The following is a 288,358-nucleotide window of genomic DNA, read 5'->3' on the forward strand; positions in this document are numbered from 1 at the left end:
GGTTTTTGTATGTGGTGTGTATGTATGGGGATTGTAGCTAGTAGGGTGTTCTAGCTAAGTCTATGGCTGTCTGAAGTGGTTCTCAGAGGCAGGTGTTTATCGTTGTCTCTGATTGGGAACCATATTTAGGCAGCCATATTCTTTGAGTTTGTCGTGGGTGATTGTCCTTAGTGTTAGTTTGCACCAGTTTAGGCTGTTTCGGTTTTCATTACGTTTATTATTTTGTAGTGTTTGTATTTTGATTCGTGTTTTACGTTTGTTTAATAAACATGGATCGCAATCTACACGCCGCATTTTGGTCCGACTCTCCTTCTCATACAGAATACCGTTACAACACTTTTGTAAAAAAAAAATCGCTAATCAAATAAACTTGGTCCATATTTGTGTGCTAAACCTCCACTATTCCATGGGCTCTATACCAGAGAAACACCTGGCCACAGATCACATTCTGTACTGGGATTGTCTGTTTGCTGTAGTGCCATCTGGCCATGTGTAAATTAAGACGTCATACTGAGGAGTTAAACTTGGTTGCCTTCCAAACATTCCAACATTTCTGCAACTACCTCCCCCTAACAAGCAAGGTTTGAAGTCTGATCTACCCTCTTGTTGCTATGAGTCAGTGACTCTTATCATGGTGTGAAATGTACCATGTACAATTGTACATGCTTTTCCCTTGTACAATTTTCCTGAATATAAGAACGTCTGTCCAACACTCAACCACTTCCAGCTATAGTAGACACAGTACACAGAACACACTGCAACACTACTCCCATAATGTACCCCCTTTCACAGAGGCCAGAGGCTAATGCATAGGGATAGCTCTCATGATCTCTACAGTATACAAACAAATACTATAGGCTTATCCAACCGTTGCTGTTTGTCATTCTACTGTACTAGTCTGGTACTGTGTGACATCAGGGCTAAGTCTGCTACTATGTGACGTCAGGGCTAAATCTGCTACTATGTGACATCAGGGCTAAGGGCTAAGTCTGCCACTGTGTGTCATCAGGGCTAAGTCTGCCACTGTGTGTCATCAGGGCTAAGTCTGCTACTGTGTGACATCAGGGCTAAGTCTGCCACTGTGTGACATCAGGGCTAAGTCTGCTACTGTGTGACATCAGGTACATCAAGTACTACTAGTTTTTATTTTGGTATTATTGTAACGATCTGGGTGTCTTGGGTGTGAAGTCAGGCGCTGGAAACAGAGTTCAAGGTAGTGCTCTTTAATGCTCACACGGCGAACATAGGCCACCCCACGAAACACTGGATGCTAAAAAACAAATGCCCCAAACATGGGGACTAAAACAGTCCAGCAAAAACCCACGAACAGGAACAAACACGTTCGACTCAACATACACAAATGTTACACAAACAATCCCGCACAAAGAAACCGGCTGACTAATAAAGCCCAACTAATCACCACAATGCATAACAGGTGTAACCAATAAACAGACAAGGAGGGGGAGGAAAGAATCAGTGGCAGCTAGTAGACCGGCGACGACGACCGCCGAGTGCCACCCGAATGGGAAGGGGAGCCACCTTCGGTAGGAGTCGTGACAATTATTTTACATGTACCATGGTATCAGTTGTCTTCACTTGTCACCTCTAGAGAAATAGTGCATTGATTGTGGCCCCTGGAAAATAAACCGATTAAATAAGCACATTTGATATGTAGTACATTTACCACAGTGTAGCCAAACTCCACATTTCCTGTTATTTTTAGTGTTAGCACAAAATAACATCATACCCCAATAATAGCTAAGAGGATTCAGTCTTATTTATCTTGGTAATGCGGTGAGGGGGGGGGGCACAACACAACACATCCAACCCATCAAAACACATGGGAGATCTGAGCATTTGCATAGATATATTTCTTCACATACATCCTGTGAAATAAAATGGCTGATTCATAATATTATTATGTCGTTGTCAAAGGATAACTTTGTACTTAAACGCACAGAGGAACAGAATATCAGACAGTAATTTGTTTACTTACGTCAATTGAAGCTAGAATTCTTAATTTAAACAACAACAGATAGCTTAGGGACTGAGATCACCTGATGCAGTGCAAACCTGATGCATGCATAGTAAACTAAAAACACTTTTACCTGCCGCTTGAACACTATTGGTTTCCAGTGCACTCTATCTTTAAAACCTTACAGTAGAGAGTGAGCTCACCAGAGCCGTGATGCAGGAAGGAGGACAGCCTATGGCGTTCTAGTCTACCGGGTGGACACTGGAGAGAGCAGATCTTTAAACATTTATGTGACACACACACACATGCTCGCTGTAAATCACCTTAAAACAAGGCTGAAGGATAAACGAGCTGTCAGACCAAGCCATCACACTCAATAAATCATACCACAATTTACTATTTATCCCACTTCAAAACAGAAAGCTATCAAGATTTTCTGCAGAAAAGACACCATACCTCTAGCGAAAACTTGGTGGCCTCTACAGGTTTTACAGTAGATCTCTATATCCCAATATTCTTGAAATATATAAATATTACACTGTAATAGGCACATCAGGAGAACTTACAAAACAAGGTGTAATGCAAAATGTATAGCGCCTTCCTCTCAGGGTGACTTCCTCTCAGGGTGACTTCACAAAACTCCTGGTGTGATCACATCTATAATTTTTCAGGCCCTGGGTAAAAAACGAATTCATTTTATTTGAATGAAGCGAGCGTAGCTGTCTCAGCCATACTGATTAGTTTCCAAATAAATTATTTATTTTTGGGGGACACTAATCCAGACTCTTACAAGAAATCCAGCAGCGACCTTCTACGAGCCATCAAACAGGCAAAGCGTCAATACAGGACAAAGATCGACTCCTACTGTGCTTGCTCTGACGCTCGTCGGATGTGGCAGGGCTTGCAAACTATCATAGACTACAAAATTATTATTCAATTATTATCACCCCATGGCACTCACATCTGTAGCCATGAAATGTTTTGCAAGGCTGGTCATGGCACACAGCAACACCATCATCCCAGACACCCTGGACCCACTCCAATTCGTATACTGTCCCAACAGATCAACAGATTACACTTTACACTGCCCTCTCCCACCTGGACAAGAGGAACACCTATGTGAGAATTATGTTCATTGACTACAGCTCAGTGTTCCAGGGACTGAACATCTCCTTCTGCAACTGGATCCTGGACTTCCTGACGGATCTCCCCCAGATGGTGAGGGTCGGCAACAACACATTAACCAACCTGACCCTAAACACGGGGGCCCCACAGGGGTGTGTGCTTAGTCCCTTTCTGTACTCCCTGTTCACCCACGACTATGTGGCCGTGCACGACTCCTATACCATCATTAACTTTGCTGACGACACTGCGGGTGTAGGCCTGATCACCGACAATGATGAGACCGCCTGTAGAGAGGATGTCAGTGACCTGGCAGTGTGGTGTCAGGACAACAACCTCTCCCTCAACGTCAGCAAGACAAAGGATCTGATCGTGGACTATAGGAAACAGAGAGCCGAGCACGCCCCCATCTACATCGACAGGGCTATAGTGGAGCGGGTCTAGAGCTTCAAGTTCCATGGTCCACACACATCAACAAAGTCGTGAAGAGGTCACAACAACGACCCTCTCTTCCCCCGCACCATTGAGAGAATCTTGACTGGATGTACCAACTGCTTGGCATCTGACTGCAAGGCGCTACAGAGGCTAGTACATCACTTGGGCCGAGCTCCCTGCCATCAAGGACCTATACCAGGCGGTGTCAGAGGAAGGCCCAAAAGATTATCAGACTCCTGCCACCCAAGTCATAGACTGTCCTTTCTGCTATTGCATGGAAACTGCTAATGATGCACCAAGTCTAGAACCAACAGGACCCTAAAACAGCTTCTACCCCCAAGCCAGTAGTTAGTAGTTCACCAAATAGCTACATGGACAATCTGCATTGACCATTTTTGCCCTTTTTTGACTCATCACATACGCTACTGCTACTGTTTATTATCTATCCTGTTGCCTAGTCACTTTACTCCTACCTATAGGCACAGAAGTTGTATCTACCTCAATTACCTCGTACCCTTGCACATCTACTCGGTGCTGGTACCCTGTGGGTATAGCCAAGTTATCATTACTCATTGTGTATTTATTCTTCGTGTTAATATTTTTCTATATTTTTCTCTCTGCATTGTAGCAAAGGGCCCATTAAGAAAGCATTTCTCTGTTAGTCTACACTTGTTGCTTACGAAGCACGTGACAAATAGCATTTGATTTGAATCTCTCTGCATCTGCCTCCAGGCTCTGAGCAATCGCCACTTCCAATGCACCATGGTTAGCCGTCATTGCAGACATTACATGATTTGATTACCATAGGAAAAGATCTGCATGATGCGAGGTCTGCTGAACCACCGAAAGTCCAACTGTGACAAAACCTGTCGACATACTGTACCTCCGACAAGACTCCACAATCTCATTAATTTACAATCTCCGTGCGCCATGGCGATTTGAGATATTCAAGTTTTCTTGTCTGACAGCTGACAATGTTTCTCCCTTCACTGAAGAAAGGAATTCCCTGTGCAGGAGAAACAGTTTTTGTTTGCAGAAAAGTGAGAGATGAAATGTGTTACTCATGTTTCAGGGCTGAGAAAACATGCTTGGTGATCTGGTAGTTTTTAAACATCATTACCACATTAATCAACATTATTAATATATCACAACATACAGTGCATTCGGAAAGTATTCAGACCCCTTGACTTTTTCCACATTTTATTACATTACAGCCTTATTCTAAAATGTATTAAATAAAAAAAATAACACAAAAATAAACACAAAACCCCAGAAATGACAAAGCAAAAACAGTTTTTTAGATGCACAGTTGACAGTGCATGTCAGAGCAAAAACCAAGCCATGAGGTCAAGGGAATTGTCAGTAGAGCTCCGAGACAGGATTGTGTCGAAGCACAGTACTGGGGAAGGGTACAAAAAATGGCCTCCATCATTCTTAAATGGAAGAAGTTTGGAACCACCAAGACTCTCTCTAGAGCTGGACGCCTGGCTAAACTTGGCAATCTGGGGAGAAGCGCATTGGTCAGGGAGGTGACCAAGAACCCAATGGTCATTCTGACAGAGCTCCAGAGTTCCTCTGTGGAAATGGGAGAATCTTCCAGAAGGATAATCATCTCTGCAGCACTCCACCAATCAGGCCTTTATGGTAAAAGGCGCATGACAGTCCGCTTGGAGTTTGCCAAAAGGCACCTAAAGAACTATCAGACCATGAGAAACAAGATTCTCTGGTCTGATGAAACCAGTATTGAACTCTTTGGCCTGAATGCCAAGCGTCACGGATGAAGGAAACCTGCCATCATCGCTATGGTGAAGCATGGTGGTGGCTGCATCATGCTGTGGGGATGTTTTTCAGTGGCAGGGACTGGGAGACTAGTCAGGCTTGATGGAAAGATGAATGGAGAAAAGTACAGATAGATCATTGATGAAAACCTGCTCCAGAGTGCTCAGGACCTCAGACTGGGTTAAAGGTTCAACATTCCCAACAGGACAACGACCCTAAGCACACAGCCAAGACAACGCAGGAGTGGCTTCGGGACATTTCTCTGAATGTCCTTGAGTTGCCCAGCCAGAGCCCGGACTTGAACCCAATTGAACTTCTCTAGAGAGACATGAAAATAGCAGTGCAGCGACGCTCCCATTCAATCTGACAGAGCTTGAGAGGATCTGCAGAGAAGAATGGAAGAAACTTCCCAAATACAAGTGTGCCAAGATGTAGCGTCAAGCCCAAAAAGACTGTAATCACTGCCAAAGGTGCTTCAACAAAGTACTGAGTAAAGGGTCTGAATACTTAAATAAATGTTTTTTAAGTTTTTTAAAAACCCGTTTTTGCTTTGTCATTATGGGGTATTGTGTGTAGATTGTTGAGGAAAAGCTGTAACGTAACAAAATGTGGAAAAGGTCAAGGGGTCTGAAAACTTTCCGAATGCACTGTATAACTTCAATTTTTAGCATTTTTAGGTGAATTGATGGTGAGAAACAAGCCCTCAGACTCAGAATGGTTGTGCATGCTAACACCACACTAACAAGCAGAGACACACAAAAGGGTCACCCAATTCCTTGCCACAAAATACGACTGCATAGCTTGAATGACTCTTTACTTATTGAACAATCCATTGAACCATGCTGTTGAATATGTCATCTTCAAGGAACAAAATAATAAACCAAACAAAAAACTATACGTTTTGAATGAATTAATATGGCAAGAAAGGTGCCGTCTAATTCATTGGATAGAATTTCCAGTGCCATGGAATGGTGTTTGGCTGTGTAGTCAGACATGTTGGCCTAGTTACACAAGCTTGACGGTTCATCATATCCCAGAGGAAAGAGTGTGAATAAATGATTTACCAGCTAGGCGACTGGAACGGTGCAAGAAGCCGTGCATTCTATGAATCTAAATCCTTACATCCCACTGGGCACAGAAGTCAGTTCAACGTCTAGTTTTTTTTAAATATATTTGGTTCAGTTGTCAATGAATGTGAATTCAATGTGAAATTAACAAAAAATGTCACAATTTCGTTGGATTTAGATTAAAAATTTGGTAAAAAAAGAGCTGAAATTCACTTATGTTGATGACTTTTTTCAAATTCAATCAGTTTTTCATGTTGATTCAAGGTCATCACATTGAATGTTTTTGTTGAAATGACGTGGAAACAACATTGATTCAAGTAGTTTTTGCCCATTGGGATTTCCCTTCTCTATCCAACCCCCACAATGTTTACTGACCCTATATCACTTTGAATGTCAATATTTCCTTGGCGCAAGACTGATCTGCAAGTAGGGCACCCAAAAAGTGACTGCTGTATAACGCATGTCTTCCCAGCAGAATACCACCCACTCCTCTTTGGCAATGATTACATTTCTGCACTCCAAAAAAAGGGACACTTCAAAAGCCAATAAGCTCTCATCTTATACACTGGTCACACAGGTTGTCAGTAAAGTCGTTGTTGCTCTGCAAGACTTTTAACAAGTATAACCCTTGTTACTTGTGCATTTTATGTAGTTGGCAAAGAAACTTCTACAAGTTTTTGGAAAAAATAAGTTGCTTTGAAATGCTAATGTGAACTGCTTTAATCAACCGACTGTTGGATTTAAAACACACCCTACCAGAGAGCAAAGAGGTCTACTCACAATTAAAAAAGATATGAAGGAATTTATTAAACACATGATAAAAAGCCATGTTACAGTGGCCACTTCCGACCAGCAAGGGACCATGCTGCTTTTGCAGTTGACTACCCATGATGCCTTAAAGGAAATGTAATTATTTATTTGGATCATAACAGGATAATTTAAAGGGGAAATTAATTATGGGTACAACCTTTGGTTCCCTGCATCAATTTGTTTCCCATTATATTATTTAAGCCATCCCCACAGCGCAACGTTCAAACCACTGTCGGGAGGATAAGATTGAGAAACAGTCACATTTACATTTGACCATTTAAAAGTTGAGCTGTGATAAATGATTAGAATAAGCACCTTATTCTAAACCTTTTCTCATAATGTCTTTTTGGTAGGTAATATACTCTCTTTCTCTCTGCCTCTGCCTCTGCCTTTGTCTCTCTCTCTCTGTCTCTGTCTCTCTCTCTCTCTAACGTTCTCTCTCACTGTTCTTTTCATTTGTGAGTCTCCCTTTTCTGTGACTTTGGCTAAGAACATATTTATGATACATACAACTTTATGTTCCTAGAACCCTGGCAGTTCTAACCATGCTGGATCGGTTAAAGTGAGGAATCTAATGAATGACTGTCTAACAGTCCTTCAGACTGCATTGGGAACAGCACTATATGAATTTATTGTACATGATATCCAACCCTAATGCAGGCATTATTAACTGAGCACAGAGCAACAGATGCTGTTAAGTCCCTGGGACTGCAGAGCAGAATGATTGTGCGCTTACTGTAGTTGAAAAGCATGTTGGTCTCCTGCTGTTGTCCAGGTCTGCATGTCTTTGATGGGGAGGATTATCGGTGAGGCGAGCAAGGCAGTGGAACATGAAGGACAGCAGTACATCAATCTTTCCTGTCTTTTATCCCCTGAAACAACGCCTGGGGGAGGCCACACAATGTGAGATGGGTACTAAACAGGTAGTACTCTGAAGTTGAGGGGTAGCCTATGTTTGGCAGTCCTTCATTAACCTCACCTTGACACCAGCCAAACCTTCATACACGTTGAGTGGTCTGACATTCACACATGACATTCACATATGGCTGCCACCCTTTCTGATTGTGTTCTTTGTTGCCCTAGAATGGTTGTCTCTGTAAAGGTAAATAACTAATGCATGAAAGGTCAACTGAGAAGTTAATCATTCCCATTTGTAGATGGGAGAAAGGTTAATAAACATGAACTGCAGGAGGAAACCCAAGTGAAAGAAGCCAAAAGGAACATCCCCTAGCAATAGTAATAGGCAACCGGGCCAATTAGTTAAATGATGTGATCTTCCTAGAGTTCACAGCTTACTTTCATTGATTCATTTACATGAGGCACACACTTTTTAAATTATGCTTTGGAATGTTGGGGGGTGGGGGGGGGGGGGTACAGCTGAGGGAGATGATAAAGATCTTACATTTGTCCACTGGGTTGAATGGTCCTAATCCTTTTTGAATCCATCTAGTTTTATTCCAGAGATCCTATTGATTTACCCCACACATCATGTATTTCATCAATTTAATGCATCACAAGCTTTCATGGTGTGCTAGACTATAAGGCTGGTGACAGTTACTGATGTCCTCCTGTTGGATCAATGAATAAAGCCTGAGTCTCTGCCAAGTCTTCCACTGGCACAGCATAGCAGATTCAACATCCACATCATCTGAGAGATAGTTGTTTAAAGATTTAAGAACCACAACATCTTGTAGGCTGTTGCATGAACATACCAACATTTACAGCTGTCTATTCAATTCATAACAGCTACTGGCCAAATTGTACTTCAAGTGTGCACTTTGTTCTTACATAACCGAAACAAATTCCATGCAACAGCGTGGTACCAGTCCAAACCCAACACAGGGATCACTAAGGGCCAGTCTGCCAGGTGTTTGTTTCACTGCCAACAAGCTGCACCTGACAGAACAAGCCTACATACAGGTTGAATGCTGAGCCAGTGCCCAACAGGAACTTCGTGTTTAAAAAAAAATTCAATCAAACTGTCTGAATTTGACAACGAGTGGAGTTGGTCCATGGATCCACCAAAGAGGTCTGGGACAGGGTACACAAGGCCCTCACTGCTGGTAGGGCCTGTGTGCGCTGGGTGTGTAATTGCGCTTGGCAGGAATGCGGGTTCTGTCAGCCGAAGAGATTCTCATGTAATGTGCTGCCAGCTTCAGGAGACAACAGGAAGAGATGATGGCAAAGTAGGTGGTCTTCTCACACTGAGGTATCTTTATATTGTACTTTGTCTTGATGGCTGACATAGCCTCTGGAATTGCACATCCTGGCAGAAACCTCAACATTTGAGTGATCTGACATTTCTTCTCCTAGAAGAAGGAAAGGAAACAAAACTGATGAGTGCTAATCAGATTAAATGTAAACAGGAAGTAAACCAAAAAGAGAAAATACAAATACAAGAAATACAAGATATAAACTGAAATGCTGGGACTTGATCTAATTACTGTACAGTATGCAACACATTTTCCTATTCTGGGCATGTCGGCTTTGTAGTGATTACTGCAGGGCTGTAATGCTATAACAGGTAGACACTTCTCGCCTCTATCTGACACCTAAACAGGAAAGCTACAGCACTGGCCACGGTCCCTGTCATCATGTAGCCTGCGGACAGGGTGCCTCACCAATAAGATGCCTGGCGGATAACAAGTGAGGATGTGTGGGGGTGGAGGTGGGGGGTGGAGGGAGATGTGGAGAGGAAGGGGACATATTCTAGTCCTGCAGTAGCAGAGGTCTGGACACCTAGTCATTGTCAAGGCAGAGTTTTTGTATTCGTCACAGACACCAGAAATGTAACCAATGCAGTAAGATGGCGCCGAAGAGGATGGCTGACGTTTTACATGCCCGTAACCGTTGTGTTATTTTGTTCATTTTTTTTTTGCGTTTGTTCGTAACTTATTTATTTTACTTATTTTGTACATAATGTTACTGCTACCGTCTCTTATGACCGAAAATAACTTATGGACATCAAAACTGGGATGACTTTTTCCTTTAACGAGTCTGACGAGAAAGATATACCGCTCTCCCGGGAACAGGCCCAGATCCCCGTCATTTGGGCGAAGAAAAGCCGGAGGAAAAGAGGACACAGAATCCATAGGCAAGCGAGTAAACTCCCACTGCCATCAATACTTGCTAACATGCAATCATTGGAAAATAAAATTTATGACATACAATTATGATTATCCCACCAATGGGACATTGAGAACTGTAATATCTTATGTTTCACCAAGTCGTGGCTGAACGACGACACGGATAATACAGAGCTGGAGGGATTTTCAATGCACCGGCAGAACAGAGAAGCTACGTCTGGTAAGACGAGGGGTGGGGGTGTGTGTCTTTATGTCAATAACAGCTGATGTGCGATGTCTAATATTAAAGAAGTCTCGAGGTATTGCTGGCCTGAGGTAGAATACCTTATGATAAGCTGTAGACCACACTAGCTACCAAGAGAGTTCTCATCTATATTATTCGTAGCCATTAATTTACCACCACAGACCGATGCTGGCACTAAGATCGCACCAACTCTATAAGGCCATAAGCAAACAAGAAAATGCTCACCCAGAAGAGGCGCTCCTAGTGGCCAATCAAATCAGTTTTAACAAAAAAAAATACCAGCATGTCGCATGTGCAACCAGAGGAAGAAAAACTCTAGACCAGGCTATTCCATGCGAGAAATTGTCAAGAAACTGAAGATCTCTGACAATGCTGTGTACTACTCCCTTCACAGAACAGCGCAAACTGTCTCTAACCAGAATAGAAAGAGGAGTGGGAGGCCCCGGTGCACAACTGAGCAGGAGGACAAATACATTAGAGTGTCTCGTTTGAGAAACAAGCCTGAAGAGTTCCTCTATCCAGTGTCTGTGTTCTTTTGCCCATCTTAATCTTTTATTTTTTATTGGCCAGTCTGAGATATGGCTTTATCTTTGCAGCTTTGCCTAGAAGGCCAACAGGTAGTGTATGTGAGAATGCTGTTCATTGACTACAGCTTGCGTTCAATACCATAATGCCCACAAAGCTCATCACTAAGCTAAGGACACTGGGACTAAACACCTCCCTCTGCAACTGGATCCTGGACTTCCTGACGGGCCGCCTCCAGGTGGTAAGGGTAGGTAACAACACTTCTGCCACGCTAATCCTCAACACTGGGGCCCCTCAGGGGTGTGTGCTTAGTCCCCTTCTGTACTCCCTGCTCATCCTTGACTGAGTGGCCAAATATGACTCCAACACCATCATTAAGTTGGCTGATGACACAACAGTGGTAGGCCTGATCACAGACAGCCTACAGGGAGGAGGTCAGATAACTGGACAACAACCTCTCCCTCAATGTGAGCAAGACAAAGGAGCTGATCGTAGACTACAGGAAAAGGCGGGCCGAACAGGCCCCTTTAACATCAACGGGGCTGTAGTGGAGCGGGTCGAGAGTTTCAAGTTCCTTGGTGTCCACATCACCATTGATCTATTATAGTCCAAACACACCAATACAGTCATGAAGAGGGCATGACAAAACCTTTTCCCCCTCAGGACACTAAAAAGCTTTGGCATGGGTTCCCAGATCCTCAAAGTTCTACAGCTGCACCTTCGAGAGCATCTTGACCAACTGCATTACCGCCTGGTATGACAACTGCTCGGCATCTGACCGTAAGGCGCTACAGAGGGTAGTGTATACGGCCAAGCTTCCTGCAATCCATGATCTATATAATATGCGGTGTCAGCCCATAAAATTGTCAGAGACTCCAGTCAGCCAAGCCATAGACTGTTTTCTCTGCTACCGCACGGCAAGTGGTACCGGAGCGCCAAGTCTAAGACCAAAAGGCTCCTTAACAGCTTCTACCCCTAAGCCATAAGACTGCTGAACAACTAACCAAATTGACCCCACCCCCCCATTTGTTTTGTACACTGCTGCTACTAGCTGTTTATTATGTATGCAATGTCACTTCACCCCTACCTACATGTACAAATTACCTCTAGCCTGTACCCCCGCACACTGACTCAGTACCGGTACCCCCTGCATATAGCGTCGTTGTTGTTATTTTATTGTGTTACTTTTATAATTTTTTACTTTTGTTTATTTGGTAAATATTTTCTTAACTCTTCTTGAACTGCACTGTTGGTTAAGGGTGTTTAAGTAAGCATTTATTGTGTGAAAAGTATACACATATAGTTAATTTAAATCATTATTTGTCACATACACGTGTTTAGTAGATGTTATTGCAGGTGTAGCGAAATGCTTGTTTCTAGCTCTAACAGTGCAGTAAAATCTAACAGTAATATCTAACAATTTCACAACAACAATTTTTTTAATAGCCTCACCAAAGGGTGAAAAGTAGTCAATTTCTATTTTCTTCTCTCTCCTGGGCCAACTTCTTGGGACCTGTCATTGCAGTGTTCCCAGAAAACTTTTGCTCAGAAGCAGACATCCAAAATGGATTGATTGAAGAACTCTGCTCCTCAATTTAAATTCAGCTGTCATGCGGTGTGACGGATAACAGCAGCACTTAAAGGCCAAGCTCACCTTCTATTCCTCCTCCTCAGTATCTCTCATCGTCTGCTAGGCATTAGTCTGCCAAACAGTCTTTTTTCTAGCACCACACTGATTCTACATTGACAACAGCCAGACTGTATCTGTTTTATTGAAGATTATTTGAAATACTAATGCACACATCATTTTAATGTATGTTTCGTCACAAAATTCCTGATGCACATCCAATAGACTAGACTGGTAAATAATGATCTTTATAACACCTCAGTGGTTGTTCTTTTGAGGGTTTCCAGATCTTGAAGAAAATAGTAGATCCAGTAAGTTTGATGAAATCATACTGTGAACGATAAATATGGGTTGTTAGACTGGATACAAGGGGACATGGTGCGGAGTATGACGAAGTAAATGTAATTAGGCATTAACAGCATAGCAAATAATTCAAGCATAGATTGGTTACTTTTTTTCTAATTTGGCAGACAGAGACTACAGGCCATGAGTAACTTGGTCAAAAAGAATGGCACCGATTGGCCTATAGGTGGCACTGTTATAAGCAGTCTCACTTAAACCCTCATATCCGCTAGCCCGTTCGACCTAAAACCATTGTATGTAGGTGTCTTTCCTCATGCTAAAGAAATTTGCCTTAAGGACCCATAAGGTCTGTCAGGCTAGATTTTCCTCCATCTTGGCAATTTGGGAAAACTTTAGAAAAATGTATTCTCATGAACCATAAGTCAAAATAACACCCGTACCTGATGTAGGCCCATGGTAAATTTCTTAACATAGTTTGAGAAAAGCTAAGGGATTGGTTAAGAGATGGCTGAGTTATAGATATATCAGGAAATCTGATTTTACGTGTCCATTTTAATCCTTTGTAAATCCACTCCACAATGTCCTATAAACTTGAACCTTTTAAGGGTCATCACAGAAATTACTATGATGAACAATGTTAAGTTTGGCATTGATATCTGAAAAAAAGGAAACTATTAAGAATTCCCATTTTTTAAAACTATGTAACGCTTAAAATAATCATAAAAAATCTTCTCATGGACTAAAAGTCAGATTCACTCAAAATGTGGTCTTTGTACTCATCATAATAGTCCCTAAAGAGTTTGAGAAAATAACGTTGATGCATTCAAAGATGGCCATACTATACCATAGATGATTATTAGCACGTATCCTAATATGCTAAAATGTGCTAAAAAATACTTATAGTATACTTCTTAGTATACTTCTCATGAACCATAGAACCAAATGACACCATTTGGAATGCAGGTCCATGGTATATGTCCGAACTTAATTTGATAAAATCGAAGGGATCGGTCAAAAGATGGCTGAGTTATTGACAAATCAAAAGTCAGATTTTCTGTGTCCATTGAAACCACTGTAAATCCACTCCACAGTGCCCTATAAACTTGAAACTTGACATTGCTATTATGGTCATAGCGCAGAGTCATAGCACATGGTCATAGCGCTGATAGCTCTATCACGCTTAACTTCACTTGAGTCATCTTTGTGGTATTGAGAAATAAACATGGTAATGCTTTCACTGATTGCACATAAAGGAAGATAGTACCTACATGATAAACTGCTTGCTTTGTTATCCAACTGATCTTGTGTCCTTTCTGTCATCCTGTGAACCCCATTCATTGCTGCTCGTAGCTATATTTTTTATCTTCTGTTTTAGTTTGTATAAGCAATATTTACTGATACACTTTGTGGGTTGTATTATTGAAAAGAGAAAGGATTCTCTTCTTCATCTATCCCTCTCAAAATTGCTTTGTTTTATTGCATTTTGGGGAAATATGGTAATATAGAATTCATATTCATAATATAAAGTTCAACTCCCTGTTGTAATAATCTTTGTTCAAAATAGTAATGTCATCAACATTCGGACCTGACTACATACTGTATTATACCCCTAACTTCCAAAATGAGTTGCAGTTTTGTGTTACCAAAAAACAATGTATTCAAGTACTTCTATCCCTGTACTAAAAACACATGGGGATTTCTGGAGAGTAAGTGCGATATATATTTTAGGATAGAGCAATGCTTTAAATAAATAGGGTTGTTGAAATGACACAATGTATCGATGATTGAACTAGGACTTGCTTTGAATGAATGGCTCGGGACATATAGCACCTCTGGATATTCAACCAGGATGAATAACTAAGGGAGAGTCAAAAGAACAATATACTAAATAGAGGTGATATCATACAGCTTTTTAACCTGTGAATGTTGATACTTTCACTCTGACTTCAGAGAACACAATGTTTATATGCAGTCTTGCCCTTGTATCAGCCCAGATAACAGGGGAAAACATCTGCTCTAACAGAGAGAGAGCGAGAGAATATAACCTGAGAAACTTGGAGAGACTGTACAGGTGTATGAGAACTGAGAGGGAATTCTCTCTGAAGACACCATGCCACCTTTAAAGTCCGGTGATGGTTTGATAGAAGCAGCCAGGGATTCACTGCTGCTCACTGAGCCCAGACATGTCTACTACCCTTTAAGCTAATCTACATGTACCTACCCTTTAAGCTAATGCTAATCATAGCACACTCACCCGTCTGCAAAAAAGAGACAGCAATGATATTGGACTATAATTGCAGAAAGACAGTAGTGTACTAGAGGCTACTGAGCCATCACCCTGGCCTGTTTTTCAGTGCATTAATGCCTCACCATCTCAGGGAAGGGACAAAATAATCCAATCAACTCGGTTTCACGGATTTCATTTAGCACTAATTGCCTATCCAGTGACAAGAGGTCATGCGGTGTGTTAGCAGCTAGCCAAGGGCACTACGCTACACCTTCGTAATGGCTGGATTCCCAGTGGGCTCGGCAGTGTGACCTCACGTCGGAGTGCACGCTGCCGCCATTCCACTTCGCTGAGTGCAGCCTACAGCATGTCAAAGAGTGTTATCGCACAACACACTACCCGTCTAGCACCGCTTGCCATCTGCCATTGAGTGTTTAGACACGCATGGTTGTTTGTTGTGTACCTCCGAGCGTTGCCAAACCTGTTACGTGTCTCTATTTTAAAGGTATTTACTTTGTTTCTCTGGTTACCCCCCAAAGAGATATCACCTCTGATCTACTCTACTCTGATCAAGACTGAAGCCGGATGAAAAAAATGGGGAGTTGGGAGGAATTCTCAACGTACTTCTTGTAACATACTGTGTGACTCACCCCTTTGAGACATCATTTTTTTTATATGCTTCTATTGGGGCCCTCCGGAGCATTTGAAATGATTAAAGTCAGGGGAGGATGAATGAAAGCTCTTGTTTGCAGGAACTAACTGTACAGATTAGCGTTGACACAACCGCTTTGGTTCTTAGTGGCACTTTTATTCATATAATTATTAAGTGCGTTGTGTTCTTCTTCCTCTTTGTCCGTCAGGCATTTTCATCCGAGAAACACAGGCGTGTTGGACATGGAGGAACGTTACAGGTGCTGCTCGGAGGGCAGGGATTGGAGACATTACCCTGTCTTTTTTGAACATTTTAGTCATTTAGCAGACGGTCTTATCCAGAGCCACTTCCAGTTAGTGCATTCATCTTAAGATAGCTAGGTGGGGCAACCACATATCACAGGCATAGAAAGTACATTTTCCCTCAATATCGTAGCTATCAGTAGAGTCAGTAGTCGGAGGGGGGGGGGGGGGGGGGTCAAGGTGAGGAGGAAGATTAATTGAAATACTGTTTGATACTTTTTGATGGCACAATACAATAGTCCAGACTGGGGAAGACAAGTGCCTGGAATAGGACCTGCGCTGCTTCCTGTGTGAGGTAGGGTCGTAATCTAAGGATGTTGTAGAGCATGAACTTGCAGGAACGGGTCACTGCTTTGATGTTTGCAGAGAATGACAGGGTGTTGTCCAGGGTCACATACGAAGAGCGGTGAGCCATTGTCAGGAAATGAGCTTATCAAAGTGTCAAGCTCTTTGAGGAACTCACCAAGGGCACCTGGTGGGCAATAGATGACAATAATGTTAAGCCTGAGTGGAAAAGTGACAGTGACAGCATGGAATTCAAATGAGGAGATGGACAGGTGAGAGAGGGAGAAAATAGAAAATCTCCACTTAGGAGAAGTGTGTAGACCAGTGCCACCACCGCGACAACCAGATGCTCTCGGACTATGAGAGAAAACATAGTCAGATGAAGAAAGAGTAGCTGGAGTAGCAGTGTTCTCTGGGGTGATCGGTGTCTCCGTCAGGGCCAAACAGTCAAAGGACTGAAGGGCAGCATAGGCTGAGATGAACTTGGTGTTCTTCGACGCAGATCGGCAGTTCCAAAAACAGCAGGGTACACAAAACCGCCACTGACACGATCACCGCTTACAGCTGCTACTGAGAAACCAGGGGAGACTGAAGAACTAACTCTAATTAATGATGGCCTAGCAGAGGTGGAGAGCACACCTGCCTGTGCTAATTGCTGTTGCCTAAGAGAGGAGAAACCACTCCCCCTCGAATACATCCACTGATTACCAAAACAAGTCACAAATTTACCTGCCCCTTGATCCTGGGTGATGTATCAACAACTATCTGCAAATTATGAACAGTCAGCAGTTTACACACTAAGTAGGCCACAGGGAAGAGGTAGCACTTAAAGTAGATGGTCGTAGTTAGCAAAAAGACAGTACTAAACCGATAAAGACAAAAAAATTATACTTCCCTGTATACAGCCTTGTTATTGTTATGTTACTGTGTTACTTTTTATTCTACATATTTTTTTAAAAACTTCAGTTTATTTGGTAAATATTTTTCTTAACTCTTCTTGAACTGCACTGTTGGCTAAAGTAGATGGCCGTAGCCAGCAAAAAGTACTAGACCGAAACAGATAAAGACATAAAAATGATACTTATCACTCCTGGAGATACCAGGAGTCCTCTAGCTATAGAATGAAGCATGTTAAATGGGTGTCCTGACTCTCTGTGGTCACTAAAGATCCCATGGCACTTATCATAAGAGTAGGTGTGTTAACCCCGGTGTCCTGGCTAAATTTCCAATCTGGCCCTCATACCGTCATGGTCACCTAATCATCCCCAGCTTCCAATTGGCTCCTACATCCTCCCTCCTCTCCCCTGTAACTATTCCCCAGGGCGTTGCTTTAATTTAAAATGTATTCTCCGTCAGTTTACCTGGTAAAATAAGGGTTAAATGAAACTGAATATGGTGTTTAAGGCATATGCTTATTTCACAGTCTACAGAAAAGAGAACAAGTGAAGGGGGATGCTGTCTGCAATGCGCATGTACACAGATAAACTAGATTCTTCTAAATACATTTAATTGTGAACGAAATCCTGAATGAATAGCAAGCCTCCCCCAATCAGAGTAACAATACTGTATTGTGCAGCTTCCAAGGAGCTAGCAAGGTGATATTATAGTAGCTCACAGGCAGGAATAATGCATGTGATGAATTATTAAAAGACATGAGCAAGAAATAAACTGGATTATTGCCATAACAGTTACAGTATGTGATCATATACAGTGGGTAACATAAGTATTCACCCCCCGTGGATTTCTTCACATTTTATTGTTACAAAGATGGATTAAAATGGATTGAATTGTCTTTTTTTTTGTCATTGAGCTACACAAAATACTCCGGAAAAATTATATTTGATTAGATAAGTAATCACCACCCTGGTTCAAGACATTAGAAACACCGTTAGCAGTGATTACAGTGATTCTTTTGTAAGTCTCTGAGAGCTTAGCACATGGATTGTGCAATATTTGCCCATTCGTCTTTTCAAAATTCTTCAATCGCTGTCAAGTTGTTGGTGATCATCAGACAGCAATTGTCAAGTCTTGCCAAAAAAAATTCAAGCAGGTTTAAAACTATAACTTGGACACTCAGGAACATTCACTATCTCCTTGGTAACCAACTCCAGTGTAGATTTGGCCTTGCGTTTCAGGTTATTTCCTGCTGAAAGGTACATTCCTCTCCCAGATTTTCCTCTAGGATTTTGCCTGTGCTTAGCTTCATCCCTTTTCTTTTGATCCTGAAAAACTTCAAAGTCTTTGCCGATGTCAAGCATGTGCAGCCACCACCCTGCTTGAAAATAAGGAGGCAGTTACTCAGTCATGTGCTGTGTTGGATTTTCACCAAACAGAAGGCTTTGCATTTAGGCCAAAAAGTGAATTCCTTTGCCGTGTTCTTTTTTTCTTTCAGTATTACTTTAGTGCCTTGTTGCATGCAGGATGCATGTTTTGAAATATTTGTATTCAAAATGTTTATTCTTTGGTTCACTTTGTCATTTAGGTCATTACAATGTTGCTGATCCATCCTCAGTTTTCTCCCATCACAGCTATTGAACTCTTGGTCTCATGGGGACATCCCTGAGCAGTTCCCTTCCTGTTCTGCAGCTCAGTTCAGAAGGGTGACTGTATCTTTGATGTGTCTGGGTGGTTTAATACATAATCCACAGCATAATTATTAACTTGGCCATGCTTAATAAAGAGATATTCAATGTCTGATCTGTTATTGTTAACCATCTAACAATCACTGCCATTCTTTACGAGCCTTTCGAAAACCTCCCTGGCCTTTGTAGTTGAATCTCTGCTTGAAATTCAATACATGAATAGAGGACCTTACAGATGTATGTATGAGGGACAGAGGAAGGAGTAGTCATAAAAAATAATGTCAACCCCTATTATTTCACACAGAGTGAGTCCATGTAAATTATCATGTGATTTGTTAAGCCACATTTTACTCCTGAACTAATTTAGGCTTGCCTAAACAAAGGGTGGGAATACTTACAGTTGAAGTCGGAAGTTTACATACACCTTAGCCAAATACATTTAAACCTAGTAATAATTCCCTGTCTTAGGTCAGTTAGTATCATCACTTTATTTTAAGAATGTGAAATGTCAGAATATGTCATCACATTCCCAGTGGGTCAGAAGTCTACATACACTGTAACGATCGTTGTTGGAAGGATAGTCGGACCAAGATGCAGGTTATTCATTTTTATTTATGATAACCGGCACAAAACAAGAAAGCGTAACAAACAAAACGTACAGCTTTGTAGGGCTAAAAAGCTACAATACAAAATCAAGATCCCACACACAAAAGGCTGCCTAAATATGATCACAACAATAGACAGCTGTCTCCGATTGGGAACCATACCAGGCCAACATAGAAATAGAAAAACTAGAGTACCCACCCTAGTCACACCACAACCTAACCAAATAGAGAATAAAAGGCTCTCTAAGGTCAGGGTGTGACATACACTCAGTTAGTATTTGGTAGCATTGCCTTTAAATTGTTTAACTTGGGTCAAATGTTTCGGGTAGCCTTCCACAAGCTTCCCACAATAAGTTGGGTGAATTTTGTCCCATTCCTCCTGACAGAGCTGGTGTAACTGAGTCAGGTTTGTAGGTTTCCTTGCTCGCACAAACCTTTTCAGTTCTGCCCACACATTTTCTATAGGATTGAGGTCAGGGCTTTGTGATGACCACTCCAGTACCTTGACTTTGTTGTCCTTAAGCCATTTTGCCACAACTTTGGAAGTATGCTTGGGGTTATTGTCCATTTGGAAGACCCATTTGCATCCAAGCTTTAACTTCCTGACTGATGTCTTGAGATGTTGCTTCAATATATCCACATAATTTTAGTTCCTCGTGATACCATCTATTTTGTGAAATGCACCAGTCCCTCCTACAGCAAAGCACCCCCACAACATGATGCTGCCACCCCTGTGCTTCGCGGTTGGGATGGTGTTCTTCGGCTTGCAAGCATCCCCCTTTTTCCTCCAAACTTAACGATGGTCATTATGGCCAAACAGTTCTATTTTTGTTTCATCAGACCAGAGGACATTGCTCTAAAAATAACGATTTTTGTCCCCATGTTCAGTTGCAAACCGTAGTCTGACTTTTTATGTCGGTTTTGGAGCAGTGGCTTCTTCTTGCTGAGTGGCCTTTCAGGTTATGTTGATATAGGACTCGTTTTACTGTGGATATAGATACTTTTGTACCTGTTTCCTCCAGCATCTTCACAAGGTCCTTTGCTGTTGTTCTGGGATTGATTTGTACTTTTTGCACCAAAATACGTTCATCTCTAGGAGACAGAACGCGTCTCCTTCCTGAGCGGTATGGCGGCTGCATGGTCCCATGGTGTTTATTCTTGCGTACTCTTGTTTGTATAGATGAACATGGCACCTTCAGGCATTTGGAAATTGCTCCCAAGGATGAAGCAGACTTGTCTGAGGTCTACAATTTTTTTCTGAGGTCTTGGCTGATTTCTTTAGATTTTCACATGATGTCAAGCAAAGAGACACTGAGTTTGAAGGTAGGCCTTGAAAAACATCCACAGGTACATCTCCAATTGAGTCAAGTGATGTCAATTAGCCTATCAGAAGCTTCTAAAGCCATGACATCATTTTCTGGAATTTTCCAAGCTGTTTAAAGGCACAGTCAACTTAGTGCACGTAAACTTCTGAACCACTGGAATTGTGATACAGTGAATTATAAGTTAAATACTCTAGTCTGTAAACCATTTTTGGAAAATGACTTGTCATGCACAAAGTAGATGTCCTAACTGACAGTTATGAATTCACTGAGGAGTCAACAACAATGGCACGAGGGGGAAAAATGCAGGATGTAGACTGAGAAGAAGGGAAATGGGACAAATGGGAATTGATTAGACGAAACGGGGGGGGGGGGGGGGGGGGGGGGGGGGAATTGTGATGGATGGCGAGGTTTCCTTGCTGTAGGTCATTGCTGTAGGTCATTGATGTAGCTTACCGAAAAAGTCATCTTGATTGTCAAAAAGCTCTAAGATGAAGGATTCACACCGAGGGTATACATTACTACTAGGACAATAGAACACTTAAGCGAGTATACATGAGTCAACAGTTGAGTCTTTTTCATGAAATCACAACCTGATGAGCTTGTATCGGTGAATTCAACTTCAATTGTGCTGCGTTTGTGTGTCCGTTTACAGGTTGCAGTTTGGCTTCGGTTTTTAAAGCTTGACAATTAATAACCAAAAAACAAAAACTGCAACAAAACAGCATGCAAAGGAGAAACATGTAGGCCTATTACAACAAGATTTTGATCAACTACAAGATATTTTGAGTGCACCATACATCAATGCTGCATTCAACCTCACCATTGTTCCATACAGTGCAAACAAATATAGTCAATTTTTGTTATTTGGAGTTTTTAAATACTCTTTTATTTTGATATACTAAAATGCTATATACAGCATCCTATGTACATAAGTGGACATTATAAAGGGCCATATCTTTCCAAATAAAACAATGGCCAGTCTGGCCTGCGAATTTGTTATGTTTCTTCAATATGCGCTGAGTTTGACACCCCTGCTCTATAGTCGACCACGCTTACCCCTTCAAAGTAGGAGGATACGTATGCAAATAAAGCAAGACTGGTCATTGTTCAGAATAATCCGATCAAAGTGTGATGTCGTGATCTGGGCCAAAAAATTCATCCCACCTTAATTAACAGGCTCTTGCACAAAAAGGTAATCATCATAATTTTCAAAATATCATGTCATATAAAAAAATGGCATATAAAAAATGGAAAAATTACATTTTTGACTGCACTGCCCCTTTATGAGTCCTGATTCAAGATAAACTACCACAATTAAGAGCTCAAACCTGATAATGATCTGGAATTATGTGTTTATTTAAATCAATATTTCCTTCTTTTTTTTTTTAAGTGGACTGTATGAAGTGTGGGCACAGACTTTTTGAATTTGATTGAGCTTGGGTTTTTGACTATCCCCTTGACAGGGGACTAGACTTGAGAGTATTCATGTGCCATAGCTGTCAACTTTCACACCGTGGCTTTTCGCTTTCACTCTGAGATGCTAGGCAAACCAATCAAAGCTACTGTCTGTCTGCGAGTTTGCAAAATCACCATCAAGGTCAGGGAACATAACATAAGAGGCATCCAAGAGAACTGGGTGATATTGTAGTGACACATTAAAATCACAGACTCCCAGATCAACTCTTAGGCTTGAATCTCTGAGTTCCGAATCTCTTAATGGGTTGAAGAGCTTTGGGAATGATGCAACACAGTGTTATAAAACCACATAATGCTTGTACATAGGACCGTAACTACAAGGACACCAAGGTTCGGACCTTGGTAATGTTTTCTAATTTGATAATAATAACAATAATTATAATAAAATATACATTGAGTATACCAAACATTTGGAACACCTTCCTAATATTGAGTTAATCCTTCCCTTTTGCTCTCAGAACAGCATCAATTCGTCGGGGCATGGACTCTGCAAGGTGTCGAGAGCGTTCCACAGGGATGCTGGCCCATGTTGACTCCAATGCTTCCCACGGTTTTGTTAAGTTGGTTGAATCTCCTTTGGGTGGTGGACCATTCTTGATACACACGGGAAACTGTTGAGTGTGAAAAACCCAGCAGCGTTGTAGTTCTTGGCACAAACCGGTGTGCCTGGCACCTACTACCACACCCCGATCAAAGGCACTTAAATATTTTGTCTTGTCCATTTACCCTCTGAATGGCACACATACACAATATATGTCTCAAGGCTTAAAAATCATGTTTTAACCTGTCTCCTCCCTTTCATCTACACTGATTAAAGTGGATTTAAGAAGTGACATCAACAAGGGATCACAGCTTTCGCCAAGATCCACCTGGTCAGTCTATGTCATGGAAAGAGCAGGTGTTCTTAATGTTTTGTGTACTCAGTGTATGTTCTACCTCTGTGCTTATAGACCTACAGTGCCTTGCGAAAGTATTCGGCCCCCTTGAACTTTGCGACCTTTTGCCACATTTCAGGCTTCAAACATAAAGATATAAAACTGTATTTTTTTGTGAAGAATCAACAACAAGTGGGACACAATCATGAAGTGGAACGACATTTATTGGATATTTCAAAAAATTTTAACAAATCAAAAACTGAAAAATTGGGCGTGCAAAATTATTCAGCCCCCTTAAGTTAATACTTTGTAGCGCCACCTTTTGCTGCGATTACAGCTGTAAGTCGCTTGGGGTATGTCTCTATCAGTTTTGCACATCGAGAGACTGACATTTTTTCCCATTCCTCCTTGCAAAACAGCTCGAGCTCAGTGAGGTTGGATGGCGAGCATTTGTGAACAGCAGTTTTCAATTCTTTCCACAGATTCTCGATTGGATTCAGGTCTGGACTTTGACTTGGCCATTCTAACACCTGGATATGTTTATTTTTGAACCATTCCATTGTAGATTTTGCTTTATGTTTTGGATCATTGTCTTGTTGGAAGACAAATCTCCGTCCCAGTCTCAGGTCTTTTGCAGACTCCATCAGGTTTTCTTCCAGAATGGTCCTGTATTTGGCTCCATCCATCTTCCCATCAATTTTAACCATCTTCCCTGTCCCTGCTGAAGAAAAGCAGGCCCAAACCATGATGCTGCCACCACCATGTTTGACAGTGGGGATGGTGTGTTCAGGGTGATGAGCTGTGTTGCTTTTACGCCAAACATAACGTTTTGCATTGTTGGTTTCATCTGACCAGAGCACCTTCTTCCACATGTTTGGTGTGTCTCCCAGGTGGCTTGTGGCCAACTTTAAACGACACTTTTTATGGATATCTTTAAGAAATGGCTTTCTTCTTGCCGCTCTTCCATAAAGGCCAGATTTGTGCAATATACGACGGATTGTTGTCCTATGGACAGAGTCTCCCACCTCAGCTGTAGATCTCTGCAGTTCATCCAGAGTGATCATGGGCCTCTTGGCTGCATCTCTGATCAGTCTTCTCCTTGTATGAGCTGAAAGTTTAGAGGGACGGCCAGGTCTTGGTAGATTTGCAGTGGTCTGATACTCCTTCCATTTCAATATTATCGCTTGCACAGTGCTCCTTGGGATGTTTAAAGCTTGGGAAATCTTTTTGTATCCAAATCCGGCTTTAAACTTCTTCACAACAGTATCTCGGACCTGCCTGGTGTGTTCCTTGTTCTTCATGATGCTCTCTGCGCTTTTAACGGACCTCTGAGACTATCACAGTGCAGGTGCATTTATACGGAGACTTGATTACACAGGTGGATTGTATTTATCATCATTAGTCATTTAGGTCAACATTGGATCATTCAGAGATCCTCACTGAACTTCTGGAGAGAGTTTGCTGCACTGAAAGTAAAGGGGCTGAATAATTTTGCACGCCCAATTTTTCAGTTTTTGATTTGTTAAAAAAGTTTGAAATATCCAATAAATGTTGTTCCACTTCATGATTGTGTCCCACTTGTTGTTGATTCTTCACAAAAAAATACAGTTTTATATCTTTATGTTTGAAGCCTGAAATGTGGCAAAAGGTCGCAAAGTTCAAGGGGGCCGAATACTTTCGCAAGGCACTGTAAATGCAGTATTGTTAACTATTAGGCAAACAAAAGAGCTTGGTGATAAAATGCTAGCTTGGGTGATTTCCCGGTTGCTTGGAACCTACTGTACCAGTCAAAAGTTTAACAGGTGTCTTCTAAAAAGTTAATTTGTGGAATTTCTTTCCTTCTTAATGCGTTTGAGCCAATCAGTTGTGTTGTGACAAGGTACACAGAAAACAGCCCTAAATGGTAAAATACCAAGCCCTGGCAAGAACAGCTCAAAAAGGAAAGAGAAATGACAGTCCATCATTACTTTAAGACATGAAGATCAGTCAAGTACTCAGCATATGTGGGAACTCCTTCAAGACTGTTTGAAAAGCATTCCAGGTGAAGCTGGTTGAGAGAATGCCAAGAGTGTGCAAAGCTGTCATTAAGGTAAAGGGTGGCTACTTTGAAGAATGGAAAATATAAAATATATTATGATTTGTTTAACACTTTTTTGGTTACTACGTGATTCCATATGTGTTATTTCATAGTGTTGATGTCTACACTATTATTCTACAATGTAGAAAATAGTTAAAATAAAGGAAAACCCTTGAATGAGTAGGAGTGTCCAAACTTTTGACTGGTACTGTATAAGTAGAGTCACTATTTCAACTTGATCTATGTCTCTATTATGTTGTCCTTCCTCATTGCACGGCCCATATTTCTTCAAATTGTCTCATTGAGACCCTTTGAGTAATGTGACATCTTGAGACACACACACACACAACTCTTCCGAACATTAGCTATCGATAATTCACTAAATGATCTATGAGGGGCAGCTGGATCCTGACGGCTACATCACTTAGCATACAGTCTAGTGACCCATGTCACGCACCAATGACATGTCTCCCTGGTTGAGTCCTGCACGTGTTTCCGCAAAAGACGCACACGTCTGCATTGTACAGAGGCTGTATTTAGATGACACACAGAACATTGAAGCTTCTCGTTCCTGTTCTAGAGGCTAACACAAAAGGGATTAAAGCTCTTATCGATATCTTAACCGCTCTTACCCTTCCTCCAAGGTGACATCAGAGAGAAGGCCAGGAAATGATCTGTTGTGAAAATGGAAGTGTACCCCTCAAGCTTAGCAAATAACGTTATGAAACAAATAGGGAATACTGTATGTTTGTTAATATTCAGCAGTATTCTATCGAGAACTTTTTACACAAAGGTGGCCTCTCATGACTTAGCGCAATCCTCTTCAGAGTCCACTGTTCTGTTCTGTCGTCTCAGAAAAGCATGACAACCACAGCTGAATGGCTTACTGGAAATATGTGCTTGGGTCATATGCTCACATTCAACCTGCAAAGAATAGTGATAAGAAGTTGAATGGCTTGCACAAGTTTGTTATTCATCAGTGGGATTCAGAAGAGCACTCAGACCCATTGAAATTTGTTGCATCTGAAAACTGCGAAACATTTGCTTATCCCTGATAGAAGTGCTGAACAATGCCAGTCCTCAGTCAAGACCAGACTGGTTGCAAAGCACTTCGCTAAGCTGGGATTCTTATTATTGTGCCTGCAATAGTAACAAAAGCCAACAACACTGTAGATATTTTCATACTGTACATAGATGCTGTTTCAATTTGACTCACATGAAATAAGTGAAATAAATGGTATTCTCATCACATGTTTTTTTAATGGTCCAATGCATCTTTTTTTATCACAATATAAAACATTTCTGGGTAGCAATTAAGTACTTACTGTGATGGTTTCAATTGAAATATTAAACAAAAAATAAACAAAATTTTTTTGCATTTTGCTTGGACTATCTGGGAGTAGTCTGAGTGGGGAGGGGAAACTGAAAAGTAGCTGTTATTGGCAGAGAGGTTTGGAATTCTCTTTCTTATTGGTCTATTACCTAATTTACCGCATGGTGATGTCACCATGGAAAGCCAAGGTAGTCTTTTCAAACAGTTCTTACACTAAAACGGCATTATCATAATTTTCACAATTTCACAGTATTATTCCAACATCATGGTGTGGAAATGTATATAAAATATTTATGGTAAAGCCCTAACTTCAGAAACAAGGCAAGAAGTTTGCATTTGCTTTGTGAGTCACAGACATCTGCAACACTTTTATGGAAATATAGCCTTTGTTCTCCTGCAGGACACAAGCCATGACAAAACACAATGAGTGGCATTTCTGCTTTGTCCATGATATTTACAAAGAGCCAGATAAACACTGTGGCATAACCTATCAGACCCCGTTTCAAATAAAAAACAGTTTCAATTGAATTACCACAGAGGGAATAGTGCCATGCTAAAACTCATTTAATTGTGCTCTTTATTTGTTTTTGCTTGCTCACTCTCTTGTCACATTTTCAATGGCTTTGGCAGTTTCACATGGACCGGCTCATGAGAACGACAGGCATGAAATAATGGAAACACCGCAGAACGTTCAAACAGCTGCCGAGCTGCACCTGGGTGTCTCTTGTTATTGGCAATCTTAATTTGAGGTAGAAACCCATGGGTGGAAATACGTCTGGAATACCCTGATCTGGAATATGTCTCCTGTCTCTTTTGCTAGCACAGTTTGTTTTACCCATACATTATGACGAATCACTGCCTGCAGTAAGCCTTAGCAGTTGTTTGTTTCAGGCAAAGACAGATCATTAAGGTCTTGGTGTCACACCCTGACCTTAGAGAGCCTTTTAATGTCTCTATTTGGTTTGGTCAGGGTGTGATTTGGGGTGGGCATTCTAGGTTTCGTTTTCTATGATTTTGTGTTTCTATGTTTTGGCCATGTTTGGTTCAGGGACAGCTGTCTCTGATTGGGAACCATACTTAGGTAGCCCTTTTCCCTCCTTTCTGTGTGGGAAGTTGACTTTGTTTATGGCACATAGCCTTTAGCTTCACTGTTTGTTTTTGTAGTGTTTATTGTTTTGTTCGGCGTCTTTTCAAATAAAAAGAAAATGTACGCTCACCACGCTGCGCCTTGGTCGAGTTCTTTCAATGGCCGTGACACTTGGTAATAACGGCTTTGTAACTCTTAGTTGGTATGTCTGGAAGTCAGAACAACCATGGATATAAATGTACTGAATCATCGAATGAGAAAGCGTCCATTTTGACTGTTGATATTCAAAGGCAGAATGATAGGCTAATGGTTAACAGCCCAACTATTTCTCCTCATCAATTTCCTATCCCATGCTACCCGTGGAGATTATAACACATTATATTGATTTGTTTCTCAGGGCTCTGAAATTGGTTTGAATAACAATGAGGAGAAGACCGTTCAGCAGCACCTGAATTTGACCTTTGCTGATAGATTCATCTTGTCAATAATACTAAGAGCAGTTTTAAACTCTTCAGGATGGTTGGCCTCAAATTTTCCAAAATGTTTGAAGACTGAGGGAAGTTAAGATTCACAGCATACTGCTCTTATTCACTTTTGGTCAAAGTTAACTCTGTGTGACAAAAATATGTTTATTGGGATGTTCTGGTCTGTAGGAGACTGGAACATGAAAGAGAGCAGGTAATTTGAGGCGACAGCTACATCTGGACTGGAAAGAAACAGTTTCCTCAGGGAAATGTGATAAGTAAATCATTAGGACTGGTGCTGATGAACTTCAATAATTCATACTTGTTATGGGGACTGAAACTCTTCACCAGTGGGATCTACATTTCAGAAATTTACCCAACAAAATAGTCTTAAATCATTGGTAAACAGAGATATTTATGTAAGATGGATAGTTAAACAAGAAACTAAGATTGTGGTTCAGTATTTTCAGAGATTCTAGGCAACTTGTCGGTTCAGGGTCAAGGGCCTGAGTATTGTGACCCCTTTAGTGCAAGTCACTTAGAATATGTTACTGAACGAATACAAGCTAGCAACTTACAATTGTGTTATGAAGTGTAATTGGGTTATTTGTATTTATATTTATTATGGCTCCCAAGGAAGCCGCTACTCTTCCTGGGTCCAGCAAAATTAAGGCAGTTATACAATTTAAAAAACATTACAATACATTAATTACAGATTTCACAACACACCAAGTGTGTGCCCTCAGGCCCCTACTCCAATCCCAGATATCTAAAACACAAAATCCCTGTGTATATATGTGTGTATAGTGCGTATGTTATCATGTGTGTGTATGCATGTGTCTGTGCCCATGTTTTTGTTGCTTCACAGTCCCTTTATTTTTGTATTTTTTTATTTCACCTTTATTTAACCAGGTAGGCTAGTTGAGAACAAGTTCTCATTTGCAACTGCGACCTGGCCAAGATAAGGCATAGCAATTCGACACATACAACAACACAGAGTTACACATGGAGTAAAACAAACATAGTCAATAATACAGTAGAACAAAAGAAAACAAAAAGTCTATATACAGTGAGTGCAAATGAGGTAAGATAAAGGAGTTAAGGCAATAAATAGGCCATGGTGGCGAAGTAATTACAATATAGCAATTAAACACTGGAATGGTAGATGTGCAGAAGATGCATGTGCAAGTAGAGATAATGGGGTGCAAAGGAGCAAGATAAATAAATAAATACTGTATGGGGATGAGGTAGGTAGATAGATGGGCTGTTTACAGATGGGCTATGTACAGGTGCAGTGATCTGTGAGCTGCTCTGACAGCTGGCGCTTAAAGCTAGTGAGGGAGATATGAGTCTCCAGCTTCAGAGATTTTTACAATTCGTTCCAGTCATTGGCAGCAGAGAACTGGAAGGAAAGACAACCAAAGGAGGAATTGGCTTTGTGGGTGACCAGTGAGGCATACCTGCTGGAGCGCGTGCTATGAGTGGGTGCTGCTATGGTGACCAGTGAGCTGAGATACCTAGCAGAGACTTGTAGATAACCTGTAGTGGGTTTGGCGACGAGTATGAAGCGAGGGCCAACCAACGAGAGCGTACAGGTCACAATGGTTAAGTAGTGTATGGGGCTTTGGTGACAAAACGGGTGGCACTGTGATAACAAACTGGATGCAGTCTGAGTAGAGTGTTGGAGACTATTTTATAGATGACACCACCAAAGTCGAGGATCGGTAGGATGGTCAGTTTTACGAGGGTATGTTTGGCAGCATGAGTGAAGGATGCTTTGTTGTGATATAGGAAGCCGAGTCTAGATTTAATTTTGGATTGGAGATGCTTAATGTGAGTCTAGAGGGAGAGTTTACAGTCTCACCAGACACCTAGGTATTTGTAGTTGTCCACATATTCTAAGTCAGAGCCGTCCAGAGTACTGATGCTGGACAGGCGAGCAGGTGCGGGCAGTGATTGGTTTAATAGCATGCATTTAGTTTTATTTGCGTTTAAGAGCAGTTGGAGGCCACAGAAGGAGAGTTGAATGGCATTGAAGCTCGTCTGGAGGTTAGCTAACACAGTGTCCAAGAGGGGCCAGAAGTATACCGAATGGTGTCGTCTGCGTAGAGGTGTACCAGAGAATCACCAGCAGCAAGAGCAACATCATTGATGTATACAGAGAAGAGAGTCGGCCCCGAGGTTTGAACCCTGTGAGACTGCCAGAGGTCTGGACAACAGGCCCTCCGATTTGACACACTGAACTCTGTCTGAGAAGTAGTTGGTAAACCAGGCGAGGCAATCATTTGAGAAACCAAGGCTGTCGAGTCTGCCAATAAGAATGTGGTGATTGACAGAGTCGAAAGCCTTGGCCAGGTCGATGAGTACAGCTGCACAGTAATGTCTCTTATCGATAGCGGTTATGTTTAGAACCTAGAGTGTGGCTGAGGTGCACCCATGACCAGCTCTGAAACCAGATTGCATAGCGGAGAAGGTACAGTGGGATTCGAAATGGTCGGTAATCTGTTTGTTAACTTGGCTTTCGAAGACCTTAGAAAGACATGGTAGGATAGATATAGGTCTGTAGCAGTTTGGGTCTAGAGTATCACCCCCTTTTGAAGAGGGGGATGACCGCGGCAGCTTTCCAATCTTTGGGAATATCAGACGATACGAAAGAGAGGTTGAACAGGCTAGTAATAGGGGTTGCAACAATTTCAGCGGATAATTTTACAAAGAGAGGGTCCAGATTGTCTAGCCCGGCTGATTTGTAGGAGTCCAGATTTTGTAGCTCTTTCAGAACATCAGCTATCTGGATTTGGATAAAGGAGAAAGGGTGGGGGCTTTGGCAAGTTGCTGTGGAGAGTGCCGGGCAGTTGACCGGGGTAGAGGTAGCCAGGTGGAAAGCATGGCCAGCCGTAGAGAAATGCTTATTGAAATTCTCAATTATAGTGGATTTATTGATTGGTGGTGACAGTGTTTCCTAGCTTCAGAGCAGTGGGGAGCTGGGAGGAGATGCTCTTATTCTCCATGGACTTTACAATGTCCCAGAACTTTTTGGAGTTAGTACTACAGGATGCAAATTTCTGTTTGAAAAAGCTAGCCTTAGCTTTCCTAACTGCCTGTGTATATTTGTTCCTAACATCGATGCTAATGCAGAACGCCACAGGATGTTTTTGTGCTGGTCAAGGGCAGACAGGTCTGGAGTGAACCAAGGACTATATCTATTCCTAGTTCTACATTTTTTTAATGGGCCATGCTTATTTAAGATGGTGAGGAAGGCACTTTTAAAGAATAGCCAGGCATCATCTGACGGGATGAGGTCAATGTCATTCCAGGATACCCCGGCCAGGTCAATTAGAAAGGCCTGCTCACAGAAGTGTTTTAGGGAGTGTTTGACAGTGATGTGGGGTGGTCGTTTGGTCGCAGACCCATTACGGATGCAGGCAATGAGGCAGTGATCGCTGAGATCTTGATTGAAAACAGCAGAGGTGTATTTGGAGGGTGAGTTAGTTAGGATGACATCGATGAGGGTGTCCGTGTTTACGGATTTGGAGTTGTACCTGGTAGGTTCATTGATAATTTGTGTGAGATTGTGGGCATCAAGCTTGGATTGTAGGATGGCCGGGGTGTTAAGCATGTCCCAGTTTAGGTCACCTAGTAGCACGAGCTCAGAAGATAGATGGGGGGCAATCAATTCACATATGGTATCGAGGGCACAGCTGGGGGCAGAGTGAGGTCTATAGCAAGCGGCAACAGTGAGAGACTAGTTTCTGGAAAGGTGCATTTTTAGAAGTAGAATCTCGAATTGTTTGGGTACAGACATGGATAGTAATACAGAACTCTGCAGGCTATCTTTGCAGTAGATTGCAACACCGCCCCCTTTGGCAGTTCTATCTTGGCAGAAAATGTTATAGTTAGCGATGGAGATTAAGGTTTTTGATGGTTTTCCTAAGCCAAGATTCAGACACGACTAAGACAACCGGGTTGGCAGAGTGTGCTAAAGCAGTGAGTAAAACAAACTTAGGGAGTAGACTTCTAACGTTAACATGCATGAAACCAAGGCTTTTACGGTTACAGAAGTCAACAAATGAGAGCACCTGGGGAGTGGGAGTGAAGCTAGGCACTGCAGGACCTGGATTAACCTCTACATCACCAGAGGAACAGAGGAGAAGTAGGATAAGGGTACGGCTAAATGCTATACGAACTGGCCGTCTAGCACGTTCGGAACAGAGAGTAAAAGGAGCAGGTTTCTGGGTACGACAGCATAGATTCAATGCATAGTGTACAGACAAAGGTAAGGTAGGATGTGAGTACATTGGAGGTAAACCTAGGCATTGAGTAATGAAGAGAGAGATTTTGTCTCTAGAGAGGTTTAAACCAGGTGATGTCATCCAAACGAGCTTCAATGCCATACAAAACTCCTTCCGTGGCCTCCAACTGCTCTTAAACGCTGGTAAAACCAAATGCATGCTTTTCAACCGTTCGCTGCCTGCACCCGCACGCCTGACTAGCATCACCACCCTGGATGGTTCCGACCTAGAATATGTGGACATCTATAAGTATCTAGGTGTCTGGCTAGACTGTAAACTCTCCTTCCAGACTCACATCAAACATCTCCAATCTAAAATCAAATCTAGAGTAGGCTTTCTATTCCGCAAAACAAAGCCTCCTTCACTCACGCCGCCAAACTTACCCTAGTAAAACTGACTATCCTACCGATCCTCGACTTCGGCGATGTCATCTACAAAATAGCTTCCAATACTCTACGATGGCAACACCCACCCATAGCACGCGCTCCAGCAGGTGTATCTCACTGATCATCCCTAAAGCCAACACCTAATTTGGCCGCCTTTCCTTCCAGTTCTCTGCTGCCTATGACTGGAACGAATTGCAAAAATCGCTGAAGTTGGAGACTTTTATCTCCCTCACCAACTTTAAACATCTGCTATCTGAGCAGCTAACCGATCGCTGCAGCTGTACATAGTCCATCGGTAAATAGCCCACCCAATTTACTTACCTCATACCCATACTGTTTTTATTTATTTACTTTTCTGCTCTTTTGCACACCAGTATGTCTACCTGCACATGACCATCGGATCATTTATCACTCCAGTGTTAATCTGCAAAATTGTAATTATTCGCCTTACAATTTTACTCCATGTGTAACTCTGTGTTGTTGTCTGTTCACACTGCTATGCTTTATCTTGGTCAGATCGCAGTTGTAAATGAGAACTTGTTCTCAACTAGCCTACCTGGTTAAATAAAGGTGAAATAAAATAAAATAAAAAATAAAATTGCATATGTAGGAGGTGGAACATCATGGTTGGTTAAGACATATTGAGCAGGGCTAGAGGCTCTATAGTGAAATAAGACAGTAATCACTAACCAGGACAGTAATGGACGAGGCATATTGATATTAGAGAGAGGCATGCATAGCCAAGTGAACATATGGGTCCAGTGAGTGGTTGGGCTGACTGGGAATACGGCGATTCAGACAGTTAGCAGGCCGATGCTAACACGCTAACAGTTAGTAGGCCAGGGCTAAACAAGCTAGCAGTTAGCAGACCAGGGCTGGCAAGCTAGCTGTTAGCAGACCGGGTTAGCAAGCAAGCAGTTAGCAGGGGCTAGCAGTTAGCAGACTGGGGCAGGCAAGCTAGCAGTTAGTAGAGCAACGCTAGCAATTTAGCCTTTGGGGGACGTCGCGATAGGGGTAAGTCTGTTTTTGCCTCTTCGTGCGGTGACGTCGATAGACCAGTTGTGGAGTTAGTAGGGTTCCAAGTAGCTCTAGGTAGCTAGCAGGCCTTGCAGGTTAGCAGAATGGGCCTTCAGCGGGCGTAGTGCCTGAGGGGCCTGTTGGAATCCTCGGGCAGATTATGTCGGTATTTCAGTCGTAGAGGATCGGCGGGGTTCAGTAGAAGGGGTCCGGATATTGCAGCCCAGGAGTGGGCTTCGGTGGTAGCACAGGAGCCCTGGAGAGAAATAGGTCCGTTATGCTCTGGTTTGAGTCATGTTGTTCGAACTGGCGAGAGCTTTCCGAGCTAAAGGTTAGCTGATGACCGCTAGCAATGGTTTGCTAACTGATAGCTGGTAGGTAGTTAGCTGGCTAGCTTCAGTTGAGGGATTCCAGATCCGAAGTAAATAGAAATCCACGCCACATTGGGTGAGGCAGGTTGCAGGAGAGTATTTAGAAGTTGAGGTTTAGGAAAATATTTTTTAAAAGATATGCGAAGAAAAAGATGTAAAAGATATATACAAGGGACACGACAGGACACAAGACAAAGACGTCTGACTGCTACTCCATCTTGGAAAAGATCCCTGCTGTTCCATTACGTGTATTTTATCAGATTTTTTACTGCTTGCATCAGTTACCTGATGTGGAATAGAATTCCATGTAGTCATGGGCTCTATATACCGTAGACCTGTGTGCCTCCCATAGTCTGTTCTGGACTTGCGGACTGTGAAGAGACCTCTGGTGGCATATCTTGTGGGGTGTGCATGGGTGTTTGAGCTGTGTGCTAGTCCTTTAAACGGACAGCTCGGTGCTTTCAACATGTCAATACCTCTCACAAATACAAGTAGTGATAAAGTCAATCTCCCTTCCACTTTGAGCCAGGAGAGATTGACATGCATTTTATTAATGTTTGCTCTCTGTGTACATCCAAAGGCCAGCCATGCTGGTCTGTTCTGAGCCACAAAGTCCCTCTTTGTGGCACCTGATCACACGACTGAACAGTAGTCCAGGTGCGACAAAACTAGAGCCTGTAGGACCTGCCTTATTGATAGGGCTGTTGAGAAGGTAGAGCAGAGCATTATTATGGACAGACTTCTCCCCATCTTAGCTACTGTTGTATCAATATGTTTTGACCATAACAGTTTACAATCCAGGGTTACTCCGAGCAGTTTAGTCACCTCAAATTACTCAATTTACACATTATTTTTTAAGAAGTTTTGGTTTAGTGAATGATTTGTCCCAAATACAATGCTTTTAGTTTTGAAATATTAAGGACTAACTTACTCCTTTCCACCCATTCTGAAACTAACTGCATATTTTTGTTAAATATTGCAGTCATTTCAGTCGCTTTAGGAGCTGACGTGTATAGTGTTGAGTCATCTGCATACATAGACACACCGGATTTACTGAAAGCCAGTGGCATGTAATTAGTAAAGATTGATAAAAGTAAGAGCCCTAGACAGCTGCCCTGGGGAATTCCTGATTCTAGCTGTATTATGTTGGAGATGCTTCCATTAAAGAACAGCCTCTGTGTTCTATTAGACCGGTAAATCTTTATCCACAATATAGCAGTGGATGTAATCCCATAACACATACCTTTTTCCAGCAGCAGACTATAATCGATAATGTCAAAAGCCGCACTGAAGTCTAACAAAACAGCCTCCGCAATATTTTGATCATCAATTTTCTCTCAGCCAATCGTCAGTCATTTGTGTTACTGCTGTGCTTGTTGAATGTCCTTCCCTATAAGCGTTCTGAAAGTCTGTTGTCAATTTGTTTACCAAAAAATAGCATTGTATCTGGTCAAACACTATTTAAAAAAAAACTTTACTAAGGGTTGGTAACAGGCTGATTGGTCGGCTATTTGAGCCAGTAAAGGGGGCTTTATTATTCTTCGGTACTGGAATGACTTTTGCTTCCCTCCAGGCCTGAGGGTACACACTTAGTAGTAGGCTTAAATAGAAGATATGGCAAATAGGAGTGGCAATATCATCCTCCATTATGCCTAGTAATTTTCCATCCACATTGTCAGAACCCAGTGGCTTGTATTTGTTGATAGACAACAATAGTTGTTTCACCTCTTCCACATTCACTTTACGGAAATCTTTTCTTTCACAATTTGTTAAGATACACTTGGATGTGTAGTGTCAGCATTTGGTTCTGGCATGTCATACCTAAGTGGCATGTCATACCTAAATACCTAAAAACATTAAAGTAGTTTGCAATATCAGTCAGTTTTGTGATGAATGAGCCATCTGATTCAATGAATGATGGAGCTGAGTTTGCCGTTTTCCCAAAAATGTAATTGAAGGTGCTCCAAAGCTTTTTACTATGATTATGTAATTTCTCTTTGTTTCATAGTATAGTTTCTTCTTCTTTTTATTCAGTTTAGTTACATGATTTCTCAATTTGCAGTAGGTGCATAGTAGACTTATTTGCCATTCTGTTTTTCCTTATCCCTCTCAACCATACCATTTTTCAATTCCTCATCAATCCACGGGGATTCAATAACATTTTCTGTTATTGTATTCGTCGGTGCCTGCTTATTAGTAACTGGGATAAGCAATTTCATAAATGAGTCAAGTGCAACATCTGTCTGCTCCTTATTACACACCATGGACTAACAAAAAATGATTTACATCAACAACATAGGAATCACTACAAAACGTATTGTATGACCTCTTATACACTAACTTTCTCCATTTATAGACAATTTGTCTTACCGTGGACTGATGAACATCAAGGCTTTTAGAGATACTTTTGTAACCCTTTCCAGCTTTATGCAAGTCAACAATTCTGAGATCTCTTCTGTTCGAGGAATGGTTCACATCAGGCAATGCTTCTTGTGAATAGCAAACTCAAATTTTGTGAGTGTTTTTTATAGGGCAGGGCAGCTCTAACCAACATCTCTAATCTTGTCTCATTGATTGGACTCCAGGTTAGCTGACTCCTGACTCCAATTAGCTTTTGGAAAAGTCATTAACCTAGGGGTTCACATACTTTTTCCAACCTACACTGTGAATGTTTCACTGAGGTATTCAATACAGACAAGAAAAATACAATAATTTGTGTGTTATTAGTTTAAGCACACTGTGTGTGTCTATTGTTGTGACTAAGATGAAGATCAGATTAAATGTTATGACTAATTTATGCAGAACTCCAGGTAATTCCAAAGGGTTCACATACTTTGTCTTTCCACTGTATCTGATACTGTCTGGACAGACATAATCAGATACATGGGCTACATATAGGAAGACAGAGGGGCTCGCTTTGCTCGCTAGTTTCAGCAGAGAGGAAGAGGTGAAGGAGAGGGTTCATTCTCATCCAAATCTGTCCTGATTTCTGAATAAACCCAATGCGTTTCTATGGGAATAATAGGTAGACCTAAGCTTGTCGCCTGCCTTCCTGCCTTTAGGACAACGACTGGCATTGTTAGGGCAGAGACATGAGCATCTCGTCATTGCCAATGTTTACTTACACCAGCCATATTCAACGGTTGTTGAGCGTTCGTAAATTTGTCAGTTATTCTGCGCTCTGGCACACTCAGACGAGAGTGCTCTGAAATCGGAGCAGATAGCCAGAGCGAATGTCTATCAACAGTATCATGAACATTCTATTGAAATTATTACTTGCATAGTGGAGTATTTTGTTTAGACATGTAGCTAGCTAAACAATTATCCATAATCCCAACTCTTAACATTACTACCCTGGATGAATCTGCAGGTAACTAACCAACCAGGTTCAAAGTTAGCTAGCTAACATTAGGCTATAACTAACAATGCAAATTACTCTGAGATATGAATAATATTACTACACAGATCATACACGTAATGTTAGCTAGCTAGCCAGCCTGCTAAAATTGGCTAGCTAGCTAACAGTACACTTTAACTTGAAATTAAAATTACTTTCTGACAAAATTAGAAACGTCTAATATCTGAAAATGTAGCTAGATAGACTATCTTACCCATATACATGGATGGACGCTTCTCCCTATCTGTCACGGTGTCACGCCCTGACCTTAGTAATCTTTGTTTTCTTTATTATTTTGGTTAGGTCAGGGTGTGACGAGGGTGGTGTGTTTGTTTTTGTCTTGTCTAGTTTTTTTTGTATATCTATGGGGTTTTGGTATTGTCTAGGTAAATTTAGGTCTATGGTGGCCTGAATTGGTTCCCAATCAGAGACAGATGTTTATCGTTGTCTCTGATTTGGGATCCTATTTAGGTTGCCATTTTCCATTTTGGTTTGTGGGTTATTGTCTATGTGTAGTTGTATGTCAGCACTCGTGTTTATAGCTTCACGGTCGTTAGGTATTTTGTTTAAGTGTTCTTCGTGTAAATAAAGAAGAATGTATTCTTATCACGCTGCGCCTTGGTCTCATCGTTATGTCGAACGTGTCACACGGATGCCATGGTTGCCCTTAGTTTGAAGACGTAATCCGGAGACAGGTGTTTTATACAACAGCCTTCTGTGTGTTTTCTTTTCGACTCCTTTTGGATATTTGCAAACAAATGCCAGAATTTTCACCATCTCCTTAGCTATCATATTCTAATTCCACCGGGCATTCCACTGATTTCAAAACTCAGTCCTCCAGAAGGTGGAGAGCAATACTTTTGCAATTCTACTATGTGATATCTTTTTTTGAAGCCGTGTTAGAAAGCATTACCTACACATACTGAACAGCTCATGTTATAGACAGAAGAGTGCTACATGGCAGACCAATCCGAACTCATCTTTCGTTATGTCCAGCCCACCCATTATCTCAGCCAACATTGGCTGGCGGTAATTTAACAATTGTAACACACATTAACACCCATTAACAGCCATTAACAAAATTCATGCACAAGGGGTTCTGTGAAAAAAATGGCCTGCCTGTAGAAATCAAATGCCCGTCCAACTGATTCGTTCTGACGCCCTGCTACAGGTGAGTCAACGTCTTTCAATGTTTCTATATAAAGCAGCCAGTGAGTGAGCTCTTTAAGAAACCCATCTAGCCAGGAGGTGGTTAGAAAGTCTGCTGAGACCCTTGGTGCACATGTTTGCCATGTGTGTGTGCTTGCATGTGTGTGTGTGTGTGTGTGCATTCTCTGGATACCCGGGGCACTTCATTTCGGCAGGCTGCATGCCATTTCAATCAGACATGTTAAACCCCACTTTCATCTCCCCACTCTGTGTTGCTACACTTCAATCCGAATAGGCCTCTTTTGTTCTAACTTCAATGTTATACATGCTCTCTGTGAATGCTGGCTCACTTGTGTGCCCTGAGAAAGAATCTCCTGTTCAATATTTTATGAGGGACTCCTCTGACAGCACGGAGGCATCATACAAATCATCTTTGGGAAAATGGTGGCAATGAATTCAGACTGTTTCAAAGTTTTCCATGTAAGTTCAAAGGTATTTTCTTTCCAATCAAATATCCCAACATCATAAAGAATGCACATGCTTGTTATTGTGACACCGATGTGCAAGCTATTTGGAGCACAGGTCTGACGACGTTCCCTATATATTTGACAACGTGGTGGATTGGAAGTGAAAGGGCATTTGTTTAGCTTGCAAGATCCTGTCACTGCATGCATAAAGAACATCTCTAATGTGCATGGTTAACTTGACCTTTCCCTGGCTTGACTGATGTGAACAGTGGGTCTGAAATGTGCAGTCCAGCACTACAAACGAGAGCCCGACCAGGACAAAGCGATTCCGTTCTGTCTGTTGCTCAGTCGTCTGGAAAAAGAGACGCTAACACAACCGGGAGAGAAAGAGAGGAGCGTCTGAGCATGACAAAGGATTCACAATATTCAGCTCAGCAAGATCTGTTCAATGATATCATCCATTCCAGGGATATAGTGAGAAGGTAATGCTCAGCCAAGCAGACAATGGGACATTGTGCATCATTGTATTGTTCAGTCACAGTATGGTATTGAGTCAATGCAAATCAATACTGCAGTGTCATTGTGTTCTTTTTATGAGGGATTTTGGATTTACAGACCCATCTTGCTATTTCTATTGCACATCTTGATATTGTTATTCCAATCACCTTTTTAGGTATATATTCATTTTTTTTGTTTTTTTTACAGTAAACTCATACATAATAATGTATCGACAAACATACACCTTTTAATGCACCTTTTAAATGCATCCGCTCATTGACAGTCCCTTTGTCATCTTTGGCTTTGTTGTTGTGGTGTTACAGAGGCCATAACGGAGGCGTGACTGAGCACTAAGCGAGGGTCCAATTAACAGACTAGAACAAATCATCTGACCACAGTCCAATGGATCATTACGCCTCTTAGGCCGTACCCTACAAAGCTGTTGATAGCAAGAGAGCAGGCATAAATCCCGCTGCACCGACGGTATTCCATGGAAGGGGTTAGCATGTCAGCATTAGAACACCTATTTTGGCACACTCACCTAATACCACCAGGCCTTTATCCACCTGCATCAAGCTGAAGTTGTGTTGCCTGTGGACGGAGCTGGATCCTCTATAGAAATATGGCCGGAGGAGCTTTGAGGCACTACTGTAGATCACCTCCAGGAACACCTCCAGGAATAACCATCTCTGCAGGATTTCATCTCTTCCAGGAGAAGAGGTATTATCAGTCTCACTGTCACCTTCCAGTTCCAGGATAATGTTTGGCCGCACGTTACATTCGTCCCATTACAATCCCATGATACAACCGTTAAGGTTTAGTGTGGTGAATGGTGAACGGCAATATCACGTTGACATACTATTTTCTGCTTCCATTATCGAGCTTCACTTCTATACGGGATGATTCATGTACTAGCATATCAACTAACGCTACAGCCTGACAGGATGCTGTGCCATGTTTTGATGCACAGTCCCGGGGTTCACAGTGTGCCGTCTAGATCGGCAGCACAAAGCCAGGGACATCTATCACCGATGCTGTAGTCTTGACCCCTGCACCTTGTCCTCTCTGCCAAAAACTTCACTGACAGCCTGTTATTAGCACAGTTATACCCTCCTTGTGGTGGGCATGTTAATGAATGACCCTAATTGACATTCACAATGTAATACAAATGGACTTTATAGGGTCTGTTTACAAAGAATACCAGTGGTGTATCCTTAATACCAGCCAGAAATATATCCTATTCTTGTGTTATTAATGTGCTATTAAACAGTTATTACATTGTTATTACATTAAGTAAACAAAAATACCTTTATGGACAACTGTGTGCACTAATACTCTCTGTTTGCACTAATTGTTCACCTGTTTATTTTTTTTAATGAATGAATACATTCTGAATGGTTCTTGCATCAAAATAAGAGTTAAATTGGCTGAACTGAGTGATTCGTGAAATTGCACCATGTTGCAGGAGCTTAGTACTCAAGGACGGCTCATTTTCTTCCCTTGTTCCCTCTATTGTGCTGTTGAGAGTTTCTACACTCTTCATTGCATCCTGTCTTTGCGAGCAAGGATGCAGTGAAGAACCTTGTCTGATCGCTGGGTCTCCTTCCAACTTGTTTAGTGGGTGCGGGTATCAATTTGCCATAATAACAGTGACTTGTTGAGTGTTGGATTATTTTTTGATTTAATCATCAAACAATGTTTGTCATAATAGTGACAAGGAGTCGTTTTTGTATTTTTAAATAGGATTTAGATGCGATTCAATTGGTTTAAATCTACACATAGTTTTATCCGGTTTACTCATGTACTGTAATACAAGGTTCTCTTACATTCTAATGGTTCTCTTACATTCTAATGGTTCTCTATCATTCTAATGGTTCTCTATCATTCTAATGGTTCTCTATCATTCTAATGAATCACATAATTTGGGCTGATGTCAGAATGAAAACTACTGCACTGTAGTTTACTTTATCATCTAGGGATTTGAATTGGGGGTAGACCTTGTGGCGTATCCAGCCTTCATGATATTATCCAACTTTCATGACATTTTCACGTGTAGAAAATTCCCGGAAATTCTTTGTATTACTCTCTCCCTACCCTTTCAGAATGGACCAGGCTCAGTCTATGAATTACATAATCCTTCTCTCAAACAACATCTCTTCTCTGCTAATGCCTGTAGTGAGAATAATCTTGACTGCAAGCGTATTCCTGTTGATGTGGACAGCATTTTATCTGACATGTTATCTGGCATGGGAAGTGATTCATTTCCCTTTCATCTGGGTAGCTTCCATCACATAACCTATCTGCTACATGTTACTATAAACACAACAGGACATTTCCACTTGTTTTTTTCTCCCTCTGTTACTGTATCAGTGCCTCTTAGCCATGTCCTCTGTGATTGATCAGCCACTGAGTTGGTATCGATATGAGAAGATATACACTATATATACAAAAGTATGTGGACACCCCTTCAAATTAGGGAATTCAGCTATTTCAGTCACACCCGTTGCTGACAGGTGTATAAAATCGAGCACACAGCCATGCAATCTCAGTAGACAAACACTGGCAGTAGAATGGCCTTACTGATGAGCTCCGTGATGTGGCACCGTCATAAGATGCCACCTTTCAAACAAGTCAGTTCGTCAAATTTCTGTCCTGTTAGAGATGCCCTGGTCAATTGTAAGTGCTGTTATTGTGAAGTGGAAAAGTCTAGGAGCAACAGCAGCTCAGTCACGAAGTGGTAGGCCAACACTCACTACTGAGTTCCAAACTGCCTCTGGAAGCAACATCAGCACAAGAACTGTTCATCGGGAGCTTCATGAAATGGGTTTCCATGGCCGAGCATCCGTACACAAGCCTAAGATCACCATGCACAATACCAAACGTTGGTTGGAGGGTGCAAAGCCCACCGCCATTGGACTCTGGAGCAGTGGAAATGTGTCCTCTGGATTGATGAATCACGCTTCACCATCTGGCAGTCTGATGGACTAATCTGGGTTTGGCAGATACCAGGAGAATGCTACCTGCACCAATGCATAGTGCCAACTGTAAAGTTTGATGTATGAGGAATAATGGTCTGGGGCTGTTTTTCATGGTTCGGGCTAGACCCCTTAGTTCCAGTGAAGGAAAATCTTAACGCTGCAGCATACAATGACATTCTAGACGGTTCTTTGCACTAATTGTTTATATGTTAAATTTTTTGAATTAATGAATCAATTCTGAATGGTTCTTGCTTCAAAATAAGAATTAAATTGGCTGAACTTTTGCACCATGTTGCAGGAGCTTAGTACTCAAGGACGGCTGATTTTCTTCCCTTGTTGCCTCCATTGTGCTGTTGAGAGTTTCTACACTCTTCAATGCATTCTGTCTTTGCTGTCAAGACAGCTGCACGTTCACTACTTGGCAGGACTGCAGAGAAGATATTACTGCCTTGGAATTTGTGAACATTGTTCAAAAATACACCAGTTGTTTTTTTTAGGCGATGACGGACACTTAAAAGACCTTGCCAGCCAACTTGATTGATATATGATTTGTCACGCCCTGATCTGTTTCACCTGTCCTTGTGATTGTCTCCACCCCCTCCAAGTGTCGCTGATTTTTCCTACTGTATTTATCCCTGTGTTTCCTGTCTCTCTGTGCTAGTTCGTCTTGTATGTTTCAAGTCAACCAGTGGTTTTCCCATTCTCCTGCTTTTTGCATTTCTTCTTGTTCTAGTTCTCCCGGTTTTGACCCTTGCCTGTTTCTGGACTTTGTACCCACCTGCCTGACCATTCTGCCTGTCTGCCACTCTGTACCTGCTGGACTCTGATCTGGTTTTGACCTTTTGCCTGTCCACGACCATTCTCTTGTCTTCCCCTTTGGATTAATAAACATTATAATTCTCCAACCGTCTACCTCCTGTGTCGGCATCTGGGTCTCGCCTTGTGTCATGATATGATGTCTTTGCTGCATGTGTAAATACCTTTTATACATACATATTACATACAGTTACATTTATATTATACACATTTACAATATACAGTATGACATCAAGTTTTATAAATACATCAATTGCACATGTACTGATGTAACGTGCTAGAACTGGGTCAACAAATAGTATAATTTAGTACATTTTGCATGATTGCAACAAGTAACAAACTGCAATAATTCCTGGTGAAGAAAACAACACAATGGAAGCATGTGCCCATTATTTTACCGTGTTAAGAAGACTGACAATTAAACAGCGATGATGGTAAGTGACCTTTCACATCCCATGTGGAGACCACGTAAACATAATGATCTCTGGGATGCCCTGTGGTGGACCAATTAACGAAACATGGAGGCGGAGCTCTCTCAAAATGAAGGTAAACATGTCAGAAATGGGTTGGGGGCTCTGTGGGACGTTGAATGTTGGCTTCTGATTGCTTTCTCTTTCCGCACTCAAATCAAAATGTCAGCCAGCATGAAAACAGGGGTCCTGCTATGTTATGTGATAATTACAGTAGTTTCCATTCCGATGTGGCTACAAAGGAAAACAAAGCCAAAACCTGTTTTAAAAAAGTTTGACCGAGAGCTTTAAAAGAACAGGTCATATGATTGTGCTTTAAGGCTTTGGAAGTTACTGAATGTTGCCAAGCTTTTATTTTTAATGGTCCATTAAAAGGAGACTATCTTCTTGACCCTGTGTACCCTAGTCTTATCATTTCTAGTCAAGCCGAACATTGTCATCGCTTGTTCCCGCTTGCAGAAAATGGTTCATTCAAAGAAAAAAGTCGGCCGGCTGTCTCACAGCTGCATGTCAGTTCCAAATGTATTTGATTTTTTAAACTTTTATATTCCAAGAAGAATATATCCCACCATGCTCTGTGTACATTTGCCCTCGCGGCAGCCAAACTCACAACCCAGTCAAACGCGTTTTTTAACAGTCACAGGGTAGTGATCTCAAAACACCTGCAGTTCTCTATGCTATCCATAACGACACTGCATGGAGGAGCCTGTGTAAAGACCAATGCACTCTGCATGGGCAGAGTCAAGGGATAGGACCCACAACCAAAATGGTAGTTAACTCAACAGGAGGCAAAAGTAGGTCAGAGGCATAATTTTCTAGCACAGCATGGATGGAGAGATGAAGAACAGCCATGAATTCTAAAGCAGCCAAAGTTTTCCTCCACCTCATGAACCCTTGAATATGTTTTACCTTTCTACCAGACTGATGAAGATGGATCTGTTGTATTAAAGGTGCACTATGCAGAAATCACTCCCCTCATTTCCTTGTTGCTAAAATTGGAATAGTTCGCCAAATTTCAGTTCATGTGGCAAAACGAGCAAGTATAGTGTAGAGAATCATTGTATCATCTAAACCGCTGTTAGATATATTTTCCTTAACCAAAAATATTGTATTTTCAGCTGTTTCAAGCCAGTGTAAAAGGCCGAAAGTAAAAGACTAAAAAATTAAACTTAAGACCGGGAAGCGTAGAAATAGCGCACATAGAACAGATCTACTAAAGCATAGACTTGCTTTCAATGAAAATGACAGATCCATAACTAAAAAAAAAAAAGCTCCATATTGCAGCATTAACTAGGTTAGGGAAAATACTTTCCTTCCTGGTTTAATCTTTGTGGTATACTTAGTAAAAGACACACACATGCATTATTGTGGTTACACTGTAACATTACTGGAGGCTGATGCTCAACAAGTTGTACAACAAGTCCCACCTGAGTAAAGCGTTAGATTTGGGGGGTTTACCACCGGAGACCAGTATGAAAATTAATGCACTCACTACTGTAAGTCGCTCTGGATAAGAGCATCTGCTAAATGAGTAACATGTCAAATGTACATGGTCTCATGGGAACCATGGTGCTTTCTAAGCACTGCTGGTTTGTCTACTCTTTCTTTTTTGTAATGAGCTTCCATTACTCGTCCTTGCAGTTGCAGAGGGAAACTTGTTTTTCGACGTACCAATTCCCTTTCAGTGGTGGTGAGTCAAATGGCTCTGATGATTATCACAGATCACAAGGCCTCATTTATCAAACATGTGGTCAGAAAGTTTGGGTGTTATCTGAATGAAAGCACTGAGGTAATTCAGAGCACACAATTGCGCTCATCTAATTTCCCCAGCCTAAAATAAGCATTATTAACCGATTCTGATTGGCTGAAATCTGTGGTATATGAGACAATATACCATGGGTATGATGCAAAACTACTTGTTTACTGTTCTAATTATGTTGTAAACCAGTTTACAATCGCAATAAGGCACCTCGGGGGTTAGTGGTATATGGCCAATGTACCATAGCTTTATCCAGGCTGTACTCTGCTTTGCGTCGTGTCTAAGAACAGCCCATAGCCGTGGTATATTTGCCATATATCACACCCCATTCGGGCCTTGATGAAAGATTGGACAATTTTGGAGAAATAATTATATGTGTGCTTTTGGCAGTTACTGAACATCACATGCACTTGGCCACACTCATGTGGCAACATAATGATTTATCATTGGTCAACAGTGTCCACTTTAAGGTTTGAGGCAAAAAAACATGAAAACATTCTTAAACATGCCACCAGTAGAACCAAATTCATCCTAACGAGAAGCTCCTCTCACTGTCAACTGCGTTTATTTTCAGCAAACTTAACATGTGTAAATATTTGAATGAACATTATAAGATTCAACAACTGAGACATAAACTGAACAAGTTCCACAGACATGTGACTAACAGAAATAGAATAATGTGTCCCTGACCAAAGGAGGGGTCAAAATCAAAGTAACAGTCAGTATCTGGTGTGGCCACCAGCTGCATTAAGTACTGCAGTGCATCTCCTCCTCATGGACTGCACCAGATTTGCCAGTTCTTGCTGTGAGATGTTACCCCACTCTTCCACCAAGGCACCTGCAAGTTCCCGGACATTTCTGGGGGGGATGGCCCTAGCCCTCACCCTTTGATCCAACAAGTCCAGATGTGTACAATGGAATTGACATCCGGGCTCTTCACTGGCCATGGCAGAACACTGACATTCGAGCAGTATGGCTGGTGGCATTGTCATGCTGGAGGGTGATGTCAGGATGAGCCTGCAGGAAGAGTACCACATGAGGGAGGAGGATGTCTTCCCTGTAACACACAGCATTGAGATTGCCTGCAATGATAACAAGCTCAGTCCGATGATGCTGTGACACACCGCCCCAGACCATGACGGACCCTCTACCTCCAAATCGATCCCGCTCCAGTGTACAGGCCTCGGTGTAACGCTCATTCCTTCGATGATAAATGCGAATCTGATCATCACCCCTGGTGAGACAAAACTGCGACTTGTCAGTGAAGAGCACTTTTTGCCAGTCCTGTCTGGTCCAGCGACGGTGGGTTTGTGCCCATAGGTGATGTTGTTGCCGGTGATGTCTGGTGAGAACCTGCCTTACAACAGTCCTACAAGCCCTCAGTCCAGCCTCTCTCAGCCTATTGCGGACAGTCTGAGCACTGATGGAGGGATTGTGCATTCCTGGTGTAACTCGGGCAGTTGTTGTTGCCATCCTGTACCTGTCCCGCAGGTGTGATGTACAGATGTACCGATCCTGTGCAGGTGTTGTTGCACGTGGTTTGCCACTGCAAGGACGATCAGCTGTCCGTCCTGTCTCCCTGTAGCACTGTCTTAGGCGTCTCACAGTACGGACATTGCAATTTATTGCCCTGGCCACATCTGCAGTCCTCATGCCTCCTTGCAGCATGCCTAAGGGACGTTCACGCAGATGAGCAGGGACCCTGGGCATCTTTCTTTTGGTGTTTTTCAGAGTCAGTAGAAAGGCCTCTTTAGTGTCCTAAGTTTTCATAACTGTGACCTTAATTGCCTACTGTCTTTAAGTTGTTAGTGTCTTAACGACCATTCCACAGGTGCATGTTCATTAATTGTTTATGGTTCATTGAACAAGCATGGGAAACAGTGTTGAAACCCTTTACAATGAAGATACCTGAAATTATTTGGATTATTACGAATTATCTTTCGCCTTCTTGTCTCTAATTATGTTCTGCCCGGCGACACTACTGGGAAATGCTTCCCCTCTTTTTTTCAACACACTCTTCTTTCACAGCCTTTTAATTATTCTGAAAATGTGGTCCGATATGAGACGGAGCGTGTCCATATCATTAGATATGATAGATATAGATATAAACCTCAACAAGATGGATGAGGTGGAATATATAGGAACTATATATGATGATGGTTGTGGTAATTACATACCTGCCCATCTCCCTCTGTTTAATGTTTGACCTGTGGGTTGTTGAGAAGAATCATAAGATTTAGCATAGTTGGTTGAGAAAGTGTACCTTTTCACCCGTGGTAGCATTATCACCCCAAGTTAGAACTACTGTCAACAGATGATTGATTACATTGCAACAAAATATGCAAACCGACTTCTGGACAGATTATTAGATGTCTGAAAACATAGCCACACTACTGGTCAAAGGTTTTAGAACACCTACTCATTCAAGAGTTTTTCTTTATTTTTACTATTTTCTACATTGTAGAATAATAGTTAAGGCATCAAAACTATGAAATAACACATGGAACCATGTAGTAACCAAAAAAGTGTTAAACAAATCAAAATATGTTTTATATTTGAGATTCTTCAAAGTAGCCACCCTTTGGCTGGATGACAGCTTTGCACACTCTTGGAATTTCCTCAACCAGCTTCATGCGGTAGTCACCTGGAATGCATTTCAATTAACAGGTATGCCCTGTTAAAAGTTAGTTTATGGAATTTCTTTCCTTCTTAATGAATTTGAGCCTTTCAGTTGTGTTGTAGGGGGGTATACAGAAGATAGCCCTATTTGGTAAAAGACCAAGTCCATATTATGGAAAGAACAGCTCAAAAAGCAAAAAGAAACGACAGTCCATCATTACTTTAAGACATGAAGGTCAGTCAATATGGAACATTTCAAGAACTTTAAAAGTTTCTTCAAATGCATTTGAAAAAACCATCAAGCGCTATGGTGAAACTGGCTCTCATGTAGACCGCCACAGGAAAGGAAGACCAAGAGTTACCTCTGCTGCAGAAGATAAGTTCATTAGAGTTACCAGCCTCAGAAATTGCAGCCCAAATAAATGCTTCACAGAGTTCAAGTAACAGACACATCTCAACATTAACTGTTCAGAGGAGACTGTATGAATCAGGCCTTCTTGGTCAAATTGCTGCGAAGAAACCACTACTAAAGGACACCAATAATAAGAAGAGACTTGTTTGGGATAAGAAACACAAGCAATGGACGTTAGACCGGTGGAAATTTGTCCTTTGGTCTGGAGTCCAATTTGGAGATTTTTGGTTCCAACCGCCGTGTCTTTGTGAGACGCGGTGTGTGTGAACGGATGATCTCCACATGTGTATTTTCCACTGTAAAGCATGGAGGAGAAGGTGTTGTGGTGTGGGGGTGCTTTGGTGGTGACATTGTCTGTGATTAATTGACAATTCAAGGCACACTTAACCAGCAAGGCTACCACAGCATTCAGCGATATGCCATCCCATCTGGTTTTGGCTTAGTGGGACTATCATTTGTTTTTCAACAGGACAATGACCCAACACACCTCCAGGCTGTGTAAGGGATATTTTACTAAGAAGAAGAGTGATGGAGTGCAGCATCAGATGACCTGGCCTCCACAAACACCGACCTCAAACAAATTGAGATGGTTTGGGATGAGTCGGACCGCAGAGATAAGGAAAAGTGCTCAGCATCTATGGGAATTCCTTCAAAACTGTTGGAAAAGCATTCCAGGTGAAGCTGGTTGAGAGAATGCCAAGCGTGTTAGCAAAGCTGTAACCAAGGCAAAGGGTGGCTATTTTAAGAATCTCAAATATAAAACTATTTTTTGGTTACTGCATGATTCCATATGTGTTATTTCATAGTTTTGATGTCTTCACTATTATTCTACAATGTAGAAAATAGTAAAAAATGAAGAAAAACCCTTAAAAACCCTTAGCACGCTATCCAAATTAAAGGTGAGTGTCGTCAAGAAGCCAGTGCGCTGCAGGCCAGAGCTGCAGTGAGTCATTTAATTGTGTTAGGTAAAGCTGATCACAGGCACAGCCACTGTTCGCCTGACCTCTGCTGACTTACTCCTCATGGGGCAACCCTTTGTGTCACGTAGAGGATGACTTGGCTAAAGCAGACCTGCAGAAAATAGAAAGCAGCAGTACCCAATGGATATTTAATTTAAATGGCCATGGATGTCAGATGCCACAAACCCAAGAGGAATGGGTTATTTTGTGTGTCTCTAAGAGAGCTCTGAAACTGTCCCTCAGTGTATCATATCACATCCTCACCAGAGAAACAGAAACACCCCTCAACACTAGCGGGCATGCCATCTGGTCCTCTGGACAGTTTCTGCTCTATTTTGAAGGCAACTGTACTGTATCCTGTATATTCTGGTTCCATCCTCTCCCCCCCAAACAACTTGGACTTGAAACCAATTTTTCTCTGCAGTATTTTGATGAAGTTTGAGTCTATTTAGCAAGTATTTATTGGTTTTCCGGTGTAAACTCACAGCTTATATGAGAACTGGAACTCTGGGAGCCAAGTCCCGCCGACGCATTGCTCCAAATAGCGTGTTGGATTACCATCGCTCAACCTACCATCTGTAACCCAACACCCACCAACAGCAGTAGCACGCTCACTGGTGGGGGTGGGGGTTAATTAATGAAGCCCCTCACATGGAAATAATGAGCATATGCATTAATCATCTCTTCTTCATTTAATAGTAGCAACACTTCCCCAAAGCCTGGGCGTTTATGCAACTCGACAACTCTTTTTTTCCTCTTCCTCTTCATCATACTCGTCTCAAGAGAAGTAAACACTTTTGCGTTTGTATTGCTTGTCCTAATCAAGCAATACATATGCATACACACGCACACACACAGTTCTGGTTCACCGAGTGCAATATGAAGAAGTACAGTACATTAACATTGCCTAGAGAAAACGCAAACATAATATTGATATTGTTAGTACATTATATGTTACCGTGATCTATACAAGTTGGAACCATACACTACTTAATCTTACACTGTATAACCTTGGCAAACATACTGTAAATCAATTACAATGTGTGGCACACAGTGGAGGCTGCTGTGGGGAGGACGGCTCATAGTAATGCCTGGAATGGAGTCATTGGAATGGTATCAACCACATGGAAACCACGTTTGATAGCATTCCATTGACTCCATTCCAGCCATTATTATGAGCCGTCCTCCCCTTAGCAGCGTCCACTGGTGGCACAGTCATGCAGTACTTGTCAATTGGGCTATATGCTTTAAGTCTAAAACAACTTTCACAATAGTGACAGAATTGCAAAGAGAGAAAAAAAATGACCCCACCCACCTTCCCAGGAGGGACCTTGCAACTAGGACAAGATGATCTTGATCATATAGATTTATTCCATGACAGAATGCCTCCAAAGCAACTACATGATGGGACACAGGGTTTAGATGATGAAACAGAAGATAGAAAGAGTCAAACTCTGTATGAAGTGGTACTACAGAGGTCTTTGACATCTGATAGACCAGAAGCCTGGAAGGCCTCCTCCTGCCTCCTCCTGTAAAGTAGAGGGGGATAAAATAACAAAAACAGGATCTTACATGTATATGTTATGTAATATTTTCTTATGTCCAAACCTGGTTAAAATACTATTTGAAATCATTCCAAATACTTAATATGTGCTTGAATGAGCCTGCATGGTATAATGGACCAATACAATTGTCCCAAAACTGCAAACACTGCCCATCCAGCACTTCAGACAGGTTAGATAAAACACTCAAAGTATTTGGAAGATTTCAGATAGTATGTTTGAGCCCAGGTCTGCTAATGACAGTCAGCACAGAGGATAGGAAAGCTTCAATAAAACACACACTACAGCATATAAGGCTTTACTGTCTACATAGTTATGGAAAGTTACTAGACAGGATAGCAGAAAAGTTAACAATTATGCTAATTGAATCTGACAAACAATTGCTGTACTTTTCCCTCTCAGGCTGAGTCTGAAATGGCACTGTAATATCCATGTAGAAAAATATACCCTGGTCAATATCATGGTAATCAATATTATCAACTCTCCCGTTGCTGTTCATGATCTTCTCACACTACGGAGGACGGCTCCTCTGTTCCAGATGATGGGGGTTCCAAGCCATGAGGTCAAAGGAATTGTTCGCAGAGCTCCGAGACAGGATTGTGTCGAGGCACAGATCTGGAGAAGGGAACCAAAACATTTCTGCAGCATTGAAGGTCCCCAAGAACACAATGGCCATCATTCTTAAAATGGAATACGTTTGGAACCACCAAGACTCTTCCTAGAGCTGGCCGCCCGGTCAAACTGAGCAATTGGGGGAGAAGGGCCTTGGTCAGGGAGGTGACCAAGAACCTGATGGTCACTCTAACAGAGCTACAGAGTTCCTCTGTGGAGATGGGAGGACCTTCCAGAAGAACAACCATCTCTGCAGCACTCCACCAATCAGGCATTTATGGTGGAGTGGCCAGACGGAAGCCACTGCTCAGTTAAAGGCATGACAGCCCACTTGGTCTTTGCCACATGGCACCTAAAGACTCTCTGATCTGATGAAAACAAGATTGAGCTCTTTGGCCTGAATGCCAAGAGTCACGTCAGGAGGAAACATGGCACCATCCCTACGGTGAAGCATGGTGATGGCATCATCATGCTGTCAGGATGTTTTTCAGCAGCAGGGAATGGGAGATCAGGGAAAGGTGAATGGACCAAAGTACAGAGAGATCCTTGATGAAAACCTGCTTCAGAGTCCTCAGGATCTCAGACTGGGGCAAAGGTTAACCTTCCAACAGGACAACAGCCCTAAGAAGACAGCCAAGACAACGCAGGAGTGGATCTGGGACAAGTATCTAAATGTCCTCAAGTGGCCCATCCAGAGCCTGGACTTGAACCCGATCGAACATCTCTGGCGAGACCTGAAAATAGCTGTGCAGCAACACTCCCCATCCAACCTGACAGAGCTTGAGAGGATCTGCAGAGAAGAATGGGAGAAACTTCCCAAATACAGGTGTGCCAAGCTTGTAGTGTCATACCCAAGAAGATCAGAGGCTGTAATCACTGCCAAAGATGCTTCAACAAAGTACAGAGTAAAGGGTCTGAATGCTTAAGTAAATGTGATATTTCAGTTTTTTTATATATATACATTTGAAAAAAAAAACATATAAAAAAACGTTTTTGCTTTGTCATTATGGGGGTATTGTGTGTAGTTCGATGAGCGAAAAAACAACAACATTTTATCCATTTTAGAACAAGGCAGTAACTTATTAAAATGTGAAAAAAGTAATGGGCTCTGAACACTTTCTGAATGCACTGTAAATGTAGGCATATTTTTAAAATGTAGGTTAATTTTGAAGGATGGCAATGAGGAGATTCTAGATCTATCCCTCACAGGGGGATGCGTGGGAGGTGTTTCCATGGCATTTTCACTGTTTTGGTTGAATTCCATTGACCTGTTTACAGCATGTATCCTGCACTGGGTTAAGGAGGAGAATGGAATCGTTCAAATTGAAACCCTTAGAATGAAACTTTCAGAATAGAAAAAGTCTTTACAAAAGGAATATTTAGAACGGTAAAATGGTCAACAGACACTACAAAACACATCTCTACATATCTCTACACTCCAAATCTAAACAGGGATAGAAATGGTGAGGGGTGCAGAACAACTAACAGTAGGGGTGAATTAGTAGTGTGAAGGTGTCTCTCTCACATGCAAAGGCAATGCTGAGTAGGATAAGGACAGTCAACATTGTCGACATGGGGACAGTCTCTTGAAAAGTAGATTGTAAAAGATTTAAAAAACACAACTTATCATACAGTGTACAAAGTAAATATCCAAGACTGACACTTAGGATGGTGTAGATGACTTGACTAAATCACAGGTAGATTCTGTAGGTAGTGTTCAGTTGTGTTGTCTGAACAGCCTTCCAGGACCAAACCAAACCACAAAGAAACAACATTAGTCTCTTACCTTCAAGAACAAGATGCTGGAGCCTGACTGTGTGATCAGGAGTCAAGTTAATGTCTTCTCCCCAACAACTCAATTTTTTTTATACTATAATTAACACAAGTCATTATGCTTGCGCAACCAAAGGGCATGTCTCTTGAGTGACTTCTTGTAATTCTGGTGAAATGTTGATGAAACTGGTGATCGCTTTCACTAGTTCCAATGCGAGGGGTTGCAGAGTGTCATATGGCAAAATATGGTGTTATCACAAGGAAACGATTTGAACAATTTTAAAAACATTTCTCATGCTGTCCCTTCCCTGGTATGGTTTCAACATGACGATGAGGATGATCATGGTGATTATGATGGTGGTGGTGGTGGTGATGATGGTTTATAAACATTCAATGTTGTTTAGACAAAACTTATGCACTACAGCCAATCTCTTTCCCCATGTCCACAGTGTCAGTTTTGTGAGCATGATTGACTAAATCCCTTTAATCGAGGGAGCAGCCTTTTTCAAATGTCCAACTTACTGAGTCTTCCTCATTTTCTCTCTCAAACAACTTCCACAACAGCTTCAAGAAAATACTCCAGTAAACAACTGAACAGCCTTTTATTTCAGTCTCCTCTCTCTCTCTGTTGATATCAAATTAATTGCACATTTTTAAGAGGCGTATATCCTCGTAGACAAGTTTGCAATATAAATAGGGTGGACAGGCCTTTCTGTTTTCATCCCATTGCTAGACATTAGCATTGAAGAACGACTCTTTTGCTAAGTGATCGTTGTAGGAAAGAGTAAAAACCATATCAACTCAGCTATTAAACTTCGGAATAAATGATGTGCCAATGCCCATAACAATGCACATTCTTTATCACGCTAACCAGCAGAAATGTGATGCAAACGTGTTTTCTGCAGATCAAAAATAAGATAGTAATTTATTCTCCATTTGTCTGAAATACCAACAGTGTATCAGAAACGCACTTAATGCAACATTTGTTTGCTTGCGTCTCTGGAGCAGTAGAGCCTCAGGGAACACTCATTAAACGGAGGATTTTGCTGAACATGTATACAATGAGTTGAACTATCCTTTGTGCTGCACTTCCAATGATATTGGCTCGATTTGTTTTTGCTATTTCAACACCACTGGAATGCAATGAGAATGGAAAAGCTTGATTGCAACCACCATCAGCAAGCAGCTTTTATTAGGAAGTTTGACAATCTGCAAAGGACATTATGATTGGCTGTGAACTGAGTAAGATTATCATACTGTTATGACCTCTCACTCAGTAAGCACAGTCTGCATCTCAATTCAACAATGTTGAAAAGCAAGCCAATGAGATTTGGTAGAGAGAGGTGTTATCACCAACCCACATCATTAATAAATATAAATCAACACCCGAGGGACTCTTACTTCTTCCAGCAACATGTAATGGTGTGGCTGGGTGCATTTTTTACATGAGAAAGCTATAAACTATGTACTGTATACTTCCAGTAGACTTGTTATGTTCCCTGTCAAAAGGAGAAAACATTAAGACAATTACATTATATTGAGTGACCAGTCTGTTATCTTATCACACCCGAGAAAAAATATCACATTTTGTTGTAATTGCCTCACAAGCCAATGTCTCGTCTTTTCTTCCCCATGAAGTACTCTTTTAAAATATGCTAACCCCATAGCATATGAAAACAATAATTTAGCAGGCTAGGTTCCTTAGCGTTTCTCAGGACAGAGGGGAGCTGTCTGCTGACAAATGGGACCTACCTTTTGCCAGTTAGCATTACCTTCAACTTCTACATTCTGTGTTGGTACACACGCCAGGTTGTTTGGACTCTACTTGAGATTCAGTATATTCAGTATATAGATTCAGTTGTTGATGCAGTAGCTAGCTTTTGGAAATATTATTGAAGTTACGCAAAGGTAGGTTACCTTTTATTGAGGATAAAATTATACATTTTATATTGAATAACATGAACTCATGTCGGGAGCCATCAAGTGCTGGTCATGGCTCACATCAACACCATCATGCTGGATACCCTAGGCCCACTCCAAATTGCATACTGCCCCAACATATCCACAGATGACGCAATCTGACTAGCACTCCACACTGCCCTTTCCCACCTGGACAAAAATAACACCTATGTGAGAATGCTGTTCATTGACTTCAGCTCAGCGTTCAACACCATAGTACCCACAAAGCTCATCACTAAGCTAAGATCCCTGGGGCTAAACACCTCCCTCTGCAACTGGATTCTGGACTTTCTGATGGGCCTCCCCACAGGTGGTAAGGGTGGGCAACAACACATCTTCCACACTGATCCTCAACACTGGGTTCCCTCAGGGGTGTGTGCTTAGTCCCCTCCCGTACTCCATGTTAACCCACAACTGCGTGGCCAAACACAACTCCAACACCATTATTAAGTTTATTGACGACCCAACAACGATGAGATAGCCTATAGGGACGAGGTCAGAGGACAGAAACCTCTATCTCAATATGAGCAAGACAACGAACTCTCATGGTCCAAACACACCAAGACAGTCGTGAAGAGGGCACGACAACACCTTTTCCCCCTCAGGACACTGAAAAGATTTGGCATGGGTCCCCAGAGCCTCAAAGTTCTACAGCTGCACCATCGAGAGCATCCTGACCGGTTGCCTCACCACCTGGTATGGCAACTGCTCTGCCTCTGAGCATAAGGCACTACAGAGGGTAGTGCGTACAGCCCAGTACATCACTGGGACCAAGCTTCCTGACATCCAGGACCTATATACTAGGCTGTGTCAGATGGAGGCCCCCCAAAAATTGTCAATAAGACTCCAGTCACCCGAGTCATAGACTGTTCTCTCTGCTACCGCAAGGTAAGCGGTACCAGAGCGCCAAGTCTGGAACTAAAAGGCTCCTTAATGGCTTCTAACCTCAAGCAATAAGGCTGCTGAACAATTAATAAAATGGCCTCCTGGATAATTTACATTGACTTCCCCCTTTGTTTTTACACTGCTGCTACTCGCTGTTTATTGTCTATGCATAGTCACTTTACCCCTACCCAACCTGTACCCCCGCTCAGTGACTCGGTACTTGTACACCCTGTATATAGACTCATTAATTGTTACTTTTTTTTTCTTGGACTGCATTGTTGGTTAAGGGCTTGTAAGTGAGCATTTCACAGTAAGGTCTACACTTGTTGCGTTCGGCACACGTGACAAATAAAATTGGATTTGTTACTCCACACACATACCTTGCTACCTTACCATATGAGCTAGCTTGCTGGTACAGATGCTAACCAATACTCCATTTTCCACTAGATAGCACAGCCACACAGTCAAAATTGGCAATGTAGTAAAAATTCCTGAAAACAAAAATGTGGGTTCGGCATAAGGTTAGCAGTGTGGTTAAGGTTAGCGTAAAGGTTAGAGCGGTTGCAGTGACCCCATTACCACCACACAGGCAGTCATGAGTCAATATGGACTGTGACCGTTGAGTGCACTCTGAATATGTGTTAGTTGTACCCAACTCGCTAATGATTGTCAAGTCGCTAATGGCCTGGTACTCAGGGCTAATGGCCTGGTACTCATAGTCCCCCTAACCACTTTGACATCAATGTAAATGCAATCAGGGAAAAAAATCACATCAAACACTTAAAAACAGTATGTACTTTTAAAACTCACCTCACAGTAATTGATCCATTTCAAGAATGTTCAACAGGTTGAAACTGAGTGTAAAACATGGTCATTGTGCATGTTGTTTCGCAACCTAACAACAAAATGAACAGCATTTTCTAAGGTGTTGATTAAATTCAAACTACCCATAGGCATACAGTATTAGAGCTGAAACATACGTATAAGCTTATATATGAGCCAAAGCCCCCCACCCCCAAGGAAACTGAATCAAAATAATGACTGCGCTGTTATACAGTACATAGCCTACAGCTTACTACACACGGCAGAATATATATATTTTTTATTTAAGATATATTTGGTACATAATTGGTCTAGCCTAAATTAAAACAAATTTGGAGTTAGCCTACAATTATAATGAATTTCTATTTGATTGTCATAATTAATAGGCCGACACATTACCTTTATTTACACAATATCTCACCACTGTGCATTCCATCTCCTCCCCTCTCTTCTTCATTCCTTTCTCCAGTGCGCAGAGACAGGGTCTGTCAACAGATTAATGAAATGTTTCCTTGTGAAAACATGTTACTATCCATGTTCCCAAACAAATATCACTTGGTTTCCCAAATTAAGCACTGCGTAGCTGCAGCAACAGGGTTGGTGAGTCCATGGCATACAGAGTTTGGGCGGAATATCACCTGTACCGCAGCAAAATACCCAGAGTAGCCTACTGTTGTGGTAATTTCCTGTATTACCAAATGAGGAGAGTTACAAACCACACACCAATCAGAGTTATACTTAAACTTCATCTTTAATAATATGAGCTTTACAATAGCCAATTGACTTTCAACAACTCACTATCTATAATGAATTGTTGAGAGTCCCAACATAATGGCAACTAAGATCTTTTATAGCAAAGATACCCCCCTCTCAACTTACATTATGAACCACAGATCTTAGGAACTCTTCACAAAGGGCCTTTGACTTGAGAAAGGAGTATCCCTTAGCCAGATTGCATTCGCTATAAATTATCACTCAGTTTGGTCTCTAAAACGAGGTTCTAATCTCGTTCCTGGTACTTCATAGTATCAAAACGTTAACTCATCCAAGGCATCACTCAACTGTCAACTCTATATACTCCCATCTCAAGTAAACCCCCTCTTCTCCCCACTCCTGGACAAGCTCACTGAGGGGAGTGACTTGCGCACAGACATTGTGGAGTCAATGAATTGGTTCCCCCCTTAATCACGCCATCCCTTCACATGCTTTAACAGATACATTTACATATGAAGACAATGTTCCATCCTGTCCTCTTCCCTTTCTGATATTCTGCATAGCACCAAAGACATGGAAAAGACAAGCCTGACCTCTTCCCTCTCTGGGCCCCAAATGACTGAGCCCCAGCTTAGAAAAAGTGCAACTGCCAACACTATAGTCCAAAAGGATACATTCTAATGACAAGTATCTCACATAAGCATATTAGATAAATAAAACATCTTATTTATCTATGCTACCCAACTAATTCTGATTCCTCCGCCACACCTACCCAACATGAGTGAAATGAACCAGGGGGAAAGTGGCCTCCATTTGCTATTCCAGTGCATACGGATGTCTTTTTTTCTCTGGCCCCTGTTCCTGCCCATTTGATAATGTGCCATTCTAAATCTAAAACAAATTAGACATATTAGCAAAGACAAGATTAAATTAATATTGTGATGTGTGAAAATATGATCACTTGATGAGAGAACAGCGTGCGCAACTTTCTCAAATCTCCATTAACCTATAGATATCCTTTCGATTTTATTTAACTGTGCTCCAGAGCGCTCAGGACCTCAGACTGGGGTGAAGGTTCACCATCCAACAGGACAACGACCCTAAGCACACAGCCAAGACAGGAGTGGCTTGAGGACAAGTATCTGAATGTCCTTGCCAAGCTTGGAGCATCATACCCAAGAAGAATCAAGGCTGTAATCACTGCCAAAGGTGCTTTAACAAAGTACTGAGTAAAGGGTATGAATACATTATTTTTGCTGTAGCATAATGGGCTATTGTGTGTAGATTGATAAGGGGGGTGGGGACTATTTAGTCCATTTTAGAATACAGCTGTAACGTAACAAAATGTGGAAAAAGTCAAGGGGTCTGAATACTTTCCGAAGGTCCTGTATATTCTTCTTACTATAAAATCATATCATTTAAAATAATGGCATGGAACTTAAGTGCATCTTGTCTGCTAAATGAACAAGCCTACGGCAGGGCGCATAGCCAGGTAACATACAGCAGGCCAACTCATATTCTGCTCTTCTGAAATACATTTTCTTCATATCATAATGTTTCTTTAGACCTGCCCAAAATAAATGAGTAAGTGATGGTGGATATTTAATTATTAGACTTTTGCGGCTTGTATGCATGAAGGCCTTGAAATGCTAAACCTGTTTATGTTAATTGACGGTCAATTACAGTGGGACCGTCAGTCTTTTTGCATGACAATAACCGTCTGACAAAATGTTATGACCCTAGTTAAGGTTAGATTTACAATCACATTGTAAGAAGTTAAAATGTAGTACGAGGCAGGGTTTATGACTGTGTGGCTATGGTAACTAGTGACAACCCAATGTGCCTTGTAGGCATCTCTGTTTAGGTAGCTAGCTAAATAGGGTGTGATGCGGAACTTGAGGTTGCTGAAGAGCCTACGTTGTTCGGAGCTGCAGGGCTCGGGCACGGGGACACGGGTAAAGTGCTCCTCGTTTCAGAATACTCCGTCACCGAGGTGGACTCACGGGCTGGCCAGGTACTTTACACATAGCAGTGTTCTTCAATCATGGTCCTGGAGACCGACTGGGTAAAGGTTTTTGTACCAGCCCATCACTAACACACTGTATTCAACTTTTCCTCTCTCCATCATGTTCAGGTGATGAATGAGGTGTCGTTGACAGCTACCTTCCAGAGAATGGCGGTGGGTCAGTTGTTGGTATCCAGGACTTACCAGACCAGGAGTCTGTGTGTGTTGCTACAGCCACTGGTGATGTCATCCTCAACACTAACCAGGTATCAACATTGTAGAAGTGGTCAGGAGGGAATGGGTCGAGCAGGCAGATTATCGGGCGGCTGAACCTCGCTAGTTGCAGGATTTCATCTGGAGAGAGAGAGGGGATAAAGAGGTAAAGGTGTAGAATAGTTCCGTGTGAGCGGGACCAGTGGACTCAATAGGCTGAACCTGTCATCAATTTCTTTTTCAAAGTGGTTGACAATGTCGCCCGCAGAGAGAGAGGAGGGAGGGTGAAGGGCTGGAGGATTAAGGACAGAGGAGAAGGTGGAAAATAGTTTCCTAGGGTTAGAGGCAAAAGCTTGACATTTAAAGTGAAAGAAAGTCTCTTTAGCAGTGGATACAGAAGATAAGGTAGAGAGGAGGGAGTGGAAGGATGATAACTTCCCGAGGAGCTTTCCTTTATTTTCTGCCCTGTTCTGTAATCTAACAATGAGTCACTTCAGCCACGGAGCAGGGGGGGAGGGCCAAGCCAGCCGGGAGGAAAGGGGACAGTGCTTGTCATAGGATGTGGACAGGGAGGAGACTAGGGTCAAAGAGGCAGAATCAGGATACAGGTGGGAGAAGGATTTAGGGAGAGATGATAGGATAGAAGAAGAGAGATTAGTGGGAGAAAGAGAGAGGGAAGATTGTGTCAAGGTGTCATACTCTTTGAGGAACTCTCAAAGGACACCTGGTGGGCAATAAATTAGAAAATGTTTACGTTTGAGTGGACAAGTGACAGGGACAGCATGGAATTCAAATGAGGAAATAGGTGAGAGAAAATAGAAGAAATGTGTAGACCAGTGCCACCACCACGACGACCAGATCCTCTCTTACTATGAGAGAACACATAGATGAAGAGGGAGCAGCTGGAGTAGCAGTGTTGTCTGGGGTGAATCCATGTCTCCTTCAGGGCCAAAAAGTCCAGAGACTGAAGGCCAGCATAGGCTGAGATGAATGCAACGTTCTTGACCGCAGATTGGATGTTCCAAACGCTGCCAGAGATCAGGAATTCCATATGGGTTGTCTAGGCAAAGTACACTAAAATAGAAGGGTTGCAGCCAAGGGGTGGGGAGCGTCTGTAAAGCCTACAGGGAGAGGAGCCAACAGGTATAGAAAACACACACATACAGTGAGCTCCAAATGTATTGGGATAGTGACATCTCTTATTTTTACTCTGTACTCCAGCACTTTGGATTATACCCCCCAAGACATGCTAGCCTCTCACCATCACAATTCATTCAGGATTATCCGTATTCAGCTCACCCAACGGTTCACCTGAAAATACCCTCAAATTAAAGCTGACAGTCTGCACTTTAACCTCAGTCATTGTATCATTTGAAATACAAAGTGCTGGAGTACATTCCCAAAACAACAACAAATGTGTCACTGTTCCTGAGCTCGCTGCAGTTGCCAAAGTTACAATAGAGCTAAATGAGATCTGAAAATAACTAGGTAAGATGAGAGAGAGAGAGAGAGAGAGAGAGAGAGAGAGAGAGAGAGAGAGAGAGAGAGAGAGAGAGAGAGAGAGAGAGAGAGAGAGAGAGAGAGAGAGAGAGAGAGAGAGAGAGAGAGAGAGAGAGAGAGAGAGAGAGAGAGAGAGAGAGGACTCTTTCTCGCTTTCCTTCCTCAAATAACTCCTCAGAACAACTCGGCAGAACCTTCTTTTTTTCGGCAACGAGAGTGCTGCTGACAAAACAGGGGAGACTGAAGTACTAACACTAATTGCTAATTGCCTAGGAGAGGAGATACCACTCCCCCTCCAATATAGCCACCGATTACGAGAACAACATTAGTCACAAATTGCCCTGCCCCTTAATCCGGGTTGATGTGTCAACAATTATCTGCAAGTTATGAGCAGTCAGCAGTTCAGACGCTAAGTAGGCCACAGGGAAGACAGGTAGCACTTAAAGTAGCTGGCTCGAGCTAGCAAAAAGACAGTAATAGAGAACAACAGATTAAAACTAAAATGATACTTGGAGATAGCAGGAGTTCTCTCAGGTTTTACGTGTGGGAGATTCTGCACTCCACTAAGATGAGCAAACACGTCCAGAAGATTCAGAAACAGCATAAAAAGGTAGGCAGCAGGTGGGTGTCCTAGCAACCACTGCTGTAAGCAGAGCCTTTTATAGGCTCTTTAAAGCCAATAATTAACCAACAATATGGCTCTGAATAGTGTACTGATTGTGCCAGTAATTTTTTCTAAGGTTTGCACAAAGCAAAATGTTCCCTTCTTGATTAGGTACAGTATAATAACGGGAAAGAATGTAAGGATTCAGACATACAATAAATGACATACTGTACTAGAACATCATGTAATCTTAAAGAGCAAAGGTCCTCACATTAAAAGATACATGATATACTCTATCTCAGTTCGAAACTACAGACAAACTGAACAAAGAGTTAGCACTTTAATTAAACAAACTCTTTCACACCAGCCAAGAGGAGAGTGGGAGGAGGAAATAGGAAAAGGTATAAGAACGAGTGGGTTTCCTCCATCCTGTATCACCCAAGACATAAACAGGATAAACTGTGTGACTGTTTGACACCAGTCTGTAGATCGTATCCTTGACAACCAACCGGTTAGACATGGACAGGACATTTGCCCAATACCAAAATGAACCAAAAACAACTGAATATATTTTTTTGTTAAGACTGCTGTGTAGTAAATGATATGGAAACTGCTACCATGGGTCCAATCGTCTCCCGCTGATTATAATGTCAGGGAGTGAGGCGGGGATATAATGTGCCAAATTGTTGCCCAGAATGTCTTCTTCGCTGCACAAACCTTTAGGTAATTTGTAACTTTAGGAACTGGGCCCAAAGGGAGAAAGTAAAGTCTCTTATACCCATGTGATCTGGTGATAGTATACCTAAAGAAACGAGACATTAATGACTCTCACAGTGAAGTTGTATCTAGCTGATTTATTGCCCCGCTTTGAGAACACAAAGCCGTGTCAATGCAGACACAAAACGTGAATAAATGTGCTCATTGTAATAAACTTAAAACATATCATGCTTCGGGTTCTTGTATTGCCGTTGCTGGTCATCTGATTAGGTCGAGAGATTATACCTCAGTCTTTCAGATTGTCAATATCCATTGTTCAAGATCTGAAGGGAAAGCTACAAACTGCTACGGTAAAGCCCAACCTTTAAGCTACTTTCAAGGTTGATATCTATGGGTATCCAAACACGTCAAAGTGCATCAACATGCTGCTGCTTGTGTCTGTCTACTGTACATTTACAGAACCCGTTTGTTTTCCATTCAGCATCCCATCGTGGGAACACCTCGTCTTGTGCCCGTGCTAATGTGAAACCAATGGAGTGTGTCTGCACATTGTTTCGAGCCACAGAGGTCAGACTCATTAGCTTGTGTGAGAAGAGATAATGAGAGGTATGGACCCGGCGGTTTACCACCATGTATAACATTCTCCCTGTGTATATACCGGTACCCAGGAATGGTATATATCTTATCCAGCTGCTCTCTAACCAAAGCAACCAGTCTCTAAAGGTCACATCGAGGCCAGAGCTCGATTGAAATCCTGGGTTTTTTCAGACTACCGTGTGACTCTAATACCCATAATCCCCTTTACCTGTGGGGCCTAATTAGTGGCTGGCGACGATAAGGGAAAGACCGACAAAGACCGACCCTGGATGTCTTTATTACACACCACCCGAGAGCCAGACCGATAAGATCATCATCCAGAGTCTGTGCTAATTACAGCGCGGGGACTCCAGGAAATGGGGCTGCAACAGATACTGTACCCCTGGGACAAACAGAGTTCACTTGTATTTATTCATATCATGGTGTCATTAACCCTCCTGATACTTGCTCCTCAGGTCTGGACACAGAGCAGGGGCCACCCAGCTACCAGCTACTGTGTAATATGGGTGGACATGTCTTCTTTAACTCAGACACTTTTGTCTTTTACATTCACTTCTGTGCTGAAGTAATGTTATGTAGACTATGAAAAATACTTAAGTTGATGTGTCTAAATGAAATTATACATGTATAGTATCGGGTGATATATTATGTTTTATGCATAGTGTTTGTTATTTTTCTTTGTCCACAAAGAAAGGAACTGTACATGATTATCCATATGGGCTGTTGTGAAGCCTTTCAAACATATGTAGCATTGATTTGGTATTCTCTAGAAGTAGACTCATTCATCTTTACCTTTGTTTTTAGATGTTCTTGATTCGATCTAAATAACAACAGATACAAAGCATGCACACAATGTTCTGAAAGACTCAGTAATTACCAATCTGCAAATTCTGAAAAATAACTCCCTTGTTATAGAGCACAAAAATGTATCAAGTATTTTGATGTATTTAGCATGCCATTCTAAATTAGCATATATATATATACAGTGCCTTGCGAAAGTATTCGGCCCCCTTGAACTTTGCGACCTTTTGCCACATTTCAGGCTTCAAACATAAAGATATAAAACTGTATTTTTTTGTGAATAATCAACAACAAGTGGGACACAATCATGAAGTGGAACGACATTTATTGGATATTTCAAACTTTTTTAACAAATCAAAAACTGAAAAATTGGGCGTGCAAAATTATTCAGCCCCTTTACTTTCAGTGCAGCAAACTCTCTCCAGAAGTTCAGTGAGGATCTCTGAATGATCCAATGTTGACCTAAATGACTAATGATGATAAATACAATCCACCTGTGTGTAATCAAGTCTCCGTATAAATGCACCTGCACTGTGATAGTCTCAGAGGTCCGTTAAAAGCGCAGAGAGCATAATGAAGAACAAGGAACACACCAGGCAGGTCCGAGATACTGTTGTGAAGAAGTTTAAAGCCGGATTTGGATACAAAAAGATTTCCCAAGCTTTAAACATCCCAAGGAGCACTGAGCAAGCGATAATATTGAAATGGAAGGAGTATCAGACCACTGCAAATCTACCAAGACCTGGCCGTCCCTCTAAACTTTCAGCTCATACAAGGAGAAGACTGATCAGAGATGCAGCCAAGAGGCCCATGATCACTCTGGATGAACTGCAGAGATCTACAGCTGAGGTGGGAGACTCTGTCCATAGGACAACAATCAGTTGTATATTGCACAAATCTGGCCTTTATGGAAGAGTGGCAAGAAGAAAGCCATTTCTTAAAGATATCCATAAAAAGTGTCGTTTAAAGTTTGCCACAAGCCACCTGGGAGACACACCAAACATGTGGAAGAAGGTGCTCTGGTCAGATGAAACCAAAATTGAACTTTTTGGCAACAATGCAAAACGTTATGTTTGGCGTAAAAGCAACACAGCTCATCACCCTGAACACACCATCCCCACTGTCAAACATGGTGGTGGCAGCATCATGGTTTGGGCCTGCTTTTCTTCAGCAGGGACAGGGAAGATGGTTCAAATTGATGGGAAGATGGATGGAGCCAAATACAGGACCATTCTGGAAGAAAACCTGATGGAGTCTGCAAAAGACCTGAGACTGGGACGGAGATTTGTCTTCCAACAAGACAATGATCCAAAACATAAAGCAAAATCTACAATGGAATAGTTCAAAAATAAACATATCCAGGTGTTACAATGGCCAAGTCAAAGTCCAGACCTGAATCCAATCGAGAATCTGTGGAAAGAACTGAAAACTGCTGTTCACAAATGCTCTCCATCCAACCTCACTGAGCTCGAGCTGTTTTGCAAGGAGGAATGGGAAAACATTTCAGTCTCTCGATGTGCAAAACTGATAGAGACATACCCCAAGCGACTTACAGCTGTAATCGCAGCAAAAGGTGGCGCTACAAAGTATTAACTTAAGGGGGCTGAATAATTTTGCACGCCCAATTTTTCAGTTTTTGATTTGTTAAAAAAGTTTGAAATATCCAATAAATGTCGTTCCACTTCATGATTGTGTCCCACTTGTTGTTGATTCTTCACAAAAAAATACAGTTTTATATCTTTATGTTTGAAGCCTGAAATGTGGCAAAAGGTCGCAAAGTTCAAGGGGGCCGAATACTTTTGCAAGGCACTGTACATACAGTGGGGAGAACAAGTATTTAATACACTGCCGATTTTGCAGGTTTCCTACATGTAGAGCATGTAGAGGTCTGTAATTTTTATCATAGTTACACTTCAACTGTGAGAGACGGAATCTAAAACAAAAATCCAGAAAATCACATTGTATGATTTTTAAGTAATTAATTAGCATTTTATTGCATGACATAAGTATTTGATACATTAGAAAAGCAGAATTTTATATTTGGTACAGAAACCATTGTTTGCAATTACAGAGATCATACGTTTCCTGTAGTTCTTGACCAGGTTTGCACACACTGCAGCAGGGATTTTGGCCCACTCCTCCGTACAGACCTTCTCCAGATCCTTCAGGTTTCGGGGCTGTCGCTGGGCAATACGGACTTTCAGCTCCCTCCAAAGATTTTCTATTGGGTTCAGGTCTGGAGACTGGCTAGGCCACTCCAGGACCTTGAGATGCTTCTTACGGAGCCACTCCTTAGTTGCCCTGGCTGTGTGTTTCGGGTCGTTGTCATGCTGGAAGACCCAGCCAAGACCCATTTTCAATGCTCATACTGAGGGAAGGAGATTGTTGGCCAAGACCTTGCGATACATGGCCCCATCCATCCTCCCCTCAATACAGTGCAGTCGTCCTGTCCCCATTGCAGAAAAGCATCCCCAAAGAATGATGTTTCCACCTCCATGCTTCATGGTTGGGATGGTGTTCTTGGGGTTGTACTCATCCTTCTTCTTCCTTCAAACACGGCGAGTGGAGTTTAGACCAAAAAGCTCTATTTTTGTCTCATCAGACCACATGACCTTCTCCCATTCCTCCTCTGGATCATCCAGATGGTCATTGGCAAACCTCAGACGGGCCTGGACATGCGCTGGCTTGAGCAGGGGGACCTTGGGTGCGCTGTAGGATTTGAATCCATGATGGCGTAGTGTGTTACTAATGGTTTTCTTTGAGACTGTGGTCCCAGCTCTCTTCAGGTCATTGACCAGGTCCTGCCGTGTAGTTCTAGGCTGATCCCTCACCTTCCTCATGATCATTGATGCCCCACGAGGTGAGATCTTGCATGGAGCCCCAGACCGAGGGTGATTGACCGTCATCTTGAACTTCTTCCATTTTCTAATAATTGTGCCAACAGTTGTTGCCTTCTCACCAAGCTGCTTGCCTATTGTCCTGTATTTGGAGAGTTTCTCCCATTCTTCTCTGCAGATCCTCTCAGGCTCTGTCAGGTTGGATGGGGAGTGTCGCTGCACAGCTATTTTCAGATCTCTCCAGACATGTTCGATCAGGTTCAAGTCCAGGCTCTGGCAGGGTCACTCAAGGACATTCAGAGACTTGTCCCAAAACCAATCCTATGTGGTCTTGTCTGTGTGCTTAGGGTCGTTGTCATGTTGGAAGGCGAAACTTCACCCCAGTCTGAGGTCCTTAGCACTCTGGAGACGGTTTTCATCAAGGATCTCTCTGTACTTCGCTCCGTTCATCTTTGCCTCAATCCTGACTAGTTTCCCAGTCCCTGCCGCTGAAAAACATCCCCATGGCATGATGCTGCCACCACCATGCTTCACCGTAGGGCTGGTATTGGCCAGGTGATGAGCAGTGCCTGGTTTCCTCCACATGTGACGCTTGGCATTCAGGCCAAAGTGTTCAATCTTGGTTTCATCAGACCAGAGAATCTTGTTTCTCATGGTCTGAGAGTCCTTTAGGTTCCTTTTGGCAAACTTCAAGCGAGCTGTCATGTGCCTTTTACTGAGGAGTGGCTTCCGTCTGGCCACACTACCGTAAAGGCCTCATTGGTGGAGTGCTGCAAAGATGGTTGCCCTTGTGGAAGGTTATCCAATCTCCACAGAGGAACTCTGAAGCTCTGTCAGAATGACCATCGGGTTCTTGGTCACCTCCCTGACCAAGGCCCTTCTTCCCTGATTACTCAGTTTGGCCAGGCGGCCAGCTCTAGGAAGAGTCTTGGTGGTTCCATTTAAGAATGATGGAGGCCACTGTGTTCTTGGGGACCTTCAATGCTGCGCACATTTTTTGGCACCCTTCCCCAGATCTGTGCCTCAACACAATCCTGTCTCAGAGCTCTACTGACAATTCCTTCGACCTCATGGCTTGGTTTTTGCTCTGACATGCACTGTCAACTGTGGGACCTTATATAGACAGATGTGTGCCTTTCCAAATCATGTCCAATCAATTGAATTTAACACAGGTAGACTCCAATCCAAGTTGTAGAAACATCTCAAGGATGATCAATGGAAACAGGATGCACCTGAGCAAACTTTGAAGGAAGTTGCTAGTCAGCAACTTCCTTCAAACTGCATGCAGATGCATACAAATTGTATCCACGAGTTCATCCCAGTCATGGGAAGTAGATAAAGGGCTTAATTGCCAAAATCCTGAAGTATCTCTTTAATGACTAATCACATTCCTTACAAATTATCATTTACATATATTAACGAAAACTTTGTAATTTTTGTAAAGAATTGATAGACTGTGTACAGTTGGTGTAGCTTGCAAACTGCAGTGCCTTCGTAGTAACTGAAGTGTCTTCATCTGGACTGGAACATATACCAATTACAATCAGTGGGGTTTAATACAGCACTTGACATTTTCATGAGCAGATGAATGAGGAGCCATTGACAGAATAGTGGCTGTCATAAGTGATGCTATTCATCCGTGCCACCCAGGGGGCTGACATCAGGGAAGAGTTCTGCTTTCTAACTCAAATGAACTTTCATCCCCTCTTCCCAAATATCTCTTCTCAGTAGAAAGCCTTTTCAATACTGCGCTTAATTCAAATTCTAAGTTAATTTAATTATTCTGCTTTCTGATGCTCAATAACACTTGGGTATATACTTTATAAACTACATATAAGCACTTCGTCATATCCACATAAGGAGCGGTTATTAAAAATATACATACTTAATGTTAACAACCACAGAAACAGTATATTACAAGGGATCAGTATCATAGCACTTCAGTCGGGATGGATATTAATCATGCAAAAAGGTCAATTGAAAACCTCAAGGGAAGGTTCTTTGCCTCCAAATCAGGCATACTGTACGTGGGTTTTTAATTGGCCACAACAACATAAACTACAGAACAAGCAGAGATCAAGGAAAAGTACATTGGGGCATGCCGAGATCCCTTCTCATCCGATGCCATCTTGAACCATAGTTCCAGTCCAAGGTGTTCCATTCAGTTTTAAGAAGAGAGTCCAATAACAGAGAAGCTCAGGTCTTTTGAAGCCATGGGTGGACATTGCACCATGCATCGTCACGTCGATGCTCCCTTTGATCCAGCTGTCACAGGTTGATAGGAATCCAAGGAGGTATTAGACGACAAAGGGAGCTGATTCCTGGGCTTGATTGGGTTGGTGGGTGTAACGGCCGTTGGTGGAAGAAGGTGAGGACCAAGGTTCAACATTCTGGAGGCGCACTGGTGGTCTCGAACCGCATAGCTGGTCCCACCCATTCTGGCTGGATGCCAGCTTCCACTCGGCAAATGCAACACTGGCACCGAGCACACCGGCCTGTGAATGCTCGGCCGAAACACAGTGCGCATCATCCCATAGCATGGGGCCTGATCAGTCACATGCTCTCCCCGGTAAGCACGGGGAGTGGGCTCAGGTCTCCAACCTGACTCTGCCACACTCCCCGTGTGTCACGGGGGGGGGGGGGAGCCTGACAGTGGGCTACTGGTGGGCTTACCTGTTGTTGATTATGAAACCAAGATCTTGGACATTAAAAGCTGGGGGTACAGGACCTTGGACATGAAAAGCTGTGGGTACAGGTGCTGCCTTGTAGAAAGAATAGTTAGCATGACATGTTTGTTTTTAAATTAAAGCCACACTCTGTAAGATGTGCATGTGATCAAACCGACCAACAACATTATAAACAATTGAGTAAATGTAAACAATTAAATGTTTTCATGCAAATATATACATATAAATATATAAATAGCACTTGATGTATATGATTACAGCACCTGATATAGGCATATTTTAAAACGACATCTATAGCCTGACTAACTTCAAAGTTAGAGGTTGTTTGCACAGTAATTTCAACTTGCCAAAGGCACTGAGGCGTTTTGCACCAATATTAGTAATAATATGCAACAATATGACAGTAATAATTTTGTCTCGGTCTCTGGTGGTGTATGTGGACTAAGCAGAGAGGGAGCCTGTTGATGTGGTGGAAAGCTTTCTGACAGCCGAGTGAGTGAGGCTTCCACACGTGGGAGTCTGCTGGAGGCGGAATAATCCAAACACCCCACATGAAAAGAAAGTGCAATTATAAAGCCTTATTCCAGATCAATTGGAGGCTACCGCCATTACCGTGTCTCAGAGTGTGTTGTCACGCGTGGGCGGGGGACGGTGTCTGTGTGAAAGGGTAAAGGTGATGAGCTATACTGTAGCTGTGGAATACAAACTAGGTTGTATTCCTCATCTAAATAAAAGGACAGAATGCAATGAGCTCTACCGAAAATCACTGGACAATAGTAATTTTTTCACCGCTCATTTATCTCTAGCAGTAACCTTTCTCTAAATATATTTTTCCATTTGGACTTCTGTCTACCAGGTGATGAAAGCATGCATTCTGCCACTCAAACAATATAACATTGCAAGACAGGTTAGTCATTCCACTTGTCATTATTGGACTTATCCTCAGCCCAGTGAACGAAGAGGATTAGGTACGTAAAGTAGGTCATCCTAGTGCTGTTCACATGCTGAATGAGAAAGTCCATTTTGAAGATAGGACTCATAACATCTTGTGCATTTTATAGAAATACGTAAGAAGCCAGTCAGGGCGCATTATAGGAGAAGAATTGTACATATTCTCACATAAATCCATATTTCACTCTCACACCTGCACTGTAAAAACACCAAAGAAATAATCCACCCACACTCCACTTAGTTAGCTCATGACAAATCATCTTGAGGTACCGTAATTTTCACCGTCTAACTCCGAGATAGGCTGTGTTATACTGGTTAACAGAAGTGAACCTATAGTTTGCCATAAGACGTTAGCTTTTCCTCTCTCCAATTTTAAATCAGTGATATCCACACGTATGCACAGATTATATCTTGGAAGTATGCCTTGGCTGCAGGAGGAGAACCCGCAGATCAAAGCATCAGCATGATGCAGACCGCCTTATATCTCACAGCAAGAACGTATACAGAGGAAATCTGAGAATACATCCAAGTATGGATGCATATGAAGCATCTCTATGGACAGCATTGAAAGCCTCAGCCCTTCCAGTAAAGGTAATGTGTTTCAAGGTAATGGAACCTCCAGAATCACTGAAGGAGGGGTGTGGTTAGTTTGGAATACGAGGCACTGTGATGATCAAACCTGAAGTAGCAAAAGCGGAGTGTTTTTCTTGACACTGTTTGGCTATGGAAAGAGGTGATGCAACATCAATAACTTATTGAAGATACCAGATGCACTAGACTTCAGTAGCCTAACTCTCTTACTCACTCGACATTGTGAGATAATTAATTATGTTGTTTTTGTACCATGATGGCAAGTATGTGACTCAAACAGGGTGGGATTGGAGTCTTTTCATTTGGAGACTTGGAGCTCTACTCAAATCATTATTTCACTGCTTTGATTTTACTACCCTAATACTGAATGTTCTTATGAAAATGTTCATGCATTTTGCCATTGTAACTCTGGTTTTTGTTTTTGTCCAAATGTGTCTTTCAACAAAAGGTAAAACACCTAATGTAAAGCAACTATAATGAGCTATTCAACAATTGGCGGAGAAGAAGAAAGAGAGAACGGCAAATTCCAATAGTGCTCCGTGCTGATGGCTTTTTCTGCTGAGAAATGATTCAGAGGATGATTTATTAAATAATGACCTTTCGTTCGCCTTGCTCTGTGTTAGTTCTTAATGTAAAAGGGTAGTCATGAAGAAAAGCATTAGAAATACCTTAATTCCGCGTTATGTTAGCATATTTTTCTATTTAGGGACTGTACGTTATTTATAATGAGGGATGCCTGGAGAAAATCCTACCTCTCTTAAATGAAAATGGAAAATATATTTTTACAGCCTTTTACAGCCTATATTTTTTACAGCCTAAATGCGAAATGTTTTGGCATGTTGTTGAAGTGCTGACGTTGATGTGTTGTTGAAGTGCTGACGTTGATGTGTTGTTGAAGTGCTGACGTTGATGTGTTGTTGAAGTGCTGACGTTGGTTGATGTGTTGTTGAAGTGCTGACGTTGATGTGTTGTTGAAGTGCTGACGTTGATGTGTTGTTGAAGTGCTGACGTATTAGCCTACTTCTCAAGCAAAGTACATCTTTCTCTCCTCAGCTATAGAAGGTTGTAGCTCAGCCTCAATGTCATAGATGCAAACCAAAGATATCCCATATGCATCGAAGTCACGTCTTTCCCTGGCATTTTACAGCTTGTTTCTAACATAAAGAATCAAAATCTTAAGCTAACAAAGGGTAGCCCTATATTTTTAGCCATGTTCTTTAACAAAAGCCACAATGCCCGCACATACATCTCAATTCAAGCCCTGGTTTTAACTTAACACACCAAGCCCTTCACTGACACTGCGATATTTAAGGAGTGCATGGTGACTGAAGGAAATGTCTGACAAAACCTATGGATTGTAGACTATCATTTTGTCTGTCAAACATGTAGGCCTGCCTATCTCATATTTCTTAAATAGGAAGAAATAGGCTCCAACACAAAGCCCTCGTGTTGTTAATAGCCTAAAGTTCAAATGAATGAAGACTGTTCAAATGAATCAGGCCTTCTCGAATTAGTCTACTTTCAGCACCCGTGCGCTGTCCATCATTTTTGGCTGCTGCTTCATAGTAATGCAAGTTCTGTAAATTACTCCAATATGGCTTATTGTGAGGTCACTAACACTAGCGCCATTTTGGGCAACAAAACATATTGTTTTTATGTTAATCAATTATAGCAGTAGCAAGCTTACTTCCGGTCCTCCTTCTCATCTTCGTGCTCTCCCTCTCAAACTGAACCATACATACGCAGGTCTAGTCCGCGCGCACAGATAATGCTCTTTTTTTTTTACCAATAAAATACATTTTGTTAGAAGCCTTTGACTCGCCTCCTGAAGTGCCACTGTACACAGCACACAACCATTGGTTAGGGAGCAACACAGAAGGTTGGAAGGAAGTACATTTTCTTAGAAATATAACTTTTCCCTGTGCTTCTCAAAGCATGCGCTTTGTATAGCCTAGGCCTATAGTATAGGCTATGGATCATTTGATTGGGACTACACTAGGCACACTTGATATTGTGCGCCCAGCAGAGAATCAGGGAGTAAAGGCAGCTTTGGGCACACATCGAGACACTACAATAGGCAACTAATTCAAAAACATTTAATCAATTACAAATTGCATGACCCTCCCCAGGACCAAATAAAAACAATACTAAACCCTCCCCATGACTGAAATTGAACGAGCATGACCGTCCATGTACAAGTCAGAGGTCAGTAAAGTCCTTTTGCCAATTTAGCCGAAATGCATTCTATAAACAAACATACATAATTTTCAGAGGGTGTCGCTGGTGGTTTTATTTAAATGTAAATGAGCTAAATATTGAAATACTTATGAGGTTTGCGAGCACTCCCCTTTCTTTAGGCTGTTGAGAAATCAAAGACTTTCATTTTCCTTCTTTGAAGGGTGCATATACTAAGTGCATATTTTGAATCATTATTATTAAATTCTTCATTTAAATTAACGGATGGGTAAAAAGATGAAGAGACAGTGGCAACATGCTCACCCCCCCAAGTCTGCCTTATAAATGTATTGATAAATGCACATTTTATGGATACCTCTTTCTCTTAATCTCAGTTATTGGAGCACTGATTGTCAACGGATTTACTGGGACCAGCTTAATGGCTGTTTATCAAACATATTAAGATAATACATTATGCATAATTTTAATTATATTTAAATAAACACTTTCATTCAAACGAATCCAGTCAATATTTAATTGGACTGTTAATTCATACCATTTCTCGAAAATACATTAAAAGCATAAACTCCCTTCCTCACTGTGGAATATTTTCATTGTATGACAATGTTTGTATATTACCGTGTGATGCATCCCTTGAATACAGGGCAAGGATACATAGCAGTGATGTGTTCCCAGATGAGAAGATAACATAATTACAGTAATATGTTACAGTTACACCTAGTCAGTAAAGCGGACAGCAAGGTGGAACGTGTTCCTATCTGTTCACCAAGTCTATTCTGTCAACTTTGAAACATGGGGAGCCTGTCTGGCTGCCACCGTACACATAGCAGACAAACACAGGCATCAACATTATTTTTGATGTTGAAGAACGCTGCAACTTTGATGTTGTTCTGGAGACCCTGTGAGCTGTGCATGTGTGCTGAGCTGGATTTGCACACCAGACAAGCAGCACTTCCAAAGGTGTGTGGATCACACGTAGCCTAACGCTTGTCAGGTTGCTCCACTCTTTTTCTGAGACGGTAAACTCAATAGTTTCATGTCGACTTGTCTTCAATGTCATGTTGGAAATGGTCTAAATTACGATTCCTCCCACACCCAATGCAACTGGTCATTAGAATCTACAGAATCTGCATGCTTGGGTTAGAATACGTCCAAACTAGGTACAACCTGCTACATTTCTGTACATTGGATGGCACACAGAGCAGTTTTGTTATACTTAGCCATGGAATTGGGAGAGTTGGCATTAGTTAGTGTTAGCCTTGTGATACCAAGAGGGTATACAGGTCAACACATTTCCCATGGTTGCTATGCAACTACACTGGCAAGCTAAAAGTACTCTATTCAAACAGATCTTACAGTTCATTTGTCATATGGCTATGCTCTGAAAGCATGTGAATGAAAACACACATAGATTAGAAAAATCCAAACAGAGTATTTAGGGTATGGTATGCAAGTGCATCACAAAGTTGATCTGCTTATTGATTCCGTTTAAACTCTCCACCTCAGCAACATGGGACAGCAATGGGCACTCCAATAGGGACAGACTCTGGTTCACTGGGAGAAGGAACTAAACGGACTGAGGTGAATGAGCCTTCAGCAGGAAAGGTTATAATGGCTGGGGTCATTTTTGCTTGTGTTTGCTGTTTGCAGGGTCTGCTTACGGCCCCGCTAAACACCCAAATCAGAAGGTATCGGTTCCCATAGCTATCTGTGAGATTTCAACCATCAAAATAAACACTGAATGGCAGCCAATTGCATCTGCCATGGCTGCTGTATGAAACGTCTGCTAATTACCATTTCTCTAGTGTTGTGAATGCTGCTCTCTTCCCCTTTGCTGAGTTTATCTAGAGACTGCTTATGAAGGAACAGCTGCATACCTTCAAAATAATACATTCACAAGAGACCTAGTACAACGAGGCAAAGATGGGTCTCGCTGTGGAAAAGTACCTGAGTGCTCGGTGGTGATCATTGCTTTTGAAAATTCCTTTCGCTTGTGACTTTTTCCAACAGTGGTTTATGAGCGTATGTCATTTATTGGGCTAAAGCATGCAGAGGGCTTCCGCAATTAGGTCTCACATTTCAGCCAAACTGAAAAATGCCAGTCACCTTTGCTCGACTGTGTTTTAACCTGCAGAAGTATTTTCTAATAGAGATATTAAACGGTGAGTTTGTTCCTCTGATGATATAAAGATAGCCGCCATGTTGATTAGTGATACCATGACTGTTCCATTTCCAGTGAAAGGTATTCTAGACGTGTCTCCATTGACACAGCAGGTACATGCAGTAATCTGAGGCGTTGAGCCTCATCCTTTTGGGAATTCCCATGGATGGCTGCCTCATTGTTGTGCACCTGGTTGGATAAATTCTATTACAATCGAGCCTTTGGTGATTTTAATGTGGTGTTGATGCTGACTTTTTTGAAAGCAAATAAATGCTTCTCATTATAGTCTCTTGTTTATCTAAGAAAGCAAGGCATTCAGTATGAGATCACAGCAAGACAAAGATAACCCCCATAGAGGTAGGTACATTTTTTGGGTTTTCCACACTCCATCTTGGGTTGGTACTACTGCTTACAACAGAGGAGAAAATAGCCTAGATTGCTTTCCAAGAAAACCTTTTGATCAAAATCTTAAATCAATATGCCACCAGCCACAAAGCTCTAAACAGAAAAGAAAAATGGGTCAGCTGAAAGTACCACCTGAGATCATTCTCAAGGATCTTTTCTGCATGATCATTTTCTCTATCAAAACAGATAGACAATTGAAGGACTATGTCCGGCCCTTTTTCTCTGTCTGCATTAGAGATCGGCGAGTACCAAAGTCTCATTGGAGTGCAGCCAAAAAGTTGGAAATGAAATGAAGGGATGGCTGAAGATGTAAAGAGGGGACTGACATGTAGCACATTGAAGATAAATACAGATGGTGTTGCAGTTCTGGATCATAGAGATTACCTCCACCTTAAATAGATATGTAGTCCAACAATAAAACTGGCTAGAGCCCTAAATTATGGTAGGGTTTGATATTCAGTCACAGGGACAATCAGACACATGTCAGCTTGGGTCAAATTTACATTGACGGATGTGATTGGAGATGCAGAAGAATGACTGTCATCTGTGATATCTGTCAACATTACCATATAATCTATCTCCATACCGGGAGGCACCTCTGACAGGTCATCAACATTACATCAAACATTACATCATCATCAACACCAAAATACATAGTTCTGCAACATTTACACTCCTATTTCTATTCTATTCCATTCTTTAGAGACAAAGAGATGTTGGCAACTCTCTGATCAAAACTCTACAGTCGGAGGATTTGATGTTGTCTGATGTCATCTAAATAGCCTCCATCATGGTTGATGCTCTTTGACATCACTATATAAAGTACACTAAATCCTTATCGCAGTAGACAAAATTGAGCATTTTATTGTCTGGGTTGGCAGCTTTGGCTTCTCGTGCAATTCGGTCCTGGGCTGTCAAATAAATTGCTTTGGAGCCATCGTCTCTACTGTTGCAGGCAGCAGAAGTAGCCACAGTCTTTTAGAATGGTGCAACAGTGTTAAATTGCTTTAAAACCAAAGTGTGGAAGTACAGGTCAGAAGATAGGGTGGATCAGGTGGATCGATAAAGAGTTGTTAAGGTCACAGAATCAATAGAAGAAACAAAAAGCTGATTCATTGCATTGATGTCTTGACACCTAAAAAGGGCTAGCTCTGAGGAAATGATGGAGTTCAAAGGAAATGGCCGAAGTCGTTGGTGTGAGATGGAATGGTTCTCCTCCCTTGGGGAAATGAAGCTCATGGATTCAGGCATGCCTAGTGGTTGCTCATTTATCATATACAGCCCATCGTAACTTCAAAACACTAGAACTAAATAATTATAATGCAGGTGTTCGTCCACATTAAAGTATGATGCTATTTAGTGCCTGTGTGGAAGTTATCTGAATAGTTACATGACTATCTATAATGGCATACAAACATGCATCCTATACTCATCTGCTAGAGCTGCTCTGGTCAACTGTAAGTCCTGTTATTGTGAAGTGGAAATGTCTAGGATCTACAACGGCTCAGCTGCGAAGTGGTAGGCCACACAATCTCACAGAAAGTGACCGATGAGTGCTGAAGAGCGTAAAAATGGTCTGTCCTCGTTTGCAAAACACACTACAAAGTTCCAAACTGCCTCTGGAAGCAACGTCAGCACAATAACTATTCGTTGGGAGCATCATGAAATGGGTTTCCACGGCTTAGCAGCCACACACGAACCTAAGATCACCATGCGCAATGACCAGCATCGGCTGGAGTGGTGTAAAGCTCGCCGCCATTGGACTTTGCAGCAGTGGAAACGCATTCTCTGGAGTGATGAATCACACTTTACCATCTGGCAATCTGACGGACAAATCTGGTTCGGGCTAGGCCCCTTAGTTCTAGTAAATGGAAATCTTAACGCTACAGCATACAATTATATTCTAGACACTTCTGTGTTTCCAACTTTGTGGCAACAGTTTGGGGAAGGACCTTTCCTGTTTCAGCATGACAATGCCCCTTGCACAAAGCGAGGTCAATACATAAATGTTTTTTGAGATCGGTGCGGAAGAACTTGACTGGCCTGCACAGAGCCCTGACCTTAACTCCATCAAACACCTTTGGGATGAATTAGAATGCCGATGCAAGCCAGGCCGAATTTCCCAACATCATTGCCTGACTTCATTAATGCTCTTGTGGCTGAATGGAAGCAAGTCCCCGCAGCAATATTCCAACATCTAGTGGAAAGCCTTCCTAGAAGAGTGGAGGCTGTTATAGCAGCAAAGTGGGGACCAACTCCATATTAATGCCCATGATCTTTGAATGAGATGATCGATGAGTTCGTGTCCACATATTTTTGTTCAGAATATAAGCTATAGTTACAGTACATTCGGAAAATATTCAGACCTCTGAACTTTTTCCACATTTTGTTATTATATATTTAAAAACAATCCTCATCAATCTACACACAATACCCCATATAGACAAAGCAACAAACTGGTTTTTAGAAATGTTAGGACATTTATAAAGTAAAAATAACTGAAATATTTCATTTACATGAGTATTCTCACTCTGTACTTTGTTGAAGCACCTTTGGCAGAGATCACAGTCACGAGTCCTCTTGGGTATGCCGCTACAAGCTTGGCACACCTGTATTTGGGGAGTTTTTCGCATTCTTCTCTGCAGATCCTCTGAAGCTGTCAGGTTGGTTGGGGAGCATTGCTGCACAGCTATTTTCAGGTCTCTCCAGAGATGTTCGATCAGGTTCAAGTCCAGGCTCTGGCTGGGCCACTCAAAGGCATTCAGAGACTTGTCACGAAGCCACTCCTGTGTTGTCTTGGCTGTGTGCTTAGGGTTGTTGTCCTATTGGAGGTGAACCTTAGCCCCAGTCCGAGGCCCTGAGCGCTCTGGAGCAGGTTTTCATCATGAATCTTGCTGTACTTTGCTCCGTTCATATTTCCCTCGACCCTGACTAGTTTCCCAGTTCCTGCCTCTGAAAAATATCCCTACAGCATGATGCTGCCACCACCATGCTTCACCATAGGGATGGTGCCAGGTTTCCTCTAGACGTGACGCTAGGCATTCAGGCAAAATAGTTAAATCTTGGATTCATCAGACCAGAGAATCTTTGCTTATGTTCTGAGAGTCTTTAGGTTCCTTTTGGCAAACTTCAATCGAGCTCTACCATAAAGGCCTGATTGGTGGAGTGCTGCAGAGATGGTTGTTCTTCTGGAAGTTTCTCCCATCTCCACAGAAGAACTCTGGAGCTCTGTCAGAGTGACCATCGGGTTCTTGGTCACCTCCCTGACCAAGGCCATTCTCTCCCGATTGCTCAGTTTGGCTGGGCAGCCAGCTCTAGAAAGAGTATTGGTGGTTCCAAACTTCTTCCATTTAAGAATGATGGAGGCCACTGTGTTCTTGGGGACCTTCAATGCTGCAGAAATGTTTTGGGAACCTTCTCCAAATCTGTGCCTCAACACAACCCTGTCCCGGAGCTCTACTGACAATTCCTTCGACCTCATGGCTTGGTTTTTGCTCTGAAATGCAAGTGTCAGCTTCGGGACCTTATATAGACAGTTTTGTGCCTTGCCAAATCATGTCCAATCATCAATTGAATTTACCACAGGTGGACTCTAATCCAAGCTGTAGAAACATCTCAAGGATGATCAATGGAAACAGAATGCACCCGAGCTCAATTTCGAGCCTCATAGCAAAGGGTCTAAATACTTATGTAAATACGTATTTTTATAATTTTTTATATATATAAATTCGCACAAATTTCTAAAAACCTGTTTTCACTTTGCCATTATGGGTATTGTGTTTAGATTGATGAGGAAAACATGTATTTAATACATTTTATAATAAGGCTGTAATATAACAATGTGGAGAAATTCAAGGCGTCTGAATACTTTCCAAATGCACTGCTTGAACAGTAATTACAGTAGAGAATTGTGCAGTAGGGGATCACTGACGTTTTACGGGCTTCTAACCAATTGTGCTATTTTGTGTGTTTTTTCACATTGTTTGTAACTTATTTTGTACATAACGTTGATGCTACCGTCTCTTATGAACGAACAGTGATTACTCACCTCGAACTGGACAAAGATTTTGTCTTTACTGAGTCTGACGAGAAGGATACAAGTTAGTTCCCGGACAAGGCCCAAATCCCGTCATTCGCAGGAAGAAAATAAGGAAATACAGGGGGCGCAGATGAGGGTGCCGTGAGAGAATTGGTCGGCAAGTGGGTAACACACTTCTACCGTTCGTTCTATTGGCCTTTAAACAGGTCAACATTCACAAAGTCACAGGGCCAGTTGGATTACCAGGATGTGTACTCAGAGCATGCATGGACATTTTCAACCTCTCCCTGACCGAGTCTGTAATACCTACATGTTTCAATCAGACCACCATAGTCCCTGTGCCCAAGAGAGCGAAGGTAACCTGCTTAAATGACTACTGTCCTGTAGCACTCACGTCGGTAACCATGAAGTGCTTTGAAAGGCTGGTCATGGCTCACATCAACACCATCATCCCGGAAACCCTAGACCCCCTCCAATTCGCATACCGCCTCAGCATATTCACAGATGACGGAAGCTCAATCGCACTCCAAACTGCCCTTTCCCACCTGGACAAAAGGAACACCTATGTGAGAATTGACTACAGCTCAGCGTTCAACACCATAGTGGCCACAAAGCTCAACACTAAGCTAAGGACACTGGGACTAAACACCTCCCTCTGCAACTGGATCCTATACTTCCTGACGGGCCACCCCCAGGTGGTAAGGGTAGGCAACAACACTTCTGCCACTCTGATCCTTAACATGGGATCCCCTCAGGGGTGCGTGCTTAGTCCCCTCCTGCACTCCCTGTTCACCCACGACTGCGTGGCCAAGCTCAACTCCAACACCATCATTAAGTTTACTGACAACACAACGGTGGTAGATCTGATCACTGTCAATGATGAGACAGCATATAGGGAGGAGGTCAGAGACCTGGCAGTGTGGTGCAAAAAAGGTGATCGCGGACTACAGGAAAAGGAGGGTCGAACACCCCCATTCTCATCGACGGGGCTGTAGTAGAGCGGATTGAAAGTTTCAAGTTCCTTGGTGTTCATATCACCAACAAACTATCATCATCCAAACACACCAAGAAAGTTGTGAAGAGGGCACGGCAATGCCTTTTCCCCCTCAGGAGACTGAAAAGTTTTGGCATCGGTCCCCAGATCCTCAAAATGTTCCAGAGCTGCACCATCGAAAGCATCCTGACTGGTTGCATCAGCGCTTGGTTCACCAGCTGCTCAGCATCCGACCGTAAGGAACTAGATGGTAGTGCATACGGCCCAGTACATTATTGCGGAGTACATTACTGTGGCCAAGTTTTTATATTCTTATTTTATTTAACCTTTATTTAACTAGGCAAGTCAGTTAAGGACAAATTGTTATATACAATGATGGCCTACCAAAAGGCAAAAGGCCTCGTGCGAGGAAGGGGGCCTGGGATTAAAAATGCAAAATTAATACAATATAAAAATAGGACAAAATACACATCACAACAAGAGAGACAATACAAATCTACGTAAAGACAGACCGAAGACAACAACATATTAAGGCAGCAACACATGACACAGCATGGTAGCAACACAACATGGTAGCAGCACAAAACATGGTACAAACATTATTGGGCACAGGCAACAGCACAAAGGGTAAGAAGGTAGAGACAGTAATACATCACACAAAGCAGCCACAACTGTCAGTAAGAGTGCCCATGATTGAGTCTTTGAATGAAAATATTGAGATAAAACTGTCCAGTTTGAGTGTTTGTTGCAGCTCGTTCCAATCGCTAGCTGCAGCGAACTGAAAAGAGGAGTGACTCAGGGATGTGTGTGCTTTGGGGACCTTTAACAGAATGTGACTGGCAGAACGGATGTTGTATGTGGAGGATGAGGGCTGCAGTAGATATCTCAGATAGGGTGGAGTGAGGCCTAAGAGGGTTTTATAAATAAGCATCAACCAGTGGGTCTTGTGATGGGTATACAGAGATTACCAGTTTGCAGAGGATTATAGAGTGCAGTGATGTGTCCTATAAGGAGCATTGGTGGCAAATTGGATGGCTGAAGGGTAATAAAGATCTAGCCGCTCAAGACCACCCTTACTTGCCGATCTATAAAATATGTCTCCGTAATCTAGCATGGGTAGGATGGTCATCTGAATCAGGGTTAGTTTGGCAACTGGGGTGAAAGAGGAGCGATTACGATAGAGGAAACCAAGTCTAGATTGAACTTTAGCCTGCAGCTTTGATATGTGCTGAGAGAAGGACAGTGCACCGTCTTCCTGCCATCCAGGATACTAGGCGGTGACAGAGGAAGGCCCAAAAAGACTTCAGTTACCCAAGTCAGACTGTTATCTCTGCTACCGCATGGCTATGTCCAAAATGCTCCTTAACAGCTTCTACCCCCAAGCAATAAGTCTGCTGAACAATTCATAAATTGACCACCCTAACTATTTGCAACTAAATTGACCCCCCCCCCCCCCTCCTCTTTGTTCTTCCACTGCTGCTACTCGCTGTTTATTATCTTTGCATAGTCACTTCACCCCTACCTACATGTACAACTAACCTGACTAACCTGTACCCCCGCACTTTGAGTCAGTACCGGTACCCTCTGTAAATAGCCTCATTATTGTTTGTTTTTTAATTACTTTTTTAAAGTTTAGTTTACTTTGTGAATATTTTCTTAACTCTATTTTCTTAAAACGACATAGTTGGTTAAGGGCTTATAAGTAAGCATTTCACGGTAAGGTCTACACCCGTCGTTGTATTCAGCGCATGTGACAAATAACATTTGATTTGGATACAGTAATTGTAGAGAACAGCAAGTTAAACATGTAACCCAAGTTACCCTCTGTATGTCAAAAGAAACACCTACTGACAGCTTGGAATTCAATTGTATTGGAAATCTGTGAGTGTGGAGACCAGCACCCATCACCGTAGCCTCAGGGAAGAAACACAGAAATACAGTGATAACCTGCAGCACGGGATGGTCTCGGAGGGAATAGTAGATATATTTACTGAGATTTATGAGAGGTGTATGAGACTCTGATAAACTGTGTTTCTTCCCGCCAGTCCAGAGGTGTATGAAGTGTTGCTGCCGGTTGGTGTGAGTGTTGACAGCCATTCCCGCAGGGAGACGTACGCCCGGGGCACTGAAGATGATCCACAACTCCCCTTGGTATTTTTACCCAGAGTTCACCAGGACTGACACTGAACACAGATTTACATCCAGCACATCGTTTTGCACATCTCTTCTGTCACCACCACATAGAACTTAAAGCTTCCTTCACCGATGTGCTATTTTTTATATTGGGTTTGGACACATTACATAATATATACTCAATGTATCTATTATACATTGAGTCATACACAATACATTCCATAAGTTGTGAAGAAGGGGATGAGGATAGGCTGATTGCGGAAGTTGCTTATGGCAACCAGTTACTGTTGGTGGTGAACAATTGCATGACCATATGACAGGGCCAACAGAGATGTGAGAATACTAACTGCACACAGACGCTGTATTCACGTTAGCATTCTAACGCGATTGCGCATGAGGCAAGACAGCATCTCCTTCACATAATAACGGTGAAATGGATATTGTGCAAGAGACTCGTACACATTTGTTCTGTTCCGTTTAATTATTTTAGTCAGTAGTCATTAGCAGTCAAGTAAGGAAACACTCCCCAAAGCATCCCTTACCAATGGGGAAACACATAAGCCATATGCCCATCCTTAGAACACTAACACTTCCACTTGCAAAGAAGTGCTTTGTTTTTTCTTCAGCGGTTCATTAGATCCCAGCGGTTACAGTATGTCTAGATAAAATGGGCAGATGTGAAATGAGACGGGGCATAACAATGTTATTGGATCATTAACCAAGTCCACACTGGAAAGACTTGTCTGCAGACTCTGGATTCCCAAGTCTTGGGTGTGAGTGTGATTGGTGTCAGCATTTAGTACAGACCTCTAAAACCGTAGTATTTATTTGGATGGATGGACATCCCTGTGAGCAATCTCTTAGAGATCAGACAGAGCAAAGACACTCACGGCGTTACAGACACTTTTAAAGGCATTTATTGATGAAATACACACTAGTTTTCAACAAAAAAAAGCGTCCTTAGTATAGTGTGTAGGAAATTCCAGCCCAGTTCTCTACCCAAAACTCCTTTAATGTAGCAATGGAAACCAGTTTATTACATGTGCAATAAAGAATCATAATTCAAAAAAAGAGGACAAGCACAAAAGACACCTGAATAAGTGCCTGTGTTTAACCCAGAAACACAACTGTGGAAATGTCTGTCACAGAGACAATGGCAAAACAAGAGAAACAAGACCAAAACTAAATCCAGCCGTTTCATATCCGGGTGCATTAGTGTAGTCTGAGATTCCTGGTCACCCCCAAGACCAGGAAGGCATTTTTGTGACCTGAGGAATTGACTGGAAAGCAAAAACAAAACAAAGTTAAATTGAGTTTTTACGCTGAAGCCTGGAACCATCTGAGAAACCTATATTGCGTATATAACCACATTGCCAGATTTACATTTGTTTTTCTTTTACCCAAAAAGGAGCACAGCTTGTATTGGTCGTTTACAGAGAGCATTGCGCAGAGGTGATCACTTAGAATAATACAAAAGAGGGAGGACAGTTACAAATTCATCATTTAAGCCGTACAATATTATGCATGAGTCTTGTGTGTTTTAAACAAACAAAAAGGTCAATCATGAACACGGGGAAGGATATCAAATCTCTTGACATTTTTCAAAAACAAATTAGCTACTGTAAGAGTCATAACTTTACAGTACAAATAAATAATAATTATAATACAAAATTCGGACAGATTTATATCGATGACGACCACATTTATGGCTCATGAGGGCCTGCCACTGTGAGGGTTGGTAACTGTGGGCTTACTTCCCTACGCGCTGAGGGAAAATATGACTGTAACTCGTTAGTCTATATCGAACCAACATTTATCTGGCTAATTAACTCGCGTTGACATCCAGACCACATCCCGTTCCTCTTTCTCAGTCTAGGGTCCTAGCTGCAGGGGATAATTTGACGCCTTTGAAATGGACAATTGAAATGGAAATCTCATGTTGAAGTGAAAGCCCATTCCAGACAGTTGCCCCTCAATTGGCACCACCTGTGAGACTGTGATTCACTCCACTTAGGCATAGCACCGTCAAGAGCCAAGCTGCCTTTCTGAGTTAGTGCAGTGGTGCGGTGCCACCCTGGCCCGACAATCTGTATTTTTTGAGTGTTTCATCCAGACTAGCCGTCTGAGTGACCCCAGTCACACAGTACCTGGTCGCCTGGGTGATTACAGAGCTTTACAGGAGAGCTCAGGGGGCCAGAGTAAAAAAGAGCCATCACACTCAGAGTGAAGACTGTTATTACAGGAACAAGCACGGACATTTTGAGACCACCTGGAATACTTTGATGTCTATCCAGGGTATCCGGTCTAAAATGACTGCCACTGTTAAGACTTATCGCTCTTAAAAATAAATTATGTGTTAAAAGCCTCCTCAAGTAGCATGTCTAGTTCTGGTCTTCATAAGTGGCATTATGACAACTCAATTCGCTGGTAGTCAATAAGGCAATTAGACTATTTATCAGTTGCTTATAGCTCGCCCCAACCGCAGGGTGGATAATTCGGAGATAACAAGAGGTCAAATTAGAAAACAGGAGTTTATGAGTTGAGGCCGTGGTTTCCACACTGGCAACGGTTCAGTCTGGATGCAAACCCCGGTCTGCAGTGAACACTGTGGGGAAGCCTGTAAGCCTCTTAGCCTGGCTGTCAAGTGAAGCAGCACTGATGTCTCAATGTTGGGCTGATAAAAGCGTGAAGATCGATCCAATCCACCGCTTCGGAGGTGAAACCTGCCCCCACGTTACTCCACACACCTCTCAGGCATACTATTATGGTCTCCTGGGTATGAGTTAACTTTGGAAACATTCAAACAACAATACCTCTGCCGACTTTCCTGGCACTGAATGCACCCGACCAATGCCTAAAAACTGCTAGAAGTCATAAAAGTGTAGTGAGTGATAAAGAAAACCAACTGTGGAATGAGCTTTCTGTACCAATTACATAGAGAAGAATGAACAACTACAGCTAGGACTGGAATCCCCACGCTTTTAACTGAGGTTACTGTGGCTCGCATGAAAATACCCCAAAATAAATACACTCTCTCTCTCTCTGAAGCTGAATCATTTGGGTTTATAGCTACCCCAGCTTTTCTGTATTTTCAATAACACTCCTTCACGGTCCACAACTTTATTGACCATTCTCTCTGTTCCATTTCCAGAGCAAGCCTGGACCGTGGGGAAAAGCAAACAAACAAATCAACAAGAAAAAGCCAGCACATTTTTCCTCTGCACAGAGAGAGCGAGAGAGACAGTTGTGACAAGAAAAGACAGGGATCCGGCACGTAGGCACTAGGCAGGTCGTCACGAAGCCCGACTAGTGAGTGACTGAACTACTACTATCAGCACTCGGAATCCACTGCACTCATTTTAACCCTCTGAAGCTGATCTGCACAAGATTGAGTTAGAGAAAAGAGGTTAGCACCATACTCAGCTCCAAGAAGAGAGAAAAGAAACGCAAGCACCAGCCTTCATGGTGGCAAAGCCCCCAAAACAAGACCCCCTCGCCGCCCCCATTCTGTCCCAGAGATCACATCACAGGGTTCCTGAACAGTACTCACGTGCATACAAAACATGTTGAGAAAAGAAGATCTGAGTCTCATAACAACACCATGTAACATGCCTTTGTTCCAATTATACCCGTTCTTAAAGGAAAACTCAACCCAAAAACTCTGCAAAATGCATCACACGGGGGATGATTTATGTCATTTTTAAGTTACATATCTTGAAAACTTGAGTGCCGACAAGCAAAGCATTTTTGGGACTATATCAACAATGGACTAATGAAACAAACACCAAACGACGATATTGGGGTGGAATTTTCCTTTAAGAAGCCATAGATACTGCTGCGAAATAGTGACTACATCATTTTCCTCTGGTAGCTTTTTTTGCAATACGTAATGATTCCATGGCTATTTTGAGGGCGTACTGGCTTATATGCTCTTCAAACAAAGCTAATGTACATGTATGGGGCCTGTAACACAAAATGCATATGTCATTCACACTAGAGACAAGGGGTCAATAATGACAAATAATACATGATTAATACATGATTCGGATCTTGGATGGGGTAAGCTAAGGTCAAAGGCTGAAGGTAGTGATAAAAACAAGAAATGAGTCAGACAGAACTTATGCATATTGTGTTGCCATATGCATACCAAAAATATTCCACACTATAAGACATCACAACAAATACCAAGGTGACCTGTGTATAGTCAAAGTATGGGAAAAAAAAAACTTATATCAATATATTTATGCATTTACTGATGGGGGGGGGGGGACTGTTAACCAAATACAAATACATTTTGGTTAAGCTGGATTTCGTAGAGACCTGTATGAAAGTCTTTTTTTACATAGTATGCACCTGTAGAAATGTATTTGGACTGTGTACAAGACCGACAGCTTTCCTTGCATAAACACAAGGAGGGGAACGAACAATTATTGACAGAAATATTGACAGTGCAGTGAGGTAATGCTATGTGAGGTCTGAAATGTTATTTTAGGGTCCAGTTCAAGGAAAGGATATTTCAGTTGCACTGACGAAAAAGGTGGCCGTGACTATGAATTAAGACTGTTCCAGTCCCTCCGTGCCTTGGTTCCCGTAATACACAGTTAAGCCATTCAGCTCTGAAGTACTTTCTTCCCCAACTCTCATTAGATACACTCAAATAAGCACTCAAATTAGAGCCACCTCCCAAAGGTCAAAAAGTAGATTTTGATAATATCATATAAAAAAATGAATTTATTTCATATGCTCAAAAGAGTAATACTCTTCAATATCTGAGTGTGCTTCTTTAACATAATGAAGAAACTCGAAGTTCTTGTGATATTAATAACATCTCAATTTCATATTTGACTATCTGTTTCAAACAGCTCTCTATCTCAGGTCACATACTGCTGTGAAATAGATGATATCTCAGCGACTTTCATATAGCTCACCACGTGGAAATTACAAGGGGAAGTCAAGGGGTTTTTCAAGCCTTTGGCACTAAAGGTAGCGATGAGATAGGGACAGAAGAAGGGATGCCCTGCTGCGCTGTACATAAAGATCACCCAGTGGAATACATTCTACTAAGGAGTAGGACGCTAATGCTATCAGAAGCTGGCTGCTTTTGTAGACGGTCTCAAATTCATATATTGCTCATACGGCAACGCAACGTAATTTCAGACCCTTTTCTTCTTCTTTTTTTTACACGGCAGAAGATTTGATATATTTCTTTTGTTTCTCTCTCAGACAACTATCGGATGCCCTTCTATATACCGACAAGAAGTCTTCTCTGCATTAAAACTCTAACGTACCCTCCAATGCTACATTCGAGTAGCCCAACAATATAGCACTTCTGGAACTTTTCCTAACAGTCTAAAGTCTCTCTCCTACTCCTTTCAATCTCTCTCATAATGACATTTTTATGTACAATATTGTTATATAGAACATAAATTACTACACACTTGTTTTTGCCTATTCACAATCAACGTTCAGCAAACCCCCGAAGCAAATTAAAAATCAAATAAAAAAAATCAGAGGACAATTCAACAACTCAATAAACAGCTTAGAAACAGTCTTATCATGTAACTTTATATACTTTCTGTGCTCCCAAGACTCACTGACTTTAACCTGAAAAAGAAAACGAATGGTTAAAAATCCTCGTCCTCGTTTTTTATCAGTTAATGAATGTCCGAGGAGTGAAGTCTGTAGAAAACAAAAAAGACGGTAGAACGATCACCCGACATCTTGTTCATGTGTAAACAGAGCACCAGTAGTGTCTTGGTTCCATGTCTCTCACCTGTACAAAAGTATAAATATATGCTTTTTCTCTCTAATTTTTCACATATCTAGGACGTATAGTGGACAAAAAAAAGGTTGTTTTTGATCCAAACCCGCCAGTGGTGCCGTATCTGTGCTGGGGTTCTTTGTTTGCTGGCTTGTGTGTACTTTTGCTCTGGTGTGTTGGTGTTGGGGTTGATCGTCTCTGCATAAATAGTACGTTGCACAGTCCTGGGCCACTGGGCCAAAACAACCGTTCTGTCCGACTACAGCAAATCCATTTTGGGCCTGTAATGCAGCAGGAGGGGGGATTTCTGGAATACAAACAAAACAAATGACAGATAAAGACTGCCTGAAAACCATGCAGCTGGCATAATGTACTTCTAAACAAATGGATAGGCTACTACTTTGTTTCTATCCTTTCTTAGCCTCTAGTATATGTCACCTGGATTTAAAATGACCAGCTTGGATCGTAACATACACTTCACTTTATCTTGGGGTTTTATGTCATCGTAGCAAATCGTGAGAGAAAGGGTCTCAAAATAGTTTCCAGAGAACAAGCTATTTTCTTAACTGAGACCCCTGTGTGTAGTGATGGGAAAAGCGAGGCTTTCTCGGTCTTTGCGAGGCTTTCTCTGTCTTTGGGGCTTTCCCCAAATTGTGCCGGAAAACGGTTAATGACTCGGAGCTATTAACACGATGCACATTAGTGACATCACCTGGTTAGCAATGACAAAGCAGCATGTGACGTTCATATGGAAGTCTTTTCCAGAACATGAATCAAACCTCCGTGGCGCAGCGGTTAGTTGTGGGTGTTAACACCCTACACTTTTAGAGAAAAACTCAAATGGATCTTCTGCTGTCCCCATAGGAGAACCCTTTTGGGGTTCTACTGGAAACCAAGAAGGGTTATCCTATGGGGACAACCGAAGAACCATTTTGCAACCATTTTCCCTAAGAGTGTACAATCAGCTACCATTACAAGTTCGCACCTTCCATCATGCGTCCCTTTTTTGCTGTGAATCCCTTTTTATGCTGTCAAAAATTGTGAATATATGGCATTATTTCGGATGCTATAGACAGAAGCTTATTCTGCACTAAATAAAACAAATTTTTGAACAACAATGTGCAAAAAGCGTGGTGTCGCATAAAACAATGTGTAAATAATATGTCTTCGCTGGGGTTCGACCCCATTCCCTGTCGTCAGTGAGTGTTCTGGTCCCCGAGACCATGACTCTACATGCTGAGCTGTTCAGGTGACTCGACAAGAAGAAAATCCTAACTACATTGTGGGCCTAAGTACGGTGTCCAGTAGAGGTCGGTGTTTTAAAGCAACTTGGAATCAAAGATAGCACTGGAACCACAGCAAAATCTGTGGCATTTTGCAACACACGGTTTGAAAACCCACGTGATCAAACAAAGCTTCGGGTGCCATTGATCATGTGATAATGTTACTTTGAAACGGGCGTCGGTACATTGTGTCAGATCAGTAGTGCTTTGAAAACGGAATCGGAGCACCGGTGCTCCGGCATCAAATGTTCCATCACTACCTGTCTGCACAGCTTTTCAGCATGCATATCTGTGGATGATCTATGCAGAGTACATACATTCAACAGAACCTGAAAAGCAATATTAAAATGTCAGGAAACTTATATTAAGAAAGTATTACCTTAAATCTCCATCTCGTCACGACAACGAATTTCAAAGTGTGGTCCTTCCCCAAGATTTCCTCATTGCATAAAATGTCCAGCTGTGAATGGGAGATATAAGAACGCCACATGTATTACCATTTTACTGGAAGGAAAATCCCCTGCAGTGCATGCAGAGAATAAAGCCCTCTTAAGCTAGGGGTGTTTAATGCTGTGACAACAACCCGCATGACCAGAAACATGCTCTGCTTTGATAACAGTTCATACGTTGTCCTTCTGAATCGGCGTGTGTCTCCCATTGCCGTGGAATTCTAAAATGAACCCTCCAAACACCGCAGCTTTCCTTTTCCTCTCACTTTCACTCAGCGTCAAACCATCTCCGTTTCTTGGAGAGGAAAGAAAGATGGCACCGTATATTTGACGGTGGGCCCGTAGCACCTTGCGCATGGAGGGCTTTTGGAAAAGCACAAAAAGCGTATTTGTAGACAACACGAATCAAATGCCGCCTTGCCAATCCACTCCTCCTCCTTGGATTAAAGTTTGATAGTCTGTGAGGCGGCTGGCCGCATTTGCATTCGGCCAATCAATACTCTCCCTAACACAGACGCTGAGGGGCTAAGGGGAAAGGGAGAGAGGAGAGGAAGCCAGTGTGAAGCAGCACTGCCATAGCAGCACCTACTGGTAGCTGGCTGTTCCTTCTTTTTATGTTTTTTTTCTCCTTTTTGTCCCTAATTCCAAGGTATCCAATTGGTAGTTACAGTCTTGTCTCATCGCTGCAACTCCCATACGGACTCGGGAGAGACAAAGTTCGAGAGCCGTGCGTCCTCCGAAACACAACCCAACCAAGCCGCACTGCTTCTTGACACAATTGGTGCCAGTTTAAAACCGTCTTGCCACATCAAGACATACAGAAATAATAGACAGCGTGTATTCGAGTAGTGATTCAATTATTGATATTATCATAATATGAAAGAATGGACACAATATCCAAAGATGTGTTTGGGGGCTGGGAGACATGACAACAAGTTCGAAAACTTATAAGAAAAAATAAATGAATTATAAGACACATGGTGTGAATGACGCAACGCATTCAGCTCATGTGGGCTGCTGAAATATCAAGATGGATGCCACAATTATCTTACAGCTATACCAATATAACCCATGGGAAAGTGATGCGCTGTGCTTTGACACAGCGGGGGCTGTTGACGCACACTTCCGCTGTGTGTTTGCCGTTGAAAATAGATTTTGTTGGAACAATGACTCTTAATATTCAATAGACAACAATAGAGCAGCCGACAGCTGTATTGCGCTACGGACGCTGGTGATGGAAGCATATGTGGTGAACACCACCCACACACACTCACACACATCTTCATGACAGACAGATACCAAAGAGAAAAGGCTAATGGAACACCCAGGATCTCCCCCATACAGTTATGACAGGCAACTCACAACGACATGACAGAAAGCAAATTATATTACAAGAGCTTATTTCCCCCAGAACATATGGTGGATGGTAAACGCTTTGTGAAAAATAATGACAGCAGAGAGGCTTTGATAGTGTTTGTGATGGTGCATACTGATTCCCTGCCTTCAGAAGAACAAGAATGCCTTGTTAAAAGTGATCACCTTTCAGTTTAAAGTGCATGGGAAGGGCTTAAAGAGACAGCTAGTCAAAACCACATCTTTGGGCCTCCTTAAAAATAGGTCCTTTATCACTGAACAAATGTTACAGAGTCCAGGTCAGTATCAGCAGGTAAACCAGGAAAAATCCCCCCCCCCTCCCCCTTGCCATAAAGTGTGTTCGACGTACCTCATTAAACGATGTCAGGTTAAGCTTTTTGGCGATGAATTTCTTGAGGTGAAGGACCGTGGCTTGAGCCGAGCAGCGGATCCACTTGCGCTTCAGGTCGCGGAGCTTGCTGCTGTTGCACTCCAAACAGATGCTGACCTGCAGGAGGGAAGACAAACTACAAAATGACTGAGGTGGAACTTGAATTTTCCTTTCAGGCGTCTCAGTACAGTCATGAAGGCAGACCAGATGACTTATCTTAACTCTCCTGTGCTGAAAATACAGTGCATCAACCCCTTTCTGTCCTACGTTTAAAATACCATTCCACATGAGACTTGCCATCCAAATGGAATAGGTATCGTTCGTGGTGACTCTGTGCCATGTCATTGTCTCAGTACGCCAGGAGATGGAGAGTGGCACACTTTTGGAGCATGGCAAAACGAAGATGGAGCCGCAGGTGGCTTGGCAAGGCTGTGCCTGAAAGAGTCATGTTGCATTACCAGCAACAGGCCTCTTCCTCAGATTGCCATACAGGCACAGGCAAAGTGCCCTGGTAAAGTGGCTTTCTCGTGCCATTTTCAGGTGATTTCTTGGGATCCGGGGATGGAGTAATAGAAACAGGGTATTAACGCCACCATCTTTCTCCCTCAAACATCAAGAGATCCAGAAACAAATAAGGCTCTCCAGAGTTATGCTTTAACATGAAAATCATCTCAACTTGTAAATAAATACTCAGCAGCCATGTAACGTATCGAAAGAAAAGACTGTTGTAAAGTGTAGACTGTTGTAAAGTGTAAAGACTGCTGTAAAGTGTAAAGACGGCTGTAAAGTGTAAAGATCGCTGTAAAGTGTAAATGACTGGTTTTCAATGGAACAAGCAATGATGGAAACGTTATGATGCAAATGAAGGCTTCGCATTGAGAGAGTGGGAGACAGAGTTAATGGTAGTTCAGCAGCAGTCTTCGGGGCCATTACATTAGTGGAATCATTAGGGAACTGCCAAGCTGGTATGACTCGCAGCAAATTCACAGATATGACTGATGCAATAGCCCAGCATATTGAGTAAAGGAAGGACTTTGGAGCAGCAGAGCACACCTTTTCTCTCTTCTTTTGAGCTGTGTAATGAACAGCAGACGACATCAAACGTTTAAGGAGAAAACGTGAAATGACTTTATAGATTCAATGACTAGAGATTTAAATATTTTACATTTCAGTCAGTAGTTATGTCCATATTCAGCAGCCCAAAATCACCATCTTGGAGTTAGATAGCATGGTGTCAGTCATTATAGTTTTTCTAAAAAAATATTTTTTGATCACATAACAGATCAGAGTCCTTGTATCTTTTTTTATCGGGAGCTCATTTCCCTTGAAAAGAACTGACACCAAATACACTCTCTCCATTGTCTGGAAATCCTGGATGTGCAAATTCAATTGTTTGTGCCTCGGCCAGATGTGAGCCGACATGGCTCTGATGCTCTGGTTCTTCTTCCTTTCAGTTTCAGTATTGTGCTGCTCTCATTAGCCTGCCTTGGCTTCCCTTCACACCCCAAGGTCAACCTTTAGAAGGTCAGCCAGCAGACATGGCGGGAGAAGTCCAAACCCAGCCATGCATGGCCCTCTCCTGTTGTTATTACTACTACCAACTAGGGTTGAGCTGCTGTTGTAAAACCTCACTTAAAAGAAAAGGTAGTTATCGTCCTCTCTGTCCTCTTTTCTTCTGTTCTCTTTTCTGTTATCAACCCTTTCTGTACGACCTCTCTCCTCTCTGTCCTCTTTCCTTCTGTTCTCTTTTCTGTTATCAACCCTTTCTGTACGACCTCTCTCCTCTCTGTCCTCTTTCCTTCTGTTCTCTTTTCTGTTATCAACCCTTTCTGTACGACCTCCCTCCTCTGTGTCCTCTCTTTCACTCTCCATTAACCTAATCTCCTGTCTCTCATTCCTCTCTTCACCTCCTTCCTTCCATCCTCTCTTTTTCACTCACGCCGTCTTTTCCCTCTCCTCCACAATTTCATAGCAGACTCTCTCATCCACAGTGACTTATAGACCTTCTATCTACCCTCCAACTATTTGTTTTCTTTTATCTCTTTTTCACATCCTCCCCTCAACTTTCTCCATTTCACCCTCTCCATCTCTCCTGTGTCTCACCTGACACTTGACAGCAGTTCACCCCTCCCTGTATTCTATCCACAGAGCCTAGCTACAGCTGCCCTATTAGCTATTCTTTCCACACTCCATTCCTCTGCTGAATACCAAAAGAGCGGGACCTTGGACCCCTGGTTCAATCTCCCAGCCAAGCGTAGACGACGTGCCGCTTGGCTGGGTGTGGACGGGCATATTTTCAAAAACTGACATGTTGCTCATTGCTCTGTAGGGACAATGGCTAAATGGTAAACAGCCAATCTCCTAAAGCTATACAGTCGTGACGAGTGTGCGACGGCTCCTTTATTGAAATGACTGTTTGTGGATACGACGGCGACATGCAGCTACAATAAAAGCCCTCTATGCATTATTGATATCATGCACAGGGCTGAGAAGTTACCTGAATACAAATGACATCAAGATGGAATTCATGTAAAACCGTCGCCCATTTTGAATGGGTTATCTGTATGTGTGTCATGCTGGGTTGTCTACTTGTAGATTTACGACTCAAAACAACCATAGGCCTAGCATGTTGTGAACTGATAATTACAAAAGATTACCTATTACCCAGGGAATGTTGATTAGATTACACTTTACATTACGAGGCTCGTAATTTCATGCCATCCAGACATAGGAAATGAAAGATGAGCTTGGAGATGACTCCTTCCTGTCCTGCAGGAAATGAAGGGGGCATGTGGTGGAAGGGCACCTACCTGCTCGTCGCTGCGGTGATAATCGTTATCCTCCTCCGGTTTCTCCTCCGCCGTTTCCTTTTTGTCTGTGTTCTCTGTTTTCACCTCGCCTGTTGTCAACCAATGAGGGAAGTAACAGTTAGTGGTAATAGAGACTATTAAGCCAAAGTTCTTTCGTTTCTATTAAATTCATCATTTGGATGTTTCAACAAATTAACAAATGTAACTTCATCAAGCCATTGCGTTCTACAAAATGACCACAGACAGTTACGAGTGACCGACACTCAGAATCTGTGTTACCTTTAATCTTGTGGACAAGACATAATTGACTTTCATGCCTGCTCTCTTTGTTGGCTAAACACAAGCAACGCTCATTTGATGCCAGAAAACAGGGTATGCTTCATTCTAATTAACTAAACGGCCTGTATTCAACTGTAGTCTCCATTCATGCAGAAGCACATTTATTAGACAATTACGTGGCCCAAAGTGTCAAGCAGTTTACTTGACTTATCCACCGTCGAAGCATATCCCTCCGTTACAGGACACCTATTAATCAAGGCAAACCGATTCATTCATTCACTAATTTGCCATTGTGCCAGGGGAGGGGAGCTAACATCAGACCTTTCTTTGGTTTAAATCGGCCTCAGGGAACCATTTGACCCTCTCCTCAAAAAGATGGAAGGAGATGGAGAGTTGGAGCTGGAGAAAGGTTATTAGAGAGTAAGGGCTGATGGTCACTGGCAAGAGGAGGAGAGAAAAGAGTCTTCTCCACACACCGGGGTCCCTACTATGAGACAAACACACACACACACACCAGGGTAGCTAAACTGGGGAACATAGTCTTAGAGCGGTGAGGCCGGCTCTTGTTCAACAAAACATACTATTGTTGGCTCCAGCGATTTGGGTCACTGTGATGGGAAACACCTTGGTAGAAAGGGCCATGACAATCTCCCAATCGGAGTCAATTGAGTCAGTTCCGTGACGGCAAAATGAGGGACGTTATCTGAGCTCAGTTGATTAGGTAGCCCCTTGTTTGTGGACAGCCATTTTCTCCCTCTCTCTGATTGGCAATGGAACTGGGGCCCATCTTCTATTGTTCTCCCTTTGCTCTTCACAGCCCATCCCAAAGGGGATTGGCGGTAAGGCTTGAGATAATCTCAAGTGTAAACAGAGTGATTGCCGTTCAAGTGAGGGAAAATTGGATACGATTCACCTTCAGCCAATCTGAAAATAACTCAATGACACTAAGTATAAGGTGGACATTGTTTCCATTTTGGGAATAATTCTATAATAATTCTATTCACAGGCGATTGGACAGTGCTCTGATTGTAAACACTGATATTATCGAGTCTTAAAGACAATAAACTAGTGGGCTATATGAATCCTACATGTGACAGAGAAACTGGTGGGCTAATCTGAGTACTACATATCACAGAGAAACTGGTGGGCTAATCTGAGTACTACATGTCACAGAGAAACTGGTGGGCTAATCTGAGTACTACATGTCACAGAGAAACTTTTGGGCTAATCTGAGTACTACATATCACAGAGAAACTGGTGGGCTAATCTGAGTACTACATATCACAGAGAAACTGGTGGGCTAATCTGAGTACTACATATCACAGAGAAACTGGTGGGCTAATCTGAGTACTACATGTCACAGAGAAACTGGTGGGCTAATCTGAGTACTACATGTCACAGAGAAACTGGTGGGCTAATCTGAGTACTACATGTCACAGAGAAACTTTTGGGCTAATCTGAGTACTACATATCACAGAGAAACTGGTGGGCTAATCTGAGTACGACATGTCACAGAGAAACTGGTGGGCTAATCTGAGTACTACATGTCACAGAGAAACTAGTTGGCTAATCTGAGTACGACATGTCACAGAGAAACTAGTGGGCTAATCTGAGTACGACATGTCATAGAGAAATTGGTGGGCTAATCTGAGTACTACATGTCATAGAGAAACTGGTGGGCTAATCTGAGTACTACATGTCACAGTAAAACTAGTGGGCTAATCTGAGTACGACATGTCACAGAAAAACTGGTGGGCTAATCTGAGTACTACATGTCACAGAGAAACTAGTGGGCTAATCTGAGTACGACATGTCACAGAGAAACTGGTGGGCTAATCTGAGTACTACATGTCCCAGAGAAACTGGTGGGCTAATCTGAGTACTACATGTCACAGAGAAACTGGTGGGCTAATCTGAGTACAACATGTCACAGAGAAACTGGTGGGCTAATCTGAGTACTACATGTCCCAGAGAAACTGGTGGGCTAATCTGAGTACTACATGTCACAGAGAAACTGGTGGGCTAATCTAAGTACAACATGTCACAGAGAAACTGGTGGGCTAATCTGAGTACTACATGTCCCAGATAAACTGGTGGGCTAATCTGAGTACTACATATCACAGAGAAACTGGTGGGCTAATCTGAGTACAACATGTCACAGAGGAACTGGTGGGCTAATCTGAGTACTACATGTCCCAGAGAAACTGGTGGGCTAATCTGAGTACTACATGTCACAGAGAAACTGGTGGGCTAATCTGAGTACTACATGTCACAGAGAAACTGGTGGGCTAATCTGAGTACTACATGTCACAGAGAAACTAGTGGGCTAATCTGAGTACAACATGTCACAGAGAAACTGGTGGGCTAATCTGAGTACTACATGTCACAGAGAAACTGGTGGGCTAATCTGAGTACTACATGTCACAGAGAAACTAGTGGGCTAATCTGAGTACGACATGTCACAGAGAATGTATTTTTCTCAGTGAATTAGCTTTTATATAACTTGTTGACCATCTAAAAAACATACAGTGCCTTGCAAAAGTATTCGGCCCCCTTGAACTTTGCGACCTTTTGCCACATTTCAGGCTTCAAACATAAAGATATAAAACTGTATTTTCTTGTGAAGAATCAACAACAAGTGGGACACAATCATGAAGTGGAACGACATTTATTGGATATTTCAAACTTTTTTAACAAATCAAAAACTGAAAAATTGGGCGTGCAAAATTATTCAGCCCCTTTACTTTCAGTGCAGCAAACTCTCTCCAGAAGATCAGTGAGGATCTCTGAATGATCCAATGTTGACCTAAATGACTAATGATGATAAATACAATCCACCTGTGTGTAATCAAGTCTCCGTATAAATGCACCTGCACTGTGATAGTCTCAGAGGTCCGTTAAAAGCGCAGAGAGCATCATGAAGAACAAGGAACACACCAGGCAGGTCCGAGATACTGTTGTGAAGAAGTTTAAAGCCGGATTTGGATACAAAAAGATTTCCCAAGCTTTAAACATCCCAAGGAGCACTGTGCAAGCGATAATATTGAAATGGAAGGAGTATCAGACCACTGCAAATCTACCAAGACCTGGCCGTCCCTCTAAACTTTCAGCTCATACAAGGAGAAGACTGATCAGAGATGCAGCCAAGAGGCCCATGATCACTCTGGATGAACTGCAGAGATCTACAGCTGAGGTGGGAGACTCTGTCCATAGGACAACAATCAGTCGTATATTGCACAAATCTGGCCTTTATGGAGGGGTGGCAAGAAGAAAGCCATTTCTTAAAGATATCCATAAAAAGTGTTGTTTAAAGTTTGCCACAAGCCACCTGGGAGACACACCAAACATGTGGAAGAAGGTGCTCTGGTCAGATGAAACCAAAATTGAACTTTTTGGCAACAATGCAAAACGTTATGTTTGGCGTAAAAGCAACACAGCGCATCACCCTGAACACACCATCCCCACTGTCAAACATGGTGGTGGCAGCATCATGGTTTGGGTCTGCTTTTCTTCAGCAGGGACAGGGAAGATGGTTAAAATTGTTGGGAAGATGGATGGAGCCAAATACAGGACCATTCTGGAAGAAAACCTGATGGAGTCTGCAAAAGACCTGAGACTGGGACGGAGATTTGTCTTCCAACAAGACAATGATCCAAAACATAAAGCAAAATCTACAATGGAATGGTTCAATAATAAACATATCCAGGTGTTAGAATGGCCAAGTCAAAGTCCAGACCTGAATCCAATCAAGAATCTGTGGAAAGAACTGAAAACTGCTGTTCACAAATGCTCTCCATCCAACCTCACTGAGCTCGAGCTGTTTTGCAAGGAGGAATGGGAAAACAATTCCGTCTCTCGATGTGCAAAACTGATAGAGACATACCCCAAGCGACTTACAGCTGTAATCGCAGCAAAAGGTGGCGCTACAAAGTATTAACTTATGGGGGCTGAATAATTTTGCACGCCCAATTTTTCAGTTTTTGATTTGTTAAAAAAGTTTGAAATATCCAATAAATTTCGTTCCACTTCATGATTGTGTCCCACTTGTTGTTGATTCTTCACAAAAAAATACAGTTTTATATCTTTATGTTTGAAGCCTGAAATGTGGCAAAAGGTCGCAAAGTTCAAGGGGGCCGAATACTTTCGCAAGGCACTGTATTTGTCTTCACGGAGGATATTGTCGTAAAGAGTCGGCATGTGAAAGAGAAAGAGCGAGAGAGGAAGAAAGAAAGACGAAACGAGAGATAACAAGTAAGAGAAAGAGAACACAACAGTGAGAGAAATAGACAGACCAAAAATATGACAGTGAAAGCCTTTTTGAGCCCTTGAAGTGAAGGTGCCATTATAGATGCATCCATTAGCACGCTCATGTCATTACCCGCTTCGGGGTTTGGCTCTCAGGAAATCTGGGAGCAGGAGCTGCCGTCTGTCATTAGCCCACGAGCTCCACACTATCTCTGTTTTGCTGGGCAGTGAGTGCAGACAAGGGTTTAATTTCTGCTAGGATTCTGTCAATGTAAGTGTGTTAGCCATGGCTCAGCCCAACCTACAGCGACAGCGGGGGGTAGCACGAGAGCAGTTCCACTTCCATTTGAGCGTTAATTACAAGAAATCAGAAAGGTTATTAAGCAAGCGATTAGGTCTGCTCTGTGACGACCCTCTGGGCACGCGTTTACAAAAACCCTCAGTGTCGGGCTGGGATGGAATGCGGCCGTGCATTACAGCCACCGCCACTTTCTCACACTGATTGGGTTGGGCTGAATCAAGAAACAAGGTGATACTAAGTGGAGGAAAATAGAGGGCGGATATGATGAGATGTGTGTGCCTGGGTTGCGGCAAGGTGAGCTGGGCTGTACCATTGCGTTGAGGATCTAGATGTTTCATGCTGCACAGCTCTCCTTTGATGTCCCCGGGCACTTCCATTCCCAGCTTCTGATAGAAGTCTCTTTGTTTTTTTATCTCCGCTGCAGGAGTGGGGAGGAGGAAATGAGAGAGAGAGACACAAGGGAGAATTAAAGGCCTTGCTTTGGCTGAAGGTGCCTGTCACTATGGATTCTTTAAGTCTGATATGGAGCAGTATTTTTCCTCATTACAGTCCCTCAGATACGTCAGTGAATGCACATGTCAAATCCTTGATAGATATTCCAGGGCTATGTGCTTTGGGATGTTAGTTATTCAGTAACTCCGCCTCAATCTCACGGTACAAACAGATTGTAAGGAAACAGGGTTGAGAGATGTGTATGGGCAGAGAATAATAGTGAAAGTTTAATGTTATTGGTGAAGGGACAAGGAAGAAGATAAGCCAATATGAGATAATTACCCTCTTGTAACCCCGGCACCAACTTGTAGACAATGTCTTGCATTGTCCGGTCATGGCTAGAGGAAAAGAGATGAAATCTAGAAATGAGAAATCTAACAATTTATACTGACAGTTTAAGATATGTTATACCCTGCTTACTCGGTCTTGTTCGGAAGCTTTTATTTTACTGTAACTGACATTGACGAGACAGGTAAGATCATTCGATTTGTAAAAAGATGAAATACATAAATGCTGATCATACACACCTCCTAAATGTCAGCAGCATATGCTTGATGTGTGAACACCATTTACCATTAAACAGCGAGAGTGACAGCTAAACACAGCGCCTCAACCACTGCCCAGCACAGCAGTGACCATACTCTATTTCAACAGCTGAAAAGCATTGTGACTAACAGGACCCAGTGGGGTGTGTTGTGATGGCACGAGGACCCTGGAAATATATGTGGTGTTCCTGCCGTCTGGAGTGAAGGTCATTCCATCTATTTGCTGCTCAGGACCACAATTAGCTGATTCTCTCCCCAAGGCCGGCGAGAGCCGACCCCTTACCACGGCGGTAGCCAAACTTTGACTCGCCTAAACACATCAAGGTGCGACAACTTTTTGACAGAACCCTTGAATGCACAGGGGCGTGGGGGTGGATGGAGCTTCAATTACCTTTCACTTAAATATGCAATGTGCTCGATGATGACACATACCTTTCATTTTTGGGAGAATATGACGTATCAGGAATGTTATATATATATATATATATATACAGTACCAGTCAAAAGTGTGGACACACCAACTCATTCAAGGGTTTTTCCTTGGGTTTCTCCTTATTTGACTATTTTCTACATTGCAGAATAATAGTGAAGACATCTAAACTATGAAATAACACATATGGAATCATGTAGTAACCAAAAAAGTGTTAAAAAAATCTAAATATATTTTATATTTGAGATTCTTCAAAGTAGCCACCCTTCGCCTTGATGACAGCTTTGCACACTCTTGGCATTCTCTCAACCAGCTTCATGAGGTAGTCACCTGGAATGCATTTCAATTAACAGGTGTGCCTTGTTAAAAGTTCATTTGGGGGATTTCTTTCCTTCTTAACTCTTGATACTACCCATCCCGGGTCCGGGAGCGTAATCATCAACTGACACTAATTAGTATAACGCAACAGACATAAATATTACTAGAAAATATTCCTATTCATGAAATCACAAGTGAAATATATTGAAACACAGCTTAGCCTTTTGTTAATCACCCTGTCATCTCAGATTTTGAAAATATGCTTTACAGCCAAAGCTGTAAAAGCTGTGTAAGTTTATCGATCGCCTAGCATAGCATTATGACTAGCTAGCAGCAGGCAACCTGGTCACGAAAATCATAAAAGCAATCAAATTAAATCGTTTACCTTTGATGAGCTTCGGATGTTTTCACTCACGAGACTCCCAGTTAGATAGCAAATGTTCCATTTAGCTCCATAATATCGACAGAAACATGGCAAAAGTTGTTTATAATCAATCCTCAAGGTGTTTTTCAAATATCTATTCGATAATATATCAACCGGGACTGGTGGCTTCTTAGAGAGAGAAACAATGGCCGCATTTGTCCTTTACGCACCAAACACTCTGAGAGACTTCAGCTGACCACTGACGCAATGTTGACGTTTAGGCTCATTTTTCAAAATAAAAGCCTGAAACTATGTATTGTGACACTAGACACATTAGGGAAGCCATAGAATAAGGAATCTGGTTGATATCTCATTCACTGCTCAATAGGGACGCATAGGAACGCAGAGCTTTCTAAATAAGAGTCCCTTCCTGATTGGATTTTTCTCAGGCTTTCGCCTGCAATAACAGTTCTGTTATACGCACAGACAATATTTTTACAGTTTTGGAAACTTTAGAGTGTTTTCTATCCTAAGCTGTCAATTATATGCATATTCTAGCATCTTGTCCTGACAAAATAGCCATTTACTTTGGGGACGTAATTTTTCCAAAAATGAAAATAGTGCCCCCTAGATTCAAGAGGTTAATGCGGTTGAGCCAAGCAGTTGTGTTGAGACAAGGTAGGGGGAATATACAGAAGATAGCCCTATTTGGTAAAATACGAAGTCCATATTTTTGAAAGAACAGCTCAAATATGCAAAGAGAAACAACTGTCAATCATTAATTTAAGACATGAAGGTCAGTGAATGCAGAAAATTTCAAGAACATTGAAAGTTTCTTCAAGTGCAGTCGCAAAAATCATCAGGGGCTATGACGAAACTGGCTCTCATGAGGACCGCCACAGGAAAGAAAGACCCAGAGTTACCTCTGCTGCAGAAGATAAGTTCATTTGAGTTAACTGCAACTCAGAATGCAGCCCAAATAAATGCTTCACAGAGTTCAAGTAACAGACACATCTCAACATCAACTGTTCAGAGGAGACTTCGTGAATCAGGCCTTCATGGTCGAATTGCTGCAAAGAAACCACTACTAAAGGACACAAATAAGAAGAGACTTACTTGGGCCAAGAAACACGAGCAATGGACATTAGACTGGTGGAAATCTGTCCTTTGGTCTGATGAGTCCAACTTTGAGATTTTTGGTTCCAACCGCCATGTCTTTCTAAGACGCAGAGTAGCTGAACGGATGATCTCCGCATGTGTGGTTCCCACCATGAAGCATGGAAGAGGAGTTGTGATGGTGTGGGGGTGCTTTGCTGGTGACACTGTCAGTGATTTATTTAGAATTGAAGGCACACTTAACCAGCATGGCTACCACAGCATTCTGCAGCGATACACCATCCAATCTGGTTTGCACTTATCATTTGTTTTTCAACAGGACAATAACCCAAAACACACCTCCAGGCTGTGTAAGGGCTATTTGACCAAGGAGAGTGATGGAGTGCTACATCAGATGACCTGGCCTCCACAATCACCCAACCTCAACCCAATTGAGATGGTTTGGGATGAGTTGGACCGCAGAGTGTAGGAAAAGCAGCCAACAAGTACTCAGCATATGTGGGAACTCCTTCAAGACTGTTGGTAAAGCATTCCTCATGAAGCTGGTTAAGAGCATGCCAAGAGTGTGCAAAGCTGTCATCAAGGCAAAGGGTGGCTACTTTGAAGAATCTCAAATGTAACATATATTTGGATTTGTTTCACACTTTTTTGGTTACTACATGATTCCATATGTGTTATTTCGTAGTTTTGGTGTCTTCACTATTATTCTACAAGGTCCAAACCTTTGACTGGTATTATATATATATATATATATATATACACACACACATATATATTAGCATAGTACAACTGTATCAGTTCATCATAAGCCCAAAAGTATTTGCATGAAATATGGTTAGATTGCTTGTGTTTTCATCCTCTCAGCACCAGTAGTAGTTGAAGTTGTTTTGATCTCTGCCTCTCACACCTAGTTTGAAGCTGTTCCATGATTTGTGTTTAAAATAAATAATGCACTGATGTATCTTTCACTTGTTTAAATGTTTGGCATTCATGAGCTTTTTATTTGAAACAAACAACTACTCCGAGATGGGCCTTTCCATTAAAATAGGGGCATATGCCTAATGACTAAATACATTGTTAATTGGACAGTGCTGCTGCCCCCTAGTGGTGGGTCTCTGTGCCGCACACTGATGAAGCCCAACACTGAGCGGGTAAGGGGAAAGTGGTTTAATGTCCAGGCTGCTCACTCACCCGATGTACTGCAGTGGATGGCTCTGGTGAATGACAATCCTGCACGTGGGACAGGTGTTGTTCTCCTCAAGGTACTTCACTAGACAGCTTCTGCAGACTGGAAGACACGCAGAGAGACACGCCCCTTCCATGATCAGCATTATGGGTGCCTTGTTCTCCTATCTTTTTAGGTTTTAAAAAAGTGAAGCTTTTTGGAGAGAGAGCTTTTTGGACAATGTGAGTCTCGTTGCTTCATGTCTGAGGGGGGTGTGTGAGAGAAAGTCATTTTCACCAGAGGATTACGATTAAAGCTATCTACTGTACACTCTTCATTGACATTTGGTAAATTAAGACTTTCCACGTGTGGTACAATGGCTCCCTCTAGGGCATGACTGACCTACTACATTACTTGAGTTGTCACTGACATTCACGCAAATACATCTCTATCATTACTACAACTACTTTGTGGGGAGGTTTGCTTGATTGTTGTGATAATTACACTTTATTGTGACAACGAAAATGTATATTCTTGTATGAAACCTTATACATGAAGCCCTCATAAAGATACAAGAGCAGTGTTACTATCTGAAGACTGTGTATGAGTTCCATCGGCAGGTACTCACAAGTGTGTAAGCACTCCGTGACAGTAGTGGCATCTATCAGGTACCCCTCACACAGGCGACAAGTGATGTGGGCGTTGATGTCCCACAACTTGATCTTCCTGGTTAGCGTCTCAGGGTTCTGGGGAGGAGAAGGACAAAAAAACATGCTGAGTCCAAACTCAAGTTGTTCTGTTTTGTTTATTTTGTACATTCTTTTTTTTTTTTTTGAATTTTACCCCTTTTTCTCCCAAATTTCGTAGTATCCAATTGTTGTAGTAGCTACTATCTTGTCTCATCGCTACAACTCCCGTACGGGCTCGGGAGAGACGAAGGTTGAAAGTCATGCGTCCTCCGATACACAACCAACCAAGCCGCTGCTTCTTTAACACAGCGCACATCCAACCCGGAAGCCAGCCGCACCAATGCGCCGGAGGAAACACCGTGCACCTGGCCACCTTGGCTAGCGTACACTGCGCCCAGCCCGCCACAGGAGTCGCTGGTGCGCGATGAGACAAGGACACCCCTACCGACCAAGCCCTCCCTAACCCGGGTGACGCTAGGCCAATTGTGCGTCGCCCCACGGACCTCCCGGTCGCGGCCGGTTACGACAGAGCCTGGGCGCGAACCCAGGACTCTGATGGCACAGCTGGCGCTGCAGTACACCCGGGAGGCCCCTATTTTGTACATTCTAAGGGTAACCTCCCAATTCAGTTTTGAAAAAATACTAAAAGATAAAGACCTGTCAACTGTCCAACTCATTTGTTTCAAGGTCATGCAGAGTACTGCTTTGTACACAGTGCCTTCAGAAAGTATTCATACCCCTTGACTTAATCCCCATTTTGTGGTGTTACAGACTGAATTGTGTGTTCACACCCATCTACACACAATACCCCATAATGACAAAGTGAAAACATGTTTTTAGAAAGCTTTGCAAATGTATTGAAAACTAAATACAGAAATATCTCATTCACATAAGTATTCACACCCCCGAGTCAATAACATCACCTTTGACAACGATTACAGCTGTGAGTCTTTCTGGGTAAGTCTCTAAGAGCTTTCCACACCAGGATTGTGCAACATTTGCACATTATTCTTTTTCCAATTCTTCAAGCTCTGTCGGAATGGTTGTTGATCATTGCCAGACAGGCATTTTCAAGTCTTGCCTTAGACTTTCATGACAATTTAAGTCAAAACTGGAACTAGGTCACTCAGGAACATCAATGTAGTATTCGTAAGCAACTCCAGTGTATATTTGGCCTTGTGTTTAAGGTTATTGTCCTGTTGAAAGGTGAATTTGTCTCCCAGTATCTGTTGGAAAGCAGACTTAACCAGGTTTTCCTCTAGGATTTTGCCTGATTAGCTCTATTCTGTTTTCGTTTAATACAAAAAAACATCCTAGTCCTTGCCGATGATAAGCAAACCCATAACATGATGCAGCCACCACCATGCTTTTGCACATCTGTCTTATTGCAAACAGGATGCATGTATTGTAATATTTCAATTCTATACAGGCTTCCAACTTTTCACTCTCATTTAGCTTAGCATTGTGGAGTAACAACTGAGGTTGGATCAACAACATTGTATTCTCCTATCACAGCCATTAAACTCTGTAACTATGTTAAGGTCAACATTGGCTCATGGTGAAATCCCTGAGCGGTTTCCTTCCTCTCCGGCAACTGAGTTAGAAAGTACGGCTGTATCTTTGTTGTAACTGGGTGTATTGATACACCATCCAAAGTGTAATTAATAACTTCACCATGCTCAAAGGGATATTCAATATATGCTTTTTACATTTTTACCCATCTACCAATAGGGGCCCTTCTTTGTGAGACACTGGAAATCCTCCTTGTCCTTTGTGGTTGAATGTGGGTTTGAAATTCAGTGCTCGACTGAGGGACCTTACAGACAATTGTATGAGTGGGGTACAGAGATGAGGTAGTCATTCAAAAATCATGTTAAACACTATTATTGCACACAGAGTGAGTCCATGTAGTATTAAGTGACTTGTTAAGCACATTTTAACTCCTGAACGTATTTAGACTTGCCATAACAAAGGAGTTGAATACTTATTGACTCAAGACATTTCAGCTTTTCATTTATTATTTATTTGTAAAAAATGTCTAAAAACACAATTGTACTTGGATATTATGGGCTATTGTTTGTAGGCCAGCGACAGAAAATCTCAATCTGTTTTAAATTCAGGCTGTAACAACAAAACGTGGAAAAGTCAAGGGGTGTGAACACTTACTCAAGGCACTGTCGAGAGAGAAAAACAGACAGACAGACAGACAGAGACAGGCAGGGAAACAAGCAGTCAGTCAGTCAGTCAGACAGACAGACAGACAGACAGACAGACAGACAGACAGACAGAGGCAGAATGAGGCCCGAGACATGAAACTCCAATTATGGAGGGTGATTGTCTTGGCTTACCCCTAATGCCGCCATGTGTTGACTGGGGATAATTTGGCAGCCACGTCTCTTCCTGCAGGCACGAGGTGGTGTTAGCTCCGCATCATGGATGCCCTTTCATGTGGCTAGGAGAGAACGCAGAAAGACAACAACACGGTTAGAATTCTTTGTGTTCTACAGCAGTGGTGGTTCCCCCAAAGTCCCTTGTACCATGGGATAAAACAGTCTTTCTAGCCCAGGGTCCTCCAACTCCTATCCTGGAGAACAGTGTTGGAATACCGATATGTTACCACTGGACAGGAACAAAAGCCTGTACTCACCCAGCAGCTCTCCAGGACAGGAGTTAGAGAGGCTCATTCTAGCCTTATCCCAATCAAGAACTAAACTGAGACCAGACAAATATTGGAGCACATAATTTATCTGCCTGATATCAGGCTTATCTTGAACTGCAACCACTTAAGAGTTGGCTGTGACCCGCCATCTTTGGGACACTGCTCTACAGACCTGAAATGAACCTGGGAAAGTGCTCAGACTATTGAAACAACATTTACACAATGAGACCGTTGTATGGAGTGGAGACGTCCCTGAATTCATTTAACAAAATAAGAACCATATTTAAAGTAACTTCAGATCCAGTAAAGCCTAAAAATAAACATTGGACCTAATATTTCCAGGAGAAAAAGTGGTGTCCCCACATGACACGAGGACTGACGTATTGCAGTACTTAGTCACTCTATTCCCCATTCTGAGCCAGAACGCTGAGCCAGAACGCTTTGAGTAGTGAGCTCCAAAAACCTCTTTGACTTGGCATGAGATGGACTCCCACCGCTTTTTCTAGCCTATTGATCTTAAATGTGAATTCTCTTTTACTCGGTCTGGGACAATACAAGTCTGCCTGTGTGCTTTTGTCTGCTCACCAGACCATGGCATTAGTCCACTTACTCCATTGAGGTGAGTGAAAGAAGGCTGCTGAGCATCTATTAGGGGTTCTCTATCACCTGGACTGCGCACCAAACCATGTAACACAGTTGCTGTAACAGTTGCCAGACTGTCAGGGTTGAACAAGTGCATTCAGTTGCAGAGCACTTGCAAGTGCGTTGACAGGACGTGTTTACCTCTTTCCGTATCAAAATGACCCAGGACGTGTTTACCTCCTGCCGTATCAAAATGACCCAGGGCGTGTTTACCTCCTGCCGTATCAAAATGACCCAGGACGTGTTTACCTCCTGCCGTATCAAAATGACCCAAGGCATGTTAACCTCCTGCCGTATCAAAATGACCCAGGGCGTGTTAACCTCCTGCCGTATCAAAATGACCCAGGACATGTTTACCTCCTGCCGTATCAAAATGACCCAGGGCGTGTTTACCTCCTGCCGTATCAAAATGACCCAGGACGTGTTTACCTCCTGCCGTATCAAAATGACCCAGGGCGTGTTTACCTCTTTCCGTATCAAAATGACCCAGGACGTGTTTACCTCTTTCCGTATAAAAATGACCCAGGACGTGTTTACCTCCTGCCGTATCAAAATGACCCAGGGCGTGTTAACCTCCTGCCGTATCAAAATGACCCGGTACATGTTTACCTCCTGCCCTATCAAAATGACCCAGGGCGTGTTTACCTCCTGCCGTATCAAAATGACCCAGGACTTGTTTACCTCCTGCCGTATCAAAATGACCCAGGGCGTGTTTACCTCCTGCCGTATCAAAATGACCCAGGACGTGTTTACCTCCTGCCGTATCAAAATGACCCAGGGCGTGTTTACCTCTTTACGTATCAAAATGACCCAGGACGTGTTTACCTCTTTCCGTATCAAAATGACCCAGGACGTGTTTACCTCCTGCCGTATGAAAATGAGCCAGGACGTGTTTACCTCCTGCCGTATCAAAATGACCCAGGACGTGTTTACCTCTTTCCGTATCAAAATGACCCAGGACGTGTTTACCTCCTGCCGTATCAAAATGACCCAGGGCGTGTTTACCTCCTGCCGTATCAAAATGACCCAGGACTTGTTTACCTCCTGCCGTATCAAAATGACCCAGGACGTGTTTACCTCCTGCTGTATCAAAATGACCCAGGACGTGTTTACCTCCTGCCGTATGAAAATGAGCCAGGACGTGTTTACCTCCTGCCGTATCAAAATGACCCAGGACGTGTTTACCTCTTTCCGTATCAAAATGACCCAGGACGTGTTTACCTCCTGCCGTATCAAAATGACCCAGGGCGTGTTTACCTCCTGCCGTATCAAAATGACCCAGGACTTGTTTACCTCCAGTCGTATCAAAATGACCCAGGACGTGTTTACCTCCTGCCGTATCAAAATGACCCAGCACATGTTTACCTCCTGCCGTATCAAAATGACCCAGGGCGTGTTTACCTCCTGCCGTATCAAAATGACCCAGGACGTGTTTACCTCCTGCCGTATCAAAATGACCCAGTGCTGTAACCCTGTGTTTTGTTTACTACTGGGTTGTATTTACTACTTGCTTTCAATGACATTTTTCTCAAGACCTGTTCGACTCCGGACCAAGCCTCTTACAGAGACAACTGAACGAGAGTGCTTCATCAATGAATGTAGGGCAATTCCAAGTTGATAAGACGATAAGGGCAATTCCACGGTTCCCGGAATTACGCTTTGACTCAGATTTTTCATTTTAAAATGTACGCCAAACAAAAAACATTGATTTCAAAGTTTAACAAACCATACAATTCTATGCACAAGGACTTTCACAAAAACACACATTTACTGGAAGAACTGCAAATGCAAAGTTTGGTAACAGAATTAGTGTAAAATCTCCCTAAGTGTTTTATGTGACCGAGTTTTCCAGAAACTCTGTTAAATATCTTCTCCCAATTAAGATTCAAAAACATCTGCTGAAAGAAAGACACCTTGAGTTTGCAAAAAAAATATTTTGGTTATTGATCTACAGTAGGTGAAGTGGATTTACACCCGGTAACGGTATTACATCATGGGTCCCTGATCTGTACTGTACACAAATGCATAATTCTGGATATGAATGTCATTCTCTTCATGGTGATGTATAGGTAAACGAACGTAGTAATATGGAATATCCTTATTTAGCATATTTAGGTATTATTCTAAACACTGGCATTTATTGTAATGGACTCCGCTCCCAAAAAAGACCACATTTGAAACAATCTGAACCAATCATAGGCGTCTATGTTTCACAAGTTTGGACATCAGTGTAGAGCACAGTAAAGCACTGAACAACACAGCACAGTAGAGTTCAGTACATTATACTGTACTCTGCTCTAGTGTGCTCTACTGTACTGAAGTATACTGTACAGTACTATAATGTACTCTACTTTCCTTTACTGTACTGTTCTCTATTGTGATCTACTGTAAGTGTAGTGTCCTGTACTGTCCAAACTTGTGAAACATCGACGTCTATGATTGGTTCGGCCTGGGCACACTGACCAAATTTCAACTACTTTTCAACATCCACGGATGTCCATTGTCAGTCGGTGCTCAGTGGGTACGGCTGCTGGTTACAGTAAATGGAAAGAGGGTAGGTGGTATGTGTCAGGAAGAGCAGGGAGAGGTGGCATTAACTGGAGAGAGAGAGAGAGAGAGAGAGAGAGAGAGAGAGAGAGAGAGAGAGAGAGAGAGAGAGAGAAGTTGTCCAGACTGTTTTCATAGTCTTGCTTTGACCACCAGATAACAGAAAGACAAAGAAAACAGTTATGAGCTGAACATAACAGTATGGCAGTGGAAGGGAGGCCAGTAGCAGGTGACCCAACTGTGGTTTGTGACTACTATGATTGTAGCAAATTTCTTTGCAGTAATTCGATTCCAGATTTTTCTGTAATTCATTAACAAACTTGATATCTTTAAAAACACAAACTAATTGGTAGGTCTACCTTTACTTGTAACATAATTACAAGGCAACAATTCTTGAAATTACAGAATGTAAACAATTTCTCTTTCTTGTTGATATTATTTGACATAGGGTCTTTATTGTCTTTTGATGTATTTCTGATACATTCCCTTTTTGACGGCATCACTTTTGATTTAAACAAATCTTTTCATACATGTTTGCCCATGGAAGAAGTGGTCAGAAAGGGACTTGTTGGACCTGAATGCCAAAACTTTCAGGAGATAAAGGTGCTCAAGTTGACCCATTTTGCATACCCCACCCTACCATGAGACATCCATGTCTTCATCACTGGGAAAGATCAACGGTTGAGTTTGATATCATTTAGTGTGTGGTCAAACAATTATATTATTTCTTGAATATTTTTTACATTTTTTTATCAAAATTGACAGTTTTACATCTTTAACGACAATTATCTAAAAACACGTCAACTCTGTTTTTTTATTGCTTAGACCCTATTTCACATCATTTGAGGTTTTTGTGTTGTGCCAACCATGAGTTTAGAGACAACATGTTCTTGAATACAGGTGGGTGTCATTTCAATCATAGAAATGTAATGAATAGAATGGACCTTTCCCTTCAGACCACTGACCTTCTAATTACTACCACAAAGATGACCGCCGGTCCACCCACCATCGAATGTCAACATAAATGGTCATGTCTGCAGTGATGTAAAGTACTGAAGTAAAAATACTTGAAAGTACTACTTAAGTAGTTTTTGGGAGTATCTGTACTTGACTATTTATATTTTTGACTACTTTTACTTTACTTAACTACATTCCTAAAGAGAATTAAGTACTTTTTACTCCATACATTTTCCCTGACGCATCACTACATTCTTTAAAAAAATGATGTACTTTTTACTCCATACATTTTCCCTGACACCAATAAGTACTCATTATATTTTGAATGCTTAGCAGGACAATAAAATTGTCTAATTCACACACTTATCAAAAGAACATCCCTGGTCATCCCTACCGTTTTTAGATAATTGATGTTAAAAGGTAAAAAAAGTATGGATTGTTTTTTATTTTATTTTAAATCCCAGAAATAGTTTACAGCGCTGTTTGTCACCTTTCAAATGATACCAGTCTCAACCGTCTCATATCTCAATCTCTTCCAGTGATGAAGACATGGATGTCTCATGGTAGGGTGGGGTTTGCAAAACTTTGAGCACCTCTATCTCGGGAATGTTTTGTTCTTTCGGGTCCAAAAAGTCACTTTCTGACCACTTCTACAATGGGCAAATATGTATGGAAGGTTTCATTAAAATCAAATGGGGTGCAGTCAAAAGGTTTTGGAATTCTAATGGATTTACCCTAGAGAGAGTTCATTTCAGGGTACAAGAGCTTGAAGAGTTCAATCAAAGTGCCCTGACTTGACCCTGAGGAGAGCCGACAGGGTGGATAATGTGTCATATCTAAGTTAATAGGAACCTCATAAAGCCTTGCCTGGTGCAGACCATGCTCATTCGGAATGACACACACACACACACACATACAATACTAGAGATGTATTTCTCAGAAATAAATAAAGGCTAAGCCTGTAGGTCTACACAAACACACGCGCACACACATCCAGTCATTGATGGGTTGTGTGTCAATGCTGCTGATGGCATACACACAGAAACAGACACACACACACTTTGGCATCACAAAGAGCCCCTGTTGGCAGCCTGTGGGCAGTGGAGTGTTTGGGTCCAGTGTAGACTGGGTGCCAGCCTGAGAGTCGGACACTGAGGCCTGTTTCAACAGAGAGAGCCAGGATGCATTGGATTCACTTCAAAAACACACACACCACACACGTGCATTCGCGCGCGTACACACACACACACACACACACACACACACACACACACACACACACACACACACACACACACACACACACACATACACATACACACACACACACACACACACACACACACACACACACACACACATACACACACACACACACACACACACTGTTTATTCTACCCTTCTAAATACTCTGAAGGTCTTGACTGACGAGTGAATGAGAGTTGGTGGCAGTAGGGACAGACAGAAAATACAAGTGATCAAAAGTGAAGCAAGCTGCACTAACGTGATGGGATGCCAGAAGGCCTTCTTTTATGTAGTACATTTAGGCCCTAGCTGATTCCCTGGTCCGTTTATGTACGGGGTAAGGCAATGGACAGTGATTGCTGTAATTTGACAAAATGGAACCCATCTCGGGTAGAGCATAGAACACAGACATAATCAAGGAGATACACAGACATTATCAAGGAGACGAAACCCTATCATCATCCTCATGATGATGGTGCCGACAGAGATGGTCGCCTCACTTCGCGTTCTTAGGAAACTATGCAGTATTTTGTATTTTTATTTAATATTTCTTACACTGTTACCCCAGAAAATCTTAAGGCTTATTACATACAGCCGGGAGGAACTATTGGATATAAGAGCAACGTCAACTTACCAACATTACGACCCGGAATACGAATTTCCCGAAGCGGATCCTCTGTTTGGACCACCACCCAGGACAATGGATCGGATCCCAGTAGGCAACCCAAAACAACGGCGCCGCAGAAGGGGCAGACGGAGCGGTCTTCTGGTCAGGCTCCGTAGACGGGCACACCGCCCACGAGTATACTAGGTAGACAAAATTCGAGCAAGGGTTGCCTTCCAGAGAGACATCAGAGAATGTAATATTCTGTGTTTCACAGAAACATGGCTCACTCTGGATACATTATCAGAGTCGGTACAACCACCCGGTTTCTTCACGCATCGCGCCGACAGAAACAAACATCTCTCTGGTAAGAAGTGCGTGGGTGTATTGTATGCCTTATGATTAACGAGTCGTGGTGTGATCATAACAACATACAGGAACTAAAGTCCTTTTGTTCACCTGACCTAGAATTCCTTACAATCAAACACCGACCGCATTATCCACCAAGAGAATTCTCTTCGATTATAATCACAGCCGTGTATATCCCCCCCCCAAGCAGACACCTTGACGGCCCTAAAATAACTTCATTGGACTCTGGAATTTTAACAAGGTTAATCTGAAAACAAGGCTCCCTAAATTTTATCAGCATATCGAATGCTCGACCCGGGCTGTCAAAATTCTGGATCATTGCTACTCTAACTTCCGTGACACATACAAAGCCCCCCCTCGCCCTCCTTTCGGCAAATCTGACCACGACTCCATTTTGTTGCTCCCAGCCTATAGACAGAAACTAAAACAGGAAACGCCCATGCTCAGGTCTTTTCAACGCTGGTCCGACCAATCTGATTCCACGCTTCAAGATTGAAGCAATCACGTGGAATGGGATATGTTCCAGATAGCCTCAGACAACAAAATTGATGTATACGCTGATTCGGTGAGCGAGTTTATTAGCAAGTGCATCGGTGATGTTGTACCCACAGTGACTATTAAAACCTTCCACACCCAGAAACCGTGGATTGATGGGAGCATTCGTGCAAAACTGAAAGCACAAACCACTGCTTTTAATCATGGCAAGAATACCGGAAACATGACCGAATACAAACAGAGTAGCTATTTCCTCAGCAAGGCAATCAAACAAGCTAAGCATCCGTATGGAGACAAAGTACAGTTGCAATTCAACGACTCAGACACGAGGCGTATGTGGCTGGGTCTACTGTCAATCACGGATTACAAAAAGAAAACCAGACCCGTCGCGGACACAGATGTCTTGCTCCCAGACAAACTAAACAACTTCATAGCTCACTTTGAGGAAAATACAGTGCCATTGACGCGGCCCGCTACCAAAACATGTGCTCTCCTTCACCGCAGCTAACGTGTTAACCCTCGCAAGGCTGCAGGCCCAGGCGGCATCCCCAGCCGCGTCCTCAGAGCATGTGCAGACCAGCTGGCTGGTGTGTTTACGGACATATTCAATCAATCCCTATCCCAGTCTGCTATTCCCACATGCTTCAAGAGGGACACCATTGTTCCTGTTCCCAAGAAAGCTAAGGTAACTGAGCTAAACGATTATCGCCCTGTAGCACTCACTTCCGTCATCATGAAGTGCTTTGAGAGACTAGTCAATCATCTACCTGACACCCTAGAACCACTCCAATTTGCTTACCGCCCCAATAGGTACACAGACGACGCAATCACAATCACACTGCACACTGCCCTAACCCATCTGGATAAAAGGAATAACTATGTAAGAATGCTGTTCATCGATTACAGCTCAGTATTCAACACCATAGTACCCTCCAAACTTGTCATTAAGCTCGAGTCCCTGGGTCTCGACCCCGCCCTGTGCAACTGGGTCCTGGACTTTCTGACGGGCCGCCCCCAGGTGGGGAGGGTAGGAAACAACATCTCCACCCCGATGATCCTCAACAATGGGGCCCACAAGGGTGCGTTCTCAGCCCTCTCCTGTACTCCCTGTTCACCCATGACTGCGTGGCCATGCACGCCTCCAACTTAATCATCAAGTTTTCAGACGACACTACAGTGGTAGGCTTGATTACCAACAACGGCGACGAGACGGCTACAAGGGAGGAGGTGAGGGCCCTCGGAGTGTGGTGTCAGGAAAATAACCTCACACTCAACATCAACAAAACAAAGGAGATGATCGTGGACTTCAGGAAATAGCAGAGGGAGCACCCCCTATCCACATCAACGGGACAGTAGTGGAGAAGATGTAAAGTTAAGTTCCTCGACATATCACGGACAAACTGAAATGGTCCCCCCACACAGACAGCGTGGTGAAGAGCGCCTCTGCAACACCGCCTCTTCAACCTCAGGAGGCTGAAGAAATTCGGATTGTCACCAAAAACACTCACAAACTTTTACAGATGCACAATCGAGAGCATCCAGTTGGGCTGTATCACCGCCTGGTATGGAAACTGCACCGCCCACAACCATAAGGCTCTCCAGAGGGAAGTGAGGTCGGCACAACGCATCACCGGGGGCAAACTACCTGCCCTCCAGGACACCTACACCACCAATGTCACAGGAAGGCTAAAGAGATCATCAAGGACAACAACCACCCGAGCCACTGCCTGTTCACCCCACTATCATCCGAAAGGCGAGATCAGTACAGGTGCATCAAAGCTGGGACCGAGAGACTGAAAAACAGCTTCTATTTCAAGGCCATCAGACTGTTAAACAGCCATCACTAACATTGAGTGGCTGCTGCCAACATACTGACTCAAATCTCTACCCACTTTAATAATTAAAAATTGGATGTAATAAATGTATCACTAGTCACTTTAAACAATGCCACTTTATATCATGTTTACGTACCCTACATTACTCATCTCATATGTATATACTGTACTCTATACCATCTGCTGCATCTTGCCTATGCTGTTCGGCCATAGCTCATTCATATATTTATATGTACATATTCTTATTCCTTATTTTACACTTGTGTGTATAAGGTAGTTGTTGTGAAATTGTTAGATTACTTGTTAGATATTACTGCACGGTCAGAACTAGAAGCACAAGCATTTCGCTACACTCGCACTAACATCTGCTAACCATGTGTATGTGACCAATAACATTTGATTTTGATTTGATCAGACTACTGCAGCAGGAGTGATACAGGGGGAGGGGATAAGGAACAAACAAGCCATGTTGTTTTCTTTCATTAACTCAGTAGCACAGGCCATCAGCTAAAAACTATATTTAAGAGAACTTTGGGGGCCTCCCGAGTGGCGAAGAGGTCTAAGGCATTGCAGTGCTAGAGGCATCACTACAGACCTGGGTTGGATCCCAGGCTGTATCACAACCGGCCTTGATTGGGAATCCTATAGGTGTTTCCTCCGACACATTGGTGCGGCTGGCTTCCGGGTTAAGCGGACGAGTGTTAAGTAGCGCGGTTTGGCGAGTCATGTTTCAGAGGAAGCCTGACTCGACCTTCGCCTCCCGAGACCATAGGGGAGTTGCAGCGATGAGACAAGGTCGAAATTGGGGAGAAAAAGGGGGTAAAATACAACAACAAATAATATATATATATATATACACCTGAAGTATATATATATATATATATATATATATATATATATATATATATATATACATAAATACACAATGCCTTGTCTTGGTTTCATCAGACCAGAGAATCCTGTTACTCATGGTCAAAGAATCTTTAGTTGCCTTTCGGAAAACTCCAAACGGGCTGTCATGTGCCTTTTACTGAGGAGTTGCTTCCGTCTGGCTACTCTACCATATAGGCCTGATTGGGGGAGTTCTGCAGAGATGGTTGTCCTTCTGGAAGGTTCTCCCATCTCCACAGAGGAACTCTAGAGCTCTGTCAGAGTGACCATCGGGTTCTTGGTCACCTCCCTGACCAGGGCCCTTCTCCCCCGATTGCTCAGTTTGGCCGGACAGACAGCTCTAGGAAGAGACTTGGTGGTTTCAAACTTCTTCCATTTAAGAATGATGGAGACCACTGTGTTCTTGGGAACCTTCAATGCTGCAAAAATGTTTTGGTACCCTTCCCCAGATCTGTGCCTCAACACAATCCTGTCTTGGAGCTCTACGAGCAATTCCTTCAACCTCATGGCTTGGTTTTTGCTCTGACATGCACTGTCAGCTGTGGTACCTTATATAGACAGGTGTGTACCTTTCCAAATCAAATCCAAACAATTGCATTTTCCACGGGTGGACTCTGATGAAGTTGTGGAAACATCTCAAGGATGATCAATGGACCTCAATTTCGAGTCTCATAGCAAAGGGTCTGAACTTTGGTAAATAAGTATCTGTTTTTATCTAATCAATTCTAGAATAAGGCTGTAATGTAACAAAATGTGGAAAAACTCTGAATACTTTCTGAAAGCACTGTATATAAATATATAAAAATAAGAGAACTTTGATCTAGTGGTTGGGTCTGCCTTGAATCAAATTGCTAGATAGCCAGGGCCCTCTTCTGGGGTACTAGGGCAGGATTCCCCAACTGACGGGCCACGGGGGTTTTATACGTTTTTTGGGGGTTCTAATTTTCATTTTTGGACATGAAAGACTGTAAAAACACCAGGAATACAGCTGCAAGTATTCCGACGCATAACGGAGAGACACGTGATTGTATATAAATGTAAGCTGGGTTTTAAATTATTATGTTTTAGTTCCATATTATAGCTGTTTGGGCTTCTTGTGGTCAATTTGCCCTCCGCTTAAGAAAAAGAACATCGGCCTACAGCTGAATCTAGTTGATGATCCCTGCACTAGGCAATTTTTGTTTAAATGTGTCTTGTAGAGGATGTCGAAGTTGTCAGTATAGTAGAATTCATGCCTAGGCCTACATTTTCAGTCTATAACACAGCTCTCTGTTTTCACTTTTGCGGTAACGAGAAAACAATGTCAACCTTCGAGTTTTTACCTGAAGTAAAGTTTGTATTTTTAAACTAAAACATATGCTGTGGAATCTGCATGTTGAAAACATGTGTATGAATGCCCTAGATTCCACGACACAGTGCATGGCAAAGGGGACGGGGACGGGGGTATATTGCCACATATGAAGTGTATCCTAAACCAATTGTTACTTCAAAGATTGTCTGGCATGACACAAACTAAACCATGGCTAGTGTTCCAGATAAGGCTCTATGTTCAGATACACTTGACGAGGCCAGCTGGTGTTATTTAAGCTAATAGAAGGCTATGGCCCTTCAACATTAATGTATCCTAAATAAATAATTTTCTTGAAACACATGAATGATGTGTGATTGTTCATCAGTTAATTTCAAGGTGTGTTTGTTGTGTCTTTTGAACTGGTATGGGCTTGGTTGTAGGTGGACAGTGCATCAACAATCTCCAATTTGGAGATGCAGCCAAAAATAATTTGATAAAGACAACTTTCACTCGCTTTAAAAAATAAGTCATTTTTGTGACTTCTAGTATAAAACAGTTGTGTTTCGGGCTGCCATGGCCTTCGTTTTAATTAGTAAAGTACATGCCAGGCATGATCCCGCTGAATTCCATCTGTCAGAGTGTCAGTCGGCCTCCTTAGGTCCAAGTGCCCTCTCTACTGACCCACAGGGGAATGACACCACTGACCCACGAGTAAAATAATAACTTGCTATAGAGTCTGGTACCTGAGAGGTCGCTTTAGGTCACTTCACCCTAAATGGGTGCAGCAGTGCAAGTGTGATGACACAGGGTGCTTGACTGTGGATAAAGAGTTTGAAGCTATGAGAACAATGAGAGAGTAGAAAGCAGCCATTTGAAGGTTCTATATAATCCTTCTCGAGAGAAGGGAACAAAGAAATGCGTTGTATGTAAACACTGTAATGATTTTGTGCAGTCCTCTTGCCATTGTTAAAAAAAACAGAGCTATGTTAAACATCAGACTTCAACACCTCCACAAAAAGGCTGTTGTAAACTAACACATCTTAAAACGGAACCTTCAATACAGACATTACACCATTAGAAATTGGAACCGGCACTATATAAGCAAGTCACAACCTATTCGGTTCATGAACACAGCCGAAACATCCAATTTGAACAATTTAGCCCGTCTGAAAGCTAACACACAGTTGAATCGTCATTGAGTCTGAATTTGGTAGACTAGCCGTTGCCCCACACGTTTGTCACAGATGTTTCTCAAATAAATCGTATTTGTTACTGAAATTAAGGGAGAACTTTACATTGCAACACAGACTAAAGTGGGAATAACATGGCAATAGTGTGGTAACAAGTTAAAGTGACACACTGAACATGTATTCCTCTCAGACGTCCAGAAGACCATAGGACGTAAGGTCTAGTGTTTGATTTGGGATTGGGTTACTTGAATTGCTTCACACAGCCTTCACATTACCAATCTCAAATTGGCTGAATTGACAAGTGTATCTGGATTCAGTCCAGTGCCCATCAGTAAGCTAGAATTCAGAGATGTAGCTAAATGCATGAATGATAGTGTTTCCCCAAGCCTTGGAATATGGCCTAACAGGCTATAGGTCCATCTGTCAAACTTAGTAAGTAACAGCCAGTGGATATAAAATCAGTAGTTGTCCCTTTGCCATGAGGTTGAAGGAATTGTCCATAGAGCTCCAAGACAGGATTGTGTCGAGGCATAGATTTGGGGAAGGGTACCAAAACATTTCTGCAGCATTGAAGGTCCCCAAGAACACAGTGGCCATCATTCTTAAATGGAAGAAGTTTGGAAGCACCTAGACTCTTCCTAGAGCTGGCCGCCAGAACAAACTGAGCAGTCGGGGAGAAGGGCCTTGGTTAGGGAGGTGACCAAGAACCCAATGGTCACTCTGACAGAGCTCCAGAGTTTCTCTGTGGAGGTGGGAGAACCTTCCAGAAGGACAACCATCTCCACACCACTCCACCAATCAGGCCTGTTTGGTAGAGTGGCCAGACGGAAGCCACTCCTCAGTAAAAGGCACATGACAGCCCTCTTGGAGTTTTCCAAAAGGCACCTAAAGACTCTCAGACCATGAGAAACAAGATTCCCTGGTCTGATGAAACCAAGATTGAACTCTTTGGCCTGGCATCTTCCCTACAGTGAAGCATGTTGGTGGCAGCATCATGTAGTGGGGATGTTTTTCAGCAGCAGGGACTGGGAAACTAGTCAGGATTGAGGCAAAGATGAAGAAATCATGAGAAACTGAGAAATCCTTGATGAAAACCTGCTCCAGAGCACTCAGGACTTCAGACTGGGGAGAAGGTTCACCTTCCAACAGAACAACGATCCTAAGCACACAGCCAAGACAATGTAGGAGTGGCTTCGTGACAAGTCTCTGAATGTCCTTGAGTGGCCCAGCCAGAGCCCAGACTTGAACCAGATCTAACATCTCTGAAGAGAACTGAAAATAGCTGTGCAGCAACGCTCCCCATCCAACTTGACAGAGCTTGAGAGGATCTGCAGAGAAGAATTTAAGAAACTCCACAAATACAGGTGTGCCAAGCTTGTAGCATCATATCCAAGAAGAATCAAGTCTGTAATCGCTGTCAAAGGTGCTTCAACAAAGTACTGAGTAAAGGGTCTGAATGCTGATATTTCAATTTTTCCCCCCAATAAATTAGCTAAATATATTTTTTTGCTGTTTTTGCTTTGTCATTATGGGGTATTGTGTGTAGATTGATGAGCAAAAAAACTACTAAACCAGTTTTAGAATAAGGCTGTAATTTAACTAAATGTGGAAAAGGTCAAGGTGTCTGAATACTTTCCAAAGGCACTGTATGTCAAACCACGTGTGTGTGTCAAACCACTGAATTTACTTACATAACCTGTTGTGTGAACCAGTTTTCGATATGTCTCTAAGGCTTTGACAATACTAGTATTGCAATATTTTTTCCATTGCAAAAATGAAAACACAAAGCAGACCTAACTCTTCAGTCCTTTAAAAACCTGCTGGATGTAAAATATTGTGTGCTTTAACTTGGAAAATAAATAAATGTGACTCTGGATGAAAGCACAATGATGTTTGTTTCAAACATTAGGGCTGTTTTCATAAAGAAGTTAAATCTGCTTTGTGTTTTGTTTCCTTGCTACGATACTAACAAGTATCGCAATACTGGTATCGTCCCGGCCCTAATGTTGACATACAACAGCAACAGTCAGGGAAGTAAACTGTTACAGTTAGGACCTACTTCCCTCTACGGGTGTAATCCTAATCCCCTCTACGGGTGTAATCCTAATCCCCTCACGAGTGTAGAAAAAGTGACAGGCCAACACAGGTCTGGTTTTATTCACAAAATGAATAGGCCTTGTCATTCACCAGGTCTATAACAACAATGTGTGTTACCATTTTCTTGTGTCTGTATATGCTGACATAATTTCAAGAAGGGGTGTAGTGAGATATGGTTCAAGGGGGTGATGTCTGGTTTATGGTTCATCTGTTGTTTTGCTCTGCTGGTCAATGATTGGGATTCTCAGTAACAACAGTCAACACACCTTGACAAAGAATTTGGTATGGAATAGAACTTTATGGAACGGACCTTAATCCCAAAATGTTGGTGGATTCCCCAAATTATTTGGAATTTGGCATTTCCGTAAAATGTATTTAGGTGGTAGACCCTTGTATAATTACCAAAACCCCTCAACCTCATTACAATGTAATAACTACAATGTAACAATGAGGTTGATGTCATAGTAGGCTAATTACAGTGTTACCACAGGTATAAGAGCAACTTTACACATGGGCTATTCTATACACTGCTGGACATACTAGCCATAACATCATGGACAGAGAGAACAACACGAAGCTGTAGCCTAATGGCCAGTATTTACACCACCGTGGAGGGGAAATCAACACCTTCATGTGGAATTGTTGTATGGTTACTGTGTTTCTTTGTAAAGTGTGAGTCGATTTGTTAGATAAGCCTGTTCATAACAAAGGCTGTTATGAAGAGAAATACAGCTTTCTTTATTGCTCTAATGATACTGTCTCATTGATTGAGTGGACTAGAGATCCTGATCAACAACACTCAACATAGCCAATGAATGGCTCTCTGCAATTCTTCCCTGACTACGACATTTGCATAACCTATGTCAACCAGGAATGAAGAAGCTGTTCATGTTGAGATATATTTATGATTTACAGGTTAAGTAACATAGAGAATATTGGCTAGTAATAAGTAGTCAATTATACAATGAAAGTTGAGGATGTTTGTGCCTGCCTGCCTTTGTGATTTATTGTTGTAACAGTAAAAAAACATTGAATCCCTACAGGAAAACCCACCTAAATTTAGCTTGTATAGCCACTTGGCTATTCTGGCTTGTCCCTCGGAGCAATTGACATATTGCTGTCCCTTATTACAAGACATCAATCTAGCTACCAAAAGAGATAGACTTGTTGGCTCGGCCCTTCACCAAAATCCCACAATGTCACAGTTCCATACAGTTAGATGGGGGCGAAATAGCCCCTAAAAATCATAAACTCTCTTTTGTCTAGATTTAATCTGGTGGCTACAACTACACCCTCGTGCATTAACACCGAACTTTCGAAGCCCGAAAGGGTTAATGGTGGACCATGGTTTTTCAAGAACATTCCAGGCAATGGGAAAGATTGGTTTGTCGCTCCAAACAACACAAATATTATGGGAGACATGTGAGCGTCTACGAGAGCTCCCGTCGTATAGAACAAAAAGAGAGCTTCACTGCTATCCACACCCTCCCTTCTAATGCACTTTTCCTTGAAAAGGATCCCGGTGTCTAACTGCAGGGCCCGGCGCCGCCATACACTACCACATAGGCACATAAAACAACACGTATAGCATGCCCATACCACCAAGCGGAAAAGGCACAGACAAAAATGAATAAGAACAATACAAATCGCAGCCATAAATCACCAATAGACGCACTAATGCATTAATACGCCTAAAATCCTTCAAGTCAAAAGAACTAACCTGTTTAGGAACAGTACAGTCCGCTGGACATTGGGTTGAATCCGATTTAAATCCACTATCAGTAAAACAAAGAGGCGAAAATGTCCGGCCAATCCCGAAACAGGCCGAAACACCTCTTGGAGCTTGGCTGAGCATGCGCTGATTAGTCGAGGGGGAGGAGGGTTAGTCGAGGGGGAGGAGGGTTGAATGAGAGTAGACGAAGAGACAACATTGTATCGAGCTCCCAATTCATTTCGAAGAAACAATTATTGTGATACATTTTTTATATATTTTAGAATTCCGCGAAACTCTCAGAAAGAAAACTCAGATATAAAGGTTTAGAAAATTGGGGAATCACAATGAAAATCACAATGAAATAAATATTGGTTTTTGGGCAAGACATGAGGAGAATCTTGTCAGAATAAGTTTCTTTGCTGTAGGCCTAATGTTAGATTTCTGTAATGCCATTACAGTCAACCTACATTTGAAGCCTGAGATGTAGCACATTGCTTATAGGCTACAGTAGGATCTCAAAAGTCAAAGTGCTTATGTGCTAAAATGTACAGTAACGTAGAATGATACTGACAAATAGAGCAATATTTTTGACGTTGGGATTTTTTATCATTACTGTGTAATAAGGTGCTTATAAATGGCCTTGAGGTCTTTCTTACAAGATCACACTTTCAATGTTTCAGATGTGTTCAGTGGATTGGGTTGGAGTATTTCTCCTGTCAACTGACATTTACTCCTTAGGTGCTGACCTGTTGCACCCTCAACAACTACTGTGATTATTATTATTTGACCTTGCTGGTCATTTATGAACATTTGAACATCTGGGCCATGTTCTGTTAAAATCTCCACCAGGCACAGTCAGAAGAGCACTGGCCACCCCTCATAGCCTGGTTCCTCTCTAGGTTTCTTCCTAGGTTTTGGCCTTTCTAGGGAGTTTTTCCTAGCCACCGTGCTTCTACACCTGCATTGCTTGCTGTTTGGGGTTTTAGGCTGGGTTTCTGTACAGCACTTTGAGATATCAGCTGATGTAAGAAGGGCTATATAAATACATTTGATTTTGATTTGATTGAATTTCACAAAACATTTGATCACTCTGTTGTTGCTGAGAATTTTTCTGTGCAGCAGGAAATGCAGATGAATGTTGTGATTTACACTACATGACCAAACGTATGTGGACACCTGCTCATCGAATATCTCATTCCAAAATCATGGTCATTAATGTGGAATTGGTTCCCCCTTTGCTGCTATAACAGCCTCCAATCTTCTGGGAATGCTTTCCACTAGATGTTGGAACATTGCTGCGGGGACTTGCTTCCATTCAGCCACAAGAGCATTAGTGAGGTCGGGCACTGATGTTGGGCAATTAGGCCTGACTCGCAGTCGGCGTTCCAATTCATCCCAAATGTGTTCGATGAAGTTAAGGTCCAATCGTTAATTAAACATATTCTGTGCAGGCCAATCAAGTTCTTCCACACCAATTTCAACAAACCATTTCTGTATGGACCTCGCTTTGTGCATGGGGGCATTGTCATGCTGAAACAGGAAATCAACTTCCCCAAACTGTTGCTACAAAGTTGGAAGCACAGAATAGTCTAGAATGTAATTGTATGCTGCAGCATTAAGATTTCCCTTCACTGGAACTAAGGGGTCTAGCCCAAACCATGAAAAACAGCCCCAGACCACTGTTCCTCCTCCACCAAACATTACAGTTGGCACTATGCATAGGGGAGGTAGCATTCTCCTGGCATCCGCCAAACCCAGATTTGTCTGTCGTACTGCCAGATTATGAAGCGAGATTCATCATCTCAGAGAATGCGTTTCCACTGCTCCAGAGTCCAATGGCGGCGAGCTTTAAACCACTCCAACCGACGCTTGGCTTTGAGCATGCTCAGCCATAGTGACCCTTTTCATGAATCTCCCAATGAACAGTTATTGTGCGGGACGTTGCTTCCAGACGCAATTTGGAACTCGTGGGTGAGTGCTAGTGAGTGTGAGTGTTGCATTCGGGGGGCAATTTTTAGATGCTACACGCTTCAACACTCTGCGGTCCCGTTCTGTGAGCTTGTGTGGCCTACCACTTTGTGGCTGAGCTGTTGTTGCTCCTTGATGTTTCCACTTCACAATAACAGCACTTAAAATTGACCGGGGAAGCTCTAGCAGGGCAGAAATTTGAGGAACTGACTGACTTGTTGGAAAGGTGGCATTCTATGACGGTGCCACGTTGAAAGTCTCTGAGCTCTTTAGTAAGGCGATTCTACTGCCAATGTTTGTCTATGGAGGTTGCATGGCAGTGTGCTCGATTTGATACACCTGTCAACAACAGGTGTGGCTGAAATATCCGAATCCACTCATTTGAAACGGTATCCAAATGCTTTTGTATGTATAGAGCACATAAATTCACTCAATAAGACGTAGTAACACACTCTTATAATAACATAATTTCACTTTTCATGTCGACTAATTTTGCCCAGTTAATAGCCTAACCACAGATCAAGCAACATTATGGACTAAACGTTCAAATCATGTCGCTGCAGAAAATACTGGTTGAATTAAGATCCTAAACCTGTAGGTCAAACTCCAGGTCAAACCTAATCAATGGCACAAGATTAGCTTTTTCATTATCTTTGACTGGAGAAACATGTTGCATCACTGAATTTTGGGTGCACAGTTCACAGGTAGACCTCCACACATCCTTCACATGAGTGAGCGAGCACCAACATGAGAAGTCTCAAGTAATCAATTGCATAACCCTGACAAGCCACTTCGAGTGGCCTGCCCTACAAATTGACCACAGGAGGTTGGTGGCACCTTAATTGGGCAGGATGGGCTTGTGGTAATGGCTGGAGGGGAATGGTATCAAACACATGGTTTCTATGTGTTTGATGCCATTGCACTTGCTCTGTTCCAGACATTATAATGAACCGTCCTCGCCTCAGCAGCCTCCACTGACATTGACATAAATAATCCATATGTGATCTCATATCCTTTATCTGATGGTAACTCCTCAAATTTAGCATGAACATAAATTGTGTAGTTTATAATAATTGAACACTTGAATAATACAATTAGGTGTGTTAGAGCTGAGCTAGAACAAAGACGTGCACATCCCTGTAGCGCTCCTAAACCGAATGAGCATTGAACTCGTCTAGCACTAGGACTCCATTTGTGGGGCGAGAAAAAGGGAGCGGATTCTGACTGACTACAGTCTCCTTATTGTCCTCACCGAAATATGGGGCGGATTTGTTGACTGTCAGACCGGCCGGTTGGGTTTCTTTCTCGGAAGGACAAGACAATGTATGTTTATCATAAGCGTTTTAATCCACATGACCCTTTAACAATATGATCGTTTGAGATTTATATATTTTTTTAAATAAAAAGTCTATTGCACCTGGCTGGATACTACTCATGGAAAATGAAGATAATCTCTCGGATAAATTTCGGGTGCATGTTGTCATTCCGAGTAAACCCAATCCAATACTTGAAAAACGTATTGTATTCAAAGTATACAAGAGGAGATGGTTCATTTTGTTCGTGCTGTGCTTGCTAAATTGCTCGAACTCTATGGTAAGTAGCCTACTTGTCATTTGCTGTCTCCCATATGAAGTTGGCTGTTATCTGTCAAGTAATGAATTATGTGATTTAAAAAAAAACGTTTTTGTAGGAATGTAACACCTCTGTAGCTAGGTTTCCGTCCAATTGGCAACATGTTTTCATGCGAATATTCTCAAATCCGCATAAAGAAAATATGCAAATTTCCCCAAATCCGCATAAAGAAAATATGCAAATTTCCCCACCATTGTTGTTGCCACCAAACTGACTTGTTGCTGATAAAAAGCAGTCCGTGAGACCAATGCTTTATATATACACTAGTTGACTGTCAGGGAGCGCTGTTTTGAAGCCACGGTGCCTCCAGCTTGGCACTCCCTCCCAATCGTTAATTAACGTATTTTGGAAGCTATAGAAATGCATTTAATAATGTCTACATTTATTTTGCCACATTTTTTCTATTAGAGACACATTAATACATACTTTTAAATTATATTATGTAGCTATACATAAAAATAAAATAAATTAAAACATCTTCCTTAAAGTATTTATTTTATAAACTACCTTTGTTACTTTCCCCAATTTAAAAAAATACTTAAATACATATTATTTTGGCATTAAAACTTTCAATTGAAATACGTTTGATTGAAATACTTTGCTCCACAGAGTTTCTAAACCAAGAGATGCAACATTGAGAGACTTCTGGGAACGCTTTCGAAACAAGACCAAACAGACCTGGCTGAGGTTTGGGGGTTGGAAAGTTAATGAAAGAAGTCAACAATTCTTCTTTAGTTGTTAATTTTCTCGAAATCTAAAGGCACAACGTAGGTTGTAGACAATGTATTGTGTAGCTGAACATATTATTACTCCAACCTTGTGAAAGTGACATACTGACACGTTTTAATATTTGTGAAAAACAACTGTATATCGAAGGAGTTCCTTTGATTTGACGGCCTGCACATCAAATCAAATATAATTGTATTTGTCACATGCAGCAAATACAGAAGGTATTCGAATACCTTACAGTGAAATGCTTACTTACAAGCCCTTAACCAACAATGTAGTTTTAAGAAAATACCTACAAAAAAGAGAAGAGATAAGAAAAACAAATACTTAAGGAGCAGCAGTAAATAATAATAGCGGGGCTATAAACATGGGGTACCGGTTCAGAATCAATATCAACAGCTGGAGCGAGACAACCGCTACGCCTCGATCACAGCGACAGTGTCATTGCATTTTGGTACACCAGAAGAACATTAATTTCCACTGCATTTGCCTTGCAGCATTGCGTTGCAGTGGCTGTGCGTTCTGTGTGGTGCATACGTTGGATTTATCAAACTGCGTCAAACTATGTGTAGACGGCTTGAGAGAAATGGTAGCAGAAAGTAAATGTTGAACTTTTGTTGCAAACATATCCAGATGATGCTGCATAACATTTTGCCCAATAACTACAAGGCAAATGAATGTACGTCTGGTGTACCGAAATGCAATGACGCTGTGATCGAGGCATTAGACCCAATGATGTGTTTCTACGCATTAGCTTTGCTGGCCAACGTTGCTATGACAAGGAGCATCAAACTCATCATTGTGCACTTTCACCACCACGCTGTGAAGTTCATCGTAACTTATTTTACCTTTAGTCTAATAAGACTGCATGCTTTCCCAAGTCGTAGTGGGAGGACCACACATTACATCGCGTGACTCCAATTTTACTTTAATATGATGGTTATTATATCAATATTTGTGCATACATGCATTTCCACTGCCATTTGTTGCATAATTGATTTTACTGACATGAAAAGATGCCATTTTGTCTAGGGTATTTTGTTTTGTTCCATCAGGCCTGTCGGGACATTATTTTTTATCAGACATGTACTTTACTTGCATAAAAAGGTTGGATGGAAACAAGGCTCGTGCTACAATGTTCCAACAATGTAACAATCTCTATAGCACCTGGAAAAGCACCTGGCATATTGGGTTTCTCAGCTGTTGACAGCTAACATGTCCTGAGAAAAACTTGGCTAGTGCCATGTATTGTAACCCGCAGGTTACTTTCTATCGTTTGTGATCCTGATATAATATGGTATATTATGTAATGCCTTACCGCCACTTTGTATATGTGATGCCTAGTTATCCCTGAAAGAGTAGCCACATTTTTGTGCCAAACATACTGCTGCAGACACACGCATCCAAAATGTGTGTTCGCCTTCACTATGAAATATAATAGCCACAATGAAATACAGTAGCCTGCACTGAAATTACAGGAGCCATCATGCAACATGGGAACTTCAGCATATCACTCATTGAGTCAAAATGCATTTGGTTCAGACTTCTACAGCTTTCTGTCATATTATATGGTGCACCCTAATATGTCAGAGAATGTAGCTAATGGGGCTATTGATTTAGCCCTGGGGCTATTGATTTAATAGTGCCTTAGTGTGCCTTAGGGCAAGTGTGCCTTAGGGCAAATACCCAATAAAACCATACACCCCATACACCCCCCAAATCAATATTCCATCTTATTATCTGTCATGTCAACAGAGTTGTTTCCACACATCATTACAGAAATCTAAAATAATCCTTTAACCATTGTAAGTAATACCCACACTGTAATTACACGATACATGTATGTACTACCATCTATATACAGTATGTGCATTGAGGACACTTCGAATTCTACATCCATTCATGGAGGTTATATTTAACGACAGCGGTGGAAACCTACAGTGGAAGGCTGTGCTCATGTATGCGGCAGACAGTGGCGGCATTGTGTGCTCATGCCAGTTGACCTACTCCTTTATCTCGGCTGCATAAATGAGATTTTCTTGAATGTCAATTAAAGATAGAATTGTACGGCGTCCCTTTGTTGTTGCAGTGTTTCTGCGAACAACTCACTTCCATCCAATTGGTTATGCCTCTTGTCAAGGCACTGTGTATTGTGTACTAAAACACAATCACACAATGGGATGCTTTGGTTTGCCCCAGAAAATCTCAGTTTATTCAAGTTGAAATTTAGGAGAGTTTTATTTTTTCCTCTTTAAAGTAAAAAAAAAAAGTTAATATTTGAAGGAAACTGTATGGTTAACCTGCTGTGGTTGTATAGGCCTATCACTGTTCATTTGGCTGGGATGGTTGGTCTCACTTCTCAGTATAGGAATTCTCTATGTTCATTTTGACCAGTGAATGCCAATATAAATAGGCCTATGTAAACACTTCATAGTAGCCTCTGATTTGATTAGATCAGCATAAAGCTGGGTCATGTGCTAATTTCTTGTGAGTCATAACTTCTGTTTTCACGTGACTTGGCATTCCACAAGGCAAGGTTGTGGTTTACTTCCTGCTCAGTGATGTATCGTTGAATCACATGATCACATACAGTGGGGTCCGAAATCATTGACACCCTTGATAAAGATGGATAAAAATGACTGTATAAATAATTAAATATACTGAGCTATATTGTATGCTCCAAAAATGGGTAAATTATATTATTTTATACTAATAGAATTTCTCAGAGAAAGAGATTTTGTTAAACAAGTAATACTTTTTCTCTCCAAAAGGTAGGGGTCAACATTTTTGACATACCTCAAGGTGAGGTATTGAAAGGTATGTCAATGAAGGGGGGATGCCAGTGTAAATAGGCTGTGTGGCCATTTGATTAATTTGTTCAGCAGTCTTATGGCTTGTGGGTCAAAGGAGCTTTTTGGACCTAGACTTGGTGCTCCGGTACTGCTTTCCATGCGGTAGCAGAGAGAACAGTCTATGACTTGGGTAACTGGAGTCTGACAATTGTCTGGGCCTTTCTCTGACACCGCCTAGTATATAGGTCCTGGATGGCAGGAAACTTGGCCCCAGTGATGTACTATCTGCCCAAAGTTACAATGCGGAGAGCATACTGTCGGGCTGCACCACAACTCCACCGCCGCTGACCGCAAGGCTCTACAGAGGTACGCTCAGCCGAACGCACCAGTGTGCATCGATTGAGCGTACTGTAGTGACTTTACTTTAATTCATTTGATGACTGTTATTTATCTAATCAAATAACTATGTTTAATTGTTACCCAATTTTAAACTAATCATGTTTAAAGCGTTACTATCTCCCGAATTAAACTCTTAAGGTCTTTACCTCTCACATCCATAAAACAGTCAATGTATTCATCCTAACCTCGTACCATATCATCATTCTGAACAGTTGTAACCTCATGCATCTGCAAAAAAACAACAACCCAGTCTTACTTATGATTCAGTACTACACAAATTGGTTTAATTATGTATTTACTAATTAACTAAATGATAACACAGGATAAACATACACACTTAATACAATAGAAAAGGTCAATAGCGGACTGACACAATATGGCGTCTTTTTACAAAAGACATGGAGAGGGCGAGAGAGAGAGGGACAGAGACATAATACTTGGGTACATTTAGAACTACTCTCGCAGTATTCATATACTTTGCATACGAACCACTGCCCGTTTGGAGTTAGAAATAATGTGTAAATGTCTCCGTTCGCCACGTATCTATGTCGGAACCAAGCTTTCTTGGAAAGGGTTTGGTTGTGCCTTTCCGCGGCATGCTCGTGGCTCTGATTTGTCCAAAAGGGTCTGGACCCCTCTCTTCTACTGTTGTTCACTCTCGACAATGCTCTTTTGAAGATAGGCTAGCCTGCCATGTCGATGGCTCTCATTTTTATTTTATTTTTTTATTTCACCTTTATTTAACCAGGTAGGCTAGTTGAGAACAAGTTCTCATTTGCAACTGCGACCTGGCCAAGATAAAGCATAGCAGTGTGAACAGACCACACAGAGTTACACATGGAGTAAACAATTAACAAGTCAATAACACAGTAGAAAAAAAGGAGAGTCTATATACATTGTGTGCAAAAGGCATGAGGAGGTAGACGAATAATTACAATTTTGCAGATTAACACTGGAGTGATAAATGATCAGATGGTCATTGGGGGATGAGAGTAGTGTGCTACGGTGATTTGAGAAGAGTAGTAGAGTGGTCCCACTTAAATATGCTTTTCTAGATAGTTTACTTAGGACACCTGATCAGGCGTACCAGTGATTGTCCGGGAGGTGAGCTTCTCGTCTCTACCTCGTGTTGAGATTTCAGAGTACAAACCACTATGGACGTGAGCTGCAGCTACACGCCTCTCTGGTCTGAATGTTAATTTCTTTACCAATCCTTTATCCACATATTTCATCCACATCATTAAGGGAGGAGACTTAGTACATATAGTGTATTTACTTTTCAAGTTACAGTATTTCCTTTATAAAATGTTTAATGACATCACAAAATAACAACCCATATGACATTATTATTCCTTAGATCGCCTCTGACCATTCCCCACGTTCTATGTTAGAAATTGTTCCAGTTTTCGCTTTAGAACGTGTTAGAGTTTCAGTGGGAAAACTGTCTCTGTAGACAAAGGAACATTCCCATGTGAATTTGGATGTTCTCTGGATTTCCTCTCCTTTAATTTACAACGGGGCGTGAGGTGTCATCCCCCCCCCCCCCCATCAGCTCCCTCCTTCCCCCTCTGTGAGTGAGAGAGAGTCTGGTTGAAATGATCCATTGCCGAGCTGACCTATTTGGATCCTCACAGGACAGTCATGACAGTACCACCCTGTGTAGAGCCTTGCGGTCAGCGGCGGTGGATTGCTGTACCAGGCTGTGATGCAGCACGACAGCATGCTCTCTGCTTGTAACTTTAGGCAGATAGTACATTTGAGGAAATGAAGAACAGATATGTCTGTACAAGTAGCACTAAATAAAGATGTAGATTAGATAATGTAATAACCCATTTATTGTATATAATCAAATGTGTTTGTGCCTGTGCTTCAATCCTCAGTTATGGCTGACCTTTGCTCCAGTGGCGGACCAGTCAGCCCAGTTCATGGGTGTCACCCTGGACCAGATCAACTGGCTGTCCATCATTTATATGGTGGTGTCCATACCTCTCAGCTTTGGGACCACATGGATGCTGGACACTTTAGGGCTCCGAATCACAGTATGTACAGATCGGTCAAGGTAGACCCCATACAAGTCTCCCTTGTAAAAGAGGTCTCCTGACCTCAATGGGACTTTGTGGACAATTTAAATAAAACAGACCGTTAAACCTGCCTTTATCTTTGTTTACAAGCCTGTGCACACAAACGTGTCTGTTTCTGAAAACAGAATCTGTCTACTGTGAGAAGTCTATATCCAGTACTTGAAATGAAAGATTGTTGCATTCAAGATCTCCATGAAAGAGGTGTACGTGGGAAATTCAGTGAAGTGTAAACGAGTCTGAAAAATCTCAGATAGTAAGAAAGTAAGCGTGTGTGCTGTCAGTGATCGAGGAAGCCGCCAATGTGCAGATGGCACTTAGATTTTCAGCGGTTGTACAAGTTTGCACCTGCACAGAGGAGATAAAACATGATAAGAGAACAAACAGTAAAATAAATGTTAAGAGAAATGTATCATAAGATAACGTAAACGAACATCCACATAAGTGTATAGTTTATTTGTGTTTTGTCCTTTCTTCCAATTGAGGAAAAACATATACAAAGTCAACGCGAACTTAAATCATGCATTCTGTTCCCTCCCATGCCTGTTTCCCCTGTAGTTGGTGCTGGGTTCGTGGCTTAACATGTTGGGAGCTGTGCTGCGTTTTGTGAGCGTCCTGGGGAGCCTTGTCAGTGCGGCCAAATTCCCTGTGGTGATGGGGGGCCAGACCCTGTGTGCCCTGGCTCAGCCCCTGGTCATTTTCACACCCACCAAGCTGGCAGCACTCTGGTTCCCAGAGCACCAGCGGGCCACTGCCAATATGATAGCCTCCATGTGTGAGTGAGCTATGGTTGCTGTCCTGTACAAGTTACTCTGTTAAAACCACCTGTGTCAAGTCAACATTATTGGTTGAGTTACCACTTTCCATGTATGTTTAGTACAGTGGAGGCTGGTGGGAGGAGCTATAGGAGGACGGGCTCAGTGTAAAGACTGAAATGGAATGGTATCAAACACATCAGACATGGAAACCACATGTATGACTCTGTACCTTCAATTCCACTCCAGCCATTACAATGGGCCAGGCCTCCTATAACTTATCCCACCAGCCTCCACTGGTTTAGTATTGTCAGTTGCTCCTCTTGAGTTTTTAGATTTCAGTTACAGGAACCAAGATTCCTGGAAGTAGGAAGAGAATATCAGATGTCTGGTAGTGTTGGCTTCAAATAGAGGACAATACCATGCCAGCCTATTTTAATATATTCTTCTGTGGCTTTTTAAAATGTTCTCCTTTCAGCAAATCCCCTTGGGATTCTTGTTGCTAGCATCTTTTCCCCTATGATTGTGGGGACCACCAACAACATCTCTTTATTGGTAAGTTAAGAAAAAGGACAAAGTTTAGCTAGCACCTTATGAAGATAAATTGTCTTCACATTTATTAATCTATTACAAACCTTTTCCCCATCCATTGATATTCCCAGCTGTTCATATATGCTGTACCAGCAGCCATCATCTGTTTCCTAGCAACAGTTGGGATCCGTGATAGTTCCCCCCCAACGCCCCCCTCAGCCAGTGCAGAAAGCTCCACCTCGGAGCCCTTCCTGGAGGGAATCATGCTGGTGAGTAGTAATCATACGCACACAAAATGGCAATACTGTACTACTTGATAATATCTTTGGTTACCCCTCAACATTTCAACATTCACTCCTCATTATACAGTCATGGCCAAAAGTTTTGAGAATGACACAAATATAAATGTTCAAAGTCTGCTGCCTCAGTTTGTATGATGGCAATTTGCATATACTCCAGAATGTTATGAAGAGTGATCAATGAATTGAAATTAATAGCAAAGTCCCTCTTTGCCATGCAAATGGACTGAATCCCCCAAAACATTTCCACTGCATTTCAGCCCTGCCACAAAAGGACCAGCTGACATCATGTCAGTGATTCTCTCGTTAACACAGGTGTATGTGTTGACGAGGACAAGGCTGGAGATCACTCTGTCATGCTGATTGAGTTCGGATAACAGACTGGAAGCTTAAAAATGGAGGGTGGTGCTTGGGATCATAATTCTTCCTCTGTCAGCCATGGTTACCTGCATGTGTTTCACGTGCTGTCATCATTGCTTTGCACAAAAAGGGCTTCACCGGCAAGGATATTGCTGCCAGTAAGATTGCACCTAAATCAACCATTTATCGGATCATCAAGAACTTCAAGGAGCGGTTCAATTGTTGTGAAGAAGGCTTTAGGGCGTCCAAGAAAGTCCAGCAAGAGCCAGGACCATCTCCTAAAGTTGATTCAGCTGCGGGATCGGGGCACCACCAGTACAGAGCTTGCTCAGGAATGGCAGCAGGTAGGTGTGAGTGCATCTGCACGCACAGTGAGGCAAAGACCTTTGGAGGATGGCCTGGTGTCAAGAAGGGCAGCAAAGAAGCCACTTCTCTCCAGGAAAAACATAAGGGACGGACTGATATTCTGCAAACGGTACAGGGATTGGACTGCTGAGGACTGGGGTAAAGTCATTTTCTCTGATGAATCCCCTTTCCAATTGTTTGGGGCATCCGGAAAAAAGCTTGTCCGTGGAAGACAAGGTGAGCGCTACCATCAGTCCTGTGTCATGCCAACAGTAAAGCATCCTCCATACATGTGTGGGGTTGCTTCTCAGCCAAGGGAGTGGGCTCACTCACAATTTTGCCTAAGAACACAGCCATGAATAAAGAATGGTACCAACACATCCTCCGAGAACAACTTCTCCCAACCATCCATGAACAGTTTGGTGACAAACAATGCCTTTTCCAGCATGATGACCTTGCCATAAGACAAAAGTGATAACTAAGTGGCTCGGGGAACAAAACATTGATATTTTGGGTCCATGGCCAGGAAACACCCCAGACCTTAATCCCATTGAGAACTTGTGGTCAATCCTCAAGAGGCGGGTAGACAAACAAAACCCCACAAATTCTGACAAACTCCAGGCATTGATTATGCAAAAATGGGCTGCCATCAGTCAGGATGTGGCCCAGAAGTTAATTGACAGCATGCCAGGGCAGATTGCAGAAGAATAAGGGTCAACACTGAAAATATTGACTCTATGCATCATCTTCATGTAATTGTCAATAAAAGCTTTTGACACTTGTGAAATGCTTGTAATTATACTTCAGTATTCCATAGTAACATCTGACAAAAATATCTGAAGACACAGGAGCAGCAAACTTTGTGAAAATTCATGTGTCATTCAAAACTTTTGGCCACGACTGTACATAGATTCAGTTTTAATCATACTTCATCTGAGAGGTAGTGGCCTATATCTTGCATTGAATGATCCATTACTGCAATCGTATGAAAGGCGCATCTGAAACCCCCCGTTTGCCTCCTGTTCCTTTGTAGTTACTGAGGAACAAGGCTTACATGATTCTCCTGCTGTGCTTCGGCTCGGGGATCGCTGTATTCACCTGCTTCTCTACACTGCTGGAGCAGATCATGTGTGTCCGAGGGTACCCTAATGTAAGCACCCATTTATGATCCCAAATGAACAACAAGATGTGTTTTTTTTCATTACAAAAGAATGAATGAAAGATTATGGCCCATGATTCTGTTTTCTGAACAATATTTTCACCATCTCACCAAAATAATGAATGAAACAATGTGAAACATAACCTCAATGTGTGTTGTGTTAGGACTTTGCAGGACTGTGCGGGGGTCTCTTCATTGTTTTCGGTATTGTCGGGGCTGGTTTCCTTGGACTGTACGTCGACAAAACCAAGAAGTTTATTGAGGCCACCAAGGTTAACATGAGCCTTTCAGCGCTGGCCTGCATTGCCTTTTCAGTGGTGAGTACAGGTCAAAGGTCAGGGTTTTCAGTCTTGTACTTCATGAAGCGCTGTGATGATGAAACAGTTTTCTTCTAAGGTGGAAGAAAATAGGATATTTGCAGTTCTGTGTGTATGCGTGGTGTAGACAACACCTCAACCCTGTGCATTTCCCCCTACTAGGTATCTCAGATGCGGAATCAGAGAATAGCCTTGGCCGTTGTTTGTTCGCTCTTCGGCTTTTTCGGCTTCTCCATTTACCCGGTTGCCATGGAGTTGTCTGTGGAGTGCTCCTACCCGGTTGGAGAGGCCACCTCAGCTGGCCTCATCTTCATATCAGGGTAATGTCTGATACTGGTTCATACAAGGACAACACACACTGAAGATCAAGACTGTAAATACAGGCTTATGTTAAAAAGCATGTGCTTGTTTTTTCCCCCCAGACAGATCCAGTCAGTTATCTATATACTGCTTCTTCAGGGGTTGACCAAACCAATGGCCGACTCGCCCTACTCTACCTGTTCTGCAGGAGATGCGTCCTTGAGTTGGAGGGGTAAGTTAAGAACTGCCATGTGTATCAGTGGGATAAATTAATTGTATGCTAATTGAGGTACAATTGGTTGCCCACCATTCAAATTCTGGAGGCAATTACAGCTATTAGTTGTTTTGTCAGCAGTTTAGACTTTATTTGTATGCAAATAACACGATGGTGGACCAAAATTGTGGCTGAAATTGAAATTGTGTTCTAAACCACACATGCTTTGCCACAGCTAAAAATATTCGTAGCAGATGCATCATGCCCATTGAAATTGAGGGGACAGGTGCCCCCACAAGCTAGTTTGTGACATAGAATTTTGCTATTACTTCCCCTCCCAAAAATAAATGACGTGCATGATGCCTCTGGTAAAGGAAGCAGATCCACTTTTTAGACATTAAGGCCAAAACACAGTGACTATGGATGTTATGTTGCTGCTCTCAATTCTATTTATGGCATAATGAAATCCTCCCAGGCCTTGATGTCATTGATATGGGGCTTTCCTGTGGCTCTAGTGGTGTGATTCTCTCTAGAACACACACACTGTGATTAGTTGCTGGTGGCAATGGGCTTAGCACGTCATTGACTCTGTGTTTCTCTCCACAGTGCCCATGCTGGTGATGGCAGGTCTGTGCAGTGCCTTTACCTGCTGCTTTGTTATCTTCTTCCACACGGAGTACAGGAGACTGGACGCTGAGGCACAGGCTATTGGAAAAAAGCCAACTCTGACAGCATGCCAAACCGTAACAAGCCAAACTCTGACGACTCGCCAGACTCCAACAACAAGCCAAACTGACAACACACAAGACTCTGACCAAAAGGAGGAACAGGCCAGTGGTTAATTGAACTGCTGTTGAGATAACGACCTCACTGGCATCGTTTCAGAAGGAGGCCAAGTGTATTGACTTACTAATACATTCCTTTATATATAGATAATTTAACTATATAGTACATATATAGTATCTAGACAGGCGGGTTGCCTCTCACAATGTATCAATGCTCCAGCTTACATGTCTGAAGAAGTTCTGACGTCAGCTGGGACAGAGGACAAATTGGAAATGGGACGCATAACACCTAGTGCTCTTGCTCTCATGTCTGGGTTTCTAGTAGAAATACCATATAAATGTCTGATTACTATTGTAAGGAAGGCATTTAGAATGTAACAGTAATCATCTGAAGTGAATGATTAGATTTTATGGTGGTGGTAAACTGGGCTTTCCTTTTTAATACAGGTTTGCACCGAATAGCACCTTTGCCCTGAGGCAGAACAGAGTTGAAGTCATTTCTGCTCTGTAAAAGTGGACATATTTCACATGCAAAAGAAATCCAAAACCTGAATTGACTAGAATTTCAATGGAATTAAACTGATGTAGGTGGACATGTATGCTTTTGGGGTGTAAACAAAAAGGTACAGACTAGTTCATAAAAAAAACATACATAATGGAACAGACATGTGGCAATTTGTGTTTAATAGTTATTAAATCAACCACTTTATTGAATTCCATGTCAGTCATTGTTTTCTTTCCTTGAAGAGGTGGCTAAGAGGAAAGGGATAAGGGCAGGAAATGTAAACGTTACACAGTGGCCAACACAGTTTCAACTGTTTCTCAATTTCCATTCACATAAAATACATAAAAAAAGAGCACGCTCGCCTGCTGCTTTTTGCCCATTTGCAACCTCAGGTTTTTTTAAATATCCACTTTAATAGAGCCCCACAGTGGAGGTGTCATAATACCCACAAAACCTAGCGGTCAAACAGGGAAATGGTTCCAAACGTTTATCCACCATTCATTTTTCCCATAGGGAATTTTAGAAATGCTTAATAAAGGCTGTGTTTCGTGTAGGCTGACCCTGGCGTGGCGTTTTGATAACCATGTACATCTCTCGGGACAAGGTGACTTGTCAATAGATATGGCTCTATTTACAGATAAATGCTAACTAGCATCAAAGTAGACAGGTTTTATGGGTATTGTGGTACTCTACTCTATAGGACTACTAAACAAAATGGAGGGGGAAAATAGAAAAGAAAACGAAAGGACCCGGAAGAAAGAACTTAAAAATATGGTAATTTTACAGTTAATACCTTGAACGGCACTCACCACACAAAGTCGAAATAACAAAAAAGGTTTAACGAGGAAATCTTGATGCAAGAGCTGGCTATGTGTGTAGTATGGCGTTTGGTGTGTACGGGCTCAGAGCTGCAGGGCACAGAACTGCTGGTACACAGCTAGGATGTGATGGTCGAGCTCGGCGGTGAACAGCAGGTTCTCCAGTGTCCCCATGTACTGCTGGATTGTCACATGGTGCTGCAGAAGGGGAAAACAGAACTAAATTAACATTAATTGAACTTGAATTACATGGAAAATAATTGACTGAAGAAGGAGTAGTAGCTACCATGAGGAAGATTTGCTGCAGCCTCTCAATGCAATTCTTGTACCAGGGCGTGCTGAAGTCCACACTGCCTGTCTCGCAGCGCACCAGGTGCTCCGTCAGCATCATGATGAAGCGCTACGGGGACAGAAGAGAGGACATAAAAGCAAGAGGAAAAAAACAAGGTTGAAATTGGTCTGTAATCATACAGAATGTCATCACTGAAAGGGCTGAACAGTTGAAAACAATACAGGCAACCATGTTGCTGACAGTCTATTCAAATTCACAAAGCTTTATTGTCCATCCAGACCAGTACCTGGAAGATGACCAGGAAAAGGTTCTTCTGCTCACTCTGGGCCGACTCCACCTTTTCCTGCAGACGCTCTATCTGCTCCTCCAGCTGACCGTCCTCATCCTCACTGTTCTTCTCCATGTCTTCCTCGTCTCCACTGTCCTTCTGCTGAGAGATGGAGGGAGAGAGAGACACGAGAGTCCTATTTTCTTGTTTTTTGTATGTTAGGCTCCTCTAGTTCCTTTAATATGGTAATAATGCTGACATGTACTGATGACTTATCAGGAAACAGACTAAACTGATAAAAATGTTTGAAAGGGACAGTGTGTCCATTCAAGGCCAAATTCAATTAGTTGGTTTGATAAGATCCCGTGTGACGCAGGTTTAGACAGCAAAACTAGGGCACCATTAAAAAAGGTCACTACATAATCAAGGAGGGAACATTCTGCTTTGTGCAAACCTTGGGGCAAAAAAATACTGGCACAATCAGTACAATATTCAGAGTAATATTGTTGGTTAATTCTTGGCTTTAAAAAGTCTAAGAGGCTCCGCTTACAGCAGTGGTTGCTAGGACACCCTCCTGCTGCCTACCTTTTTATGCTGTTGCCTCTCCAGCTTATCCTTGGCCTCTTCCAGCTCTTTCTGAATCTTCTGGACGTGTTTGTTCATCTTACGGATGGTGGAGTGCAGAATCTCCCACACGTAAAACCTGCCCGCCACAAGGCCACGCATGGATTATCCATGAGTTCATTCACTTCAAAATAGTTATACTGTATTATGATAACTGAGAAAACTACTTGATCGATATTCACATTATTTAATTTACAGCAAGGGAAGACACAGCAAACGTGTGCGAGTGCACACGCAGAGGGTTTAAGGCCCACCTGGTAAACTCATGAGCCATGCTAGGAGAGAAGAGCCAGTTGGCTACGGCTGCACAATCCACAATCTGTGTACGGATCAACTTGTCCACCAGCACAGAGACCATCTGCACAGACAGACAGGTCAACCACACTGAGTTACACCAAAGACTCACCTTTCTCCATACAATGGTCACGGCACAATTCACAACATTATATTAAAGGAGAACTTGTTTTTTTTAAACAACCAAATCTCTATTTGTGATGTAAATGGCATGATTTGTGACGTTAACGTTTGAGAAACTTACCCCAAACCAGTGATAGAAGTTAAGATATCTGAATAGAAAAAAAAAAGTCACCCAGCAAAATACTACTTGAGTAAAAGTATTTGGTTTTAAATATACTTAAGTATCAAAAGTAAATGTAGTTGCTAAAATATACTTAAGTATCAAAAAGAATAATTTCAAATTCCTTATATTAAAACCTCCATGGGATTGGTGTCCCCCCCGTGGGACGGTTGAGCTAACGTAGGCTAATGTGATTAGCATGAGGTTGTAAGTAACAAACAAAAAATCCCAGGACATAAACACATCAGATATGGGTAGAAAGCTTAAATTCCTGTTAATCTAACCCCACTGTCCAATTTACAGTAGCTATTGCAGTGAAAGAATACCATGCTACTTGAAAATGTATTAATAAACCAATTAGGCACATTTGGGCAGTCTAGATACAACATTTTGACCAGATATGCAATGGTTAATTGGATCAGTCTAAAACTTAGCACATACACTGCTGCCATCTAGGTGACCAAAATCCACATTATGCCTGGGCTGGAATAATACATTATGGCATTTCTCTTGCATTTCAAAGATGGTACAAAATAACACGTTTTTTTCTTTGTTTTATCTTTTACCAGATCTAATGTGTTATTCTCCTACACATTTCCACAAACTTCAAAGTTTCAAATGGTATCAAGAATATGCATATCCTTGCTTCAGGTCCTGAGCTACAGGCAGTTAGATTTGGGGATGACATTTTAGGTGAAATTTGAAAAAAAGGGTCAGATCCTTAAGAGGTTTTTAAGCAAACTAGACGGCACAATTTTCTTGTTTTTTAAAATTTATTTACGGATAGCCAGCGTCACACTCCAACACTTCAACGTAATTTAAAAACAAAGCCTTTGCCAGATCAGAGGTAGTAGTAATGACCATGGATGTTCTCTTGATAAGTATATGAATTGGACCATTTTCTGTCCTGCTAAGCATTCAAAATGTAGCGAGTACTTTTGGGTGTCAAGGAATATGTATTGAGCAAAAAGTAGCTCATTTTCTTTAGGAATGTAGTGAAGTAAAAGTTGTCAAATATAAATAGTAAAGTACAGATACACAAAAAACACTACTTAAGTAGTACTTTTAATTAAGTAATATAAATAGTAAAGTACAGATAATAAAAAATACTACTTAAGTAGTATTTTTTATTAAGTAATTTACACCACTGCCCCAAACAGCAAATCACTTCCTCGTCCTCGTTGTTTAGTATGGGGGCCCTGAAAACACTTAAACCGCAACAAAAACATCCTTTTAGAAACGGCAAAGCTCTCAGTATGGTGATGCAGGTCTTTAGATGTTGTATACATGAAATTGTGTCGTTCCGAACTAAATCCTAAATGTTATATTCCATTATGTGCTCCTCAAGCCGTCTTGAGTGGTTCCATTTTCAGTGGAGCCTGCTGCAACAGGTAACTGCCAAAATAAAAGGAAACACCAACATGGTGTCTTAATCGGAGGGCCTGTTGTCCTGGCAGTCTCTATGGGGGTGCCACAGGGTTCAATTCTCGGGTCGACTCCTTTCTGTATATATCAATGATGTTGCTCTTGCTGCGGGTGAATATTTGATCCACCTACGCAGATGACACCATTCTGTATACATCTGGCCCTTCATTGGACACGGTGTTAACAAACCTCCAAACGAGCTTCAATGCCATACAACACTCCTTCCATGGCCTCCAACTGCTCTTAAATGCTAGTAAAACTAAATGAATGCTTTTTAACCGATCACTGCCCGCACCCGCCCGCCCGACTAGCATCACTACTCTGGACGGTTCTGACTTAGAATATGTGGACAACTATAAACACCTAGGTGTCTGGCTAGACTGTAAACTCTCCTTCCAGACTCACATTAAGCATCTCCAATCCAAAGTTAAATCTAGAATCGCTTCCTATTTCACAACAAAGCCTCCTTCACTCATGCTGCCAAACATACCCTCGTAAAACTGACTATCCTACCGATCCTCGACTTCAGCGATGTAATTTACAAAATAGCCTCCAACACTCTACTCAGCAAATTGGATGCAGTCTACCACAGTGCCATCCGTTTTGTCATCAAAGCCCCATATACTACCCACCACTGCGACCTGTAAGCTCTCGTTGGCTGGCCCTCGCTACATATTCGTTGCCAAACCCACTGGCTCCAGGTCATCTATAAGTCTTTGCTAGGTAAAGCTCTGCATTATCTCAGCTCACTGGTCACCATAGCAACACCCACCCGGAGCACGGGCTCCAGCAGGTATATTTCACCGGTCATCCCCAAAGCCAACACCTACTTTGGCCGCCTTTCCTTTCAGTTCTCTGCTGCCTATGACTGGAACTAATTGCAAAAATCACTGAAGTTGAGACATATCTCCCTCACTAACTTTAAGCGTCAGCTGTCAGAGCAGCTTACCGATCGCTGCAGCTGTACACAGCCCATCCAACCAACTACCTACCTCATCCCCATATTAGTTTTTCTGCTCTTTTGCACAACTGTATTTCTACTTGCACATCCTCATCTGCACACATATCACTCCAGTGTAAATTGCTAAATTGTAATTACTTCGCCACTATTGGCCTATTTATTGCCTTACCTCCTTACTTCATTTTCACACACCATATACAGATTTTTCTATTGTGTTATTGACTGTTTGTTTATCCCATGTGTAATTCTGTGTTGTTGTTTTTGTCACACTGCTTTGCTTTATCTTGGTCAGGTCGCAGTTGTAAATGAGAACTTGTTCTCAACTGGCCTACCTGGTTAAATAAAGGTGAACAAAAAAAATAGGGTGTTGGGCCACCACGAGCCGCCAGAACAGCTTCAATGCTCCTTCTACAAGTGTTTGGAACTTCCTGTATGGAAGCACCCCATGCTTTCAATATGCTTTGTATCCCTAATTTACTCAAGTGTTTCCTTTATTTTGGCAGTTACCTGTAAAATGGACGGAGAGGTGTTACTCGAGCCGCAACAAAATGGAATATAGCATTGCGGATAAAGTTCGGACATAATTTAATGTGTACAACATCTAAAGCCCCGCATCACTATACTGAGAGCTTTGCCATTTCTAAAATGATGTATTTTAGGTGTTTTTGGAGACTTTGTTCAGGGTTTTTCATGGCCCACATACTACACAACGAGGATGAGGAAGCGATTTGCTGTTTGGGGTAAGTTTCTCTAAAACGTGAAATTACAAATAAGGTATCTGGACTCTTCAATAACATGCCATTTAAAAAAAGAAGAGAGATTTGGTTGTAAAAAATAAACACATTTCTTCTGACTGTAGGGAAATTAGTGTTCTAGTGTAGGTGAATGGGCCGGTTCTAACCTGTGGGTGGTTCTTCCAGACCTCGTAGACCACCCGGAGGATATGCAGCTTGCCCTCGTCACAGTCCGTCAGGGCTTTCAGGATCTCATGGAACCTGAGAGACAGAAATAGGACACTTTAGGTGTTGTACACACAGACAAAGCACGTGTGTTCGTTCAACTGCCTAGTAGCATAGCAATGCTACACTCAAGACTGAACAATGCCACCCTTTTCTGTGGCACGCAGCAGAGGGCGGCACAGGAATGGAAGGTGTGGGTTGGAATAACAGGCACACTCACTTGGCCAGGGCACTGAAGGAGTGACTGAAGGACTTGGCAGCCAGATGGAGGAGGGTCTGCAGGAACACCTCTATCTTCAGGGGGTTGAAGCCCTCGCCCTCATCTGGAAACAGACAAAGGAGGAGTGAGTGAGAATGAGTAGAACATATCCCAATAGGAACACGGAAGATGAGTGTGTTTGGGGGCTAACTGACCGTTGTCATCTTCCTGGTTGGGGTTCGGCACGTCTTTGAGCACGGTGAGTATCTCCTCGTTGGAGGCCCGGTTCTTGATGGCGTTGCCCACCGCTATGGCCACCGCATAGCCTGGCAGCGCACCTGGACAAAGGCAGAGGTGTAGTCATGTTGTATTTCTGATGGTGCTTACGTAAAAGAGTCCAACAGAAAAGGAAGACGGTGCACACCGTATTTAGTTCACTGGGATAACAACACGAATGTGCAGTGGTACCCCTGGGGCTTCTTTGAGGTTGACACTCAAAAGGTAACACATCTACAATACAACAGAAAACCAAATGGCAGACCAATACTTTTCAACAAACCAGGCTCACAAAGACAAGCACATTAGAGTCATCTTCATCCCCTGGCTATGCTGAACCAACAGACAGCATCTTACAGAAATGAAACCTTACTGTTGGCCTCATCTTGGTATTTGTAAAAGAAGATGGGGTCGGCTGGGATGAGTCCTGAGAAAGTGGGAGGGACGATGTCCACTATCCGCTGATGATAGGAGAGCCTGGGGGTGAAGAGCAGAAGCTCATTGGTCACTTTCTAGAGACAGACTAAGGAGAGCCATCTCTATACATATCCATCCCTATGTATGCTCTAAAACAAGCTGGGTGCAGCACAGCAGTAGTGGATCTGAATGGAAATACCTCATGCATTTCTCCAGAACCTCCTTGACAAACTTGGGCTTGGGCTTGTCTGCATCCAGGGCCAAACAGTCCACCCTTTGGAGATGAACGTGAACAGATTGCCGTAACCATAATAAGGAGTGATTCCAACTACATCAAATAATTCAGTTGAGGAAGACAGCTGATCTTACCAGTCGTCCCAGCTCCATCGGAACTGAAAGTTGCTCAAATGGTGGGAGAACCAGTTGAGGAGTCGGTCTATGCAAATAGTGTTCATGGTGTCCAACCTCACGTACATCATCTCTGTGGCTTGGGCCAACTGGGAGGAGGCTGTTAAGGGGTTAACTATCACTATTTATGTGATGTAAAACAAGTATCCAAGCCCAACAAAAAAAATGATGGTTGAATCATTGGTTTAAAAAAGTAGGATCTCTGAAAACTGTATTTCTGAATTTTCCCCATGGTATTTTGTGTACCTTAGTTCCCCGTATTAATTTTTTGGGCAGAGAAAAAATGCATTCCTGAAGTAGTCAAATATTGTGTCCCAGTAGCGGGGTGAAGGATACAACTTGTGGCAGGGAGCCTGGCTGCAGCTTGCAGAGCTCAATGAGCAGCGTGGTGTACATGACGTCGATGTGGGGGGGACAGGGCAGCTGGAAGAGCTCTCCAAAGATCACCTGGCAGAAGACAGAGGAATGGAAGTGAACTAAGTTCCTGTTCTCCAGTTGATAAAACTCCTTGGTATGAAGCAGTAATGGACTTACCTCCACAATGTGATAGTTGAGTGGGATCTTGTTTTTCCCTGGATAGCTCAGCAACTGCGCAGCACTGATATATATATACAAAAAAAAATTATATATATATATATATATATATATATATATTAAAATGTTTTCTCACATTTGCTCAATCACAAATGACTAACTCGAACAACAAGAGGACACATTAAGAAATCCATTAGACTGTACAACAGCTCACCAGCTCTTCCTCTCTTTCCAGTGGGACTTGATGATGTTGTGAAGGTTATCCTCAATAACAAACCTCTCCACAGAGTGGCTGCCTGGCATGACAGGGCCCTGTGGTCAGGGAGAGGAAGAAAAGCTAGTTCAGAGCATTCCAAAAGGCAACCCCATTCCCAAACGTTCCTCTTTCTCTGTACTCTTGACTGGTCTGAGAAAGGGAATGGTACACGGTACCTCGGGGGCATCGGTGTAATCGAACATGCGAAAGATAACGCGGGGCATGGGGTACTGGCAGTCGGGCATGTGGGCTGGTGGGGTGAAAGGTGGCAGGTTGTGCTGCAGGGCCTCGCACAGCACGCTGTCAAAGGCAATGTACGGCCGCAGGATGTGGCGCTCCTGCCAGCGGTCCTTCTTTAGCTTCTGGATCTGAGCGTACAGGCAGTCCAGGTACTGAGGGAGAGAGAGGTGGTGGTGATGGAATATAATACTTATCAACACTGGTATCTCCTACTTCAAATCAAAGTGTATTTGTTTGCTTGCACAGGTTAGAACTGGTGTAAACAGTACAGCAAAATGCTTACTTACAAGCTCTTCCTCAACAATGCAGTGTTCAAAGGTAAAAATAGAAAATCCAGAATAGGGTCTTAAAAAACAAACACTGAATCAATACTTGGCCAGACAAATAAAAACACAAATAAAAACAACTTACCTCTTCTTGTGGGTGTGGCTTCTCTGCCGTCCAAACCTGAAGCATGGGGACATGAGTCTTCAGTCGCCTCCTGAAAAACAGTAGATCGGTGTCACCACGATCGTCTCATCACTATTTAGTGCAGTTGACAAAGGCGTCTTCCTTAAAATACTCATGAATTTAAATTGCATTACGTCATTTAACAGTTCCTCAACAAAAGAGCCAGAAAGACACTACTGTAAGTCTCTCTGGATAAGAGCATCTGCTAAATGACTCAAATGTAAAGACATGTAAAAACCAAACTATAGTGGAAGACAGAAAGAAAGAGTACTTGAGATAACCGTCAATCTGGTTGAGGAGCCGGTCCATCTCCACGTCCTTCTTCTCATCAAGCTCCTTCCCAACCCAGGGGAGACTGGAGAGTACAGCATAGACAAACCAGTCTGAACGCACCTGGGAAGAGAGAAAACAGTCAAAAATGCAATAGTCAAACTAAACTGTATATAAACACACAGTGGCCAGTTTAGGTACCACGTTCATGCAGTGGTTGGCTCCTACAGACAGTGAGTCATGTGGCTGTGGCTTGCTGTATAAAGCAGACAGACAGACATCCAGTTACTGTTTGATTGAACGTTAGAATTGGCATAACGAGTGTCCTACAGACCCCTTGACTATTTCCACATTTTGTTATGTTACAGCCTTATTCTAAAATTGATTAAATTCATGTTTTCCTCATCAATCTGCACACAACACCCTATATTGACAAAGGGAAAACAGGTTAATTTTTTAAATGTTGCTAATTGGGGAGAAGGGCCTTGGTCAGGGAGGTGACTAAGAACCCAATGGTCACTCTGACAGAGCTCTAGAGTTCCTCTGTAGAGATGGGAGAACCTTCTAGAAAGACAACCATCTCTGCAGCACTCCACCAATCAAGTCTTTATTGTAGAGTTTGGCAGATAGAAGCGACTCCTCAGTAAAAAGGCACGACAGCCAGCTTGAAGTTTGCCAAATGGCACCGAAAGACTCTCAGACCATGAGAAACAAGATTCTCTGGTCTGATGAAACCAATAAGTTATATTGGGGCGGCAGGTAGCCTAGTGGTTAGAGCGTTGGGCCAGTAACCGAAAGGTTCCTGGATCGAATCTCCTAGCTGACAAGGTAAAAATTTGTCGTTCTGAACAAGGCAGTCAACCCACTGTTAGGTAGGCCATCATTGTAAATCTCACTCTTCATTCAAAGACTAAATCATGGACACTCTTACTGACAGCTGTGGCTGCTTTGCGTGATGTATTACTGTCTCTACCTTCTTGCCCTTTGTGCTGTTTTCTGTGCCTGCTGCTGCCATGCTGTTGTCATGTTGTGTTGCTACCATGCGGTGTTGTCATGTGTTGCTGCCTAGGTCTCTCTTTATGTAGCATTGTGTTGTCTCTTGTCGTGATGTGGGTTGGGATAAAAAATAAAAAACAACACGTCTCCGCAGGAAGCCATTTGGTAGGCCGTCATTGTAAATAAGAATGTGTTCTTAACTTGCCTAGTTAAATAAAAGATTGAACTCTTTAGCCTGAATGCCAAGCTGAAGGAAACCTGGCACCATCCCTACGGTGAAGCATGGTAGTGGCAGCTTCAGCATCATGCAGTGGAGATGTTTTTCAGCGGCAGGGACTGGGAGACTAGTCAGGATCGAGGGAAAGATGAACGGAGCAAGGTATAGAGAGATCCTGCTCCAGAACACTCAGGAACTCAGACTGGGGCGAAGGTTCACCTTCCAACAGGACAACATCCCTAAGCACACAACGCAGGAGTGGCTTCGCAACAAGTCTCTGAAAGTCCTTGAAGGGCCCAGGCAGATCCCGGACTTGAACCTGATCTAACATCTCTGGAGAGACCTGAAAATAGCTGTGCAGCAACGTTCCCCGTCCAACCTGACAGAGCTTGAGAGGATCTGCAGAAATACAGGTGTGCCAAGCTTGTAGCGTTATACCCAAGGAGACTCAATGCTGTAATCGCTGCCAAATGTGATCCAACAAAGTACTGAGTAAAGGCTCTGAATACTTAAGTAAATGTGATATTTTTTAAGTAGCAAGAATTTCTACAAACCTGTTTTTGCTTTGTCATTATGGGGTATTGTGTGTAGATTGAGGGGGGAAAACAATTTAATCAATTTTAGAATAAACCTGTAATGTAACAAAATGTGAAAAAAGTCAGGAAGTCTGAATAATTTCCAGAGGCACTATAAGTGACTGAGAGTGGTATGATTGTCGGTACCAGGTGCACCGGTTCCAGTATCTCCAATGGTGCGACAAACAAAAAATATCCAGTCAGTGGCAGTTCTGTGGGCAAAAAAAGCTTGTTGATGAGGTCAAAGAAGAATGGCAAGTATCGTGCAAGCTAACAGGTGCAGTAAAACTGTGGTGCTCAGAAAGGCATCTCGGAACGCACAACTTGTGGGCACACAATCACCAACACTGGACAATTGAGGAGTGGAAAGACATTGCCTGGTGCGACGAATCCCGGTTCCTGTTGTTAAGTTCATGTTTTAAGTATCCCTATATTTCTGTTATTACGGGGCTATCACTCTGTCAAGAGTGCACCTGCACATGGAGTCTTGTTGTGGATGGACCGAGCCTTGGGTGTAATGGCTACCTTGTAGTGTGTTGTATTGTAAACTTTGTTAAACTGGAACCTTGTCGAGCCTCCCGGGTGGAGCAGTGGTTAAGGGCGCTGTACTGCAGCGCCAGCTGTGCCATCAGAGTCGCTGGGTTCGCGCCCAGGCTCTGTCGTAACCAGCCGCGACCGGGAGGTCCGTGGGGCGACGCACAATGGGCCTAGCGTCGCCCGGGTTAGGGAGGGCTTGGTCGGTAGGGGTGTCCTTGTCTCATCGCGCACCAGCGACTCCTGTGGTGGGCTGGGCGCAGTGTGCGCTAACCAAGGTGGCCAGGTGCACGGTGTTTCCTCCGGCGCATTGGTGCGGCTGGCTTCCGTGTTGGATGCACGCTGTGTTAAGAAGCAGTGCGGCTTGGTTGGGTTGTGTATCGGAGGACGCATGACTTTCAACCTTCGTCTCTCCCGAGCCCGTACGGGAGTTGTAGCGATGAGACAAGATAGTAGCTACTACAACAATTGGATACCACAAAATTGGGGAGAAAAAGGGGTAAAAAAATATATATATAAAATAAAAAACGTAAAAACTGGAACCTTGTCGTTGTGTCATTTCGAGTTAACATTGGTAGCAGAGGATGGTTGCAACTTGGCATCTAACACAAAACACGCTACTGTACAAACCATTCATGAGGCAAACAACGTTGTTCGTAAACTGAAATCACAACAAGTGACTTTAAAGTTTCAGCATGTTGGAAAAGATTACTCTTTGAAACAAGTTGTCTTCAGTGATGCTTCGCTAGGGAACCTTACAGATGGAAGCACACAAGGTGGACATCTAATCGTGTTAATGGGTGAAGGAGGAAGATTCTCACCTATCTGTTGGCAGTCAAAAAGGATCAGAAGGGTTGTCCAAAGCACACTTGCTGGAGAAACACTTGCTCTTGTGGATGGAATTGACAATGCGATCTTTCTTGCAACTCTGTTCTCAGAGCTTACCACTGGTGAGACAAAACGGCACATTCTACCTGTAGTTTGTCACTGACAACTACTCATTAGTTGATGATGTGAAGTCAACCAAGTCTGTCACAGAGACTTCGTCTTGAGATTAGCATCATCAAGGAACTTATTCAAGCGGTCGACCACAAAGGAACAGCTTGCTGACTGTCTGACTAAAAAAGGAGCATCCGGTCTTGTGCTCCTACAGGCTCTCAGTAATGGAAAGTTGAGTAATACAAATGAAAACTGTCACAACCCATTTGTAATGGGGATCTTGAATAATACTTGGACATTTAATTATGTTGTTGATGTTTTATTACTCTTTAAAGGGGGAGATTGTTAAGTTCATGTTTTAAGTATTCCTATATTTCTGTTATTACTGGGCTATCACTCTGTCAAGAGTGCGCCTGCACATGGAGTCTTGTTGTGGATGGACCGAGCCTTGGGTGTAATGGCTAGCTTGTAGTGTGTTCATACGGTATAGTAAACTTTGTTAAACTGGAACCTTGTTGTTGTGTCATTTCGCGTTAACACCTGTTGCGTCCATGGCCCCATCCTGCCTGGTGTCAATGGTACAGGCTGGTGATGTAATGGTGTGGGGAATGTTTTCCTGGCACACGTTAGGTCCCTTGATACCAACTGAGCAAATAAACTGGCCACGGAGTGAACTTGCATACAATTCATGGCTTTAAAATGTATCAATAACATGTTACCTGCGGAACATCCTCCTCCTGAGTGACGCTAACAAAGTTCTCAAACATGGCCACCATGGAGGGGGCAGCGATCACGTGGCAGTTCACCAGGTCACAGAGGAAGCGCACCTGGAGAGAAAAGTGTGTCAAACATTATTGAAATGCACCTGTAATTGTTTTTGAGAGTCACTTGCTAAATTTGCCTGGTGAATCTGTGGACCAATTATTTTATGGCACCAAACACTTACCAGGTAAAGAGCTTCGGTGTAGAGGTTGGCCTTCAAGGTCTCTTTAAGTTGTCTGATCATGGCCTCCACAAACTCCCCGCCAAAGTTGTAGTTCCTGGCATTGAGAAGGCCCACTAGTGTTGTGTAGACGGTCAGCTTCTCGGGTAGAAGTCGAGCCCTGTCAAAACAAGACACACAATTAGAATGCAGAAACTTTCTGTACTGTACCTATGACTGCACTAAAGGTATTTCAAATGTATTAGAATAACTTGGAATAGCTTACACAGCACACAAGATGCGCAGGATTTTGTTTTTGTAATTGGGGAGGTCCGCTTCCAATACACCTGCGAGACCTTCCAAGTTGCTTTCCAGGGAAGAGGTACTCTGCAAATGAATTAAGAAGTTGTAAAACAGCATATCTGGTGATTTCAGGGGTCAAATCAGACAACATTGAGACAGAAAACATACCCACACTTACTGCAAAGCCCTATTACCTTTTCTCCCACCCGACATATCAGTGATTCCAGGCGATCCTCAATCTCAACGGGCTCAGATGTTCTCCTTCTTTTGTGAGACTGGCCGCCTAGAATGAGATGGACACATACATGACGGATGACGGTGAGATGGAACAGATAGTCTGAGATGGACCCTTCCTTCAATTGAACCTTTTGTGCTAACTCACTGACACATTAAATTCTTCTCTCTTTAAAAACATGATCTTACAGTAGTGTAGCTGGCTACTTGTTAATTTCACAAATCATTATTTTGCAGATCCATTGTGGGGTAAATGGCAGAGGCTACAAGCCTGCTAGCGAGACAACTATTTGACATCACTAGTTGCAAGCACCCCCAAGATCTGAAATGTGCCCCAAAAACAACAATTAGTTAAAAAGGGGCCATCTGCAATTACTACATCCACTTTTGGACTTAGAAATTAATGATATGTACCCATTGATTATTGACTAATATAACTTATAAACGCCTCATGAGCTTAGTTCAACTGCATACCCCATCAAAACCCAAAATACAAGCTTGTTCAACTCCAATGTTTGTAAACAAACTAGATGAAAAACAAATAAATGCTTATATCATGGATGGTCCTTGCATCCATAGCTCGGTCTATGAATTTGAGAGTGGTTACATTTCTCCAGCCCCATTCCTCAACTTTGTATTGAAACAGGGGCTGGGAAACCTCTTATTGTTTCAAATTGAAAATAGAATTTTTGCATATTCCACTCTCCCCGAGACAGCCTCGGCCAGGGATCAACAATTATTGACGGCGACCCTGAAACAATTAGGTTTAAGTGTGTTGCTCAAGGGCACATGTTTCACCTAATCAGCACGGGGATTCGAACCAGAGACCTCTAGGTTATTGGCTTAACCGCTAGACTACTACTTGCCGCTGGTAGAATAGGGCTGCATACGATGGTAGACGACTAGTAGTTAGGTAGCTAACTAGCTAGACCATTTCTAGTTAACCGGCTAAAAGCAAGGGCTATGTTGACCCATCAGGCTAGCCAATCATGGGGTGTTGGAAAACTGCCAATGTGACTAGCAAAATACTTGGTTTGGTGTTTCACATTGATGTATGAACCGATAGTCAAATAACTTCTCACGTTAGTTAATTGAACTGACTATGGTGATTGAACTAGTACGCAAGGTAGCTAGCTGATTTAGCATGCTGCACATTGACTACAGAGCGAGCAGCATCACCTCACGTTGGCTTCAGCGAACGTTAAGCCAACTAACGTACTTTGGCCTCGAATTAGCTAGCTAACGACCACTTACCATCATCTCCGTCACTGTGCCGTCTTCTAGACATTTTATTATTGACACCGTTGATTAGTAACTGTATGCTGCTTCTTATTGATTATGGTAACAGTATCTTTCGAGATAATGAGATTAGTTATCAAGCTTTGAGCTTTTCAATAGTGGTCAGATTCAAGTGAAACACATCCGGAGCGGAGGTTGACCGGACGTACTTGGTTGTGTACTTAATTTGTCTTCCGACATTCTTGTGTTTTGTTCCTCGTTTCTCATCACTGGTGTGGCCTAGCTAGCAACTGTTACTTTTCAGCTACATTTTTGTTGGTAAACTGATTTCTATGGCAATTTGTATTGCTTCGTTAACTAATTTAATTACTGACATAGTTAAAGTAAAATGTGGTAGCTAAGTAGGCTGGTTAACGTTTCCTAGCAAACCGGAAGAAAATGCAGTCTTGACTTGAGTCTAGAAACCGTCTAGCTGGTCAGTTTCTTGTCTTAGCAAACCATTGACATGACAACCGATGATGTTATGGCTTGCGATGAGTTAATTAACATAGATGTTGACACCATTGCACCCCATGGTTTTAAACAAGAGAAACCCCAACTTTCTGCAACTTTACGAAGGTACTACTCATTCTGTAAGAGGAGGGTGAGTGTAACAAACGTAACTTTAGCTATCTTATTAGCTAGCTTTATCCACTCCGTTTATTTTCTTAGTATGCCATAATGAAAACATATCTTATCTTGCAGACATTTGGTACATTCGTGGCATCCAAAATAGCTTCATATCATGACATGGCAGAGTCTCCAACAACAGTTTGGAATTGCTGTGGCCAGACCTTTAAGGAACCTCCTTCTATCCACAAACATGTGGCAAGGACTCATGACACTGACATTCAGAAGCTTACCAAGTCCACATTTGAGATTCTACTGAGCCTGAATGAGAAAGAAGCTGCTTCACAACAACAATCAACAGAGAAAGAGCCAGTTGACATCTTCTCCTGGATACCTGACACTAGTCACATCACCGATGACCAACTACACAAGTAGGGCTTCCTCGTGGGCTCTTTCAGTGTTGAGTCATTACAGTGGATCTTATAGTGTTCTGAAATTAATACATTTTCATGCTCTGGTTCTTGTAACATGTAAAGTGGCCCAGGTGAGGTTCTTCTGCTCTACTGCTACTGTCCGCTGGCAGATCCACCGCTCATCTGTGCTTGGCAGAAGGCCCTTTGTGAAAAACTCCAGTTAACTGGCAAGGTAACAGAATGACACAATCCTGGCATATAAAAATATGATGATTTTCCTTTTTATAATTCAGTACTCTATTCAGTTATAATACCATTTCTGTAGGTGAGGGTGGCAACAGAGGGGATAAATGGAACAGTTGGGGGCACAAAAGTGGCGACGGACTTGTACATAAAGGCAATGTGCTCCCATCCCATCTTCAAGATAATGGAAAAAGAAGACTTTAAGGTAAAAACAATATCAAATCAAATTATTTGTCACATGTGCCGAATAAAACATGTGTAGACCTTACCATGCAATGCCTACTTGCGAGTCCTTTCCCAACAATGTAGAGTTAAAAAAAAGTAAGAACATTTAACAAAAAAGTAAATAGTAACAATAACGAGGCTATATACAAGGAGTACCGGTGCCACGTCAATGTGCAGCGGTACAAGGTAATAAGTAGGTAGGGGTAAAAGTGACTATGCAATCAGGATGGATAATAAACAGGGTAGCAGCAGCATATGTGAAGAGTGCGAAAGTGTGTGTGGCGTCAATATGCGCGTGTGTGTTGGAGTGTCCAGTGAGTGCATAGAGCCAGTGCAAAAAAATAAATAAGGGGGTCAATGCTAATAGTCTGGGTAGCCATTTGAATAACTGTTTTCGCAGTCTTATGGCTTGGGGGTAGAAGCTATTCAAGCCTTTTGGTCCCAGACTTGGCACTCCGGTACTGCTTGCCGTGCGGTAGCAGAGAGAACAGTCTATGACTTGGCTGGAGTCATTGACAACAGAAAAAGGCTTGGGGTAAGGTTTACAAATGTTTCTCTGTGATCCATTCACTATTGTTTTCAATGTCTCCTTAGACCAGTGATGGGGGTGCAGAGTGTTTCTCTAACCTTCGAGTTGGAGTTTACAAGGAAATAGTGCCAATGGGAGTGGACCCAGATGCCCTCTCCTACAGACTAGCCGGTAGGCCTATGACATGTGTCTGGCGTATGTCTGCGTTGGATATGTTATTTGACGTAATGGAACCAGTAACTGGTAATGGTTGAATATGGCCCTGAGTTAAGCCTCTGTTTTTTCCACTTAGGTGCTCACCTGGAACCTGAAGAATTCCACAAAGAAGTGGAGGCTCTTTTGTCTAAAGGTGACTCTTGCAATGATACAATACTGCTGGACTGCCGGAACTTCTATGAGAGTAAAATTGTAAGTATTGGATTTGACTGCATATGTCCACTGTGTTCTGTAGGAATATTTGTATTTATCATATAGAGTAATAATAATGGCAGTTTAATGTACCAAATATTTTTTTTGCTTTCAGGGGCAGTTCAGCCAATGTTTGGCCCCCAACATCCGAAAATTCAGTTACTTCCCCGATTACGTTGACCAGAACCTTGATCTCTTTCGAGACAAGAAGGTCCTGATGTACTGTACCGGCGGCATTCGCTGTGAACGCGGCTCAGCCTATCTCCGCTCAAAAGTAAACTTACCTTTCAGTGACAGTGTCTCATTGAAACATGACAAACATGCTTCATCCAACCCAAAAGCTCAACCTAAACAAATGTTTAAAAGTATGTTTCTCTCCTACTTCCAGGATGTGTGTAAGGATGTTTATCAGCTGAAAGGTGGCATTCATAAGTACATGGAACAATTCCCTGAGGGCTTCTATCGCGGCAAACTGTTTGTGTTTGACGAGCGCTATGCCATCTCCTCCAACAGTGACATCATCTCTGGTCTGTATAAACTGTGAATTGCCCTTAGGACTTTCTGATTATCACAGTGCTTTTTTTAATGTAAGCAGAAGTCTAGTTTTTGAGCTTATGTGCCAACCCAAAGAAAAAGTTCCTTCCTGTTAGAATGAGAGACCTATTCATCAATAGTCCTCTCCCCTTCCTCTGCAGAGTGCAGATACTGCGGCTCTCCGTGGGACCAGTACCAGCTGTGCTCCACCCACTTCTGCTGCCAGCTGGTCCTTTCCTGCTCTGCCTGCAGACAGGGGGGCCACACCGCCTGCTGTCCCACCTGCCAGACCAAGGGCCAGGGAGAAGAGCCCTCTGCCACACCTACACAGAGAGAGGAGTGTGAGTGCACAGATGGGCGGCCCAGGATCCCCCAGGATGCATTGTGATGTTTTAAAACGTTCAACAGCGCTAAGCAGAGACCTTACCTGGAACTTTACCCTCATGGTTTTGACAATCCTGGTTCAACAGACCCAAATGTGGTTGTGGTGACAAACCGCTAGTGTCTATTTGTATTAAAGGAATCCTCAACATCACAGTTATTTTATGAGCTTGCCTTGAATGGGTCTTGAATGGCTGAAGTAAAAAATGCACTAACATTAGACACTATATATTACATGTGACATGATCAGAGGTGTCATGTATGTCGCCGATATCATGACCTTGTCTATTGTTCAATAAAAACCTATATTTAGAGATTACATATTCAATATTTTGAACATAAAAAAATAGGTGCTGATTTGGCTAGAAGTATACTCTGATTAATCAACACTGATCCATCTCATCTATGGGTGCGTTTGTAAATTCAACCTAGAGTGGCAGAGCTGGTTAGACTGTTTCATGTTATCTAGAGCGTTGGTGACTAACTGTGCTGCTGGCAACAATTTAATAATGTTTTTTTGCCAATATTTATTGACACCCGTCATATTCAACGGGTGTTGCACGTTCTAAAATTCATGTTATTCTGCGCTCTGGTACTCTCAGATGAGAGCGCTCTGAAATAGGAGTAGATAGCCAGAGTGAATTTACGAAAGCACCCTATATCTCTTGCACATCTGCCTACTAACAAGCTGGCGCCGTTATGCCAGCTGTAGCTCGTCACATAGAAACAGCAGCTTCACACAGGGTGCGTTTGTAAATTTCCTCTGGCTATCTATTCTAATTTCAGTGTTCAAGAGCACATAATAACTGATGAATTTTTGCACGCGCAACACCTGTTGAATATGACGTGTCAGTAAATGTTGGCAAAAATTGTTGCCAGCAGCACAGTTACAGTCACTAATGCTCTATATAACCTGGGAGTGTGGTGCCAGGAAAATAACCTCTCACTCAACGTCAACAAAACAAAGGAGATGATCGTGGACTTCAGGAAACAGCAGAGAGAGCACCCCCCTATCCACAACGATAGGACTGCAGTGGAGAAGGAAGAAAGCTTCAAGTTCCTCTGCATACACATCACTGACAAGCTCAAATGGTCCACCCACACAGACCGTGTGGTGAAGAAGGTGCAACACTGCCTCTTCAACCCCGGGAGGCTGAAGAAATGTGGCTTGGCACCTAAAACCCTCACAAACTTTTACAGATGCACAAATGAGAGCATCCTGTCAGGCTGTATCACCGCCTGGTACGGTAACTGCACCGCCCACAATCGCAGGGCTCTCCAGAGGGTGGTGTGATCTTCCCAATAGATCACCAGTGGCAAACTACCTGTCCTCCAGGACACATACAGCACTCGATGTCATAGGAAGGCCAAAAAGATAATCAAGGACAACAACCACCCGAGCCACTGCCTGTTCACCCCGCTATCATCCAGAAGGTGAGGTCAGCAGCAAAGCTGGGACAGAGAGACTGAGAAAAAAATCGATCTCAAGGCCATCCTACTTTTAAATAGCCATCACTAGCACATTACAGGCTGCTGTCCTATATACATAGAATGGAAATCACTGGCCACTTTAATAATGGAACACTAGCCACTTTAATAATGTTGACATATTTTGCATTACTTATCTCATATGCATATACTGTATTCTCTCCTATTCTACTGTATCTTAGTCTATGCCGCTCTGTCATTGCTCATCTAAATATGTATATGTTCTTAATTCCATTACTTTATATTTGTGTGTATTGATGTGAAATTGTTAGATATTACATGTTAGATATTACTGCACGGTTAGAGCTAGAAACACAAGCATTTCGCTACACCCGCAATAACATCTGCTAAACACGTGTATGTGACAAATAAAACTTTGATTTGAAAACAGTTTAACCAACTCTTCTTGGGCAATTAAAATGTTCAGTGAGGTGTTCTCTCATTTGTGTCTGTAAGTAGCCTCTGAAAATACGAACAGACATTTTAACAGCGCACTGAATTTACGCACTCTGACACACTGGAGACAATTTACGAACGCGCCCGAAATCGCCTCAATTGGGATGAACCTCATCATAGCTAGACAACAAGCCGAGCTGGAGGTAGCTACGGCAGCGGGTTCACAAAAACACCAGACGAACACCTAGCTAATGGGAATAGTACTGCTCTTGGTGACAGCCTTTCATGTGTCTTTGTCACCCTGTGCCTTTCTGTCGATAAAGGACAGTGGGACCAAGAGATGTCTGCGCCGGGTTTTACGAGCCTGAAAACCTCTCTCGGTCACAGCTTGAATTCAACGCCGAATGGTGGAGCAGCACCCCCCTATCAGAATGGTAAAACAGGCCGTGGAGATTAAACTAGCCAGTGGTTGAAATAACTAGCTAACTAATGTGGCTGTGTGAAAGCCTGTTGCTTGGATATTTGTTGCGTTTGGTAATTAGCTTAGCTAGCTAACGTTAGTTGCGTAAATTATGACGTTATTACTAAAACCGACAATTCCGTTTTTAAAAGAGAAATCGAGAATTTCTACCTAGCTAACGTTAGCTAGTATCAATTCAAGTTTGCCATACTAGCCAGCTATCTTAAACAACCAAGTTTATTTGTGGTAATATTTGTTATGTTCACAAATTGATTTGGTATTCTTTGTTTATTTCACTAATGCAGCCAGGATCCACGGGGTCCATTTGTGGGAGGAATCTTTGGCTAGTTAGCTACTGTAGCTAGATGGCTTACTTGGGCATTTTAAATCTGTCACTAGCTAGTAACGTTAGGGCGTCATCATTACACCGGCAGCTGGCCAGTCAGATCTAAAGTATTTTACTCTTGGGTTGCTGCTTAGATGACTTTGACATGTTTGATAATTTCTATAGAATATTTATTATGTAACGTTAGCTAGTAATATATATGTAGGTAATACTTTTGATAATAGATGATCACACTATTTATGATAATCATATATCCTCCTTGTCAATAATCGGCATCAATGTTTAATTTACCCCAAACCCCTTTGTTCTAACATCAACTCTTATTCTCTTCAGGTCCAGGGGGGCAGACTTACCCATCCACATATCCTTTGACGGGGTACTATGGAGCCGGGCCTCAACAGCAGGGCAACCCAACCATTCCAGGCCAGTGTGCCCCTGCCTCCCAAAAAGCTCCAATCACGAACAATGATCACAGTGCTTACTGCCACCAGCAGCTGCTGCAGCCCACTGCAGCACCTACTGTAGCCCCCTCTGCATACGGAGCAACCCAAGGCTCCCACCCTCCCTCTCTGCCCTATGGCACCCCCACCACTCTTCCCACCTCCGCTGCCCCTCCAAACCCCCAACATGCACCTTCATTCCAACAACCAGCCCCATACGCACAGCCTGGGGCCTACTATGGACAGCAGCAGTACCCTACCTCCCAAACGCAACACCACCCCCAGCAGCCAAACTTGGTTTTGGCACCCCCCACCAGCCCAGGTGCTCCCCTGTATCCCATTGTCTCGTACCCCTCTGTTCCGGGAAGCAGCCAGTACGGTACATTGCGTTCCTCCCAGGCTCCCACCGGCCCAGCAGCTGTTCCCAACCTGATGGGCGCTCCCCTCCACCAGTACGCCCCAGGAAATGACACCAGTCACCCAGCATCTACTGCAGTGGTTCCCCCTGGGTATAGCATGGCTCCACCCGGCCAACCAGCCACAGTCAACGGCCAGGGTAATGCAGGTACAGTCAACTCCTTGGTACTGTTGAGAATGTCCGTACAGAATACGTTTTGAGACACTTGTCAATCCACTTTTCTTGTCAATTTGTGTATTTGATATATTTGCCTCTGCCTTAATTGGTTTCTTCTCCCCGGTCCAAGCCCCAGTCCTCCAACACTATGACCAAAGTCACCAGGCACCCATGACACATGACCACTACAGAGGAGGAGTCACACACAACACTGGGGGTGCTGACAGGGACATGCCACCTTTAGGAATCCCATCCACTTCAGTTAATTCCTCCCCAGGGCATCAGCAAGGTAAATGGAGAGGCTTTTAACCTATTGAATTAGCCTGGATCTCTCTATAGTATCTGTATAGGTCATCTGCATTGACGTCATCAATGGCAGGCCCATGTCGGCCATTTTAATGCAAGTTTTATAGGATCCTGCATCGTTACATTTGTGTGGTTCTCCGTCCTCACCTTGATTTAAATGATTGATGAAGGCATCTGTTTTTCATCTTCATACTCTTTTTCTAGGCCTAGTCTAAATAAGTGAAATTGAAGAGGGGCATTTCCATCGAAAATAACCGATGAGCTCCAACTTAAGTTAGTAGGTACATAAAAAATTGGGTGTCAAATGAAAGTTAAGAGTATGTTTTGCAGAAGTGATGGCATAGATTCATTTTTTTTAACGATTTTCAATCTTAATTGGGCATAAGCAAAGGCTTTGATTTCTGGATAAAAATATGTAAAAGGTATCAGAAATGCATCAAAACACACTAATGTTGATGTAAACACCCCTGCTAACTAATATCAGCAATTATATTTCGTTCTGGAGAAATTATTTACCATCTAAGTTTTTAAGAAATATTACCTTGTGCCATGTAATTCCATTACCAGAAATCCACAAATGTTAAGATATTTTCAATTTTGTCCCCCGTGAGGAGGGAGGATAATAAAAGTTCACAGAAGTAACAAGTAATGATAGACCTACCAATTAGTTATAGTGATTTTAGCCATTGTTTATGCATTATTAAGTGATTAAATCTCGTAGTTCTGTTACGAAATTGGTAACGATTATACCATAGAAAGCAGTAACGGAATTACTGCAATTGAATTGGCTACAATGGGAAATAATAATATTCACAAACCACAGTTGGGTCACCTGCTACTGGCCTCCCTTCCACTGCCATACTGTTATGTTCAGCTCATAACAGTTTTCATTGTCTTTTTGTTGTCTGGTGGTCAAAGCAAAAGTGTTAAAATTGTCTGAGTCTGGACAACCCCCTCCCTCTATCTCTTGCTCTCCAGTTAATGTCACCTCTCTCAGCTCTTACTGACACCTAGCCATGAGAACTATTTTTCCATTTACTTTAACCAGCATCCTCACACACTGAGCATCGACCGACCTACACTGGACGTCCATGGACGTTGAAAAGTAGTCGCAATTTGGTAGGTCCACCCTGGCTTTGATGTTAACGTCCACGGACGGACCGTACTGGACCAAATCTGAACCTATCATAGACGTACAGTATCAGTCAAAAGGACCCACCAACTCATTCAAGGGTTTTTATTTTTTACTACATTGTAGAATAGTAGTGAAGACATCAAAACTATGAATCATGTAATAAAAATAAAAAAAAGTGTTAAACAAATCAAAATATAATTTTTATTTGAGATTCTTCAAAGTAGCCAGCTGTGTACACGCTTGGCATTCTCTCAACCAGTTTCATGATGAATGCTTTTTGAAGGGGTTCCCAAATGCTGAGCACTTGTTGGCGGCTTTTCCTTCACTTTGCGGTCCAAGTAGAGCTATGGTGGTCACGAAATTTCATCAGCCGGTGATTGTTAAGCAAATAACTGGCAGTCTCATGGTAGTAGACCGTTAATTAACATAAACACATTTAGCATTTCCTGTCTTCCACGCACAGCCTACAAGCCATTTTAAAAAGTTGAATAAATCCATGTAATATAGCCTACACCTTCACAATATATCCATGATTTATTTTAGACCGGTCTAAAGAAGCATGATATGAAGAAAATGTAGTCTATTTCAGAAGAATTTAATAGCATACCATCAGTTGTCCGTATGTGGATATGCTAAATGGCTGTGGCTACACTAGTTAATTTAACAGACAAGATTTGCTTATAATTCCGTGACATTTTATAGCATGAAGAATACAATTGAACAAAGCTGAATAAAATATAAATATATTCTCCAAACGATTTGAGGGATTGCCCACATGCGGCTATTCTGTGTTGAGGTTAACAAATAAATAGGTATTCCTATATGCTTAATTTAGAGTTATTAACTTTAGTTGTTCTGCAAACGTTGGGCTGTATGTTTTTGATTTTTTAATACATTGTAAGGCTGTACGGTGAAAAAAGTTGCTTGAAAGGCATTAGCTCCAATTTGTTGTTTTTTTGCACAGGCTGTACACGCACCACTAGTCTCTCATTCACAATTTGACAAGCACTTGATAATGCCTCGAATTTCACGGCGGCATCCCCTTTGTGTCCGTAATGCACCCTAAACAATCCATGCCTTTTGCAGGCCGGAGTGCTACGTTGTGCCCTTGTCCCTGAGTGTGCTGCGCAATCCGAAGCGCCTCTCACTCACATGGCTCTCCGTCACTTGATCAGGTCTTTCTCACAGGCTACAAGTGAAGACAGACACATCGCACGTCCTTATCCAATTCCGAGGTGCTTATTGAAGATATTGGAAGAACTGTCCACATTTACTTTTCGTCAAACAACAAGATGAGTAGGCCTAACGAACAGTAAAAGCACTAGCCTATGTCAATCTGCTATCCCCCATAGTACAAAGTTAACCTATTCTGTGCGAGAGAGAAATATTCCAAACATAGTCTGGGACTGTTGTGGGATGTGATAGATCCCAAACTAATACATCCACTAGCATCCCCAAACTTTTTTTTAATGCATTATGGCTAACGCAACAGATCAGAACGTTTAGCTTAAAATGTTTATAAACTATTTGGCTATTTCTCCACATTATAAGCGCAGAAATGTGCACATAGTAGTAGGCTATAAATGCAAATGTTCCAATAGTGGAATACACCGTTATCAAAAGTGACCGCAAATGCAATTTATTATAAAGGTGCATTTTTATGGTGGAAATTATCTTCCCCAAACTTGAAAGTCAACGCGCTGATTATATATGCCAGTTAAGCTCAACATCCCTTGTAAAGTGGATTAATGTGTTTAACTTGAAGAAGTTATTTGGCCACTTTGTTGTGATCCAAACCTTATTAAAACACATAGGCCTATGGGCTAGGCTACATGAAATGTGCGACTATGATTAGAAAAAGTAGCAAAAGAAAATAAAAAATTCCCCGCATCATTCACAACTGATAAGTGACAGGCTATTATTGTGTGAAATTTGTTTTGATTTAGATTGGACCATTATCATGCACCTGTGTCAATTATCATGCACGTGGGCAGCGGGAAAAATACATTTAATCTATGCACTTAAATAGCAAATGGAAGACACTTTTCCCCGTGGTTTATTTTCATGCCAACCAGATTGGCTATACTGTTGTAAATATAAGCAATGTGCTTAATATTAGGAAAGTTGAGAATTTAACATAGTAGGTCTAGCCTATAGAACGCTGATGGATCCTCGTCTTTTTATTAGCGGCCATCACTCCGTTTTCTCCCGCAATTGCATAGCCTATATAAATGTTGCGCAACATGAGCTCATGGGCTCTCATGAAGTGTTTGATTAGATTTTCGAATATATTTGCATTGACTTCAGAGTGATTAGTGACAATAGAGTGCTGAGTACCAGACAGTTAGCAAGTTTGGTAGGCTACTAATGACCATCAGCAGCATCAGAGCTTGGAAAAGCCTAATTAGCGACTAAACAGTCATGTGGAATTTGACTGCTTTATGACTGGTGACTAGAGGTCGACCGATTAATCGGAAGGGCCGATTTCAAGTTTTCATAACCGATTTGGCCGTTTAAAAATATATATATATATATTTTATTTTTTACATACCTTTATTTAACTAGGCAAGTCAGTTAAGAACACATTCTTATTTTCAATGACGGCCTAGGAATGGTGGGTTAACTGCCTCGTTCAGGGGCAGAACGACAGATTTTCACCTTGTCAGCTCGGGGGAACCAATCTTGCAACCTTACAGTTAACTCGTCCAACGCTATAACCATCTGCCTCTCATTGCACTCCACAAGGAGACTGCCTGTTACGTGAATGCAGTAAGCAAAGGTAAGTTGCTAGCTAACATTAAACTTATCTTATAAAAAAACAATCAATCAATCATAATCACTAGTTAACTACACGTGATTGATGATATTACTAGTTTATCTAGCGTGTCCTGCGTTGCATATAATCTGACTAAGCATACAAGTATCTGACTGAGCGGTGGTAGGCAGTAGCAGGCTCGTAAGCATTCATTCAAACATTCATTCAAACAGCACTTTCGTGCGTTTTGCCAGCAGCTCTTCGTTGTACTTCAAGCATTGCGCTGTTTATGACTTCAAGCCTATCAACTCCCGAGATGAGGCTGGTGTAACCGATGTGAAATGGCTAGCTAGTTAGCGCACTAATGGCGTTTCAAACGTCACTCGCTCTGAGACTTGGAGTGGTTGTTCCCCTTGCTCTGCATGGGTAACGCTGCTTCGAGGGTGGCTGTCGTTGTGTTCCTGGTTCGAGCCCAGGGAGGAGCGAGGAGAGGGACAGAAGCTATACTGTTACACTGGCAATACTAAATTGCATATAAGAACATCCAATAGTCAAAGGTTAATGAAATACAAACGCTATAGAGGGAAATAGTCCTATAATTCCTATAATAACTACAACCTAAAACTTCTTACCTGGGAATATTGAAGACTCATGTTAAAATGAACCACCAGCTTTCATATGTTCTCATGTTCTGAGCAAGGAACTTAAACGTTAGCTTTCTTACATGGTACATATTGCACTTTTACTTTCTTCTCCAAAACGTTGTTTTTGCATTATTTAAACCAAATTGAACATGTTTCATTATTTATTTGAGGCTAAATTGATTTGATTGATGTATTATATTAAGTTAAAATAAGTGTTCATTCAGTATTGTTGTAATTGTCATTATTACAAATACTTTTTTAAAAATCGTCCGATTAATCGGTATCGGCTTTTTTTGGTACTCCAATAATCGGTACCGGCATTGAAAAATCATAATCGGTCGACCTCTACTCGTGACCGCCTGTGTGGCGGTGATATGGTGACCGCAACAGTCCTAGGTCCAACTCATCCCAAACTGTCTCAGTTGGGTCAAATCAAATACATTTTTAATTGGTCAGATACACATGGTTAGCAGATGTTAATGCGAGTGTAGCGAAGTGCTTGTGCTTCTAGTTCTGACCGTGCAGCAATATCTAACAAGTAATCTAACAATTCCACAACAACTACCTAATACACACAAGTGTAACGGAATGAATAAGAATATGTACATATCTAATATTTGGATGAGCGATGGCTGAATGGCATAGGCAACATGTAGTAGATGGTATAGAGTCCAGTATATACATATGAGATGAGTAATGTAGGGTATGTAAACATTATATAAAGTTGTTTGAAGTGACTATTGATACATTTATTACATCCAAATTTTAATTATTAAAGTGGGTAGAGATTTGAGTCAGTATGTTGGCAGCAGCCACTCAATGTTAGTGATGGCTGTTTAACAGTCTGATGGCCTTGAAATAGAAGCTGTTTTTCAGTCTCTCGGTCCCAGCTTTGATGCACCTGTACTGATCTCGCCTTTCGGATGATAGTGGGGTGAACAGGCAGTGGCTCGGGTGGTTGTTGTCCTTGATGATCTTTTTGGCCTTCCTGTGACATTGGGTGGTGTAGGTGTCCTGGAGGGCAGGTAGTTTGCCCCCGGTGATGCGTTGTGCAGACCTCACTGCCTTCTGGAGAGCCTTACGGTTGTGGGCAGAGAAGTTGCCGTACCAGGCGGTGATAGAGCTCTCGATTGTGCATCTGTTAAAGTTTGAGTTTTTGGTGACAAGCCAAATTTCTTCAGCCTCCTGAGGTTGAAGAGGTGCTGTTGCGCCTTCTTCACCACGCTGTCTGTGTGGGTGGACCATTTCAGTTTGTCTGTGATGTGTACGCCGAGGAATTTAAAACTTACTACCCTCTCCACTACTGTTCCGTCGATGTGGATAGGGGGGTGTTCCCTCTGCTGTTTCCTGAAGTCCACGATCATCTCCTTTTGTTTTGTTGACTTTGAGTGTGAGGTTATTTTCCTGACACCACCCTCCGAGGGCCCTCACCTCCTCCCTGTAGGCCGTCTTGTCATTGTTGGTAATCAAGCCTAACACTGTAGTGTCGTCTGCTAACTTGATGATTGAGTTGGAGGCATGCATAACCACGCAGTCATGGGTGAACAGGGAGTACAGGAGAGGGCTGAGAATGCGCCCTTGGGAGGCCCCAGTGTTGAGGATCAGCGGGGTGGAGATGTTGTCTCCTACCCTCTCCACCTGGGGGCAGCCCGTCAGAAAGTCCAGGACCCAGTTGCACAGGGTGGGGTTGAGACCCAGGGTCTCGAGCTTAATGGCTAGTTTGGAGGTTACTGTGGTGGTAAATTCTGAGCTTTAATCGATGAACAGCATTCTTACATAGGTATTCCTCTTGTCTAGATGGGTTAGGGCAGTGTGATTGCGTTTGCGTCGTCTGTGGACCTATTGGGGCGGTAAGTAAATTGTAGTGGTTCTAGGGTGTCAGGTAGGGTGGAGGTGATATGGTCCTTGACTAGTCTCTCAAAGCACTTCGTGATGACGGAAGTGATTGCTACGGGGCGATAGTCGTTTAGCTCAGTTACCTTAGCTTTCTTGGGAACAGGAACAATGGTGGCCCTCTTGAAGCATGTGGGAACATGCGGACTGGGATAGGGATTGATTGAATATGTCCATAAACACACCAGCCATCTGGTCTGCACATGCTCTGAGGACGTGGCTAGCGATGCTGTCTGGCCCGGCAGTCTTGCGAGGGTTAACATGTTTAAATGTTTTACTCACGTTGGCTGCGGTGAAGGAGAGCCCGCAGGTTTTGGTAGCGGGCCGTGTCAGTGGCACTGTATTGTCCTCAAAGCAAGTTGAGGTCGGGTGATTGTGGAGGCCAGGTCATCTGATGCAGTACCATCACTCTCCTTCAGCCCTGGAGTTGTTTTGGGTCATTGTCCTGTTGAAAAACAAATGATCGTCCCACTAAGCGCAAACCAGATGGAATGGCATATCGCTGCAGAATGCTTCTGTAGCCATGCTGGTTAAGTGTGCCTTGAATTCTAAATAAATCAGTGTCAGCAGCAAAGCACCATCACTCCTCCTCCATGCTTCACGGTGGGAACCACACATGCAGAGGTCATCCGTTCACCTACTCTGCATCTCACAAAGACACAGCGGTTGGAACCAAAAATCTCAAATTTGGACTCATCAGTCCAAAGGACAGATTTCCACCGGTCTAGTGTCCATTGCTCGTGTTTCTTGTCCCAAGCAAGTCTCTTCTTATCGGTGTCCTTTAGTAGTGGTTTCTTTGCAGCAATTCGACCATGAAGGCCTGAGTCATGCAGTCTCCCCTGAACACTTGATGTTGATATGTGTCTGTTACTTGAACTCTGTGAAGCATTTATCTGTTCTGCAATTTCTGAGGCTGTTAACTAATAATTAACTTATCCTCTTCAGCAGAGGTAATTCTGGGACTTCCTTTCCTGTGGTGATCCTCATGAGAGCTAGTTTCATCATAGCGCTTGATGGTTTTTGCGACTGTACTTGAAGAAGCATTCAAAGTTCTTGAAATGGTTCATATTGACAGAACTTCATGTCTTAAATTAATGATGGACTGTTTCTCTTTGCTTATTTGAGCTGTTCTTGCCATAATATTGACTTTGTCTTTTACCAAATATGGCTGTCTTCTGTATTCCAACCCTACCTTGTCACAACACAACTGATTGGCTCAAACGCATTAAAATGGAAAGAAATTCCACAAATTAACTTTAACAAGGCACACCTGTTAATTGAAATGCATTCCAGGTGACTACCTCATGAAGCTGGTTGAGAGAATGCCAGTAGTGTTCAAAGCTGTCATCAAGGCAAAGGGTGGCTACTTTGAAGAATATAAAATATATTTTGATTTGTTTAACACTTGGTTACTACATGATTCCATATGTGTTATTTCATCAGTATTATTCTACAATGTAGTCAGTAGTAAAAAAATAAATAAAAAGCCTTGAATCAGTAGGTGTGTCCAAAATTTTGACAGCTACTGTATGTTTCACAAGTTTGGATAGTGCAATACATACAGTAGAGTACAGTATATCGTACTGTAATCTGCTGTGCTTTTTTGTGCTGCGCAGTGCTGAAACCTGAGAATGACATTCATATCCATAATTATACGTTTTTGTATAGTACAGATCAGTTACACATGATGGAATTTTGTTACCGTAATTCCGTTACTGGGCGTAAATCTTCAGTTACTGTAGTTTAATACCACCCCATTCTTTCTGCAGACGTGTTTGGATCTTAATTTGGAGTAAATATTTGTCAGAGTTTTTAGAAAACATGGTTTCATTAAAACCTGAGGGAGATTTTACAATTATTCTGCACAGTTCTTCCACTAAACTAGTTTTGGTAAAATGTTCAGTGGAAATTGTTAAAAGTTGTCTTTGTGTATAATTTGTTCAACTTTGAAATAAATGTTGATTTTTTAAAAATTCTATAGTGAACGTGCCTACACTGGTATTGTGTGCTCAAGCCAACAGCTGGCAGATAGTGTTGGTATAGCCTACATGATGAGATTATTCTGGACAAAAGAGCCATTTGTCAAATGGCAGCCAAGCATCGATCATTATGTCACCAGAATAAGACCCTCGATATTTATTGGAAAAGAACACCAAGCCTGTCACGGTTCACTTTCACCACCCTGTGAAGTTCATTATTTTTTAAATCTGTAGCCTATTAAACTGACACAAAAAGATCCCACCTTGTCTTGTGTTTTGTCGACGTTTGGAAAGTTTACTGCCAAATTTGCTATTTCCTTCAGGCCTGTCGTGACACTTTTTTTAACTTGTACTTTACTCGCATAAAAAGCTTGTATGAAAACCTGGTTTGTGTGGTAGAAGCTAGTGAGTAGGGATGTTTTTGCAGGAGAATCGCAACCATCCTCAACAACGTGCCCACCACACAGACTTCCTGGACTCAGTCCTTTGGCTCTGTCCTCGCCCCCTCCTCCCCTCCACATAGTTGATGGTTGTTCTGTTTTGTACCCTCTCCCACCCCCCCACAGGCATGCACTACGGATATTTAGCCAATAGTGGCGCTAGCTCTGCCAACGCCGCCGCCAACGTTGCCCCCTCGTCATCCAGCTCCGCTGAGGATGATGATGAGGAGGAGGATGAGGAAGCAGGTCTGCTTATAGCTTTTATTCCCAACCCAACTCCAATAACCATCAACTAACCTGACCCTCACATCAACCCATGCAGCACTTACTTTCCTTTCAACCCCAGGCACTTTACATTCATACTCATGTCTCAAAGCCACCTCCGCCCATCTCTAGCAGCTTCTCTGCCCCCCTCTACTGCCCACCTGACGGCCTCCACGCATTCAACAGCTATGCCACATCTTCTCCCAGCATTATCACTGTGTTCCCAATAGATATTGGATGTTAGTGATGAGAGCTCATTGTAACTGAAACCACAGTGAAGGATGTCAGTAAGAAAGGTGAAGCTGATCAATTAACCTCTTCTTGATCAAGATAAGCCTTGATTAAGCTTAATTCGATTCATCTGTGAAATCATGTGAGTAGGGTGTAGTGTTTGAGAGCAAATTGGTTGTTTTAGGATCGGTTTAGTCTTCTTGACATGCAGGCTACGCACTCGTTCTTGTGCTGTCCAATCATGTCCTCTCAGCTCTCGCCCACTAACCATTTAGGAACGATTGCATTTCAATTACAGACACTGATCCAACTGGTTTCTGAATTAAGAAGCACATTTTTCTTCCCGTTGCAATTTCAGAATTTCATCCTCCTGAAAAACAATTGATTTTGCATGATTGGTTTTGCATTTAGATTAGGGAAAAAACACACTTTTCTGTAGCTCCCTTTCTGGGCCAGTTACTAGCCAACACTTTGTTTGGAACCTCTAATCTTAGCACCTAACATAGTTATGCTATGCTGATAATGATGTTATTATACAACATTTCCCATTTTGGTTATCAGCATGCACTGTACATGCGGTGTTTCAACAAGAAGGTGTTTATGAGTTTCCTAAGGGTGCTGGTGGGTCCCACCCTTGGGTTTTGTGTAATTGGCTAGAGGTTAACAGCTTTTTAAATATAGCAGGTCCCTTGTTGCTGTGGGCCAACAGGCACTGGTCTCCGCCGGGAGAAGGGTAGAGGCCTAGGCATGTCAGCACTAGCTCTCGCTAGCACCTCCTGCTAAAGGTGTGCTCCTCCTCCCCATCTTACATTCCAAACGCTCTCCATCATTCCATCATTTTCATTTTCAAGTTGCAGATGTTTGTCCTGTTTGATCAGGTCCCTTATCATTCTGTCTCTTTCTGTTGCTTGGCCAACATTTTTTGTTTATGCCTACCCTTTTGCTGTTTTGTGTTATGACATGAATTCATACGAGAACAAGGGCATGGCAATCATATCATCCTTGTGTCCCCAGCCAGCCAGTTTCACTAATATCCAGATCACTTAATCCAGTGGGGTGGCAGTCAGATTTAGCTGCCTGGGATAATTGGAGCTCATCCAATGAGCTCTTGGCCTGCGCAGGCAGTGCTATCTTGGTTCACTGTCACAGCCTTCCATTTGGCCCAATTTGATTAATCAACTCCGATGTGCGTGTGGCTGAGACTTAAAAGCACCATCTCATAGTGCCCCATAGCCCCTCTACCCAATTACTCAAGAGATGGAAGGAAGGCTGTATGTGCACGGCCTAGGGAGATGATGATGATAACTGCTGTCTGTTTCTCTATAAGTAAGTAGCCTTGGCTTGTGCGAGCCGGAATGGCTCATAGGAGCCGGAGATACCCGTGACAGGAGGCTAGTCTATCTCCTTAATGCTGAGTGCCATGCAAAGACTCATTGAGTTCCATTTTTACAGTTTTTGGTATGACTAGGCCGGAGATCCAACTCCCAATCTCAGTGCGGACACTCTACCCATTTCAGCAGCTTTCATGTTTTATTTTTCTCCCGCCAGCATGTCCAAGGCCCTGCAGAGTTGTACTAAACCGTTGAAAGACAACAGCTCCTCACAACTCTGTTTCGTTCTTCACCTCCCTCCTTTCTCAGGCGGGGATAGTTCCTCAACCACCACCGGCAGTGCATCCCCGGTGCCCAACAGCTACGACTCCCTGGAAGGCGGCAGCTACCCAGGTACATACTTTACTCAGCTCTAAACATCCAACGCTACATGTACTCTGCATTGTGGAGGCATTTGAAAAATTTGACCCAACCCATCTTGAGGCCAGATCCGTCATCCAATTTAACATTTCTTCTGCCACGTATCTCCACTCAACCACAGTCCCAAATGCGCTCAGCTGGCAGCTATCCATTGGTACATGCAACTTTAATGTTTCTCTCTTTATTTCCAGAGTTCTCCAATCCACCGTCTGCCGACATGCCCAATCAGCCAGTCTATCAGCAGAGGCCGGTCTCCAGGACAGACTCCTCCCCCTCACACGGCGGGTACAACCAAACTGGCTATCAGCATTTGCCACAGGTAAGATGTTCTGGTGCAACCCACCTGGTTGTGTATGACTAAAATGATCAAAATACTATATATTCCTCATTCTAATATGGTCCCTCATGAAATACATGAAAAGGAGTTAGCCTACTAAGTCAATACCAGTGGTGTAAATGACTTAAGTAAAAATGCTTTAAAGTACTACTTAAGTGGTGTTTTGGGCTATCTGTACTTTACTATTTATATTTTTGTCAACTTTTTCTTCACTACATTCCTAAATAATATATTTTTTAAACAATCTTAAGAAATTTGTGCCTTCTGGTTTTTATATTTAAAACCAAATATTTTTAAACTTACTCAAGTAGTATTTTACTCGGTCACTTTTACTTGAGAAATTTTCTAGTCAGGTGTCTACTTTTCTTTAAGTATGACAATTGAATACTTTTTACCCCACTGGTCAATACATTTTTCATCCGTTCCTTTCTATCATGTTCATCTCTGTTCCACACTGGACCCTTGTGGTAATGATCTACCTGTCTCATTTTACTGTGTGACTAACTGCATCCCATTTGTCCGCGCAGCCCTTCCCTAACATGTCCCAGCTATCTGCGGCCCTCGGGGGACTGAGTGGTGTACCAGAGCTGGAGGTGGAGGCGCTGCGGCCGGTCAACCTGCTGCAGGAGAGGAACCTGCTGCCCCACCAGCCCCTGGATGCCCCAGAACCCAACCTCAGCGCTGACCTAAAGAAGGCCAACTGCAGCCCGGAGTAAGAGGGAGGGAGAGTTTGTGGGTTTGAGAATATGCTGGTATCTGAGCACAAAACTCACTGACAATATGCAGCATAAACTGAAACACTTTGAATGACAGGTCTCCCAAGCTTATTGATAGGATCAAGCAAAACACATATTGGAAACATTGTTGATTTCAAACGTACTTCTCTATCTCCACACTGCATTGTTCATCCATAGTCTCCGCTAACTCAATGAAATATATTAGCTCATGTCTGGCAAGGCAGTGCTAAACGCTCTTCTCTCTGGCCTCCACAGCACGTTCCGGTGTACCCTGACCAACATTCCCCAGACCCAGGCCCTGCTGAATAAAGCCCGGCTTCCCCTAGGCCTGCTCCTGCACCCCTTCAGAGACCTCGCAGTAAGACATCCAACCCGAACACAACCAGGGCTCTGCCCACAAACATCCCCTGGCTCCTAACTCCTGGTGTAGATCTGAGAGGATTGGATAGGTGTAAGGAACTGACATTTCAGGGAGCTATGAACTCGAAAGGGCAATTTGCTACAGAATAAATGTAGTGGAATTGAGTGAATATCCTAGAAAACTTGTCAGTGGCTATTTATATTGACTGGTTTTCAGTGTTGATCTATACTATGCCCCCTAAATAAAACTGTCATTCTGTCATAGGAAATTAAACTGAGTACAGAAACAGAACAGTAGGAGGCAATGCAGGTTGAGATGGAGGATGAGGAGCTGCAATAATACATTGTTTTAGGGTCAGTCGAAGTGCAATGTGGTAAAAGTACAAAAAGCCAGTCGGTGTTGACATAAGGTGTTTACAGAAAGGATTCCACTCTTACAAGATGCATATTGCAGGTGCAGGTTAGATCAAATATAGAGTTTAGACCAAATTGTCAGAAATAACTTTAACAAACCACAGATGAAATAAATAAATAAATAATCTTCATCACAGAATCTCTCTCTATCCATAGCAACTCCCAGTGATCACGTCCAACACCATAGTGAGATGTCGCTCCTGTCGCACCTACATTAACCCCTTCGTCTCCTTCCTGGACCAGAGGAGATGGAAATGCAATCTCTGTTACAGGGTCAACGATGGTACGGATCCCTCTATTCAATAGGTGTACAAGGGCAGCACTGTCCAAATGCTGATGTTCAATAACATCTGCTAAATCACCTGAATGTAAATATTCTCCTCCTCAGTTCCTGATGAGTTTATGTATAACCCAGTGACCCGCTCATATGGAGAGCCCCACAAGAGGCCAGAGGTACAGAACTCCACTGTGGAGTTCATAGCCTCTTCAGATTACATGGTTAGTATTCATCCATCCAGAAGCAGTTTGCCCTCAGGTCTCCATCAGACACACGTCAGAACCAGAACTGGTTGAATGTTTTGAGTAAAGCATGTGTTCTCCCCAGCTGCGTCCCCCTCAGCCTGCAGTGTACCTGTTTGTGCTGGATGTGTCTCACAACGCGGTGGAGGGAGGCTACCTGAACGTCTTCTGTCACACCCTACTGGAAAACCTGGACAAGTGAGTCGCTTTGCCATAGAGTCCATACATAGTATTTGGCAACCTTTTCGTTCTCAAAATAAGACTCTCTTTTTGTAGTTTAGGCTCCATTTCAAAGAGGGTGGGAAAAAATAAAATGAGAAATGTAAAACATGGCTTGCATTGGCCTGCTTGCAAGTGCGTAAGAACTGGAGGAATATTGAAATTAATCTCTCTGGTGCATTCTGTTTTAGCAGTTAAGTCCATCAGCATGCATACATATAAAAGACCCCTTCAGCCCCCAGCTGTGCCCTGGACACCATATGTGAATTGATCGCCCCCCATCAGAGTTCATACAGTTAGGTGACCTAAACTGGGAAATGCTTAACACCCCGACCGTCCTACAATCTAAGCTAGATGCCCTCAATCTCACACAAATGATCAAGGAACCTACCAGGTACAACCCTAAATCTGTAACCATGGGCATGCTTGTAGATATCGTCCTGACCAACATGCCCTCTAAATACACCTCTGCTCTCTTCAACCAGAGTCTCAGCGATCACTGCCTCATTGTCTGCTTGCGTAATGGGTCTGCGGTCAAACGACCACCCCTCATCACTGTCAAATGCTCCCTTAAACACTTCAGCGAGCAGGCCTTTCTAATCTACCTGGCCCGGGTATCCTGGAATGATATTGAACTCATCCCGTCAGTAGAGGATGCCTGGTTGCTCTTCAAAAGTGTTTTCCTAACCATCTTAATAAGCATGCCCCATTCCAAAAAAAATTACACAGTCATTTAGGAAAGCTAAGGCTAGCTTTTTCAAACAGAAATTTGCTTCCTGTAGCACTAATTCCAAAAAGTTTTGGGATACTGTAAAGTCCATGGAGAATAAGAGCACCTCCTCCCAGCTGCCCACTGCACTGAGGATAGGAAACACTGTCACCACCAATAATCTACAATAATTTCAATAAGCATTTTTCTATGGCTGGTCATGCTTTCCACCTGGCTACCCCTACCCCGGCCAACATCACAGCACCCCCTTCAGCAACTTGCCCTAGAGACTTATATCTCCCTCTATAATTTTAAGCATCAGCTTACCAATCACTGTACCTGTACACAGCCAATCTGCAAATAGCACACCCAACTACCTCATCCCCATATTATTACTCAACCTGTTGCTCTTTTGCACCCCAGTATCTCTACTTGCACATCATCTGCACATCTGTCACTCCAGTGTTAATGCTAAATGGTAATTATTTTGCCTATTTATTGCCTACCTCCCTACTCTTCAACATTTGCACACACTATACAATAATTTGTCTATCTTTTTTTCTATTGTGTTATTGACTGTACGTTTATTTGTTTGTTACTCTGTGTTATTGTTTTTGTCGCACTGCTTTGCATTATCTTGACCAGGTCGTAGTTGTAAATGAGAACTTGTTCTCAACAGGCCTACCTGGTTAAATAAAGGTGAAATAAAAATAGAATAAGATATGGGGAGCAATAGGATTTTGGCAACCCTGAGGCAAAATCTGCAACAGTTCCACAAGGAGTAGCCCGTTTGAAGTTGATACGTTTCAACTATGAAGTAAAGAAAGATGTATACATACATACAGTTGAAGTCAGAAGTTTACACGTTTACAGTTTACACTTAGGTTGGAGTCATTAAAACTCGTTTTTCAACCACTCCACACATTTCTTGTTAACAAACTATAGTTTTGGCAAGTTGGTTAGGACATCTACTTTGCATGACACAAGCAATTTTTCCAACAATTGTTTAGAGACAGATTATTTCACTTAGAATTAATACAACTTACATTTTAGTTGACTGTGCCTTTTAAACAGCTTGAAAAATTCCAGAAAATTATGTAATGGCTTCTGATTGGCTAATTCACATAATTTGAGTCAATTGGAGGGGTACCTGTGGATGTTTTTCAAGGCCTACCTTCAAACTCCGTGCCTCTGCTTGACATCATGGGAAAATCAAAAGAAATCAGCCAAGACCTCAGAAAAAAGAATTGTAGACCTTCACAAGTCTGGTTAATCTTTGGGAGCAATTTTCAAACTCCTGAAGGTACCACGTTCATCTGTACAAACAATAGTACGCAAGTATAAACAGCACGGAACCACGCAGCCGTCATACCGCTCAAGAAGGAGACGCGTTCTGTCTCCTGGAGATGAACGTACTTTGGTTTGAAAAGTACAAATCAATCCCAGATCAACAGCAAAGGACCCTGTGAAGATGCTGGAGGAAACGGGTACAAAAGTATCTACAGTAAAACAAGTCCGATATCGACATAACCTGAAAGGCATCTCAGCAAGGAAGAAGCCACTGCTCCAAAACCACCATAAAAAAGCCAGACTACGGTTTGCAACTGCACATGGGGACAAAGATTGTACTTTTCGGAGAAATGTCCTCTAGTCTGATGAAACAAAAATAGAAATGTTTGGCCATAATGACCATAGTTATGTTTGGAGGAAAAAGGGGGAGGCTTCCAAGCTGAAGAACACCATCCCAACCATGAAGCACGAAGTGGCAGCATCATGTTGTGGTGGTGCTTTGCTGCAGCAGGGACTGGTGCACTTCATCAAAATAGATAGCATCATGAGGTAGCAAAATGATGTGGATATATTGAAGCAACATCTCAAGACATCTGTCAGGAAGTTAAAGCTTGGTCGCAAATGGGTCTTTCAAATGGACAGTGACCCCAAGCAACCTTCCAAAGTTGTGGCAAATTGTCAAGGTATTGGAGTGGCCATCACAAAGCCCTGACCTCAATTCTATAGAATTGTTTTGGGCAGAACTGAAAAAGTGTGTGTGAGCAAGGAGGCCTACAAACCTGACACAGTTACACCAGCTCTGTCAGGAGGAATGGGCCAAAATTCACCCAACTTATTGTGGGAAGCTTGTGCAAGGCTACCCGAAACATTTGAACGAAGTTAAACAATTTAAAGGCAATGCTACCGAATACTAATTGAGTATACAGTGGGGCAAAAAAGTGTGTGAAAACCTTGTGAAGACTTACAGAAAACGTTTGACCTCTGTCATTGCCAACAAAGGGTATATAACAAAGTATTGAAAAACTTTTGTTATTGACCAAATACTTATTTTCCACCATAATTTGCAAATAAATTCATTAAAAATCCTACAATGTGATTTTCTGTATTTTTTTTCTTCTCATTTTGTCTCATAGTTGTGTACCTATGATGAAAATTACAGGCCTCATCTTTTTAAGTGGGAGAACAATTGGTGGCTGACTAAATACTTTTTTGCCCCACTGTATGTAAACTTCTGACCCATATTCTGACAATTCACATTCTTGAAATAAAGTGGCGATCTTAACTGACCTAAGACGGGACATTTTTACTTGGATTATATGTCAGGAATTGTGAAACTGAGTTTAAATGTATTTGGCTAAATTGTATGTAAACTTCCGACTTCATCTGTATATCTAGTTTTTCTCGCCAGGAAAAGAGACATGGAATACTTGAACAGGACTGTTATTCCAGATTTTCCCAGGAAATTCAATTGTTCTTTGTCGTAACCAAACAAAACTAGCTCTGACAACTGTTCCCTGCTGGTTTCAATGTCTGGAAGATCTGTCACGTCAACTCCATAATGCCAAATCCATAATCGCACTTTTTGACGTGGAAATGAGTTCACCAGAATTCCATTGTCAAAGCCGAGAGATATTCTGCCATTTCCATTGTCCAGTACTGTTTGTTATACGCTGGAGGCTAGGGTGACTCTCTAGGGGTTCTGTCTGTGTTTCAGGATGCCTGGGGACACGCGCACCCGAGTTGGCTTCATCACCTTCAACAGCACCATCCACTTCTACAACCTCCACGAGAGCCTCTCACAGCCCCAGATGTTGGTGGTCTCCGACATCGACGGTGTGTGTTCTTTCAGTCAGCTCCCCTTATCCATCTTCAGGTCCACTCCCTAGAAATGTCAGTCGGTTTGTGCTCTAGCCAACATGTTGTTATCTTGCTAAACAACTCTTGGCAAGGCAACAGTGTAGTGTTGATGACTGCAGACTGACTGCATCCCCCCTCCCTCAAACTGACCTGTCACTTATTTACTGATGGTTGAAATAATGACGTTTTTTTTGTTGGTTTTCTCCAAGTTAAATATCTAAGGAAATTGAATTGGAGCTGTGATACATTAAATGATTCCGTCTTGGTTCTGTTTTTGTAGATATCTTCATTCCAACCCACGACAGTCTCCTGGTGAACCTGAAGGAAAGCAGAGCGGTAAAGGTTTTTATTTGACTGAGAATGTGTGCAACTATTTGTGTTTACCGGTGTCATCACAGACTGGTTTTCTTGACTGGCTTGTGAAGGTGAGAGTCTTGGTGTGTTTTAGACCATGTATGGTTGCTTTAGTGTGATAGTATTTTTTGATTGTGTGTGCCTTTTTTTAGTGATTTTGACTGCTCTCTTTCCTTCCCTCTCTCTCCTTTCTCCCTCTCCTCCTCTCCCCCCCTCTCCCAGCTGGTGAGGGTACTGTTGACCTCCCTACACAGCATGTTTAGCCAGACCAGGGAGACCCACAGTGCCCTGGGCCCGGCACTGCAGGCTGCCTACAAACTCATGTCCCCCACGGGGGGCCGCGTCTCCGTGTTCCAGACCCAGCTACCCACGCTGGGCCCAGGTCTGTTGCAGTCCCGGGAGGACCCCAACCAGAGGTCCAGTACCAAGGTATGAGTGCTGAGTCACACAGGCATGACACACACAATCATAGTACCAGTCAAAAGTTTGGACACCTACTCATTCAAGGGTTTTTCTTTATTTATACTATTTTCTACATTGTAGAATAATAGTGAAGATATCAAAACTATGAAATAACACGTATGGAATCATGTAGTAACCAAAAAAGTATTCAAATCAAAATATATTTGAGATTCTTCAAAGTAGCCACGCTTGGCATTCTCTCAGCCAGCTTCACCTGGAATGCTTTTCCAACAGCCTTGAAGTAGTTCCCACATATGCTGAGCACTTGTTGGCTGCTTTTCCTTCACTCTGATCCAACTCATCCCAGACCATCTCAATGGTGTTGAGGTCGGGTGATTGTGGATACCGGGTTATCTGATGCAGCACTCATTACTCTCCTTCTTGGTCAAATAGCCTTTACATAGCCTGTAGGTGTGTTGGGTCATTGTCCTGTTGGAAAACGAATGATAGTTCCACTAAGTGCAAACCAGATTGGATGGTGTATCGCTGCAGAATGCTGTGGTAGCCATGCTGGTTAAGTGTGCCTTGAATTCTAAATAAATCACTGACGGTGGTGATTTCCTTTCCTGTGGTGGTCCTCATGAGCCAGTTTCATATTAGCGCTTGATGGTTTTCTTGACATTTTCCGGATTGACTGACCTTCATGTCTTAAAGTAATGATGGACTGTCGTTTCTCTTAGCCCTATTTGGTAAAAGACCAAGGCCAAATTATGTGAAGGACGCTCAAATACTAGAAACAACGAAGATATGAAGGTCAGTCAATCCCAAGAATTTTGCGCTAGGATGAAACTGGCTGTCATGAGGACTGCCACAGGAAAGGAAGACCTCTTCCTCAGAAGATACATTCATTAGAGTTATCAGCCTCAGATTGCAGCCAAAACAATTCTTCACTGAGTTCAAGTAAGACACATCTCAACATCAACTGTAAAGAGGAGACTGCGTCAATAAGGCCTCCATGGTCGAATTGCTGCAAAGAAACCACTACTAAAGAACACCAATAAGAGGAAGAGACTTGCTTGGGCCAAGAAACATGAGCAATGGACAATAAACTAGTGGAAATCTGTCCTTTGGTCTGATGAGTCCAAATTTGAGATTTTTGGTTCCAACCGCCGTGTCTTTGTGAGACGCAGAGTAGGTGAACAGATGATCTCCGCATGTGTGGTTCCCACCGTGAATCATGGAGGAGATGGTGTGCTTTGCTAGTGACACTTGGTGATTTATTTAGAATTCAAGAAACCTTTAACCAGCATGGCTACCACAGCATTCTGCAGCGATACGCCATCCCATCTGGTTTTGGCTTAGTGGCACTATCATTTGTTTTTCATATGTGTTATTCATTGTCGTCATTATTATTCTACAATGTAGAAAATAGTCAAAATAAAGAAAAACCCTTGAATCAGTAGGTGTGTCCAAACTTTTGACTGGTAGTGTACACACACAAAATCAAATTAAATTAAATTTTATTGGTCACATACACATGGTTAGCAGATGTTAATGCGAGTGTAGCGAAGTGCTTGTACTTCTAGTTCTGACCGTGTAGCAATATCTAACAAGTAATCTAACAATTCCACAACAACTACCTAATACACACAAATCTAAAGGGAGGGATGGATGACCGAGCGGCGTAGGCAAGATGCAATAGATGGTATAAAAAACAGTATATACATTTGAAGATGAGTAATATAAGATTTGTAAACATTATTAAAGTGACTAGTGTTCCATTTATTAAAGTGACCAATGAATCGAGTCTGTATGTAGGCTGCATCCTCTCTATGTTAGTGGTGGCTGTTTAACAGTCTGATGGCCTTGAGATAGAAGCTGCTTTTCAGTCTCTCGGTCCCAGCTTTGATGCACCTGTACTGACCTCGCCTTCTGGATGATAGCGGGTGAACAGGCAGTGGCTCAGGTGGTTGTTGTCCTTTGATCTTTTTGGCCTTCCTGTGACATCGGGTGCTGTAGGTGTCCTGGAGGGCAGGTAGGTTGCCCCCGGTGATGCCTCTGGAGAGACTTGCGGTTGAGGGAGGTGCAGTTGCCTTACCAGGCGGTGATTCAGCCCGACAGGATGCTCTCAATTATGCATCTGTAAAAGTTTGAGGGTTTTTGGTGACAAGCCAAATTTCTTCAGCCTCCTGAGGTTGAGGAGGCGCTATTGCGCCGCCTTCACCATACTGTCTGTGTGGGTGGACCATTTCAGTTTGTCCGTGATGTGTACGCCGAGGAAATTGAAGCTTTCTACATTTTCCACTGCTGTCCCATCGATGTGGATAGGGGGGTGCGCCCTCTGCTGTTACAGCCAAATGCCTGAGTATGGTTCTGTGACGTAAGGTTCCAGTTGTCTAAGAAGTCAATTGTGCATGTTATGTTGTGACAGGGGGTCCAACACCTGGGCCCAGCCACAGACTTCTACAAGAAGCTGGCCCTGGACTGTTCTGGCCAACAGATAGGAGTGGACCTGTTCCTCCTCAGCTCCCAGTACTCTGACCTGGCCTCACTAGGTAAGACGTGACCGCCCATTCTTTAGCTTAAAAAAACCCAGACAAAATGTCATGATAAAATAGAATATAGCAGTCTTTAGGGTAAACATTGAACATCAGGCTGACCACAGCATCCTCTGTCCCTCTTCTCGGTCCAGCCTGTATGTCTAAGTTCTCAGCGGGCAGTATCTTCTACTACCCCTCGTTGCACCACGTTCACAACCCGGCCCAGCTGGACAAGTTCCAGAAGGATCTGGAGCGCTACCTCACCAGGAAGATCGGCTTCGAGGCCGTTATGAGGATACGCTGCACCAAAGGTAGGTCTCAAAGAATGTAGTTGTTATGATTTTGCAACCGTAAACTACTTCTAGATTTTTTGTTGTTGTGAGTCTTGTCTTTTAGCGGTTTTATTTCCTTTCTGAAAGTTACTGTTGTCACTCGCCAAAATGAACAGTACCGTAATTTCTGGACTATTAAGTGCACCTGAATATAAACCGCACCCACTGAATTATTAAAAAATATGTATTTTGTACATAAATAAGCCGCACATGTCTATAAGCCGCAGGTGCCTACCGGTAAATTGAAACAAATGAACTTTTACACAGCCTTTAAACGAAATACGGCTTGTAACAAAAATAAATAGGCTTTAACGAAACACGGCTTGTAACAAAAATTAAACAGTAGCCTACCAAGAAAGTCATTGGTCACTATCTTCCTCCTCCTGTGCACTGAAACCACTGAAGTCATCTCCTTCGGTGTCGGAGTTGAATAGCCTCAGAATTGCTTCATTCGATGTTGGATCGTTTTCATTGTCGCTCTCGTCACTTTCATCCGGAGGCAAATTCCCCGCTGAACTGCCCTCAACAACAAGCAGCAGTCCAGCCTTTCGAAACCCGTTGATGATAGTGGATTTTTTGACAATGCTCCACGTTGTCAGGACCCACTGGCAGACTTAACCATAAGTGGCTCTTTGCATGCGGCCCGTTTTAGTGAAGGATTTCTCCCCACTTGTCATCCAAGCCTCCCACTGAACACCTTAAATGCACGATTTACACTGATGTCGAGTGGCTGCAAATACTTTGTTGTGCCCCCAGGAATCACAGCTGGAATTGAGTTTGTCCTCTTGATGGTTTCTTTCACAGAATCTGTTATGTGGGCCCTCATGCTGTCCAACACGAGCAATGCCTTGTTCTTGTGAAAGAATCCTACGGTCGCTTGCCGTAACACTCCGTATGCCATTCATGCTAATATTAGTTAGGCCTTCCGTCATCCATCCTTTCTTGTTGACTTTCATAACAATTCCTCTTGGGAATTTGTCTTTTGGCATCGTCATGCGTTTAAAAATCAACATCGGTAGAAGCTTTTCTGCCGACGCCGTGCAGCTCAGAACACAGGTGAAGTGCGTTTTTTCATGCCCAGTTGTTTTCAGCGTGACGGATGATTCGCCTTTCCTGTTGACAGTCCGAGTGAGAGGCAGGTCAAACGTCAGAGGAACCTCATCCATATTTATGATGTCGTGCGGGCTGATGGAATGCTCCTCTATCTTTGCATCAGTGAATTTGCAGAAGTTTGAAACTTTTTCCTCGTAGTCGGGAGGGAGCTGCTGACACAGACTCGTCCCTACCCTGATGGCCAGGCCTTTACGTCTCATAAATCTTAGACACCACGATGGTCCACCTCTAAAATCCTCAAACTTCATTGCGGTGGCGATTGTTTTGGCTTTCAGTCAGATCTGCACAGTTGAAACACCTCGGCCGTCTGCTGACCCAGTCTTCAAGCTAATTTTCTAGTTCGGGCCATCTGCTTTTCTTCCCTCTGAAAGCTTTTGTTGTCTTTTTGCACTGAGTCAGTTCCTCACGCTGCTGTTTCCAACGTCTTATCATCGACTCATTAAGGCCAAGCTCCCGTGCAACAGCTCTATTTCCTTTTCCAACAGCCAGATCGATCGCCTTCAACTTGAAAGCTGCATCATATGCATTTCTCTGTCTTTGCCATGATGAGGGTGACAAAATGACTACCGTAATCAGAATGATGGGAAGTTTGAGCGCACTCGATTTACTTCACATTATGTGACGGTGCTCAGTTTTTTGGCGGCATGAATCTTGTGAAACCGGGAAAAATCCATAAATTAGCCGCGTCATTGTATAAACCGCGAGGTTCAAAGCGTGGGAAAAAAGTAGCGGCTTATAGTCCGGAAATTACGGTAATACATTTATTGACCATTTCCATATCTATTTAGTGGTTATCATTAGTAAGTATGTCGGTCTCCTCTCTCCTTGGTTGACAGGCTTGTCCATCCACACGTTCCACGGGAACTTCTTTGTGCGCTCGACGGACCTGCTGTCCCTGGCCAACATCAACCCAGACTCGGGCTTCGCCGTGCAGATGTCTATAGAGGAGAGCCTGGCCGACACCTCACTGGCCTGCTTCCAGTCTGCGCTGCTGTACACCTCCAGCAAAGGTACACACATTCGCGCACACACAGTTTAATCTCTCCAACCTTTTCACATTTTAATTCATTGTGGAAATAGTTTTAGTCAAATATTTGAAATGCTCGTAGAGAAGTCATTCCACTTTTTTACTTTGACCAAAATTAATAATTTGTTTCTAGACAGTTATTTTAGTATCATCTAACAAAGACTAATGAGTCTACGCCCTGATCTAATTCTTTCTGTGACCCTCTCTACGTCCTCTTAGGGAAGAGGCGGATCAGGGTCCATACTCTGTGTCTGCCAGTGGTGAGCCAGCTTAGTGATGTATATGCCGGGGCTGACGTTTAGGCCATCACCTGCCTCCTAGCCAACATGGGTGAGTGTGTGAGTGTGTGAGTGTGTGAGTGTGTGAGTGTGTGTATATCACTCTCACTCACACTCACTCACTCACTCTCACTCACTCACACTCACTCACTCTCACTCACTCACTCATTCACTCACTCACTCACTCACTCACTCACTCACTCACTCACTCACACACACACACGCTGTATTTGTTCATGGGACCTGATTTTTCAATTTCTGTGAACAGCCATTGACCGGTCGATATCGTCAAGCCTGTCGGATGCCCGGGATGCCCTGATGAATGCGGTGGTGGACTCTCTGAGTGCATACAAGAACACTGTATCTAATATCCAGCAGTCTGGTCTTATCGCCCCTGCAGCCCTGTGTCTCTTCCCCCTCTACGTGCTGGCACTACTCAAACAGGTCAGTCTGTGCGCTACACACACAAACACAGTCTGCAGACAGGACTGTACACATAAAAACATCTCGGGTATGTGTACATATGCCCCAACACACACACATACATCTAAGGTCGTCCCGGGGACAATAAAAAAATAGTCTGGATGATAGATCCAAAATTCATACAAACCCCAAAAAATGATTTAACCAATGAGGCTGATCTGAACGTTTAGCTTAACATGTTGGTAAACTATTGTTTATTCACATAACTCGGCTTCACTGACCTTTTCAGTTGGTGGCACCAGACCATTATTTGGTCACACCCTAAAATAATTTATTCAATAAATAAGTTATAAAAAAACCAAGTTATTACATTTTAAACAAGTTTATGGTTAAATATATTTTTTTAATTGCAGACTGCCTCTGCTCAGATTGCAAGGTGGGTGATTTTGATCTGAACGAACCGTGTCGACAGTCAAGCCTTGAGCCATTAATGTTAATTATCCTACATTGTATTTGTCAAACATGACCGGCGTTTTAGCCTATATTTACAGTGCATTCGGAAAGTATTCAGACCCCTTCCCTTTTTCCACATTTTGTTACGTCAGGCTTATTCTAAAATGGATTTAAAAAATAATAATCCCCTTATCAGTCTACACACAATATCCCATATTGACAAAGCAAAAAACAGGTTTGGAGAAATTTTGGCAAATTTATTAAAAATAAAAAACATATACCTTATGTACATAAGTATTCAGACCCTTTGCTATGAGACATTGCGCTCAGGTGCATCCTGTTTCCTTTGATTATCTTTGATGTTTCTACAACTTGATTAGAGTCAGTCTGTGGTAAATTCAATTGATTGGACATGATTTGGAAAGGCACACACCTGTCTATATAAAGTCCAACAATGGACAGTGCATGTCATTGCAAAAACTAAGCCATGAGGTCGAAGGAATTGTCCGTAGAGCTCAGAGACAGAATGGCGTCGAGGCACAGTTCTGGGGAATGGTACCCAAACATGTCTGCAGCGTTGAAGGTCCCCAAGAACACAGAGGCCTCCATCATTCTTAAATTAAAGAAGTTTGGAACAACCAAGACTCTTCCTTATAGCTGGCCAAACTGAGCGATCGGGGGAGAAGGGTCTTGGTCAGGGAGGTGACCAACAATCCGATTCCTCTGGAGATGGGAGAACCTTCCAGAAAGACAACCATCTTTGCAGCACTCCCCCAATCCGGCCTTTATGGTAAAGTGGGCAGACGGAAGCCACTCCTCAGTAGAAGGCACATGACGGCCCTCTTGGAGTTTGCCAAAAGGCACCTAAAGACTCTCCGATCATGAGAAACAAGATTCTCTCGTCTGATGACACCAGGATTGAACTCTTAGGCCTGAATGCCAAGCATCACTTCTGGAGGAAACCTGGCACCTTCCCTACGGTGAAGCATGGTGCTAGCAGCGGCATGCTGTGGAGATTCTTTTCAATGGCAGGGACGGGAGGACTAGTCAGGATCGAGGGAAAGATGAACGGAGCAAAGTACAGAGAGATCCTTGATGAATACCTGCTCCAGAGTGATCAGGACCTCAGACTGGGACGAAGGTTCACCTTCTAACAGGACAATGATCCTAAGCACACAGCCAAGACAACGCAGGAGTGGCTTCGGGACAAGTCTCTGAATGTCCTTGAGTGGCCCAGCCATAGCCCGGACTTGAACCTGATCGAACATCCTCTGGAGAGACATGAAAATAGCTGTGCAGCGACGCTCCCCATCCAACCTGACAGCTTGAGAGGATCTGCAGAGAAGAATAGGTAAAACGTCCCAAATACAGGTGTGCCAAGCTTGTTGCGTCATACCCAAGAAGACTTGAGGCTGTAATCGCTGCCAAAGGGGCTTCAACAAAGTATTGAGTAAAGGGTCTGAATACTATTATGATTTAATATTTCCGTTTTTTTACTTGTAATACATTTGCAAAATTTCTAAACCTGTTTTTTGCTTTCTCATTATTGTGTTTAAATTGATGAGGGGGGAAAAACGATTTAATACATTTTAGGTTAAGGTTGTCACATCTTCCAGGGAAAACAGTCCAGTTGACTTTATTATGTAAATGTATGCAAAATAGATTTGAATATTATTCAAATGTTGTTTTTTAGAGGCAAATATTTGAATGCGAATTTGTGGCTGAGTTGATCTATTTCAGTAGGCCACTCAAATCAGTGTGAATGTCCTAGAGTAGAGCCATGTTGGAATATTACTTCATTTTGTATAACTTTGTATATATTTTTTTACAAGTGGGCCTATTTTCGTTTATGTACTGTTTATCTCAGCCACTAGTTAAGTTAGAAGGAAGCTGTCTGTGTTCCCTCTTCTCCTATTTCCTCTTCCTCTCCACCGAACAGAAAGCACTGCGCATGGGGACCAGCACCAAGCTTGACGAGCGTGTCTTCGCCATGTGTGAGTTCAAGAGCCAGCCGCTGCAACAGATCATGCGTGCGGTCCACCCCGACCTCTACCGCCTGGACACCATGTCAGACCAGGTGAGAGATCACACCGACACTGCTTTTAATAACTGATCCAAAATCAGCTCTCCACTGACCCCTAGTGTTATGATCTACACAGGTGGGAAATAACTTTTTGGTTCACCTTTAGATGAGGTAAAACCTACCAGCCACTCAGATTTTTTTTTTACCAGCCAAAATACTTACTCATACAAGGGTTTTTCTTTGTTTTTACTATTGTCTACATTGTAGAATAATAGTGAAGACATCAAAACTATGAAATAACACATGGAATCATGTAGTAACCAAAAATGTGTTCCAACAAATCAAAATATATATATTGTTTGAGATTCTTCAAAGTAGAAGAAGTAGTATTTGCCTTGATGACAGCTGCACACTCTTGGCATTCTCTCAACCAGCTTCATGAGGTAGTCACCTGGAATGCATTTCAATTAACAGGTGTGCCTTGTTAAAAGTTAATTTGTGGAAATTCTTTCCTTCTTAATGCGTTTCAGCAAGTCAGTTGTGTTGTGACAAGGTAAGGGGGTATACAGAAGATAGCTCTATGTGGTAAAATGCCACGTCCATATTAAAGCAAGAACAGCTCAAATAAGTATAGAGAAACAACAGTCTTATCATTACTTTAAGACATGAAGGTCCATCAATACGGAACATTTCAAGAACTTTGAAAGTTCATGTGCAGTCGCAAAAACCATCAAGCACTATGATGCAACTGGCTGTCATGAGGACCGCCACAGGGAAGGAAAACCCAGAGTTACCTCTGCTGCAGAGGATAAGATTATTAGCTACCAGCCTCAGAAATTGCAGCCCAAATAAATGCTTCAGAGTTAAAGTAACAGACACATCTCAGGACTGCGTGAATCAGGCCTTCATGGTCGAATTGCTGCAAAGAAACCACTACTAAAGGACACCAATAAGAAGAGACTTGCTTGGGCCAAGAATCACGAGCAATGTATATTAGACCTGTGGAAATTTGTCCCAACCGCTGTGTCTTTGTGAGACGCGGTGTGGGTGAACGGATGATCTCCGCATGTGTGGTTCCCACCATAAAGCATGGAGGAGGTGGTGTTATGGTGTGGGGGTACTTTGCTGGTGACACTGTCTGTGATTTATTTACAATTCAAGGCACACTTAACCAGCATGGCTACCACAGCATTCTGCAGCGATATGCCATCCCATCTGATTTTGGCTCAGTGGGACTATCATTTGTTTTTCAACAGGACAATGACCTAACACACCTCTAGGCTGTGTAAGGGCTATTTTACCAAGAAGGAGAGTGATGGAGTGCTGCATCAGATGACCTGGCCTCCACAATCCCCCTGACCTCAACCAAATTGAGATGGTTTAGGATGAGTCTGACTGCGGAGTAAAGGAAAAGCAGCCAACAAGTGCTCAGCATATGTAGGAACTCCAAAAAAAAAGCATTCCAGGTGAAGCTGGTTGAGAGAATGCCAAGAGGGTGCAAAGCTGTCAAGGCAAAGGGTTGCTATTTGAATCTGTTTTGTTTAACACTCTTTTGGTTACTACATGATTCCATATGTGTTATTTCATAGTTTTGATGTCTTCACTATAATTCTACAATATAGTAAAACTAAAGAAAAACCCTTGAATGAGTAGGTGTTCTAAAACTTTTGACCGGAAGTGTATTTTTCGCCATTATTACACAAAAAATCACAAATAATGGATGTGCGTTCTTTGTAATGTTTCTAAAACAGGAAATGTATTACTAGTTAGAAGTAATGTGGTAGTGATGTTGTAATAATTTAGATACAATTGTAGGAACAGTTCCACAACTGAACATCAACAAAGTGCCTACCCTGCCACAAAATGCTGTGATACGGCTAATTTATTATTTGAGTTCAAGCCTCTACGCTGACATTTTTTACAAGGAGCACATAAGATGAAATTTAGGAGCACACTGAGCACAAGTTGACTTACACACTGAAGCAGGCTGCCAAGCCGAAACATCTGTGTACACTATACCTGCTGCAGTGAAAATAATGAAGAAAACATTTGAAGTAAGCCTTATGCGACATCTTTTGGGGTGCGGACCAATCACACTTGCCTATCTAAATTTACAGTTTTTACGAGCAACCAAACTTCTGGTTCCCTTTTTGATAGTCATTTCTTATCATTAAAACACCTAAGTTCATTAATTAAAGTTTTTTTTGGGAGCGCTTCATGCTCAAACAAGCACTATGTACCCGCAAATATTTGAGTCATTAGATACACTTTTTTTCAGTTACCTCTAAGGGGTGGGCCGTTAACATGATAAGGGGACACTCCATGTCTGTCAGGGAGAAGAGTCTCTGCTCTGCGCTAGCAGCAGACAGTTGCAGCAAACTCAAACTAATATTGAAAAGCAATCTAGCGTCTGAACAAAACTATGTAACTAGCCAAGAAGCACAAGGACAAAGTCACACTTCAGTAGCCTTTCGGGTCAATTTGACCAACTTCTACATTTGAGTTTTGGATTGAAAGCATACTTTTCTCAAATGTTCTGTGGCCAACGTGGCTGGTGAAATAGTCATTCTTACCTGCCAATGCCAAAATCGACCTGCGGGCGGCAGGTGTTCATTTCCCATCCTGCATATAGCAAATGAGTGAAAACAGTTCTTGGTTCAGTTCTTAGACACAGTGATTCTATAATGGTGGACTGATACTGATTTGTTATGTATTTGCAGCCTTAGACTGGTTCACAGCTAGAAACATTGGTTTTGTTTACCTGGGATGGTGACGAGTATACTAATTACGGATACTGCATTACCCTTTCTGTCCACAGGGGGCTCTCCACCTGAACGACTGCATAGTGCCCCAGCCTCATCTGCTGCACCTCACGGCTGAGAAGCTGACCAGAGAAGGAGCGTTCCTCATGGACTGTGGCAGCGTGAGTCCTGCTGTGCTCTCACTCATATGACCAAAGTCCCTGTAAAACGTACCTGTCTCTGTTTGAAGACTTTAGCAATGCACTCCTCCATCCGTTCTTCCATGATAATAACAGATCTGACGAGGTTGGATAGGTGAAGGCAGTACTGGTTGTAACTCCACTTTCACGTATCCAGTCACGTATAGATCAGTGATTACGTCAGAGAAGGGACAGGAGGAAAGAATCTTGTATTTGTGACGAAAGATCCTGTTCTGATGTGCATTACATTGGCTGCCTTTGTTCTCTTCTCCAGGTCTTTTACTTGTGGATTGGGAAATGCTGTAATGATGTGTTCATTCGGGACGTGTTGGGATGCCCAAACCATGCTTCTATACCCCCTAGCATGGTTAGTGAGGCACAGACCTTCATTAGACACAATGTGACATATCTACCGCTGTGTGTAACTAAAGTGTTTTATTTCTAGCTGGTGCTTCACAACGAGTGAGTACTGTACTCAGTTAGTTCAGCTAGGGAGTCATTAACTTTTCAATCATTTGTTTATGTTTGGTTCTACTTTTTGATGAATGGCCGTGGCTACCTCAAATAATGTGTCATACCACACAACGGGGGTGTTGCAACAACCAACCACGTACAAACCTCACTTTCCAAACCACACGTACCTATTTCACTAAACCACACACACACACACACACACACACACACGAGATGTGAAGATCTGGCATTGAAACCAACCACTAGGTCTCTGGAGTCTGTACGCACACAGTCTTTCTTGAGGGTGCAGCAGTAGTAAAAACAATGGTGTGGCTCTTTTTTCCCCCCTGCTTCTCTTTTATGAATACCAGACCCAAATTCCTGAGCTGGAAACCCCTCTGTCTGAACGACTGCGCGCACTCCTCGCCTGGCTACAGGACTCGAGACCCTTCAGCTCAACTCTTCACGTTCTGAAGTAAGTCAAGTGCCCCTGGTCTGATTAATTGGTGTGTGCGTTGCAAATGAAGTGCCTTGGTCCATGTCATGTAGCAAACCATCAGTTTTTTCATGTGGTTAAAAAGGTACTGTATGTTCAATGTGAACGTGCAGCCACTGCGAGGGTCATTGATGGACGGCTAGGATGGAGGCCCCCTATAGTGAGCTTTGTTTTAGTTCATTCTAACGTCATGCCGGTATGTTGTTGCACTATGACAGGCTGCTGTGAGGATCTGTTTCCTACCAATGTCTAAGGACCATAGGACATTTCTTCACACCAAAAGGAAGTCTTATGAACTCGAAGAGGCCGTTTTTGAGAATTGTTTTATTCCCGAAAGAAAATCTTACAAATTCAAAGAAGCTTTTAGAGCATCAAAGGAATTTCAATAGACTGTACATTTATTCAGACTATGCTCTCATTCCTATTTCACATGCTCATCCATTTCATTACTTCTCCCTATAGGGACGATGCTACAGCGAAGACCAGCTTTTTCCAGCACTTGGTAGAGGACCGGTCGGAGTCGGCCCTTTCCTACTACGAGTTCCTGCTCCACATTCAGCAACAGATGTCCAAGTAGGACACATTGAGCAGAAGGTCCCTTGAATGTGGCACATGACAAACTGAAAGCTAACTCAGACTGACTGTAGTGAGGTAGTAGGACCACCGATGGACAACGCCACCACCCCAACCCCACCGAACCCCTAGCTCTCTGTTCAACCGCGGCCTATGACTGTGGGAGGGGGAGGTTGGTGGAATGACCAAAGTGAAGATGACTTCCGGAGTTGAAGTGAAGGAATTGGCGTTTTGGACTCACAGAGCAAGTTGTGCACTCTGAACAGGCTGCTGCTTCAATCAGCTCGATGGCTTGAACCCTTTCCCCTATCGTCTCTCAGCCGCTTTCGTAGCTCCACGTGGCATCTCTCCCCAAGAGAAAGCAAAGGAGAGGCTGCTACTTCATCTGATTAAGTTGACTCTTCTCCGACACTCCCCCGCACGTTTTGGTATCATAGTTTATCATATATCCTCCCCATCCTTGTTCCATTTTCTCTTATTTTCAAACACATTGACATACGAGTACAGCATCCCCTCTGGTGGTTTGGAGCCGCATCTTTCACCATTGTGTTTGCTGCTGCTAGTCGGGTGATTGGCTACCCTCTGCTTAACAGGATGCTAGTCAAGTGTTTGAAGATCCTGCCCCCTCCCCCTGCTGTTCAAACCCTGTGTTGTCTAGATTAAACTGAAACCCCTGAACTTCCCCCTTCTTGTTTTTTGAGCCGCTACCAGAAGTTGCTGTCCAATTTGTAACTATTGAAAATAATATTTTATGTGCGATAATTTATGACGAGCTTATTAAATAAAATGAAACAGTATTTGGCTTGATGATTATTTGTCCCTCTTATAACAGTAGGCTATTTACATGTTTTGCAGATGTCTGTTCTGGTATTGCACTACAGGATTTCTCAAACTCGGTCTTAGGTACCCCAGGGGGTGCATGTTTAGTTTTTTTCCCCCTAGCACTACACAGCCGATTTCATATAATCAACTAAACATCAAGTTTTGATCATTTGAATCCGCTGTAATTTTAGGGCAAAAGCCAAAACGTGCACCAATTGGGGAAACGTTGGACTAAAGGATGTTCATCTGCTAAAATATATTTAATTCATGGTGTGTGTGGAGAATATTAATAGTTGTATCATGTGACCAAAACGGTTTTGCTTTGGTTGAGGGGACACGACTAAGGTCAAGTGATTGGCAGGAACTTTGCATTTCTTTTCATCTTGGCTAAACACATCTACGTTTTCTACTGATTTCTTTAAGATGCCTATCACAGAGAACTGAAAGGCATATCAAAGTTTTGTTTTATAAAGGAAATGGAAGGACTGTTTCCTAAATGAAAAGGATAGGAATACAAGATCTTTTACATACTCAATGAACCACTTCGCTAATGACTATAATCATCTGCACTATATACTTAAAAAAGCCCTTAGTATAGCTGGGAACTTGCTAACATGTCTCAATGTCAATAGTATAAAACTCGAGCAATCATTTAGCTTCATCCCTGAAAAGGAAACTGAATTAACATCCATCACTTTCTGTTCTCTGTAATTAGACCAATGTTTTGGAAGACATTCTGCCATTTTACTCACCATATCTCCTCTAGTAAACACATTTTCTAAGATTTGGTTGACTAACTTGAAAAGGGGGCATACCTCACATGGACTCATTTAAAAATATTCTGTAGATATATGGATAATAAATGAACCGTCCTGACTCCCTGCTCCATTTGCAAACATCTGTGGTTCCCACATGGGGAACTTGTTATTTACAAGGGAAATTGCTTTGAACCTCAAATATTCCATCCAATCATGCTTTTAATGTCCGCCAAGAAGGACTATGTCAAGTAGGGAATATGTTGTAGACTACTCAGAGATTTTCATTTACTCTTTCTTTCTACTTTTGGGTTAGATACATACTTTGATACAGTCTGGACTAGCAAGCCATAACAGTGCAAGGTATACTGTTTCTTTATCCCCATCCAACTGGAAATAAACACGTTTTCTTTTAACTTTTGAGACGAGCCACAAATCATTTCACATAGAACCTACTTGTTACTTTTCACACAATGGAAATATGGCCAAAAGTAATTAGATCATTGACTCAGTACACAGATGTTTCTTCCCTGCAGTGTTACACACACACACACACACACATATGCAGGCCTTGAAACAGCAATTCAAGTCACTGTACGCAGTGAGGTGTTGCAGCACAATTCATGTGCCCCTCACCAACAAACAAAATTATATTTAAACACCCATTTTACTGGCCAGCCCCCACGCACACTTCAACATCCCCTTTCACTTACCAGCCCCCCCCCCCCCCCCCCCCCTTTGTGTGTGATATCTTCATGCGGCATGATGTCAGTTTCCCATTCAGCTTTGCAACATGACTTCTTTTTCTGGTTTTCAAGATGGGAAAACTAAGGGTTTATAACTTTCTATACCTGTTGTCTACTGCTGCAAACGTACATCTTATTTGAGACAGAAGTTTAAAGATTTTCTCCCCTCCACTCTTCAACTGAACTTATTACACACACACAGGCCTCTTGTCTCATGTCGTAGGAATATCTTCTAGTGATATGCTGCTTGTAGTCTTCAACAAAAGGTATTTTCTGTGCTTGTCTTGTAAGCGTACAATGGAGTTTTGTTTGACAGGATGCACTGCAGATAGTAGCGGTAGTCAAAATAAAGATGTTTTTCTTTGTAATCCAGTGAAAAACAGTGTGGTTGAACAGTGGAAAATATTCAGAAGTCTCCTTTTTATCCCTATGGTAAAATAAACCTTTCCTCTTCTGCAGCTAAAAGTATCTAAGAGCCATATTTATTTTAACATGGTAGTATATTATGAAAAAACATTTTTTTAACGATAGTAATAGTTTCATGGTAGGAAACATTCTGCTTCCACATCTGCTGTTAGCTATACACAAACAAACAGTGGTAAAGTACTTAAGTAAAAATGATTTAAAGTACTAGTTAAGTCGTTTTTGTTGGGGTATCTGTACCTACTATTTATATATTTGCCAACTGTTTTACTTTTACTTCACTACATTCCTAAAGAAAAAAATGTCATTTTTACTCCATACATTTTCCCTCCATACATTTTCCCTGACATCCAAAAGTACTTGTTACATTTTGACAGGAAAATGGTCTAATTCACACACTCATCCCTACTGCCTCTGATCCGGCGGATTCACTGACCACAAATGCTTTGTTTGTAAATTATGTCTGAGTGTTGGAGTGTGCCCCTGGCTATCTGTCAAACCGTCTGGTTTGCTTAATTATTTACTATTATTATTATTATTATTGTTGTTTTTTTATTATTATTTTACACTATTGTTCAAAAGTTTGGGGTCACTTAGAAAATGTTTTGTTTTTGAAAGAAAAGCACATTTTTGTCCATTAAAATAACATAACATTGATCAGCAATACAGTGTAGACATTGTTAATGTTGTAAATGACTACTGTAGCTGGAAACGGCTGATTTGTATTTTTATGGAATGTCTACGTAACGTAGGGGTACAGAGGCCCATTATCAGCAATCATCACTCTTGTGTTCCAATTGCACGTTGTTTGCTAATCCAAGTTTATAATTTTAAAAGGCTAATTGATTGTTAGAAAACCCTTTTGCAATTGTTAGCACAGCTGAAAACTGTTGTTCTGATTAAAGAAGCAATAAAACTAGCCTTTTTTAGACTAGTTGAGTTACTGAGCAAGAGGACAAGTACATTAGAAGGTCTAGTTTGAGAAACAGACGCCTCACAAGTCCTCAAATGGCAGCTTCATTAAATCGTACCCGCAAAACACCAGTCTCAACGTCAACAGTGAAGAGGCGACTCTGGGATGCTGGCCTTCTAGGCAGAGTTGCAATGAAAAGTCATATCTGACTGGCCAATAAAAAGAAAAGATTAAGATGGGCAAAAGAACACAGACACTGGACAGAGGAACTCTGTTTTGTGGGTTTGATTTAATGAAGCTGCCATTTGAGGTCTTGTGAGGCGTCTGTTTCTCAAACTAGACCTTCTAATGTACTTGTCCTCTTGCTCAGTTGTGCAACGGAGCCTCCCACTCCTCTTAATATTCTGGTTAGAGCCCGTTTGCGCTGTTCTGTGAAGGGAGTAGTACACAGCATTGTACGAGATATTCAGTTTAGCTAACACAACATGCCATTGGAACACAGGAGTAATGGTTGCTGATAATGGGCCTCTGTACACCTATGTAGATATTCCATACAAAATCTGCTGTTTCCAGCTACAATAGTCATTTACAACATTACCGATGTCTACACTGTATTTCTGATCAATTTGATGTTATTTTAATTGACAGAAAATGTGCCTTTCTTTGAAAAACAAGGACATTTCTAAGTAACCCCAAACTTTTGAAAGGTAGTGTATATTTTTACTTTTGACACTTAAGTATATTTTAGAAATTCCATTTATTTGTGATACTTAAGTATATTTAAAACCAAATACTTTTTTACTTTTACTCAAGTAATATTTTACTGGGTGACTTTCACTTTTACTCGAGTAATTTTCTATGATGATATCTTTACTTTTACTCAAGTATGGCAATTTAGTTATTTTTCCACCGCTGCAAACAAACTTCTTTACAACACTCTTTTAATTCAGAAATGTATCTTTGCAACACTCAATGTTTGCATTACCGTGAACAAAGGAAATGGTGTTCTCTTATAGAGGTCATCAGACTCACATTTTGCAAGTCATATCTGCTCCATCTCTATGGTTTTATGGGCAGAATTAACAGCAGTGTTTGTTCAGCTTTCCAATAGCTTGACAGAACACACAAACGAACTAGCCCCCCCTCCCTCAAACTCTCCAACTGTCAGAGAGAGAAAGAGAGAGTCGGCTGCAAGTTTATTTTGATGAGAATTCCTTCTTGAACAGGCCTGACTTATGAACTTGAATCATATGCAGAACGACTTGTGAGAGACTTCCATAGAGACATGGGGCCCCACAGTTTATGAAGTCTGTTGCTTACTCAGTCGATACAATATTTCCCTCACGAAAGGCAGCTTGGGTAAATCAAATTGGGTTTAATTTTTGGAATAGATAGCCCATCAAGAATATTTTAATTTCAAAGCCATTTCATTGTGCTAAAACACTACATTGTTTCTTTGTTTCGGAAATACAGCAAAGGAATGATAGCGGTTCCATCTGTGTGACTGTAGCTATTGTTGTACTTGGCCAGCAAAGTTAGTAATAGTAAAATACTCAACTCGGTCCCTTCCCATAGCCTATAGTGGCCCCAGCTTGATGTCACAATAAATCTGCCCAATTACGTAAGACATCCTGACTTCGCACTGTGTATATATATATATATTTAAAAAAGCTACTCTACCCTTTTCCACATCCTCTTCATTGGCCAGCGTACTGAGCTCACAGGAAGTTGCTTCCTGCCATTTGCACAAAGTCTTGGCTTCCCCCCTTGCCGATTTATTAGAGCCTTCTTTAGTGCTTCCTCTATGAGGGAGCTGAGTGTGACACCGCCGAGAGCCGGCCAAACGGGCAAGCTCCGATGCTTCTCTCTCTGTCCCCAACCCAACACTAATCCATAACCCAGCAGCTTCATTTCCTCCTCCAGGTACAGGCGAATTTGATTCTTAATTTCCAGATGTTTCTGTAGGGGGCGGCAGGAGGGGAGTTGGAGGGGAGGACCAGACTGTCATGTAACGCCCATGTGATATGGTCCGGCCTCCTTAAATAACTGACTTGTGCAGGAGCTCCTTTCACGGCGACTCCGAGGCCGTTATAGGTGCTCTCTAATGGAAACAAGACGTTTGGATCCTGTGGAAATCAGTGAGTTAAAGCCAGGGGGAGACGAGCAGGAATCTGTTTTTTCAACCTCCCAGAGGACTTAGAGATTTAGTAGTGGTATGGCCTACTACATATCAGTTCATATATAGATGTATTTTGCATACTGTACAACCACATTTCCTTTTCTGGAAATGGATTTGGGTGTTTGTTTTAGGTTTCCTTTTATTCTATTAAAAACACGGGGGGAAAAAATACTTAGGTGACTCAAGAGACCTGTCAAAACCATTGGGCTGTCATAACAGTAGAATAATGCAAAACATCTCTGGAGTGAATTGTGACAGGCCTACTATAACTGTCATAAAACTGTTATGAGAATAAATCATTGAATCATTAACAGGAAATCTTACAGCTGGTAGTAATTGTCATGGAATGTTATGACACAAGCATTGTTTTTCTAACCACAGCATATTGCGTACATCATGTCAGAGTCAAACCGTATAGCGTGTTCCAAACATGGTGACTTAGTTGTGTTTTGTGACATCACCCTCTCATTCATTCACTAGTAAATACCCATATCCTCTATATATACAAAGTATGTGGACACCCCTTCAAATTTGTGGATTCGGCTATTTCAGCCACACCCTTTCCTTACAGGTGTATAAAATTGTGCACACAGGCATACACTCTCCATAGACAAACATTGGCAGTGGAATGGCCTCACGGAAGAGCTCAGTGCCACCTTTCCAACAAGTCAGTTTGTAAAATTACTGCCCTGCTAGAGCTGCCCTGGTCAACTGTAGCTGCTGTTATTGTGATGTGGAAACGTCTAGGAGCAACAACGTCTCACCTGCAAAGTGGTAGGCCACACAAGCTCACAGAACAGAACCTCCTCGGATGCACCACTCACTCCCGAGTTCCAAACTGCCTCTGGAAGCAACATCAGCACAATAACTGTTTGTCGGGAGCTTCATGACATGGGTTTCCATGGCCAAGCAGCTGCACACAAGCCTAAGATCACCATGGGCAATGCCAAGCGTTGGCTCGAGTGGTGTAAAGCTCAACGCCATTGGACTCTGGAGGAGTGGAAATGCAGTTGGATCGCAGTGGAAATGCGTTCTCTGGCATCTGGCAGTCCGACGAACAAATCTGGGTTTGGCGGGTGCCAGGAGGACACTACTTGCCCCAATGTATAGTGACAACCTTAATTTTTGGTGGAGGAGGAATAATGGTCTGGCGACGTTTTTCATGGTTTGGGCTAGGTCCCTTAGTTCCAGTGAATGGAAATCTTGACGCTACAGCATATAATGACATTCTAGACGATTCTGTGCTAACAACTTTGTGGCAACAGTTTGGGGGAAGGCCCTTTCCTATTTATGTATGACAATGCCCCCTGCACAAAGCGAGGTCCACACAGGAATGGTTTGTCAAGATTGATGTGGAAGAACTTGACTGGCCTGCACAGAGCCCTGACCTCAACCTCATCAAACACCTTTGGGATGAATTGGAACACTGACTGCGAGCCAGGTCTAAATGCCCAACATCAGTGCCCGAACTCACTAATGCTCTTGTGCCTGAATGGAGTCCCTGCAGCAATGTTCCAACATCTAGTGGATAGCCTTCCCAGAAGAGTGGAAGCTGTTATAGCAGCGAAGGGGGGACCAACTCCATATTAATGCCTATGATTTTGGAATTTGATTTTCGACGAGCAAGTGTCCAAATTCTTTTGGTCATGTAGTGTATATACTAAAGCATTCTCCTGTCTGTCATAATTCCATGGTCCCAGTGATGGGTGATTATCTTAGGAATTTGCCACCCAATATATAATGATGATGTGTCAACACAACACCTTACCTCTGACCTACATGTAGCAATAGTCTCATTCCGAGCCATAAATATATGACTCTGGTCCCAGTAAAAGTATTTTTGTATTTCATTAGTTGCTGCTAAAGCAGCAACTAATCTTCCTGGGGTCGACACAAAACATTACATAATACAGAACATTAATAGACAAGAACAGGACAGAACTACATACATTTAAAATATGACATACACTTTCACTGCTTATTTCCCCTGACGTGAACAGAGCCGCATACAGTGAGTGTACAAAACATTAAGAACACCTTCCTAATATTGAGGTTTACTCTGCCTTTTTTTCCTCAGAATATCCTCAATTCATCAGGGCTCTACAAGGTGTCCAAAGTGTTCCACAGGGATGCTGGCCCATGTTGACATCAATGCTTCCCACAGTTGTATCAAGTTGGCTGGATGTCCTTTGGGTGTTGGGACCATTCTTGATACACAAGGGAAACTGTTGAGCATGAAAAACCCAGCAACATTGCAGTTCTAGACACAAACCGGTGCGCCTGGTACCTACTACCATACCCTGTTCAAAGGCACTTAAATATTTTGTCTTGCCCATTCACCCTTTGAATGGCACACATACGCAATCCATGTCTCAATTGTCCCTAGGCTTAAAAATCCTTCTTTAACCTGTCACCTCCCCCTTCATCTAAACTTATTGAAGTGGATTTAACAGGTGACATCAATAAGGGATCATAGCTTTTACCTGGATTCACCTGGTCACTATATCTCATGGAAAGAGCAGATGTTCGTCATGTTTTGTCCACTCAGTGTAGGTCCTAAATTCCTATAGCTGTCATGTCTATAGGGGGCACAGGGGCATGTGCCCCATCAGATTTGTACTGGAAATCTGTTTTTGTTTCTCTGTAATACTACTAGCCACTTAGCAATTTTATGAAGTTGGATTTAGCTAGACCATTTAGGCTCCCAATCTCCCAACCTCATAACCAGCTACCAAGAAGCCATTTCAGGCCATCAATTGCTTGCATTTCTAAAGTCTACCAACCTTGTCGCGGCATGCCAACTAAGGCAATTAGACAAGCTAGGTACTCTAACTTGATTGATAGCCTGAAATGACTTATTGGTAGCTGGTTATGATGTTGGGAGATTGGGAACCTATCTGGGCTAGCTAAAGCCAACCTCATAAAACTCAATGTGCGGAATAAGACACATTCCTTTCAATGTTTTACCAAGATTTTAGTAGAGATGCATACTTGTTTAATTTAAAAAATAACTACCAGTCAGGAGGATAGAGAGATCAGAGGTATGCTTAGATATGCAGACAAATAGACATATCTTTTATTTTACATAGAATTAAGCATGATGATTATGGCTCTATATTGCAAGAAAAATCACACGGTAAGTTCTGGCGACGAACGAGTAATTACACATGTAAAAGACGGTAATGAGTGGTGATGTCACTCAGCCTCTCTCTGTATGTGTACTAAGCACAACCGGAGGATCAATACAATGTTATTCCTTTGATTTGATTCATTTGGTCTCAGTGAATAATTGTCGCTATGATACAATATCATTCAATAGTTGAATGTAATTGGACTTGAGAAAACAGAGGGCATTGTCCCATAGGTCAGGAAAGGACATGCACACAACTCATTCTTCTGGCTGGGTGGGGTCCTGACCAAAGATACATTTAGGCAGGCCTCACGTTCATTTTGAACTGAAAAGCACTCACCACATCTTTGCATATCTACAGTAGGCCTGCCGCCTGCCTATATGAGGCAAGGCTGAAGTGGACATACTGTTTGTTCGGCTGGGTACATTGGTGTTCCTGAATTCAACAATGATGCATTTAATATGGTTGCCTTTCAAAAGCCATAGTGGTTATTTCTATTTGAATTGTTCATATTGTTAATAAACAAAACGTATATTCATAATCAGTGCACAATGTTTTAGACACCTGGAAAGAGATGCATCTGTTATCAGTTGCTATTAGCTGAACTTTGGATTGACCGATAAGGTTACTACAAATTTGATCAGGGATTGTGGTTTGTACAACCTGTCAAACAGGCTTTTATGTAATACAAATCACATTCAACTCTATTTTGTATTACTTGTGCTATAATGATCATAAATTGACAGGTTGATGTCTTTATAACATTTATCAGTAATAAAATATGTCTGTTAACCAATCAAAAATGCTGCTCATAGGTTTATCAGTAATAACTTTTTTATGCATTTTACTTACACTATAGAATAAGGTTTAACAGGTGCAGAGTATTGCAGACACTAAAGTCATGGGCAACAGAAGCAAGGCTGGGGTTTTGACCATCTTATCCAGCTGTTCAGTGAGAGTAACTTATAATTGTGGCCCAAATCTGAGCCTAAGAATAGCATGAAAAGGAACCTTCTGTTGAAACTGGTGAACTTTTGTGTGCAAGTATTTGCTGTTTATCCCAGAGAAGATCAACACCATAAGGTCATTTCCATTGTAATAGCAAGTATAGCCAAGTCACCACTACTAAGGGAAACATGGGAAAGAATAAATAAATAAATCCTCCAGTGTCAACCTTTTGGGGGACCCAACCAAATTCACATAGAAATGTGAGTTATAGATCTGTCATTATCATTGAACGCAAGTCTAAGTAGTGTTATATCTGTTCTATATGCACTATTTAGATGTTTCCCTTCTTAAATTTAGGTTTTGCTCTTTTACTCTTGGTTTTGTACATCGGCTTCAAACAGCTGAAAATACAATATGTTTGGCTATGGTGACGATATTCTACAGAGGTTTAGATGGTGCAATGGTTCTCTACACCATACTTGCTTGTTTTGTCACATAAACTGAAATTTGGTGAACGATTAGAATTTTAGCAACCAGGAAATGGCAGAGACATTTCTGCATAGTGCACCTTTAATGGTTTGTTACAATTTCCTCTTGGTTTATGGCGTCCTAAGACTCTAGGCTAATACCTCCCTGAATGGCAATGAATGATCGATTCCATTACATGTTCCAAGTAAGTAAATGACAAGTAATTACATGTTTATTACAGTTGTAGAAATAAGTTGAGGGGGAAAACTCCAAAACGCTACGATTATTTTACACATTATTTCAAAGCATGTAGCGAAATTCATGGAACGATACTATTTGGTTGAAATAGAATAACCTGATCTGGCAGGTTGCAGGTACAGCTGGGGCAGGGGCTGGAGCACACGGCCTCGTGCATTCCTGACGTCACCAGGCATATGTTACATACTGTGAAGAGACCAGAATTGTCAGCAGTTGAGTGGAAGAAGCTGAAGCACTATAGGTATGTTATGGAAATATTTAAACTTTTATAGTAGAACTACTGTATTCATATATTAATGTGTATGTCACTTTAAAACGTGCTCATATTTTGTTGCTTCAAACTTCAATTAAATTGCACATAAAAGGGGAGTGAGTGTTCGGTGAAACTTGCTCTGGGATAACCACTGTTGACAGTAGTAGCGTTTACACGGTCCACATTCTCAGTCAGTGTGACATGCTTTTAGGTTGTTAGTTTCGCAGGGGCTGTACTTGTAAAACGATTTCTGTTTGTTCTTATCTCCAGCATTTCCTAGTTGCCACTGGTATTTACTGGCAAACGGACGTCATTTGCATTGGAACTTCAAACACGGAGTGTTCTAATTTAGTGCCTAGGCTACGTTATAAAACGACTTCTGTGGCTGAGAGCTCTTTTTGGAGGGAACATGGCTTCAAATGGGATAGAAAGTATGCAGTTAGGGGAGGATCAGATCAAAATTCTGGAGGAGAATTTCAACAAAGTCAGCAAGCATCCGGATGAGTCGACACTCATGTTAATCGCAGCTGAAAGCGGACTAACCGAGGAAGAGACAGCGGTGAGTGTTCACTGTTCAATTATGTTCTCGATGTTGTTTTAGGCCTAATGATAAGGTTACGCTCTCTAGGAACATATACTTTTTCTATGGAGGATACAATGTTGCGAGGAAAGAAACTTTGCTGAGGATGGATAGGCTGGAAACGCTCTATAATGATTGACACCACACACAATTGCCAATACTCTAAATTCAGTTAATATTGCAAATTGAAAATCAACAACAATGTCGACAATCAAATGGCTACCTTATTTATCTTGAACGGAAAAAGCAATTCAGAGAGTTACACATATTTGGGAACCTATAGGCTATAATGTTGTTGCAGTGTGCTTTCCAATGAGTTTTTTCTTTTTTTTCCGCGCACCATTGAACAAATAGGCTGCTATGTAGCAAGCCAATTTTCCAGAGACAATTGGTATTTCACTGAATAGGCGTAATGGGCCGCAGATGACAGTGGTCAGCAGAATGATCATTGTTTTGATGAGATATTATCGACCTCTATTATGCTACCGAAATATCTAGCCTTTATTTTTGTATTCAGTGGGAACAATGTAAACAGAGAATAGCGTGATACGGACAGCGCTGACTCTGCGCGCGTCCACGCCTCTTTGCGCGCCTCATTCGGCTCGTATGCCAGTGCCACTGTCCCCGAAATAACACGATGATGACATTTTTAAATAGAGCATTTACCCATCATCACAGGAATTCCAAACATTCTAATAATAAATACGTACACCAGTGGTCCTAATAATATTGGATTACATAACAATGTTGCCAGTTGGATCAGCTTTGGATTCAGTCAAAACATAAATTGTATTAAGTCAATATTTGTTGTTTGACCTTACTCTTGATCATGTAATAACCAAGCCATTGAGTAATTCTACAGCATGACAGAAACGGATATAAAGTGTCATGGTGGGGCCTATCCTTTGTTTGAAGTTATACAGACATCTCTATCTAATAGAATTCCTCTTATGTAGAGGATAGTTATTCTAATTCAGTATTTAAGCTGTTTTATATCCTTGTTGTAATGCACAGTGTTGTTTATTGTCCTTTTTACATAGCCTACTGTGGTTGATGGAGAAACAATATGTTCCGTTTCAGGATTCACAATACTGCCCTACCAAGCAAAAAGGCAGTAACTGCTCATAGCGTGGAACTGACAAAAAGGCTTTTATTTACCTTGGTTTCACAGTAACTTTATGCAATTACTGCTAGCATAACCCACATGTTCTCCAGAACACAATACAATAGAGGCAGGATACTTGTCCACATGATTAAGTATGTATTTAATGTAGCAAAAATGTCATAACAAATTTTCAACCAAATGAGCAGTTACTGCCTTTTTGCTTAGTAGGGCAGCATACACCTTTGGTGTTGTTTTGGAGGAAGATATGTGAGCTGGGTTCATTTTATAGGGAAATTGTGAGTAGGTACTGTGAGCAGATTTTGTCCCACATATTATTTGCATTAACAAATGAAGGATTATCAAGTACAGGTCATGGCAGCCAGTATGACACATGTTTCTCAAAAGGTTCTCCCTCTCTCCTCTGCAAACCGTTTTGGCATGCTCACCCCACTGCTGTTGTGACTGCATGTTTCCATCGTGAGTGCACAAAGATGGGAGATGCCCAGCCAACTTGACTGGACAAATGTGGTTCTGGGTGAAGTGAGTACTTGGCCCTCTGACTTCATTTACAGCGGATGTTTTTAACCACCTACTGTTGGAACATGAATTGGAACATGGCGCTGGCTGTTTAATAGTCATTACAGTACCTTAAGGGAAGGGCACACCCTGTTACCACTCCCTCACTAGCATAAAGAGCATTTACAACATGTTTCTACCTCTTTACAAAGTGTTTTATACCAGTGGTTCCCGTCCCAACCTTTGTTGAACCGTGGCACATCTTGATGGGACATACTATTCTGCAGCACACCTAGAATGTCCCTGTTCATTTATTAAGTGGTATAATGACCTCTATCTCATCTGATCCATACTGCAAATCATCTATTTTCTGTAACAAACGTTTTTTTTTTAAATAGATTAAATAGGGTTAATTTGAAATATTTTCCTTACTCATGATGGCTAATTTGTAGGTACCCTTTTACGAGCATCCTGCGAATCTGTGGCAGAAAGTAGTTCCAAAATAGTTATTTAGTTTTGAACGGTTTGGGCTATAGTCCAGCGGTTTTCTGCATTGTAAAGGTGTAAACACGGACACAAAGCCATGCTCCGTTTGTTTCTTCAGCAGAGGTTGTGGTATAGCTAAGCCCAAAACAATATATTAATAAATACAAGTATCTGGCTAAACCTAATCAGACTTGCCTGTGCTAATAGTTTTCACAGACCAAATAAAATGCTACAAATGATTTTGGTCATGATGCGCCCATCAAATGATACAAATGTATCAACAGCCTGAGTGCACTGGACTTCAAACAAAGATACAGATGTAACCATGGATGCAACTTTTACTAGGGATCGAGACGGGACGGACATGCGCCCACATTCTGAAATTGCATTTTTGTCCTCCCCAGTTTTATTATTGGAATGTGATACAGAATCTGTTACGGTGTGCTTTAGGATCATGTAGAGCGGTTGGGTAGGCTGTTTGTAGTGTTTTTACGTCTCAAAAAAACAAATAATAATAATAATAATAATAATATTATATATTATATATATATCAAAAATAATAATTAGGACCCCCCCCCCACTGTTAAAACAAAAGTTGCGCCCCTGGATGTAACCATGTGCCATTTAATGTATTATCTGACCGGCACAAGTGCTCCCAAGTCAAAATGCTATGTGCACTCCACAGGTCACGTTTATAAACTAGTGTCCCAAAAAATGATCAAGATTAGGAAAAGTTCCGCGGCACACCTGACGGGTTTCCACCACTTCCGAATTTGCCCCCATTCATTTTCAACAGGAGCATGCGGAGCAATGCACAGGGGATTGTGGGAAGATGTGCGGAGCGAACCCTGCTAGTGGAGAGATAGAAAAAGTTTAGCTCTGGTCTACTTTATGCAACTTGCACACAGCCATTAACCAATCAGGTGAGGAGCAAATGTTTGCTTGAAAATCTTCCATTCGTGAAACATAGTTCCACCTGTCATTAGTTCCGGGCAACACAACCAAAAAACATGGAGCTAACAGCAATTGAAGAGGGTGAAAGGATTTCCTACTCCAGCTGTCAGAAAAGGGAGTAGGTGTACTAGTTAGAAAGGACAGGTTGTCGGATGACATTATGAAAATATTTCCCCTAAAGAGGAAAACTATCAAGACAGGCCGAGAGATAATAGCTATCTAATTAATAAAATTATGCCTGTTTCTTTGTGATGTCTGGGGAGCTGCGAATGCCTGTCTGCAGATGAAGAGGACCCAGTGAATGTCCCAAGAGAGACTGCTGGCACATCCTTCCTTGTATGCCACGGGTTGTATGTGTACTTATGTTAGCAAATGTTGTATCCAACAATACAGTTAAAAGTCACACACAATGTAGGCTACAAACTCATTACAACTGGAGCAGGCCAATCCTTCTCCTGAAGGTGTGCTGGGTGTTCAGGCTTATAAAACCTAATAAGTTGACAATAATGAGTATTTTTGCTGGGCTGGAATAGAAGTCTACTCATCCAGTAGAGTAGGGAGTGGAGCAAGGTTGGCCACTTCTGGTATGTTTATTCACCCGAAATTATGCTTTAGTAATAATTGCCTACTTACTAAAATGTCTAACATTTACAAACAAGTTAGATTATTTATAATAAATATATATATATATATTTTTTTCAATGTTGATTCATTGAAGTGAAGTGTTAAAAACATTATACAAGATAAACAAGGGTCGATGTTCATTCATCACAGATCACAATTCTGAAATAAAAAGGTGTGAAAGGAATCTGTCTCTAATTTGTCTCAGGATATAAGGCCATGTGAACCCATTTTGCAGCTTATCATAGTGGCATGCATCACCAATGCAGCCATAGGCCTTCAGTATGATGGCATAACTGGCCTAATGGGCATGTGCAATTAATGTGCCCCTTGTCAATGTACATATGAAGCAGAGAATAGCTAAACACACACATCATTTGCATATCGATGAGTTAGCTATATATTCTCCATTTAAAATGATAGACGTACAGTTGAAGTCGGACGTTTACATACACTTTAGCCAAATACATTTAAACTCGGTTTTTCACTTTTCTGACATTTAATCCTAGTAAAAATTCCCTGTCTTAGGTCAGTTAGGATAACCACTTTATTTTAAGAATTTGAAATGTCAGAATAATAGTAGAGAGAATGATTGATTTCAGCTTTTATTTCTTTCATCACATTCCCAGTGGGAATGTTTACATACACTCAATTAGTATTTGTTAGCATTGATTTTAAATTGTTTAACTTGATCAAACGTTTCGGGTAGCCTTCCACAAGCTTCCCATAAAAAATTGAGTGAATTTTGGCCCATTTCTTCTGACAGAGCTGGTGTAATTGAGTCAGGTTTGTAGGCCTCCTTGCTCGCACAAGCTTTTTCAGTTCTGCCCACAAATATCGGATTGAGGTCAGGGCTTTGTGATGGCCACTCCAATACCTTGACTTTGTTGTCCTTAAGCCATTTTGCCACAACTTTGGAAGTATGCTTGGGGTCACTGTCCATTTGGAAGACCCATTTGCGACCAAGCTTTATCTTCCTGACTGATATCTTGAGATGTTGCTTCAATATAACCACATCATTTTCCAGCCTCATGATGCCATCTATTTTGTGAAGTGCACCAGTCCCTCCTGCAGCAAAGCACCCGCACAACATGATGCTGCCACCTCCGTGCTTCACGGTTAGGATGGTGTTCTTCGGCTTGCAAGCGTCCCCTTTAACATCCAAACATAACGATGGTTAGTATGGCCAAACAGTTTTATTTTTGTTTCATTAGACCAGAGGACATTTCTCCAAAAGTACGTTCTTTGTCACCCCGTAGTCTGGCTTTTTCATGGCGATTTTGGAGCAATGGCTTCTTCCTTCCCTGTTTTACTGTGGATATAGATACTTTTGTACCTGTTTCCTCCAGCATCTTCACAAGGTCCTTTGCTGTTGTTCTGGGATTGATTTGCACTTTTCGTACGTTCATCTCTAGGACACAGAACATGTCTCCTTCCTGAGTGGTATGACGGCTGCGTGGTCCCATTGTGTTTATACTTGCGTATTATTGTTTGTACAGATGAACGTGGTACCTTCAGGCGTTTGGAAATTGCTTCCAAGGATGAACCAGACTTGTGGAGGTCTACAATTATTTTGTTGAGGTCTTGGCTGATTTCTTTTGATATTCCCATGATGTCAAGCAAAGAGGCAGTGAGTTTGAAGGTAGGCCTTGAAATACATCCACAGGTACACCTCCAATTGACTCAAATGATGTCAATTAGCCATGACATCATTTTATGGAATTTTTCAAGCAGTTTAAAGGCAGTCAACTTAGTGTATGTAATCTTCTGACCCACTGGAATTGTGATACTGTGAATTCTAAGTGAAATAATCTGTCTGTAAACAATTGTTGGAAAAATTACTTGTGTCATGCACAAAGTAGATGTCCTAACCGACTTGCCAAAACTATAGCTTGTTAACAAGACATTTGTGGAGTGGTTGAAAAACGAGTTTTAATGACTCCAACCTAAGTGTATGTAAACTTCCGACTTCAACTGTATATAGAGCCCTTTTGCATGGAACTTCCTTCCATCTCACATTGCTCAAATAAACAGCAAACCTTTGTTTAAAAAAAAACAGATAAAGCAACATCTCGTGGCACAATGCCTCTCCCCTATTTGACCTAGATAGTTTGTGTGCATGCATTGATATGTATCAATGTATTATGTTTCATGTTTTGTGTGGACCCCAGGAAGAGTAGCTGCTGCTTTTGCTTCAGCTAATGGGGATCCTAATAAAATAACAAAATACCAAATACTGTGAGACGACTATTTTGTGTAAAAAAAGCAACAAATGATTTATGCACATCAACTATTGATATTGTTTACATTTATTTGACTCTTTATCTCAACAGATGCATTAAATATTTGTAAATGATTCAAAATGTGTGTAATACATAGCATAATAAGGTCTGGGTGTGAGACAAGGCAAAACAGTCAAATCCAGACATTAAATGTTTTAGAAAATAAACAAAATAACAAAATTGAAAGCTGAAAAAAAAACGTGTGTTTTAATGTCTACTGAAAGGTAGAAATGGCGTTGCCTCGAGCAGCACCACAGCTATTGTGAGATGCAAGACTATGCTCGCACACATGGCACGGGTTGTATCCACGCTGTTACAACGTGGCAGCAGCAGGACCTTCGCTCTTCAACTCTCCTAGTTGTTGCGGAAATTGACCCACTATGCTGTTTACTTCGTGCGTCTACATCATATTGCTGAGTCTACATTTAAGGTTGGGGTTGGATTTAAAATCAGATTGTATGACTTTCTGGCTGTGCCAGCTAGTGACTACCCTGCAGATATGCCTCCTGTACATGAGTAATCTCAATAAATGCCAACCTGCCCTGCATAACGGAAAACACCTAGGGGAAATTGCTTAGGAATCTTAATGTCATTATGAGTTTGTTCAGTGTATAACCTACCATTACTTCTCTTCTTCTGTGACTAACGCTCCAATAATAATGCTATTTGGAACTAATACCTGGTGGAACAATAGCAACAATGCCGTGGTGTGACGTCACCTGTCTCTGACACCTATCTTGGGCTCTTTTTGTTTGTTCCAGAAATGGTTCAGGCTACGCAATGCACGGTGGAGACAGGCGGAGGGCCTTCCAGCTCAACTGGGATCAGTGAAAGACTAAAATTGGAGGGGTGAAGGAAACCTCCCCCTCGCCCCGTTGCTTCTGACTGATTTGCCACGCCCTTACTGACCAACTCCCAGGACACATCAACCACTCATACCTTCCTTCCATCATTCTCTCTCCTTTGTATCTAAGCTATTTTCATTTAGTGAATGTGTGAAGTGTAATGCGAGTCAATGTTTTTTTGCCAATATAATTGGCATGTTTACATATAATAATAAATAAACAAACATATATTAAAAATGACTTAGACTGCTTTCATGCTGCATGTTATCAGTATGAGGGGCCACCTGAACTTAATGAGGAAGTACTGTAGGGTACAATGGCGGAAAGGTTTGGAGGGGGGGACTTTGTTGTAAGCCTTTGTTTTGTGCATCTCTCAGCAGGGAGCGGGATAACATTGGGCTTTCATGGGACTATAAAACATGTGAGGCAGCGCTCATGTTATGACACATTCAACAGGAATCAGCTGGCCCTGTAACAGGGACTTGGGGTCGATTGCTAATTTGAAGGGAAAGGCTTTAGACGTAAGCTGGGATCAGAGCAACCAACTGCCAGCAGGTGATGCCATCTACCTGTCGGTTCAGTTGTCCCTGTTTCTAGGATGTCAGACATCCTTTCTAAATATCTGTCTAGGGAAAACAACAGGCAAAGGAAAGAGAGGGAGACAGAAACCACTGGGCACACACTGGCTGAATCAACGTTGTTTCAACGTCATGTCAATGAAATGACGTTGAATTGACGTCTGTGCCCAGTGGGAAGGGAGTGATATCCTGCCAAAGAACCTCGGGTAATGGTGGACTGATCGTGGGAACTGCCTACATTACAAGCCTGATACCAACTCATCAGGTACCTACTTCTGGTCCTAATACAACTTATCCCTATCTGACAGTCTGTCTGTTTTACTGTGTGTCGTGACCAATAGCTATTTGGCCTGGCTGGCACACACTGCACACATACACACTGTTTTTGTTCAGCTGACTGTGAAAAAAAGAGTCCCACCCACAGAGGAAAAACAAGAGTGTTTATTTAGAGTTGAACACACCAAATGCAGAACATCATCAAGATTTATTAGTTGTATGTACGGGTTACACATAGTATACACCGTCCAACTAAATGTTTACTTGTAGGTTCCTTCTCGACAATGCAACAACAATAAGAAATAATAAAATATACAAATACGAACACAAAGTAAATTGCTCAGTAGAGTAAGTATAATACAGTATAAGTATAATACAGGAAGCACAATTTACAGGAAGCACAGTCCAATATTTACACATGTTTTATGGAAGGGGGGATTGGGGGGCAGTTGTTTAAATTGTGCAGTATTTAGGAATCATAATTATAATCTGGTAGCAGCAGTTGTAATGTATGAATGTATACTGACCAAAAATATAAACACATGCAACAATTTCAAAGATTCTATTGAGTTACAGTTCATATAAGACGTGGATGTCCATTATGGCAGCCCCCCGCACCTCTCTGATTCAGAGGGGTTGGGTTAAATGCCGAAGACACATTTCAGTTGAATGCATTCAGTTGTACAACTGACTAGGTATCCCCCTTTATAAGGAAATCAGTCAATTTAAATAAATTAATTAGACTCTAATCTCTGGATTTCACATGAATGGGAATACAGATATGCATCTGTTGGTCACAGATACCTTTATAAAAAAGGAAGGGGCGTGGATCAGAAAATTTGTCAGTATCTGGTTTTACCACCACTTGCCTCATGCAGCGCTATACATCTCCTTCGCATAGAGTTGATCAGGCTGTTGATTGTGGTCTGTGGAATGTTGTCCCACTCCTCCTCAATGGCTGTGTGAAGTTGCTGGATATTGGCGGGAACTGGAACACGCTTACACATTGTACATGTCGATCCAGAGCATCCCAAACATACTCAATGGGTGACGTTTCTGGTGAGTATGCAGGCCATGGAAGAACTGGTACATTTTCCAGGAATTGTGTACAGATCCTTGTGACATGGGGCCAGTGCATTATCATGCTGAAACATGAGGTGATGGCGGCAGATGAATGGCATGACAATGAGCCTCAGGATCTCGTCACAGTATATCTGTGCATTCAAATTGCCGTCAATAAAATGCAATTGTGTTCGTTGTCAATAGCTTATGCCTGCCCATACCATAAACCCACCATGTGGCACTCTGTTCACAACGTTGAGATCAGCAACCTGCTCGCCCACATCACTCCATACACTTGGTCTGCAGTTGTGAGGCCGGTTGGGGGTACTGCCAAATTCTCTAAAACAACATTGGAGGCGGCTTATGGTAGAGAAATTAACATTCAATTCTCTGGCAACAGCTCTGGTGGACATTCCTGCAGTCAGCATACCAATTGCACGCTCCCTCAAAACTTGAGACATCTGTGGCATTGTGTTGTGTGACAAAACTGCACATTTTAGAGTGACATTTTATTGTCCCCAGCACAAGGTGCACCTGTGTAATTATCATGCTGTTTAATCAGTTTCTTGATATGCCACACCTATCAGGTGGATGGATTATCTTGGCAAAGGAGAAATGCTCACTAACAGGGATGTAAACACATTTCTGCACAACATTTAAGATAAATAAGCTTTTTGTGTGTATAGAACATTTCTGGGATTTTTTTATTTCAGCTCATGAAACATGGGACCAACACTTTACATGTTGCATTTATATTGTTGTTCAGTGTATATGTGGGTGTGTGTGTGCGTGAGTGAGTGCATGTGTGATAAGGTGTGGAGAATCAGAGCAGGTCTCAGTCCAGTTCAAGTGTTCAGCAGTCTGATGGCTTGTAGATAGAAACTGTTTCTGAGCCTGTTGGTATCAGACCTCATGCTCCGATACCGTCTGCCCAACGATAAGGGAGTGAACAGCTCGTAGATGGGGTGTGTGGTCTCCTTGATGATGCTGCGGGTCTTCCTCAGGCACCGTTTCGAGTAGATGTCCTGGAAGACCCTGGGGAGTCGTGGATGGGGTAATTCCCGTGCCAGGCTGTGGTAGTATTTGGAGAGGACCCGGCATTGCATGCCTAATTTATTCAGTTGCCTTAGGAAATATAGATGCTGTTGACAAGAGTGGTGATGTTTTTGGTCCATGTCAAGTCCTCGTGATGTGGCTGCCAAGGAACTTAAAACTGCTGACACTCGCTACTGCAGTCTCGTTGATGTGGATTGGGGCATGTTCCTTCCTTTGCTTACTGAAGTCAACAATCAACTCCTTTGTTTTGCTGACGTTAAGGGAGAGGTTGATGTCCTGGTGTATCGGAACATAAGTTGGTCATAGTCATGTGATGAGGTAGCCACGCCTGTTTCTGCCCTCGGCCCAAGAGGGAATTTCCTCTTGGTCTCATGGTCTAAGAAGTTGGTTGCTGCCGTAGGAGACCCGGGTTCACAATGCCAGTTCACTGTACCTCCTCCCTATAGTATGACTTGTTATTGTTGAACCACACCAGCAAACATGATGGAATTGGTGTCATGCAAAGCCACGCAGTTGTGGGAGTACAGCATAGGGCTGACTACACACCCCTGGGGAGCCCCTGTGTTAAGAGTCAGTGTGGAGGAGGTGTTGTTGCATTCCTCACAGCCTGTGGTCTGCCCATCAGGAGCTCCAGCTGAAAGCATCCCTTCTTGCACGTCACTATTAAATCATATGATTTGTGTTGCAGCTGAAAAAAACATTAGCAAAACCATAAAGAAATGGACAATTGAAAAAAATGATACCTCACCGCTCCTGTATTGATATGTACCGGTATCAGAAAGATAATGCTATATTGCTTTTGACATCATTTCCGAAATTCAATGGAATGAAAGGCTTGCTGGAGTGGTTGTTAGCATGCTATAAGAGGTCCATGAGGTGTGTGTGGAAGTTGAATGAGCCCTGGTATTGTCTGTTGCTAAGGAGACTTAGCAGGCCTGTGTGGAATCTGTCACCCCAGGACTGGTGAGCGTCAGAGCCGGGAAGATTCACTGGTCCAGCTGGTCCCAGGAACTGACTCTAGAACTTTCCAAACTGCACTCTGTCCAAACCGCACTTTCCAGGACTCGAGAAGCTGCTAGACGAATACGGTTCACATGTGCATCAATGTATGAGCGAAGATAGTTCTCATAAGGACTTTTGTTGTTGATATTCACTTGACTTGAAATTCAACAAAAGATGCAATTGAGGACGTCTTGGTTTGTTCTTATTGCTAGATTAAGAGGAAATGTGCGTTGAGGATGCAGCACATATTTTGCCAACACACTATAAAAAAGGTTAACAACTCGCAGTGCAACATGAATACTGCCCTTGTCACAGACATTATGTTGAGAGCATGCTAGCTACATATGCTAGCTACATTTCTTTGATCAGAGGGTTTTTGCATGCAGCTTTGAATAGTCAAGGATGATATGACAACATCTAACAAGGCCGATAAGACACAGATTGGAGCATGGAATTTGTTTTCATACTTAGCAATTGAGGCAATGAGTTGATAAGAAAAATATTTGTGCAGACTGAACTTCATAAAGGGTTCATCGGCAAGTTGTTAAAGTAGCTAGTTTCACTCAATTGTGATCTTCATTCATGTGTTTATAATGTGATATATTTACACACACAACTGTTCATTACCAATGACTAAATCAGTAATGAAATGCCTATAAACTACCCATGCACTGTTTATAAACCCTTTATAAACGTGTTGCCTAATGCGTAGCTTAAAATAGTGTTGCAGTTGTCTGCCAAAACCAGATCAGTCGCACTAATACTCTGCAAGCGTAAGCATCCCATCTAGCCGGCGGGATCCAGACTGAGACAGCCTCCCCACTCACAGCCTATCAGTGTCAGAGCCGGCTGCCACGAACAGACAGATAACCAGCAGCAAAGTTCAGAGCTCCTCTCTAGACACAGGTGCACCATAGGAACTGAGTCAACTAGCGGGAGCCACCGACAGAGAGATTACACACCCCTCCTTTCTCCTTTGCCTCCTCCACCTTCCACTAACCCTCTTTACCCTACAGTCCCAGGTCACGATCATTGGTGGCTTATCCCAGATTAGGTCCCAGTTGGACGCTTGGATCTGCTTTGAAGTCTAGCCTCTGAGATCCGTACGCCTCTCCACTGGGACTCTACACCCATGGCGGCTACACCAACCCTCCCGCACCGTTCTAAATCCACATGACCCTTTTGAAAGCCATTGTGTCCACCTTTACATAATGCTCATATGCGCCTGTAGTTGAACCAGGATTACGGTGGATTTCAAAGTGAGCTCACGGCGCCCTTTGTAAAGGATACAGTGGTCATACAGCGAGGGTTGGCTGCGGCGCTGACTCTTTAGAAGGAATTTGAAGCTCCTGGGGCGAAAATGTTATTTTTGAATCAATGTATGTGATTTCACTTTCTCAAGGAAAACACATGAGGAATCTTTACAACATGTGGTTATGATATAAACAGAGAACCCAAAATGATTGAAATGTAGAAACACATGTGGATCCTTTTATCATACCTTTGCTCTCATTTCAAAAGACGATAACACATTCTTTTGGAACGGGGGCTACTTGATCTTGGAACTAGCAAAGTAAAGAAAACAACCCCAATGGACAGAAAGGAGACAGTTTGGTTTGGCCATTTGCTAAAGACAATGAAATGTAATGCTTCGATTTCGTTCGAAGGAGCTCCAAGCACACGTCTCATTGCACATGATTGCAAAACCAGTGGGGGACAAAGAGGGGCCAGTTTTACCATCTCAGCCCTGGCGCCAAACAGATTTTAAAAAGCAGAGACCCCTTGAGTCTGTACCCATTTATTTTGCTTTTTGCAGGTGCCATTTTCCTTTGTCCGTTGTGCACCAACATGGACCTTGACGGAGAAGCAAGCACATAAAATGGCAGGTCTCTCAGAAGAATGTAGTCCTTATTAAGTCCCTTAGGAGCTGATGGAGGTTGAAGGCGTGAGGTCGCTGTAGCCTGCCGGCCTCCCCTTGACACCTGTTGAGAACGCATGTTTCAGAGAGTCCTTTCCAAGGATCTAGAAAACTTCTATGAAAGCATACCAGTTTTTTTACGTAGCATCTTTTCCCAAATGATCGAGAAGATGAACAATATTGAGGCAATGTTACACATTTCTGGGAAGCATCGTTCTAGGTCTAGGAGCTGAACTGTTTCCCAGCATGTTGTGTGGGTGTCAGTAAAGGCGATGTGCTCACTGGCCAAATGGAGTCTTCTGGACATTTGACTGTCCCTCAACTTGGTTAGCAAGAGCTGGTCCAGCCTAGAAGTGGTCTGGCCAGTTTTGGCAGCACAGGAAATGTATGTCTCCACTTTCTTCAACAAGAAAAGGGTACAGCCGAAGAACCCTTTTAGGTTCTAGATAGCACCTTGTTTTCTAAGAGTGTACCTTTCATTCTAGGCACTTACTGTACCTCTGTTGCTTTTGAAGTTGAGGTGGTTCCCTTTGAGATTAGCTAGCTGTAGTAGATGTGGAGTGGTCTCAGCAGTGTTCACTCTGGGGTCTATGTGCCAGATAAGGCAGATGTACTCATACCACAAAGTGTGAGGAGGCCTGTGGAACCACAGAGATTCTAATATTCCTATTTCTACATGCAGGATCACCGTTAAACATTATGAAGCATCAGGAACAACACAAACACCTCAACATTGCCCTCCATCCTGACCTCAAACATCTCCTCTTTTACGGCCATGCCCATTGGAGAGTGTGACACAGAATTATGAAAACAAACAGGCATATTGTTTTTCATATTTGGTCTGGTGTGCAGGCTTGAGAATCTTTTCTAGGAGGCTTGAGCCCAAATATGTGCTGTTGCTCTTCAAGAATTATAAAAATACTTATGTGGCTGTCTGTGAATGTCCCAGGGGCCAGAGCTTTGGACAATAACCCCTATTGTCTCACCATTGATTCCTCACTCCCAGAGCCACAGCTCGCTACTGAAATAACATGTCAAAATATTGGCTTCCTAGTCCAAGAAGGAGGTTAATTTTAGATCTGGGCCAAGTGGCATGCTTGCGTATACTCTAGTATTTAACAACATGGACTGGGCATGTTTTGATCACATTTTCCACTTTACTCCATTTCCTGGAAGCTTCGGGACCTGGTCTTTGGTGTTGCCAGGCGGACAATGCGCTCATACTGGGCGGTCTTGGAGGAAGGACGTAGTGTCTTCTTGGAGGAGCTCATCACCCCCTCTTTCCTGCAGGAAAATATGAGCCCTTACTGTCCATGTCTTTGGGCTAAAGGATGTCTCATCATGCCAGAGTGATAATACATAACCTCCTCTTTCAATGGACAAATGGAAGGGTTAAATGCATCACTAATGATGCAAGTGTTTTAGAGGGGTGAATAGACAGATCTGACTCTGTTGACCCTGATCAACATGTCAGTAAAGAGTTTTATTGTTTATCGAGATATGGATTATGACACATTGTGAAGGTGACATGCCCACCTCTCTTGCCTACAGGCAGCACCCAGGGAACTAAATTCACTTTTTCTGTAATCTCATTTAGACTTAATAGTTTAGTCATAAACTGCACATTTGAAGATTATCAAATATTTGTCTCCAATTATCTAGTAGGTTTATGTGTTAGTCTGACGACTCACACTAAATTATTCCACTGCTCTGTCGTTCTGGCTACATACTTTAGTCTGAGACTGCCATCATTGAAGTCATATGTGGTGACGAGGGGCACGAGGGGCGTTGTACGAAACAAAGTCCTCAGCGATTGGACCAATCACAATTAACTCACGTGTGTTCTGGCTATAGCCAAACCTATTGGTTTCTGGACCAATCAGATGGCCACAAATGTGTTTGCATTTTGTGAAGGATCGGGGAGGTACTCAGATCCAGACTCATTGCAGAGATGAAACTAACGTCCATGGGCGTAGTGTAGCGTTTGTCCGGAGCAAGGAGTCTGGGTAGAGAGGCAACGTAATGTGGTGCAACTACAACCACTTGGAACACTTGAGAATAGTTTTTTTCTGCAGCACATTAAGACATGAATTCAATGAGCACAGAAACAATGATATCAGCTTGCCTGTGGCCACACTGGCCATTCAATCTCACTTACTGGCAATTGTTGCCTTTTCAATTCAATGAATGGCTTATTTAACAAGGCAGGGCTTCCTGAAAATAACTTTGATTGGATTATTGGTCTAATGTTCCTTACAGATTTAGCTTGATAGCTGAGAAACAAAAAAGTAAGTAGGTAATCTAATACAGGTTCTGAACCTGACCAACAGATATCTCCTTAATTCGAATGGATGTACTGTATCTGGAGCAGTCACCTCCGATGAGGATGCAGGAAATTGGCAAATAGCCTGAACATCATTTTCAAGTTTCATGTTTTTTTAGTCATATGTACTGGATACACATGGTATACAACATCCAACGAAATGATTACTTGCAGGTTCCTTCTGGACAATGCAGCAACAATAAGAAATAGTCAATGATAAGAATACGAACATAAAGTAAATTGCTCAGTAGAATAGAATAAACATTTTAGCATAAGTATAATTAATACTGGGAAGGCACAATTTCTGGTCCAGAATGTACACTTGTTTTGTGGAAGGGGGATTGGGGGGGGGGGGGGGGGGGGGGGCAAGTGTTTAAATTGTGCAGTATTTAGCAATTCTAACAGGAGTCTGGTAGCAGCAGTTGTAATGTGTGGTAGCATGTGTGTGTGTGTGTGTGGATGTGTGTATGTCACTTTTCATTTGGGAGGAGTATTTCCTGCACTTGATAGGAGCTCAGAGCCAAATCTCCTGTATCTGATGCAAGCTTTTAGGACAGACCAATATTTAGACTTAGCAGACATTTTCACAATTGTGTAGTGACACTGCACAATCATATGGTAATGTATGGAGCACTTAAATGCTTTCCTTCTTACAACAGTTGGCTCATACTTTTGATGGAGTCATCAATAATGTTCAGCCTGGGTGTAATTAGTATACAATTCCCTTAGGTGTTTCTCCCATGCTGAGAAGTCTCTTTTGTGCTTAGCTAGGTATTGGCTTATTTCTGCTGGAACTGCTTCCAGCGCTGAGTAAGACAGGAGCTCGACTCCTGGTTGCCCCGAGTAAGCATTGGATTAGATCAATGAGAAAATAGACTTTCAAGGTGTGAAATTCAATAGGGAAAATGGCTCAAACATGTTCACTATGAATGGTGATGTAACAAAATAGTATTTGGTTGAACTTTTTTCCAATGATAGTTTTATAAAAATACAATTTACAAGTCTATATCTAATGTCATGAGAATAAAAATATCTGCAAATACTGATACTCAAAAAGTAGCCTACTTACCAAGGTGTTTTGGACTCTTTGTGTTGTGCCAGTTCCAGGATCCTACAAGAATGTTTCAGTTCATTATCACCTGTTCCAATTTATCCTCACAATACAAAGAAAATCAATAACAACGTAGTAGTTATTGTACCTTGCTTTCAGTTTTATCAGGGAATTCATAAAGAATTCCCTGATGGGCGAGATTGGTATTAAAATCCTACAAAAGAGAAAATTGTTCTGAGAATACTATTAAATTGGGTTTATGCCCTTATGATTAAAAGAAAGGGAGATTCTCTATAACATTTTGGAACACATAATGATCAGCATGCGCATTTGGACAACATGCCCCGTCAAACGTAGCTGTTTTTCCAGATACCTTGTTTGCCTGATGGAAAGGCTTTATAATGCACCAGGTTGAGTTTACCTGCTGGGTCACAATGGTCTGTGTTGTTGATATGACATTAGAAGTCACATGGCAGGACTGAAGTACAGTTGAAGTTGGAAGTTTACATACACCTTAGCCAAATACATTTAAACTCAGTTTTTCACAATTCCTGACATTTAATCGTAGTAAAAATTCCCTGTATTAGGTCAGTTAGGATCACCACTTTATTTTAAGAACATGAAATGTCAGAATAATAGTAGAGAATAATTTCTTTCAGCATTTCTTTCTTTCATCACATTCCCAGTAGGTGAGAAGTTTACATACACTCAATTAGTATTTGGTAGCATTGCCTTTAAATTGTTTAACTTGGGTCAAACGTTTCGGGTAGCCTTCCACAAGCTTCCCACAATAAGTTGGGTGAATTTTGGCACATTCCTCCTGACAGAGTTGGTGTAACTGAGTCAGGCTTTTAGGCCTCCTTGCTCGCACATGCTTTTTCGGGTTCTGCCCACACATTTTCTATAGGATTAAGGTCAGGGCTTTGTGATGGCCACTCCAATACCTTGACTTTGTTGCCAGTTTGCCACAACTTTGGAAGTATGCATGGGGTCATTGTCCATTTGGAAGAACAATTTGCGACCTAGCTTTAACTGATGTCTGGAGATGTTGCTTCAATATATCCACATAATTTCCAGCCCCATGATGCCATCTATTTTGTGAAGTGCACCAGTCCCTCCTACAGCAATGCAACCCCACAACATGATGCTGCCACCCCCGTGCTTCACGGTTGGGATGGTGTTCTTCGACTTGCAAGCCTCCCCCTTTTTCCTTCAAACATAACGATGGTCATTGTGGCCAAACAGTTCTATTTTTGTTTAATCAGACCAGAGGACATTTCTCCAAAAAGAACGATCTTTGTCCCCATGTGCAGTCGCAAACCAGTCTGGCTTTTTTATGTCGGTTTTGGAGCAGTGGCTTCTTCCTCGCTGAGCAGCCTTTCAGGTTATGTCGATATAGGAGTCGTTTTACTGTAGATATATACTTTTGTACCCATTTCCTCCAGTGTCTTCAGAAGGTCCTTTGCTGTTGTTCTGGGATTGATTTGCACTTTTGCACCAAAGTACGTTAATCTCTAGGAGACAGAACGCGTCTCCTTCCTGAGCGGTATAACGGCTGCGTGGTCCCACGGTGTTTATACTTGCGTACCATTGTTTGTATAGATGAACATGGTATCTTCAGGCGTTTGGAAATTGCTCCCAAGGATTAATCAGACTTGTGGAGGACTACAATTATTTGGCTGATTTCTTTTGTTTTTCCCATGATGTCAAGCAAAGAGGCAGTGAGTTTGAAGGTAGGCCTTGAAATACATCCACAGGAACACCTCCAATTGACTCAAATGATGTTAATTAGCCTATCAGAAACTTCTAAAGCCATTACATTATTTTCTGGAATTTTCCAACCTTTTTAAAAGGCAGTCAACTTAGTGTATGTAAACTTCTGACCCACTGGAATTGTGATACAGTGAATTCTAAGTGAAATAATCTGTCTGTAAACAATTGTTGGAAGAATTACTTGTGTAATGCACAAAGTAGATTGTCCTAACCGACTTGCCAAACTATAGTTTGTTTTAAAAAAAAAGTGGAGTTGTTGAATAACTAGTTTTAATGACTCCAAACTAAGTGTATGTAAACTTCCGACTTCAACTGTACTTGAGTGTGGCGGGTTGAAACCGGAGTGAGTCTATCTTCTCTCTCAAGACTTCCGATAAAGAATGTCAAATTCAAAGTGATACCTGAGGGTAAAGAATGACTGAAGTATTTATGGTTAGCTGTATTTTAACTCCAAAAATAAGTTATATGTCACCATAAGCCTATATACAAAACTTTGAGCCGCACAGACATTTACAACAATGGTTTTTATTTACATCACCAGGTGTGACAAAACAGAAAAATAGTTGCAAAAAATGAGTTTTTTGATGCTTAAATGACAGAAATGGTTTGGAGGTCTGTTGTAGTCATGGCATACAAATGAATTGTTCAGTAATGCACTTCAAACCTGCTTATTTCTCAAGATTATACCAGTAGTTTTACCAGTGTTAAACATGAAAACAAGAAGCACTTTTTGTGCTTATATGTAGAGTTATTCCTGTAAAAGCTTCAATTAAGTCCAAGGCAAAACATTGTTAGCCAAATAAACATGCCTAGACACATGAAAAATTGTACTTTGGCATTTTTAAAATGCTTCAAATAAATATGTGGATGGATTGCTTTGGTTACATAACAATCAAATTGGTTTTAAGAAAATATAACTATGTAGCAAGTTCCCCTTCAAGACGATATAGTCAATACTTAACTTTTATTATGCAAAATAACAAAAATAATTCTATGTACCTTGAAAGAGTCTTCAACATACTACCTAGCAGCACTGACTCTAAACATGTAACCTACATTGTGCTCTACAGTTGTAGATAGCACTAAGAGAAGATCTTTGATGACCACAAAGCATTATCAATTAAATCCCTATAGGTAAGGATGTTGAGACCATCCTTGAAATATTGTGTCTGAATGTGAAAAACAAGTACATGATCAACTCTGTGCTTTTGTGCTAATGCAATTAATGAATTCATGTAATTGCCAGTAAATGAGTTTGACCATAAGCACGTTGTCAGCTTTTGGCTTCTCTGGAATCATCATCATTCTACAGATGTGAATGCGGCCTTTCACTATCATGGTGTCTGTCAATAGAGCTTGTAACTAGTGCTATCAAAACAAATGACGGCAAGCCAGAACAGGGGTAAAATTAAAGTAAGATATCCCCTCTCAGCCAGCGGGTCATTCATACAGATGTAGAATCTTAATTTGAGCCAGTTTGCTACAGCAGGAAAATAATCCTGCAGCAACAGGAAATATTAATTATTATGTGGATTATAATTATACATTTTTATAGGAAGTTGATATCTTTTTCATTAGGGCAAATCAAGTCAAACATTTCAAGTGGAAATGACCAACTTTATAAGCCTTTTTAAAATGCAGGAAGATTCTCAGCAACAAAATAGTGATCAAATTAAGATCCTACATCTGTATCTGATGACTAGATGGTGAGTCTATCTACCATCCTGCACCATTTGGATGATCAGGTCCCGTGCGTCCTGCACAGCAGAGTTCACCTCCGTGTCCCCCTTCCTGACATGGGTGCCAATGAGGAAGAGCTTGCGCTGGTCCCCCACTTCCTCCAGGGACAGGGCTTCATGGAGCGTTGTGATACTGCAGGCCCCTTGGTTATCCTGGAGATGGAGGAATAACCGGAACAAACCAGAGGTAAGACACTGGAGCAGGTGCAGTATCTCATAGGGATGGAAAAAAAAGAGGCGACGAGGAAAGGAAATGCCCACAAGACTATTGAGATGCAACCCTTTGCCCTTTCTCAATTGTCTTCCCTCGATTCCTCATGTCCTTTCTGCTTATCTCGTTCTTAAAATGCATTGAAGGAGAAGTTCTAGGGTTACGCCCCTTTGCGTTTTCAATGCGTTTTGAGAAGGAGGCCAGGAGAGAGGACGTGATGAATCAAGGAAAGACACTTGAGATGGGAGTCTTATGTTAGTCTCACCTGCTTGTTGGCTAGTACCACTAAGGGAAGGTAAAGGTCGGTTTCGAGTAGCTCGTGGAGATGCTTCTTAGCCAAAGGGAACTGGGCGGCGTCTGAGGAGTCCACCACAAACACCAGCACCATAGCCTTGCACATGTACCTCTTCCAATAGGGCTGCAGGTTCTCTGTGCCGCCAACTGCAAAATATGCCATGTTTTTTTATTTAATTTCTTCACCACAAGGTATCATAGAAGTCATTTTTGTACATTTGTGAAAAAAGAAAATACTATGAATGCATATTGAGTGATGAACTCATTTGACATTTTTCATATTTAACAGCTTGAATTAAGGTCACTAATGAGACCCATTTCTTCTTATCATGGTCATCCAGATAATTAACAGTTTCTGTACTCTCATCATTGTTATGTGCAGGTTGCATTCACTTTCTAGGAACTCGATCTGCAGGTCCTCCCTATTGATGGATACAGCGTTAAAGCCCTGTGTTGGGGTCACATCCTGCTCCAGACTCCCCGTGGCAAAGCAGTGCAGCAGGCTGGTCTTCCCTGCCCCTTCAAGGCCGAGCACCAGGACTTGCTTTCCTGTGGGCTTCACCTAGGAGGACACGTAATAACAAAGAGACATCAGATGTAACCCTCCAGATGTATAGAGATCACAATGTTGTATCTGTCTCATTATGGCATCAATGAGAGCATGGGAAGTGCCATTGAGACCATCTACATTTTGAAGTAGTCGATTTTCTTCTTATTCTACTACTTCTATAAGTTGGTAAACAAACTGAAAGGGTGCACACTGCCACCTGGAGTGTGTTGTTTGAACAGGTATAAAGCCAAGGTTGGCGATTTACTGCCACCATACTTGCTCACAAGTATAATTGAGTTATTCCTTCCTTAAGCCATTGGAAGTCCCACGAAGTTGACTACTTCAAAACGGCGAAATTCCTCAATGGCGATGTCCATTCTAAAACATGCTTTTGGGCACTAGAATCATCTATACATCTCTATGGCTGCTAACCCATAAGCAAAGATAAAGTATATAAAGGCAAAAATGTCACTCATGTGGAAGTATTATCTGCAAGTGCTGATCCAGAGTAATGAGTTAATGTTAATTAAAACCATGATACTGGGACATTCTAGAATCTTGCAAATGTCTACCCACACACTCACACATACTACACTGACACTAACACACACAGCTGCTACCCTGTTTATTATATATCCTGATTGCCTAGTCACTTTTACCCCTACCTACATCCACATACTGTATTACCTCAACTACCTCGTACCCCTGCACATTGACTCGGTACTGGTACACTTTGTATATAGCCTCGTTATTGTTTATATTGTGTTACTTTTTCCTTCAGCAAATATTTGTCTTCCTTTTTAACTCTGCACTGTTGGGAATGTCATAAATAAGCATTTCACTGTAAAGTCTACACCTGTTGTATTTGGCGCATGTGACCAATCAAATTTGATTTGATTGTGAATAGTGGAATAATTTAGGCCAAAAACAATCATGTTTCTTGCTTTATCTTTACTTCAGCCTTTTATAGCATAGGCCTACAGAAGTCAATGAGACTGAACTGTCACATCATGTGGTCAGTACAAGCTGACCCACTGCCTGAGAATAGACTATAGGGCCAGGTTACCACTGTATGATGATACAGTCTGGCAACATTATTATAATGTCAAGCTGACCAAGCGACAATAGTCGTTTCAGCCACTCCAGTGACTAATCTGTCACAGAAAATAATCTATATCGGAGTGCTTACTTATTACATATTTATAAACATTACGACAGACATATGACACTAGTTTCACAATAGAAATTGTAAAGTTCTTTCAAATCTAGGGTTAGTGCAATTTTGGGACATTTGGGACGTCGCTACCTTAAACCCTAACCTTAAGTCCTATTTTTTATTTTTATTAACAACAAATCAATACAGGAAGTACATGGGGGGAACACAAGTATATATGAATAATACACAAAGAACAATTGGGCTAGGGGCGTGGCTAGGGGCGTGGCTAGGGGGTACAATATCACATTACACACGGACCATAAGGGACATACAAACACTTAGAATTATAAGATTTTTTGTTAGTAGAGTAATTAATTGTCTTAAAATATAGTTCAATTTATTTTTGTAAGGTAAGAAAATGTGTTTTGTTTGGAAATTTACATTTGTGACTATGAAATTTGCCCAAAAGAATAATGAAATGAATTACATAAAATGGTTTCAACTTATTTATATCATAGGTAAAGAATCCAAGCAGTACATCTCTCCACAATAGTGTAAGATCTTCATAAATGTGTTCAAATATAAATCTCCTGATGTCTTGCCACAGTTTCCTTACATGAATACAATGCCAAAAAAAGATGCCACATCGTTTCTGGGTGGTCATTACAAAAGGCACAATTTGAGTTTGTTTTTCCTTAAACTTCTTCATATAGTGGTTGGCATGATAATATTTATGAATAATTTTAAAGGAAACTTCCTTTAGGTAAGTGTGTGGCAACATCCAAACTTTTTTCCAACAGATATTATCAATAAAACCGTTCCAATAAGGCATAACATAAGGTACAGGATACAATATCCTGCTAAAACAAGGTTCGTATCGCTCTGTTGTTGAATGGACCAAAAGAGATACAAATCTTTCATACTGATGAGTCAACAGGGTTAATGGAAGGTCGTTTCCGAGGGTCAGGTCTCGAAACGTTCCTGAATAATAAAGCAACACCTGAGGGAATGGCATCTTAAAACAATTGCAAAATCTTTAGGTGTTACAGGGATCTTCTAAAATGATAAGAATTCATTATAACTAAGTAAAAAGCCCTCTGAACCTTAACTCCTACCCTTACCACAACCCTTAACGTTTAACGTTTCAACTTCAAGTGGGCTAACGTCAGAATTGGGACGTCCCAATAATCCCATTTAGACTTAACCAAAATCGAGACAATTTGCGGTGAGGTTATTTCCACTAGCAACCACAAACATCCGTCATGTAGGCGTGCCTCATAATCCCTGAGGTAGCAAAAATGAATATTTTACAAGCACAAGATAAACAAAAAGTAGCCTACCTCTGTTACTACGACTGTTGGTGTTTGTTTTGCGCGTTCTGGTACTTTTTGTGCAGTTTCATTTCTAGTGTCCTTTTCTATTTTCTCTGGTTCTTGCTCTGGCTTTGGCTTCGCCTTCTTTGCCTTTACCCCCGAAGACACAAAAGTCCAGATGACATACCCAACTCCTCCGGTTACTGCGAGAGTAAAACCTACGACCGCAGCTTCTCTGACACCAGGCATGTTAGAAATTTTGCGAAATCTTGAAATACCTGCTTCACATGTCTTTATACATCGTGATAATGGTTATTATCTGGACGTTTGCATCCCCGGTCACAGCCTGGTTCTAATGTCTTTGGTTATCGTTACAACAAGTGGATTAGTCAAACTACCTCAACGCGATAGGGGATATCCGGGCGTTTAGGAGCACACAGGAAGGAAGTACAAAGACAAGAAAAGATTATGATAGCAGGATCTAGAATATATGGAGATATATATAGTATAACACATTTTTTTTAAATCTAATATTCAACAATTTAGCCAGTTGCTACATTACAAACAAACTTGCTATCTTGTCCACGGTGACTTAATCCCTTCATATACAGTCAATGTTTAATTAATTCTCTAATTTCGGCTCATCAATTTGATGGACATGTAGAGAAACCACCCTATGCACACTTACTTTGCGCATAAAATTGTCATGGCTAGATGTGATACAGCTAATCTCAAATTTCCGTCAAAAAATTATTTTGTGTGGATTTCAGCCAAACCTAACCCTTTTCCTAAATGTAACCTAATTCTCATAACCTGCTACGAAAAGTCAATTCTGACAAACTGTATGCTATCTAGTCAAAACGATTTAACATGTCTTGGCTGGGGAGTGGGGGAATGTAGCGTCACAATTCCAAATGTAAGACTGAAATACGACTTCAATGACAGAATGGAAAGGAACAGAAAATGTGCAACACCAATGATGCAGAATTGTATCTGAATTATCGATTCTGTTTAGCATTTCCATAGTAAATCCACCAGACGGCGCTTGATATTAAAGAGGGCACACTGCATACAATGCTGATGAGATGTTCCATGACCATAAATCCAGATAAGACTTTCCAAAGCGAAATTTAAGTTAAAAAAAACCCACAAGAAAGCAACATCAGTTTGTCAGTTGTTAAGGAAGCCTATTTATTAAGACAACAATGGGACACACATTTTGGCAAAAATAGTTTGCTTCCATCATTGTAAACAGTTCCTAAAACAATGTCCTAATTATGTACTGCTAGCCAATAATTAAAAAGGTAGACTCAGCAAAATTACATTGCCACGAGCAGCACCACAGATAGAGATGAGCAAGATGCAACACTTCACTCTCACACAGTATCTGTGCACGGGTTCACTTCACGCTGTTACAGCGTGGTAGGTAAGGGACCAAAACAGCAGAGAAGTTGAGCAACGTGCTTCGACGCTCTTAGTTGTTGCAGAAATTGACCCACTTTGCTGTGTACTTTCTGCATCATATCGCTGAGTCTACATTTAAAAACATACTTTTTACTGTAGCCGAAAACAATGCAGGGATTTAAAAATAAATATACTTTGACATACACAGCTTGCCTCTTAGGTTGAAAACAAGGTCAAGTGATTGAAATTGAGTGGGCAAGTCAAGGAAATTAGTTCACGGTCAAGGAACTGTGTTCAAATACTCAGGCTCAGGGAGAAGAGAAAAAGTCATTTTTTTCAGCACAGAAGATATGCATTACAAACTAGTAAGACCCCCCCTTGCCTACAACACAAACAAGGTCTCTTAGTTCACAGACATTTGTTTCTGCATCTTAAAAGAAAACCTAACCGTGAACAAAGCATTGGGGCCTTTTACTAAATGTATTGCAACTTATTCAACAACCAGAAATTGGATACCATTATTTGTTCGGTAAAAAAAATAAAACATGTTATAACCAACCAACTTTAAAAAATGACAAAGCTCATGATTCTGTGAGTTCCGGGCCATGTGGTGGTGGTCACCAATGTGTTGCTCAATATCTGCAACGTTCTCCAGGCTACCAGCCACCCTTGCCTCCCTTTTTCTTCTTCTGAGGGGCCTTCTTGCGGGCCCCTGGCCCTGCAGTGGCAGGCTTCTGCTGTCGCGGAGGGACAACGTTGCTGGCAGCGGGGGCCGAGGTGGAGGCAGAGGCTTGGGCTGACCCTGGCCGGGGGGAGGTGGGGGGACTGTTGGCTGTCTTACTGGCATCCCTGGAAACACAGCAAAATGAAGTGATTACCAGCCAAATACAACACAGTGCATGAAAAAGGTTGCCAACTGAATGAATCTGGAGTCAGACAGATGTATTAAATGTTCAACTATTAGATTCATATACCTTTTTAGAGCTAATGAAAGTGACAAATGATAAGAGACAAGGATGCGTTACTCACAGGTCGGACGCGGCTCCTGACGTGGCCCCCTGCGTGCCTTTACCCACTTGTTCCTTCTTCTTGCCCTTCTTCCTGCCCCGGTAGTAGGTGCGCTCTCTCATGGGCAGCCATCTCTCCTGGTCAGGGTTCGCTGTTTGGTCATAGTTCTTGGGCAATTTTCCTAAACAGAGGCGAGAGAAAAATAGCAATTCCCCATCCAAATCAGAGATGTTGACTTTATAAACCTCTTAAGGATCTGCCCCTTTGCCCCCCAATTTTCACCTAAAATAAGATACCCAAATCTAACTGCCTGTAGCTCAGGACCTGAAGCAAGGATATGCATGTTCTTGATACCATTTGAAAGGAAACACTTGTGGAAATGTGAAATTAATGTAGGAGAATAACACATTAGATCTGGTAAAAGATAATACAAAGAAAAAAAACACCATGTTTTTTTTGTACCATCTTTGAAATGCAAGAGAAAGGCCGTAATGTATTATTCCAGCCCAGGCACAATTTAGATTTTGGCCACCAGATGGTAGCAGTGCATGTGCAAAGTTTTAGACTGATATAACATTTTGAATTTATATGCAATGGCTCATTGTACACCGATCCCATGGACGTTAATAAGATATTCACATACAACACAACTTGCAACATGAGGACATACCCTTCTTTTTCTTCCTCTTCTTTTTAATATCCCCCTGGCTGTGGAGAGATAATATTGACAGTGAAAGCCTATGTAAAAAAACAAACAGGTATTACGCAGCTTAATTAACACAGCCTTTAATTAAAAGCATTAGGTCTCCTTACCCTTGTTCTTTGGGAAGGTTGTCTCCCGGTACTTTAGCGGCCTTCTTTCTGACGTAGTTGGCGCCATGAGAGTTCTCCAGCTCATCTACGTCCACGTTAAACGACATGCTTTCAAGGGAAGGGAGGTGCTTGCTGAGGCTGGGACAAAGGACTAAGGATATAATAAAAATATGCTTTTCCATTCACTAAACAGTTCTAGGCACTTTATGATATCCCTGGTAAAATCACCTTGACTGTGAATGAGAACTGGACCAAATCAGATGTATCACAACTTTCAGAACTGCAATGTCTATGATAGTGGCAATGGCATGGACTGCTGGATCAATTGCAAGCATTCGTTACAAATAAAGTTATTATTTATGTGTAGTTTCAAATACAGAGGGAAAAAAAGGATACGACTTGGCTTTATCTTGATCGACCAAAGAATAGGCAGAGATTAGTTGTGCCAAAGTGTGGATGTCATTGGTGTTTTGCCTGTGGAGCAAGGGGATGGATGAGTTGTTACACTGAATACCACACGTAGAGCAAGCAGGACATACACCAGCATCACCACTGCAGAACAACAGTAGAAACAGAACAATCGTTAAGAGCATCACTCACTTCCACAGTTGTTCCAGGTCACTGATGGCTTCCTTTTTCCGTCCATACTTCAGCTTGAAATCGGCGGCCTCTCGTACGAGTGCCAGGTGAATAGAGGAACCAGGCTGGGATGGAGGAAGACAAAATGGAATAGTGGACAATGCAGTGTTACTATAGAAACAAAGAGCAACACACACACTCCAGTATTTAAAAAAAGTTACATTGACTTCTGTGTGCTTGTTGACTAATACCTGTTCAGATTGGTAGTGCTGAATAGCTTGGCTGAAGACATCAATTGCGCTGTCGATGTCCTCTTCGTGGTTGTACATCGTTACCAGAGCTGAGATCTGTGAAACAATTTCAATTTGTTAGGAGTGTTATGATGTAATATTCATTCAGAACATTTTTAATCTATGATTAGATGTAGAATAATAGAAGTGTAAGAACTAACCATCCCTTGTTTGTGCTTGAAATCTTCGATCGACCTCAAGATGTCACATGCTTTGGTAACGTGACCTTTGGAGAAGACACCAATGAAGGTTTATTTACTACTCGGTCAGGTGCTCAAACACCTGAATTCTGACAGAACAGGAGTCACTTGCTCATCAAATGACATGATAGCACAGCACTAGGTATCAATTAGTAAGTATACTGTTAAGCACTAATCCAATTTATCATCTTCAATAGGTAGCCTAGTGGTTAGAGCGTTGGGCCAGTAACCAAAAGGTTGCTGGATCAAATCCCCGAGCTGACAAGGTAAAAATCTGCCGTTCTGCCCATGAACAAGGCAGTTGTTCCCTGTTGGCCATCATTGTAAATAAGAATTTGTTCTTAACTGACTTGCCTAGTTAAAGAAAGGTTCAATTAAAAAAATTTAAGCCTATTTTCTGCTTGTTACCGACCGACCGAGCGAGCAAAAAAACTAAACAAAAATGGGGATAGGGAAAGACAACCTTACCTTGAGTCAAATAGAGTTGTGCCATTGTTAATTTGATACCAGATGCACTCTCTGGGTGCTGGTCTGCAAAACACTTTAAAAACAGGAACACACACAGCTAGCATTATACATAGAAGAGCTTTCAATGGCTATTTATGTATTTATACATCAACTACACATATATCAAGTTAGGCTCTGGTCAACAGGAAGTACCTGAAGCAGCTCCATGGCCTTGGAGTGTTGCTTCTCTCTGCACAGCTGAGCCACCTGGATCAGAACGGGCCGCGGGTGGCCTGGGTTCTGGGACTGGAGGCCTGACGACAGCTTTCTGCACTGGTCCGCCTGTGGGGTGCACGTAACAACTCAGCAATGACCGTTGAGATTCCCAGTCTAACCTGTTCACCATTCTCCCTGGTCTGGGACCAAAAGGCTCCTGAACGGCTTCAACCCCAAAGCCATAAGACTGCTGAACAGTTCATTAAACGGCTACCCGGACATTCTGCTTTTCACCCCCTACCTATATGTACTTCAATCAATCACCTAACCAAATCTATATGTACATATTACCTCAATCACCCGAACTACCTCGTACCCCAGTACAATGACTCAGTACTCCTTGTATATAGCCGTGTTATTTTATTTAGTTACCATTTTATTTTGAAACATTTGTAAATTTTCATACTTTTTAACTGCATTGTTGGGAAGGGGCTCGTAAGTAAGCATTTCATGGTAAAGTCTACACTTGTTGGATTTAGCGCATGTGACAAATAACATTTGATTTGACATCAGTATGTAGTGAAATTGTCAAAATAAAGCTGTGAATAAAGAGTGGAGGATAATTTTAACAATGAGTTAATGCATTCAAATCCGATACCTGGTTAGTGTACATAGCCAACAGGGCTTTGTTGAATTCGATGGCTTGCAGCTGTTTCTTGGGCAGCTTGTACTCGACACCGTCAGCATTTGTCAGTTTCACCTTCTTCTTAGAGTCAAACACGTTTTGGTCCTGCAGGAGAAAAAGCATAAGAGCAACAACGTCAGCCCACATGGCTTCAACAATAAGAGAACACAGTCAATAACAGCTTAGCCTGTTTCAATGTTTAGTAGTTCCTAGCAGTACGGCAAAGATTCATGCGTGTATCTACCTTGTTTATTGTAATGATGTTGTTAGCAGTCACAGCTAGAAGTCCCACATCCGATGGCCTAGGAGTCAACAAAAACAGATTCCACTACTCTCTCGTCATGTGCCTACAATAGCACATACAATTGAATGTAATGGCTCAATTGATTCCACTTTGGAGTAACACTCACTTGAGCTTGATGACTTGGTTATAGAGCTGCAGCGCCACTTCTGTCCGACCCTGTAACTGCATAACGTAGGCCATCTGGGAGTGGATGACGGCCAGCTCTGACTCAATGTCCTCCTCAGTTATATCCTGCACAAACCAGACAAGCAAATTATGATTCACAATTTGAAAAAAAGAAGAAGACATTTTTAAATCTGTAAGCTCAGCCATGACATTGTGAACTTTTTTTTATTTCACAGGCATAGAGCACTCACCAAATCCTCAGACAAGGAAGCACGACAAAGCTCTGAAAAAAATGACACAAACAAAAATTGTCAACATTAACCATGAAAGGGCTGGACAAAACCTACCGCACAGCATTACGAATTAAGGCCATGTCTGTAGAATGCAGAATTGCAATTGTCTGTGGTCCTAACCTTCTGCTTCCTGTAGTTTGTTCATAGCCTCCGTGAGTTGGCCTTGACCAATTAGAGTACAGGCAGCGTTGTAGCTCAGCTCATATGTAGTCTCTGACAGGCCAAGATCATCCTGCAAAAACAGGGTGGAATTAAATGTATTATTCAGTGTTAAATTGAGACTCAGGGAAGATGGCTTCAATAACCAAGTGTCTCAGAAGATCAGTACGAATAGAAGTCTGTTCTAATTGGGTGCAGAAGACCCACCGGAGAAGCCTTCTCCCATGTGCTCATAGCAGCCACCACGGCTGAGAGGTTTGTCTTCCTCTCCTCTTCGTATTCATCCTGGGAGTTCCTGATCAGGTCCGTGTAGACAGCCTTGCACTCGTCATAGCGCTCCATACGGTACAGCTATGGTGAGGACAAAGGGGAGGTCAGGGATCAGTACATTGGGCCAGTTTACTGTGGCTGGCAGGATCATCCCCTGAAGGGTAGACAGGCAAGCAGTGCAAACAGCATCTAATGTAATTTCTTATTTTCATAAAGTCTTACCACTTGACCATAGAGTTCTTTGAGCTTGTCTGTTTGTTCTGAAACACCTTCAATGGTCTTCAGAGCACTTTCAACTCTGTTCAACCGGTACTCACAGTAGGCCTTTTCAAACACTATGAGTTCACTGAGGAAGCACAAAGAAAGTGTTAAACATTGACCTAAGGGTACAGCCAGGAGTTTCTCAAACCAGACCAAGAATTTATAGATTTTGCATTGCTACAAGATTATCACTATAGAACAGTATGTTAAAGTCACAAGTCATATTCAACATACCTGCCAAGTATTTTTGAATATGTGTTCATGACATTCAGTGCCTCTTTGAAGCTACCATTTTGCAGCAGGCATACTATTTTACAGTGAAGGGCTGTCACATCTTCCTTGACTTCATGCAAAACTGTGGAAGAAATGAATAATTGAGATTAAAAGGGGCAAACTGCAGTTCTAACAGTAACAAAGCATACACCCCACCACTGTTTTAGTAGAGTTTAATGACGGGGCTGGAGAAATGTAACCTGTCAAATTCATAGACAGTCCTTGAATTTGTAGCTCTCACCATCCATGAGATAAAAATGATCATTTCAACCATGTTGAAGTTATATACTGTACAACGTTGGTTTACAATTACATTGTTGACAAACATTGGAGTAAAACAAGCTTATATTGTGGGTTCTGATGATGTATGACAGTTAAACTATGAACTAAGCTCATGAGGCATGTATACGTTCTAGTCAAGAATCACTGAGTGTATCTAAAAGTATTTATTTAAAAAGAAAAAGTGATGTAGCAATCGAAGATTGGCCCTTAGTGTAGTTACATGCAAAAGTATAATTTTCCTTCAGGTCAGTCACCACCAACGATAACTTAATCAAATCTCAATTTATGGTGTGCAATAGAGAACTCAATAATGTTCCAATGAAAATGCAAATCTGTGAATCACACTTCCCAGCAGATACAAGGCTGCTAGCTACAGGATAGCTGGAGTAAAACAGTGTAGTTGCTAGCTAGCCAGCTAACTAGCCAGCCAGCTAATTGGGACACGTCACTGTGTTTACAACTCAGATGTGACTGACAATTTTGAAATATTATCCCTAGAGTAAAAATATGCTATTACTGTTCTCAATAAAAATCTACACTATGTTCCGATCATTGGGGGATAATTGCAATTTAACAAAAACTACCTAATTAGTGATTAGCTTGATTATAGCTGCATATTTATTTTTTAGCTAAGAGTTGTAACTTAACGTTAGCTCGCTAGCCAGCTGGATAGTAATCATTCAGCCCTCAAAACAACACAGAGCATCTATTCAGATTTGACAGCTACAAACATGTGAACAAGAGTAAAACCCTACTTTTGTTGACAGCTTTGATGGCCCGAGTAAAATCTCCATTATGTCCACAACGATTCACTTCTGTCCACAGCGAAGCAACTGTGCCTCCTCCACTCGCCATCTTTCACTCCATGCAGACTGCCAGCGGAGGCACAATTATGTTTCTTCCGGATTGATAGAATCACAAAAATGGCTAAATAAAAAAAGTGAAGAACCCGCATGCATTTAAAAAGACAAACATCATAATTAGCAAACGCATTTAGATACAGGGTGGGTTTCAGCATACACATTGATTAGTCAGATGATCTATTTTATATGTTCTTCTGACTGATGGGATTCCGCGCATGCGTGTTGCTAAATACAGACACAGCTCTGTGGGTGAAATCGAATTCACGGACTGTTTGATGCAGTACTAGTTAAGGGTGTATTGTTGTCGTGGACTGTGTGACGAGTTTATGTCCTGCAGAAATGGCCGGGATTAAAGGTGAGGAAGTTGCTGTCTTACTTTTAAATAATACATTAATTGGATTACAACTAATGTAGTCAATCACACATAGCGAGCCAACTAGCTATGCTTTGACATGGTGTGCTGCTACCTAACACTGCCTGAGTGCTAGCCAGTTAAGCTAACTCCCTTAGCTAGCCAACTAATTTGATGTCGGTTTATTATCTGCTAGCTATGTAACATTAGATAATTATAATTATTAATTATATAACGTCAACTAGCAAGGACGTTAACTAGGCACTGTAGCTAGCTAGCTAGCTAGCTAGCTAGCTAATAACTTGATTGGTGTTCTAGTTAGTAACGCTTTAGCTAGCTACAGTTAACGTTAGGTAGCTAGATTAGCACCTGGCTAGTTGTGGTATTGATGATGGGCCATTTAACTAGCTCATGATGCCATTACGAATGGATAAAATACACGTTCGAAACTAGCCTTGTCCTGCCAAGCCTAATGTTGTATTGTTATGGCTAGGCAATTATGACAAGCTAACGTTAGACCTCGCTAACAAGTGCGTTGTCTCAAACCTCCTTTATCTAGTTAACCATCTAGCTAGCTAAGTCATCATGACATGCAGAAGTTTACAAATCAATGTTCTAACTAGTTAAATTAATACACTTTAATACTAGCAGCTAGCAACTTTCTAAAAAACATATATGATAGCTGAAAATACTCTGCATTCCCTCACCCAATCCATCCCAGCCAGGCCCTGAATGTGAAATCATCTGATTTGTCACATGATTATTTCCTCGTTGGAGCTACAGCATTAGGGTCATGGTCAGATGATCAATTATGACCTAAGGAATTAGTATTGCATGAACACACACACACCCACAGTTGCTTAGTTTATTTCCCTCTCCTTTCTAGCTCTGATCAGCCTGTCCTTTGGTGGGGCTATTGGCCTCATGTTCCTGATGCTAGGATGTGCTCTTCCAGTGTATGAGTAAGTATCTCCATCATATTCATGTTTCATGCGTTAATTTCAAGTGCACAAGTACTGTATAATGCCTTTCTTGTAAGCTTTTATAATATAATGCTGCCCACATGAAGTATTTTCCAAGTCATAACTGACGGGAACTTCTCTCTTCACAGTAAATACTGGCCCTTGTTCCTCCTCTTCTTCTACATCCTCGCCCCAATCCCTTACTGCATCTCCCGGAGAATTATTGACGACACAGACTCGGCCAGCAACGCCTGCAAAGAGCTGGCATTATTTCTCACAACGGGCATAGTGGTTTCAGCCTTTGGCCTGCCCATCATTTTCGCAAGAGCTGATGTTGTAAGTATACATCTTGGTGATTTTACTTGTGTAGGCTAAGGGGTGTTCGACAACACTTTGCCCTCATACCTGTGCAGTAACAACATTGCGTTAGCTTTGTTGTTACAAGTAATTGCTTTCTAATTGCATACATTTTTGGTGTTACACAAATGGAATAAGGACCATTCCTTATAGGACTGTTGGGCTACATCTTATAGGCTACCATTTGTGTAATAACAAGAAATGCTCAAATCCGTTTCTAAACAACACTTAGAAAAGGGCTGTGATTTGCTCAGTCAAAACAGATTGAAAGTATGCAATGCAGAATTTTGTAACATATGTTGACTGAATTATTTATGTTTGTTGTTTACAGATTGCCTGGGGAGCATGTGCGCTTGTGTTAACAGGCAATGTAGTCATCTTCGCAACCATTCTGGGATTCTTTTTGGTCTTCGGCACAAACGACGACTTTAGTTGGCAACAGTGGTAAAATTGGGGTGTGGGGGGTGCTAAGTCAGAATTGTTTATTACTAGCATTGTTATTATTATTGTTATGATTGCAATTATTGTTTGTTGTTATTTATATGACTGCCCGTCCATAGACACACAAAACCAGTGCAATAATCTGTTTTAACTGTCATGCGGAATGTCAGACTGTCTTCAGGTGGATGTGCTGACTTTCATTTTGACTTTCATTTTTTGCTCCATGTTTGTGAGTCTTCTCCCTTCATGTACTGTACAGGCTTATTTTTTGAGTGTTGCGATAAAATATTGTTGAGATCATAAATGCCCATCTAATCTGTGCAAATGCAAAAATGTCCACCTGGACTCAGATTGACCTTTGGAAGGGGTCTTTGGCCATCGGTTTGGGATTTTTTTCCATTGTCTGAAGGTTGGAAGCTTTTTTTTTCTGTGACAAAGATATCTTACTGATAAAAGATATGTAACTTTGGGAGTGTGGGTGTATAGTAGTGTGCTGGTCAGTTTCGAGAGGATAGTCTCCCCCTCCAAGTGCTGACATGAAGCTGAAGCACTGGATATTTTGCATGGAGTAAAGGTTGTTTTTGAAGAGCACATTGAAAGCTGAACACCTGTGAGTTTCTCTCAGCTTGAAACCATTCAATATGAAGGTAGACACAGCATATATTGATATAATGCATTATCCAATGCACTGTCCCCCATTTCCAGTGATCAAATTCGAATGACTCAGCTATTCACCGACATTCATTTGATACAGGCCTCTTGTGTTTGGTTGTTTAGCGTAGCATAGCATATTCTGCCCCTTTTGAAAATTGTCTAGAAGTCATTGTAACCCTGTGTCATCTTTTCTCTTTGGAATAGAGTCATCAAAAACCTTGGTCAGACAGCCCAGGATTAAGGCTAGCCGGCGTGAAATGTGGCCAACTTAAGATCTAGGCTACTTATAACCCGGGTCACTAATACCGCTAGCCCTAGATTTACCAGGTATCCAAGAGACCAATTGGTTTCAATACCAGTAATTGGAAACCAAGGCTGTACTGTAGTTATATTTCACAAATAAATGTGGATGAACCCTAGTTTTTACCAAGGCATATCATGTTTTGTTCTATATTTAGTACATCCGCACTAAGATGTTCTCCCGTCCTCTCCCTGAAGGAAATTAATTTGCCGTATAGGTCTAAACTACTTTTAATGTGGTCATTGTATACTTGCATTGGGTGTGCTGATATCATACATTCACTCAGTGTAGTTTGCTGTTACTTAAAGGTGTCAGAGGACTGTGTCCTGAGCTTTGAAGTGTGCTGTTACATTTAACTGAACTAGTTGTAGCTAAGCAAGGTATTAAGCATCCGTCACCCTGTGTGCACTGGCCTGTTTAGCTGGGTGGAAAGGTTACGTGTTTAAGATCTCTTTGTTTTTATTTTGCAGATGGAGCAGTTATCTTTGAAAAGTGGTCTCTGGAAGAGGCCAAAAAAAAAAGACTGAAATCCATCTAAAAAAATTCCGGAAGTAATCGGCAGCACCGATTCATCCGGCATCTCTTTCTGTCCTACTCAGATTGTGAGTAAGTTTGTCAACTTCTTATTTCCAGTCTTCCAGAGACCACAACCTCCATGAAGATAGTGATCATAATGAAAACCCTTTGGCACCTTTTGTGAGTTTAGCTGAACTTTTTAAATAATCATTGTTACCTTGATTATCAAAGGTAATGTTACAACAAATGGCTTTTGGTGTTTTTGTTATCCTTTTATGTAAGTAAAGTTTAAACTTTCCATACATCAAAACAAATGATAAAATATACATTTGTGCCTACAGCAATGCACTGATGGCATATCTACAGTTTTTGGATATCCAGGTTAGGCTATTTATAGCATTTTGAACCACAATTGAAGTATTATAGACTGTGTATTGCTTAGTGAAAGTTTGAGAAATGTACAAAGACTTTCAATACCATTCTATCAAACAAATGAACACACACAAACTGCATAATCAGGTCATTCCAGTCATGGGATGGGTTTGTCACTGATCTCTTTTGTGAAAGATGTGTTGTTTCACACAACGGGAAGAATATTTTATTTATTGCCACTTTCTATCTACAACTGTTGTTTTTGAAGGCAGAGGTCAGCATGGGGGTTTTCTTTTCTAAATAAAAGCCTTTTTTGAACATCCTCTCATTGAATGAATTATGCATAAAATTCCTACAATATCAACACTTCCTAGTTGCATTTGGTATGAGATGTTTGAAGAGACTAAATTATTGGGTTCTAACTTGACTACGAAACCTTCAGCTCTCGCAACAGGATCAAACCATTGATTCAATCCAGTTGCTTTGATACGTTCTGCACTGGTGTGTGTATAAGGTAGAGAATGACATGTTCATTAACCTTCACACATGGAAGTGGGTAGTCAAGCACTAACAGGAGGAATAGCTGTGTTTTGTCTCCCCCACCTGGCAAGGAACTGATGTGAAACAAGGCCTTGCATAAGCTGTGACTTCTTAATTAAAGGCCCCAGACTCAGTGCAGTGATGTCCCCATTGTTGTGCTCATATTAGCATCAGAACTGTAAATGGATCAATGGTTGTTCAGATGGATAATTATATAGCAAGTTCAGTCGTGGTACAAATGCAAAGCCGAGGAAATTATCTGCAGAGGAAATACTTCCTCTTTAGGAACGTTTATGGATTTTACTCCCCCGATATAAGATCCAAAATATAAATGTCAAGTAAAGAGTAAGGTACCTGTTTTAAGGTTGTTTACCAAAAGGTTAGTTATGTAAGTGTATATAGCTCCAGGGTGTAGTTTAGATATGCATCCAAAGGTGCCTGCTAGCTACAACTTGTCCGATTGCCATGTTAGATTTCATAACATTCACAGCCTGAGGCGCATCATTTCGGTAGATTTGCATATAACTTTGGATCCTGTACAAACTAGGCCCTGAAAGGTTAAAATCGTCAATTAAATCCTTAGTATATCCAGTGACACGCACTTTTTGGTATTTTTCCAATTCCGTCTCAATGTTAAAGTGACATAGAAATAGCAATAACACCGATAAAGGCCTAACACTTGACATATGAGAACGGGAGGAGTTTCTCTCTGTCTTTAGGGTGCCACGCAACTAGAAGAAGCTAGTAAATCAGTGGCTTGTTCCTTTGCATCTGACAGTCATGGAAGCTGAACGATACAGGTGAATCACAGTAAAGGAACGAGGGAAGCGGGAATGAGGAGATTTTTCAGAGCGCATAGCTACAGCGATGAAGACAACAGTCAGATCCAGTACCTGACGGCTAAGTGTAACCGCCTGACACATGAAAAAGGTAGGTATTGGTAGTTATTGGGTCATTATGGGACTGGGAGGACTTATAGATCAACTACTTTGGATTATTAGTCTGTTGGCTATTCACTCAAAGAAGAATGCCTGTCATTGAGCAATGTACTATACACGTCACCATAATCAATTGCATAATCAATTGCAATTGTTTTTCTACAAGAAAAACAGCAATACATTAACAGAGTTAGCTATTCTCAGGGTGAATGATGTCATGATTTCACTGTTTCTAGTTAAGCCATATAACAGGCACCAAGGATTTTGCAGGGTTCAAAGTCCAAACCTACTGTACAGTGACTGAGAGAATCATTTGAATAGGTAAGGGAAAGTTGTCCTCTGATGTGGGGACAATATAACAATTTCAGTCACAGGGCCGTTGTCTTCTTTTGGTACAGTAGTGCTGGAGAGGGAATGCATGGGGGCCAGGGAGAGAGAGAGGAGCCTGCAGAATGAGCTGGAGGCTCTGTCCACACAGCTCTGCCAACAGGAGCAGGTCAACATAGATTTGATGTTCAAACATGATCAAATGCTCGGCAGGGTCCATCATGAACAGGTACTGACGTCTTGTTTCCATCTTTTCACTGGTCAACCACAGATGGCTCTTGTCACTCTGTGAAGCTGTGTACCTACAGTATAATTACAGTGTACGTGCTAATGTAATGTTGTGTAATTGCATGGATTAGATGTCATGCAATTTTCTACATCTTTCTAATGTTCTACTTTCAAATGGCAGAATGTAGAATCTCAATGCAAAAAACAATACATTCCAATGCTAGTGAAGCTAAGCAAAATTGCCTTGACACATTCCTTGTCAAATCCTAATTCTGTTCTCAGGTGTGGGCTTGCTAGCCACATTTATCTACACAGTGCCTTGCAAAAGTATTCATCCCCCTTGGCATTTTTCCTACTTTGCTGCATTAAAACCTGTAATTTAAACGTATTTGTATTTAATGTAATGGACATACACAACATAGTCCAAATTGGTGAAGTGAAATGAAAAAAATTAGCTTGTTTAAAAAAAATATTTAAAACAATAAACAGAAAAGTGGTGCATGCATATGTATTCGCCCCCTTTGCTATGAAGCTCCTAAATAAGATCCGGTGCAACCAATTACCTTCAGAAGTCACATAATTAGTTAAATAAAGTCCACGTGTGCAATTTAAGTGTCACATGATCTGTCACATGATCTCAGTATATATATATATATATATACCTGTTCTGAAAGGCCCCAGAGTCTGCAACACCACGGAGGACAATTAAATCCATTATTAAACAATTGAAAGAATATTGGGGGGGGATTGTAAGGCAACAAAATAGAAAAAATGCCAAAGGGGGTGAATAATTCTCCAGAGTTCGTCAACTGGATGACATGAATACTAACAGTATAATAGAAGAAATGTCATGAAAATTCCTCCCATTTTTGAGGAAATTCTTACAATAGCATGTGCTGAATACATACAGCATCTGTGTCCTTGTGTTTACCCACGTGTTTCTGTTTGTGTGGACTGTGGCCCTCACCAAGGATCTGGTTGTGTTCTTGCAGCAACGGGTGCATCTTGTGGTGGAGGAGAGCTTCAGAGATGCTGCACTGCTGGGCCTACAGCTGGAACAGGTCAACTCGGAGCTACTGCACCTGCAAAGTTCTGAGGTGCAGCTGGAAGGCCTGGTGGAAGAGCTGCACACGGAGGACCTGCAGAGAGCTGCATTGACAGAGGACCTTCACGTGCAGCTGCACAGGTAAGTCTACTGCCCTGCACTGTGGGAAGGAGAAAGTAAATGGTACTATTGTGTGTGTGTGTGTACCCAAAGACCCCCTTAATGTTTAAAACATAAGACATACTTTTTTTTTAAAGGCAGCGGTATTTAGCTATGGTTTATCCAGCTGTACAAATGGACATACTGTAAAAGTAAAGTCACTCCAGATAAGGGCGTGCACTAAGCAAATAAACATAAAAATTAATGAAACTCCTAACTTTTGATTACCATCTCCTACAAACATGAGCCAAGTGAAGCCGTCCCAACTCTTTTAAAAACACGTTGAACAGATCTCCAACTAGTCAGGTTGTCACACGTCAAATAAACGTTTGGATTTGTGATTTTTAAGTCTGCAAAAACACACGTGCCCTTAAGCATGCTGTGCTATAACTTGCTGACTTTGAATCCCCAGTTTGGAAAATTGGCTGACAGTCAGAATACGTTATCACATCGTGATTTCAGGGGTAGCATTGCACTAGGGGTATGATAAAGGGGAGTTTAACATGAGCTCAGCTCAAACCCTCAAGCTGAAATTCATCGTTTGCCTGTGAAAGAAAAACTGGGGAATCATGGAGAAGTACGTTTTCATGATTGCTTGTACACGAAAATGACCAGGAGGTTACATGTTGGTTAGATATATTAGCTGTTCATGCAACATTCAGGAGGGATGATGCATAATAGATTTTTTAAGACCACAAATTATAAACATTTCTAAGCACCTAAGTTCAGGGTCTCTTATGTGTCTTCGGCTGACAGTAAGGTATTGGAGTTGGAAGAGCTTCAGTGCGGCTACGCTGCCAACATCCAGGAGCTGGAGGAGCTGCGTAGCGCCAACCAGAGGAAGGTGCAGGGACTGCAGCGGGAGAACGAGTGCAGCCTGAAGAAGCTCCAGGAGACGGCCGAGCAGTTTGAGTGGCTGTGTGAACAGCAGCGCTACTGGATGTGCTGCGTCAAGAGGTAGCTATGCTCTACCATCACTCTGTTGTCATTGGTTATTTACCACAGACAAACGGTGGATAACACCAGATTTAATCTCTGAATAAAACCTCCAGATTCAAAGACTGCTTGTCAGAGGAGAAGGACTCTCTGGTGCAGCAGGTGAAACGGTTGGAGAAGGAGGTAGCAGAGCTGAGGAAGAGCTCAGAGAGCACCACCCAGATGCTGTGCTGCCCCCTAGAGGACACAGTCAGCCAGCACTGTGACAGGTAACAGCAATTTGTCCTCAGTGACCTGAGGCCTCTACCTATAACAACTTGTCTCAGATCAGTTTTTCTTCCTCAGTCATACCATTAACAGTCAGTGTGTGCCACAGCAAAACAGGCCCCATAACAGTTCTCAGACATAGCTAATGTGATTGGTAACAACGGTTACAGACACAGGCTTTTCTCAATCCCACATGTCCATGAGAACTTATTCCCTTCCCTTTCCGATTCTGCAGAATGCCCTCTTGGGAATCCGGTAAGATGGCTGACCTGCAAACCCAGGTGGACAAATGGAGAAAGCTGTATGAGGATCTCTTCAGCCAGTTCACACCCCACCAAGTAAGCATAGCCTACACTAACTTTGACCGAACCAATGGCCACGAGTTGCACATCTCTAGTCTTCAAGGGCTGCGTCTTGCTGTGTGTTGCCAATCAGTGAGTTTGTTTGCTTGCTGGATTTAGACTGACTACAGACGGGAGTTGTGCTTCACTGGTCTAAATGGACATGGCAATAGTAGGATCTGGAGAATCGTATGAACCTTCATTTCTCGGGCATGGATTTCTGTCTGGTTTTCTCAGTCAGTCTGTGCTATGCATGGCTGGGTTCCAGGCAATGGGGTGCTCTTCCAAACCAAGGGAATGAGATGACTAATGACTGGAGGAGGTGTTTCCCAGTGGTCTCTGTGCTTTGTTCCCTTTTGACTAGCTCTGGAGTGCACATTTTGAGATAATTATTCTGATTGAGTGCAGATGATGCAGGCTGCAGTCTCTAGTGAGCCTGAGAGAAGAGGAAGTTAGCCGAAGCAATAGGGACTGCCGGAGGAGACGTATAGGACATGAGACAAGTGACCATGCTAAAATGCATTACCGTTTTATGAATTATATGGTTGATTCACACACCAGAGAACAGACTCGTGTTATGACTCTTACATTTGAGGGAGATAAAAACATCATACTGTTCCTTACATGAAGGTTTGGGGAGGGAGCAGATGTTGAATTTTCCAGAATATTCTCACTGTAAATTGTGTAGGCCATGTGTGTGTGGTTTATGTTCATTGCCTTTTGGCCGGACTCACCTATAGTTTACTTTGTATTCTCAGGGGGGGCACGTTGTCGACGGATACCAAAAACCTCCTTGAGGTCAGAAGACCATGAAATCTATCTATTTTTCTTCAACCCAGTGGAGGCACTCCTAACTTTTGGCTGTTTGTCTCGCTACTCAACTGTTGCTGAGAACCACACAACCTCACCGTTCTATTGCTGTCATTGTTTAAATGTCTTGAAACCACTGCATGACCATGACTGTACTGGAGTGTGATATGCCACTTTGTTACAGTCTATTGTCTATATTTTGGTATGAGTATTAGTGTTCTCCTATTTGGACACTTTCCTGTCATTGTCTATTTTCAGACACACTGGTGGAACATAGTAAATCAACAAGTAAAAACACCTGAGAATGTCTGTTTTGTTGTTGCTCCGCCAATCCGGATGATGACTCTAGCTGATGAGCAGAGAACCACAACACATGCTAATGTTTTGTCCTGGTGAACATTCCTGACATTAACTCCCATTTACAATTAACCAGATGTGGGATTAAAAACACAACTCATGTAAAATATACTCTCTGTAAAATGTACATAGGTTCAGAACTTTTGTGAAACGGCACAGTTAAAAAATATATGGCAAAATGGAAATCAAACTGGATGCGCTTTAGCGATAGATGGTAGCTGAAGGATGGGATTAAAAACAAACAAGGAAACTATTGTAAAATACGTTGTCTGTAAAGTGTGTGTGTAGAAGCCTAAGTGGTCTTGTCCATTAGTTTACTCCAATTAGAAGGCATGGTAGGTTTAGGGGGAAAATAATAAAGGAACATATATTTTAAAAAGATGTGTATATATATATATAGTAGCAGTCAAAAGTTTGGACACCTACTCATTCAAGGGTTTTTATTTTGACTATTTTCTACATTGTAGAATAACATTGAAGACAAACTATGAAATAACACATATGGAATCATGTAGTAACCAAAGTGTTAAACAAATCAAAATATATTTTAGATTCTTCAAAGTAGCCACCGTTTACCTTGATAAAAGCTTTGCACACTCTTGGCATTCTCTCAACCAGCTTCACCTGGAATGCTTTTCCAACAGTCTTGAAGGAGTTCCCACATATGCTGGGCACTTGTTGGCTGCTTTTCCTTCACTCTGTGGTCCAACTCATCCCAAACCATCTCAATTGGGTTGAGGTCGGGTGATTGTGGAGGCCATGTAAACTGATACAGCACTCCATCACTCTCCTTGGTTAAATAGCCCTTGCACAGCCTAGAGGTGTGTTGGGTCATTGTCCTGTCGAAAACAAGTGATTGTCCCACAAAGTGCAAACCAAATGGGATGGTGTATCACTGCAGAATGCTTGGGTAGCCATGCTGGTTAAGTGTGCCTATCTGCAATATTAAAGCTGATCTACCCCCTAAAAAAATTGTTGTTGGAAGATGTCTGATTCATTTCTATATCAACCACAACAGGATTCAACGGCTGCCATGTGTGAAGTCAGATGACCTGAAGGTGTTCTGGAAGGCGAAGGTGTAGCCAAGGATGAACTATGTGTGGCAGCTGGAAACTAGTTGAATTTGCACATAATAAATAGTTAAGAACTCAACCATGCAGAATCCAACCTGGGTTTATTAATGGTACCATTACAGATATTACCAGAATAGCATATTTACGTTTGACCTTGGTCACAACCAGGGAAAACACATTATATACATTCAACACCAGGATATATCCATTAAAAAAGAGAATTTGTTATGTGTGAAATGAATGTTTGTCTACTGACCTGCTTGTCTAAATATTAAGTCCTCACCTGGGGGTTATAAATAGAAATGGCTGAGTCTGGGAGTTGTTCGATTCTTGTAAAAAGGCCACTTTATAGGTACACAGGGTCCATGTAAGGAATGCCTCTACGTGCCTCCTCAGAAAACACTCGTTCCTGAACTCTGGGTCTAACAAGCCACAGACATACGGCTTCTCACAGAGGTTTCTTGCTTACGAAAGAGAAAACATTGCCAAAATGTTGAGTCCTGTTTGATTCTGCACCATCTTACAGATGAGGTTTCACCCTACCCGAGGTGAAGGTTGTTTACTGAAAGTCCATCCATGTTCTCATGTTTGGTTAGACCAGATTGATTACTATGGATGTTTGGGGGAATTTGCTGTTGCTCTCAGAGGAAAAGAGGAACTTGTCGTTTGCTTGTTAATGCAAAACAGAGTGGAATTATGTGGTTGTTTGACACCGTGTTTAGAAGGATATGTAAATGTTTAACGCTGACGTGAGTAAACACACACCAGGGGTTAGGTGTCAGGGTTTGGAGAGGGGCTGCACGGCCAGACTGACGCCCACGCTCACCACGCTTCTATGAACAGGAACATCTCCGCGACACAACACTACCAAAACAAGATGTTATTCTAAATCTAAAACTCACAAGGACATCGCACGAAGTGACAACAGTTTCTCTGGAAAAACAAGTGGCTCAGTCATTTGAGGATAGTTCTAGTGTTGATGTCGAGTGTGCTAGAAGAAGTAGTCCTCCACAACCCCTAACCCTCAGCAGCTCCCTTTGTCCAGCTTCAATGAGCGCTCTCCAAAGGAAGAGGACAGGGGCTCCTTCAGAGCTTCGGGGTGCAAAGGGAGAATGGGTTCGGGTTGGGGGGGACTCGTGGCTCGATGGAGGATTATTGACACACCGTTGACCCCTCGTTGGCGAGCGACAGCAGCTTATTTTACAGCCAACGGGGTGACCAGGGGGTCCAGACGCCCGCTATGGGTCAGGCAGCCAGGCCACAGGGTGCATAGGTGAAGTGACAGAGCTGGTTATTACAACCATCAGATGGTGGGGAGGAAAGTCTCCCTTTACTGCTGTACAAGATGTATGTTAGCACACCTCCAACTCTTCTAGTGTGTCTGGAAGACAGATGTGCTTTCTACGTTTCACGCAGATTACCGTAGGCCTACTTTTAGCACAATTGGGTATTTACCCTGGCAAGAAGTAGTGCGTGATATTACAGCTAACATGTTTCATTGTTATAAATTGCCAATCTCGCGTATGGTCAGTAAATCACAAGAGAATGTGGTGTTATTTTCGAACTTTAAGATGCCTAACAAAAAGTCTCAGAGGTTATAACCATAGTATAATAGTAGGTTACCATAGTCTGCAATTTAGCAGGAATGTATGATACATTCCCTTACTTCTGGATTTCTAGTCCTCTAACTTTAGCTTGTTATAATCCTTTTGGATTCCCTATGGAGTTGTACCCATCCCTCCATATTCCATTCCAGGCGTTGAGTAACATATACCTCTATGAGACACGTTTGGAACCATGTCTACTACTGTTATGTGCTATGATTTCAACTTGCATTTGAATGTGAAAACAGCAAGGTATCATTCCATCTGTCTGGCACCCATAGAGGATACAAGGTGCACCAGGCTTGAGACATTTCCCCCTGCAACTTTAGGAGCCATCTGTAATCTATTTTCTCACAGGGCCTAAATACCTTAGTGCCAGGCAGCTTCTGAGGCATCATTTCTGCTCAGCTGTGTTTCTTTTCTTTTTATCTTCCCTAGCCTCCCACTCCTGATACCCAACTGGGATTTTTTTTCTCAACCATAAAAGGAGGAATGAAGGGAAAGGCTGCTAAGTATCCTGGGAAAAAAGCTGAAGTTTCTGTCTTATCGCTCCTCTCCTTTTCCTTTTCTTCCTCCCTCTCCCTCCGCTTGTCCATTAAAACAAGTTGAGCTACCTCTCCTACCACCTGTCCTGTCTTTAGGAAAATCTATCATGGTGGTAGTAAGGCCTCTTCTCAGGCCCGTTAAATCAAGATGGTAGTCCACCAACCTGTGGAGCATTGATGAAAGCAGGAGGATACTGGGTATCAACGCTTCACTGGGATGACACAGAGCATTCACAAGCATTGAATAACCTTTTTTGAACACTGCGCTGTTACACATGCCAAATGTAATGTTGACATAATGTGTACAGTAGCAAACAAGCCTAAAGTTGTTGGTATACTTACGCCTCTGTCTACCATAGGGCATGAACATTCATTTATGGGTTACTACTTGTAGAAGAGAGCCGAGATAATAGCTGTGATAATGACAATATGGTCAGCCAGGTCGTAAGCCTCAAAAGGACTTCATTTGAATGGCATGTATGTGGCATAAACTCCATCTGGCTAGCAGGAAAGACATCTGTACAACAATACGAGGGGCTGTTCCAAAAATGGTCATGCCAGTAGAGGTCTCTCTTGCACCGGTGTTGCTGTCTGTGGAGCTCTTTGGCAGCCATTGAGACATCTCTCAAATGTGTCTTCAATTATAGAGCTCTGCTCCACACCATCCACTGAATCGGAATGCCAGTTGAATTCAAGATAACCCAGGATAAGATTTTATTTGATCTCCCTCATAAATATCCAAAAGGTGCAAATTCTATTTGGACATCTTGATACATTTTGTTAAGCATATTCAAACTTATGAAGGCACTATTAAAAACCCTTTTCCCTTTAGCTTACTGATGATGTATGAGAAAACAAAGGAGTTATTTGCTTTATGGAAATAAATAAAGTATGACAGAACATAATATACTTATTTACCCTGTGCACACCAGCTGCCTGATAACCTCTTAGTGAAGTTGAAGAGAAAATTAACTTTGTGCTCTGAGTGAGATTCTTCAGCAACAGGGTGCTCAGATGAAAGGAGGGTATCAGGACACACACACACACACACACACACACACACACACACACACACACACACACACACACACACACACACACACACCTCTCAAACCCCCATCTGCAATGTTATCACAGCATATCCCACCTGTCTACCCCTGTCAGCTGGGTTGTCTGTCTCTCTATGGACTGACACCTTCTCAGTCTGCTATGCTCATCTTTTCAACACACACAGTAGTCTACTCCCCAGCAGTAGAGGGGGCCTTGACTGGCCTGATGACCGTATCTTCCACCACAAGAATGAGGCCTCCCCTTTCGCCCCAAAATGAGGTATGACAACAAACCTTAAAACATTTGCAAAACAATTTGAAAACTTGAGCCTCCCTGAGTCCCTGCATACTTGCACGATGCAGCCCACCCTCTCCCCGAAAGGCATTCAAGGGAAGGCAAGGGAGCCCATTTTCTTTATTGGTCTCCAGAAAACGGGATTCAACAAACTTACTTCCATGCCTTCACACGGTTTCCAAGAAGTATGTTTTGAATAAATCAAATTAGTGGCACAAAATATGGTGCGTGACACAATGACCATGTTAACAATGTGAAACTATGCATGTCATTACAGGGCCGGAGAGGTGGGGGCGGTGGGTGTGAATTCTCCTCCTGTTGCCCCTCTCTGCCACGCAGACGGGGGACTTGAGAATTGAACCATCTGTGTCTTTCTGTCTGTCGGCCTGTCGTTAAGCAGTCTGTAACTCAGCCCAGCTGTCAAAAATGGAAAAGATGCTCTAAACCGATTGGCAAGAGAGGTACAGAAGAAGAAAGAAAGAGTAAGAAAAAAAAACATGAGACAAGGCAGATGCAGATGTTACTTTCTCTAAGCCATGTTAACTCTGGCTGGATCTCTTCCATCATTCACGTCTGGTACGCGCTGCGTTGACCCAAACAAACCTCTGTAGCAGATGTCAAAATCCTGATCCTTGCTCGGACAAGACAGGAGAGTGTTCAGTTTTATGGCGGGTAGCCTAGTGGTTAGAGCATTGGGCCAGTAACCGAAAGATTGCTGGATCGAATCCCCGAGCTGACAAGGTAAAAAACCTGTTGTTCTGCCCCTGAGCAAGGCAGTCAACCAACCAACCCACTGTTCCCCAGAGGGGTTGGATTAAATGTGGAATAAACATTTCAGTTGAATGCATTCAGTTGTACAACTGACTAGGTATCCCCCTTTCCCTTTCTGTCTTAGACATGTTGACACTAACCAGGTCATCAATAGCTGAGAACATAAAAAAACATAAAACCCTCACCCCATTTACTTCTGAACAGTGTTTTGTATCAGGGACTTGGCTAGCCAGTAGTAGAGGTCTTCTCGGGTCCAAAACGTGAGACCCGGACCCGAGGACAATCAGACCCGGGCCCGAGAATAATGAGCCCGAACCCGAATAGACCCGACAACAGCAAGACCTAGACCTGACGGGCCCCGACGGGTCGGGGTCTAGACCTGAGTGACAGAAAAAATAATGTTTGTCAGCCAAGTTGCTCTTCTGGTTAACAAATACGTCTTTATCAGGGCCGGACTACTGCATTTGAGACCCTGGGGCACCGGCTTACTTCCTGCATGTCAACACACAGTGCAGAGAGAAAAAAAAGAATCACTGCTCTTTCAACCATTTAAAACCACAGCAAAATTCTAAATGGGAATAAAAATGGGAATGCATCTGTAAAAGTTTGTGAGGGTTTTAGGTGCCAAGCCACATTTCTTCAAGATTTAAGGGCCGCTGTTGCGCCTTCTTTGCCACTCTGTCTGTGTGGGTGGAACATTTCAGTTTGTCAGTGATGTGTACGCAGAGGAACTTGAAGCTTTCCACCTTCTCCACTCTGCAGTCCTGTCGATGTGGATAGGGGGGTGCTCCCTCTGCTGTTTCCTGAAGTCCATGCTCAACTCCTTTATTTTGTTGATGTTGAGTGAGAAGGTATTTTCCTAGCACCACACTCCCAGAGCCCTCACCTCCACCCTGTAGGCTGTCTCGTCATTGTTGGTAATCAAGCCCACTACTGTTGTGTCGTCTGCAAACTTAACGATTGAGTTGGAGGCGTGCATAGCCATGCAGTCATGGGTGAACAGGGAGCACAGGAGGTGGCTGAGCTTGAGCCCCTGTGTCTGAATCACGCCCTCTGCAACTAGGTCCTGGACTTCCTGACGGGCCGCCCCAAGTGTTGAGGATCAGCAAAGTGGAGGTGTTGTTTCCTACCTTCATCACCTGGGGGCCCGTCAGGAAGTCCAGGACCCAGTTGCACAGGGCGTGATTCAGACACAGGGGCTCAAGGTTAATGATGAGCTTGAAGGGTTCTATGGTGTTGAATGCTGAGCAATAGTCAATGAACAGCAGTCTTACATAGGTATTCCTCTTGTCCAGTTGGGATAGGGCAGTGTGCAATGCGATGGCGATTGCATCGTCTGTGGATCTATTGGGGCGGTAAGCAAATTGAAATGGGTCTATGTGACAGGTAAGGTAGAGGTGATATGATCCTTGAGTAGTCTCTTAAAGCACTTCATGATGACAGAAGTGAGTGCTACGGGGCCATAGTCATTTAGTTTAGTTACCTTTGCTTTCTTGGGTACAGGAACAATGGTGGCCATCTTGAAGCATGTGGGGACAGCAGACTGGGCTAGGGAGATTGAATATGTCTGTAAACACACAAGCCTGCTGGTCTGCGCATACTCTGATGGATGTTGTCTGGGCCGGCAGCCTTGCGAGGGTTAACAAGCTTAAATGTCTTACTCACGTCGGCCACGGAGAAGGACAGTCCACAGTCCTTGGCAGAGGGCCGTGTCGGTGGCACTGTGTTATCCTCAAAGCGGGCGAAGAAAAGGTGTTGGTGTCCACGATGTGACTGGTTATCCTTTTGTTGTCTGTGATTGTCTATAGACCCTGCCACACACGCCTCATGTCTGAGCCGTTGAATTGCGACCACCTTGTCTCTATACTAATGATTTGCCTGTTTGATATCCTTGCGGAGAAAATGACTACACTGTTTGTATTCTGCCGTATTCCCAGTCACCTTGCCACAGTTAAATGCATTGGTTCGCGTTTTCAGTCTTGCGTGAATGCTGCCATCTATCCATCGTTTCTGGTTAGGGTAGGTTTTAATAGTTACAATGGGTACAACATCTCCTATACACTTCCTGATAAACTCAGTCACCATATCAGTTTATTCGTCAATGTTATTATCGGAGGCTACCCGGAACATATCTGAGTCCGCAAGATCAAAACAATCTTGAAGTGCGGATTCCAATTGGTCAGACCAGAGTTGAATAGTCCTTAACATGGGTACTTCCTGTTAGGGTTTCTGCCTATAGGAAGGGAGGAGCAAAATGGAGTCAGATTTTTCGAAAGGGAGGAGGGGGAGGTGTCACGGATCCCCCAGGTACTAATGCTCAATCTGTTCACCAGTTCCAGAAGTCTACGTCACCGGCTTTCTAGGCTTAACTGAATGAGATTCCTTATCATGAACCCCGGACTGTCTTGTCTGATTACACACACCTGGTTTCCATTTCCCCTGATTAGTATGTTATAAAAAAGAAAAGTCCTCTCACTGTCAACTGAGTTAAGTTTCAGCAAACTTAACATGCGTAAATAATTGTATGAACATAACAAGATTCAGCAACTGAGACATAAACTGAACAAGTTCCACAGACATATGACTAGCAGAAATTGAAAAATGTGTACCTGAACAAATGGGGGATCAAAATGAAAAGTAACAGTCAGTATCTGGTGTGGCAACCAGCTGCAGTAAGTACTGCAGTGCATCTCCTCCTCATGGACTCCACCAGCTTTGCCAGTTCCTGCTGTGAGATGTTACCCCACTCTTTCACCAAGGCACCTGCAAGTTCCCGGACATTTCTGGGGGGGAAAATGGCCCTAGCCCTCACCCTCCAATCCAACATGTCCCAGACTCGCTCAATGGGATTGAGATCCGGGCTCTTCGCTGGCCATGGCAGAACACTGACATTCCTGTCTTGCAGGAAATCACGCACAGAACTAGCATTATGGTTGGTGGCATTGTCATGCTGGAGGGTCATGTCAGGATTTTTTTTTTTTTTATTTTTTATTTTACCTTTATTTAACCAGGCAAGTCAGTTAAGAACAAATTCTTATTTTCAATGACGGCCTGGGAACAGTGGGTTAACTGCCTGTTCAGGGGCAGAACGACAGATTTGTACCTTGTCAGCTCGGGGGTTTGAACTCGCAACCTTCCGGTTACTAGTCCAACGCTCTAACCACTAGGCTACCCTGCCGCCCCTGAAGGATGAGCCTGCAGGAGGGGTACCACATGAGGGAGGAGGATGTCTTCCCTGTAACGCATAGCACTGAGATTGCCTGCAATGACAACAAGCTCAGTCCGATGATGCTGTGACACACCACCCCAGACCATGACGGACCCTCCACCTCCAAATCAATCACGCTTCAGTGTACAGGCCTCGGTGTAACGCTCATTCCTTCAATGATAAACGCGAATCCGACCATCACCCCTGGTGAGACAAAACCGCGACTTGTCAGTGAAGAGCACTTTTTGCCAGTCCTGTCTGGTCCAGCGACGGTGGGTTTGTGCCCGTAGGCGAAGTTGTTCCCGGTGATTTCTGGTGAGGACCTGCCTTACAACAGGCCTACAAGCCCTCAGTCCAGCCTCACTCAGCCTATTGCGGACAGTCTGAGCACTGATGGAGGGACTGTGCGTTCCTGGTGTAACTCGGGCAGTTGTTGTTGCCATCCTGTACCTGTCCCGCAGGTGTGATGTTCAGATGTACCGATCCTGTGCAGGTGTTGTTACACGTGGTCCGCCACTGCGAGGACGATCGGCTGTCCGTCCTGTCTCCCTGTAGCGTTGTATTATGCGTCTCACAGTACGGACATCACCTTGGCCATGTTCTGTTATAATCTCCACCAGGCACAACCAGAAGAGGCCTGGCCACCCCTCATAGCCTGGTTCCTCTCTAGGTTACTTCCTAGGTTCTGGCCTTTCTAGGGAGTTTTTCCTAGCCACTATGCTTCTACACCTGCATTGCTTGCTGTTTGGGGGTTTTAGGCTGGGTTTCTGTACAGCACTTTGAGATATCAGCTGATGTAAGAATCAATTTGATTTAATTGCAATTAATTGCCCTGGCCACATCTTCAGTCCTCATGCCTCCTTTCAGCATGCCTAAGGCACGTTCACGCAGTTCACGCAGAGCAATGTACCTCACAATGCCCTTTGGCCTGTCTAATGCTCCTTCAGTTTTCCAGGCCTTCATCAACAAAGTGTTTCGGGATATGCTGGGACAGGGCGTAGTGGTCTATATAGACAACATTTTGGTCTATTCTGCTGACCGCGTCCCGTATGTCTCGTTTGTCAGGTCTGTGCCGAGAAGACTGTTGGAGCATGATCTATAGTTAAACATGATACATTTTTGTTTTTCCAGCGGTCCATGTCCTTTTTGGGCTATCTCATCTCCACGGAGGCAGTGGAGATGGAGGAGCAACGCATCAGTTCACCATCCCCAACTCTGTGAAAGCAGTCCGACGATTCCTGGGGTTTGCCAACTATTTCCGGAGTTTCATCCTGGGCTTCAGCACGGTGGTCACGCCTCTTACCTTCCTGCTGAGAGGAGGTGCCCAACGGTTTCATTGGACGGCGGAGGCGGAGAGGGCGTTTGAGACCCTGAAGGCACGTTTCATTGCTGCTCCCGTGTTGACACATCCCGCCACTCATTCCCCTTCATCATCGAGGTGGATGCCTACGAAGTAAGAGTCGGGGGAGTGCTATCCCAGCGTATCGGAACCCCTCCAAAGCTGCGGTCCTGCGCTTTCTTCTCTAAGCAGCTGAGCCCCGCCCAGAGGAACCACAATGTAGAGGACCGGGAACTCTTGGCATTCAAGAAGGCTCTAAAGGCGTGGAGGCACTGGCTGGAGGGATCCAAATACCCTTTCCTGGTGTGGACAGAGGAGAGTTAGGGAGAGGAGACCCCCATCATCTCTCCGTTCCGCATCATCGCGCCAGTGGTATGGGATGTAGACACCGACATACGGCAGGCCCTGCGTATGGAACCCGCGCCTGCACAGTGCCCGGAGCACCCTGCCTACGTGCCCACAGGTGTGTGGGACCACCTCCTTTCCTGGGCGCAAATGGTGCCTGTGTCGGGGAATCCTGGGATAGGCCGTACCATCGCCTGCCTAACGGAGAAGTACTGGTGGCCCACCTTGGCCAGGTACGTCCGGGTTTATGTCTCTTTCTGCTCCATCTGTGCTCAGTCAAAGACATCCAGATACCTCCATTATGGAAAGCTCCTTCCCCTGCCGGTTCCACAATGACCCTGGTCTCTCGATGGACTTTGTCACTGACCTTCTCCCCTCCCAGGGGAACACCACCATTCTCGTCATTGTGAACCGATTTCCCAAAGCTTCTCACCTCCTTCCTCTGCCTGGGCTTCCGTCGGCCATGCAAACCGCGGAGGCTCTTTTTACGCACGTCTTCCGGCACTATGGGATCCCGGAGGATATTGTGTCACCTCACGGGTATGGAAGGCGTTCATGGAACGCCTGGGGGTCCTGGTCAGTCTCACCTCCGGGTATCGGGCTCAAGCAAATGGGCCGGTTGGAGAGGGTCAACCAGGAGGTGGGCAGGATCCTGCGGTGTTACTGTCAGGATCGGCCGGGGGAGGGGGTAGATTTTCTACCTTGGGCGGAGTATGCGCAGAATTCCCTCCGCCACTTCTCCACTAACCTCACTCCTTTCCAGTGTGTGTTGGGGTATCATCTGGCCCTTGCACCTTGACATCCGAGCCAGTCCGAGGCTCCTGTGGTGGACGAGTGGTTTCGGCACGCTGAGGAGATCTGGAACCATTTCATTTGAAATCAACCAGAGTTTGACATCCTATGCCTATATGTTTTGTCTATTTTTAGTTGAACCCTGTGTTGAATTTTAGCAATAGCTGTTGATGACTTCCTAAATTCTATATAGGCCTAAATAGTAGCATTGATGATATGAGTGATAAAGTATGGTTACATTTAATTTGCTCTGTTGAACCTACCCTTTGGGAATCAAATCAAATCAAATCAAATTTTATTTGTCACATACACATGGTTAGCAGATGTTAATGCGAGTGTAGCGAAATGCTTGTGCTTCTAGTTCCGACAATGCAGTAATAACAAGTAATCTAACTAACAATTCCAAAACTACTGTCTTGTACACAGTGTAAGGGGATAAAGAATATGTACATAAGGATATATGAATGAGTGATGGTACAGAGCAGCATAGGCAAGATACAGTAGATGGTATCGAGTACAGTATGTACAAATGAGATGAGTATGTAAACAGAGTGGCTAGTGATACATGTATTACATAAGGATACAGTCAATGATATAGAGTACAGTATATACGTATGCATATGAGATGAATAATGTAGGGTAAGTAACATTATATAAGGTAGCATTGTTTAAAGTGGCTAGTGATATATTTACATCATTTCCCATCAATTCCCATTATTAAAGTGGTTGGAGTTGAGTCAGTGTCAGTGTGTTGGCAGCAGCCACTCAGTGTTAGTGGTGGCTGTTTAACAGTCTGATGGCCTTGAGATAGAAGCTGTTTTTCAGTCTCTCGGTCCCAGCTTTGATGCACCTGTACTGACCTCGCCTTCTGGATGATAGCGGGGTGAACAGGTAGTGGCTCGGGTGGTTGATGTCCTTGATGATCTTTATGGCCTTCCTGTGACATCGGGTGGTGTAGGTGTCCTGGAGGGCAGGTAGTTTGCCCCCGGTGATGCGTTGTGCAGACCTCACTACCCTCTGCAGAGCCTTACGGTTGAGGGCAGTGCAGTTGCCATACCAGGCGGTGATACAGCCCGCCAGGATGCTCTCGATTGTGCATCTGTAGAAGTTTGTGAGTGCTTTTGGTGACAAGCCAAATTTCTTCAGCCTTCAGAATCTTTTGATAGCAACAGTGAATCTATTTAGATATATCAACTCTTCAGTAGGAGGTGCTGCCTAGCCTATTGTTTTTTTCTGATAGTAACAATGAAAATCTGACATTGTTTTAAATGTACAAATTAATTGTATTTTATAGAAGGTTTGTCTATGTTGAAATTTTGTTACCATGATGACATAATCATGTGGTAGAAATTTTACTTTCAAAACAACAGTTTAAATTTATGACCTTTTAAAAATCCAATGTGTTTTTCACGTCTATTCCGTGTCACAATACCCTGACAAATTAAATTTAAACAACGTTGATTCAACTAGTTTTATCACAGTGGGTGGACACTAAAAGCGGATTCCCTTGCTACAGTAAATCCTATATGGTTCTGTCACAGAGCCAAGGCCCAACTCGGCAAAGCCCACAAGCTTCCCATACATCTGTGCATAAAGAATATCTATTCAACTGAAGGCCAGTGTATTTTCTTTGTGGCATACCATGGTTTTAAAATTCTCCATGTTAGGCTTAAATTTAGATTCATAAAAGGGTGTTTTCTTTCCAGGTATTTTTGTTGTCAATTAACCTTTATGGATTGGAGTCAAGGGGTTGCGTTTGATGTTAGCCACCCCCTGAGTAGCAGACATGGAGGAGACTTTCAGGCAGCAAAACGGATCCACTGGATGCTGAACAGAGAGATGTGGTGGGATTTGGACTCCATATTGTGCAAAGGTCCCACCATGGTGGCTTCAAACCTTCAGCTTCTATACACACTGAGAAATTGGGTTTGCTGCTGTTGAGGGTCAACACTAGAAAATCTATCAGAACAATACACTCCATGTCTTTCCACAAGAAGACTGGTGTAACAAATTGAAGGCGATTAAAGTTAACAACCACAAGAGGGTGTGTCTAGGGTGCATAGCTATTGTGTGTCAATCTGGTTAGATCATATGACGTCACACTGTTCCAATCCAAATCTGAGCACAGTATCCATTTGAAGAAAACAGTCACTCCTTATTGTTTATTGCCACCATGCATATCGAAAATTATTTTGCAGTTTCCAAAGAAACAAGTGTTTTCCAAAATAACAGTCACACTCCCAAAAACCGAATTCGTGACTATGGAAACAATCACTGATGGTTTGCATGAGGGACAGAATGTAACATATTGAGAGCTGGTTAAGGATGGAGGACATGCTTTGAAGTTACATGTATTGGAATGGACTGAGGTGGCTGCGTTCCCACTGTAAGCCGTGACCTCTGTAAAGGCCCCTGGTTCAGGCGGATTCAGAGATCTCACAGTGCTCTACTCTCTGTGTCTGTCCTCCCAGCGTCTGTCTGTCTGTCTTCCATGTGGGGGGTAGTGGACCCCTCACTCACAAGAACCCAATCTTACCCAATCTCTGTCAAGTATCCTGCTGAGAATGTGGTTTGACATGACAGGAAACTCAATTCTCTATCAAATACACACACACAAACACACACACATGCTCTGACAACTCACAATGCCCCATCATAATTACATACACACTTGGCTGGTGAAACATCTCTGGACAATCTGGAGTGTGCATTTCGAAATCCTTTTTCAGTGACCTAATCAAAAAGCCTGGTAATAAAAGTCTCCCTGAACAAGGAGTGTGGAAATAATGAAATGATCACACAGAAGGCTGTAATGAGAAAAACAGAGTTATAATAACACCAAGCAGGGGTTGAAACTGGTTCAGGGAACAGACGAAAACTGGAAAATAATGGCATTTTTTGAGGAACAGAATCAGAACTGGAAAATAAAGGGATCAATACTGTTCCGGAAAATAACCGTTATTATAAAAACATGGGAACCGGTTAATAAATGTATTTTACTTTCCGGGTATTTTTTTCAGTCACACAAAAAACGCAACAAAATGTCTATGCAAAGCCCTTACTCTGTCACTCAGAAACCTATTCCAGTGTCTGCCTGTGAGCAGAAAATCTTTGCCTGTGTGTGTGTGTGCCTAGGCAGCCTGCCCCTCCCCCTCCGAAGCTTGGGCTACTATAGCCTACTGACATTACAATTCAGAAATTAGGGAGAGATTTTTTATTAGAGAAGAATGGATTTACTTTTTCAATGCTAGTTATGGATACTATAGTTATCACGTTTCACATTGGATTTTTTAAACTACAAAAAGGTAAGATTTTTAATTCTGGTGCCGCTTTGCACACACAAGCTTGTTAGCTAGTTAGCTAGCTCTTGTCCAATGTAAGACAATTCTCAGAAGTTCCAAATTCCTCCATCGAAGCCGCTCCTACGTAGGTATAATTATGTAGGTCTAATTCAGATATTGCATGTAATAACAAGATGCCCAGCGCTTCAAGCAAAGCCGACCTGCACCTTCTCTCGTTCTCTCCCCACCCCCACATTTTTTGTCGCATCTCGCGCAAACACTTGTGTGTCCATTGTGCATGTATACAACTATAGCACATAAACTATCTGCCGCCTAGGCTAAAACAACTATAGCGTGCCCACTCCATAGCAAGCTGCTCTATCAGCACTGATTGATGAAGTAATTTAATGCTGAGCTAATGTAGAAAATATATTTGTATTTATTTTGCAGGTCTGAACAGTGGAATGGAACGGAGTGGAAAAATTATGGTTCAGTTCAAAATTAAATGATTGGAAAATAATTTTGTTTCCAAACCGTCAACAATTGAGTTCTGCTGTAAACCTGTAGTGAGCAATCGGCATCCTGTGATATTGGACGGAAAGCATCAACCCGGACACCAGATAAGGTGAGAGGTGTGTATACGAACCCCGGGTGGACCTTTCACCTCTTCAACTTTTCCATCGGAGACAACATGTGAAAGCTAGGGGAAAGTCTCCCATTTTTCTATCACTTGGAACACTTTGGGTACAGATTCATTTCAGTGTTAATATGCGACTCGATTCAGGAAACTAGGCATATTTCGCGCCTCACTACTTCACAGGAGAGAGAATTTTAATTAAACTATTTTTTAAATCAAAATCAGTTTTTTGTCAGAATTGCCTTCTGGAACATGTGAACTTTCACGTGCCTTAATAACAAACTTGTAAGCCATCTGTAAATAGGAATACAATTGTTAAATTACAAACCTAGTTGTTTTAGCCACGGCAAAAGCCAGGACCCTTCCCTCTAGCAATAATTGGCTGAGATAATGGATGGGCTGGCAAAGCGTCAATAGAGAACTAAGATTGAATCATACTACACCAACTCTGATGCTCGTCGGATGTGGCAGGGCTTGCAAACTATTACGGGCTACAAAGGAAAACCCAGCCGTGAGTTTCCCAATGACACGAGTCTACCAGAGGGGTTAAATGCCTTTTATGCTCGCTTCGAGGCAGGCAACACTGACGCATGCATGAAAGTGTTTTCACTGACATTTTCAACCTCTCCTAACCCGAGTCTGCAAAACCTACATGTTTCAAGCAGACCACCACAGTCCCTGTGCCCAAGAAAGCCTAAATGACTACCTCCCAGTAGCACTCACGTCTGTAGCCATGAAGTTATTTGAAAGGCTGGTCATGGCTCACATCAACAGCATCCTCCTGGATACCCTAGACCCACTCCAATTCGCATACTGCCCCAACATATCCACAGATGACGCAATCTCAATCGCACTCCACAGTGCCCTTAACCACCTGGACAAAAGGAACACCTATGTGAGAATGATGTTCATTGACTACAGCTCAGCATTCAACACCATAGTGCCCACAAAGCTCATGACTAAGCTAAGGACCCTGGGATTAAACACCTCCCTCTGCAACTGGATCCTGGACTTCCTGACGGGCCTCCCCCAGGTGGTAAGGGTAGGTAACAACACATCTACCACGCTGATCCTCAACACTGGGGCCCCTCAGGGGTGTGTTCTTAGTCCCCTCCTGTACTCCCTGTTCACCCACAACCTCGTTGACCAAACACGACTCCAACACCATCATTAAGTTTGCTTACGATACAACAGTGGTAGGCTTGATCACAGATATTGATGAGACAGCCTATAGGGAGGAGGTCAAAGTCCTGGCAGTGTGGTGACAGGACAACAACCTCTCCCTCAATATGAGCAAGACAAAGGAGCTGATCGTGGACTACAGGAAAAGGTGGGCCGAACAGGCCCCCATTAACATCGACGGGGCTGTAGTGGAGCGGGTGAAGAGTTTCAAGTTCCTTGGTGTCCAGATCACCAACTAACTATCATGATACAAACACACCAAGACTGTCATTAAGAGGGCATGACAACACCTGTTACCCATCAGGAGACTGAAAAGATTTGGCATAGGTCCCCAGATCTTCAAAAAGTTCTACAGCTGCACCATCAAGAGCATCCTGACCGGTTGCATCACTTCCTGGTATGCGAACAGCTTGGCATCTGACCATAAGGCGCTACAGAGGGTAGTGCGTACGGCCCAGTACATCACTGGGGCAAGCTTCCTGCCATCCAGGAGCTAAACACTAGGTGGTGTCAGAGGAAAGCCCCAAAAACTGTCAAAGACTCCAGTCACCCGAGTCATAGACTGTTCTCTCTGCTACCGCACGGCAAGCGGTACCGCCTTTGGACCAAGTCTAGGTCCAAAGGCTCCTTAACAGCTTCTACCCCCAAGCCATAAGACTGTTGAACAATTAATCAAATGGCCAACCAGACTATTTACATTGACAACCCCCCCACCCTTTGCTGCTACTCGCTGTTTATTATCAATGCATAGGCACTTTACCACTACCTACATGTACAAATTACCTCGACTAACCCTTACCCCCGCACTTTGACTCGGTACCGGTACCCCCTGTATATAGCCTCGGTATTGTTATTTTAATGTGTTACATTTAATTACATTTTTTACTTTAGTTTATTTAGTAAATATTTTCTTAACTGTATTTCTTGAATTGCATTGTTGGTTAAGGGCTTGTAAGTAAGCATTTCACGGTTGATTTGATTTGACATCCCGAGAGATGAGTCCAGATTGGTCTGCAGCCCGCTTCTGTCTATAACATGATCTGGTCAGTATGTGTAGATAATCCTTTCTAACGCAGCTTTTTTTAAAGTTATCCTGTTCTCCCTGTTCACCCATGACTGCGTGGCCAAGCATGCCTCCAACTCAATCATCAAGTTTGCAGATGACACAACAGTAGTAGGCTAGACAGGCTACAGGGAGTGTGTTGCCTGGAAAACAATCTCTAACTCAACGTCAACAAAACAAAGGAAATGATCGTGGACTTCAGGGAGGGTGCACCCCCTTATCTACATCGTCTGGACCGCAGTGGAGAAGGTGGAAAGCTTCAAGTTCCTTGGCGTACACATCACTGACAAACTGAAATGGACCACCCACACAGACAGTGTGGTGAAGAAGACGCAACAGACCCTTTTCCACTTCAGGAGACGAAATAAATTTGGCTAAAAAGTTTTAGGCTATTCACCTAAAACCCTCACAGATTTTTACAGACGCACAATTGAAAGCATCCTGTTGGGCTGTATTACCGCCTGGTACGGCAACTGCACCGCCTGTAACCGCAATGCTCTCCAGAGGGTGGTGCGGTCTGCCCAACGCATCACCGGGGGCAAACTACCCCGCCCTCAAGGACAGCAAAAGCACCCAATGTCACAGGAAGGCCAAAAAGATCATCAAGGACATCAACCACCCGAGCCACTGCCTGTTAACCCCGCTATCATCCAGAAGGCGAGGTCAGTACAGGCGTATCAAAGCTGGGACCGAGAGACTGAAACACAGCTTCTATCTCAAGGCCATCAGACTGTTAAACAGCCATCACTAGCACATTAGAGGCTGCTGCCTATAGGCACAGACTAGGAATCACTGGCTACTTTAATAATGGAACACTAGTCACTTTAATAATGTTTACATATCTGGCATTACTCATCTCATGTGTATATACTGTTTTCTATACTATTTTACTGTATCTTAGTCAGTTCCGCTCTGACATCGCTCATCCATATGTATATAGTCTTAATTCATTCCTACTTAGATCTGTATGTATTGGGTATATGTTGTGTAATTTGTTAGATATTACTTGTTAGATATTACTGCACTGTCGGAGCTAGAAGCACAAGCATTTCACTACACCAACAATAACATCTGCTAATCAAGTGTATGTGACCAATATAATTTTATTTTATTTGATTAGTAGAAATGCAAAAGTGTTGCTCTCCATTTGAAATCAGTGAAATGCCCGGTGGAATAACAGTACGATAGCTAAAGAGATGGAGAAAATTCTGGCATTTTATTTATTTAACCTTGATTTAACCAGGCAAGTCAGATAAGAAAAAAATCTTATTTACAGTGATGGTCTAGGAACAGTGGGTTAACTGCCTTGTTCAGGGGCAGAACGACTGCAAATCTGATTGATTGCAAATCTGAAGAGGGAGTCGAAAAGAGAACACACAGAAGGCTGTTGTATAAAACACCTGTCTCCAGATTACATCTTCAAACTAAGGGCAACCATGGCATCCGTGACAGAGAGAGAGAAGCGTCCTTCCATGCATACGGGTAAGATAGTCTGGCTAGCTACATTTTTAGATATTACACATTTCTAATTTTGTCAGAAAGAACATTTCATTTCAAGTTGGCTCGCTAGCTTGTGATCTGTGATCTGTGTAGTAACATTATTCCTATCTCAAAGCCATTTGCATTGCTAGATATAGCCTAATGTTAGCTAGCTAACATTGAACCTGGTTGGATAGCTACCTGCAGATTCCTGCAGGGTAGTAACATGATGAGTTGGGAATATGGTACATTATTTAGCCAACTAGCTATATGTCGAAAGAAGACTCCACTATGCAAGTAACCATTTCACTACACCATCTGTATCCTGTGCATGTGACAAATAAACTTTGATTTTATTTGATATAGTACGTGTTTACCAGAGACGGTAATGTGAAGAACATTACCTGCACCAAAGTCAAATTATGATATAACATTGGGCCTGGTCCCACTCTCCCTCTCTGGCGCATGAGGGCACCAGGCTGCCCTTTATTACGCACACCTGTCACCATCGTCTCCAGCATCGATCCTCACAGAATGCTGACACCACTAAAGGAAGCATCAGTGAGTTTTATTTTTTTGTTTCGATTGGCGACTTCTGGTCTGGGTGCCGTCACCGATGGAACCAGGGGTGCCTCAGCAAGCGTGTTGGGCTTCCACACCTTAGCTGGCTCGAGAGGTCTTTTTTCCTCGGTTGGTTCGGTTGGCGCCCACCCTACGTCATGCTTCAGCCGGCCCATCAGGCTCCCACCCCTCAGCCTGGTCGACAGGCTCCTACTCCTCAGCAGGATCGTCAGGCTTTCACGCCTCAGCCGAATCATCAGGCTCCCATGCCTCAGCTGACTCGCCAGGCTCCCACGTCTCTGCCGGCTCGTCGGGCTTCTACGCCTCAGCCAACTTGTCCAGCGCCCATGCCTCGGCCGGCCCAACAGGCTCACCCAGGTGGGACGCAAGTCCCTGTTCCTGTTCTGTTTCATGTCCGTGTTTCATTAAATGTTCACTCCCTGTACCTGCCTCTCATCTTCAGCATTGATCCTCACAGTCACACTCACAACTGTAAGCTATTTTCTGTCATTTGTAAATAATGATCTTGTTGTGAGTTTATTTTCCTGTAATCTGAAGACAAATTAGGTAAAGTGAAGACGTTGTCAGCTACAGTATATGATATGGTCATTATTTGAACTGGCTAGCCAGCTAACTATATTGTGCCGTAAGTTCCGAACAAAGAAAGACAAACAATACTCCATCAGTAGGTTTGAGGAAAAATAGAAACAGAAACCTTTGACATGGACCACCTTGGAGGCAAATGGCTTTATTTGTACACTGGAGCTGATTGATGCTGGAAACCAAAGTTTGTTTCGTAGGGTTCTTGGCGCACAGGCACTTTGGGAAGATATCTAAATGGTGGAAGTCCACAGCAGAGTAGCAGTCTTATTAATGTGAGAGCAAACACCATTGGCTGTGCTACTGCTGGCTTAGCCAAAGTGGTTGAAGGGGAAAGAACAACATGGCTGTAATAATGTGCATACACTTTCCCCACACAACCTATGTTTCTCTGACATCAACCTGCACTCACCCTTATAGTCCTAAACCATTATGGCAGCGGAATCTGAATTCGGTCCAACAGCTGCTGTGTTCTTACAAGGAATACATTTCTCGAGCTTCTAAAGCAATGAACAACAGCTAAATATTAACCAGAAGTGTCAAGAATATGGAAATAGCTATTGCAGACAAAGGAGGAAAGTACTGGTAATATAATGTATGTCTATACTCTTGATGCCATATTGGGCTTTCAGTTTGAACAATACAAGTATCTAATCCAATTTAACACAATGCACAAAGCCAGTAGGCTCGGCCCAGTCCGTGCTCTTCAAACAAGCAAGGCCTTTTTTCTCCTAATAAGGTAAGATTAGGGGTTGGATCAGAACTGGCTCTCTGTTAGACACATCTGTGCTACAGAATCTCCAAGATAGATTGATGTCACACCTTGAAGCCTTTGTCAAACAGTGTACAGCATATTAGAATCAGGTCTCTTCGAGTTCAGACTTAGACACTAGGTCATTAAGGAAAGGTCTTCGGACACATTAAGAGATGGAAAAAGTGAATGGTCTCTTTTGTTTCATACATGTGGCTCTGCTCTGGACTACGAAACATTGAATTCACGGTCCAAGAACTTGGTCTAAATGAGGCAGAACATTCATAAAAATGGTAATGCTGACAATTAGTTGAATTGGTACATTTCTGCTTTTCCAAGGTTTATTAATGAGAGCCTATGTAGACCCCTTTATTCTGAATTGTCCAAAACCAACTGGACTATTTTTACCCTCTCTTGAGGAGTGAGGACCCCCAGAAAAATACATAATTGAGCAATTGAAAAACATAATTGAGCAATGTTTCTTGCCAGCCATGTTTCTCAGGATCGCTCTTCTACATTTATTTAGTTTGACTGAACCCTGTGGTTGTAAACCAAGGTCCTGTAATCTTTCCATTTCTAAGGGAGCTTCCTCCCAAAATACACAGCATGGTGGGTCTTCCTGTGTTCCCCTCACCAGACTGAGACTAACTTAAACAGAGAGGGCCCATGTCACCTCACCGTTGACCTGATTTCAGACACAGACATTTCTCAAATTTCACCGAGACAGGTCTTAGTATGTTACCTCATCCTTCTCATTGCCCGGTTACACGTTTGTGTATTCTAAGCCACTGCAGAGACATAGACCTGGACGGTATTTCGGGTGCGCCAGACAAAAGACAAAACGAGTTTAACCCTCTAATAGAGAATTTGTACTAAAAACAACAAACAGACCTAAATACACAGGAGGAAGACAAAATAAGCAACACACGGCAGACACTCGTTAGCTGACAGAAGGGGTTGGATTGACCTAGTTCATCTGCGAGGAAATGTATTGGGCAAGAGAAACAGCTCCTAATGGGTAAAAAAAACGTAACTGGTGAAACTGTCTCTGCATAGCTCTCATTATTAAACCACATTTGGAAAATCAGATCAATATGTTTACAATAATTGTTTTGAAATGGACACCCTCATAGTGTTGACCTGGAGAAGGTGTCAGATGCTTATCTTTTCTAAACAGGACTATCACAAAGGGGTCTATCTTCAAGGCTTACCAGATTTCATCAAATTCAATTATCAGCTGTTAATCAGTACTTCCAAAAAGAAAGAAAAGTCCAATCAAAACCTCTCATTTTGGATGACTCGTGAGAACTGGAAGAATAAGGAAGAATAGGAGGATGTGGACTTGGAAAACCGATTCGGATATGCCTCCCACAGTAGTATGATGTGGATTTGTTTAATGGGTGGTTTGGGAGTCTGTATGGTGGAGGCCACCTAACATAAAATAAACAGTAGCTCAATAAAAAGGCAAAAGTCCTCTGTTTTCTTGTTAGAAGCTGCTTTGGTGGTTGCATAAGAAACACATTGTCTTATTCTGTTTCCAAAACAGGTTTTGAACACCAACAACCATCATTACCCCTGGCACCTATTATTAAGCATAAGTACTCCTTTTAAAAAACTGTTGTGTGTGTACATTTTCACATTAGCTGAAAGCAAGATTTTTTCACTAAATCGTTGTGTCGTCTCTATGTCAACAGGCAACAGTGACCTTTGTACCCGGGCAGGAAAAGGGCCATGGCTGAGTTATAGCTTTGGAACTTCAGTAGGTCCAATTCAGCGCAGCTTTCAAAAACAAATAACTGAAGTCCCATGTTCTTTGAACCGGACTGCTCCGCAGACCTCCAAGGGTAACCCCACTCTTACTTTGGTATATAGTTTAACATTTGTCGTTTTTATACAGCCTTTTGCTATCGAGGTTATGAGGGGTCATGTCACTCTGTTATTAATTACAGTCAAATAGACATTTACTTTCACACTAATGTGTTCATTTGAAATTGTAATGATCCATGGACTCTTGCCTATTATGGATGGTCTTCTATTTGAGACAAAAGGGCTACCTATGTGGTACTTCATAGTATACTTCAATACAATACAAAAAATGTAAACCAATTAAGTTATTTCAAGTCCTCAATTACGGTGGGCTTGAATGACTGTATGTGTACTTATTACTAGTCTGTTACAGGATAATTACACTGGTTATTACACTGGTGTAAGGCCTATATTATGTAAAGTGTGTCCCTTTTCCATGTCATAACCCCAGCAAATACAATCCTCATTTACAACATTTTGTGACTGCTTTCTGACATCATTAATGCCATTAATGCCATAGTGTACAGACTTGTAAAAATCCTGCAGGCTCTAGTGTTGTGTATGGGAGAGCAGTAGTAGTCCATGGAAAAAGGGTGAGTCATGAATTTATGTGAAATGTTTAGAGGAGAAGTTGAACCACAGCGACGTGTTAGAGTACGTGAGGAAATATATGCTCCGAGGAGGCTTCCTAATAGTGGTTGGTGAAGTCATTATACCGCTGCTTGCTATCAACACTGATATACTACTCTTGGATTGGAAAGTTATTAGGGAGACATCTTGGCTTTCTCAAAGCACGAGATAGCACAGTACAGCATGGGGAATTTTTGGTGGGAAACTGCTCTTAGGTATAACAAATAGCTCAATAACTTTGAACATGAGCTTTTTGGTGAACCAGTACAGCTGCGGTCAGGAAACTGGGGTTATTATCGTGGGGCCTGTTAATGGCCACTCAATCTTGCCATCATTTGTTATGAGGATGCAACGCAGGTGCTCTTCCATCAGTACAATAAAGAACCTATCCGAGGGACTTGAACCAACTCAAGAGGTCCAGAGGGACCTGAAGCTGCAGAGGGTCATTTTTTCGCTACAGTGCATGTGCATCCTGTCTGACTATAGATATAAAATGATTGATAATAACTGATTGATAAATGATTGATAATAACTGACTAATAAATGATTGATAATAACTGATTAATAAATGATTGATAATAACTGATTGATAAATTATTGATAATAACTGATTGATACATTTTTGATAACAACTGATTAATAAATGATTGATAATAACTGATTGATAAATGATTGATAATAACTGATTGATAAATGATTGATACAGCAATATCGGTAATAATAATAACTGCAACGATGATGTACACTATGATTATGAAAGACACATTTTGACCTTTGAACCCCGGCGGAAGTTTACATCTGACCTCAGTCGCCTCAAAATGATCCTGTTTTCTGCTCCTGTTGTGTGGGCTCAGAAAACCGTGAAAGGGCTGGTCTGGATAAGAGGGAAGCTGCGGTACCAGCAAAATCCATCCCATATGGCAAAGACGTGAGGGCTGGAGGATGATTGTAATAATTGAGGGCCAAGACTTTCTAGCCATTCTGTCTGGTTACAATGAAGTGTAGTGGACTTTGCCTGATGCTACCAAAAGGTTATCACAAGTCATCCTGTGAGGGCTTTTAACCGCCTGAGCAATTGGTATTGTGCATTTAAAACAACAGTTTAGTCTTCTCTACAAGGCTTAAGAGTGAGGTTATTCTCTGGAGAGTGATGGCATACACGCTTGGGGAAAATTGCCAGGGATCTTCTTCCTGTTTCCCTGGTTCATGTCCTGTTTGAATGGAGGTAGGCAAGGAAACCCACAAGGTGCTCGTATCAGCAAACTCCTCTGAGGCAATAAAACAAGAAGAATAAGGGTCTGCTTATAGCAGTGAGGAGGGTTACTCTGATCCGTTGCAGCTGGGCTTATCCCATGCTTTTGCTCTCACTGCACGGAGGAGCACAAATGTCCCTCGTGCTTTGGGAAGAATTATTCTCTCGGACGATACATTTTGACTGGAAATTGTTTGTAAAAAGAGGTAAATGAGCCATAGGGCAAGTATTGGCATAATTACTTAATTCACACTTGGCCTCCCCAGCTCTGTTGAGATTGACCAGTGACTGTACTGTGCGTTTGTGACGTGTACAGCTGTTAATGACTGCCTCTAGGCCTGATACCCACAAGCGGAGAGGCTTTTGGCACTGCAACAATTCAAGTTGGTGTGGGACAGAGCCCAGGGACTACAGAGAGAAAATGTATCCATATGATGATTGTCCATTAAGTCCAGACTTCATCTCTCGGGCTTGACATTCCTCTCAGACAGTTAAGGGAGTCCACGGCCTTGTTCGCCCTGGATGGTAGTCCTCTCCCCAGGATTCAGCGTGAGACGCTACCTTTAACCCTCACTGTTTCTGGTAATCATAGCGAAACCATTTCTTTTTAAATTTTTCGTTCACCTTTTACACCTGTTGTTTTGGGCCATCCCTGGCTAGTTTGTCATAATCCTTCTATTAATTGGTCTAGTAATTCTATCCTCTCCTGGAACGTCTCTTGTCATGTGAAATGTTTAATGTCTGCTATCCCTCCTGTTTCCTCTGTCTCTTCTTCACAGGAGGAGCCTGGTGATTTGACAGGGGTGCCGGAGGAGTATCACGATCTGCGCACGGTGTTCAGTCGGTCCAGGGCCACCTCTCTTCCTCCACACCGGTCGTATGATTGTAGTATTGATCTCCTTCCGGGAACCACTCCCCCCCGGGGTAGACTATACTCTCTGTCGGCTCCCGAACGTAAGGCTCTCGAAGATTATTTGTCTGTAGCTCTTGACGCCGGTACCATAGTCCCCTCCTCCTCTCCCGCCGGAGCGGGGTTTTTTTTTGTTAAGAAGAAGGACGGGTCCCTGCGCCCCTGCATAGATTATCGAGGGCTGAATGACATAACAGTGAAGAATCGTTATCCGCTTCCTCTTATGTCTTCAGCCTTCGAGATCCTGCAGGGAGCCAGGTTTTTCACTAAGTTGGACCTTCGTAACGCTTACCATCTCGTGCGCATCAGGGAGGGGGACGAGTGGAAGACGGCGTTTAACACTCCGTTAGGGCACTTTGAATACCGGGTTCTTCCTTTCGGCCTCGCTAACGCTCCAGCTGTCTTTCAGGCATTAGTCAATGATGTCCTGAGAGACATGCTGAACATCTTTGTTTTCGTTTACCTTGACGATATCCTGATTTTTTCACCGTCACTCCAGATTCATGTTCAGCACGTTCGACGTGTCCTCCAGCGCCTTTTAGAGAATTGTCTTTTTGTGAAGGCTGAGAAGTGCTCTTTTCATGCCTCCTCCGTCACATTTCTCGGTTCTGTTATTTCCGCTGAAGGCATTAAGAAGACGTGCTTTAGGTGGTCCGTTTCCGCCCAGGGAGCTTTTGATCTCCTCAAGAATCGTTTTACATCCGCACCTATCCTTGTTACACCTGACGTCACTAGACAGTTCGTTGTCGAGGTTGACAGTTCTGCCAAACGACTTAATGCGCGTCAGGCGCGCTGGGCGCTGTTTTTCGCTCGTATTGCTCTCCAGGTCCGTTCCGTATTTCTCAAATCATTAACCCTGTCGCAGTGCGACTTCTTCTGCCGCGATATCTTCGTCGCGTCCACCCGGTCTTCCATGTCTCCTGTGTCATTGCTCCTTCATGTTGTGTCTTGTTTCTGTCCTTTCTCTTCACCCTGTGGACCTTTTCTCCCCCTCTTTCCCCCATAACATTCAAAATATTGTTGCATTGCTCCTTTGGATAACATAGTATAAGGGCCAGTTGAGTGAAAACTTTGGACTGTGAGATACAGTATTCACCATTACTTACATTGTGCAAACATCCCATTTCCCTTAGTTTACGAATAAGGCAGTATCACATTATTGTCGTACCAGATAATGCCTAGGTTGGGACAGAAAAACCCTTTCCTAAGCACTGGCTGTGGGTCACTTGGAGCGAGGGTGAAATCCCTTGTCTGCAAACAGGACATAGTCCAACCAGACCAGCTATTCACCCTTAATGGACACCCCCTTTTAATATCCTCTCCCGTTGTCTGGTCTGGCCCTCCGACTGCAATTACACCCCAAAAAAACCACCTTCCTTGCACCTCTCTGGAATCATCAGATGTCCAGAACATGTTCATAATAACGACCTGGCATAATGATGGATGGAGGTCGAGACCAGAGTGTTGGCATGGTGTCTGTTTGAATTGGATCGCCTCTCTAAGTCTGTGCACACAGATTCTACCTCCTAGCACGTTAGCTTTCGCTCTCTCTTTGATCGTTTTCATCTATGGCCACAAATCTATCGGAAAGAAGGAAAGACTGTGATTGAAAGTGCTAAATTTGACAAATATAGCATGGAGAATTTTTTGCATCAAGGTAACACGAAACTGGAGTATTTCTTTAGATTTGTGGTTTTGATATGACAAGGCTTGACAATTAAATCACAAGATAAATGAAAACCTCACAAAGAAGGTTTAATATTTGAACTTCATACATTTTTATACATTGCTATTGTGGTAAAAGGGGGAAAGTGAGAGCTATAGAGCACCAATGAGTATTATAAGCAATCAAGAAAGCTGAACTTTGATATTGGATATTTAAATGCCATTTGTGATGTTGATAGGGGTTGGTTGTCTCACGGGTTGGTTGTCACAGTGTTTATTGCTCAAAATTGAGTGGGGCCTCCATGTGGTCAGTTCAGGTCAGGTTCACAAAACATTGAGGTGAGAGGAATATTTGAATTGTTCATGGGTGAAAGTAAATATGAATATGCTTGTTATTTCTGTAATAAATATTTGTATGATGGCAGTAGCCATAAACAAATACTTGTATTACAAAAAGAAAATGGAGAGCTTAATTTCAAGCCTATCTGTGAGTTCCATAGATCAAGCCATGTGGTAACAAGCGTCTTAATTAGCATTGGGGATGGTTGTCACGTAAATTTTGTTGTTGCTTGTCACAATCTGACAACCATCCCCATGTACCCAGTAAGCTAAATGATGTTGAAAAGACGCATAGAATACTTATTTTCCGGACATTGAAAAGACTTCTATGTTTCACAAGTTTGGACAATACAGTACAGCACAGTACAGTCCAGTATAGTGTAATTGAGCAGAGTACGCAAACAATTTGCAAACAATTTGCAAACAATTTGGGATTTTCAACACATTAATGTTTCTTATAAAAAGAAGAAGTGATGCAGTCAGTCTCTCCTCAACTCTTTGCCAAGAGAGACTTGCATACATAGTATTTATATCAGCCCTCTGATTACAATTACGAGCAAAACGTGGCACTCTGTTCTGGGCCAGCTGCAGCTTAACTAGGTCTTTTCTTGCAGCACTGGACCACATGACTGGATCAAGATTAGACAAAACTAGAGCTGCAGAACTTGCTTTTTGGAGTGTGGTGTCAAAAAAGCAGAGCATCTCTTTATTATATTACAGTACAGTTGAGTTTAATTCAGTAGAGTACAGTAGGATAAAATGCAGTACATTATACTGTACTCTACCCTACTGTGCTCTACTGTACTGAATACACTCTACTTTTATTTACTATACTGTACTGTTCTCCACTGTAGACTGTGCTGTCCAAACCTGTGAAACAAAGACGTCTATGATTGGTTCAGATTTGGTCCGGACCTGCTTGTCAAAACTGTGTCACGCGACTCCCGACTGAGATTCTGCAGAATCCTTGGTATCCACATCATCAACAAACTAGAATGGTCCAAACACACCAAGACAGTCGTGAAGAGGGCACGACAAAGCCTATTCCCCCTCAGGAAACTAAAAAGATTTGGCATGGGTCCTGAGATCCTCAAAAGGTTCTACAGCTGCAACATCGAGAGCATCACTGCCTGCTACAGCAATTGCTCGGCCTCCGACCTCAAGGCACTACAGAGGGTAGTGCGTACGGCCCAGCACATCACTGGGGCTAAGCTGCCTGCCATCCAGGACCTCTACACCAGGCAGTGTCAGAGGAAGGCCCTAAAAAGGGTCAAAGACCCCAGCCACCCCAGTCATAGACTGTTTTCTCTACTACCGCATGGCAAGCTGTACTAGAGCGCCAAGTCTAGGACAAAAAGGCTTCACAACAGTTTTTACCTCCAAGTCATAAGACTCCTGAACAGGTAATCAAATGGCTACCCGGACTATTTGCATTGTGTGCCTCCCCCCAACCCCTCTTTTACGCTGCTGCTACTCTCTGTTTATCATATACGCATAGTCACTTTAACTATACATTCATGTACATGTTTACATACTACCTCCATTGGGCTGACCAACCAGTGCTCCCACACATTGGCTAACCGGGCAATCTGCATTGTGTCCCGCCACCCGCCAACCCCTCTTTACGCTACTGCTACTCTCTGTTCATCATATATGCATAGTCACTTCCTGTTTCTGCCTTCCAAAGTGTGTCCCCACTGCTACCAGTTGTAGCAGAAACAGGAGCTTTGTGAGGAAAGGTATCACCATATCTACATATACGTACTACCTCAATCAGCTTGACTAACCGGTGTCTGTAGGTAGCTCGCTACCTTTATAGCCTCGCTACTGTTTTTCACTGTCTTTCTACTGTTGTTTTTATTTCTTTACTTACCTATTGTCCACCTAATACCTTTTTTGCACTAAACTCTCAGTTCCATTGCATTACACATAATAGTCAATGGACGAAGGTATCTTCTGTAGGGGGGGAGTTTTGTTAAAAGCCGCGACGCTCAGTCTGAACATTAACACGCATCACTTGTGGTACGATTTTGGAAGCATCAGGACCTCATCTTTCATATAGGCGAGAAATAATAATAATAAAAAAAGTTTCTATTGATACACACCTTTATAGGGTTAGTGTTCCCACACAGCCATGTTTCCATATGACAGTGCTGGTTTGTGGAAAACAGACAGAAGACAGAGTGGAATACCTGTGCTAATTTGCTCTCTGCGTCTCCAAATGCCTGTGTGTAAACGGAAGACAGACGCCGAAACGTGTTGTCACTGAAAAATACTGTCGGCTGCAACTGTGATAAACCCTGTAAGTGTATATTTAGCATTTGTGATATTATTTTTGATGTGATATGAAAGTCTAGGGATTTATGTTTCCAGAACCGCACCGCAATTGAGAATCAATTTGTGTTTAGATGGAGTATTTGGCTGTTTATGCTTCCAGTGCCAATTCCCCTTTTAAACAGAACATGTACGTTCCTTGTACTAAGGAGTTAGGCTGCTTTATTAAAATATTGGGCTAAGCCAAAATAAGTGATCTACAGCACGCAAACAACCTTCTGCTATACCAAGTAGGTACCTTTCCTCACAAAGCTCCTGTTTCTGCTACAACTGGTAGCAGTGGGGACACACTTTGGAAGACAGAAACAGGAATTTTGAATAAAAAATGCTATTTGTGGTAAAATTACAGTAGTAGGATTTTGCATCAGATACACATGTAAGGCGTATGGTCTCCTTGGAGCAGGGCTTCTCAGCACAGCATGAGCCAATGTGTTCTTTATACAGCTGCCAAGCCTAATCAAAGAACCAAAGCTCTGGTGTGATCTGGCATTTATTTATGGCTGTATTCAGAGCCAGAATATATCATCCTTCATTCAACAATTCAAAAAACATGGTCTTGTCCCTCAATGCTATTGCTTGGCTACAATCATCCTGCTACTTTGGACACAACTTAAACATGTGAGCTCATCACAACTGTGGATCTAGTCACGTATCTGGTGATTGCATTGACTGGCTTAGAGCTCCACCACCATGAAATGACCTTGTGAATGCCAAATACTGGCGCTAATACCATTGACACTAGGGGAGTTAAGCGTTTTATCCCCTATTGTGAATCTGATACTTTCGGTAATAAAGAAATGTTCAAACATGGTGAGGCCCAAAACTCCCAAATGACCTTCAAATTTAAGTTTAGTCTTAAATATGATGATGGCATATATGATATTCATTTCATGGCTGTTCTAAAATCTATACCATTAGGCGGCCAATTTGAGGATAAACTTTACTACTATAATTTGCATGCACTGAATGTGCAGACATTCACTCTAACCCCATTATAAGCTGTCTCCACAAAAACAGATCTGTAGATTAACATTGTTGATGAGATGCTAGTTTAGGGGGGATGAGTTTAGCTTGCTAGTTCAGCAGCCTTGAACTTTATAAACATAAGACTTGGAACAATAGCAACTACACCCTCATTCTGCCATGTTTTGCATGATTGGTGAGGTTTGATACCATAAAGGAAGTATTGCTGTAACAAGGCATGTGGGCAATGGAAATTAAATTACTACCTCGCACCTCAGCTTCATCACACAACCTGCAAAGCAAAACAAACCAGTCTACTTTTGCTGTAGAGGGAATGTTTTTTCTCCATAAAGTTGTTTCAAACAATTGCTCCCACTAGGATAATGTCTGGACAGGTCTTACCAAGACATAGTCCCATTTTGGATTTCCTGTTGTGGTTTACCAGATTGGGCACGACTTTGCCCCTACTTGACTTCTAAGTCTGTATCCATATTGTATAACAGTACACATACACTCTAGGAAGAGTGTTATAAATAGACATTAAAACAATAAATACATATTTTAGCAGCTGAAGAAGGAGACGAGGAGTTGTTGTTGGAATGATCTCATTTCACAGAAATTGAACTCGGGGACAAAACTTCTGCTTTTGGGAATGTTCCTCCTTACTATAATATGACAATACCTCAAAGACTAAAATGGAAAAATATATTCATCCTCTGACTGACGTCTCGCCCACGCTTGCCAGAATTGTAATGTTAACTAGTCTTTGATGCTAAATTCAGCACATTTGACCACTAAAATATAATTCCATGGCATAAGCCCCAATGTAGCCAATGAAACGCCTGAAAGCAGCCTTTTATTTTGTGAAATCTGTTAAAACATTTGATGATTAATTGCCAATTAATTTGCAGACACACATCTGTTAATTCTTAGTGTGTGTAATATGATATGACCATCTGCTATACCGTAATCTTAATCATCTGTTGATAACCTCTGCTGGCTTTTTCAATACCCCCAAGCTTATGTGCTTTCTGTAAGTAATTAAGAATAATTTCCTCTCTGACTTTATGTAAACCATGTTGATATTCCTCCCTGTTTCCTCTGGAGAAGCGTGCTGGGGAAAAACATGGACTTAAATGTTGTAAACATGAAGAGGAGCCCGTTAGAAGATAATTACAATCATTACGATGATTCATCCATTGTGAAGTATGCAGATCGTATCCATGAACTCAACAACAAAATAATGATACTGATTGATGTGAAGGAATGTTAAGCCTCTTTAATTAATCACATAGACTATAGTAAGGCTAACTGTGTCAAAGTATACGCTGTGGGAGCCAGAGGTAACCAAGCTTCCAATGATGAAAGGACACTTCCCCCTTACTTATGTGGTGCTTACAAAGGCATGACCTCAATATCACATCACTGTGGCACATTCATCTTGTGATCTCAAGAGTATCATTCGGTCAAAGATGCGACCGAGTGCGGTTTGGGATAACAAGATGGTTACTGTGCCATCATAAGTCTGAGGTAGTGCATCTGACTGTAAAGGACTAGTGTCTCACCACACCACATAGTAACCTGCCTTTGCGCTTCCCCGAAGTGGGGCCCCTATGCTAACCCGGGTCTGTGGCTTCAGGGGTTGTCGTCCTCCCTTTAAAAACGTCATAACTAAGCCGGTCATGTCTGTGCTGTGTCAGGACTTGGAGCCACGTTTCCCATCCCGCGGACCAGGGGCCATGGCATCTTGGCCTAGAGCTGCCTGCTCCCCTCCACAGCACGTCTTTGTTCTTTCAAGGCCGCGTCGGGCCTGCTAATGCAATCAGCGTGAAGCTGAATGTAAAATATAATAGGAAAAGGAGCAGGAAGAGTTATAGGGCTGGGACGAATAGTTTCCCCTTTGAGTTAGTTCCGTCTTCATTCAATTTATTGCCCTCAGCCAGCTCCTGACCAGAGAGTTCTCTGTTTCTGTTTCTGCTCTGAGCCGAAGGGTCCACTTAGTTTGTATCACGGGGAACACATCTGTTTAACTAGACCCATTTTCTACCTGTCCTCCCCCGCCACTGATGTGACTTAGTAGAATCCATTTAATCATAAACACTTCTACATGTTGTCATTTAATGGCCTTACTGTAGATGAATATACGTCTAAAGGTGTTTCGCTCCATGTTTTGTTCTACATTCAATAACATATGAATTTTGAGATTTCTTCAATGTTTGGATACATTGTTCCAATTCATGGGAAAACAATTTCCTGCAACTCGTCTTGTCCAGTTGCCTTCCTTTAGATTGTAATATAAAGGTGCCATTGATGCAATAATGCATGCTGGTACATATGGACTTCTGCTGTCTGAGATATTCCTCACCCACGGATACATAATTCGATGTAATTTGTTGACAAATCCAAACAAACTGGAAACTTAGCTTATTTATACAGCCAGTACTAGCCCAAGACTGTACATTCCAGTTGGCATGACAGCGCTGCAATATATGAACATTTTTAACTGCTAAATGTATTGACTCATACTTAAGAACATTAATAAGCATTACCGGTGTTGCTTTGGAACTCTTCATTATGGAACCATGGGAGGTGTTGCTTTGGTACTGAGAAGGTGTAATAATCATTTGTCCATACGTAAATTATCATTGGCAGAAAACGCATCCAGAAATCCACTTTTGAGCTGAATGCAGTTAAACAACATCTTCTGGCAGAACAGTTAAGTGTGTGATTATGAGCTGGAAAAAAGCGACTGCATCGTTTGGCCTCCTCAGCATATAGACATTGTTTGGATGAGGGCCAACTGGAAGGGGTCACACAGTGACAAATTACCTCAATTGGCTCAGTTAAGCTAACTCAACACATATGCTGATAAAAAAAAAAATCCTATTATAAATGACTGTTTGATGTCCACTGCGAGATGTGTTTAGGTGTGAAAACATTACTCACCTCTTAATGTCCCAAAACTGCAAAATATTGTCTTCGGACTTCCGAAACCTACTGGCACTCACTCTCTCTCCGGACCTAATTGGCATAGATGAAGAATGACATCATTAGAACACAAGGGTGCCTTTTGGAATAGGATTCTCTGGTTCCAATCTCTGTGAAACAGAATGCTTTCCATTGAGTCATATAGGCCTAGCCATATTTGAGTGCTGACATAGCCTAGATGTTGCTTCACCAGTTAGCTAGTTAGTTCATTGTTTCAATAGAAGTTACACTCTTGTGTTACTAGCAAGCTTGCTAGTTGTAGTTGGCTTGCTAGCAAACAGTCAAGCCATCACCTTGTAATAACATCCCTTAGCTGTGATGCATCACAGGCTCTTAGAACACTATATCACAGGCTCTTAGAACACTATATCAGATTCTCTTAGAACACTATATCACAGCCTCTTAGAACCCAATCACAGGCTCATACAACACTACATCACAGCCTCTAAGAACACTATATCACAGGCTCAGAACAGAATATCACAGCCTCTTGGAACCCAATCACAGGCTCTTAGAACACTATCACAGCCTCTTAGAACCCAATCACAGGCTCTTAGAACCCTATCACAGGTTCTTAGAACACTATATCACAGGCCCTTAGAGCACTATAACACAGGCTCTTAGAACACTATATCACAGGCTCTTAGAACACTATATCACAGGCTCTTAGAACACTCTTAGAACACTTAGAACACATCCCACTATATCACAGGCTCTTAGAACCCAATCACAGGCTCTTAGAACACTATCACAGCCTAGCCTCTTAGAACACTCACAAGCTCTTAGAACCCAATCACAGGCTCTTAGAACACTATCACAGCCTAGCCTCTTAGAACACTCACAAGCTCTTAGAACCCTATCACAGGCTCTTAGAACACTATATTTAAAAATATATAAATTTTACCTTTATTTCACTAGGCAAGTCAGTTAAGAACAAATTCTTATTTTCAATGACAGCCTAGGAACAGTGGGTTAATTGCATGTTCAGGGGCTCTTAGAACACTATCACAGGCTATTGTGACTTATTGCTTTAATAGTACACTTGAAATAAAGGATACATCCCAAATGGCACCCTATTCCCTACATAGTGCCAATAAGGCTCTGATCAAAAGTAATGCACCATATAGGGAAAAGGGTGCCATTTGGGATGCACACTACTTTTTAAATTCCTGATAACTGCTGTCTTAGTTGTATGCTTTGTTCATTTCTTTTTTTTGGGGGGGGGGGGGGGGGGGGTTCTGCATCACTGGCATTTGCACTTTTAACAAAGTTAGTGAAATGTACATACAAGCTTTCTTCCCTTTTTGTTTTCCTTTATCATAGCAGCAGATTATTTACAATAATCACGTAATAGGTTTTAGTCAATGTGCCTGTTTCAACTCACAAAAACCTTTTGGAACTGCCTTACGTTCTGTTCTGGCTTTCATCACATTGCCCACTCATTCTCTCACTTCCACTCTAATGGTGGGTTCATGTAATCTTTTCAGGAGTCTCGCATCAATGCACTTGGACAGGATTCTCAAGGATTGCGATGTGGAGACACTAACCTGTGCACATAGATTCAGTCCAACACTATTCCATATGTTAATTATGTAAACATAGGTCTGCTCTTACACTTCCTTAACAAAAATATAAATGTCACCATTTGGTAATCATTGAGAGTTGAAATCTTACTTGACGTACTGCACATGCATGTTTAATTTAACTTTCAAAGCAAATTTCCCATTGACATCAATGCATGCAAAGCTCAGGTTCCTCACAAACATCTTGAGTTAGGATTCAGCCCTGAATGAATAACAGTTTGAGGTGCAATTGCCTTCTAAAAAGAAAAGTCTTGACAGTGTTTCCCATTCCAGATTATAAATAGGAAACACTATTTGTTTGGCTGCTGCTGAAGGCAGTCAATTTACAATGTTATTCCCTTGGTGTAACTTTCACCGATAACACCCTTGGTGTTTCTCGCTCTAATAATGAAGTAACACCCCAGGTTACTGAACACACTGCTAAGGGCAGCCAGATGTTTTCCAATAACCTAGTAGACATGCTGTTTTTGTAAGAATGAATGTGTCTTCTACTGGTGACCTCTGGTAGTCGACATCCTCTGGACCATCACTGGGAGCTTATTCGGGAATATCATTGGACACCCTAACAGACTGTAGATTAACATGAATCTACAGGCCACATCTGTCCTGCACTGAAGCTAATTTACCAGCAGATAAATTAGGCTGACAAAAGGCCATGAGAGTTGGTGGGTTGTGTGTGGTGGTTGGGGTCCACAGTCCTCCACTTTTAATAGTCCTCTGTGTCTCAGGCTAAGGGCTGAGTGCTGAGGGCTCACTTTGGGGAAGAGGGCTCTGTGTGCTGGGGGGGGGTGGATGCATTCCAATGGGGCCACAACCTCCGGAGCTGATTTGGAGTGTGAGCCGTGATGTAACTGAACCAGGGGAGCAGTCGAGAGCAGACGCGTGATCCAGAGCCAGATCGCTGACAAGAGTGCCAGGCAGCAGGCAATTTGCCTTCTAATGCCTGAAAACAACCCTGTATCTTGAAGAGGGAGGCCCTTTCAGTCCCCTGTGTAGTTTTTAACATGCTGTTGTCATGCAAAATATGATATATAATATATTTCTCGACGGGGCTACGCTGCTCTTTGTTGCATGAGAGTAGTGTTCCCAATGCATTTTTGGTTAGCGTTTAGAAGGGCATTGATGATGTCAAACACTGGCGCCATGGATTCATAAAAGCACAAACTGGTTGCCATCGTATTCATGGACTTAAATGAAAAATCATTCTTCCAGAGAAAGCTCGTACGGGGTCATTAGAAGTATTACAGGGATTATTTCGATGGTCATGGCCTTCCAAGTTCTGTGCTCTGGTCTAAATCGAAACTGAGAAGCACCAGTGAGGGGGGCTCTAAATTACAGGACATTTTGGCCAAACTAGGGAGGAGAACACAGCTGCAGACAGGAGCTCACACCATCTCTGCAGGGTCAGGGCAAAAAGTTGAATAGGACACCAAAAGCCTTTATGTCCTGACTTCTCTGAAGACTTTAAAGAGCCAGAGACTTTGTCGTTGACTCTGGCAAGTGATATCTGATTGAATACAGATCTTAATTATTCCCTGGCTAAATGAGGAATGTTTATGATACCAGTGCACCAACTGTCCTCAGAGAGTCAGTATACAGTAAAGACATACTCGCAGCAACTTTCCATGGCCCCAGATGCTTGTGTCAAAAAAATATTTTATTAATTTGTTATAAAAAAAAACATCCATTGTCCAACAAGTCCCCTTAGATATGAAGGAAAGGGAATGGGGGGTTCTAAAGGTTCCAAGGGTATGATTTGGTGCACTGCTAACCATCTAGCTTATTCATGTCATGAATTCTCAGAACTCTAACCTCAAATAGCGTGTCAGTATTACAGCAGTATTATGTGGGTTTTGTGAGGGAGAGTTTGTGAGGTTTCAAATGAAGTGTTGCCAATGATGTTACCTCTGAACTTTCTCTGACTTATCGGAGTCTTTTGGTACAAGTGCTATCATTATCTTACACAGTAGTATCAGCATGACCATCCAATGGCCAATCTGAAGCTATTCTCTCCCACAACTCTTTGAAAAGACAACTGCATTATCAGACACATGCCAGTGAACAGTCACAACAGATAAGCACAGTCTTGAGGCACCCAAAAATGGCAAGCAGAAACAAGTCTCTGTAGGTCTTTGAATATGCAAACTCCTTTTGCAACTAGACCAAAACAAGTAGATTGATGCAGATACATGAAACAGAGTGAGATCAAGACCTTTAATCAGTTACAGTGGACTTTTCTCATGGACAAACCATTGACGGAACCATGAGCTCCATGGACACACAGAACAACAGAGGGTTTCCATTTATAGCAAACCAATTTCATGGTGGCTGCAGACCGGCAGTGAGAGGGAAACATAGCAACGTAAACACACAGCATTCGCCACAGCACATAATTCCTCACATACACCTTTTGGTAAACGGGATAGATTAGCTAGATTTAGAGAAGTATTTTTTTATTTTTTCCCCAATTCCATGGTATTCAATTGTTTAGTAGCTACTATCTTGTCTCATCGCTACAACTCTCGTACGGGCTCGGGAGAGACAAAGGTTGAAAGTTATGTGTCCTCCGATACACAACCCAAGCCGCACTGCTTCTTAACACAGCACGCTTCCAACCCGGAAGCCAGCCGTCGGAGGAAACACTGTGCACCTGGCAACCTTGGTTAGCGCGCACTGCTCCCGGCACGCCACAGGAGTCGCTGGTGCGCGATGAGACAAGGATATCCCTACCGGCCAACCCCTCCCTAACCCGGACGACGCTAGGCCAATTGTGCGTCACCCCACGGACCTCCCGGTCGGTTACGACAGAGCCTGGGCGCGAACCCAGAATCTCTGGTGGCACAGCTGGTGCTGCAGTACAGTGCCCTTAACCACTGCGCCACCCGGGAGGCAGAGAAGTATTTTTTTTAAACGTACTTAGTCTACTTTGAAGACCATCTCAAATGGTTATGTACACATTTTCTGACACAACAGTAGATGAGAAGTATTTACTCTCATGGGCACTCCAACAAGAACAACAATGGCAATGGCACTGTAAACCTCTTCAACTCCCCTTTAAAATATTTGCTGGTTTGGAAAATCTTATTAGGGGTAATATGAGTCGATTAGTTACAATAAACCAACAATAGGTGGAACAGGAGCCAGTTTAGCTGATAAGGATCAATTACTTCCTAGTCGAGAAACAGACAGTAACACTTTAGAAACATCCCAACACAGTTGAAAAATATATAGAAAATAGAAGTCAAAACTGGATGGTCTTCAGAGATGGGAGGGGTTGAGGGTAACTGAAGGATGGGATTAAAAACAAACAAAATATAACTAATGTAAAATGTACTGTGGCCATAAAATGAATATAGTAAATATAAGCTGGAAGTAGAAGATTAAGTGTTATTGTCCATTAGTTTACTTCAATTATGTGAGGGGTGGTAGGGTTAGGGGAAAATAATAAAGGAAAATATATTTAAAAAATATATATATTTAAAATAACATATTTATGAAAACTTTACTGGAAAAGATAAAGACAATTATATTGATGGAAGCCACAATCTACATGCAATATTAAAGCTGATCGACCCCCTAAATGAAAATAGATAAATAAAATAACACTTTAGCTGAAACGTTTAAGGTTCATAAACCCTAAATAACACTAGCATAAAATAACATGACAGGTGTCACAAATAGCCATAACAGTTGACAGTTGCATTTATGACACTTGATTTCACACTATCTATATTGACACACAGAAACACAGTTCTGTACACTGTATTCATAGAGCAGAACAAAATCTAACCAAACTGCTCAATATGTTTTTTTTTTTTTTTAAAGAATAAGCATCGTCTGCATAGCATACGCTTCTTTGTTGACATAATCGCTAGTGTAAATCTGCTTTTCATATGTTGATAAATATCCTCTAGTGGCCAACATTGAGTACACTAAACAGTCTCCTCACCTCCGGGCTTTTTCAAGGAGAACAATGTATATCTGATACAGTGACAAAATTGCACACTGTTGCAGCAATGGAATAGCAGTAGCCCAGGGCTAATTGTCCATATGCAGCCTCACCAGCAAGTCATACACTGTGCTTTGTGTTGTGCTATCAGTGCTCGTCCAAATAATGCTTTTGTGGTCTGTTGACGTCTTACGGCACAGTTTAATATAAACATGAATAGCTCATTCAGAGTGAATGAATATATATACACTAGCATTAGAAAATAATACAGTGTATAGCAGTCTATGGAAATACTACTGTCAGGTAAAATAAAATCCAATCTAGACATACAGTATCCAGCAATTAGACATGGACATATAGGACCCATGAAGAACCACAGTGTCTGGAAAATGCGGTTCCCTTACACCATCGCAACAATGGAGACTTTCATTTAGCATTGATTCAGCATTTTACTCCCAGACGAAATTTAAATCCTAATCCTGAATGACTTTTTCTAACTGCTGTGTGTCTTTTAGGAGAGTGAAAGTGTTGTTTCATTTGGCATGGTCAAGATCATTTAGTCTGACTTAAACGGATGATGAGGGTACCTTGTCAAGGGTTTCTCAGGCCAGAAGACTATTGGTCTCCAAAATTACTTTCATAAGCGCTCCGACGAGAGGCGTTCAAATATGCACCCTTGATACACTTCACCACTAACTGCACTCCTTAAAGCCTTTTTTCAAGTTGCGTCACCGATGATCTCACCTCTCCACGTTGACTACTCAATTCGTCACCCCAAAAAATGTGATGATAATGATGATGATGAAACATGGCCTTTGACAAAATAAAGTAGAATTAAACATGCCTTGAGGTGAGTTCAGGAACAGCCAAGGGAGGACTCCATGATTTGATTGGTCGGAAGACCTGACAGATGAAACAGTGTTGGTCTTGCTGGTTGTTTATAGAAGAGAGGTGCCGTGTCAGAACGGGCAACACCTTCTCAGTCCGTGTTCTTCTAACATCCATTTCCTCACTGTCTGGGTGGATGTGAACCAGCACGTGTGCTCATGCATTGTGAATGTGAGTGGCAACAGCTCAGAGTGAGAGTCTTGCTTGGAAAAAGGCAAACAACTGACTTACTGTAACTTGCATGTTGACCATTTGCATGAAGCTATTTATTTACCATCTGTGGCAGTCGGTATTGTCCTTAGAACATTGGTTCACCATCATATGTAACAGTGATGGATAAATGTAGTGAGTTTGTCACAAAACATGGGAGACACTTTGCAAGTGGTTTCCATCTGCATTGTAAAAGTCCTGTCTAAAACACATGAGCGAAGCTTTAAGAGGCTCTGATTAAGGGGGTTCTTTCCCTTTTATTTAATTTCCAGCACTGCGTTGTCTTACATTTTCAATCCCAGAATGCCCTTTTAACTACAGTAGTCACCCCATCACTTGTTTTGGTAAATAGCTGAGGGCAAGGGCTTGAAAATGTAACTACTCTCAAGTGCTGTCTAGAACCTAATGGGAGAACCCTTCTAGCCTTCACCGATCCATTTTTTATTTTCCGTTTGTTTTGTCTTTGGATCTTCACACCTGGTTTCATTTGCTTTAATTTCTGTGTGTATAATTAACTCCTGTTGCCTGCTTAGGTTTGTTCGTGTCATGTTGCTCGTTGAGTTTGTGCCTGAGTTATTATCAGGTATTATACAGAGTGTGTATAAGTTTAAGCAGCGTTGTTTTTCCTCCTTCCGTGAGTAACTGTGTTCTCTTTTGTCGTGGGCGTTTATTTGTACCTGACCCTATTGTTGTGGACTTGCCTATTAAAATACGCTACTTGGACATCTCTGCTCTCCTGCGCTTGACTCCTTCACCTACCTCTAAATACAATATTGCAACATCCAGGTAGAACCCTATGGGTTCCAGGTAGAACCCTTTCCATACCAGGAGCCAAAGAGTTCTCCTATGGTGTCAGCCGAAGAATCATTTTGGAACCCTTTTTTCTTAGAGTGTAGACAGAGCTATAGATGCAAGGGCCTACTGACCATCCATTTACAGAACATGTCAAACAATCTAACTGAGGCAAAGCTTTGCTAGTGTTAATCCTCCACTCACTAGCCCTCTCCTCTCCTCTCCTCTCCTCTCCTCTCCTCTCCTCTCCTCTCCTCTCCTCTCCTCTCCTCTCCTCTCCTTTGTCTCTCTTCTCTCTCTCTTCTCTCTTGTCTCCCCTCTCTCTCTGTTTCCCTGTCTGTTTCTCTCGCCCTCCCTCTCTCCTCTGTTTCTCTCTCCCTCCCTCTCCCGCTCTCCTCTCACACTTCTTTCTCCCTCTCTCCTCTCTCACTTCTCTCTCTCTTTCTTTCTCTCTCACTCAATTTTTCTCTCTCCCTCTCACACACAAACACCCCCCACCCCCCTAGAGGAAGTAAAAGGCATGGTGTCAGGACTGTATGTACACAGTGTAGAGGTGTGAAAAAGACCAGGATAAGAACATTAGTGTTTGTGTGTGCTTGCATGCACAGATGAATGCATGCATGTGTATGTTGTGTGTGTGTGTGTGTGCATACTGTATATTTTCATCTCTGTCACATGTAACCACTCACAATGTGCATACTGTGTACCTTTCTTACCCATATCTCATTCAAATTACCATTATAGCAGCTAGTCTACGGTCTTAAACATAGTAAGCAGTGCAGTGTACCTAAGAGAATCCTACTGTATTTCTCACAGATCCATCTGTATTGATAGGAACAGTCATAGTCCCACCATTCTCCTGTCTGATGATCCTCGCCACCATCAGGCTGTCCACTCCTCCATCAGGCTGTCCACTCCTCCATCAGGCTTTCCACTCCTCCATCAGACTGTCCACTCCTCCATCAGGCTGTCCACCCCTTCATCAGGCTGTCCACCCCTCCATCAGGCTGTCCACCCCTCCATCAGGCTGTCCACTTCTCCATCAGGCTGTCCACTCCTCCAATACCTACACAAGAAACAACTCATAGAATGAGACTGGCCTACTATTCCATTCAGTTATTTCATAGTGATACAGAACTCATTAAATGTCTTAAGCTGTGGTCAGTAGTGTGCCATCCACCCATTTCCAGATCCCCTCAGTAACAGGGTCAGTCAGACCAGTCCAGACATAGTCTCTCTCTCCATCTCTCTCTTTCTTTTTCTCCTCTCTCTCTCTGTCTGTCTCTTTTTCTCCTCTCTCTGTCTCTCTTTCTGTGTGTCTCTCTCTTCCTGTCTCTCTCTCTCTCTGTGTCTCACTCTCTGTGTGTCTCACTCTGTGTCTCTCTGTCTCTCTCTTTCTCTCTCTCTGTCTCTCTTTCTTTCTCTCTCTCTCTCTCTCTCACTCACACTCACATGCACACACCGGTTCCTCTTGACTGTTGATAATCACCAGGTTTGCTCCTCTCTCTCAGCAGCCCTGACTGTTCGCGGTCCAGGTATTCTTCTCAATGGAGATGTAGTAACAACTGCAACCACAGCTCTTCCATCCTTGCGGACACTCTATACGTTTGATAGGTATTGCTTTAGTCACTTTAATTCCACTCACATTGAATTAAGCATGCAGTGACTGTCAAACAGCACAGTCATTAGCCAATTTTACTCACTGATCACACATTTCTGTAGCTGGTATATTTCTGCAGTCAGGGTGTTTATCTGGTCTGTAGCTGGTCTCTCTCTTTGGTCAGGTCATTATAGCTGGTCTGTAGTTGGTCTCTCTCTGCAGGCAGGGTGTTGTTGCTATTCTGTAGCTGGTCTCTCGCTAGTTAGGGTGTTGTAACTGGTCTCTAGCCTGTCTCTGTCTCCAGTGTGGTTAGTTTTCAGGAGAGACACAGTCGGTAACAACAGTTTTTATATCTCATGGATGTTCTTGGCATAATCTGCAATGATTAAGAATCAATCACTT

General features: G+C 42.3%; 8 protein-coding genes, 1 long non-coding RNA gene and 1 pseudogene across 17 annotated transcripts; 6 read left to right on the forward strand and 4 right to left on the reverse strand.

Annotated features, from left to right (window-relative positions):
• Nucleotides 1-84,507: 84,507 nt before the first annotated feature.
• Nucleotides 84,508-124,257, reverse strand: LOC139366321 (polycomb group RING finger protein 3-like). 2 transcript variants are annotated; one of them, XM_071103678.1, is made up of 10 exons: nucleotides 124,142-124,257; nucleotides 107,948-108,051; nucleotides 105,539-105,656; nucleotides 104,937-105,033; nucleotides 101,255-101,310; nucleotides 100,791-100,898; nucleotides 95,656-95,744; nucleotides 92,825-92,962; nucleotides 91,032-91,112; nucleotides 84,508-89,676 (listed from the first exon to the last, which is right to left on the reverse strand). In XM_071103678.1, exons 2-10 carry the CDS (start codon nucleotides 107,960-107,962, stop codon nucleotides 89,629-89,631), a joined length of 750 nt encoding a protein of 249 aa, XP_070959779.1. In that variant the 5' UTR covers nucleotides 107,963-108,051; nucleotides 124,142-124,257; the 3' UTR covers nucleotides 84,508-89,628. The 2 variants fall into 2 exon arrangements, with proteins under 2 accessions (XP_070959779.1, XP_070959780.1); XM_071103679.1 differs by lacking the exon at nucleotides 124,142-124,257 and adding an exon at nucleotides 108,247-108,299 and having other exon boundaries at nucleotides 88,770-89,676.
• A 3,104-nt stretch (nucleotides 124,258-127,361) lies between these two features.
• On the forward strand, nucleotides 127,362-139,039 carry LOC139366323 (solute carrier family 49 member A3-like). Its single transcript, XM_071103682.1, is given in 11 exon segments — nucleotides 127,362-127,696; nucleotides 133,536-133,694; nucleotides 134,292-134,508; nucleotides 134,967-135,043; nucleotides 135,151-135,288; nucleotides 137,057-137,173; nucleotides 137,347-137,499; nucleotides 137,662-137,819; nucleotides 137,922-138,031; nucleotides 138,620-138,736; nucleotides 138,739-139,039. Coding segments are annotated over 11 exon segments (1,476 nt in total). The 5' UTR covers nucleotides 127,362-127,537; the 3' UTR covers nucleotides 138,810-139,039.
• A 173-nt stretch (nucleotides 139,040-139,212) lies between these two features.
• LOC139366322 (nuclear cap-binding protein subunit 1) lies at nucleotides 139,213-154,426 on the reverse strand. 5 transcript variants are annotated; one of them, XR_011626740.1, is made up of 23 exons: nucleotides 154,252-154,426; nucleotides 152,958-153,046; nucleotides 152,747-152,847; nucleotides 152,485-152,641; nucleotides 152,258-152,365; nucleotides 148,279-148,400; nucleotides 147,969-148,038; nucleotides 147,494-147,709; nucleotides 147,276-147,373; nucleotides 147,062-147,125; nucleotides 146,864-146,974; nucleotides 146,489-146,616; nucleotides 146,319-146,393; nucleotides 146,076-146,179; nucleotides 145,642-145,764; nucleotides 145,448-145,550; nucleotides 145,170-145,263; nucleotides 141,560-141,663; nucleotides 141,267-141,384; nucleotides 140,700-140,843; nucleotides 140,408-140,521; nucleotides 140,113-140,319; nucleotides 139,488-139,551 (listed from the first exon to the last, which is right to left on the reverse strand). XR_011626740.1 is itself a non-coding variant. In XM_071103680.1 (22 exons), exons 1-22 carry the CDS (start codon nucleotides 154,283-154,285, stop codon nucleotides 140,206-140,208), a joined length of 2,391 nt encoding a protein of 796 aa, XP_070959781.1. In that variant the 5' UTR covers nucleotides 154,286-154,426; the 3' UTR covers nucleotides 139,213-140,205. The 5 variants fall into 5 exon arrangements, 2 of the variants coding, with proteins under 2 accessions (XP_070959781.1, XP_070959782.1); XR_011626742.1 differs by having other exon boundaries at nucleotides 152,942-153,046; nucleotides 154,252-154,410; XR_011626741.1 differs by having other exon boundaries at nucleotides 139,491-139,551; nucleotides 140,700-140,840.
• A 4-nt stretch (nucleotides 154,427-154,430) lies between these two features.
• LOC139366324 (thiosulfate sulfurtransferase/rhodanese-like domain-containing protein 2) lies at nucleotides 154,431-157,892 on the forward strand. Of its 2 annotated transcripts, XM_071103683.1 has the most exons (9): nucleotides 154,431-154,879; nucleotides 154,981-155,276; nucleotides 155,382-155,490; nucleotides 155,584-155,706; nucleotides 156,321-156,426; nucleotides 156,548-156,663; nucleotides 156,779-156,937; nucleotides 157,052-157,190; nucleotides 157,359-157,892. In XM_071103683.1, exons 1-9 carry the CDS (start codon nucleotides 154,742-154,744, stop codon nucleotides 157,583-157,585), a joined length of 1,413 nt encoding a protein of 470 aa, XP_070959784.1. In that variant the 5' UTR covers nucleotides 154,431-154,741; the 3' UTR covers nucleotides 157,586-157,892. The 2 variants fall into 2 exon arrangements, with proteins under 2 accessions (XP_070959784.1, XP_070959786.1); XM_071103685.1 differs by lacking the exon at nucleotides 155,584-155,706 and having other exon boundaries at nucleotides 154,465-154,879.
• A 1,711-nt stretch (nucleotides 157,893-159,603) lies between these two features.
• Nucleotides 159,604-193,325, forward strand: LOC139366325 (protein transport protein Sec24B-like; annotated as a pseudogene).
• A 10,270-nt stretch (nucleotides 193,326-203,595) lies between these two features.
• LOC139366327 (uncharacterized) lies at nucleotides 203,596-211,052 on the forward strand. The gene is made up of 2 exons (XR_011626743.1): nucleotides 203,596-203,985; nucleotides 210,732-211,052. It is a non-coding gene; the product is annotated as an uncharacterized lncRNA (long non-coding RNA).
• An 11,307-nt stretch (nucleotides 211,053-222,359) lies between these two features.
• On the reverse strand, nucleotides 222,360-227,537 carry LOC139366326 (ADP-ribosylation factor-like protein 9). Its single transcript, XM_071103686.1, has 4 exons — nucleotides 227,145-227,537; nucleotides 224,492-224,660; nucleotides 224,070-224,245; nucleotides 222,360-223,746 (listed from the first exon to the last, which is right to left on the reverse strand). Exons 1-4 carry the CDS (start codon nucleotides 227,364-227,366, stop codon nucleotides 223,567-223,569), a joined length of 747 nt encoding a protein of 248 aa, XP_070959787.1. The 5' UTR covers nucleotides 227,367-227,537; the 3' UTR covers nucleotides 222,360-223,566.
• A 742-nt stretch (nucleotides 227,538-228,279) lies between these two features.
• Nucleotides 228,280-236,677, reverse strand: LOC139366328 (signal recognition particle subunit SRP72-like). Of its 2 annotated transcripts, none has more exons than XM_071103688.1 (20): nucleotides 236,629-236,670; nucleotides 235,462-235,633; nucleotides 234,386-234,506; nucleotides 234,113-234,236; nucleotides 233,828-233,971; nucleotides 233,582-233,693; nucleotides 233,420-233,451; nucleotides 233,170-233,294; nucleotides 233,004-233,061; nucleotides 232,733-232,864; nucleotides 232,072-232,200; nucleotides 231,880-231,952; nucleotides 231,373-231,437; nucleotides 231,173-231,268; nucleotides 230,943-231,046; nucleotides 230,739-230,816; nucleotides 230,343-230,480; nucleotides 230,200-230,237; nucleotides 229,551-229,710; nucleotides 228,280-229,370 (listed from the first exon to the last, which is right to left on the reverse strand). In XM_071103688.1, the coding sequence occupies exons 2-20, from the start codon at nucleotides 235,559-235,561 to the stop codon at nucleotides 229,178-229,180; spliced, it is 2,022 nt and encodes a 673-aa protein (XP_070959789.1). In that variant the 5' UTR covers nucleotides 235,562-235,633; nucleotides 236,629-236,670; the 3' UTR covers nucleotides 228,280-229,177. The 2 variants fall into 2 exon arrangements, with proteins under 2 accessions (XP_070959789.1, XP_070959788.1); XM_071103687.1 differs by having other exon boundaries at nucleotides 228,289-229,370; nucleotides 230,200-230,267; nucleotides 236,629-236,677.
• LOC139366329 (leptin receptor overlapping transcript-like 1) lies at nucleotides 235,797-239,842 on the forward strand. Of its 2 annotated transcripts, XM_071103690.1 has the most exons (5): nucleotides 235,797-235,924; nucleotides 236,808-236,883; nucleotides 237,033-237,219; nucleotides 237,572-237,684; nucleotides 239,107-239,842. In XM_071103690.1, coding segments are annotated over exons 1-5 (393 nt in total). In that variant the 5' UTR covers nucleotides 235,797-235,908; the 3' UTR covers nucleotides 239,108-239,842. The 2 variants fall into 2 exon arrangements, with proteins under 2 accessions (XP_070959791.1, XP_070959790.1); XM_071103689.1 differs by lacking the exon at nucleotides 239,107-239,842 and having other exon boundaries at nucleotides 237,572-238,754.
• An 896-nt stretch (nucleotides 239,843-240,738) lies between these two features.
• LOC139365993 (hyaluronan mediated motility receptor-like) lies at nucleotides 240,739-246,444 on the forward strand. The gene is made up of 7 exons (XM_071103065.1): nucleotides 240,739-240,994; nucleotides 241,401-241,558; nucleotides 242,550-242,743; nucleotides 243,518-243,718; nucleotides 243,814-243,966; nucleotides 244,200-244,302; nucleotides 245,064-246,444. The coding sequence occupies exons 1-7, from the start codon at nucleotides 240,898-240,900 to the stop codon at nucleotides 245,100-245,102; spliced, it is 945 nt and encodes a 314-aa protein (XP_070959166.1). The 5' UTR covers nucleotides 240,739-240,897; the 3' UTR covers nucleotides 245,103-246,444.
• The last annotated feature ends 41,914 nt before the right edge of the window (nucleotides 246,445-288,358 follow it).

Source organism: Oncorhynchus clarkii, chromosome 14, assembly GCF_045791955.1.
Source record: "Oncorhynchus clarkii lewisi isolate Uvic-CL-2024 chromosome 14, UVic_Ocla_1.0, whole genome shotgun sequence".
Lineage (NCBI taxonomy): Eukaryota > Metazoa > Chordata > Actinopteri > Salmoniformes > Salmonidae > Oncorhynchus > Oncorhynchus clarkii.

Excerpts from the sequence above, each read along its gene's own strand:
- LOC139366321 (XM_071103678.1), bottom strand. Across the intron at positions 95,745-100,790 it reads TCTAGATCCTCAACGCAATG|GCGAGGTGAAAACAGAGAAC; the intron begins GTACAGCCCAGC and ends GGTTGACAACAG. Across the intron at positions 89,677-91,031 it reads TGACGAGATGGAGATTTAAG|AAATCCCCCCTCCTGCTGCA; the intron begins GTAATACTTTCT and ends TTTGTATTCCAG.
- LOC139366322 (XM_071103680.1), bottom strand. The coding sequence starts at position 154,285 with ATGTCTAGAAGACGGCACAGTGACGGAGATGATG. Across the intron at positions 152,642-152,746 it reads CTGCGCATCTTGTGTGCTGT|GGCTCGACTTCTACCCGAGA; the intron begins GTAAGCTATTCC and ends TTGTTTTGACAG. Across the intron at positions 147,374-147,493 it reads ATTACACCGATGCCCCCGAG|GGCCCTGTCATGCCAGGCAG; the intron begins GTACCGTGTACC and ends CCCTGACCACAG.
- LOC139366324 (XM_071103683.1), top strand. The coding sequence starts at position 154,742 with ATGACAACCGATGATGTTATGGCTTGCGATGAGTTAATTAACATAGAT. Across the intron at positions 155,277-155,381 it reads ACCGATGACCAACTACACAA|TGGCCCAGGTGAGGTTCTTC; the intron begins GTAGGGCTTCCT and ends TAACATGTAAAG. Across the intron at positions 155,707-156,320 it reads TGGAAAAAGAAGACTTTAAG|ACCAGTGATGGGGGTGCAGA; the intron begins GTAAAAACAATA and ends ATGTCTCCTTAG.
- LOC139366326 (XM_071103686.1), bottom strand. The coding sequence starts at position 227,366 with ATGCCTGGTGTCAGAGAAGCTGCGGTCGTAGGTTTTACTCTCGCAGTA. Across the intron at positions 224,661-227,144 it reads CAACAGTCGTAGTAACAGAG|GTGAAGCCCACAGGAAAGCA; the intron begins GTAGGCTACTTT and ends GTGTCCTCCTAG. Across the intron at positions 223,747-224,069 it reads TGGTACTAGCCAACAAGCAG|GATAACCAAGGGGCCTGCAG; the intron begins GTGAGACTAACA and ends CTCCATCTCCAG.
- LOC139366328 (XM_071103687.1), bottom strand. The coding sequence starts at position 235,561 with ATGGCGAGTGGAGGAGGCACAGTTGCTTCGCTGTGGACAGAAGTGAAT. Across the intron at positions 234,237-234,385 it reads TATTCAAAAATACTTGGCAG|TGAACTCATAGTGTTTGAAA; the intron begins GTATGTTGAATA and ends GTGCTTCCTCAG. Across the intron at positions 233,452-233,581 it reads CAAACTACAGGAAGCAGAAG|AGCTTTGTCGTGCTTCCTTG; the intron begins GTTAGGACCACA and ends CATTTTTTTCAG.
- LOC139366329 (XM_071103689.1), top strand. Across the intron at positions 236,884-237,032 it reads TGTGCTCTTCCAGTGTATGA|TAAATACTGGCCCTTGTTCC; the intron begins GTAAGTATCTCC and ends CTCTCTTCACAG. Across the intron at positions 237,220-237,571 it reads TTTTCGCAAGAGCTGATGTT|ATTGCCTGGGGAGCATGTGC; the intron begins GTAAGTATACAT and ends TGTTGTTTACAG.
- LOC139365993 (XM_071103065.1), top strand. The coding sequence starts at position 240,898 with ATGAGGAGATTTTTCAGAGCGCATAGCTACAGCGATGAAGACAACAGT. Across the intron at positions 241,559-242,549 it reads GCAGGGTCCATCATGAACAG|CAACGGGTGCATCTTGTGGT; the intron begins GTACTGACGTCT and ends GTGTTCTTGCAG. Across the intron at positions 243,967-244,199 it reads GTCAGCCAGCACTGTGACAG|AATGCCCTCTTGGGAATCCG; the intron begins GTAACAGCAATT and ends CCGATTCTGCAG.